The sequence below is a fragment of the Vanessa cardui genome, chromosome 16 (genome assembly GCF_905220365.1).
Source record: "Vanessa cardui chromosome 16, ilVanCard2.1, whole genome shotgun sequence".
Classification (NCBI taxonomy): Eukaryota; Metazoa; Arthropoda; class Insecta; order Lepidoptera; family Nymphalidae; genus Vanessa; species Vanessa cardui.
In genome coordinates, this window is record NC_061138.1 from 3555721 (window position 1) to 3844078 (window position 288358).

At 32.8% G+C, this 288358-nt stretch overlaps 13 protein-coding genes and 1 pseudogene across 16 annotated transcripts; 9 read left to right on the forward strand and 5 right to left on the reverse strand.

Moving 5' to 3' along the window:
• The first annotated feature begins 867 nt into the window (after positions 1-867).
• On the forward strand, positions 868-1742 carry LOC124536368. Its single transcript, XM_047112898.1, has one exon. The coding sequence runs from the start codon at positions 999-1001 to the stop codon at positions 1740-1742; it is 744 nt and encodes a 247-aa protein (XP_046968854.1). The 5' UTR covers positions 868-998.
• A 13633-nt stretch (positions 1743-15375) lies between these two features.
• Positions 15376-22409, reverse strand: LOC124536468 (exonuclease 1). Its single transcript, XM_047113019.1, has 11 exons — positions 22064-22409; positions 21858-21977; positions 21506-21557; positions 20887-21096; positions 19983-20198; positions 19517-19676; positions 19132-19271; positions 17922-18133; positions 16883-17519; positions 16262-16425; positions 15376-15556 (listed from the first exon to the last, which is right to left on the reverse strand). The coding sequence occupies exons 1-11, from the start codon at positions 22222-22224 to the stop codon at positions 15538-15540; spliced, it is 2091 nt and encodes a 696-aa protein (XP_046968975.1). The 5' UTR covers positions 22225-22409; the 3' UTR covers positions 15376-15537.
• A 287-nt stretch (positions 22410-22696) lies between these two features.
• LOC124536472 (mitochondrial cardiolipin hydrolase-like) lies at positions 22697-24177 on the forward strand. Its single transcript, XM_047113024.1, has 2 exons — positions 22697-23182; positions 23320-24177. Exons 1-2 carry the CDS (start codon positions 22837-22839, stop codon positions 23739-23741), a joined length of 768 nt encoding a protein of 255 aa, XP_046968980.1. The 5' UTR covers positions 22697-22836; the 3' UTR covers positions 23742-24177.
• A 40-nt stretch (positions 24178-24217) lies between these two features.
• LOC124536471 (mediator of RNA polymerase II transcription subunit 10) lies at positions 24218-25729 on the reverse strand. The gene is made up of 3 exons (XM_047113023.1): positions 25458-25729; positions 25070-25153; positions 24218-24780 (listed from the first exon to the last, which is right to left on the reverse strand). The coding sequence occupies exons 1-3, from the start codon at positions 25577-25579 to the stop codon at positions 24591-24593; spliced, it is 396 nt and encodes a 131-aa protein (XP_046968979.1). The 5' UTR covers positions 25580-25729; the 3' UTR covers positions 24218-24590.
• A 967-nt stretch (positions 25730-26696) lies between these two features.
• Positions 26697-28038, forward strand: LOC124536202 (mitochondrial thiamine pyrophosphate carrier-like). Its single transcript, XM_047112686.1, has one exon. The coding sequence runs from the start codon at positions 26807-26809 to the stop codon at positions 27782-27784; it is 978 nt and encodes a 325-aa protein (XP_046968642.1). The 5' UTR covers positions 26697-26806; the 3' UTR covers positions 27785-28038.
• A 716-nt stretch (positions 28039-28754) lies between these two features.
• Positions 28755-33790, reverse strand: LOC124536310. The gene is made up of 3 exons (XM_047112830.1): positions 33448-33790; positions 31089-31267; positions 28755-29702 (listed from the first exon to the last, which is right to left on the reverse strand). The coding sequence occupies exons 1-3, from the start codon at positions 33533-33535 to the stop codon at positions 28866-28868; spliced, it is 1104 nt and encodes a 367-aa protein (XP_046968786.1). The 5' UTR covers positions 33536-33790; the 3' UTR covers positions 28755-28865.
• An 8171-nt stretch (positions 33791-41961) lies between these two features.
• LOC124536070 lies at positions 41962-48696 on the forward strand (annotated as a pseudogene).
• Positions 48697-50133: 1437 nt separating this feature from the next.
• Positions 50134-57669, forward strand: LOC124536198 (putative sodium-coupled neutral amino acid transporter 10). Its single transcript, XM_047112677.1, has 10 exons — positions 50134-50350; positions 50494-50611; positions 51462-51618; positions 51858-51981; positions 52133-52254; positions 52745-52893; positions 54082-54218; positions 54692-54928; positions 55588-55753; positions 55902-57669. The coding sequence occupies exons 1-10, from the start codon at positions 50267-50269 to the stop codon at positions 57359-57361; spliced, it is 2754 nt and encodes a 917-aa protein (XP_046968633.1). The 5' UTR covers positions 50134-50266; the 3' UTR covers positions 57362-57669.
• Positions 57670-58921: 1252 nt separating this feature from the next.
• Positions 58922-90069, reverse strand: LOC124536369 (serine/arginine repetitive matrix protein 2). The gene is made up of 39 exons (XM_047112899.1): positions 89727-90069; positions 89526-89655; positions 89115-89407; positions 88478-88869; positions 88224-88376; positions 86957-87092; positions 86661-86777; positions 86322-86489; positions 85607-85791; positions 84894-85019; positions 84727-84818; positions 83828-83931; positions 83062-83224; positions 82535-82654; positions 81101-81262; positions 80307-80418; positions 79419-79746; positions 78913-79057; positions 78217-78377; positions 77314-77396; positions 75333-75457; positions 74695-74914; positions 74147-74265; positions 73428-73572; positions 72981-73075; positions 71955-72251; positions 71157-71222; positions 69310-69402; positions 68525-68653; positions 67975-68043; positions 66729-67692; positions 65937-66360; positions 64003-65692; positions 63302-63399; positions 61719-61781; positions 61268-61348; positions 59764-59882; positions 59208-59296; positions 58922-59060 (listed from the first exon to the last, which is right to left on the reverse strand). Exons 1-39 carry the CDS (start codon positions 89821-89823, stop codon positions 59018-59020), a joined length of 8196 nt encoding a protein of 2731 aa, XP_046968855.1. The 5' UTR covers positions 89824-90069; the 3' UTR covers positions 58922-59017.
• A 1323-nt stretch (positions 90070-91392) lies between these two features.
• Positions 91393-96238, reverse strand: LOC124536489 (serine/threonine-protein kinase MARK2-like). The gene is made up of 8 exons (XM_047113043.1): positions 95968-96238; positions 94729-94830; positions 94378-94639; positions 93820-94102; positions 93532-93639; positions 93173-93366; positions 92900-93084; positions 91393-92750 (listed from the first exon to the last, which is right to left on the reverse strand). The coding sequence occupies exons 2-8, from the start codon at positions 94795-94797 to the stop codon at positions 91806-91808; spliced, it is 2046 nt and encodes a 681-aa protein (XP_046968999.1). The 5' UTR covers positions 94798-94830; positions 95968-96238; the 3' UTR covers positions 91393-91805.
• Positions 96239-99386: 3148 nt separating this feature from the next.
• On the forward strand, positions 99387-189539 carry LOC124536178 (protein N-terminal asparagine amidohydrolase). Of its 4 annotated transcripts, XM_047112656.1 has the most exons (10): positions 99387-99406; positions 122335-122369; positions 160999-161051; positions 174886-174936; positions 180468-180661; positions 181820-181885; positions 182280-182462; positions 184281-184498; positions 186114-186275; positions 188163-189539. In XM_047112656.1, exons 5-10 carry the CDS (start codon positions 180475-180477, stop codon positions 188286-188288), a joined length of 942 nt encoding a protein of 313 aa, XP_046968612.1. In that variant the 5' UTR covers positions 99387-99406; positions 122335-122369; positions 160999-161051; positions 174886-174936; positions 180468-180474; the 3' UTR covers positions 188289-189539. The 4 variants fall into 4 exon arrangements, with proteins under 4 accessions (XP_046968612.1, XP_046968611.1, XP_046968613.1 ...); XM_047112655.1 differs by lacking the exons at positions 99387-99406; positions 122335-122369 and adding an exon at positions 148538-148695; XM_047112657.1 differs by lacking the exons at positions 99387-99406; positions 122335-122369 and adding an exon at positions 152593-152611.
• Positions 189540-193439: 3900 nt separating this feature from the next.
• Positions 193440-195020, forward strand: LOC124536370. Its single transcript, XM_047112901.1, has one exon. The coding sequence runs from the start codon at positions 193440-193442 to the stop codon at positions 195018-195020; it is 1581 nt and encodes a 526-aa protein (XP_046968857.1).
• A 2895-nt stretch (positions 195021-197915) lies between these two features.
• LOC124536304 (brain protein I3-like) lies at positions 197916-201418 on the forward strand. The gene is made up of 2 exons (XM_047112822.1): positions 197916-198136; positions 199746-201418. The coding sequence occupies exons 1-2, from the start codon at positions 198073-198075 to the stop codon at positions 200069-200071; spliced, it is 390 nt and encodes a 129-aa protein (XP_046968778.1). The 5' UTR covers positions 197916-198072; the 3' UTR covers positions 200072-201418.
• A 17830-nt stretch (positions 201419-219248) lies between these two features.
• Positions 219249-222584, forward strand: LOC124536488 (zinc finger MYM-type protein 1-like). Its single transcript, XM_047113042.1, has 2 exons — positions 219249-219657; positions 220191-222584. Exon 2 carries the CDS (start codon positions 221486-221488, stop codon positions 222554-222556), a length of 1071 nt encoding a protein of 356 aa, XP_046968998.1. The 5' UTR covers positions 219249-219657; positions 220191-221485; the 3' UTR covers positions 222557-222584.
• The last annotated feature ends 65774 nt before the right edge of the window (positions 222585-288358 follow it).

Below are 288358 nucleotides of genomic sequence, written 5' to 3' on the forward strand. Positions count from 1 at the left end.
GTTGATCCATAAACTACACGTTAAATTAAAACTAAGTTGAACTACCAATTACCAGAATCAGTATCCAACAGAGAGGTAAAACGATATGAAAATGTGTGAGTCATCCGAAACTATGGCAGTTGTTTTGATTGGTAGTGTTAGCCCATTAGGGCTATTCTGTAACAAGAGAATCGAATCTCATCTCACAACAGGATTGTGAAATGTCAGAATGTGATATGTGACATTAGCTATAATAATGATTAGGTTTATTGGATACACGTATTAAAATGCTTCATTATGTGAGATACGAAGTGAATGTAATCTCATTTCTGTGGTCTAAGCGAGAGAAAAAGAGATTCGACATATTTTTGACAATGAATAATCATTATCGCACAGGCTATTTAATGCAATAACCAAAAAGTTTATCAAATTGTAATTTAAGGTCTTGTACGTATCGCTCTCGATAATGCGCACCGAAATTTAACAAACATTCAACCGATTATTATTTTTTTTCATACCACATTCGGCCCAAGTGCAATAAAACCAAGGTAACAATTAATTTATCATCTAAATTGCACCTCCAACAATTTATACCACAGTAGGAAATTACACATTACACCAAAACAAATTATTTCAGCTTTAAAATAAATGCACACGAAACAACTACGTTTTTAACTTCAAGGTTGGTTTTGATAAATCACACTGCAACGCGAACGTTCGTCTAATTCCGGTGTCATACAGCGAGCGCTAAATTTCATCGAGAGTCGTTATAACGAGAGAAATTTTAATTATACGCTAAGTGGATTGATGTTGAGTGATTTTTTTTTTTTTTTTTTTTTTTTTTTTTTTTTTTTTTTTTTTTTTTTTTTTTTTTTTTTTATATGTACCTGTGACAGCCCTATTCCTGCCGGCTACTATATATTATTGCACAAAAACAATCATCTGCTCATCTACTCACTTCTAATAATATTCACTAAACCTAATATTTTCACTTACAATTTTTGACAACTTTAATTACAATGGACTCAATAAAAAAGACACTGGATGACTTGACCGAACACTTTAATATGAAGATGTCTGAATTTCAAAAAGAGTTGAAATCATCTATTCCCGCTACTAGTCCAACTTCAAACATCAATGCACAATTCAACGCATTCCGATCCTTTGTGCTAGCGGCATTGGAGAATCTTCAACTTCAGGTGGAGCTGTTATCCAGGCAATCTGATGACATGGAGATGCGGTCAAGAAAGAAGATCCTACTTGTGCATGGAGTTCCTGAAGCAAAAAATGAAAATATTACCGAGAATCTTGTTAAGCTATTGTCAGAGCGGCTGCAGCTTCCTGAACTGACCTCTGAAGGTATCCGTACTTCTCGTCGCTTAGGCCGATCTAGCCCTGAACGTCCTAGAGCCATCCTGGTCAAGTTTAAGGAAACTTCACTCCGAGATAAGGTCTGGTTTTCAAAGAAATGTTTGAAAGGCTCTGGAGTGACCTTGTCGGAGTTCTTGACTAAGCGTCGGCATGAGGCTTTCCTGACCGCTCGGCAACGCTTTGGCATTAACAAGTGTTGGACGAGAGACGGTGTTGTTGTTGTTGTGGGGTCTGACGGGTCGAAGCATCGAATTTTTTCACTTGCTGACTTGAACGCGGTTCCCAGTTCCAACAATGACACGGAAGTGCCCTCCACAGCCAGTGCTATTGTTCAAGCTTCCAAGGACAACAAGTTGTCTCAATTAAGAACAAGGAGGAACGTGAAAAAATGAGTTAAGTTACTTTCTTAAGACTGTTATACTCTTTGTTATTTTGATTCCATAGTTTATTTATAATTTCACTTTTTCTTATAATTTTAGTCTGTTAATCTTAGATTTTTCTTATTAATTTTTATTTTTTTTTGTGTTTAACTAATTTTTACGATTACTTTTTATTTACCTATATGTTATTATATTACCCACTTTTACAATTTATGTTAATGTTGTCATGTCAGAATGACATGTTAAATTGTTTTATGTCAAACGTCATTCTGCCTAATGAATAACCATAGACAATTATTTTTACTTTAATTTCTTTTTTTCTAGTGGGTCACATAAGAATTTTATTGTTTAATAAATGTTAGATATTTTGTTTTTTTATCCTATTAGGTATATATTGTCTTGATAAATTGTTTTCATATATTTTTGTTTTGTTTGGTTTAGTTATATAACAATTTGTGCAATTAGTTTATTAAATTATCTTACGTCGATTTCTGAAGTCTGCTGGCGGTTTGGGTATGTGCAATTTTATTTTTTTTCTAGATATATATATATATATATATATATATATATATATATATATATATATATATATTTTTTTTTATTATTATTTTAATTTTTATTTTTTATATTTATTATACATATTTTTATTCTGAATGTCGTCCCACAATGATAGTATAGACAGTAATTTATTTATATCTTTGTCGTCTAATAACTCTTCTATTAGCGAAGATAGTTATCACAGTACGTCCCCTGAACCTCTTAATGTCACTCTTGACACCTACTTCTTAGACCTACAGAAGCATTTTAATGTCATTCACATAAATGCACAAAGTATTCCGGCTCATTATCCCGACATGCTTGCGTCTTTCGATTCCAAAAACATTCATGCCATTCTAGTATCTGAATCCTGGCTTAAACCATCGCTTCCTTCTACTTCTTTCTCCCTTCCAGGTTTTCATCTCATTCGCAATGACCGCATCAACAAAGGTGGTGGTGGCGTAGCTATTTATCTTAGGTCCCACATTCCTTTTACTATAATTAGCACGTCAAGCCAACCCCCCTCTGCGGATGCGGCAGAGCACATACTTATTGAAGTTATCTTGTCCCATTCAAAAATTCTTCTTGGTGTCTTTTATAGCCCATCTCTCCTTAACGATTATTTTGACTTATTTGAAACTACTTTAGAAAATTTTATGCCTGTTTATGATCATACCATAATTATGGGTGACTTTAACACCTGCTTACTGAAAAACGATGCTCGTGCTAAAAGATTTCAGTCGGTAGCAGAAGCTTGCAATATGCATATTATGCCCCTATCCGCCACCCATAATTTTCCAAATTCTACTCCGTCCCTACTTGATTTAATTTTGGTTTCTTCCTTAGATCATGTGTTTAAGTATGGTCAGTGCTCAGCTGATGCATTTTCATACCATGATCTCATCTATCTTTCTTATAAAATACGTCCTCCAAAAGCGAAGCCGAGAGTACTTCTGCAGCGTAATTTTGGTGGAATGGATATTGACAGTCTCTGTACAGATGCTGGTAAAATAGATTGGTCACTAGTAATTGATGCATCCACGATAGATGAAAAAGTAAACATTTTCAACTCGTTTTTAATACAGCTGTACGACACGCATGCCCCTGTTAGACCTGTTAAAATTAAACATCTTCCTGCACCATGGCTTTGTGATGATTTAAAAGCTATGATTGCCAAAAAAGCACTTTATAAAGCGCGATTGAAGTCAGATCAATCAGAGGCCAATCGCACAAAGTACAAAAAATTTCGTAATCGCTGCAATACATTGTGTAGAGATGCACAACGACGTCACATTCACAAATCTGTCGAAAACGGCGACACAACCAGAACATGGAAATTTTTAAAGTCACTTGGAGTTGGTAAAAATTCTCAAATTTCACTTTCTTCTAATATGGATATTGAAAATCTTAATAATCACTTTTCTGCTGCTAACGTAATGGATAGCGCTGATAAAAAATCTACGCTTGATACTCTTTCTTTAATGTCAACTCCAAATTATCCACCGTTTACATTAAATCAATTTACTGAATGTGATGTTAAAAAGAACATATTGTCTATCACGTCCAATGCTGTCGGCACCGATAGTATTAGCCGTAGTATGATATTACCTATCATTGACATCATTATCCCTGTTTTAACTCATATCCTAAACCATTCCGTTAATACCTGCGAATTCCCTGATGCATGGAAAAATGCTCAAATTATTCCATTACCAAAAAAGGCTAACCCCAGCACTTGTTCCGACTTTCGCCCAATCTCCATTCTACCTTTCCTTTCAAAAGTTCTAGAGAAGCTAGTCCATCACCAGCTTAGTCTATTCCTTAATCAATTCCATATCCTAAATCCCTTACAATCCGGTTTCCGTCCTGGTCATAGTACGGTTACTGCGCTGGTGAAAGTTACCGACGACATTCGATGGGGAATGGACAATAAGCACCTAACAGTTATGACTTTACTGGACTTTAGCAATGCTTTTAACACTGTCGACTATGATATACTGTTAGGTCGGCTACGTTCTGTTAACATATCTCCGTCAGTAATTGATTGGTTTCGCAATTACCTACGAGGGCGCCGGCAACGTGTCCGTGTTGATGAGACTGTCTCGTCTTGGAGTGTTGTAAAATCCGGCGTACCTCAAGGCGGCGTCTTGTCTCCGTTACTCTTTTCACTATTTATTAATTCTATAACATCTAAAATCACTTCTCTCTTTCACATGTATGCAGACGATATACAGATTTATCGCCATTCCACCCTAGAGAACCTACCTCTTGCTATTTCTGCCATTAATAATGACTTGGAAGAGATCTGCCATTGGAGTAAGTCTCATGGTCTCATGGTGAACCCCTCTAAGTCTCAGGCCATTATTATTGGCAGCCAGAGTTTGGTTTCGAGAGTGGTTTGGTCTGATTTACCTAAAATAAAATTTAATAATGCCGTAATACCTTATAGTCAAACTGTTAAAAATCTAGGTATACATTTAGATAATACTCTATCGTGGAACTGCCATATTAAAGAACTAAGTCGGAAAACTATTGGCTCCGTTAAATCTCTACAGCGTCTGCGTTATTTCCTTCCTATTCCAACCAAAATTATGTTAGCACAATCTTTACTCCTACCTATTCTCGATTACGCTGACGCAAGCTATCTTAATTTAACCGAAGACCAACTAAACAAACTTGAGCGACTCCAAAATATTGCTATACGTTTCATATTTGGCTTGCGCAAATATGACCATGTATCCAACTTTCGATCTAAACTCAAGTGGTTATCTATTCGCTTTCGCCGGAATCTGCATGTTCTCTCGCTTCTTTATTGCGTCTTGTTTAATGTTAATGCCCCGACTTATTTAAAGGAAAAATTTGAGTTCCTAGGACTACATAATAAAGGGTTAAGATCGGCTGAAAATCTGACATTGAGGATACCTGTGCATAACACAAATTTTTTAAAAATGTCCTTTACCGTACAGGCTATCCAACTATGGAATGCTTTACCTATTAACATTAAGCAAGCGCAAACGCTATTGTCTTTTAAGAGGTTGGTAAAAGAGCACTATCTGGCTATGGAAACTTAGTCACTATATGGTCTTGTATAGTTTTTATGTTTTATTTGTTAATTTTATTCTGTTTCCTTTTTTTATTTTTTACTGTGACTTATTTAAAATTTTGTGTTTACATAATTAAATTTGAGACGACTTATATATTATTATATTCATTTATATTTATATGTGTAATTGTTCATTTATTTTATTAGTATATATATTTATGTATATATGTATGTATGTTTATTTATATATGTATTATTGTATATATAAGGCACCACCTACCTTTTCGCTGCACAATTTCCCCAAATCAAAGGTTGTCTGGCAGAAATCGCTACTTAGCGATAAGACCGCCTTTTTGTACATTTTAATTTATTTATTTTTTATTTTTTTCTTCCATGTAAAGTTTATTGTTTGTGGTGTACAATAAAGTATATTCTATCTATCTATCTATCTAAGTGGAAAATATTCAAATTAATCCGAGTACTCAACAATGGCAACATTAATTCGTGAACGGTTTAATTTTCAGTTCGGTTGAATATTAATGAAACTAATTAACGAATACAATATAAAAATAGAACCAATGATACAAAAAGGTTTTCAATGCACGCAGGTTATAAAAAAACGACTTCTATATTTATTAAATAACTCAAATATTTTTATATTATAAACTTTTTTTATGAAATTTAACGTTATATTTTAAATACATTTAATTTGTGTTGCTTATTGTTAAAAAATTATATATATTCACTTCTGGTAACTCAGAAACTACGCAATGTTAGATGAAAGTCTAGTAGTATCCTTGTTACAATACCGCTGGACAATCTTTAGAATTGTCTCCGACCTCTGTATCTAAATAATTTTATCTGGTTAAATATAATTTAATAACGACGAAAAGTATGACAATATTTTCAATCTTTTTTAACATTTTCAATTTAACTTCAGCTTAACAATTGACTCTCCGTTACAAAATCCTAAAATGCGCAAAGTTGTCATGAGTTGAATTTTGCATAAATTATCAGATAACAGAGTACATACATTAAAAGGTTAGAATTGAGTAATAAATTAACCCTTCTATTCATAGGGTCACCGACGATCTACAAAGGATATGAATCTCATTATAATTGAGAATGAAGTTATCAAAACAATCTATATTTAGATTGTGTAAAACACGTTTCCGACACTCTATAATATGGTCTAATATCAAAAGAAATGTGTGACCCTCGTTAAAAAAGGAATTATAATTGTGACGTTTCTTTATCAGATTAATTTTAAATAGGTTTTATTATGGTTGTGAGGCTCACGGGAGAACATAGACCAAACAAACAATAGAGGTTATGTTCTTAATTCCAATGATAAATAATAAATAATCATTATTCATAAGCGAAATATATTAAAATTTTTAACTCTATTGTAACGAATTTTGATATATTTTTATTGCAAATATATCATTTAAATAATGTAAAATAAATCGATGATTATGTCTCCTTTTTTTAAGTTGTATCAATACAACTTAAAAAAAGGCGCTCCGCGCTATATTTCGATAAGCTATTTGTACCTATAGTTTATTTACCTATAGTTTCGAGTTATACTTCTAAACAAAATAACTACTTATCAATATGTACCAAAAAACCTTTCACCCATATAAACTCAGTTAAAACTCTCCTTCACGATATAAATATATTATTACCATTCACATTTCGCGAGGTGCAAAATAAAAGTTTAGTTATTAGTCAGTTAATAAAAAACAAAAAACTATCTTGCGCTTATTCCCGACTCATCATTTACCCACTGACCTTAAGCAAATAAGAAATCATTCTATTTCAATACAAATTATTAATGTCAGCCTCTGACTTGTTTATTTGCGCTTTTATAAAAACAAGCATAGATTAATATAGCGAATTTTCAGCATTTATTCATTTGTAATTGGATTTGAATCTGTAAAGACCATACCAACACAAGAATCAACATAAATATATTATAAAATGTTTCTGTTGTAAAACTACTCTATACAAGAGGATTAATCGCATTAAGTAATGCATAATTTATTCTCATTAATTATATGGTTGTGTAAAAACAAGTGGGCGAATAAAAGGGGTGAGAGAAAAGCAACATTTTAATCAATGCTTATTATTTCGTTCATTTTGAAACCGTGATAGTTCGAAAGTTTTATTGTGGTCGAACACGAAATATTTAATTATTATCAACGTTTTAAGTTTTTCAATCTCGCGGATCGCAATACATTTTCGGAGCACATAAAAAAATCTTTCATACTGATAGCACTATAAAATACATAAATATTCAGTTTTCTACGAAAATGTTATTAAATATGAGAGGTTTGATGTTTATTTTCAGTCTTTATATAAGTTATAACGCAATATAATTCTAGGAATTGCCAGTCTAAATTTGAATTCCTTTTGCGTAATATTTACTTTGGGAGACCAGATTTACCTTACGCTACGTCTGTAAGGAGCGTAGTAATAGCCATAAATGTCAACCAATCTGGCAAACTGTGTAGACACGTACATTTACATGCATACCTATGTGCTAAGTTTGTACATATAATAATGCAAGTAAATTTAACACGAGAGAAACAGGCACAGCTAGAATATATTTCCATCTCACTCAGAAATATTGCATCAATTAACTCTTAATGTTAAAATATATTTATAATTTTATTTGGTTTCGTCTTTATTTAAAGCAAAAAGTTAAGGACCTTTTGATAACCCTGTTTTTTTACACAAAATACTTTAAGTATTTGCGTGGGTCCCTTAGGGCCATTGCTGTTTTCAGTAGTCTTGCATCAATCATCAGGTTTCTTCTCGTCATCACATTTCCCAAAGGATCTCTAGAATCTCGAGTATCAGAAAGAGGGAAGTACTTTGGTATTTACCCGATACCATTGTCAGGTAAAATTTATACATAATTGCAATGTGTGCATTGCATAATTTATATAAAAAACCCGCTTTTACTAAATAAATGCATATGACTGCTTACACGGTACATAATACATATACTAAAATAATTTTTTTTTGCAATTTTTTTCAGTCTGTCTGTCTGTCCATCTGCAACTGATCTTTGTAACGGCTGGACGAATTTTAACGGAACTTTCACTGGAAGATAGCTGATGTAATAAGGAGTTACTTAAGCTACAGCTTTTTTTATTAACTTCAAATGTGCACGAGTCGCGAGTTCAGCTAAAAATAAATGAATTTAATAAAATACAATATTAAACATTCTTATTATGGGTTCGATATATGAAAGTACACATTTTGACATATCTTTTCGTGTCGAAATCTCTTGAGTACAATTATTTTGTTTTTATCAGTTAATTGCTGTTACATTATAAATATGAACATCCTTCTATATTTTTATTTAGAAAATTACAGGGCACAATCTTTAGACAGTACAGTCCATTTCGTCATTTTATAAAAATCTATTTGTATTAAATCCATTAAAACTTTTTCGACAACTTAAAATGAAACATAATATTTTCCAGTTAGTATTTTCGTTTGGTCACACTAAATTAACATAAGAACATAACATTAGAACTTGTTAGCAAAAGTTCAACAGACCTGGAATAACGATGTACTACGGGTGACTCATCAGCAATTTTCAAGAGAAAAGACATCTGCGCAAGATATATGCACAACAATTGCCTATAGTCCTTGCCCTATAGCATATACTCATTCCTATAGAACGATGTTCCAAAGTTCACCCACGATGCAATAATATGATATTACTTTAATTGAAAGTATATTAGATCAAGATCAAATCAAATCAAAATAAACTTAATACAAGCACTTTTGAATCGTCATTTTACAATTTAGTGAAGCTACCACCGGTTCGGAAAGTAGATCCTACCGAGAAGAACCGGCAAGAAACTCAGTAGATCCTCTTTTTCAACTAAAAAATGCAAAGTCAAGTTAGTTAAATACAATTATTTAAAATAATATATCCTGCTTAAAATAAAGACAGATTCAATATCTGCAGCGTTTCCCCGAAAGTTTATTATACGGTATCAACATCAGTTACTTGTCTAACTCAAACTCAAACTCAAACTCAAATTCCTTTATTCAATATAAAAGCATTACACTTACTTATTGATTGTCAAATAAACACTACCACCGGTTCCGAAAAAGGAACACCCTGACCTGAGAAGAACCGGCGAAAGAAACTCAGCGGGTCTTTTTTTTTCTGTTATTTTTTTTTTTGTCAAATTTATGTACATTTATGTACCTTACATAGTAGTATATGATTAGAAATAGCCAGGAGGCGATCGTTTCATTCCCAAGGTGTGCTATCAAACATAAACTCGCTAATTGTATAGTAACCTTTTGCACACAAGCGTTCCTTAACAATTTTTTTAAATTTGGCAACAGAAGCATTTTGAACGCTTTCTGGGATCCTGTTGTAGAAGCGTATACATTGCCCCACAAAAGAGTTACTGACTCTATGCAGTCGAGTAACAGGAGTAACAAGATTGTGTTTGTTCCTTGTACCAATGTTATGAGAATCACATTTTCTCATAAAAACATTAATATTTTTCCGTACATACAAAACATTACAAAATATGTATTGAGAAGCAACAGTCAATATCTTAATTTCTTTAAATCTATGCCTTAAAGATTCCTTGGCTCCTAGGTTATAGATTGCGCGAATAGCCCTCTTCTGCAGCACAAATATAGTTTGGATAGCGGCTGCGTTACCCCAAAGCATAATACCGTAGGACATTATACTATGAAAGTAACTAAAATATACTAGTCGAGCCGTATCAACATCAGTTCAGTATATGCTATAGGGCAAGGACTATAGGCAATTGTTGTGCATATATCTTGCGCAGATGTCTTTTCTCTTGAAAATTGCTGATGAGTCACCCGTAGTACATCGTTATTCCAGGTCTGTTGAACTTTTGCTAACAAGTTCTAATGTTATGTTCTTATGTTAATTTAGTGTGACCAAACGAAAATACTAACTGGAAAATATTATGTTTCATTTTAAGTTGTCGAAAAAGTTTTAATGGATTTAATACAAATAGATTTTTATAAAATGACGAAATGGACTGTACTGTCTAAAGATTGTGCCCTGTAATTTTCTAAATAAAAATATAGAAGGATGTTCATATTTATAATGTAACAGCAATTAACTGATAAAAACAAAATAATTGTACTCAAGAGATTTCGACACGAAAAGATATGTCAAAATGTGTACTTTCATATATCGAACCCATAATAAGAATGTTTAATATTGTATTTTATTAAATTCATTTATTTTTAGCTGAACTCGCGACTCGTGCACATTTGAAGTTAATAAAAAAAGCTGTAGCTTAAGTAACTCCTTATTACATCAGCTATCTTCCAGTGAAAGTTCCGTTAAAATTCGTCCAGCCGTTTCAGAGATCAGTTGCAGATGGACAGACAGACAGACTGAAAAAAATTGCAAAAAAAATTTATTTTAGTATATGTATTATGTACCGTGTAAGCAGTCATATGCATTTATTTAGTAAAAGCTGGTTTTTTATATAAATGTATAAACACATTGCAATTATGTATAAATTTTACCTGACAATGGTACCGGGTAAATACCAACGTTCTTGCCTCTTTCTGATACTCGAGATCCTAGAGATCCTTTGGGAAATGTGATGACCAGAAGAAACCTGATGATTGATGCAAGACTACTGAAAACAGCGGCCCTAAGGGACCCACGCAAATACTTAAAGTATTTTGTGTAAAAAAACAGGGTTATCAAAAGGTCCTTTTTGCTTTAAATAAAGACGAAACCAAATAAAATTATAAATATATTTTAACATAAAGAGTTAATTGATGCAATATTTCTGAGTGAGATGGAAATTCTAGAATATTTTGGTATATCTATTGATTAGTAAAAACAATCATATTACTTTTACTTTTTTTTTCAGACCTACATTGAAGAGATGAAGACTTTAATCGAAATCATGACATTTATTTTTATATAGAAAAGTTGTTTGTTTTAAGTTTGACATTTGTTATTGCCACTTCTAAAAAGTACAGTATGTTTATAACATACTCTTTAAGTGTTAATGTACCTGTATTAATTTTAAATAGATATATGTCAGTATTTTTCTTTATATAAAATGCATTTTCTAAACATTTGTAAAAACTTACTGCCATTTACAATAACATACATAGAATCAGACTTTGGAATGAATGGCAATATTTTGGCAATGTTGTGGGTAGTTTTTATTTATTATATATAACATAGCAGTAATATGGATAGAGATAAATATTTGATTTCATAGTTTTATAAATTTATTGATAAATAAATAAAACCTCATTAGTTTAGTCATTGATTTAATTAAAGACTAATATTATATTGCTTTTAGATGATCTGTTGTTAACCAATATACAAAATAGCTAAATTGTTTTAATATTTTCGAAAATAAAAAAAATACTTTTTCCTATTCTTTTGAAATTACGTACAATCTTGTAGTGACCATAGATGTTAAGATGTTCTTTATAAGTTAAACAAATTATCAATTGCATTTAAGATGTCTCGACAAGCTTTTACAGTTGCATTGAATGGTAACTTTTATTATTAATTTGTGATTATGTTGATTTTATTTAATTATTGTTATATAATAAATGATACTCTGACCTTTGTTTTATTGTGTTATAATTAAACAAAAATAAAAACATCTGTTGTTGTTGTGTTGCTATAAATATTCGTTGTATACATGTCACCGTAAAATTGTATATAAAAATCCAAAAAAAATATTTGAAAATACCGTTAGGTTGTAATATATCTCGCGAGATTTTGAACTGTCGAAAGATTGTGAACCGTAACATACTGTTTCAATTTAACGCACTACTTTTCGGTAGATTATAATCTATCGAAGTCATTTTCAGTTAAATTATAAAAACTAACCTAACCGAAATATTGTGAACTACCGAAATTTTATGTGTTTTATTTATATAGACAATAATCTAAATTGCAATCATAATTCACGGTTCACAATATTTCGCCATTTTACAATTTCACGAGATAGATTGTTATCTAACGATGTTTTTAATCTGTCGGTGACATATATATTCCAAGAAGTTATATAGCTGCGAAAATGGTTACTCGCTAATGGCTATTCACACACGGATGTGTTTAATTATTGACCATTAAGTGAGTATGAAAATTCATAATGTTTGAGAATTTTCAGAAGGGCATTTTATCAACTACTTTTAGCTGAAATACATAAAATGAATATATAAAGAAACTAATCAATCGATCTATATCCCTGGCATCAAAATAACTCGATCGGTTGTGTAGAACATATTTTTAGTAGACAATTCAGCTGTTTTTCGGCATTGAATGAGTACCGACAGATACGACTGGCGAAGTAGGCGAAGTTCAGGGCAGGCAATTTATAAAATTGACCCTGTAATACTACAGGGAAACTAGAGTTACCATAGGGTTAACTACATAACATAAGCTTGCTCCCTAGTTTACTACTCTTCGACATAGTATGACAAAGTTAATAATTTAAATATTTAAAATATAGCTTCTAAGAAGCGATCCCGCGATCAGCGATCCTTAAGTAAAATATTCGAAAAAAATATTTTAAATCAACTTCTCATCCATTTCGGCACAAATGCTATCTTTGATGGTGAGCAATTCGGTTTTAGAAGAGTTCGCTCGACAACTGATGCGGAGATAGCACTTCTCAAACATAATATGTACGAATGAGAACATAATATCTCGTGAACAAGACATTCGTAGATAATATCGAAATATCGAGCTCAACCAAACAAAAATAGAAAACATGGTAAATATCCCGAAATTAATAACTTTATTAATAAAAATAACCATGTTAATTTAAAATCTTATATATTTACGATGCTTGGTAGAAATCACAGAATGCCTAACCTAACCTAACCTAACAGGAAGACTCAGTTCCTCAGAAAACGCGGTTAGAAACTTTTCTAACCGCGTTTTCTGAGGAACTGAGTCTTCCTGTTAGGGAAAATAAATGAGGACTCCACTGAAGTTCGGAATCCAATTCTATTCCCAAGAAAACCGTAATATCGGCTACATCATAGGAAATAGAAAGGGACCCAAAATTGAACCTTGTGGAACACCCATTTTTAACGTAGATGCAGAAGACTTTATTCCATTAATGAAAACTTGCTGGATTCTTTGACTTAAGTATGAAGCAATGAGAGCTTTACCTTTAACACCGTAATATTTGAGCTTAAAAAGAAGCTTTTAATGTTCTACACAATCAAATGCTTTAGATAAATCACATAATACTCCAATAGCATTCTGTGATTTCTACCAAGCATCGTAAATATATAAGATTTTAAATTAACATGGTTATTTTTATTAATAAAGTTACTAATTTCGGGATATTTACCATGTTTTCTATTTTTGTTTGGTTGAGCTCGATATTTCGATATTATCTACGAATGTCTTGTTCACGAGATATTATGTTCTCATTCGTACATATTATGTTTGAGAAGTGCTATCTCCGCATCAGTTGTCGAGCGAACTCTTCTAAAACCGAATTGCTCACCATCAAAGATAGCATTTGTGCCGAAATGGATGAGAAGTTGATTTAAAATATTTTTTTCGAATATTTTACTTAAGGATCGCTGATCGCGGGATCGCTTCTTAGAAGCTATATTTTAAATATTTAAATTATTAACTTTGTCATACTATGTCGAAGAGTAGTAAACTAGGGAGCAAGCTTATGTTATGTAGTTAACCCTATGGTAACTCTAGTTTCCCTGTAGTATTACAGGGTCAATTTTATAAATTGCCTGCCCTGAACTTCGCCTACTTCGCCAGTCGTATCTGTCGGTACTCATTCAATGCCGAAAAACAGCTGAATTGTCTACTAAAAATATGTTCTACACAACCGATCGAGTTATTTTGATGCCAGGGATATAGATCGATTGATTAGTTTCTTTATATATTCATTTTATGTATTTCAGCTAAAAGTAGTTGATAAAATGCCCTTCTGAAAATTCTCAAACATTATGAATTTTCATACTCACTTAATGGTCAATAATTAAACACATCCGTGTGTGAATAGCCATTAGCGAGTAACCATTTTCGCAGCTATATAACTTCTTGGAATATATATGTCACCGACAGATTAAAAACATCGTTAGATAACAATCTATCTCGTGAAATTGTAAAATGGCGAAATATTGTGAACCGTGAATTATGATTGCAATTTAGATTATTGTCTATATAAATAAAACACATAAAATTTCGGTAGTTCACAATATTTCGGTTAGGTTAGTTTTTATAATTTAACTGAAAATGACTTCGATAGATTATAATCTACCGAAAAGTAGTGCGTTAAATTGAAACAGTATGTTACGGTTCACAATCTTTCGACAGTTCAAAATCTCGCGAGATATATTACAACCTAACGGTATTTTCAAATATTTTTTTTGGATTTTTATATAAAATTTTACGGTGACATGTATACAACGAATATTTATAGCAACACAACAACAACAGATGTTTTTATTTTTGTTTAATTATAACACAATAAAACAAAGGTTAGAGTATCATTTATTATATAACAATAATTAAATAAAATCAACATAATCACAAATTAATAATAAAAGTTAACATTCAATGCAACTGTAAAAGCTTGTCGAGACATCTTAAATGCAATTGATAATTTGTTTAACTTATAAAGAACATCTTAACATCTATGGCCACTTCAAGATTGTACGTAATTTCAAAAGAATAGGAAAAATATTAAAACAATTTAGCTATTTTGTATATTGGTTAACAACAGATCATATAAAAGCAAGCATTAGTCTCTAATTAAATCAATGACTAAAGTAATGAGGTTTTATGTATTTATCTATAAATTTATAAAACTATGAGACCAAATGTTTATCTCTAATCATATTGCTGCTATGTTATATATAATAAATAAAAACTACCCACAACATCGCCAAAATATTGCCATTAATTCCAAAGTCTGATTCTATGTATGTTTTTGTATATGGCAGTAAGTTTTTACAAATATGTTTAGAAAATGATTATGATATGATGTTTAGAAATTTTATATGAAGAAAAATACAGACATATATCTATTTAAAATTAATATAGGTACATTAACACTTACAGAGTATGTTATAAACACACTGTACTTTGTAAGAAGTGGCAAAAACAAATGTCAAACTTAAAACAAACAACTTTTCTATAAAAAATAAATGTCATGATTTCGATTAAAGTCTTCATCTCTTCAATGTAGGTCTGAAAAAAAAGTAAAAGTAATATGATTGTTTTTACTAATCAATAGATATACCAAACTAATAAAATATAAAATATTGTTTCATAGCAAATGTTGTGACAGCCACAATGTATTTGTGTATTTGTATTTAGATTTGGTAAGAGTTTGGGTCAAAATCTGGCGAGTTGAACTACTGGATTTGTCTCAGACAACATGTAATTACCGTTATTTTTGTCTATGTCCTCTTTCCATTGATGTAGGATTATAGTGATGGAATATAATAAGCAGCTATATTTACAGATACTCTTATTCAATATAATAAAAATATTTATTTATTGTGTTCGAAAATAGACCTTAGGTCAAGGGGATTAAATTACTGTCAGAAGAACAATTACTAAAAGGATTTATACAATATGAGTATGATTACATAAAAAAGTAACATGAAAATAAGCTGGTTTGAATAATAATAATTTGATAGTTGTCGAGGCTTAGCTTTCACACACAACATTTAGATTTAATTTCCATTTTTCAAATGCTAATATGACATACCAAAACTTATTTAAATAGCTTTAAAATTTATCATACACTTTTACATAAATCTTTAGTCTATGACTTTAAATAAGCTTGGAAATTGTCTTGGCCGTCACCCAAAAAAAGAAAACAAAATCAGGTTATAGGTTTTCGATAGTACAAATTACTTATGTAACGTAATAATGTTTAATACTTACTTTTTCTGAAAACCAAACATGCTCAACAATGTTGGTTGATTGCTTGGAAGTGGTGTTTTCTTGATTACTGGACCTCTAGAGGTCGACTTTTTAAAACTATTACTCCTAAACTTTGCTAGAGATGGTGGGGATATGGCTTTAGTGGAAGAATATTCGACAGACATCTGAAAATAATAAAAGTATTGCTTGTACTATTCATCTATACTAAAACAGACTTAATAAAAAAACTCTTTTTGTAATGAAAACTGTAAAACAACTAAATCATGTATGTGTACGTATACCACCAAAACAAAAAATATAGCATGCAGAAAGTAAACCCATCTTAATAATAATTAGTATATCGTCGGTATATATTTTTGACTTTATAAAAAATTATCATCTTATATAAAAAATGTAAGTTCAGTTAGTGTTCAAGTCTCAACTCTCAAAATATATTTTAAAGAATACCCACTTTTGTAGCGATAACACACAGCTATTTTACTATATTCTATTCCGTTAACTAAGTATCTATAAGGTGAATATATTTTTTGTTAGTTTTACATTTATCATACTGTTTGCATGTAAGTGAATCTGTCTTTTTGAGAATAAATTCTTAAACCTCATATTATATAATTTCCAAACCTGAGAATCAAGTATAACATTTGAATCCAGTCCCTGTGAATCTTCTACAACTGACTCACTAAAGCCTGTATCTGTAGACATCTGTGTATCTGTCTTTAATTTAAAGGGATTCCTAGATTTCGGACTAGGTTCCAAAATAGGACTCCTTTCGAATTTTTCAGGACTAAGAGAGTTTTGAATACTTCCTAGTAAAGAGTCCGATCTTTCAGAACATTCTATTACTTCTTCATCTTCTGATGTGGTTTTTAATGCATTAACACATTTCTCTGGCGATTCTTCAATTACACAAATATCACTCTTATTGCTTGATTCGCAAGGTTGATCTCCATTTGAATTTGAATTAAAAAATTTACTCTCTATAACATTCTGGTCAATAACTGTTCTTGGGAAGTGACTCAATTTCTTTAAAACCGAGTAACTATTGCTTCTGAGACATTTCTTGAAAGATCTTCTTTTGTTTTCTAATATTGGTGATTTTTTACTCCGATTATCGTCGGCGTCATCTTCGATAGTCGCTATATTGTGTTCATTTTGGCTGTCAATATCAATGTATTGTGTTGGATTATCAACGTCAATTTTCTGCTTTTTTGATACCGGTTCCACACAGTACATGTTGCTTAATGTCTCTATTGATAAACTGTAAATATTTAAAAATATATATCATATCAGTATTCATTATAATAAAACACTAATAAGATAAAGAGTGGCAGTGGGCTGAGATGGTCCAGTGGTTAGAACGCGTGCATCTTAACCGATGATTGCGGGTTCAAACCCAGGCGAGCACCGCTGATTCATGTGCTTAATTTGTCTTTATAATTCATCTCGTGCTCAGCGGTGAAGGAAAACATCGTGAGGAAACCTGCATGTGACAAATTTCATAGAAATTCAGCCACATGTGTATTCCACCAACCCGCATTGGAACAGCATGGTGGAATATGTTCCAAACCTTCTCCTCAAAGGGAGAGGAGGCCTTTAGCCCAGCAGTGGGAATTTACAGGCTGTTACTTTACTTTACTTTACTAAGATAAAGAGTTCCTACCTCTGATCCTGTGTCTCCGGCACATACTTGTTCACCATAGTGACAACTTTCTTCCGAGTTCTAGTGTGAGTGGCGGTGATGAGTTCCTGCTTCTTCACCTTCTTGGCCCAGGGGGTAGGGTTGCTTAAATACTCCCTAAATGTTTTATTCCATATACTAGGATGATTAGATACGCCCTTATCTTCCCAGCTAGTTGTTTTTATATTTTCATTCTGTAATTTGAGAAAAATTCTGATGATGAGTGATGGAATGGGGACACTCTGAAGCTCTGAGCTGTTCTTAAGAGCAAAGTCAGCAGAAAGAGCACCGATAATTATTTTTTATATATAAAAAAAAAACACAACTTACGAATGCATCTAATTATTTTAGGTTTTAAAAAAATAACCATTTGTTGTTTTTGTTACAAAGTGGCGAATCGTTACTGACTGACAAAGTTTAATTTATATTTGAAGAACATCAACATCAACCAGTGGTTAAAACGTGAGCATCGATGATTTCGAGTTCAAACCCAGGCAAGCAACAACAGCATATACACAGTGTTATTGGTAATTCGACGTATATCCGTTAGAGGGTGATAGGGGTGACAATTTGCAATAATTTTAACCCCTACATGCATAATCCAAAAGTGAACCATTTTTGAGTAATAATATTTATATAATTACAATAATAGTTTTTTTTCAAATTTTTTCCAAAAATGCAACTTCAAAAATATATTTATAAAAAAGTTTCAATTAAAATCTATTTTTTTCTTTTGTTTTATAAAAACAATTAAACACTGGATATTTGTCAATATTTAAAAAATAATATCGGTCCAATATTAAAAATGCGAGACGGTAGACGAATTTATTTCAATATTATTTTGATTTTTTTTTTCCTCAAAAATGCCTCTAAAACTAAAAAAATCTTTATGAAACTTGGCCTGCAGATTATTTTACAAACATAACCGTTTTCTTAGCTTTCCAAAAATGTATCAAAAGAAGGAATATATTTCAAATCAATCGAAATAATATCACCTTCAAAAATGCTCCAAACCAAACCAAACCCTCTCCTTAATGGGGATTAGCCCAGCATTGGGTAATTTACAGGATGTTAATTTTACCATCAACATTTTAATATTAATTCATATTATTAATTGCCAAAATATTTTCAATATGGACAAACTTATTCAGCTAGCTCTTGACCAAATAATTAATATGTAGTAACTACTCACCACATTAATATTGCAATGATCAGGATGCCAGTCATCCAATTTCTTTAAAGTAAATGGTTCTAGATTCCCTAAAGCTAATTGAAAGGCGATTTCAGGCTCCAAAAGTTCACCGGCATTCCCACATAAAGCTGTCTCTATATCTGCAATTTATAAATACATACTTGTAATGTTTAAGGATACTTTTGTTTTCAACAACCATTCCACAAACACTCAAACATGTTTCATTTTTTCATTTTAATTCTTGATCTATTTTATTAGTACTCTCTCTATTTTTCATACTTTTTACATGACCTAGATCTAGGTGCCTGGTTGCAGCCTGGCAGAGTTACTTGATACAAACTAAATTTGTTATATATAGCTAGTAAATATTAGTAATTACTAATACCTTCATCATCAGTTTCCGTTAGTCTAACCATTTTTCTTTCAATTGGATCGTAAACATACTGATGTTTAAAGGTTGCTTCTGCTTTTAAAAAATTTTCTCTATACTCATCTGACACTGTTAAGTTTGATCTGTTGAAGAAACTCGGTAACTTTCTCAGAGCCTGAAACAAAACATTAAAAGTATAAGTATTACAAATGCTTGTATATACATAGTTATTATTATATTAACTGAATAACTGAAACAAAATATTTTAGCAAAGAAAAGGAAAAAAGTCCCACTAAGTTGCATTTGTTAATCCTTCTGTCATCAGTTTGGACAAAATAGTCCACTATTTTGTTCATGGTTTGGTAATAAACAAAATAGTAATTAATTTTTAAAACATAATAGGCATTTGTAACACATACATATATTTATATAATAAGATTTCTTCCTAAACATTTAAATTAATCTAAATATATATACTTACATTAGCAAAGTTCGAATCTTGAGTGGTCGTCACAAACTGCCTCGCTTTCGCTAAACCAATACCTGGCAAGGAAGCTAGGTAATCACAACCCGACATTATGCACATCTGTCTGAATTTATCAAATGTGTAATGTTCAATGGGACATTTCATAACGAGAGGTAGTTTAGCTGTTTCTACGAGTGTACCCATTCCATCTAAATCCATTTTAAATAATACCTGTAATATAAATTGAGATTACAAAATCAAAGAAAAACAAATGATAATTATGTGTCAAATAATTTCAGCCATAATTAACTACAAAAGAGATGCACTCTATTAGTCAAAAGTAAACAAAATTTGACATTCCTTGAATGTGTTTAGCACGGGTTTAATTATTTACTATAGTTTTCTGACACAAAGGAGGGTAAACACTGCAAAATTTCAATTTGATACAGCTACTGAATGAATATTCCATATTATGTATTTTATTATGGTTGGAACACAAATAAAGGCGAATTAAGCAGGCTACTAATACTCTTACACAAAAGCACATATAAAAAAAGCTTGTAAAAAAATTAAATAGCTATAATATACCATCATAGATGGCATATAAAAATGAATGAATGAACAGTCAGTGAATATATTATTTTAACAGAGGGAAAGTAAGCCAGTATAACTACAGGAGACCTAGGACATATCTTAGTTCCCAAGGTTAGTGGTGCCTAGTGTTGTAAGGCAAGAAGGCCCTAAATTTATCCAATTCATTGAATTGCCAATTGTGACAGATTGCATTATCTTGACCAAAAAACCCAATGAGTACTAACCAGGGCTCTAATAAAAGAATAGCTTACTTAAAAAGCTACAAATAACAAGTAATACACAAAATGTTTTTTAATATAGTAACAATATAGTAATAATAACCAACCTTTGTGCATCCAAACAATATCAAATCCGAATCTTCAGTGATAACCAACTGTGCAAAATTATTAACATTGAGGTAGGCTAACTGTGCGTCTGCTTCATAAGGTGCAACTATGCAGTCAACATTTCTCTTTCTACACTCCTTTATTAATGCTAATGCCATTGAATGAGTGATATCTACACTTCGTCTAATGAAGGACCTCGCTTCATCTATCTGAAATTATAATTTTTATTATTTATAATCAACACTTCCTATTATTTGTGTATTATGTCTATTAAGATTTTTATAACTGTATTCATATTATTATATTATATGTATTCATACATGTTAAATATTATTTTATAACTGTATGATACTGTAATTTAAAGTAACTCTTAAATTTGTTATATTAAATTTATATGTTGTATAAAATAAATATAGTGTTTCTGTTATAGGAAGATTTAAGAAAGTCATGTGAAAATTTTAAAAAATAATATTACTGAATAATGTGCCCAATATATTTTAGTTAACAATATTTACCATAACATATCACATAATTAAGACTGATCACTTAACTTTACATAAAGAGATAATACAAGACATACATTAAGAAACATACTATTTTAAATTAATTATATTTTACCTTTCCTAAGCTCAACAACTCTGCTGCTCTCTTCTTAGATGTATGACGAGACCTACAAGCATAAAAACATATTTTTTTTCTTGACTTTGGGTGCTTAATAATAATGAATTTAGATTTACTTTATTTAAGAATATTTACTTAAAATTTTGTGGCACCTTCAAGTAATGTATTTGTTGCTTCTAAGAAGTTTTTGAGAGAAAACTTTTTATTAACCTTCCTCAAGGTTTAAGCTCTGAGATATAAGACATATTGCTTCGTTAGTTACTAAATCAAGTCTGGTTGATAACTTTTAAGCTATCTCTAAATCGTCAAATAATTATTTCTCATATTTTTTTATGTATTTTGTACTTACTCTCTTCTTTTTGATTCGGTCATAGCTTTAGCGGGTAGATGTCGTCCATCAAATACTAAAATTGGTTTGATGTTCCTCGAAAGCAGCATGGTTACATATTTTAAACAATATTTTACGTACCTGAAAGATTATTTTGTAACACTTCATTCATGAAAAGAAATATATAACACATAAATTAGTATTGTTACCATTCTTAATGTACTCACACATCAGTTTCTTCTCCACGAACTAGTTTCTCAGCACACGCGAAGGCACCTTTATGAAGCCAACAGTATGTGTCTATAGCAACCGTGGAGCCACTAAATTCACTAACATTGGTTTTCCTTGAAGCCTTTTCAAGAAAAGGTATTAAACCTGTAATACCCATCTTGTGTTTTGTTTAATTTAATATTACCTCATAATTCTCACTATAATAGACGTTCAGGTTTTAATGATTGATTTAAAATTTGTTTCTATGATTAATTACACATACTTTAATCTAACTTAACTTAATACTAGTGAGTAGTGTTCAATTTGGGATGGTTCATCACAAAAACAAACGAGTTTCAACTTTTAAATGTCACATCTAATATCGTCAATATTCCCGCCATGCGGCCATGTTGATTTTGAAACAAGTTTTTACTACGTTCGGAAACACATCATATTTTATAAATACGAAAAATACTACACGAGCATAACATGGTATATATGTATTATTTATGGTATATGGTATATATTACTTAACAATATATTTTTAAGACTTTAAATAGCGAATTTGCATTAAACGTATTAGTAATATACTATTTGCCAATGTGAGATCTGAATATTTTTTTATGAAATGATAAATAAAACTAAAATGTGGGTAGATCTACTTCAAATCTGTTCCTAATAATGTGATTAAACCAGCACTATATTTTCATCTTTATTTTATTTCTAACTATAAAAATCCATTGTAGTGCAAGCCAATAAAAGCTGTATTTAATGTTTCAAATAACTTAAAATGAGATTAACTCCGCGTCTGCTGTCTTCAGCTGCTGCAGTATTCTTAACGTGTGCTGTATCTGCGGCTGCATTTTACTATAAAAGTAGAACCACTGAAATAAATGAAGTGATGGTGTTCTGTAAATTACAATTTAATGCTTACAATTACTTCGACAAGTTAGTCAGTTTTATAGAAAGTGCGAAACACAGCGTAAATGTTTGCATGCCGGGCATACACAATCCTGCAATACAAGCGCGTTTGGTAACTCTTATCAAATCGAAAAACGTCAAGGTTCGAATGGTTATAGATCGGTCAGGGTACAATGAATCAACTGAATTTTTCATCAAAGAACTTATAGAAGCTGGTATGTTGATTTTTTTCTTTTTTTAATTCAGTATAATTTTTGTTTTGTTTATTTAATTATTTCATGTATTATATTCACCTCATTGATTGTAATATAGTTTAAATTTGATTTCACACAATAATTCAATTAATTTTAAGGAGCTGAAATCAAATGCAAAGTAACGCAGTCTATATTTACGATGCAACACAAATTCTGCCTAGTAGATGACAACATTCTGATGACGGGAACGTTGAATTGGGGAAATGACCGATCTTTCGATCATTGGAATTATGTATACATCACTAGCAAACAACAATTAGTTGAACCTGTTAAGAAAGAATTTTATCATATGTGGAACATCTCAAGTGATGTGCAAACAGTATTTGATATTTACTGTGACAGTGACGCGGAAACAATCGAAATTCGAAACCCTAATGAAAATGAAACGTCTATGTCAGATGACAGTGGTAAGGGTGACCAAGATCATGAAATCAGCCATGAGGATACCCCCGCAGTCAATGAAATTACAGCCGAAAAATTGAATTCTTTCCCAATTAATGATAATTGCTTAGAAGTGTAAATGTAAAGCGAATCAAAACTGGATAGATAAATAATTCATAATTTAAATAATTACCAGTTCATCTTAAATTTATCATGCACTTAAAAAATAATTAATAATAATTAAAAAACTTAATAAAATTTTACAATATGTTATTGTTTTGAAAATTTTAAATATTTTATTGCTAAGACTCTTTAATGTATTTTATTGTTATATGTAATTTAATAAAATATCAGTCGCATTTTCAATTCATATTATATACACACTAAATTATTTACTACCAATTATTTCTAATCTTATTTTTCCAATTATTTTTAATTTCAATAAAACTGCAAACACTTTTTCTTTTAAAAGTGTTTTTTTTTATACTATTCTCATTAATGTTTATCCAAAATATAATTGTTATCTGTATTACTATCTTGTATGTGCCCAATCGTTTTTTTCTATTCTTTGTTTGAATTTTTATAATTTCTTTTTTTTTTCAATAAAACAAATGCTTTCAATGGAGACTATTTATTTATCTTATGTTCTAAGTTTTTGTTACACCAATAAGCCTAAATTTAGATAAATTTGAGTGATTTATTTGAGTCATATAAATTATTTAACAAATGCTTTCAATTTCATTTGTTTGACATATTATTTTAATGAATCACCTATGTTGATATGATGATTTAAATTTTGAATATATGATACAAAAGCTGTTATTTTTTGTAGTTATAATTAAAGTTTTACTCTAAAAATACAAGCATTACATTATATGACTTTATATTTAGCAATTTCATAATTAAAGATCTTCGAAAATTCAGAGAGTAAATTTTTAGCAGTAACAATTACAGTATTATCCCTAAATCTAAACATAAATATCTTATATTATTCACCACCCCTTATGGCTTTATATTTAGCAATTTCATTAGGAAATGTTTTAGAGAGTTCCGAGAGTAAGTGACTTTTAAATCTCTTGTATGAATCAATTTTTCCTCTTACTTCCTCATTTTTCGCAAGGGCTTTATCTATGCAATCTTTTGTATATAATTGAGGATTCCGGCCTTGATCAATGTAGCTGAAAAGAAAATCACAATTAAACAACATGAAACAAAATACATTATAATTACATGTATTTAGATATGCGTTAAATCAAAAGAGTTATGGTTCATTTGAAGTTGAAACATATGAATACATGAGTCATTATGTGTTTTTAATTAATTTTTATCTATCACTGATTAATTTATACTACAATGGAACCTTGCATACCTTAACTCTTGAAGTAATTTTATAAAACACAGTTAAAGTATTTCAAAAATATATTGATGATATGTGTTACTTTATTAAAAACTCAATAAGTTACTTACTCAAATACTTCTGTAGGAACAAGAATATCATGCACTTGTGCTTTCAACTTATCAACTTCTTGAAGACCCGTTACCAATGATTGACTGTAAAACATTTCGAAACAAAATGAAAACATTTTCATGAATGCACTTGCAGATATTACAATGATTTTAATTATTGAAAAATAATGAGAAGCTGTATGATACAATTCTTGTACTAATTTGGCTTGAAGATCAAAGCAGAAGAATAACATAGGTTTAACGATATAATTAACTTAAATAATCTTAAATAAACCTGCTTCTAAAAATCAATATTTCTATGAGAAGCTAAGTATTATTATTTTGTATATACCGGAATATATCGTGTAGTTTTGAGTGGATGTAGGTGGTATTAAAGAGATGTACTTACATTTTCTGATTTAATACACTCTGACCCTGCGGTTGGAAATCGCTGACGATGATACGAATCTGTCGAACATTTTCGATGAACATCTCGAGTTGAGTTTCAAGGTTTTCCAGTGAAGTAGACATTGTTTATATCGTTATTAACAAATGTGCTATAAAACTTACACTTTTGTTTGTATAGTACAAATCACATTCTATCAAAAATAACAAAGGTAAACGAATTTGGTATATTGAATGTTGACCACAATGTTAAATTGTTGACTGAACTCTGAAAAATGTAAATCAACGACCACAGAATATAAAATTTACAATACACAATACAGATTATGATATGTACAATATATTTTTAGAATTCAGTAGTCAACAATGTATTCAATAAAATATTTTTTAAAATGAATGTATTTAAATTAATAATAATAATTTTATGAATATTAACTATGTTTCCTAAAAGAATATTAATTTTTCATTAAATTTTTAAATTTATCGTTAATTTTGCCATACATGTTTTCATATATTTAATTTATATTTATGGAATCATTATAATTTAAATATATGAAATACTGTATTATAAATTAAAATTTCGACAGAGTTTGTAATCGTTATTAACTCGTGTTATACAAATTTACCTGAAATTATTTATTTTATCGATACTTAGTTTATCTCTAAATGGTTCTTTTCTAATATTCGATATCGATAGATCGAATCGTGGTTGGGCCATAAATAAAAACAACGAGATTGTTAAATACGTTTGTATACACGAATTGTTACGTATTTTTAATTATTTCCACGTGAAACAAAAAAGCTAGGCGAATTACTTTGTATTCAATGGGACAGTTTAGCTTGACTGTATTGACCAATATGATATCCTAGCTGTGCCCTCGTTCTTGTATGCGTTTGAATTTAACAAAAAAAAATACAATAATTACTCCCTATTATAGCAGTTACCTGCCAGTGAAAGTCCCGTTAAAATTGGTCCAGCCGTTCCGTTCAATGTAACGTGTATAAATATAGTGGGCTATTTGAATATGACAAATAGACACTCCAATTTCATTATGTGTATAGAAGATAATGGAACTAATATGAAGTAATATTGTCAAAACTATTGCCATGTTTTACAGAAGTTGTTGTAGATTGCCCCATCAATTACTCCAGAGTCCAGATTAATACTTATTCCTTACGTGCTACCATATGTATGACATGTCTCACTGTCTTTCAACAACATTTGATATTTTGTTAACGACAGTGACAGCGTGGTGACAGCCTACAGCTGTTTTTAACTTTGCATGTACTATGTAGGTCGTAGGACTGTATTTCAGCGATGATATTGTAATTTAAGATAAAATATCAATTAAAATGGTTAATTTAAGTAAAAACATTGAATCTAATGTGACCTTAACTCAAAGTGCAATAGCTGGAGGTGTTGCCGGTGCTGTGACGAGAGCAATAGCCCAGCCACTCGATGTCCTTAAGATCAGGTTTCAATTGCAACTAGAACCAATTAAAAAAGGATCAAAATATAGTTCAATATTTCAGGCTGTATGTTCGATTATTAAAGAAGAAGGCGTAACAACATTATGGAGCGGTCATATTGCAGCACAGCTACTGTCGGTGTCGTATGGTACCATTCAATTTTCGTCATATGAAAAACTTACTCAAATATGTAAACAGACCAACCCGCAGTTCTTCAACACACATAAACATTGGGTGAATTTTTCAAATGGAGCAATTGCTGCATCTGTAGCCACAGTTCTATCATATCCATTCGACACTGTAAGAACACGGTTAATAGCAGAGGAGAAGACAAACAAAGCATATCGGGGATTTGTAAATGCTTTCGTTAATATTATTAGCAAAGAAGGTTCTAGTGCGTTATACAAAGGTATAGTTCCCACTCTAGCTCAAATTGCACCACATGCAGGTATCCAATTTTTTGTATACAAACTATTTACTGAGAATATATTAAATAAAGTAGATTACTTTCAAAGAAGATCACACATCACTACAGTCATTGAATCATCTATTATTGGGAATTTATTGGCCGGAGGAATTGCTGGTGTTGTGTCTAAAACAGCAATATATCCCTTTGATGTTATTAAGAAAAGACTTCAAATACAAGGTTTTCAACAGCATAGGAAATTTTTCGGTAAGCAAATGTACTGTAATGGGACTATACATTGTATAAAATTGACTATTTCCAATGAGGGTTTCTTAGCTCTGTATAAAGGATACGGACCTAGCTTGTTGAAGGCTGTAATCGTTTCTGCTTTACACTTTGCTGTATATGATGAAATAAAACATTTCATCTTAAAGAATACAAACCTGAATAAATAGGTATGTAAAAATGTTATTTATTATTAGTGTAGTTATTTAATAAAATAAATATAAAGATAAGATTTACCAAAGTGTTTTTATAAATCAACACCATAAAGGTCTGTCTTTTAAACCACAATGAAAAATAACTGGGTTTTATTTATAACATTTTAAAAGCAACTGGAGTTGCTGTCCCTAAATATTTGATGTATATAAAGTTAAGAGTGTGATGTGAAATATATTTAAAAAATTACCTTGTGTAAAAACATGACTTGAAAATTTATATTTCACTGTATATATTTATTATATAAATATATTATACATATTTACGCAGATAAATATATTTTTTTATGTATTATATGATTTTCAGTATATGTATATATTATATTATAGGTTTAATTAATATAAAAATCCTTTTTAATAAAATTCTGTTTCTTTCAAAATATGATATGCATGGATTTTATATATAACTATTGATTAATCTAATTAAAATAAGAATAAAAAAGCAATCAATTTAGCAAGCCCAAGCAATATTCTTAAAATTATTTTTACTTGGGATTTAAAAAAAAAAGAGTAATGTGAGAATAGATGTTATTGTTGAATTGTGGTGCCTTAAAATACTAAATTTATATCATTAATAATAATGAAATACTTCTAGGTATTTCTTTATTGCCAGTAGCTCAGATTCCCATTGATGGTCTCTAAGAGCCATAGAGTTCATTCTATAAAACGAGCTTCTAGAGTTTTCCCTGTGTGCTCATTCAGTAATAGACTTGACTGTCATTTGCCAAATCATCCTGTCGCTCGTTTCACATGCCGAATTCGCCTCACTTAGGTTTGGCTATGCGCATTATATGCACCTATGAGGTGCAAGTATTTTGTTACCTTAAAGTTCAACTTGTGGAATGGACTCTGGTTACTTTGCTTTCATCCTCATAAACCAATTTCTTTGGCTTCTAGTACTTGAAAGGTATTATTAATAATTTAAAAAAAAAACAATTAAATAACATTATATTTACAATATATTTTATTAAGGCCAATAAAGACTTATAACCTATTATTCCATTATATATATATAAATTTCTATGTTTTATTTCAGTGGTTAACCATAAGATATTACGTATCCCATATTTCTCATCAATGTATCTTTTATAGCTGGCTGTAATTCTTTTTTCATGTAAGTCGTTAAAAGAGTTCTTATACCCTTAGTGAATATATCCTCCATTTCACGTGATATATCTTCCACTTCATCTAAATCATCCTCAGGTCTGAAAAGCTTACTTCTTTCGTAACTATGTCTCGTGTTACTGGGCTCATACACTATATCCCAATTACTCGATCTGCCGTCCAAATTTTTCTCTTCGGGTACATTCTCCTCTAAAAGTGGATCGAAATTAAACTCGTCCGATCTTCTTTTGCGTTTTAAAGGGAGACTATCTTTGTTCTTAATAGAGTTTCTATTTATATACTTTTCGCAGCCGTATGCGTACACACTTATGAATCCAGGCTCAACGAACTCTGAATCAGTTTTAACGTTAAATTTGCCCGGTTGCTGATTTAATGGTCGTGTATGAAATCCGATTCCAGCTTTTCTCAGTCTTAGTATCATGTTACAACCACGTTCGTCTCTTATTTTCGGATATGCTGAATACTGGTCATATTGAGAATCGGCATAATTTCGTCTCAATCGCCTACTTGGTGGTATTGTTCGATCAAGATCGCCTGCTTCGTATAAGTCGACGTTGCCGCTTATAGTTAGATCGTGAAACAACAGCATCGTGTCTAAGGAAATATTCCTTGGGTCGAAGTAACATTTCTCCACACGAACCCAATTACTGTTTTGAGGTAGTCGCACGCGCATTCTCGTAACATACATATCAATTGGCGCACTTCTCATCGTTTGGTATAAACTGTATCCATTCAGATCTATGCTTTGACTCTGTAACAATAATATAATCTATTACTATTGAAAAAAAAAAACTAAATAATATTTATAAATAAAGCTAGAAATGTAATGCAAAAAGTTTTATAATTCTAAGATTATTAATATTCTTTATATATTAAAAGTAACACATTTCGTTCTTCGACTTTAAAAACGTGTAATGGAAAATCTCGATCTTAAAGGAATTAGATAAAAACATTTGGCAAAATATCAGAAAAGATTGCGGATAAAAATGAAAGTAAATCTGGCAATATGCCATTATTACTTCCGTGATAGTAAATTTAATACTTATTATAACATAGAACCACGTTACTGAGAAAAACGTAGAAAATAAGATTACTAGACCGTCCGATCAATTTATAAAGATTGACGCAGATGCTTTCACGAATCATTTTTAAATTGTTTTATTGCTAGATACTCTCAGTCGGCGACTACATTTCTAAATAATGGCTTTAGTCTTAAATTATTCTAACAAAATCGTCAGAATACATTCATGTAATCATTAAAAATCATCCGATTCCCTTTTTAAATACGCCTACATTGAAGTAATAAATTGGTTTATTTTTTCAATGTAGCCAGTCCTAAGCCTGGAAAAGTATGAAGGAATAGCGGAATCGAAAATTATTCATTTTACCATTTTATATACTTTTGCTACTTTTCAAAACCATATATTCAATTAACCACAGATAATTCATGCATCCAGCGTAGTATCCAGAGTAATGAATTTGTAGATATACGTATAATATTTTTATGAAATTATACTTCTTTAGGAGTTTTGTAGAAATTAATCAGTGTGCATTTTTATGGTACTCGCGATGACGTAAAACTACACGATGAAAACCTCCAATCTATTTCAGTTACTCGAAATAAACACCTTATATTAATTTACACTGTTTATTTAATATTTTTATGTAGATATTAAATTGTTAATGTTTCAATTTTTGAGTACTCATTATAAAATTTAAACATTTAACTTATTTATGACCTTACATATTTACCGACGAAGGATAAGAACTTCTTAGCTTTTTGATTATATTTATAAATAAAATATACCTACCAATTAAACGAGAAAGTTAAATAATAATTCTTATTTAGTATGTAGGAATAAAAAAACTAAGAAAACATCGTGAGAAAACCTGCATGTGTCTAATTTCATCGAAATTCCGCCACATGTGCATTCCACCAACCCGCATTGGAACAGCGTAGTGGAATATGTTTCAAACACTCTCCTTAATGGAAGAGGAGGCCTTATTCCAGCAGTGGATTACTTACTTTACAGAAAAAAATTAAATAGTTATTAGTCACATTCAGTGATGTAAATTTACGAGATGTATTTCAATTTTTTTTTAAGAAACATGTAAAAAATCAAATAGACAATATTACATGTGGAGCATCCAAGTTCTTCGGTTGGTTTCTTTTTCTGCGTTTCAACTGGTCTAATGCCGTTTCCAGACGCGCTGAGCATCTGTCCCCACTCACAGGCACAGAGGTTAAGGGTGGAAGACTCGGACCGAGGGGTCTATCGTAGCGCTTCATTTCGAACAGAGGCAGGAATCTTGAACCTTAAAAGGGACAAATTGTATGAAATTTATCAGATGACATGTTCTAATTACCGGTATCGATTATCGCCTTGACTGAAAATAATTTTATAAGTAGTTTTATACAATTACAGTTGACAGTTGTTTTTGATTTACTTTTTTTTGTCTTATTCTTAGAAAAAAGCAGATGTCGCTAAATCCTTTATATGTAGATTTAATTGAAATTTCCTAAACGTTATATTATATAGAACTAATCAAAGACAGTAAAGTGATTTAGTAGATTACTAACTCTTAACTAGCTCTACTTAATCCTAAAATATTTGTACTATTCAATATATTACAGCCTTAGTCACGTTTCTATTGTGTTTTACATTTTACTATATTAATATATACCTACTACAGAATGTCTTTATATACAAAGTTCATAGCTTTATGTCCTTTAAATCTGTAATATCTTCATTTACATTATGAATATACATAAAATTATGTTAAGGTCCATATTGGACTATATTATATAAATTTATTTAAAATACTTGACAAGGATTTGAATTGTGTATTTGGATTGTGTATTGCTTAAAATCGCTTCGTAAATAAAACAAAAACCTTATTTTTACGAAGAATAAATTGATTATTCTTCGTAAAAATATGGTTTTTGTGTTTTGTGTGTGTATCTGTATAATTATCCCTAAGAGATAGACATATAACATTTTACTTTTTTTATTGGCCTTTTGAAGGTGTAAAATACTATCGTATATTATTTCGGTATATATCGTGGGGTTTAGCTAGCGTTTGCAATGTATCCAAGGTAAATGTGTTTATTTATTTGTTTATTCTTTATTGCACCCAATCTTAAAACTAAAAAATAACATTTTTGCTACACAAAAGTTGCATGAGGTTTTTATTTTATTAAACAGGCATTTATTTATTTACGACACCATGTTAGGAACTTCTAAAATTATAAGTGTTTCTCTGTATTATTCATACAAACCTTTCTCTTGAATCACTTTATCTATTAAAAAACCGTATCAGAAATAATTGCGTACTTTTAAATATCTAAGCTTATATAGGGACAGACAGACAGCGGGAAGCAACATTTGGATGTATGATTGATTACCTTCTCAACTCAATCAGCCACGGTAAGCAATTCATCAACAAATCAAGAACCGTCAGCAGAGAAAATACAAGTGCAGGTGACATCCATTTTATTTTTATTTCTCTGTCAAGGGACATATTTATTAGATGTATCAACTTGACTTGCTTTCGGTCGTTTGGAAGGGTACCACTGTTAACTACTTAACCCTGCTATAATTAAAAAAAAAATGCCCATTTCGTCTAATAAAGACAGATCAACAAGAAAGTATCTACAAATTACAAGTAATGACTAAAAAGGAAAGTTTAGTCGCAATTATTTTCCATAGCTATAGACCATTTCACTTCCATTGTCTCGTGCTCAAGACCATGACATAGTTAATTTGAACTAACATATTCTAAAATAATCGTCGATATTAATTAAGTATGAACCTAATTACAAATGAAAAGGCAAATGTTTTTTTTTTTTTAATGACAACATTTTTATGCGCCTAAGAAACTTTTTTAAAGTAGCTCTACTTAAATGTTGTTCATTATTTTTTTTCAAATCATGTGAATCAAGAAACTTATTTGGAAATAGAAAGCGTGAGAAAGAAATTTTAATTGTCTTTAAATAATGTGGGTATTTTTTAAATCTCTAGTTTGAAAATTTACGTAATGTTAGGCGTAGCGGTGAAGGTAAGTTAGGTCGAATTTATTGTACCTATTTATTTTCATGATAATAGTGAAATTAAATTATAATTTTGAATTTAATATCCAGCGTGTGTCCAGTATGTGGTGTCAGCAGTGTCCACAATAAGGTCATACCGAATTCCTTAAAATTCAATTCGATATTATTCAGCGTTTTTTATAAAAGAATGGTTTACAGTTTGCTCCGAAGCGTTGGTTTTCTTTTTTTTTAAAAAAAAAAATATAAAATAACAAGATCATTTTTTGTCATTCTTTGGCTGCGGTAGGTATCTAATCAATGTTTTGGAAATAAATACAAAGAACTTGACATATATTTAGTAGGTAATACAATAAATTACAAAACTATCGGTTTGGCAAACAACATCTTAATACGAACTTTATTTTGAGTGTGTTAATGTTGTTGAAACAACTTCGTTAGTACTTACTTTTCTCAGATTCCGATCCCGGCAACTCATTCTCACTAGCCGAAGCCGTTTTCGCAAACAACATGAACATCCACCAAAATTTCACCATTATCACCACGACGAATAAACATGTAATTCACCAAAGAATTCAATGTTTGAGACAACCGTTTCTCGTGCAAGAAAAGCTGTCAAAATTTGACGCTATCGTAAACAATGCCCTCCTCTCACCACGAATCCAAAATGTGAAATAAAATATGGAAGTCAAGAGACAATAAGAAGTGCAGCCAGTGGAAAACGATCCCCGCTCAAAGTCGATTCAAGTTAATGTTCTTCTAGACATTTTCCGAGACGAAACTTTGTTGAGGATTCCACTTTTGCAATGTCTACACCATGGCGTTGAACGTTATTAGAGCGAGAATAATTCTTAGATAAATGTATAAATACTTAGAGACGTGCAAGCAATAATAACATACGTTTTCGTTAAATTAGTTAGCCATCTAATTTTTATGAATAACATTTTATTTACATTGCTAACATTCGAAATTTATAATAAAAAGAACATTAAAGTTTGAGAAATTCTCAACCCTATTATTCTATTATCAAGAACTTTTATATTCAGGTGATATAATAGTTAGGATCCATATCATTACATAGTATAAAACAAAGTCTTTTACCACTGTTTGTATGTATGTTTAGATCTCTTAAAATTTCGCAACGGATATTGATGCGGGTATTAATAGATAGAATAACTCGAGGGGAAGGTTTTTGTTTATACTTAATACATGGATATTTATTAAATAAACACATCTAATTTTAGAAGTTTCTAATATTATCTGGTAAATAAATAAATTCTGTAGTATATTTATTATCAGCATTAAGCATTGCACCAGTGCGAAGCTGGGCGGGTATTCAATACAATCCAATAACTCAGACTCTTTCTCAAAGAGAGATTACATGTATGCAAATATTATGTCACCTACATGTACTAAGTTAAATTGTACCATAAACAACAATTTAATGACAGTTATTTTTTACATATCTACGTACGCTATAGTATTATACCTCCTACTTGTATTATATCTGAAATTGATCGTTAGTGTATTGCAAGCAAAACCAATGCAATGGTAATTTATTTTGAAGTATCTAAGTAGTATTGTCACAGTCACCTGTTTTTATGCGAATCAAATTTTCTATCTTGGCGACTTCGCGTCTTATCTTTTCTACAAGTAGAGTGTAACGTAATTATTTAAAGAAATTGGGTTGACGCATTTCAAATTTGTTCATAATGTCACCTTAAGTTCACTGATCTTTACAGAATTTTACCAGCTTAGTAGGTTAAGCTGGAAACGGACTTATCTGTGAAATGAAAATTGGCTGGGGTAATTTAAACTTTACAGTTTATGAAATAAGGGCCAAAGCTAAATTTGTCGTCATAGTTTCGTCATCCAGTACATAAATAATGTTATCGCTTTGATAACGTCATCTTTGTTTGAAAATGATTATCAGAAAGTATTGTTTACTGTTTCATGTTATTAAATTTTAACGTACGTACGCTTGTTTTAGATGTAAGTAATTATAATCAAGAGTTGACTGTTCTAGTGTAGTCTACTTTTGTTTATATTACATCAATTATTTTATTAAACATAAGGTTCGATTATTCTTCTAATCAAATATGATATACAAGCCAAATTCTTGTAATACATTGTCCTGTTTTTCATGTATTATGCAATAAAGCCTTTTTAAAAGGTGCTGCACATTCTGGTAACAGTTTTACGTACATTGGTGTTGTATTATTTTGAGGGTGGCAATACAAAAAAGTTCTCATTTATTTACTTAAGTGCTCCGTAGTTCGTATAGATCAAGATCAAAGTGTAATTGTTTATTGAATTGGACCATATTGATTTTTTCACATTAATACGACGTGTTCGTTTAATTACTCATTTCGTACTTGTTGAAGTAGGAAATCACGTGTAGGTTGAAATTCTGCCATTAGTTTTTCCTCTAAGATGTAATGAGATTGAAGCCATCTTAAAGGATGGAAAGTATTTTGACCTATCTACAACAGAAACAACAATAGCCTGTAAATTTCCCACTGCTGGGATGATGCCTCTTTTCTATATGAAAAGAAGAGGTAGGAGCATATTCCACCGCGCTGCTTCAATGCGGGAATGGGAATCACGTGTGGCAGAATTTCGTTGAAATATGTAGGTTTCCTCACGATTTTTTACTTGACCGCCGAGCACGAGAAGAATTATAAACATAAATTAAGCACATGAAAATTCAGTCGTGCTTGATTGGGTTTTAACACGAAATTATTGGTTAAGATGTACGCATTCTAACCACTGGCCCATCTTGTCTCTTCGACCCTCGACCTTCGAACTATCTACACTTGGATTTAATTACAGGTCAATATTCTAACTCTACTGTCAATAAAAAAGGTACCGATCATTATATTAAAAGATAATTAACCATATACGTAATATAAATTTCCAACAACGCATTCGAGATTACATATTTGTCACAGATGACAGTATCTCTCATACATTTACATATGCATACACTCAATGCCTGTCATTCATTGTTCTGCTAATTATATATAACATTTGCTTCTGTTAATTAAAGATATACATACGTATATGGAAGCTGTACAAATGTTATGTTGTCTATATCATGAAAATAACTGATTTATCTCTCCCTGCGTTTATACGTAAAAGGGCTTCCCTTTCCAAACATAGAGTATGCATTTTCGTCTTTTGTTAATAATCCTTGTACCAATAAAATTGAATTGTTTGTTTTTTTTTCAGATATTTCCTTTTGCCCCTATAATGCTTTGAATAAAAGAAACAAACTTTATAGAGTTTAAAAAGACAATTAAGTAGTCTGTTTAAATAAAGTGATCTTTGACTTTGAATATAATTAGATTATTCCAGCTTTTGACTGATGATATTGCATCAATTCGATGTAATTTTTTTAAAAAGAAGATTGTTCTTGTGGTTATTTGGGAATGTTACCTACACTGTTATAGCCAATAAGAGTTTAGGTAACACTACATTTCCCGAAAGATATAAACGGACCAAAAATATCTTCGATTTTCCACGTGCAATCAGATAATAATAATCATACAAGAAAGCAATCGATAGAAATAAATTTATTAGTGTGTATTTTTTGGCCCCGACTTCACCAGTCTCCATATAAAAATCGCCTATATCTTTACAGATTTCATCAAGTTCGGTTCATTAGTTTAGACATAAAAGCGTAAGATAGATAAAATTACATTCACATTCAAAATATTAATACAGATTATTATAAAGAGCTTCGAAAATTTAAATTAAACAAAAGAATGCTGTTAACAATATACAGCTAGCCCATGACCCGACTAATCGAAGTCCGTATTGAATAATTGAGGAACTCAAATTACTCGCTACTTCTAACATCCGGTGGGTCAGTTTGACACAGTTTAAATAATGTCCATTAATATCAGAGCTCGGTAAAACAAAAAGGGATCAATAACACAACTATATTCGTGTCTCTGTCGTGAAATGTTGAAAATTAACGCGGCCGTGTAATCGATTTTCTCTTTTGATTGCATATTAATTAAAAAAAGATTCTCTATCGAAATATATACACGGCTTTTTATATCTTGATTAGTTTTCGAAATAATTTTATGGTCTTATCATCTGTAAGTTACATAGGTTTACACTTGTACCGTGGTTACAGCAGTACGGTGTCTCAACTGTAATAAGCAGTAAAATTATCTATTTCCTAATCTCATTGTCTTTAATTATCTGTTGTATTTTGACAGAACACCAGAAGGCTGTGTAATTCGTTTGAATAGAGTCTATGGTGGAAAACTATGCAATAATAAAATTATTAGTTACACAAGACAATATCTTTAGAGATAACAATAAAGGGGGGAATCATTACTTATTATAGTTATTCATATCACATGTCAATACAACAGGAATTTTGAGTTTGTTTTCACAGAATAAGCCCTCAACAATACCATTCTGTAAAAATTCACTTTCCAATTTCATGAGTTAGCTGTTGACATACAACTTACGGTGATAAGTCGTTTTAATACGTGTATTCTATAAATTGGTTATCATATTCTCACATTTAACGATCGTGTTATCCAGTGAGTTTCGAGATTCTACTAACTACTATTTTTAAATACCTACTATGTTTTATCATAAGCTAGCGACCTGCCAGGGCTTCACACTGGTGCAACTCTGATGCTATATACTACCGATTTTTTCTTGTTTCTTTATATATCGTTCATGTTTTATATACAAAAAACTTCCACTCGAATCACTCTTCATTCTTCCATCTATTAAAAAAGTCGCATTAAAATCCGTTGCGTATTTTTAAAGATCTAAGCATATATAGGGACAGACCGCTTTAAGTGACTTTGTTTTATACTATGTAATGAAATGATGATATATGATATAATGTCATATAAACACCATTCGAAAACTCTTTTGCTTAACTATAAAATTTACCATACATACGTCACAATAAAATAACATTGGTATACACAATGAAATACTTCCAGGCGAATCCGTGCGTAACAAATTTTATAAAATTACAAAAACGTTCGTTATTATGAATTTTAAACAATAACGTAATTATGTATTTTATACAATTGCACGATCTCTAATCTAAATGTACTCATCTAAACATTTGTATATTGCGTTTTAATTAATTATGTCATTAGCTTAGCTTATTATATAGATAGATTAGATTATATATAATTATATTATAATATAAGCTACCACCACTCATCAGTTATTCTACCGCCAAATAACAGTACTCAGTATTTTTGTGTTCCGGTTTGAAGGGTGAGTGAGCCAGTGTAACTACAGGCACAAGGAACATAACATCTTAGTTCCCAAGTTAATATTTCTTACAGCGTCATAGTCTATGGGTGATGATGACCACTTACCATCAGGCCCATATGCTTGTCCGTCAACCCATACCATAAAAAACTCGTTTATTTTATTTTACTAAACACCACACCTACTTCTTTACATAAGAATGAAAATATGAGATTGACTTGTGTAGACTCAATATTATAATAGGTTGTTGGTCGGGATCGGTATTAATACAACTTCAGAACGTTCGATAAATATGTAGTATACTGACGACACGCTCATATAAAGGCTGTTTGTAACATTGAAATAAACGCTTTATACTAAATGCATATGTATGTAACACGGTACAAAAATCAAAATAACATTTTTGACAAAAAAAAATCCGTCTGCCTTTTACCATCGACTCAGGTATGTCATTTGTCTGTCTCATTTCACAACATAGCCGATTTTTTAAACAGAAGCTTATTGGAATCTGTCAACTGGTTCAAACATAAAATAACAAAAAATACATTTATAACGCACACACTCTCGTTGTTGATTTAAAAATATGTTACAACAATATGCGCCACTCATGCAAACTGTTAAATTTAGATATGTCAATAGAACTACTTTGTTTAAATCATCTTTTTGACAATAACAATGACCGTTTGTGATTTAGTAACAAATAATTTTTTTTTCTGTTATGTTAGTTAATACGATCATAAGCGGAAATATTGTGCATATGCTAATATGACACGTAAATTAACATCCACGATTTAGTGCTATTAATAAAACTCAATATTAATTAACAGAACGTGTACTACATTCTAATAAAGTTTATTCATGACCGATCGCATGAACATGATGACGCATGCGCAACTCACTCATTCATTAACAAGCTCAATTGAAAGTAAAAAGTATTTTGATTTTTGTAATTCGATCTTTGAACACAATTTAAAAAAAAAAAAACCTTTATTTTTATAACTTAATAAAAACTTTCTTTTTTTTTTCGAATGGTGCCTGTCCTATACTTCTTATCAACCGTACCAAACCATATTATAACATAAGAAGACAGGCCGCAGAAAATTAACAATATTACTTGGATTTTCTAGCATATATATATTGCAAATATTATCTGTAACATATCCGCAACGGTCAGATTATATTATGCATTTATAAATATCAATGTTGGAAAAATAATTATTGTATGAATTATTAAGGTCTTAATTATGCTATTTAACAAAACATTGTTGTTTTAATGTTTAAAGTAAATTATAATATGTGTTTCATTTTACATCATAAAAAAAAAACACAATGTCGCTGTAGTTGTGCAAGATATTGTACGGACGGCCTAATATTAAAAAAAAAATTGTACAAAGTAAATTCAGTCCTTATTTGAATGCATTAAGAACTATTTAAGCTGAACTATTTTGACTTATTGTCAATTGTTCAAGAACTGGCAGATGGATGTGGTGCAAGTCGTCCATTGTGACCGAACAATGGGGAAAGCATCAGAACATAACAGGGCCGTGGTTGAACATGGAGCCATTACATTGAAATATATTTGTATTATATTACATTTATGTACGCAAATAAGATAATACAAATTTGCGTAATTTTGTTGTTTACCAAACTGTATAAACGTATCGTTTTATTGTTTATATTGAACACAGCGCAGGTTATACTTAGATTGATTACACTCTGTACCAATAGGAAAACACATTAAACAATATGGCCTTTTATTATTAACATGTTATTGAGAGAGCTAAAAGCTATACCAGAGAAATGGTTATTGCGTACTGTGATAATAAATACACAGGATAGGATGTAATTGATCATAGATTAATCATTAATTTTACAAATGTCACTTCCCGTCCATTAAAGTAGAATAACAGGATTGTATTTTAATGGCTGTTTTTCGTAATATTTAAAGATGTTTTCGACTTTAAACATCATGTTTCATGACTCCACAAATTTATCGTCTGCGTTTACACGACTGTCATTGTCCTATAAACCATTGTTTAAATGGAGACAAATTCATCCGCATATGTAAAATTTTGAATCGTAATCAGGAAACTTTACCTTCAGTGATGTAACTAATAATACTATTAAAGTTATTAAATCAAGCAAAAGTAGCAGATAAAACACGCATTAGAAGTTGTGATACGTGACTAATCGATTTAAATTTAGATTATTGTTAAGAAAAAAAAAACTGTATTTTTTTAATATAGATAGGCAACGAATGGGTCCATACACTGCCATTGTTAAAAATAGTTAGCGTCCCTTTCCTTGTATCCCCATTCCCCTGTGGTTTTGGTAACACCCTTCAAATGAGAATGCAACAAACAGCAGTAAGCATTAATGTACAAGTGTACAGTAGAACATTTGATTATTGGATGGTATTCAGAATAACTTTATCAAGCTACTAAGTAGACTTGCTAATTAATGAGTTGATAGCTTATGTAAAAAATTAAGGTACATAAGGTCAAAATCAATACAAGATCATATAAGTTATAAAAAAAAAACATGCAGTTATTAATGTCTTTTAATGCAGGATACATATGAAGGTACATTATTTATATTTAATAAATGTATAAAGTTATATTGTTTTATAAATTTAATGTAAGAGTTATTGTTTGGTTACATTTGGATTTGATGGAGTAGGTATATTAAGATTAAATTTTAGCTGCAAAGCAACTAGTGTTGATAAATTTAGATAAAATAGGTGAAGTAGCGTAAAAAACCTAAAAAATAAATAGTTTCCTTTTCCTAGAATTTAAGTGAAATAATATTTATACGAATTATCTTCTATCAATATTATATCTTCGTAATACCTAATAATCAACGGCATCAATATTAGTCTTGAAAAATTGTTATCCAATTTTATTGAAACAACTCGTATTCGTGGTTGAGCGATAATGTATTTAATATGTTTTAAAACATTCCGGTAATCATTAAAAAATGCAATTTTATCTTAGGAAGTCATTCCTATATCGTTGATGTCTTTTTAATAGTAATTGTGTTGTGATAGTAAAGACTTCAACGCTTTTAAATTTTTGTTAAATTTTAGAAGAATGACGATATTAGTTACAAATCAAAACGAATATATTCTTATGAAGATGTTTCTCCCGATTAGCAATATAATTACAATATGTCAATTAATTAAATATCGATAAGTCGTAATTAGAAAAATGTTTTATATATATTTTTTATTGTATGTATTTTGTATTAATTAAAAGAGATATGGGTAAAGGATATAATTTAAAAGAACTATATTTTTTTCTCCAAATTCGAATATTATTTATACGATTCTATCGTAATCATTTTTCTTCAATCTTTATAATGCGAATAAACGATTTTAGGCAGCTACATCGTGTCGAATTAAACATCTTTAATTCAAGGTTCATTTCAATTCAGCATCGTTTAATTTATATCTCTTTTCATAGTACCTATTTACAAAAAAAGTAATTAAGCACGTGATGCGGTTTGAAGACAAATAAGTTAGATAATCTATTTTATTGTGTAACTTCCAGTATGGTTGTTTTAAGAAGAAGCATATATAAGTAAATAATTTTCTACCAATGAGAAGTTAACGATCTGAACGCTTATTGGTAGAATTCAGTATCCATTTCCATGATAAAATATAACTTATTTATATAATTGTGTTTGAAATTAAATTTTATTTTATAATAAGAAACAATCTTTTACTTTGGTGAAACATATAAGATATAATCTTCACAATCGTTGTTTTTGCTTAAAAGCTGTTTGAAACTATGTCTTTTAATAGATGTCACTACTATACATGAATGTTATGTGTCGGACGTCGGTAGCATTCGTCACAATTTTGACACCTTGTCTCTTTCTCTCAGTAAAGGAATGAAATTCATGAAACTAGTGTTTAACTTCAGTGCAATTTATATATTTATGTTAAACAATAATAATAATTGAAAGTGATAAAGCATAAACGATGCCAACATAAAAGTTTCGTTATACTATTAACGAGGTTATTTATATTATTGATCGCTAGTTCATTGTTAGAAGATCGCACAAGGTAATCGTCTTATTTGTTTGAGACAAAAGGCAGAAGCTTCGTCCTTCACACATTAAAATATCGTTATCAATGCACGTAACCGATCGGTTTAGTTAGAGGTGATTATTGAAGTAACAAAACAGTGCATGTAAGTACTAAGACTGAGAGCACGTCACTTGTAATATCACAATAATTAAAAGACGTATACATATTACTAATTTTGGTCTTCTCTCCGCTGGTGGTGGTTCTTTCGCTTTCTGCTACAAAGTATTACAGTTATCAATAAAAAAAAACAAGCTTACTAATGGGTGATAACGTATATTAGTTTTCATCATGGCTAATGTAAAGATTAGAGTTAACTCACCAAAACCTACTTCAAACCGAATCAAAGGGAATGGTAAAGTTGGTAAACTGAAAAAATTATTAACAGGTAACAATGACAAGACACGATCAGCTATCAAAAGTGCTAAAAAATGTAATGACAATGTGAAATATCCTGAAAACAGTTTAGTAAAAAATAAATTAATTGATACAGTGCTTATAAGGGATTCCAAACTCAGACGTGAAATTCAGCTGTCGAAGGATTCATTGTTAACAAAGCACGGACGTATTAAACACAATAACAAAGATAATTTAAGAATTTGTAACAACATATTAAAAAGTGAACTGTTGATTGATGACAAAGAAAAAGAACCAAATGTATCGCACAAAAATGGCTTGAATAATAATAATTTAATAGTAAGCAATCAAAATGACAGTGAAAAAACTTCAACAACAAAAGATTCCATGATTAAAAATGTATTGGAAAAGAAATCTGATGATAAACAAAGTAAATTAAAAAAAAGCAAACCTAAAAATAGCACTAAGTCAGCTAAAAAACCAAAGAAAAAGTACATTACCACAAGAAAACCTAAAAAAGGACTTTTTGAATGTGATTACTGCCATAAGCAATTTGATACAAAATCATCAATAAGGAGACACATGTATTTACATCTTCACTTCAAGACATATCCTTGTAAGCAGTGTAAAAAGGTGTTTCGCAAACAATTATATCTGTCTGCTCATGTGACAAGGCAGCATCCCAATTGGGAGCGACATTACATGTGCAATGTTTGTGATAAACCATTTTTACTAAAAGAGAATTTAGCTGTTCACTTGGCAAGCCATACCAGTCTAGAAACTATGTTTAAATGTATCTACTGCAAAGAAAAATTTTCTCACCAGAATGATTTAGTTAAACATGAAAAGAAACACTTAGTTAGTGGACGTTATGACTGCATTATATGTGAACAGAGCTATGATTGCAGAAACAAATTATCAATGCATTTTAAAACTCATTTAAGAGTTAAAGATTTTATTTGCCAACATTGTGGTAAGGAATTTTTGCGAATGAATTCAATGAGGCGTCATGTACAAATCTGTCATGCTGGAATAAGAATTCAGTGTTCCATATGTAAGAAGTTTCTGAAAGGTCATTTGTCGGAGCACATGCGTACTCATGAGAAGCAACGTCCCCATAAATGCCCAGATTGTGGTCAATGTTTTACTCAATCTACCCAATTAACTGTACATCGAAGATCCCATTCGGGAGCACGTCCATATCCTTGTAGGATTTGTAATAGACCATTCTCTCATTCTAATGCCCTAATGTTGCACATTCGAAGGCACACAGGTGAGAAACCTTTTGATTGTGCAATGTGCCCCTTATCTTTTTCACAATTACCTCACATGAAAGCTCATATGAGGAAAATTCATGGCAAAGAAAATCCTTATAGATGCAAAAAATGTAAACAATTCTTTAAACTAAAAATTGATCTTGAAAATCATACTAAAAACTGCAAATTTGGTGAAAAAGAATTATCATTTGAAGAAAAAATTCAGGCATCCGTGCAAGTAGAAGAGGAAGAAGTTGTGGAATCAGTGATGAGCTTATCTCGTATGAGATTCTTATTAGCTCTTCTTCTGACTATGATTGCTACCAAAGAGAAACTAAAATACTTAGGTGCGTAATATTTTTGTTTAATATTTTTCACACAAAAAAATGCACTCATTTTTATTGTTTTCCTGGTGTGAACTATATTGCTTCCTGTGTGTGCGCCCCATAATATGAGTGTTTTGGATGTACCCACACAACATTCATTACATATACCATATTAATTAAAAAAATTGTATGAGTGTTTGCTATTCAAACATTTATAAAAAATACCTGAGTAATAGACATCAACGGGACACTGTCATACTGTTCATTGATCTCGGGACACTTAACGTTTTATGTGACATTTTATGCACTGTCATTGAATTACCAATGTTTTAAACTCATTCAAATACAGGTACATACAAACATTGGTCACCACTGATTTTCCTCATGGGTTGTGCGATGTCGTGCGATTGGTTTTGTGTGCTGATGGGATGCTTTTGTGAAGTAATGCGTCGATTTTCGACGACGTGTCTTATTATTTAATCGGTTAGAATTACCGATATTGATTTTATTTTAGCGAACATTTATACATTTGTATTACGAGACAAACGAGACGCCGGATCCAGATTTTGGGTAAATTGTCAATGAGTGAGTTCATTTATCATTGTTTATAATTATTGGTGTTGGTTGGTGAAGGGCTTGGATGCGATGTCATCTTCAAAGGTTATAGGCCAAGTTACAAAATAGCTTGGATTTAAACATATTTTTATTTAAGGGGTTTTCTAGGTGATGGTCAGCTGGAGATGAGATTTTATATAATTATATTTGTATATATAGACTTTTTCTCTGTTGTTTATCATATTTATAATGCTATACAATACCAGTCCCTTTGTAAATATTTTTTTATAATTAGGGTTGGAGAGAAGTCTGTCAAATCTTTGTGTTTTAAATATATTATAATACATATTTTTCGTAACAGGTTTCAACAAACGCTTGATAGACGATTTATTAGTGGAATCTCTCGAAGCTATGGGTCACACTCCATGCAAAGATGAATCTCTAGCACCGTTAAAACGTCTTAAAACTAACATCGAGACACTACTAAATGGCACGGTACCAAAAGAGCAAATGGCGAAATTTCGAAAAGAGAACAAAAGTATGGAAGACATATTGGAACTCCTTACGAACGAAAAGAAATAGGTAAAAATGTGTTGTGTAGTTAATAATAATAGTTTTAATTTTGAAATATATTTATTTAATATAATAACATAAATATGTTCTAAAATAGGTTGATGATTTTATAACATTTACATGTTATATACCAACGTTATAAAATTATGTCAAATCACTTATTTATTTTGCACTATTAGACATCACATTATATTAAGAATTTTATATTTTTTATTGATAAATAAGCCGAAATTTTGTATATTTTATCTGTAGAATTTGCATACACAATAGATATAGGAATTTTACAATTGATAGACGACAATAGTTTTCAAACAGCCTTATTGTAATTTACAATAAAATAAATAAACTTACAAATCCATCCAACAAATATAAATGAAATGATGACGTATAAAACATTACATTTTCGAGGGATATGAAAAATATTTTTATTTAATATTTTAAGCAAGAAAATTAAATATAGTGATGTAAAATTTTTAGAGGATTGGTTGAAGACAATGTTTAAAAAATAAGACTTGCCATTTAAACAAAAAGTGATTATTCCAAAGCTCATAATTTATTGCATTTTAACTTATTTATTCTAGATAATTTATTTTGACTTTCATTTGCAAAATTTTACGATTATTTTACTTATTCGTACCAATTATTGATTTAGGTGTAGAAAAGTTACACCACACTATATTTATTATCTATGAACTTAACAACTATTTCTGAGTTCATTTTTCCAAAAAACTTTTTCGTCGGTATTACAGTTTTTCTTTCTTATTTCATCACATTGACTAAATATTTGAAAATGGAAGTCAGAAATAATAATAAAATTAATAAAAATATATTTTTAATTTAATATTATTAAGTTGTTTGTGCCATTATTTGTTGTGATTGCATGTTTAATATATTTTTAGGTGAAAATTGGTGTTTAATATTGAAAATTTTATTTGATAATGATACAAAATGTTTGAGTTAAAATGATATGAAAATTGATTTTTGTTTTATAGTTTTATTTTTGTACCAGTGCCATTCCTTGTTTCTTTTTATAATATGAAGGTACTACATTCCATTTCAATAAAATGAGACAAAAAATGATAATTTAAATTATGGTAATGATTAATTTTTTCTTAATTATAAGCCTTGGCTTATTAATTCTATTGAAATGGACTGAAGGATATAGGTTTAACTTGTGTAGGATATCTGGTGGCATATCAATACGCGAATGTGTGTTTACCTTAATGGCGTATGGGCAACTTTATATTTTTAAAGATAAGCTAAATTTCCACGATAGTTCTTATCAATTATTATTTGTATTTTTATAATATTTAATAGTTTACATGCAACAAGATGTTGCCCAATTGTAATCAATTATCTTAATAATGAACATTTATAAATCAATTGCTATTGAATTATACTAGGAACATATACTTACTATAATAGTGATCTTAATCAAGGTGTGATTCGTCACTTTTTTTTATTTGATAGCTTTCCATCTTATGATATTATTGGATGTGAAGTCATGTCATGTGAAGGAAATCTTAGACGATTAAGTATCAAAGATGCCGAAGTGTTTTGTATTTTTTTTTTCCAAATATATACATTTGATATGAATATCAAATGCTGGAGGTTAAATTACGACAAAGTGAATTTCGGAAAGTATTCCCTGCCTGGACTTTAATTAGTCGAGTTGTCCCGATGGTATCCCCCAGATCTCGATTCGAAGTTGTCACCAATCTTTTCCGGAAATTTAACGGATTATGCATCGCCCTGAACACACCGATGACAGTTTTTGCGCACCCAGTCGCTTAAAAGACAACTACTCATACCCTGTCAACTCCTATGCTATCTAAAAGAGTACCCATTACCATTGGGGTCGTTTAGCCGGTGATCTTCTGATTCGCCTGACGCATAGATGAGTTGAAGCTCCTGGGTTTAAGGAGAAGTTATTAGCAGTTTGGGCGTAACGAAGGCCTTTGATTAGGTACAGAACACATTACTTCTTTCGGTATTCCTTGTGACGCAAGAATTTATGGAACTAGTCCACTAACTTTTGGGCAAATTTTGGTGATGCAAATGTCCATAGACGATGTTCGTCATTTTCCATCAGTTATCCTCTTGCTTGCTGCATCCCATGCCATAAAAATATAAAGGGTTCGAATATATCGTGATATATATTGTACTAATTGTCTATTAATTACACTGAACTTAGAAGCCCTATGTGTAGCCCAAAAATAATAACGTTGTGTGTCTATGGTTGAAATATTATGATAAAATATAAAGTGTATTTCAAAACTTTAAAAACGATCGAAAACACTAACGGCAATTAAATCTTTGTTACCTATAATCGATAGCTAGAGAAACTAGATTTACCTACTTACTTAGTATATCTTAATATGTAGTTAATATCCAATGTCCCTTACCTTTAATTGCAGTAAATTATTCTTAAATCTAATCTTAAGAATTTAATAAAATGGTTCAAATCCTAATGATGTGTTACATACTAAGAATACTGTATTTCGTTACATTAATATAATCAATTTTATTATTTAGCAAAGGATTTGGCATTTGAACCACATTCAATTTATTTATAATACTTAATGATTAATTCATTTAACCATACAATGTAATTTAAAGCTGTATTTAAGTTAATAAGCATATTGTATATGCAAAGATTATATGTTTGCAATATTTAAATGTCAGTATCGTGACGAGAATAATCATAAGGTATGGCATTAATCAGAACTGGCTTTAGAATACCAGGTGGCTCGTTTGGTGTCTTACTATTGGAGAATATTAACTTGTCATGGCATTTAAAGAAATGACTATTAGTAATTCATAAATAGAGAAATTACTTCTAGTACTTTTAACACTTTCTCATACATAAGACAACTATATACGACACGACAATTGCTTAAAATTAAAAAAAAGTCATTTTTCAAAGCACACGTGGTCCAAAAACTAGTGACACAAGAGTCCCCTGCCCCAATCGCCGCTACTGGCACCTAATATATTTATGGTACAAAACTTTTATTAGGAAACTTCTTTCTTGCCAATATTTTTTCTAATCGGTTTAAAGGGGTGAGCCAAAGAAATATTTAAGCTTTATCTTGGCACATATATCAGAATTAGGTTATGGCGTTGATATGTGTCTACTTTTATTTATTTCGTTAGCAAACACAAAATAAGTCATCATTCATTATTGTTATGACAATATTGTGTAACGACTATTTTTAAAATGCCGGCTGAATTACCAAAGAAAACACCAAGTACTAAAATAAATTTAAATGTAACTGTAAATTGGGTTTTATTTATTTTAATATGTTTGATTAATTCGTTGTCGTTTTGTATCATTATTTATTTAAATATTAAAAAGTAAAACTACCGTCAGCTGCGAAAGTAGATCCGACCATAACTTATTTTCCACCATTTTCATTACAGAGTATATTTATGAGGTAAAATTAACTTTTTATAAACGATGTTTTTTTGACATGATGATGATGCTTTAAATTTTTGAATAGATTAAGTTAAGAATAATTGGTATTTTATTATAGAAACGAATACCATTTCCGTTTGTGTTTGTAGAAATCTTGGCTTCAAATCTCAGGTCAGTCCAAATCAAAGTAATCAAGTTATTTTGTCAAAAAAATCATAGTAAATTCCTTTAAAATAGTAACAAATATATTTTTATACGTATGTGGTATATATAAATAATACTAATATGGTATCCACAGGAATGGAGGATGGAGGTTAAAGTAAGTCCAGTCTTTTGTACTTTTGTATAAATTCAAAATTAGTTCAATGCTCCATGCATTGAACTAATTTTGAATTTATATATCAACGATTTTGTCAAAAATTATATTTTAATCAGAATAATTTCTTGTGATGATCATTGTTTGATGTTAACATCAACCTTTTAAAAGCGTCAGATATAAACGTAATATGATATGATCCAGGCTGCTCTCGCGTATGAAAAAATCATGAGATATTTTTTAGCCCTGTGCGTCGGGGCTGCGTGAAGAGAGAAACAGAATCTTCGGACCACAGTGATTACTATTTAGTTTATAAGGCTAGAAATTGAGGACGGGTTCAAAAACCGAGTTGGGCAGTAAAAATTACTTATTTCTTTTTGATGTTGTGACAACAGAAATATTCATTAACAACTCCTGAGTCTGAGAGTTATCAGTTCACACTCTTATGCCTCAGTAAGTAAATATTATTTTTTATACTGGTAAATTATTACTGTTTTTGTATTAATTAAACCAATATTATGAGCAGATAGTAAAATATACTGTAAACCTTGTTAAATAACTCAAATGAATTTAATTTTAACTGTCTATGTTTATTTGAAGGATTAAACTTTTCATATTTGAATATAAAAGTTTTAGACGAATTCTGAGTTATTGAAATAAACGCGTGCTAAAATATATATTGGAAAAGTTATAATTATAATATGACGCATTAGGACAGTAAGGTTGGGTGCCGTCACTCGTATAAAATAGGTCTGGAAAAAAGTAGACACATATCAACCCATTATAATCGTGCGTAGTTAAAGTTAATAAAATAAAGACATCTTTAAAATGACGGGTTAAGTGCATTGTTTATAGTCGGTTTGAATTTTATTTAAAATAAAAGTAGTTTATTTTTATAATTAATAAAAATATAAATAAGAAAAAATTTAAAACTCCAAGACATGAAATATAAAAAAAAACTAAAGTAACACGTCAAGCGTGACATTTACCGAACAAAACACAAATATGCCATTGAAAAAATTGTCATAACAATACCGTCATGCTTTGGACGATTTTTTGTAGACGTATCATATTGTTTAAAATTGTTTTAGTAGTAATTTAGAAGATAATTGAAAACATGGGTACAACGGGCCAATCAATAACCCTCGCAAACAGTATTATAGGAGTCGGTATATTAGCAATGCCTTTTTGTTTCCAACAAGTAAGTTTTATAGTGTTATTAAACCGCTTTAAAAACATTAAATTCCTATGTCTCTAATTAAGTGTCCTGACAAATGTATTCCTTTATATTAATTCAGTGATAAGTGGTCCTTACGAAAGATAAAATAATATTTTTTTTTCTAGTGTGGAGTTTTGCTAGCTACATTAATATTATTGTCAATGGGCCTAGTGTCTAGACTTTGCTGTTATTTCCTATTGAAATCAGCCATTATTACTAGAAGAAGAAGCTATGAATTTCTTGGTAAGTGCAAATTTTTAGTTATAACATTCTCTTTCAGAAGAACTTTTCAATGTCAAATTAAAATCTATTTTATATTTAATATTATTAAATCAAGAAGATAATTTTATAATTGTTTTATGCTGTTTTTAATACTGAGTGTGATAGCCCTCAAAATATTATGCATACCAAATTATTTTCTGTTACATTTTCACAAGCAAGTGCTGTTTCCATTAAAATAACAGCAATCATTGTGAGGAATGATTTCTTAAAGACAGTGTCAAGCTCTACAAATACTACCCCTCAAGACCATATAAGCGTCTAGTACAAAATACTAGAGAAACTCTAATTTTAACAAATGTACCTTAAGATATAAGTTGATTATTACCTATGTTGATAATTTATTATTATATGTCTTTTCTTAATCTCTTTATCTAAGATTAACTTTATTAAGGCATATTTATTAGAATTATAAAAATAAAAAACTATGATGTAAAATACAAAAGTAACAAAATAATGTTTTTGTAAATTAAACTATTAATATGTTAAGTTCCATATTTAATTTAAATATTTAAAAATTCTTTTAATCAAATACTTCATCAGATAAAAATTTAGCAATATAATTTTGACAATCTATACTAATATATCTTTAATAAACATATTATCATAGTAGTGATATAAAGTAAATTGATATACCTTATATTTGTTTCAATCTGTATATAATATACAAAGATTTTTTACTATACAAATATTTATATACCACTTAGGTCTTTTTACGAATTTGCAATATAAAATCATCCAACTAATTATTAATATTGAGCATTATTATAAATTCTGTTTTCAAATTAATAGTTAAAACAAAACATTATTTCAGCATTCCACATATTCGGCCCGGGTGGAAAGATGGCTGTTGAAATGGGTATTATAGGTTTTTTGATGGGAACTTGCATTGCATACTTTGTTGTGGTCGGTGATTTGGGACCACAGATAATTGCAAAAATGTTGAACATAAACCAGAGTGATATATTAAGGTGATTTTGAAAAATTTTAATTATATTCTTAATTTTTATGTATGTATGGTATTATGACATGTTAAAATTTTAAGTGTGAAATTTATGTTTGTAATTGTAAATAAATAAGCAGAAGTGATGCAATCAATCCTTAAGTATATTTTTTTCTGAGATTTAGTAAAAAGTAATTTATCATCTTTCAAGTTCATATCAACTTGCTTCAGAATTAAAGTAGTAAAAGTATCGAATCTATTTTCCAGGACTTCTATTATGGTGATAGTATCTCTAGTCTGCGTGTTACCTCTGGGATTGCTGAGGAATGTAGACAGCCTTAGCAATGTCAGTGCAGCCACCATTGCCTTCTATTTTTGTTTAGTTATTAAGGTATCCTATCTGTATAACTTTTTTCTTAATTCCATTGAAAAGTCTTGTGTTTGTTATAGATACTAGCTTTTTAATATTTTAATAATATGATAAATTATTCTCATATTAGAAAAAGTGCATATAATAATTTATAAACGAATGGTCATTATAGGTTATAGCAGAAGCAACTACACAGTTGTTTACAGCGGACTGGACGTCTCGAATAGAGATGTGGAAACCTTCTGGTGTGTTACAGTGCGTGCCAATTTTCTCAATGGCACTGTTTTGTCAAACGTGAGTAAAAGGCACACATCTATTGAGTACTGTTCAATATATTTTAAAGAGTAAAATGACAAGATTGTAAACTTATTTTGGTTCTTATTTTATAATTTAGGCCAGCTGTCTTGTGTTTTTTGTGGTCTGTACTTAATATTGTATATGATAAACATGCAATTTTTTTATACTTTAGACACTTCAATACATAAATTAAAAACAAATATTTAGGATCACATTTTTTTTTAATTTGAAGTCAAATTAAAGAAGGCTTAGCAATAATTATTTTATACAAACATAATTAAAGGCAGGTTAAAACATAATATATAATATAATAATAATAATCATACAAAATGTAAAAAAAAATACCTATAATATTATTTAAGAGTTGAATGAGCTGAGACCATATGTAATAAATATATATTAGACCATAGACTACACGATTGAATGGTTAAATTAATAATCAACTACAATTATATAATATATTTAATTACACTTAAATTAATTTCAGCCAATTATTCGAAATATTTGATTCTATGCCTTCCCTCTCCTTGGAGAAGAGTTGCTTGGTGACAAAGAACGCTATCAACATTTGTTCAGCGGTATATTGTACTCTGGGTATATTTGGGTACATTGCTTTCGGATCTCAGGAGATATCTGGTAAGTGTTGATTATATTATTTCTTTATATGTAAAAATTAGTTGAATTTAAGTGGTATCTATCACATTGGCAACTTTCCTATTGGCAAAATTCATGTATATATTATTTCGTTGTTTAGTATATTACAGAGGAAATTGATATTAACTTATTGAGATTCCTATTCTTATATTAAACATACCTTGCAAAGATAGAACACTTAATTTTTTATTATTATTTAATTGTACGAGCTCAGATGACCCAGTGGTAAGAACTCGTGCATCTTAACAAATGTCGTCGGGTTCAAACCCAGGCAAGCACCACTATATATGTGTGCTTAATTGTGTTTATAATTCATCTCGTGCTCGGCGGTGAAGGAAAACATCGTGAGGAAACCAGCATTTCATCGAAATTATGTCACATGTGCATTCCACCAACCCGCATTGGAACAGCGTGGTGGAATATGTTCCAAACACTCTCCTTCATGGGAGAGGAGGCCTTAGTCCAGCAGTGGGAATTTTACAGGCTGTTGTTTTTTTATTTAATTGTACTGTAATATTGGAAATAATACAAGTATTTGTCAAATGTATGTATGTGTGTATGTATGTGTGTGTGTAAATGACTCAAGGTATCTTTACAAAGGCAGTGACGTGACGCTAATTACGACAAACTACTGTTACGCAAACCAGACGCTTTATAACAATAATGTATTTGTTCAAGTTGCCTTTGTTTTATGATAATGTGGCACAAGGCCGTAGCTGTAAACAAATTGGACAAATTGAACCAACAGTAAAATCTATTATATAATGTTTGTATCAAATTAATAAAAGATGTCATTATTAAAAAAAAATCATTTCTCACATTGTCTATGACCCAAGTAGTGGTAGGACAAAGGAGTTATTACTATTTTACAAATTAATTTAAAAAAATAACCGTCTGTAAAATTTGTCAATAATTTATTTACGCTTTGTATCAATATCTTTTATAACATGAATTAGGAATATTATTATAATTTGACTGTATCTAGATAAAATATATTTCATTAAGATTGTTAAGTTGTCCGAATCTCTATTATAATGTCCCCTCTCTTGTGGAGAATCAAGTCAGTTGCCTTCCCTAAATATGCCCTGGATAGGGCTTTACATTACTTTAACTTTTTTTATTGCTGTGTCACGAAGTGTTGTCGATATTAATTAAAAAATATATGAATAGGCAATGTGTTAATGAGCCTGAGCCCGACCATGGCGAGTGACGTCATCAAGCTCGGCTTCGTGATGTCGCTGGCCTTCAGTTTCCCGCTCGTTATCTTCCCGTGTCGCGCGAGTCTCTACTCATTCCTGTATAGGAGGGTGAGTATGTCTCAATGTAATTACGATTTGTCATAAGTAATTTAATATTTTTTATATGATTTTTTTTTTAATATAAAACCCTCATTTTTTCTTAATAATAATGACCAAATCATAGACAGTTAATACTCCCCTGTCTAATGTTATAATTTATCACATATTTAGGCTAGATACTGTCAGCCGCCAAGTCTCACAGGCGTTTGTGCTATTAATAAACGCGTTTTTACTATAGTTTGTGTTCTATCACACCAGTGGCAGTAAAAATGCCAAATTATGCCGGTATATATCAAAATCCTTCTAGGGCAGTAAATCTAGTCATTTTAGATATAACCTACCATCGATAAGTAATAATTATCACGCAACAGGATTAAGAAGCCATAAATTATTCAGTGTGAAAAGTACCATTCAAGTATGGCTGTCGTGACGTCATCGTAAGGTAAAATGAGTATATTAAATGTAGTATGCCCGGCATACAGTCGCAGCCAGCTCACCACGAGTCAATGCTGACGTCAGCGATCCCCGAGCGCGCCTTCCGCCTGCTGACGCTGGCCATCGTGGCGCTGGCGCTGCTGGTCTCGCTGGTGCTGCCCACCGTCGAACTGGTGCTGGGACTGGTGGGCGCCACGGCCGGAGTCCTGGTTTGCATCGTTCTTCCCGCCGCCGCACTATTGCGCGCCACCCACGGTGACACCGGAGAAAGGATGCTCGCCAAGGTAGACAACAAGACCCCCAACATAACAACCTGGTGTCATAGGGATGCTCGCCAAGTGTCATACGTCACAGCTGCCTCCATTGATTGCATTTCTTTTTCTCTCCAGTTTGTCGTAGTCCTCGGTCCGATAATCCTAAACACGACCCGCCCAACCCAGCAACCTGGTGTCATACGTCACAGCTGCTTCCATTGATTGCATTTCTTTTTCTCTCCTGTTTGTCCTAGTCCTCGGTCCGATAATCCTAAACACGACCCCCCCAACCCAGCAACCTGGTGTCATAAGTCACAGCTGCTTCCATTGATAATGGCATTTCTCTTTCTCTCCAGTTTGTCGTAGTACTCGCTCTGATAATCCTAAACACGACCCGCCCAACCCAGCAACCTGGTGTCATACGTCACAGCTGCCTCCATTGATTGCATTTCTTTTTCTCTCCTGTTTGTCCTAGTCCTCGGTCCGATAATCCTAAACACGACCCCCCCAACCCAGCAACCTGGTGTCATAAGTCACAGCTGCTTCCATTGATAATGGCATTTCTCTTTCTCTCCAGTTTGTCGTAGTACTCGCTCTGATAATCCTAAACACGACTCCCCCAACCCAGCAACCTGGTGTCATACGTCACAGCTGCTTCCATTGATAACCGCATTTCTCTTTCTCTCCAGTTTGTCGTAGTCCTCGGTCTGATCATCCTAATCCTGGGCACGTACGCCAATCTCCAAGCGGCTGAGAACTCCCGGGACAAGTACGATGAGAGGTACATCACTCAGGAACGCATCGATAAAATTGTCGAAGATTTCTTTGAGAAAATGGAGAAAGCCGACGGAGACGGTAAGATTTGTATGAATTGTTTCTCCACGTATTCATATCACATTGCGTAAAATAAAAAATATATTAAATGATTCATTGATAATACAAATATATTGAAAGTCCTATAATAAGTGGTAGCTCAAATCCAAAAATCCGTATTTATTTCCAGTTGTGATGGCCAAGCCTCGAATAGAAAATCCTTTACCACACGACTTTAATCAATTAAACCATGATGTGATTAAAGACTCGGAAGTGCAACCGCCCAACCCTGTTCCACCAGAATCCCACTCCAATGAAAAGAAACCCGAAGCAGATCTTGATAAGGATAAATTAATAAACGAAATATTACAGGAACAAAAGAATGTTGTGAATGAATTGGTACCAACTCATCCAAAAAATGTAAGGTTTCATTTAAATGATGAAAATTTAGTCAATGGTAACGCATACGATAGTAAGAAAGACACCGTCGAAAAACCCATTGAAGAAAAGCCTCAAGCGAACCAAGAGAAGATTGATATGATGAAACAACAGGAGCTCATTGAGACGATTAAACAACACGGCGAAGAACAAAAAGAATTGATAAAAGAACAAAAGGAGATTCTAGATGAAATTCTGAAAACTAAGAAAGAATTAGAGCAAAATAAAAAGGAGGTCGACAATAATGAAGCGAAGAAAATAGCCGTTGAAAGTATTCAGAAAATAGCTGATGTGGCAATAAAGAGCTTGAGTGGGGTAACGGACAAACCAGCTCTTTCAAATGACGCCAATCAAGGCAATGCTATGCAGAAAAGAGCACATGAAGCAGTTAATGAAATTGCTAAGAAAACCGAGGAAACGCTAGATGCGCTTAAAAAAATAGACGAAGCGAAGAATAAGGAGGAAAATGATAAATTAGCTTTAGATAAGTCGATAAAAGACCATAATGTTCAAATCGATAGTGATAAAACAAATAACCAACAAAAAGTTGTCGAAACAAAAAAACTTGAAGAAAGTCCAAATATGGATAAACAGGAAAGCATTAAGCAACAAGTGCAACAAAAACCTAATGATGGAAATCATAATGTTGTACCGTCAAACATTATTCCCGCTGGTAATAAACAGTCTGTTGTCAACGAGCAAGCAGTTAAACAACAGAACGATAATCCAATAAAGGAACACTCACACTTACCCGATGAACCGCAATCTTACAAACAAGGTGAGGATTTACAGAAAGATAAAATAAACGTACAACACAAAAATAACGTCCAAAATGTGCCTTTACCGATAGCTATGAGTGAGAACGGGAAATTAAATAATAAAATCGATAATGCTCAGAATAAGCAAAATACAGCTCAAAATAATGGTGCTCTTAAATACAAAGATGATATACTCCATAACATCGCGAACGGTCATAACATAATTCCAAGGAAAAAGAGAGAAATCATCGACTGCAGTGAAAAAACGACTCTCAAGCCTGAAGACAAACAGATATGTGAAGACAATATCAATTCTCCGAATAAAGTTTTGGAGGGAAATTTTCTAAAGAATGTCGAGATCGGTCAGCTCGGCTTATCAGATAGCCTGCCTTTACAGGGAATGGTGTTACATCACATGAGGTCTCTTAAAAGTATACAAGACAAAAAAAGATAGTGATGCGATATATTTATATAGTTTTGTAATAAATTTTTTTTAAAAAATGGTTAGGGTGCTAAGTGGCACACATCGAGTTTGCGTCCTGAGTGACGGTGAATCGCACATGTATTTATTAGGTGCTCGAAATGCTTGCACGTTTTCGAAAAGCGAGCGTCGCGGTCGTTGTACGCCGTCACTCAGGACGCAAAATAACACTTTATAGTACGACACAACTTAGATGTCGCATCGGCAAAATTCGTAAAACCGATCACATCCGAATTGAGTACGCTATCCCAAATTATCAATATTTATTTCTCATGCGAATATGATCTTTGCAAAAACGTAATAACTTGTAATATCATATTACCTAATATATTCGTCAATTTGACGCGTGGATTTACATGTACTTGCATTCTCTGACACGTGAATCTATAGCGACGAATAGCGTCGAATGGCGCGATAGGGAGCTATTTATATTGGTTGTGAAAATCGGCAGTAATCGGTTTTAATTTCATTCCATTGCATTTTCCGATGGTACATCTAATTTGTTTCCTACTATACGTGTGTAACGTTGCACATTGTAAAAATTCACATCGTGATATCGTAACTTGGCACGTTGCAAGTCGTTTATACCATAAATAAATACCAGAAATCTTATTAACTCCATAACCGGAACCGTTAACAAAAAAAATATACATATATTATTGTGTCTTAAATTTTCGCGATTACACATTGAAATAAAACTAGTTAACGGATTTGAATCGCGTATATTAATTATTTTTATTATGTTTTTTTTTATATTATTTTGTTTTTTCACAGTACTATATTTAAAGTATCTGATTGTTTTTTAAAACTTTTTTGATGATTAATAATCCTCTTCAAATAAATTCAAATTGTTGATATGTGGTAACTTTTTCTTTTGCAATTTCTGATTAATTCAATATCCGTAATTGATTCTATCCAAAACAATCGGATAATCATAAATAATTTCGTATCCGTAACGGTATCTAAAACAAGTAATCCTAGATACGGTATCCATATCCAGTTACGAAATTATATATCCATAACACCGCTGATAAATACTTCCATAATCTGTGATGCGTTCTTGCAACGTGGCATTTATAATAATGTGCAACGTTGAAAACACGACGTGTTATTGTTTATGTGTTGCAATTGTCAATAATTAAAAATTCTTTTAAACTTCATAAATTCCGATATATATTAATATTTTAACAATTAATCACAACATGCGATTTTTTTTTATATTTATTTTTAGCCTTAACGACCATCGATATGCATTTATATATTTATATTAATTTAAATCAACAACAGCATTTATTTATTGGTTAAATAGAAATAAGTGTAAAATTTAAAATAAAATAAATTATTGTCTGTGATCTCAAGTAAAAGTAAGTTAACGTTACTTTAGAGATTTTAAATGTTTTGACAACATTGTATAAAAGTTATTTTTGGGCAATTGATAATGCGAAGATTTTGATCAGTAATACTTACTACTGATAACTGAATTTTTATTTTACGATGTTAACTTGAAAGTATTTCTAAATAAAAAGCCTTAAATGTTTTTATATTTTCATTTATTTATGTAAATGCAAACCCGATACATTATCTAAAACATTAGTAAAAAGTAAAATAATTAACTAACTAAATAACAAGCTACTCCTTTGTCTCTTTGTTTTTATCTGAATTTCTTCTGGATCTGAAAACAAAAATATTTGAATTGACTTAATGATATCTCGACTAAATTTATTTTGAGGTTGATGTCAACATAAGCTTTGCTCTTGTGCGGAAAATTTGTTTAAATTCGTTAGTTAAATTAAATAAATATATAAAATATTTTACTCACTTCCTGGCTGACTCTTTGACTTGACTGGTTTCTGCCTTGCGAGTAGGAGTTTCTGAGGGAGATCCTGGTTGACTGATCGAATCGTCTTTCTGAAATTTATTAATTTAAGATTTAATTTTAAAGGACGGTTGTATGTACAATAAAAAGTTAATGATTTATCCCATTTTTTTGAGATACAAGATATTATAATTATTAAATTTGAATTATCACCCTTCCGCCTCGCAAGACCTTAAATTAAAATGAGAAAAGTTTAAAGAGTTATTATTTAATTTTCACAGATAATCTTAAACTAATAAAAGTTTTCTATAACCATTTGAAATTGGTGATTCAGCGTAACCGGGTAAAATACATTCATTTTTAAGTATTCGGAAAAAATTAAAGTAAAAGCTATACTGGCTCACGCCGCGTAAATCAATTGTACCAAGTTGTGTAAACATGTGTCACGATATCCCCCGACCCCAAGTGGCCTGTCGGCTCGGAGTCGGCTGGACATATAGGTAGCCATGCAAACGGGAACCGCTATAATAACAAGATAGATAGGGAATGGAGGTCTTACTCGCTGGTCGGTGGAGGAGCGGCGCGATTTGGGCGTGTGCAGCGCCTCACACGCGCGCGCGAACGACACGCGCCGCGCGCGCGCCGGGCTGTCCGCCGGCGACGCCGCGCCCATCGCCACTGAGCGACACGGGACACAGTCAGAATATATATAGTAGCTATTTGAAATAAGATACTCTACACACTACAATATATATATAATACTTATACGAGCCGAGATGGCCCAGTGGTTAGAACGCGTGCATCTTAACCGATGATTGCGGGTTCAAATCAAGCACCGCTGATTCATGTGCTTAATTTGTCTTTATAATTCATCTCGTGCTCAGCGGTGAAGGAAAACATCGTGCGGAAACCTGCATGTGACAAATTTCATAGAAATTCTGCCACATGTGTATTCCGTCAACCCGCACTGGAACAGCGTGGTGGAATATGTTCCAAACCTTCTCCCCAAAGGGAGAGGAGGCCTTTAGCCCAGCAGTGGGAATTTACAGGCTGTTGTTGTTGTTGTTGTTGTTGTATATATACAATAATAATAACAATTTATATACTTATATACAATATATATACTTTGAGAAAAATTCAATGAAAGTTCCAAATAATAAGCTGTTGAAATTTCAACCAATTAGATTCGACTCGATTTTATTACGATAACCAAACTGAATTTTTAAAATTACATTAAGTTTAATTGACATGTATGTTTGGTAGTGGGTCCGACAAACCGAGTGAGCGTATTTGGAAATCTTTTCGGAGAATACAAGTTGGATACAAAAATCCCTAGCCATCCATTTTTTTTTAAATATTTTTCTTGTTAATGTTTCGGTTTTCACCGAAATGGTACCTACTTACCTCTATAACATTTTTAAAATTTGTTTTTAATTAGATGTTTTCACTATCTTATGGCATAAAAAAAGTTACAATCAGAGCTAACTAACTGATATAGAGTTCATGAAGTGAAAAAATAAATTTCACATCAAAGTTCAACTTTGGCAATAATTTCAATTCTGGAGGTACTATGCTTTCATTGATCTCACAAATAACATTCTTTCCAGCCATATAATCTTTCACCTAATGAATCCATCGCTTCTTTGATCGTCTCCATTCTCTAAATCAATATGCGCTCCAAGATCAAAATCATCGACCTCAATCAACCGAAGATCCAAATTGTACAACGTAAATAGAGCAACAAAAAAGTATTTTATCATACTTCTTTAATCACGATGCATAGGCGAGTTATTGCAATAAACCAAATTCAATCTTTTCTTCTGAAAGTGGCGAACGCACATAGAAAATCGAGGTCGACAATTTTGAATTATTCTTTTCTAAGTCCTCCCGACAACATATCCAAAAATTTGCTTACTCGGTTTCTTTGCATTTCTCGACCCGTTTCTAATGACTGGACTATTAGATGACATCGTAGTCAGCAAAACAGTTACAAAATTGTCACTTGTCCGTTGGATCATAAATATTTTTTACATTGTTAAAAAATAAAAGTACATTATAATTACCGATATCCACAGATGTCCTTCTCGCGATCCTCGCTGGTTTCTCGCTGGTTTTCGTTTCAGACGCGGATCTTGCGATGCGAGCTACAAGTTATAAACTTACTGTTAAGATTCTTCGACTACTGAGAGACGAAAAACGATGTCGATTATGTTGTACACAGTCTTACTTCTAACGCAGGAAAAAACATTGATATATTTTCTCACTAAGTTGGCATTAAAACAAGTATCTTATAATTATTTGTGTACAACACTATCGTCATCCTATCATAGAAACAGCACTAATGACTATAAAAATATATTCGAATTACATCACTTAAAGTAATAAAAATTAAAACAATTTATTAATGCATATTAACAGTGGCATATAGACGTGATTATCTTCAAATGATTATTTATTTGTAAGTTCGGGGAAGCCATGCGATTTATAACATTTAATACCAAAGCTTATACTTACGACGAGGTCTAATAGCGGAGGAAGAATCTGGCGAGTTTCTCATCTCGTCCGGTTCGGGTGAGCCTAGTGAGTTTTGAGGGATGCATAGGTATTAGCGAGGGAGTAATAACATTAAAAATCTAAGCACAATTAAACTACAGGTCATTTAATATTGCTTATCACAATTCGCAGTTTGCGGAGACGCTGCGACGTATAGTTATCATGCAATTTTTTTAACTAAAACACCAAGTACATACATACATATATACATTAATCAGTCATATATAACGAAGCGAATAAATAAAAATTAAATTATAAACATGCAAATTAAAAAAAAAACAGGAATATGTATGTTATTATTTTGAATGTGGCAACACTTGCTACCTTTTTATTAATTGTTAGAACATGTGCACTTTTATCGTAATGAGTATATCAATACATTTTAACACAGTCGATACATGACCTAGCTATATAATATATTGCCATCTCATTCGCACAGATTACAAACTTTATTTTTTGAATAATAAGAATTATTATTTAAGTAATTATAGGTAATCATTTATAAATATTTTTTTTTGCATTCCAATTTTAAATACTGAATCGTTAAATAGACCGTTCTATTTATTCGTTCATAATTAACGTGAGAGGTGACACACTTGATATTTATCTAGAAGTCGAATCAAAATGATTATAATTAAATATTAAGTTTCATAGGATAATTTTTATTTTATAAAAAAACGATAAATATGTAGAGACATATACATTAACAAGGGCGCGTTCCTCATTAAATGACGCTTGTTGTTCAATCATAGCGTGCATGAGTGATCAACATAAAGTACCGTCGGCAAAATAATTTACAAATTTAAGTTTTACGTAAGTAACGATGCTCTTCGATTTATAACATTTTAATGTTATGTATAAAATCGATAGATATAGATTGTGACAAAGAATATATACCATCTAGTACTTTGCAGGTCAATGGTATATTAATATAAAGTAGATTGTGTGTATAACCTTTTTAAAATTAAACTGTAAAGCCTCGGGAGTTTCATTAAAAGCCAACGATAGAATATTCCTACTCCGTAACTAAACTACCTGTAAATTTTGTGGAAATACTACCAGTGTGTATACCAATAGTCATGATAGATTGAACCATAAATATGTTGTGCAACGCCAGATAATTTAAATAACGTGTAAAGTATAAAAATAAGATAAATAAAGATTATATATACATGTATGTGCTAATTATCAAGGTGATCAAGTCAATCGGTATCCAAGGCCAGATATAGATATCGACGGGTCCCAAGAACAAAATTGTATCTGCGAAATTCCTACTTTACAGTGTGATGGCTTAAAGTTTTGTAAAACTATATTTATGAATAATTTTGAATGATGAATAAATTTCGAAGGTTTTTTGATCAAAGGTCATTCAATCAAATCAAACAATCAAACACACTACCGTGTAGTTAATGTTATACAGGTTAATAATTAACAATAAAGTCGAATTTGTCTTATTTTTCCATAAGATTTTGTTCTTGGGACCCGTCGATATACGTATGTATATGGGAGATAGATATGTGTGTCAGTCTGTGGCAGTGGGTTACCTTGCTCGTCGAGCGCGTCGGGCGCGTCGGAGGCGTCGCGGCGCGGGCGGCCGGGCTCCAGCCACGACTCCAGCACAGCCTTTTGGTTGCGCGTCAGTCTGTACACACGGGGATATTTACATTATAATAACAGACAACAACAACAGCCTGTAAATTCCCACTGCTGGGCTAAAGGCCAATGCGGGTTGGTGGAATACACATGTGGCTGAATTTCTATGAAATTTGTCACATGCAGGTTTCCTCACGATGTTTTCCTCCACCGCTGAGCACGAGATGAATTATAAAGACAAATTAAGCTCATGAAACAGCGGTGCTTGCCTGGGTTTGAACCCGCAATCATTGGTTAACATGCACGTGTTCTAACCACTGGGCCATCTCGACTCTTTTAGATTATAATATTATTTATAAATTTAGGTAGCGGACCGGCAAATGGACCACCCGATGTCAAGTGGTCACCGTCGCCTATGCGTTTGAAAGAATATGAATATTCCTTACATCACTATTGCCGTACCAAAATTGTGCCTGTAGCTACATAGACTCACTCATCCTCCAAATTGGATCACAAAAATACTAAGTATTGTTGTTTTGCAGAATACTTGATGAGTGGGTGGTACCTATATAATATATAAAGTAGTAAACAAAAAAAACTTTTTATAACATTAATAAAGTAATGAATATTATTAATGATTAGAATTTCTCACCTTCTTGTACCCAATTCATTAACAATATCTTCTGCAGTTTCTGATTTTGATTCTTCCGTAGTTACTTCAGGTATCACAGATAAATCAGGCTTCGTGCTGAGTACAGACTTCCGACCTTTCCTTACTTGACTTTTACCATCCCCGTCGTCGCTAGCCTTACTTCTAGAGGACTTGACTGAACTTTCAGAAGCGACACTAACGTTGTCGTCATCTTTTTTACTTCTAGAACGAGTAGACCGACGCCTCGGAGTAAGTGCATCCTCTTGAATTATTGATTCATCTTCGCCTTGCTCCATTAGTTCTTTAGACGCACGACGCGTTAATATTCTCCTGACTTCCGTTGAAGTTGGTGTTTTGGCCCTTCTTCTAGAAGATGGTGTGGTGATTTCAACATTACTTTCATTTTCGGGCGTTTGTTGTTCCGTTTCAGATTTGTTTGAGGCCGTCGATTGAGTTCTTCTTCGTGAAGGAGTCTTTGGTTCTTCTACTTGTACAACTTCATCTTTAGCTTTATTTGAACTCGTTGACTTATTTCGTTTTCTGGAATGAGTGGGTTTTTCCTCATCATCATTTTGTTTATCTTCATCTTTATTTTTTTGAAGCGATTCTTGCGGTAATGTTATTTCCATTTCTTCTGCCTCTGGATTTTCGGACACAGTTTGTAAGTCTTTGGGTGTATCAGTCGATGCCGTAGATTGCGTTCTTTTCCGTGTAGAAGTTTTCGTTTTCTCTTTTAGCTCAACTTCATCTTTAGATTTATTTGAAGACGTAGATTTAGTTCGTTGTCTGAAATGAGTTGGTTTTTCATCATTAGACTTTTCAGATTCCTCTTTCTTATCTTCTAGAGATTCTTGTGGAGATGTTATTTCCATTTGTTCTGTTGTTTGATTATCAGATATATCTTTGGGTGTATCATCCGAGGCTGCGGATTGACTTCTTTTTTGTGTAGAACTTTTCGTTTTTTCTAATCGTTCTACTTTGTCTTTAGATTTATTTGAAGACGTCGACTTAGTTCGCTGTCTGGAATGTGTCGGTTTTTCTTCATCTTTATCTTTTTCAGATTTCTCGTCCTTTGGTTGAGAAGATTCTTGTGGCTTTGCAGGTATAGTTTCTTCTCGCGTAGAAGTTTTTAGATCTTCTAATTGATCAAATTCATCTTTAGATTTAGTCGAAGTTGTTGACTTAGTTCCCTGTCTGGAATGTGGTTTCCCTTCTTTGACAGTGGTTTTTGATTCATCTTTCTTTTCTTGAACCGATTCTTTCGACAATGTTAATTCCTCTGCTTTTGGAACTGATTTACCAAGTATAGGTTCGATTCCTTTGGGAACAACATTAGATGCTGTCGATTGACTTGTTTTTTGTGTAGAAGTATTGGCTTCTCCTAATTGATCAACTTCATTTGATTTACTTGAAGTCGTAGACTTAGTTAGTTGTCTGGAATGTGCAGGTTTTTCATGGTCTTCAGTCCTCTTAGATTCCTTTTTCTTTTCTTGAAGTGATTCTTCTGGCAATTCCACTTGTTCTGGCACAGGGTTATTCGAAAAAGTTTCTATATCTTTGGGTGTATCAATGCCTGCATCAACCACATCCATTGTTTCAGATGCTTTTTCGACTTCTTTACCTTGAGAAACTTCAGTATTAATAGCAGGTGGCACTTCTTCTACTACGACTTCTACGTCAACAGCTTCATCTGAAAATAGCATTTTATTTGTGTTATTAACATTTCTTAATATATAGATGAGCTTAAGTTAAAAAGTAAAGTTTTGATGTGTTTTGTATGTTATTAACGAATGTTTAGTAAAGACGATTACAGTTACTTAAAAATATATCTTTTTAGAACTAATATTTATATAAGTAATGTTGTATGGTCGCCATATTTGTTTCTGTTTCTTAACTCCAGGTCAATCGTGAAAATAAACAATGACGGAACATACCTATGACCATTTCTTCAATAATTTCTTCTTTCTTATCACTTTCAACTTTATTTTCATCAGAATAATTTAAATTGACCGATTGATCGGATTCATTGATCGAATTATCGTCAGTCAGAATTGACATATTACGAGCTTGGTTTAATTGCTCCCTTGAATCTTCAACTGTTGTAGTTTCAACGACCATTTCTTCATCTTCCTTAGGTTTCTGTTGTTCTACTTCTATTGGGTTTCCCACAATAACTTCTTTTTCGGTAACTGGCATTTCAACAACTTCTTCGATGATAAAATTTTCTATTTCTTCTTTTTCTGCAGCGACTGGAGCCTCCTCATCTATTTGCAATTTGTTTGCGTCTGATGAATCATCGGAATCCGCGATAGAAATTACTTCATTCTCTTCTTCACTTTCAGAATCTGAATCTGAATTCTGAGAAAAATAAAACACTATGTATTACATACAATATTCACATCGAATTACATTTTTAGGAAAAAATATCCATTTAATAAATAACCATGTAAGTTCGCATTTTGCCATTTTTGCTACCAACTTTAAGTTAAACTGAAATGAAAGAAAATACACTAGTAACAAGTTTATTTACGGTAGTCATCACTATATGGTTATTAAAATAAGTATCTGTAGTATCTGTATTTAAATCTGTATCTGAGAGTATCTGTATTTAAATATGGTATCGTTGAGTATCTTGAATAAAGTATGTTTATACATTTATTTTCCTTAATAAAAAATAACGTTAAAAAGAATTTAAAAAAAAAACAAAAAAAAAATGAGTCACTTACCTCTTCATCTGAAGTTCCATCGCCAACACTCTCACTTGACTCATCAGGGACTTCCTCACTAGAATCTTCACCATCTTCACTCGAGTCACTAGAGTCAGATTCTACTTGACATTCGTCCGACATCTCTCCTTCTATTTCATTTATTTCCCTTTCAATCTCTACTATTTTCTCCTTCTCTTTTTGAATAACCCTCGCTGTTTCTGGAGTATCAACTTGGGACTTCCAAGTATCTTTGATTTCTATTTCACTGTCACTAGTCATAAGGCTGGACTCAGCTAAGTTTTTACCATGACTCAATGAGTCGTCAGTGATAGCAGCACTGTTATCGTTACTGCCTAGTACAGACTTACCTATATCTGTTTCACTGAGCTTAAAGGATGTTGTTGGTAGCTTAGGCGTTTCACATACTATATCCTTTTCTTGTATACTAGATTCATTTATGCTACTTTCGAAGCTATTTAAAACCGATTTACCGATATCTTCGTTGATCGTAGTGAAGGCTGGTAGAGATTTAACTTGGCTCTGTGGAATAGTTTCATCTCTTGTTTCATCTTGGGTAGTTTCAGCAATACTACTCTGATAACTGTGTAGAACTGACTTTTCTACGTATATTTCGTTTATGGTAGTAAATGCGGGCAAGGCTTGCAGACTAGTATTGTCATCGTTACTGTGAGTGTTCTTTTCGGTAGTCACAGATAAGAAGCTTTCCGTAGAACTTTGTAGGATGGACTTGTTGACTATTGGCGAGAAAGTTACGTCCATCAGACTGGTTACGTCTTTGGATGATTTAACTGGCGTGCTTTCAACTTTTTCTTCAATCGTTTCTGTTTCCATTTTTTCCATCTGCTGTTTTGTTTTGGCGAAAGTGTTTGCTTCGAGTACCATTCTGGAGAGAGATCGCTTACTTCGAGTGGAATGATCTTTCTTCGGTGACATTAATTTCTCCGGTATTTTAGAACGGCTCCTTCAAAAATATAAAGTCAATAAGCATTGCTTGGAAAGGAATTAATATAAAACTATTTATTTGCAATCCTAATATGAAAATGCGAGAGTTTGTGAGGATGTTTTGTCTTTACTTTTTCACGAAACTACTGGGCGGATTTGGATGAAATTTTACAGCAATATAGGTTATGCATCAGAATAACACATAGGCTACAATTGATAATGATTTTATATAATTTGGTCATTATATAACGATACTTATCAAGTATCCTAGGTGGATCGTTAGTTATAACACAATTCTTACCTTAAACTACGTGGGCTAGTTATTACTGGTTGCTCTGTTATTTCTACTTCTGGAGTACGGGAGCGGCTTCTGAAAGAAAACCGAAAATGATCTTCCAAATTGAGTACTGAACCGATGTCTAGTTTAAAAAGATTGCATGACTTATTTTCAAAATGGATTTTAAAATTATAGTACGACACAACTAAGATGTCGCATCGGCAAAATTCGTAAAACCGAACACATCCGAATTGAGTACGCTATCCCAAATTATCAATATTTATTTCTCATGCGAATATGATCTTTGCACAAACGTAATAACTTGTAATATCATATGACCTAATATATTCGTATTTGACGCGTCGATTTATATGCACTTGCTTTCTCTGACGCGAGAATCTATAGCGACGAATAGCGTCGAATGGCGCGAATGGGAGCTATTTCTATTGGTTGTGTAAATCGGCAGTAATCGGTTTTATTTTCATTCCATTTCATTTTCCGATGCTGCATCTAATTTGTGTCGTACTATACATTGTTATTGAATATATTGGTAATTTTAGAGTAGTTATTCCACCTCAAACTACGTCGAGTTGGGGACGAACTCGGCGATTCCGCTAGTTTAGATTCCTTGATGGTTTCTAGTTTCGGAGGCACAACCACGAGGCCCACTTTTTCCAATGTCTCCGGGGTACGACATCTACTCCTACAAGAAACAAAAAAAAAGAACTTAACCATTACACAAATGCTAAGTCTTCAATTTCTTTGAAACCTTTTTTTATCATCAAATTACGATATGTAAATAATGTAATCTTATTTAGGTGTAAGTTAAGTACATATGTATTTTTAGCTTATTCATGATGGTGAATTTACATATTCTAACAGCTTCTGTAGAAATGAGAACAATTTAATAGACTATTTGACTGGTTTTTAAAATCCATTTTATATTATTTAGTAGAGATTAAGGGACCCAGTAAAAATAGATTTTTTTATTTCTAGTACATATTTGCCGAAAATAACGCGCGAAAACGGTACTTGGACCATATGGCGCTGCAATAGGGTCGATAACGTCACGTTGCTGTATTTTAATCTGTGGTACATATAGTAGAAAAGCAAGGTTTACAAGAAAGTGACTTTATTTATTGATTTTTGAATTAATTAAGTATTATTTTCAAGTTTCGTTAGTAAATAACCATTTTTAAATTCATAATATACACTGATTACAATAATTCACGATTTATTTTTCGCATTGTCAAATAGCCCATTGTTTCGGTAATCTTAAAAATACATTTTTCAGGTAAAAATGATAGATCAAAAGAATTGCCTAGAGTGTAGTCTAGGACATAAGTCTGGGTACGGTACCTCCTGGTGGGGGCGCTGTCCGCTTCCTGTGACTGCTCGGGTATGGGCGCCAGGGCCGAGCGCGGACTCAGTTCCGGCGTGCGAGACCGACTCCTAGGACACCAAAATACCATATAGCTCACTAGCGACCCACCCCGGCTTCGCACGGGTTAAATACTGATACTAAATAGACTATGGAATGTCTTACGACGTCACTTTAGAAACCAAAATTAAATATGTTTCTCTACTATATTGTGCATGTATTATATAGGGTGATTTTTTAAGCGTAGTTTTTTTTTAAATCAAAGAAAACACTCAAATTTGCATCATATATATAATTTTTTTATTGGAATCAATAAATTGGCCTTTGCCATTTACGTTTTAAATATAACTTCTTGTAAATGTTGTCCACGGCTCCGTTTCAAGTGGTCCATTCGAAAGGTCCAATTTTGCGTCACTTTTTCGAGCATTTCGGCCTGAATTCCACAAATAACGCGTGTTATGTTATCCTGTAAAGCTTCAATCGTGTTCGGCTTGTCTACATAAACTAACGACTTTACATAACCCCACAAGAAATAATCAAGAGGCGTTAAATCGCATGATCTTGGTGGCCAACTCACAGAGCCATTTCGAGAGATGAGCTGCTCACCAAATTCATCCTTCAACATGTCCATTGTTTCACGAGCGGTGTGGCATGTAGCACCGTCTTGATGAAACCACATGTCAACCAAGTTCAAATCAGCCAACTGGGGCAAAAAAAAGTTACGTATCATGGCTCTATAACGTTCACCGTTGACGGTAACATTTCTTCCACGTTCGTCTTTGAAGAAAAATGGACCGATGATGCCACCAGCCCATAAACCACATCAAACTGTAGTTTTTTCGGGATGCATCGGTAATGCTTGTGAAACATTTGGCTGTTCATGGCTCCAGATGCGACAATTTTGTTTGTTTACGTATCCGTTGAGCCAGAAATGAGCCTCATCGCTGAACGCAATTTTTCGATAAAACAACGGATTTTCATTAAGCTGTTGTAAGGCCCATTCACCAAAAATTAATCATTGTGATAGGTTATTCGGCTTCAATTCTTGCAGGAGTTGAATTTTGTAGGCTTTCAAACCCAAATCGACACGTAAAATTTTCCATGTGGTTGAGTAACACATGCCCAAATGCTGAGATCGGCGACGAATTGACATTTCACGATCCTCATTAATACTGGACGCTACAACTGCAATATTGTCTTCGGTACGGCCTGTACGCATGCGTGTCGATGGTTTTAAGTCTAATAAAGTAAATTTAGTGCGAAGTTTTTTGATAACTGCACGAATTGTTGATTCACCAGGTCGATTATGACGACCGTAATATGGGCGTAACAAACGATGCACATTTTTCACAGAACACGAATTTTGATAATAAATTTCAACGATTTGCAATCGTTGCTCGTTTGTAAGTTTTTCCATGATAAAATGGCAGAGTATGCTGAAAATTTTTCACTTCTACATGTGACGTTTGGCGCCATAACTAACCAATGCTGCCAACCTCAAAAACTTAACTCTTAAAAAATCACCCTTTACATATAAACAATCTTAAATCAATCTATCTAATAAAAAAACGGAAACAAAATTCGTTGTATATTTTTAAAGATCTTAGCATACATAGAGACACACAGAGGTAAGCGACTTTGTTTTATACTATGTAATGACAATGATTTCAATCTTACCCAGTGGTGAAGGAAAACACAGTCCAAAAATCGAATTACCCATTCATAAACCCACAATATGATGAAATAAATCCTAAACCATCGCCTTAAGGTAATTAAAAACTGTTACTTATGTCGAATGAGTTATTTTATATATCAAAGTCATTACCTGGTTGTTCTGTCCACACGCAGAGTTGCAGGGGAATCTTGCCTTTCTGGGGTCGTAGGGCGACTTCTGTGAAAATACAAACAAACCTCCATGAAAAAAGACATATATCTACGTTCATTCATATTATATATACAAGATAGACTTCTAAACACTCAATATATAGGGTTAGAGCCGATATGACCCCGAGGTTAGAACGCGTGCATCTTAACCGATGATTTTGGGTTCAAACCCAGGCAAGCACCACTATATATATGTGCTTAATTTGTGTTTATAATCATCTCATGATCGGCGGTGAAGGAAAACATCGTGAGGAAACCAGCATGTGTAAAATTTCATCGAAGTTCTACCACATGTGCATTCCATCAACCCGCATCGGAACAGCATGGTGGAATACGTTTCAAAACCCTCTCCTTAATGTGAGAGGAGGCTTTAGTCCAGCAGTAGAAAATTTGCAGGCTGTTACTTTACTTTTCTTATATAGGGTTATATCACTTGGTAGAGGGGCTTTCTTTAAGCCCGTCAGGATAGGTACCAGCCACTCATCAGATATTCTCCCGCCAAACAAGAGAACACAGTATTGTTGTGTTCCGGCTTCAAGGGAGAATGAAAAGTCACAAGGGACATAATATCTTAGTTCCCAAAGTTGGTGATGCATTTGCGATTTAAAGAATTTTTAATATTTCTAACAGCGCCAATGTCTATGGGCAGTGGTGACAACTTACCATCAGGTGGCTCATATGTTCGTCGACAAACCTATAGGACATAAAAAAAGTTATATGTATGTAAATAATCACTCACCGATTAACCAAAGGAGTACTCTCATTAACGCCGGTCCGAATACTTCTCCTGCTTTTTGGAGTTCGCGGCACAAAGTCATCTTGCATTTTATCTCCCATCTCACTCTCTGCTTCTAGATTTCGATCTTCCTCATTGCCTGTCTCTTTTTCACCGAAATGTATCGGCGAGCATCTAGCATACTTCTTATCACCCAAGTATCGCGGATTAATTAAAGTGATGGGTATATCCGCTATGCTCTCTATTGATGTGTTGGGGTCGTCTGAGAGACTACTATTAGCTGATATTGAGAGAGATTTTCTGAAAAAAAAAATACAATATATGTATGGTTATTTATCATTAGGTTACATTACATAAAGATCTATTTATCATCACATTCATCATCTCCCTGCCCTTATCCTAATTTACTTAGGGTCGGCGCAGCATGCCTTTTTCTTCCATACTTCCCTATTTTACTTGGTGGTAGGGCTTTGTACAAGCCCGTCTGGATAGGTACCACCCACTCACCAGTTATTCTACCGCAAAATAACAGTACTCAGTATTGTTGTGTTCCGATTTGAAGGGTGAGTGAGCCAGTGTAACTACAGGCACAAGGGACATAACATCTTAGTTCCCAAAGTTGGTGGCGCATTGACGATGTAAGGAATAGTTAATATTTCTTACAGCTTCATTGTCTATGGGTGATGATGACCACTTACCTTCAGGTGGCCCATATGCTCGTAAGCCAACCTATACCATAAAAAAGACAAAAAATCTCAAAAGTAATATTATTTCCAGCCATATAGTCTTTTACACAATCCATCCATTATTTTTCCCCTTTCTCTATATCCATACACGTTTATACTCAAGACCTTCCTCACAATATGTTTTTCATTTCTCCACATAAGATGCTCATACCATGATGGCCGGTTACCACATAACTTCTCGGCTATCGGTGCCAAGAATATACTAACATACTAAGCCATATTACACATATCTATTGAATATACATATAAATATATTGAATATAATTATCATTTGTTGCCTTACCTGGCTCTAACATTGTCTTTATACGATTTCCTCGACGGTGTCTTTTCTTCGGCGGCGAATTTCTTCGGAGGTGATTCCATTGGGTGTGGCTCACTCTGTAATAAATAATTTAATCATGAAAAAAAGATTAAATGAGCTGCAATCGTCGAGCTACTTTACATAAATTCTTCCATTTAATATAATAGGGGACAGATACGAGGTTTGCGCGATTTATAAATAGATGACATACATATACGTAGGTATAAAAAGGTCATAAAATCAATATCTAATAATGTAGCTGTTTTTATGATTTTTGTTTTTTAATCTTCGTAATCTTATTTATTTTTAGTCATATCTAAACAATGGCTTATTAGTTCATACTTGACAATGACAATGACGTCAAAATTATTACAAACTTACATTTTCATTCAAATATATTTAGTTAATTCTGTCTATTTCAACACCTACCTTATAAGAATGTTTATCACTTTCTTCATATGTCAGATCTCTCTCTGATGATTCTTCTTTCAACTCCTTAATTGTAACAGGTATGGGCACAGGGGATGGAGTTGACCCGGCTTCAGACGCGGTAGGGATTGTGAACCTTAATAACCTACAAACAATAATAAATACTCAAACACAAACACCAAATTCAACTACAAGTTTAACTGTTTTTCTAGTCTAGAGGCTGGCTTATAAGGACGCAGACTGATGTCCTAGTATTTTAAAGATGAAAGCTAATGTTCCTCTGTATGAAATCTTTTTGGTCTTCCTTTCAATGGATTATGAAAGCGAGCTAATATGATGCATTGTTGCTTGCGTTCGTACTTGTGCACATTCGCCCAATGTTTATAAAAAGATTTTATTTCTAATTAATAAAAAATAAAATTTTATATACTAATATTATAAACGTGAAAGTAACTATGACGTTTTGTCGATTTTTCTTTCACTACTAAACTACTGAACTGAATTTAATGGTAAATTTCATGCATGAAGCAAACTTTTACCCCAAGGAAGAATCAATACTAATTCATAATGCGAAAGTAACTCTGTTTGACTATCTGTTTGTTCGTTTCACGGCCAGAACCAAATTTGTCGAAATTTGTTATGAAGCATGCTGGAACACCAAGGAAATATACCTAAACCCCTACAACCAATTCCTAAAACATAAATGAACGTTATCTCACTTGTTCGAATCACTGTAATGCGTGTGGTTGCTTGCAGTTTCTAATTCCTCATCGCTATCCAGGTAGCGGGAATCAACGGGCGATGGAGCGTCTTGGTTGCGACTTTCTAAGCGACGGTTCTGAAACAATGGATATAGGGATTAATATTTTGTTCTTAATCTTGATTTTATAGGAGATCTATCAAATGTATTAACTATTATTTTATAAGTTATAGAAACGTTATATTAAAAATGTCAGACTAAGAAAATAAGTACTTAAAAAATAAGGTTTTCGTATATTTCCGTGATGATTAATTCGAAAAACTTTAATAATAAATGAAAGTCAATTGTATTGGTAAAACAGATCGGAAAGAAAACCGGCGAGTAATTTTTTCTTTGTTTCAAAAGCAATTAAATTTACATAAGGATAATTTTGATGTACAAAAAAAAGATAATTTTGAATAAATATTAGGAATTCTTGCTACATCTAAGTTGTGTCGTATTATACCTAAACTATGGCGTAAAAAAAGATTAAAACGACGATCATTTCACGATTTTTAATACAATTACCTTCAAAATACTGTGTGGAGTCTCAGCTCCATTTCTCTCGTACTGTTTATGAGGACTCTCCACTTCAGGCATGTCGAGCAGGCTGGCCATCTGCCGGCTGAGGGCTTCGCTCACTTTGAGCGTGCACGGGATTTTGGGCGTTCGGGGCGTGCCCGAAAAGTCGAGTTTCGCTCGCTTCGGCGGTGTCGCTTCGCTACCTTTTTGTTCTGAGCTTACAATGCTGAAAAGTATCAATATTATATTAATATATTTGTTAAAATATTGTATAGTACGACACAAATTAGATGTAGCATCGGAAAATGCAATGGAATGAAAATAAAATCGATTACTGCCGATTTACGCAACCAATAGAAATAGCTCCCTATAGCGCCATTCGACGCTATTCGTCGCTATAGATTCACGCGTCAGAGAAAACAAGTGCATGTAAATCGACGCGTCAAATTGACGAATATATTCGGTAATATGATATTACAAGTTATTACGTTTGTACAAAGATCATATTCGCATGAGAAATAAATATTGATAATTTGGTATAGCGTACTCAATTCGGATGTCATCGGTTTAACGAATTTTGCCGATGCGATATCTAAGTTGTGTCGTACTATACGTAATTAGAAAGCAATTTAAAGCGGAATTACCTTTTTGTTTTATATAACTTAGGCGTGCAAATAAATGGTGTTTCTTCAATATTTAGTGCTCGTTTGAGACCTTTTCTCATTTTGGGTTTGTTGATCCAAGTTTCGCTTGCATTTTCAATAGTATCCTGGAAATGTGAATATTTGATTAAATTTTTTTTGATTTCAATACAGAAATAAAAAAAATTAATAGCGTTGTTAACGGTACCAGTAGCGGTCATTTGAGTTCTAACGGTGCTTTATTTTAAAAGGCATATGTACAGTAGCGTGCAAAAGTTTTGGGCCAGTGGGATTTTTCCATTTGATTGAAAAAAGAAATTTTTTTTCATTGGTCCATCGTTTAAAATATGTAAGGTAGTTCGAATATAGACGAAAACATTAAACATTTGATTGGTTCGTAGCATATTTTACGTGTACTACGTAAAATAACTGATATTGATGTGCAAAAGTTTCGGGCCACTACACGCCTCGGCTTTGTACTCCCGGTTTGTTTAATTGTTTATGCCTGCTGGTGTCAAAAAATATTCTACAAAGGAAAAGTAGCCATCTTGTGGCCACGATGCCGAAACACACGAACATTCAGGTTCGCGAAATTGTAATTAAGCTTTCTTCAGAGGGAAAAAGCTCACGTTTTATTGCAGGGGCTTTATCAGTTGGTAAAAGTACTGTGAATCGTATTATTTTCAAATATAAAACAACTAACTTATTGTGCGATAAAAAACGCAGCGGTAGGCCGCGAAAAACTTCAATTCGTGTCGACAAAATTATAAGAAGAAAGTGTGTTGCCGATCCGCGAAAAACTGCAGCTGATGTTACACGTGAATTACGCAGCGAAAATCTAGCCAATATTAGTCGCAGTACGGTGTCTCGACGCCTGAAAGACGTGGGACTGATTGGACGTATTGGCGTGAAGAAACCACTGATTAGCAAAAAAAATAAGAAGGCTAGGTTGGACTTCGCAAAAAAATATCAACACTGGACAGCATCAGATTGGCGGAAAGTGCTATTTTCTGACGAATCGAAATTCCAATTGTTTGGAAGCGATGGTCGGAAGTACGTAAGACGTCCAACAGGTACTAGATATCATGTAAGGTATCAGACTCCTACTGTGAAACACGGTGGTGGGAACATCAAAGTTTGGGGAGCATTTTTTGCTGATGGCGTTGGTCCGCTGGTGGAAATTCAAGGTAATATGGACGCTGTAATGTATAAGAATATTCTGGTAGACCACATGCTTCCATTTGCGACAAAAAATTTGCCTCGTGGTTGGATTTTTCAGCAAGATAACGATCCAAAACACACTTCGCGTCTTGTCAAAAATTTTTTTAGGAGCCGAAAAGTCCGTGTACTACCCTGGCCGTCACAATCACCGGACTTAAATCCCATCGAAAACTTATGGCAAGACCTAAAGGTTCGGGTTGGAACGGAAAATCACTCCAATAAGACAGAATTGTGGAATCATTTGCGAAAAGAATGGGAAAAATTGCCAAAAGACCGAATCTCACAGTTAATTGACTCAATGCCTCGTCGGTGCGCTGCAGTCATCGCTGCCAAGGGCATGGCAACAAAGTATTAAGTCATATAATTAAATAGAAAACATTTGTCCTTAATTCACCTTTGTTATTTTTGGTTTTTGATTTTTTATTTACATAATAACGTGTGACCCGATACGTTGAACAGTTATTAATAGAAATATTTTGAAAAAAAAAAGTTATTTGAGAATAATATCAATGTATATAAATCGTTATTTTTGAAAATAAGTAAATATCTGTTATAATAGGCTGTTTTTATTTATTGTACCTTCGTATTGCTGTGCAATATTTATAAAAAATAGGATGGCCCAAAACTTTTGCACGCTACTGTATATAAAAATAAGTATTTGTAACAAATAATAGTGATTACATAATCAATATATTATTATAGTGAGATGATAAGGTATAAATTTAAACTATTGGGTATTTAGTCCTAAATTTATATTTAATACCTGAATAAAAGTCGATTTGTATGTAAATGTATTCTTAGGAGACGTAGCTTGGACGTACACTGACATCGGTTTCGACTTTATAACTGTAACAAAATATTAAAATATATATTAGTTTTCGTCTGCGGTTCGACGACGTTTGAGGTGCTTGGCTTGTGAAGTAGTCTTATTATTATTTGATGCTATTGATAAGGGTATAAAATTAGTCTAACTGTTACATAAAGTATTATTTCACATGCTACGAATAACCTAAGTTAAATAATGCTTCAAGCGTAGGAAAGATTCTTTGGTATCTTTAATATTGAATCCAGTCAACTAGTTTAATGAGATAATTCTTTTAAAGACAAAAATACCAGTGCGCGGGTTTGTATACGAGTGTGACACGCTTGATTAGTCCGGAAGCGTCGGCAACTTCTATGCAGTTGCGGGGTCAGTGACCGCGCTTGTGTCTATACGCGTGCGTGCGTATGTGTGTGTGCGTGTGTGTGCGTGTGGGTGTGTGTGCGTGTATGTGTGTGTGCGTGCGTGTGTGTGTGCGTGTGTGTGCGAGTGGGTGTGCTTGCGTGTGTGTGTGTGTGCGTGTTTGTGTGCGTGCGTGTGTGTGTGCGTGTGTGCGTGTGTGTGTGTGTGTGTGTGTGTGTGTGTGTGTGTGTGTGTGTGTGCGTGAGAGTGTGCGCGCGTGTGTGTGTGCGTGTGTGTGTGCGTGCGTGTGTGCGTGCGTGTGTGTGTGTGTGTGCGTGCGTGAGAGTGTGCGTGCGTGTGTGTGTGCGTGTGTGTGTGCGTGCGTGTGTGCGTGCGTGTGTGTGTGTGTGCGTGCGTGCGTGAGTGCGTGCGGGCGTGCGTGAGTGCGTGCGTGTGTGCGTGCGTGTGTGTGTGTGTGGGGGGGGGGGGGCTTTTATCACTGACCGCGCGTGGGGTCGCGCGCGGCGGCGGCGACACGCGCGACGTCAGCAGCGACGGAGGGCAGAGCGGCGCGCAGTAGCTCGACGAGGGCGTCGCGCGCGGGGTCGTCGCTGGCCACGCCACGAGTCTTCAGCTCCTCGTTGTAGCGCTCCGCCTCCAGGTACCTGCGGGCCGACTTGCGTAAACCACTACCCATACAGACACGCATATCCTTTCCGCTAGGCGATACGAGTAAGAGTCGAGATGGCCCAGTGGTTAGAACGCGTGCATCTTAACCGATGATTGCGGGTTCAAATCAAGGCAAGCTGATTCATGTGCTTAATTTGTCTTTATAATTCATCTCGTGCTCAGCGGTGAAGGAAAACATCGTGAGGAAACCTGCATGCGACAAATTTCATAGAAATTCTGCCACATGTGTATTCCACCAACCCGCATTGGAACAGCGTGGTGGAATAAGTTCCAAACCTTCTCCTCAATGGGAGAGGAGGCCTTTAGCCCAGCAGTGGGAATTTACAGGCTGTTGTTGTTGTTGATACGAGTAAGCCTCTCGGAAATAGTAGTATGTTTTTTAGTTTCGATGTACCCAAATATGAGGCACGAGCAGATTAGGTATAATAATAGTGTCTACTATGTATTCAAAGGTCGTTTCGAAATGATTAGTATATAATTTCGAATATGATTTACAGATTTTTTACTCACCTCGCCTGTTGCAAGTAATACATGACAAGAATGTCTGACGTCTGCGGCTCGTTGCAATCCTTCAAATACTTTATGAACACCTCCTCTTCGAACGGTAATAACGTGACTTGTAAAACTTTTGACAGTTGACCGGTGTTGCGGCATCCTGTGCGAAATAGTAAATAAAATAAGTGTATTTTTTTTTGGCCTTTATTTATACCAAAAAGGTACAATATAAATGTTAATAAAATATTGATGACTCATTGTCACCCTTTACTTTGCCCTGACCCTTTAAGAGTTGATTTTAAGCATAAAAAAGTAATTCATGTCCTTCTTTGGAAATTCGGTTTAGTGGTTTGGCTGTGAAAAAGTAATAGATAAACAAACCAAAAGATAGAATTACTTTTGCATTAATTACGACAAGTCAAAGAAGAACAAATTAGTCAATTTGGTCAATTTTTGACGCATACAGCTGCATATAATTATAGTACATAATAATTGTTTTTAATCATAAATGTGTTACTGACCTTTATAGAAGAAATTAAGCAGATGCATTTTGTCATCAGCTGACGCAGCATTTTGGACGCACATCCTTATAACATCAAGAGCTTCGAACACCAAACCCCTCGCCAAGTAGAGGTCACAACACGACTGCCAATCGTCCAACTTATCGTGGTCATTGACAGCGTTTACTTCGCCATCTTTAATATTTTGTATGGGTGCGGGTTTCCTAACATGCAGGTATTGTAGAGCCGCTTGCGTCTTCTTCTGAGCGAGTAGTGAAGACAAAACGACGTGATGTTGCCAGTCGGATAACGTGTTGCCGGTTAGGCATTGCAGCTGATCCAGTGCGAACTGGAAATAATGGTAACACTAAGGGTATGTATACAGATAAAAAAGTTACTAATTTAAATTTACCAAAACTATGAAAAGTGTTGTGTGACTAAAATAAATACTAGTGGATTTGGATGGATAACAATTTTCTTTACTTTGTTAAAGGTTTTCATTTATTTTTTATTATAGAACCATAGTACCGCTTTCTAACCGGCTAGTAACGGTTCCACTCTATAATATTGAATCTTTGTTAAATCACAATGAGTATATATAGTAAATTGCAATTATGAATCCCCTTATTTTTCATCACATCTATGGCTAGAGCAGTTCAAAATGAGACCATAAACAATTTTCTATTTGCAGCTATCCCATAATGACTGGGACAAAATCGGCTTACGCTTTTAATATATAAGATAAATTGATTGATTGAATTCAAAGAGCACACTACACACCATTTTTCATATAAAGACTTCATAGAAAATATAATTATAAGTTAAGGCTTCCGTTAAGGATTGAAAGCTTATGTAATGAACAATATAATTAGTAATTCAGAGTTATTATAGTAGATTAATTATCCTCACGTCGAAGTCCCGATGGTCGAGATGCCAGAAGGCCTGCGTGGCTTTGATGGCGGTGTTGCTGAGACCGAACATGGTGGGGAACTGCATCAGGCGTCGAATCACAGCCTCGTATCTGTGGAAATTAAATTATATATGCTCAACAACATTAACAGTACATTTAAAGTAATCAATTGACACTGTACTAGCCACAAGTATCTACGTTCTAAGGACTTAGGACAGATAAATAGTTTTTTGGGTTTTTTCCGAGAAATTTCCAAAAGCATTTTGGAGTTTTCAGAGTAAGTGTTTAGTAGTACTTCAGAGCTTCTTTTTTTATGGTATAGGTTGACGGACGAGCATATGGGCCACCTGATGGTAAGTGGTCACCATCGCCCATAGACAATGACGCTGTAAGAAATATTAACTATTCCTTAAATCGTCAATGTGCCACTAACCTTGGGAACTAAGATGTTATGTCCATTTGCCTGTAGTTACACTGGCTCACTCACCCTTCAGACCGGAACACAACAATACTGAGTACTGTTATTTAACGGTAGAATTACAGATGAGTGGGTGGTACCCAGACGGGCTTGCACAAAGCCCTACCACCAAGTGAGCTAACATGTAAATCAGTTTTTAGCTGCCTATTACTTGTACGGTCGTATCGGATTTGCCGTCAATTGGATTATAAAGAATAAAGCACACTTGTGTCTGCTTCTAATGTCCTGCACAGTTAGCTTGCATTAAACACAAGCTGACTTGGGTGAAACCCAGGAAAATAAATTAAAAAAAAAAAGTATATTTTATATGTATACCTCATTTCATCGTACAACATGGAGTAGTCCAAGAGTAAGTACAGTAACAGCGAGTGTTTGTGTTCCTCGGCGATGTCGGGTAGCAGGTACAATCGCAACAGAGCGTACAGCGAGGGTGGGGGGTAGAGACCGCCGCACTCACTACCAGCTTTCACCCACATTCTACAAATATACACGTTAAAGATACTTTAAGTACATAACTTAAGGTTATAAGATGAGGGCTCCTTTCAATTTGAATCGAATCGAATCTATTATTATTATTATTTAATACTTTATTGCACACCCAATGAAAGGACAAATAAAGAGAGCAATTACAACAAAGACAAGAAAATAAGAGCGTGCAAAGGCGGTCTTTATTGCTAAAGAAATCTCTAACAGACAACCTTTGGTGAAAGGATTTGCAAAAGCAGAAACTGTGTATAGTCTATTCCAATGGGAAGAGGAGAAAAGGTAAATAAACAACTTTGACCTTGAATTGATATGTCATTTGCGTTCGACTAGTGAGGTCAAAATAATTGAATGAATGGGTAATTAATGCTAAAGAACGATATATATTTTTTTATTTTAAAAATAATTTTCCGTTTAAACAAAGTCAGGTCGTAATAAAAAACTTCAGAGAATTCCGAATATGCATCCGTGCACATGATACGAAAGATGAGAGACGAATGTCTTTCTTAACATTGTATTATTTTCAAAACTATAAAATTGCTATGCACAAAACTGTTCTACATTTCGAGATACGAGATTATTTTTAAGTAAAATAATTCTTTTAACATTTTTGGCAAAAATATTATTTTTATGTAAAAACTTTACTGTACAAAAATAACTTTTTTATCTATCGTTAGGTAACTTTTTACGTTTCTAATAAATAATTCATATTATATATTACAACCAATTAAATAAATATATTTAAAAAAATATATCTATAATTAATTTTAAAACTAAAATAATATATTTTTTATCTGTATAAATTCATTCGTCTACATTCGTTTAGCGAACATGCCTAGTTGAGGCCTCTATTTTTAATGTTCGTCATCGAGAAATGGCGTCTTGAATGTCGACAAAACTGTTTTCGTTACTTTGGAAGTGAAATTAAAGTGGATCTATGTAGTTTAGTGAAATATTGTTGTATTACAAATGAAGATATATTAATCAAGAACTGTTTGTAGTTAATCTTATAGTGGAATTATCAACAAAACACTTGTGATATTGAAAAATACGGTATGTTTTGAATGTCTCCTTTTGTCATTGGAATGGACTATAGGTTATATATATTTTACATTAGTACGAATATACTACGATACGAATCTACTAACTAAATCAATCTTCATTAAAACCAATAAACATATTATAGGACCTTGAAACATTATCAAAGTGTTTTAATAATCGGGATAAATATAAAAATGACCAAGACTATATTTGAAGCATACTCACTGATGGACCCTCTCGCCACCAAACTCATTCTCAATGAGTTGATCGATGTAGAGCAAGGTACACGATTTGTTGGCAGACTCGTCCTCAGACTTGTCTTGCAATCGGTGAAGTTTCACGCGACTGTAATAATAAAAGTAAAGTAAATGTAAATTTTCTACTGCTAGGCTAAGGCCTCCTCTTCCGTTAAGAGGATTGGAACATATTCCACCACGTTGTTCCAATGCGGGTTGGTGGAATGCACATGTTGCAGAATTTCGATGAAATTAGACACATGCAGGTTTCCTCACGATGTTTTCCTTCACCTCCGAGCACGAGATGAATTAACAAATTAACCTCATGTATGTAGTGGTGCTTGCCTGGGTTTTAACCCGCAATCATCGGTTAAGATGCACGCGTTTTAACCAAGGAGCCATCTCAACTCTTGTAATAATACGACGATTCAATAGTCAATTTTTTTTTATGGTAGGGTCAATACAAGCTTGTTTAGAATGCAACTATAATATTAATGATTATAGCACAAGACTTACCGTTTATTATATGTAGCCTGCAGTTGATGTGCGGGATAAGGCAAGGCGTTAAACGAGTGTAGTCGCTCAGGCAGCAAGCCTACCCGGACAAACCACTGAACTACTTGGAAGTACAACGACACAGTGCCTATACCTTTGTACTTCTCTTCCATTTCGCTAAGTGCTGAAAGAATTATACATATGTAAATTAAACCTCCTCTAACTCTTTCACTACTAGCAGCTAAGTATGCTCACACGTATCTGTTGTATTGCCTATCGTATTTTGTATATATGTATATTTACTTTTAAATTGTTAATGCACATGCAATGTTAGCCCACTATGTTTTCTCTTGTAAGTCTCTTTCAGTAGGGTTGCCTGGAAGAGATCACTACTTATAAGGCCGCCCTTTGCATACTTTTGTAGTGATTTTGATTTTAAGGTTTTTTTTTTCTTGTATTTTGTCTATTTTCTGTGTGCAATAAAGCTGTTTATTATTATTATTATATGTAAACTCTATATACTTAAGAATTATGCAGATTATTTGCAATATCACAGAATGAAATTCGTTTATTTTAAATATCTTAGAAACTTGTCTACTATTTTAGTTGATACATAGTATATCAACGAGGCTCAAGGTCATGTCTTTTTATTTTATCAGATTAATTGTATACCAGTGTTTACTTATAACTAATTTTTTAATATAATTTTATGCTAACTGTACCATAACTATATTTAGGATGAGATAAAATATACATATTGTTTTGGTAGTGTTATAGAATATTATACCGTCTGGCACGACGAGGTTGCAGCATTTCGTGAGAACTGCATCTAATAAGCCCGTGAGTTGAGTCAGCTGTTGGACGCAGTGCTCGAGACAGCGTACTACATTTCTGTTAAAAATAAAAAAAAATTATTATTTCATCAGTAAGATAACACATCATTAACTTTACAAAGGTTGACTTCTCCTTTTGAGTGCAGTATGCTCTCGTGCCAGGAGAAGTCACTCTTCCTTATCTCTCTCATGTATGTATGTGTGTGGATGTATGTATGTATGTGTGTGTGTGTGTGTGTGTGTGTGTGTGTGTATACGCGTGTGTGTGTGTGTGTGTGTGTGTGTGTGTGTATACGCGTGTGTGTGTGTGTGTGTGTGTGTGTGTGTGCGTGTGTGTGTGCGTGCGAGTGTGTGTGGTGATGTGAGTAGATATCCAATGAATTTACAAAAGGCTCTTAAGTAGTAGTTCTGTATCTTCATAATTTAGACTTTTGAGCCAGGCAGTTATTTTTGGCTTACAATCGCGCAAAGTTAAAGGGTATATTTGCAAAATTTTGTTGCATTTATTATACAAGTGTGAAGCAACATATTCAGAGTGTGAAAAAAGCAAACAGCATCGTTTACACGCCATGCCAATAGGTTATATATATGCCAATATATAAAATTAGAACTGTACTAGTTATTATGACTTATTCAGAGTAAATAACAGAAATCTGTCAATGTAAATAAAAGACAAATTAGTTATTTTAATAACTTTTTAACATTGGTCCTTCGAGCCGGGATATGGTAAAAGACGTCAGACAATTTATTTTTTATATGCAAAGTCTATTGTAATTATGTAAAAGGTGCGAAATAATACAAGACATTGCGACATGTTTTTTTTTAGATTATAATAAATAAGTTATTACTTTACCTATCTGGCGCAGTGGACGATGTAAACAAAGGCGCAGTGAGTTCCTTGGCATTTTCTTTTAATTCAATAGCACGTTTCCAACTCCAATCGACCTGTAACAGAAAAATATTATTAGATAAAGGTCAATCCACATTTACACATCCGTATTATTAAGGTAATATACTTACCAAAAAAGTTAGTGTACAGCCGACCCCGCTATGTGTGCCAGTGGCCCAATCGTGCGCACAGCGCTTTAAAAAGCGGGAAAGTCGAGCCTCTAATGCGACCGAGAGAAGAAATCGCCTTTGTTCCTCCTGTGAAAAAAGATCGTTAATTTTATTGTTATTCCATTTTATGAAAAGACAGATTGGAATTATTTACTATTATTATTGACATATAATAATGAACACAGATTGAATATAATACAACCTCTATACATAAACATAGACGTTTGTTTTTCAAATCTCATACATTTACAAATGCGTTCAGATCAGTTATATTGTGGACTAGTAATTGATTAATCATAGATATATGATTAAAATAAATAGTTCATCTAACGAACTATTTTCACTCAGTTATACTTTCAAAATTACATCACCAATTCATATCTGTAGCATAGATTATTTAGGTCTTGACTAATTTTAAATCAATTCAAGGTCACATCTGGTTATTTATCAATAGTGTTGCAATGGAGTAAGAGTGTGTGTGTGTGTGTGTGTGTGTGTGTGTGTGTGTGTGTGTGTGTGTGTGTGTGTGTGTGTGTGTGTGTATGTGTGCGTGTGTGTGTGTGTGTGTATGTGTGCGTGTGTGTGTGTGTGTGTGTGTGTCTGTGTGTGTGTGTCTGTGTGTGTGTGTGTGTGTGTGTGTGTGTGTGTGTGTGTGTGTGCGTGTGTGTGCGCACCGTGGTGGGGTGGTCGCGGGCGGGCGCGTAGAGCGGCGCGAGGCCGGCGGCGCGGCAGAGCTGCGCGAGCGGCGCGGGCGCCAGCAGGCACGCGGGGCCCGCCGCGCTCACGCCGCGCACCAGCTGCCGCTGCACGCCCACCGTGTGAAGCACGCACGACTCCGACGTGTTCAGCCACATGCAGTCTGGAACATTCGCACATAATACCTATTCAGGGCCGTATTTATAGGGCAACCGGGGCAACTGCCCTCGGGCCTCCACATGAGAGGGGGCCTCCACATGAGAGGGGGCCACAGTTTTCAGCAAGTTAACAAATACTGAGATATAGTCAAATTATAATAATGTTACTTTTTAATATTTTAAAAGTTACCGATACATATAAGAAACAATTCACAGCTTACTGATTGAAATAAAAAAAAAACTAATTAATTCATAATAATATAATTATTAGCGTGTTTGTGGCCCCGAGGCCTCCACACCTTTAAATCCGACTCTGTACCTATTATTAATTGATTGTCCTGTAAATGACCCTCGTCATGCATCTTCGGTTATACAGCATGTTACCTTAATTTATGCCATTCTCCAACAAATATTAAATTGTCAGTGGATTAAAAAAGCTTATTTATCATATGAAGTACATGATTTTATATACTGTATTATTGAATATTAATACTAAAAATTTGTTTTGAAAAGTTAAATGATAAATGTATCTCACCATACTGCAATGAATTAGGGTAGAAGTGTTCTTCAAGTCTTGTGGCGTGAGAGTACGGGGATACTGAGGTGGGGTCCAGCCGCAAGTCGAGAGTTAGGCAGGATCCACGGTTAACTTCAGGACATCGAGCTGTACTCATAAACGCATTGCTCTCGAGACGTTGAGTCGCTACAGAAAATAAGGTACAAATTTATACTTATATATTCATTTTTTCTCAACAAAGACATTTGCAAATCCATAATCAGTAATTTTATAAATTAAGTTTAAATACAATAATATTCTTTACTTGGTAAAATATGTCAATGCACTTTAAATGAATATAAAATAAGGTTAACGTACCTGGCATTTGGTCTTTGTACCACTGATCTAGATCAAATAATAACATTCCATGTTGTGTCCCTGCATTCTGGTTTTCGCCCCAACATTCCCAGACTAACTGACATAGATTTAACATAGCTGAAAAAAATATATTTTATATTTTAATATTGCTTTTAATTTTTTGCTTTCAACTCACTAATTTAAAAATAGAACTACTTTGTCTCAAATTGATTATCTATAGCATAACATTTTACAGGCTACAGCTTAACACAGGCTAGTAATAATATAACCAGTAAAAAACTAAAGTAGTTACTCACTATCTTCCCCTTCTTCTCCAAGAGTAGAACTAATAGAGTAAGTGTGGCAGGAAATACATCTGCCTCCAATGAATTCAGATATATCTTCAACAGCTGATAGTTCTATTTGGAAACGAATTGTAGCCATTGAAAATTCCTAATAGAAAAAAAAACTTTATGAAAACATAAATATTTATTTTGCAAAATAAAAATGCTTAGTAGATCAGCATCCAAATTTATCATACAAATTACTAGGGGTAGAGAAATATATAGAAAGTCATAGGATACCTAACACCCATATATATATATATATACAGTGTAAACTCCATGTAACGTCACTCGATTTAACGGCAAACTCTCTAAAGCGTCGAAATCAATAGGTTTTAGTTGGTTTAGCTTGTATTCTATACATTGATACACTCTACATAGCATCACACCCACTCTCAATAACGACAACAATTGAGAAATAAAAAGTACCTTTTAAGTTGCTAAAATTAGAAAAAACTGCGCATCTGTGTACGTTTTTTTGTCGCTTTATTATTCTAGCCCTCAATAAACTCTATTGTCGGCACTACGCATTAGGAACTTTCTTCATTTGTTTACAAATTGGGATTGCTTGCACGTGTAGACTGTGACCATGCTTAATAAGTAGGAGTCACGGATTGCAACGTTATCATATGTATTCTACGATTGATGAGGTGGAAACAGAACTTGAGTTTGAGCGACGACGACCTTCCATTAAATGAGTGGATTCAGCAGGTCATCATGGCAGGAAATACGGTAAATTTTCAAACCTACATCGAAGTAAACAACTGGCTGCTTACAACGGCTTCACTCACAGACATAGAAATTTTGGATTCAGTGAGAAAAACTGAGGTTCAAGAACAAAGAGATGAAGAAGATGAGACGGATGAGCTTGAGCCTCTACCGAGAGTTAAAGAAGTTCCGAAAGCAGCTAAATTATTGGAAAATTACTTTCTTTATATCAGATATAAATAAAATAATTAAAAATAGACAACAAAATTACTAATGCAGCAAAAGGCGTCACACAAAAATAACAGAGTATACACAATATCGTTCAAATAAGATATATATTTTTTGTACATAACTACTAACAATAGACTAAAATAAACTTTTTTTTCGAATTCTGATTTTTCTTCTCTTCATTTAACGACCACTTTCTATAACGCCATAAAATGCACAGTCCGTTCAGTGTCGTTATATAGAGTTTACACTGTATATATATATATTTTAAAAAATAATCTGATAATCTTGACTGAACAATTACCTGATAGAGGCCTTTTGTATCAGAAAGCATCCTCTTTCCCTGATAAGTTAAAGAATACATCACAGCCAAAGGAAATTCTTCTTCTTCAAACCTTTCCAAAACTGAAAAAACTACCCACAGATAACAAAATGCTCTTGGATCATCACATGGCTCCTGTAAAGAAAACAATAGGCACATTATTTATTAAAACAGTATAAATTGGACAAGCTGATGATACTGTAAAAGCAACCAACCAATAATTATGGATAAATTACCTGGAATCCAAAATGTGTAACTGGCAGGCATTCAACATTAACTTGAGAAGTAAACTCAAGTTCTAAATTTAAAATATTCCAAATTTGAAATGCTCCAAAATTAAATCCCACAGCCAAACTTCCTAATTGTGGTATATACTGTGCAACCGTCACTCTTATATGACTTTGCTTGGCTTTCATACGAACTGTTCCATCTGGGTTACGAAATATGAACTGGCCATCGAGGAAAGAGTCCTCATTCAATAGAATTGCTAAATGATCATCATTTTCAACAGCCAATTCTCTTTGACTCTCAATTTTATTTACTGCCTTAAAAGGCAGGAATATGAGATTGGCAACATTGTTCTCACCACGGACTAGCTGTTCATATCCTTGTGATAAGTCTTTTAATGCTGAAAAGTAAATTATTTACATGAAATAATTGTGCATATAAAGACTTTATACTTTATCTTGTGATATACATTTATTTTATGTTTTAACTGTGATCAGTCCTTTCCAAAGATAGTTAAAAGAAATGTGTGATTATTGCTAAAACCTTATATAATATATGAAATCAATAACATATCACACTTACATATACATATATAATAAAAAAAAATAGTAGTAATAAATCTCAGATATCATGTATCATATTTACCTTGTATCAAACTGGCTCTATTAAGATCGAATATAATTATTTCTCCTTTACGAGTGCCAGCCATAACCAATCCATTGAAACACATAAGTGGTCCATTTGGCAGACCATCACAAACTGCCAGTTCGGTTATAACAACATCAGTTTGTATACAGCGGAGCAGCTGAGAGCCGTTTATGTGAAAGACACAAATAAGACTTGTGGTATCATCACATTCTAGACTTATTATTAGTTGTTGAGAGTTATCTGTGAGTGGTGTTGGAATTTCGACAACACTTGTGACGGAGATACGGCTACTGTAAATATAATCAAAAATATTACAAACAAAATAAATAAAATAGTAGTCCTTAAATAAATACTCGTCCATTTGAAAGGATCACAGGTATATGACATAATACGGCAACTATAACATACCTTATTCCATTACCAAATGTCCGCGCCGCTATTTTCAAACCACTTCTTAAATCAACAACACAAAACTTGGGTCCAAGAGCAAGCCACGCATACTTAGTATCGCGGAGAATACCCCCCAAAGGCGTTTTATCTGTAAAATATGAAATCGTAAATGATTTTGTTTTCGTAAATCTTTCAGTAAACAATATCCAAACTACGAACCTAAAAAATCCTCAGTTGGTTGTAAAAAACTAAAAACAGCGGATGAAAGACTGGTTGTTTTAACAATAGAAAACACACTTTCTTGTAACTTTTGCATTATTCACACTTATTTGATCCTACTTTTACTAAAACGAAACGGCTTTTTTATAATCCTACAGGTTATGCGACATTATATTAGTTCTTTCATTATAGTTTCATTGTTATTATAAAAAGAAATATTTATAACTAAACTTAATTCTATTTTAAATAGGATAAAATAACGTATATTTTATATGAATTATTGTTATTTGATGTACAAGTTCGGTAAGCGCGGTGTAAATTTAATTTTGACCTAACACTTTGACGTTTGACAACTTTATGACTTTGACATTATTCGATGTTGTCTGAAATTTGTGGCATTAAATTCTTTAAAGAAGATTCCTCACTTTGAATGGCTATTGGCACTAATAAATATGTACTCAAAACTTGTAAATTAAATTAGTAATTTCTTAATTATTTTGGGGCATTGGTAAGATTCTTTAAAAAATAAGGAATCAGCCATTAATGTGTTGGTTTCTGTAGTCTTTTCCTTACAACATAATTGCTCTTGTATAAAGAGAACAGACACAGTTATCCTTGAAGAATAAAATATACATAACGGTCCCCGCCAGCTAGTGTTTTAGTTTTGGTTTGGGCTTCAACTTCAATAAATTATATTATACAAAAATGTGAATCACGGACAAGTCGACGACCAAAGCATATTCTACTTTGGTCAGAAAGGGCCAGAAAGCTTCAGTTAGTTGTGTAATAATTAAGAACAGATTTTTGAGCTTGAAAACAGAAGGCAGTCTCATAGATGCAAATTCAAAATATCTGTTCCACTTCTCTCGAAGTATGTAATAAAATGAAATATGTAAACCATTTAACATGCAAGTCCTAGTAGTTTTCATAGGTATAGGTACTGTGGTGGCAAACTTCATCTAAACCATATTTTATCTTTTTTTTCATTTCTTTCTTTTAAAGTTATAATTGTAATGGAGATTGCATCAAACCAGTTTTGATATGCTTTTTAATTCTAACTGAGGATTTAAATTGAAACCGATGCAATTTAAAAATGTCTATCTGACAGGTTTGAAATTTATTCATAGCTTGATTCAGCACATACAAACCGAAGGAACCTGTGCTCGATTTCGTCCTATTTTATAAGGTTTTATAATGTATTATGAAATAATTCCTATATAAAACAACGCTTCTTCTGAAACCGACATCGCAATACAGTGTAAGCTTACTCAATGCAAGCTTCATACGTATCACCGACAACAACCCAGTAGCCCTTCCAGTGACAAAACAGAGTCTTTAGTCCACCAATGAAGACGGTTAAAATATATTCTTTTTATGGCAACTTTGCAATGCGTGTCTTGTACGTAATATTAAATAATATTAATCTACATATTGGTAATTTGTATTGATCATGATCATTTTGTAAGACTTGAGTTTTTAATTAGTCATTTTATAGTGTTTGTTTCTTACAACTAACAGTAAAAAGGTAATTTAGAGCTCGTGTTATATTACTTACCTATTCATTAAAATTGTCATTTATTTATAGTGTATGAAAGTTTAGTTTTTTTTAATTTGTGTGGATATTGTAACGAAATAATATTCTATATAACAAATAATAGAAGTGTCTTTATTTAAAAAAGTAATTTTGATTTTTGAACTATTACAAATGTGCGTAAATATAATGTACATGTGTAAATGATTATCAATGGTATAAATATACAAAACTTTTATGCAAAATTTAGCGATAACAGATCATACATATTATATTATCTTATTTCTAATATGTACAAATTATAAAATGATTGTCGTATATGCCAATAAGTTAAATCGTTATACATTATAACGGAAATAAACTAAAATTAAGAAATAATTATTAATAAATAATACGTTTTCAATATTTATACAGTAAATAATGTTAATTCATATTTGTATATATTTAAGGGCTAAATAAACTTGGAATATGATAATATTAAAATAAAAAAAATGTCCTATGTATTAAAGTAGCAAATATTTTATATTTATTATATTATTGAGCAAAAACTATCGTTTATTATTGCGACTTACTTGTGTCACCGACACGTTAACTACGTTTCTATTCATTTCTTTCGCATGTGGACTTATTTTTATTTGTCCTTGAACAATGTTTAACATTGAAGTATATGGACTATCGAGTGACTGATTATTTTCAATATTGTTTTCATTTCTTTTGTATTTCGCTGATTCACTGCGTCCATTAACATTTTCATACACTGAATTCTTCATCGATACATATGAGGGTGGTGATTGAGCGTTATTTGACTCTTGACTCTTATGACCTGGGCTAAAACCATTTTGAGTGACGACAGGATTTGGTTTTGACGGATTAGGATTTTCATTTTCAACCGGTCCATCGATTGTGTTTGTACTTTCAAGCGAGCTATTACGTGTAACTTGGATACTATTTGATCTTGATGAATTTCCTACAGATTGAAGCGTTGACGTACTTCCTTTTGCATTCTCTAATTCTTTAGAAAATACTTCTTCGCTCTTTTGGAATCTTTGAACGTGAGAAGACAATGGCATTGAATTTTGTTGAAGTGATATGGCACTTAACGATCTACTTGGAGAATAGTTTGAAACTCTATCAATGTGTAAGGTATGTTTGTTTTCAGAATGAGATACAGTATTTTTATTTGTTGTTTCCATAGATCCGTATGCACTGTCTTTGTTTGAACTCTGAGATGAAGATTCATCCTTCACGCCATACCTGCGAACAACATTAGCAGGTGCAACCGGTTCTATATTTTGTACATCATAAGAGAGAGGATTTTTTTCAGTGGTTCGACTAACTCCTTCAATTATTTCTCCTGTTCTGGGATTAATGTGTTTTTCAGTATCAAAACGTAGAGTTACTCTGTGACTTTCGTCGATTGGATGGGGTCGTGATCGATCTTCTAATTCGACATCACTATCGTCATAAGGTGTGGGTTCTGGTTCGTTTTCTTCCTGTAAGAAAAATAATTTAACAATGAAATTTGAATCGTCGTTTCTAAATCTGTTTTTAAGCATACATCAGTGTAAATGATGTATTCAAGATTGAATATTTGACTATTATTCAGAACAGTATAATGAAACTAGTCATCGTGATCACTGACCTCTTCATCAGCTTCTTCTATCACACTGTTTTGAATCCATTCACGGATCCTCTGCTTCTTCTCATGGCGATCAACTACGGTTTCAATACCATTGTCCCTGAAATGTTTGAGTAATATGTTCTTTTCGTTTGGATCGCTGTGAAAACTATACATTGATGGACAAAGCTCATCAATATCCCCTCCAGCTGAAAGAAAAGTTTTCTTTATTTATTGTATATTGAACTTTTTATACACATGCTTCTGCTAATTTTCTAAAAATAATATAAATGTTACCAATGCGATCCGTATATCCTTTTGCCATCCATCGATCCTCAATATATCGCGATAGTTCAACAAAATTAGAAGCTCGTTTTTCAACTCTCGGCTCTACAAATTTCTTGAACATTTTTTGAGCTTTGGACGACACCATCTTCCATAGCTTAGGTTGCTTTTTTAGAGGATTGGCGCTATTATACCAATTGAAGTAGCTTAAAGGAAACATATATTTATTACTAATACCTATGAACATTACTCTGAATACAAAGGCACAAATCATGAAACACAAGCTTATGAAAACTATGTAGTTTTGCGTGGATTAAAATACGCATCAATAACACCTGTGTAGGTTTTAATTTTAATATCATCAAGCTTACCTTAAATATCTAGGATCGTCGAAGGCGGCTTTCTGCCAGGGCAAGCAACCCGTTAGGCAAATAAATATAACTACGCCAAATTGCCAAATATCGTGACTTATTAGTGCTCTGGAATTAAAAATAAACACGATGAGTAATGCGTTCTGCTTTGTTTAAGAATTTAATTTCGTCGATATTCTATAATGGCTAACGCTTATTTTACGTTTAATACAATTAAAAATGACGTTTAAAAGAAACTTTATTTTCATTTATGAATTTTTGTTTTAAAATTGTAGATAAATATATTACTTGTATGTGCTATCCATTGACAGTTTTAATACTTCTGGTGGCGAATAGGGTAACCATTCATTTCTTCTTCTAACTACTGATTGTGCTTTTCTCGTTTCTCCGAAATCACACAGTTTTATTCTAGAAAAGTCAGATTTAAATATAAGAATATTGTCCAATTTGACATCACGATGAACAAGATCTCTTTGATGTAAATGCTCCAAAGCTGCAGCTAATTGTTTTGCTACTCTTTTTGTATGGATTTCTCCGATCCCAGTATCTAGCATGTTTGATGTTAGGTCACCTGAAATAAAAAGTAATAGCCTATAGAATATATAACTTGGACATATCTTTCACACATCTTTGCCGTCAACACTATCAACAAAGCTATGTTATATAATTTCGATTTCAACGAAACATCCGTACCGTACTGGGCAAAGCCATGTACATTTATTTTACGTTTGGCCTTATTCCAATGAAGAGTAAATAGATATATGAGTGTGTTGAATTGATTGCCACAACAAAACTAAATTGCCTAACAATCCTTAATAGTTTAGATATAATAAAAGAAAATCTTACCTAAGGGTGCATATTCTTGACAAAAAACATAAAAACCAGCAGTCTCAAAGGCAACATCGAATGTAGTTACGATGTTTTTGTGTGCACTTAAATGTAAGCCGTAATGGAATTCTCTGTAAAAATCTCGTATAGATACATAAGGTTTTGGTAATGCCTTTAAAACGATTTCTGTATCAGATGCTCTGTGTTCTACTAGAAGTATCTTTCCAAACCATCCTTCACCAACTATTTGCAGTATATCAAATTCTTCGACCAAACAAACCTAGGAGAATAATGCAAATTTGTTCAGATTATATTAGTTACATTTATCTTAAGTATAATTTAAGCAAGAAGATTTGAATATTATCTTACTTTTTCCAATTCAAATTCCCTAATTTTATGTATTGAGCCAGTAAGAGCCCGCCTTGTACCACTATTCATCTTTTAGTTTTCATATGAGTCATTCTTTCTGAACTGAAAATAGAAGAAATTTTTTGTTAGTATTGACCTAGTGACCTCGAATCTGCCCCAATATTTCTAAAAGTATTGTTCCATAAGGATTTGAATAAAGATATTTAACGTCGTTCTCATTTCATAAGAAATCGTTGAGTGAATGATCTTGGCATTTTGCCAGATCATGATGTCTACTCCTGAACCAGACAGCTGTCCTGACGTCACAGTGACAACACTTATCGTTTATACCTCTTGAATGCTTGATTGCTTAAGTAAAATTGCTTTTGGCTTCATTTAAACTATAAATAATGACGATATGATAGTTGCATTCAAATTAGAAATAATCAAAATAGTAATATCGATAACGGCTATTGCGCTTAATCACTATCACAATTTTTCTTTAAATATTTCAATATCAATAAATATATATATGTAAGAGCGAGAAAGTAAATGTTAATTTAAAAAATCTTTTAATATTATTTATTAATGTAGGATCATTTTAATTACCCATGTATTTTGGATAAATCAATTATAGTAACTGCCATGTCTACGAAAGCTATGTCTATTACGTTAGAAATTAATTTAGAAGAAGATACTTAGGTATATACAAAACTTCAATAAAAAATGATATATGGCATACTGAATGTAATGATTGCTAATTAGGTCAAGATTACTTGTCTCCAGCATCCGGCACAAAAAATATCTTTTATAATAAAATAAATGAATCTGTTTGCGTATTTATTTTTTGATTCATAGATTATTATTATATTTTTTGATTAGACGATAAATTCGCTTTACGTCATATATTTCATACATACGTCTCAAGAAATATGTATTGTATATTTGTAAAATACGTTATATATATACATAAATTATTTTAAATTTCATTTACACATAATAATTACATTAAATAAAAGAAAACATTATATTATTTTTGTATTCTTTCTTTTATTATTAGAAAGAACAATTTTTTTTAATTGGAAGTATTTCAGGTTTATTTTTCAGCCACACTATTTTTTAATGACAGCATAGGGTATTCAAAGAATAAATGTCTATCGTTTCCATTTATTTTATATTTCTTTATCTATGGTAACATTTACTAATATAAAAAAGGAGTAATTGAAAACAAAAATATTATATAAAGTATTCGTCAATTACCAAAGACTAAAGCAAAAATGCCTGGTTAATGTTAAATTATTGTTTCACTTATGTTTGGAGTTCATCCAACACTATCACATATGTGTCACATTTCAGTAAAGGGGATAAATTATATCACAATATACTTTCACTCATTAGCACATCCACAATAGAATTCCGGTTAGAAACGTTTTGTTATATTTCTAGATTTGCGGGTAGGTCGACCGGCGCTTATGTTTCAACTGGCGGCTCACACGCAGCGACACCCGGCCGGTTATTTTCGTGCTACGTATACAAGTAAAAATCATTTTATAACTGAAACATAACGATCAACGACCTGATGATTTTTCGTCTTAATTCTGTAAAAATACAAGAGAAGAAGGAACTTTATATTCTTATACCCTTTTATGCTTCAAAACTTAGTTTACAACGTTTGACTGATAGCATATACGTTCAATAAAATCATTACACTTTTTTTTTAAATATAGAAGTGTGTTTACTACTTCATTAATGTTTATGAATAAGATTTAGACGTCACAATCGAATTGCATTAATTAAAAATGTTTTAATTTATATTTAGAATGAGCAAATTTCTAGACCTTAAATTGGCAACACGCCAATAATTCTAATTTCAATTAGACTTACTTAAGCGTTAATGGTGATTCTAATGAGTGAAATATTATAGAATATTTTATTATGAAGTCGAAATATTTAAAAACTGGCCTGTATCATACTACTGATTACAATTTATATTCGTTTAAAGTTTTTAACGTACCTATGTGATATAGAAAAATTGATTAAGTAATAGTTAATTACGAATAGGTACGAAACAGATACATCTATTAATTAATGATGAAGAAAACATATTATATAGATATTTCTAAATGGCGTAGTTTGATGAATATATTGACTAATTAACTGTATTTTACTTCCATATCATTTTTCCAAATTTCGTATTGCGACTAATAGTCCGATAAAAATGATTTTGACTATTGAGAATCACCAGGATGCATTAACAGAAGTTTTAAGTATTGTAAATTATTAAATGGTTTTTCTATTTCAAGTTTACGTCAAAGTTCAGTTTTATTGCAATTCCTTGAAATTGTATACTACTTTTAAAATAAATGTTTTCATATATTTTCAATTCAAATATCGTGTAAAAGAAGAGATATATGCTATCACAACCCTAAGGTTAGTAGTAGACTGCAGTTGCAATCATAATACAATATGTAATTAACATTTCATGTACATAACAAAATGGAATACTGTCTACACTCGTGATCTGTATCTGAGTTTTCTTTAGGGTTGAATTATACCCAAAGCTCATTAGGCCGTCGTCTGTATTATGTGCCTATCACAGGCGCACCTCTTCTTTATTTCTCTGTATACTCTGATTTGATCGAATAAATTTTGGGTACATAACCAAACGATTTGCCCAAATACAGAGTATATATTGCCAACATCAAATTTCCAGGCCTCTGCGATTTTTTAAATTATTAATAGAAAACTTAATAAACTCGCATTGGTTGACGGATGTCGCTAAATCTTATAATGAATCAAAATTAAAGTTACTTATTGTATCAAACAGAAAATAGTTTAATACGTATTATTGCTTTCTCAAAAGCATATTTATATATTGTTTCAAATATGTATGTCATCTTTATATCTCATGGTAATTTTTGTTTTCGTTTTAAATATCTATTTGTTTCATTCATAATAATTGTGCCTGTTATTAATAAAAATAAATGCTGTTTAGCAGTCACAGTCGAGCCGGCCCAGTATCTAAAACATGTATTTCTTAACTAAAGATCACGGATTTAAAATTTTGACTATTTGTAAACTCATTAATATTGTGTATCTTTCCCATTAAGGGTAGTACTATTGCACCACCAGCATGGTACTGGGATAATGAGGGAATTGTTAGAAGATTGAATTAGTAATGACAATTTAGTACCTATTCAGATGAAATAGTTCGATTTTTTTTAATTTCTAAATTTTCAGTATTACTTGTCAGGAGTAAGAAAATCTATACATATAATTAAATTGGAGTGTATATATATACTAGTTTGTGTATAGAGTGTGTCTGTGTATACTCGGTACATATACCAAAATAACATTTTTTATAATTTTTGTCGGTCTGTCTATCTGTTTTTCCCGACTAACCTTTGGAACGGCTGGACCGATTTTGAAGGGACTTTCACTGGCAGATAACTGATATAATAGGGAGTAACTTAGGCTACAATATTGTTTTTTTGTTAACTTCAAACGCGTACAAGATCGCGGGCACAGCGGGTATTACACAGTGTAAAAAATTGATTATATTGTCAGTTAAATTTTACTTGCTAAGAACACACAACACACAAGATGTATTTTGATGCTCGCCTGAGACTTTGAATTATAAAAAAAAGAATTTTAGCGCAATATTATTTTAAATAATTAATTTCAAAAGAGGTACATCGACGGAATTTTAATATCATATGGTTTAGCTATGTTTCATTTCTATATTTGATACATTTATTTCCATAAGAATTATTTACAGCAAGTAATATTAAAAAAAATTGCTAATAAGAAACGATACACACAAATAAAATTGTAAGTTGTGGATTATTATTAAATTACTTATTATATCTAATTACTTTTTTGTTCCATTTGCTGTCGAAACGCTTGGCCCTTGGAGTAGTGGTGCAACAAGCTTCATCAAAAGTATAACACCTCGCCTCATTGAATCCACTGGTGACAGGAGGGCTGGTTCGTTTTTTGCCCAGAGGATCGGAATTGCGATTCAACGGGGAAATGCTGCTAGCATTCTTGCCACCATTCCACGCGGTCAAGATTTATACAGTAACTAGTTTTAGTTCATATTTGTATATATTTAAGCATTTAATGTTGTTAATTCTTATGTTAATAAAAAAAATAAAAAAAACTTATTGATATGGGTGAAAATGATAATAAGGATATATATTAAATACCTACGTTTTCCATTATATAACAATAGCATAATTATGTCACAATTAATTTAGATACTTGGAAGTGACTAGTACCTATAGTACAGGCTCGGCCTAGTTTAGGTATTAGAGTAACGTGTACCTAATAATTAAAAAAATAAAGACTGAAATTATTGATTGTAACTATAAACAAATAAAATAATATTTGATACTATTCCTTACAACATTCCACGCGGGATTTATAAAGTAATTATTTTTAATTTTATCGTAATTGTATATATTTAATTACTTAATCTTAATAGCCCCTGTATGGATTATATATTTTTATCTATAACATTTACAGCTGTCGATTATTATGTCAGTTGTCGTGCTGTCACTGTCATTTATAAGTCTTTGTATGTTGACAGTTGAAATTTGTTTGTTGTGGTACTATTATTTTATGTTTTTAATGATAAGTTAAAACGTTTTAGCGAAATATTTGTCAAATTAAAAGATCTTCGTATCTTAGCCCTTCGGTAAGTTAATATTTAATCTATTAGTGGTGACCTTCGACTACTTTTAGGTTATTTATGTTCCAAAATGTTCCATAACATTTGTTGCTTCAAATACTGGTGTTTGCTTTTATATAATCCTAGATGTTTAAAGGCATATATTGTTGTAATGTTAAATATGATATTATCAGAATACAATATAATACCAATCTATCGTTACAGTGCGTAATATACGTAATTTTCTTTATTATAAGTATGGGGTAATTATTGTCAATTAAAATTATTGCCATAATACAAACAAAAATAATATATTATTTTAGTAAATCATCTTTCAGAGGTATATTGCTGTGTTAAGTATTTGTTGTGTTAAGTTGTCAACAAAATTAAAATAGTCAGCCACTGTACGTCATAGACTAATAATCCTTTTTTATTAATAGACTACATTTTACCAAAGTTACACCTTAAGTACCTTACACACTTAAAATAAAAAAATATTAATTAAGCATTATTGTTTTCCAGCAACTTCATGATTTCGATCTTGCTGTTTTCTATAAAAAATAATGATCAAAATATGTTATAAAGAAAATAAAATATGTGACAAATATATCCAAAATAATTGAATCTTTTTACAAGGTATTTATTAGTATCATATTCAGTTAGTATAGGAAATCATTATTAGTGATTTTATTATATACTAACAAAATGGTTTTGAGTTTTTCAGGCAAATTTGGATTTAATTAATTCAACCACATAACCCACTATGCATTTTGTTAGGCTTATATTATAATTCATTATGAAACACAAGGCTTAAATGAGTTTTAATTAAATTATAAAATTAATGTTCCTGAAATATTTTAATCTGTATGATCATTATCATTACTTTTCCATTATATCAGTATTGCTTCAATCTCTAAAGCCTATTTGAATTATGGAATTAGTAAAGACAAATGAACAACATTAACAATGAATTTATATCATGTATATAGGTAGGTAGGTATATTGTAGGTAAATTGGTATGTCATTTCGTCATTATTGGGACTCTGGAAATAAAATCAAAACAGATATTTAAGAAGTTAAATGTGTTGTATTATAAATTATGATATATGTAATACCTATTTAAGAACTAACCTTTATGTTGTCCTGCATATTATATCAGAAGAGTTTAGCAATTCCCATGTGCTTAGTAAATTTAAGTTTTGCTTTATTCTTCTTGTAGAATAATTTAAATTCAAATTAACCTTGAGTTGTGCACTCAAAAGAGTTTAACTTCAAATATTGACTGACTGTACATTGATCCGGACGTATTTAGCTTATGTAATTCATGATGACTATTTTCGAGTCTGAGGAGGAACATATATCAATTTAATCTGCGATGTGCTCCTAAATACCTTAGTTGTGCCAAAATATGCAATTTTGTTGCCAGATTTAAATTATTATGTTTCCTTTGCCTCTAATTACTAAATTTGTGTAATCTGTAACATTTTTATTTTTAAGACGAGAAGCGCCAGTGTTTGGAACGTGTGCATCTTAACCGATGATTGCATGTTCAAATCCAGGCAAGCACCACTGATTGTTCATGTGCTTAATTTATCTTAACAATTCATCTCATGCTCGGCAGTGAAGATTGGAACATTGTGGTGGAACATGTTCCAAACCTTCTCCTCAAAGAGAGAGGAGGCTTTAGCCCAACAGTGGGAAATTTACAGGCTGATGTTGTTGTTGTTGAGGAGCTCCTCATATTGGAATAAATCAGAGAGGATTGTTTCCTTAGTTTTATTTCATACCACCGAAGATGGTTAAAAATCGAAACTCGGACGCTCGTGATGACGATGACGATGACGATGTTTTTTAAAAACGGCCTCGGACATGCTGCTCCGTTATATATTATTTATTAATAAGTATATAGAGAATTTATTAAAGTTAAATATTTTATTATAAAATATAACGTGGTACAAAATGAATTTTCCCCTTAAGAAGCAAAGTTGTTAAAAATATTATCTCCGTGCAGAAATAGTGTACTGCTGCTTCAGATAACTTTATAAGTTGCACTTTGCATTTACTTCTTTGACGGCTGCAGTTTATCGCTCTGTGTAACAAGTTTTTCGTTTCATTTTACGTTAAAGTAGTTTAAATTGCATCCTGGTGTTAACAGACCTTGTTACTAAAGCAATAGTCGACCGCCCACAGTCAGCTCGGGTAACTCACCACGATATCGTAAAAACAAAAGCGAGCGTTAGGAAAAGAGGTATGTTTCAAACGACACGACAGTTTGTCGTTACACTTTTGTATGTTAAGTTCCAAAATTTATTTTTGATATCTGATTAATTGATAACGGGCTATAAGCGTGAATTGGAAAAAATATCACATTATTACAATGTAGGTAGTTACAATTTTTGTATTTAAGATCGTAAATGTAACTAACGTTTTCTTTTTCGATTCAGGTAATAAGTTAATAAACCTGTTACCTACTTTTAAATAAGGAAGGTTATAACGCATAGGCTATTCATGTAACTATCTCTAGAAGCGGATTTCTAAACATAACGTATGAAGCAGGCATGCATGTTCAAAATATGTCAATAATTACAACATGATACAAACAGCAATATTTGTTTGACAAACTTTTCTGTTTGACTCAAACCAATCCCTCATGATATTATATCGCAAATCAGTAATACTTAGTATTGTTAAGTTGTGTGTAATCAGTGTAATTACAGGTACAAGGGACATAATATCTCATTTTCCAAGGTTAGTGGCGCATTTGAGCATAAAATATCTTACAGCACCAATGTTTATAGGTAGCGGTAATTACTTACTATAAGATGGCCATTCCCCGCCATAACATGGACTGAAAAAAAATGAATTAGCTTTTATAGCAAATCCTATATACTTAGCTAAAAACTATTCAAAATTACTAGCATCATCATCAACTTGGTATAACATAAGTTTAGTTGTTGTTGAAGGATTAATACTAATAACGTATATTGAGTAAACAAGAGAAGAGTTGGGGTTCTGAATCCTCTTATAGGAGTACCTTGAAAGCTAATTCAAATGCGGTGTTGTAATGCCATGTTGATCATACTTTAGAGATTCGTTATTATATATAAAAGAAAATATAAACAAAATATCAAGAACTTTGAGTCGAGATGGCCCTGCACTGGTTAGAACGCGTGCATCTTAACTGATGATTGCGGGTTGTTGTTGGTATATCGAATGGCGCGGACATATTATATGAGGATTGAATCGCATTACGTGTCGATAATTACACGTCTACTTAAACTGTCGACAACTCGGCGATATACATCGCTAATGAAAATCGCTTTGACATTTGTATAATAGGCATTTTTTATGGTATAGGTTGGCGGAGGAGCATATGAGGCACCTAATAGTAGGGGACGCTCAAAGAAATATTAACTATTCCTTACATAGTCAATGCGCCATCAACTGCAGTTACACTGGCTCACTCATCCTTTAAACCGTAACACAACAACATAGAACTACTTTCTTGTTAAATGGTAAAAGATTATGGTCTTCTTATGAATGTCTACTAGCGGTCTTTAGTTAACCACTGAATTCTCTTTTTCTGTCTGTGCTGTAGTGTGAGGTCTGGATATTAGTGGCATTTTAAATTTTCTTAAAATAACACAAAATGTAAACTTAAAAAAAGTGTAACAAATGTAAGCAATGATTGGGAAGTCAGTTGCCCCTAAGATACGGGGTCTCCTCGTTTAGGAGTACAGGGCTTCTTTGCATGTATGATAAAATATTTGTGCACTTGAACTTTTTCATTCGGTCGTTTCGGAATAGTGTTCTCATCGAATTATGAGAGTGCATATTAGTCCTCAGGACCGGATTAGCCACGACGGAGCCTCTAGGCAATGCACGTCTTGGGGCATCTTTACTCTTTTCTAACTTCCTAATAGCTTTCTCCTGGAGTTTTTACTATATTACCTATGTATTCTATATTTAAAAAAGAGAAATGTTTACCTTTACAATTTTATTGGTCAGAAGGACATCATTACTATCATTGCCATAGTTACTTAATGGCTTACTCGTGAGCCTTAGTTAGTTTCTACCAAATATGTAAAACATTAATAATGAATACATAGTTATTGTTCGTTGATAGTTTTGCATTGACCAATCACAAAGTACTTAGTGTTGTGTATATCTTTCTCTATCTTCGTATAGGCTATGTTATTTATAACAGCCATTAAGTAGCTATTGCATATTCAATTGTCTTGAAATGTCAACGTGTAAGCTGAAGTGCTATGGAGGCTCGGAGCTGGAACCCTGTTCTCGGCATTAATATTTTAATGTGCACGCTTTGACCTCTTATATAAGTACGCGCAGAGCTTCAACCTATCATTCATACATACGTAATAGGACAAGTGACGAATGAATGATATATTATGATTCTATTTTCATGAACTTACCGACTTATGAAATTGGTAGTATGCTTTAAATAAAAATTAAAAACTGATCAATGTTAAATGCCAATGAAATGAAAATCTAACATTTTGATGTCCTATTGAACCAATCGCAAAAATAATTATCAAAATAGAATAAATACTTTTTTCTGTGGATAAATATCTAACTAACCGAAAACGCATCGATATGACAAAACAAAAACACGTAGAAAGATTCAAATATTTAATATCTCATACACTCAAGTATGACATATTTTTGGATTCAATAAGGAATACTAAAAAGACGCTGGCATAAATTGACGCGTGGTTGGTTGAAAACTTAAAATAGATTACATTTTCAAAAATTTATTCATCCTCAACTTCTGTTTTACTTATATTGTTTCAAATGCTTGTACGCGACAATATTCGTTGAGAATCAAACAATATTACATATCACATATGTGGTAGCTTCACTTAATTGTAAAATGACGATTCAAAAGTGGTTGTAAAAGCCTACTTGAATAAAGTTTATTTTGATTTGATTTAAACTCTTCCAAAGATTTTTATATCGATAGTATAATAATGATAATTATAAAAATGTATTTTTATAATTTTGTACGGTTTTTTAATATTACTTTAGTCTTTGTAAGTCACTTTAGTATTCGAATTATTAAGTGTTGTGCATAGATGTGATGAACACAGAGCAAAATATTCCATTTACTCCTAGTATAAAAAAAATACATTATTTAGAGGTAGGGCTTTGTGCAAGCCCGTCCAAGTAGGCATTTTATGGCGCATATTATTGATGCAAAGAATGGATAATCTATTTGATCTACTTTCCGATTTTGTGGTAGCCTTACATTTAATAAAACAATGTAACATGACAATTTAAAAGCCCTTTTATAAGCCTATTTGAATAAAGGATAAATTGTTTTTGGGTAATATTTCTCATAGTACAAATGCCTTAGACAGTACAATTTCTGATACTACAGTACAATGATGTGTGCGGTGACCACTTACCACCACCATGTGGACCATTAAACAGCCCTACCTGTTATAAATAAAAGTTAAAATATGTATACGACGAATTATAATGTTATTCTTTTTACATCTCTTCTGGAAACACATGTTGAAATAATAATAATTTTGGCGCATTAATGATCTCGCATTCTAGTCTCTAGACATATGTATGTATAATCTGTCGAATCTGCAGATTCCCAAGGTCTTGGGCTTACTTCCAGATGAGGCTAGTTAAATATTATTAGGTTTATGTGTCGAGAAATTTTCAGTAGCGGCTTGGAATTTGGAACTTTCCGTTTTCACTCTCGAGCCTCGAATCACGCAAAGTCAATAGTCCAGCGCCTAAACGCTTTGTACCCCGTATAACGATGTAATACTTACTATATTATATTATGTCTAAACTTAATAAGGAAGCTGGGCTTGTATGAAAGATAGCCGTTGTACAGTCAGAGTAAGAAAAGCTTCGTAAATTTTCAGATTAATTCCTTAATCGAGTATTAAACTCTTAGTACCTTTTGAATCTAAACAACAAATCATTGCGACGCAATATGTCATTCTCAATCGGTAAAGCAGATTATCGCTCATACTGAGCACACGAAAAAAAAAATATATTAGGATGACGAACATTTTTTTTACCCCGACAGTATGATGTTATTTAATGTAAATGTTTAGAATACATAAAAAATATAAATTTGAAAAATAGCCTGAGAAAACAGCTAACCAGAAACCTGTAATTATCATTGTGTGACTGATTGATTGCGGTGACAGATATCACTAGCAATGATTACATAGCAATAATTTTATGTGATGAATATGCCTATATATATATTAAATAAAAATAGATAAGTATTGGACAACATCACATTGCTCTGATCCCAATGAAAGTAGCAAAAACACTTGTTTTATGGAAAATCAAAAGTATCGATGGTACCACAAACACCCTGACCCAAGCCAAATATAAAACTAATGAACTCTTTCTACATCGTCTCAACCGGGAATCGAACCCGGGACCTCGGAGTGGCGTACCCATAAAAACCGATGTACAAACTGATTTTCCATAACAGAAGTGCATTTTTTTTATTTTACGCTACATCCACGGGCTCACAGTGGCCCGTGCCTTTTTTTTTGAAATTTAATTTAATATTTTTGTGACAATTTTTGGCGTACAGAGATTTACAGTAGTTACTATTCTAACATTATCAACTTATTAACTACTGTAGATCGAAAAACAGCGAAGATCTCCTCTGCCTCCGATGAAAACAGTAGTGCATTAGCTGCTATATTGGACATCGGAGTAATGTATGTGATGTTGTCAAATATTTATTTATTTATAGTATTATTATTTCAAAGCTATAACTATTGTGTAAGACACTAAAAACTTGATTGCGTCCGTGCTACTCAAAGTCCAGTAGCCGTTGTATGTGTATAGTTATAACCATTAACCATAAAATGTGTAGATTAAGTAATTATTTAAGCGCAATCACCGTCTTCGACACGTCATCAATTAAACCTACCTCTAGTAAATACAGTCTAATTAATTCGCTCCCTCTTCACCGTTAGTTAATCTACTGTTTGACGGTAAAAGTTGCCAATTAAATGGATTTAAGATAAAGTGAGTAGAATGTACAGTGTGCGGCTTCCGTGTTCTACTGGGCGCCATTGTTGGCTCACTGTTTTGCAGAAGATTACTTTTAACGGTTCATTTACAAATTGTTGTTGTTGTACATTTTGAACCGAGCGACTGCTGTTTTTTGTATCGAGTATTTTATTTAGAATAGAAGTTTAATTCATTTTATTATTTTAATGACGTGCATATATTTTGTAGTGCAGTTACTAATCGTAAGGCTACTTACTGGCTCTTCAACACTCTTTACTAAGAGCATTATTAATAAAAAAACTGTTTGATGAAAATAGCTATTTTTTCCACTGAACTTTGATAATATTACTAGTTAAATAGCTCGCTTAAAACATTGTTATTTGAGTAAAAGTATTCATCAAATACTAACAATGAGAAAAAAAAATATTTGCAAAGAAATCTTCAGGTGCCTTGAAAATACAGCGACAAATAACGCTATTACTTTTTATTAAGATATTGTGTATGTATTACAAAATTGTTTGAAGTCTGCCAAGCCCAAAGACTGGTATGTTGAAACCATAAACATTGTTTTACTACGCTACTATATTATGATTGAAATATACACAAGTAATTCTTATTATTATAATTGAAATATTCACAAGTATATTTTAAGTGAATAGCTTTATAAATATGGTACGGATGAAACAATAAATATATTCGACAAAAATAATAAAGATCGTTTCAAACAAAAACAAAGTAAAATTTAAACGTTGCATATACATCTATAGGAATTCAAGTAATAAATATTTTCATAAGAATTTTTTATGAATACCCACTTCTTAAACACAATGTACTAACTGGGAAAAAGACATTTGGCGCTTTCCTTTTTAATGTAAACAAATTTCAAGCACGTGTTTGAATCATATGTAGTTCCAAAAATTATTCCCGTTTGTTTAAGGAATTACATAATTACATAAATATTTAAAATACTGTGAATTATACGTCGTTTCTTTAACAAATAAAATGTTGCTATCAGCAACTTCACTTCAACGCTGATTTCATGTACTTAGTATTTGATAAGTATCTTATCACCAAACCAAAGTTATTTTATTACAAAATTATCTTAATATGACTAAGCTCCGCGAACGATGAATTCTTATAATTCGAAATTAAGTTACAAATATTTATAGGTACATATTGATATTAGTAATTTTTGTTAGTTTTTTTTCTGGTTTTATATGTGTAACGAGTAATCCGAATAATATGTTTTTTTATTGTTTAGGTTTTAGAGAAAATGATTGATCTAATTGAACACTTAAAGCCAAATTATTTTAATAGACATTTGTAGATCTGCAAAATTACTTAAGAATTAACGGATAACGGAGATATAACTAACGACAAATTTAGTTTAATTATCACAAAAAAATATCCGCATCAAAATAATAGTATATTAATTTTAGATTTATACATTGATATAACTGTTGAAACTTTAAATTCAAATTAAGACTTAGGAAATAAAAAGGGCGTGTTTCGAGATGAATTCATACAAGCAATTATATCAATTGTCGAATGTTTTATCATTGTTTATAAAATTGCACAGCACAGTTAATTAATAAACATAACATGAAGAAATGATCATATTGACGTTCGTTTGTATGCTGCGGAGGTCTGCAGTAAGTTGCGAATATTTCTATCGTTTCAAAGCTCAATTACTGTTGGCGAGATACGGTCAGCAGTTTATATGGAAAGCAGCGAACAATCCATCGTGTCCCGTATTGCCTCGTGTGGCCCGTTAGCTAGATGCACGGCCCGCGGTACTACGACGATTTAATTAAAGTATTGTGCGCTCGCCGACATTAACGTGCCGTTCCAATACGGTTAAGGAGAAGCTAACGTTAAGTAAAGATATTTTTCATATCCTTGTTCGAAATTCAAAACAGTTCATACTGGAAGATATGTTTCAATTCTTCGTTTGAAATTTTGCAACGATACGTATAGAATCGATGATTTTTAATTTGACTTTTTTTTTAATTTAATTTCGGTTAAAGAATGTTTTTATTTTTGATACAAAACGTTTTCGGAACTGGAGATTTTGTCTAGTATTTCGTGGCTTTTAATTATATGGTGCTATTACATATAATGTTGTTTCCTATATTTTTTTCCGTAAATACCTATTGTATAATTAATTGGAATTTATATACCCAAGTATATTTTATTTTTCCTGGATGAACTATAATCTTATTAGTTCAAAAGACGAAATGGTCACAGAAGTTTTTCTAGCTCTATTGAATGAACTTTTTAAATGTTGAACTTTTTGTATTTTTAATTTAAATAACCATAACACATACAACATACGTAGTAAAAGCGTTTTCGCTGTTAAAAATTGTTTATAGCGTTGACTTATTTCAATTCTCAGTTTTACTTTAGTGCAAGTCTTGAATTCATGTACAATGTCGTGTACACTAAAGTTATTAAGATACCTTCTTCGCTTTAATAGCAAACGCTCGATAAGGTATTATGCGCCATTATTATACAGAGCTCTTAGGTTTCGGGAACACAAACTCTCGTCAATTAAGGTATCGCAGAAACTCATCTTCAACCCATGCTGCAGTAAACCTATACGGCACAATGGAATAATGAGACATTGGACAAACCTCGCCTAGATAGTTCGTCGCTAGATGAAATGTCCACATGCGGACTCTAATAGATTTTAATGGCAACTTTGATTGGACGATTGGTTTCCAGACTTAGGGGAATTCTGTTTATGGAGTTTGACCATTTTTAGTACATGTACTCAACTCATTTAAATAGATTCTTATCAACAATCACATAACATTGAAATGTCTTGGTGAATTTTGATTTATCTTTTTAAAACCAAAATTTTGATGTTCTTTATTTAAACATAAATATACGTTGTCTGCGATTTGTATTTAGAAAACAACAAATTAATCGATAGCACTTTTGCGCAATGATTAGTTACAACGCCATTAAGTTCCTTAACATAAATAAATACACGTGAGTTAAATATTGTGTCTGTTTGTGTTATAAATAATTTGCTAAGAGAAATTCGAATGTTATCTGTAATTAATTGAACATTGGCGATAAAATTCTTCATTGCACCACCTCAGGAATTACCACGTACTAACTAGTTTCTGAATGTTGTGGGAAATTGCTAATGAGCTAGATAATTAAAGGGCTGTTGGAGAAAATTGCCACGAACTAAACGATTTATATTAAACAGCGATGGTGCTCACATATATCAATATAAACTCGATTATTATCTACGCTCTATAATTTTATATCCGAGCAAAAGTTTTGGTGAGATTATTACACGAATTACGTACTCCTATGTCATTATTTTAATTCGTTCTGTGTTTTGTTTAAATTCAGCTTAAATAATGACCAAATTGTTCGAATGTTTTGTTTTCGGAACTATGTCAAATTGCAACTATTATATAGGTATATCTCATCTGCTTTGATATGGAATGACGTGCATACTTCGTTTTTGTTTTGACAAAGAATTATTTTGTCTTAAATCGCTTTGTCTCTATAATTAGCGAAGTCAACTATTTGTCTTAAATTAAATGATATAAATATAAAGGGAACAGCTAATAGCTCCCTTCTTTAGTTAAGGCCTCCTCTCATATTGAGGAGAAGGTTTGGAAGATATTCTCCTATCCTTTATGAGGCTTGGTAGATATGGCATGTATCCTGACGTTATCCTTTACAACGGATGAATGAATGAATGATGGACAATGAAAATGAAAAATCGATGGTGCAATTAAATAGTGATATAGGTTTTTCCAGCACTCGTAAATATACGAAATGCGAGCGCACAGTCATCATTATTCTGAAATATTAATTATAGAAAAAGTATTTATATGATTGACCTTTGGACGTTTTTTGTACTAATAGAATAGATTAAGTAAAAGCTCGTTTTGGAAGTGAATTTTCTGACTAGATAATTTAATTAAATGTTTGTATTATTTATCTGTAACTACGTCACAGCTCACAAGTCAATAGCATACTTGCCGCCTCGGGAGTGACATTCACGTCTGCCGGTGGGAATCAATTGCCGCGCACAGGCATGCGCCGGCGAAAGTGAATAATACAGCGATTGTCGTTGTAACACCATTCCTAGCACCGGTACAGCTATAAAAGGTTTTATTTGATGTAGAAATTATAATAATATAGCTCCTATTACATGTAAATTTACGCCTAACAATACTTCGAATATGTCTTATTATGCCGTATATCTGATAAGACTTTTATACATAGAAAAGAAAAACGTTTTTGAAATTCGAACTTAAAAGTAAATTTGTATATCTAAATCGCGTCCCAAGTTCTGTTTCTAAGTTTTAACGCGTTGAATTTACAATTCTGATCGTGAAGAGGCTGAGCTCGGTTCTAGTAAAGGAATGCCTGCTAACCGTTCCTTCTCATGTTCTCACGAGTCGCCGCTTGTTCGAATGTCTCCAAACGACACGGATTTAATCGCAACAGCGTCATCGCTGATTTATACCCTGATGTGCGCCTTGGGTAGGTTTCCCATTTCTATACCTGTTCTGTGTATTCGTTTGAACAACTAACATTTGTTCGTATGAATCGAAATGTGGAGTTTGGGTTAATTAGAGAACTTATATGATAATATATACACAATACACGTGCCCTGTTTCAAAATGTATTGTATTCAAGTTAACTTTTGATGCATGTTTGATGTACATATTACATAACTCTTGTAACTTATATTTTTACGAGCTATCCTATCCTACACCGTTGTTTGTCCTGGAAGAACTCGCCAAAATTGTACACCTCTTTTATTAAGTCCAAATTTACGTTTATTTTATTTTAATTTCTCTCTGTGGTGTTCAATAAATAATAAATAAGTCTTGATTCCATTTTTTTGTTTTTGTGATATGTTAGTACGGGATTAAAATTGTTATAGTTATAGTTTTTTTATTAATATTCTTAATTAAGCTTTTGTGAAAAAGTAAGTCGAATCGAGATAATCTGTTTTTATATGCAACGTGTTTTAACATCTATGATAAGAAACATGATCTCAATGAACGCTCTGAGTAAGTAAGAAAGTTCAGATATTATATTGTGAGTAAATATTTCTTACATTGCTCATCCGTTCTAAGTTTCTCACGTGCCGTTTTGCGAGCTCGACCACGCCTCTACAAGGCTCTATCATGTCGGCCTGTCAGGCAACCCATTGTAGGGACAATGTTATCGCTATAAAACTAGGTAAACATGTACTTTAAATTAAGCAAACGATTTAGGTACTGAAACTCGAGTATTTCTATTATATTCTGGATTTTACAATCAATACATCATATATTTTTAATGCATAAATTACATACAAGATCATTACGTCAGAGGAAGTCTTTTATAATTTAAAATTGTTTTAGTTTTGGAATGAAACGCCAAAATATATTCATCCAGTCAGTCATTAGTCATTCCATTCATTTATTAATATTTAAATATAATGTCATCAAAAGAAACAAAATAAATATGTATATTAGATGACATTTTGTCTTGTATATCCAAACTACGGTACGATCAAGACGTCTTTAGGCGTCATTACAAGTTGTTAAAGGCCCGCGGGTGTGTTCCTTAATCCATCAAATTACAAGCCGGCCATCATCTTAATATCCCCCGCCCCTCAAGCAGCCTTTCAATAAACCAGTACCGCATTGATAGAGCGTAATTATAGTACGAATGCGCATGAGCTTGCTCGCAGCGAATTTGCGCGGTAATACGGTGTGTAGTTTGCGGCGGGATTGTTTGGATTTCGTCGATACGAATGTATCGATGTTTGTTATTTGTTTTGATTGCTGAAATTTTGCAATGTTTTCTCTATACAGCCTGTGGCGAAATTGAGTGGGAATTACCCACTGTTGGGCTAAGGCCTCTCCCTTTGAGAAGGTTTGGAACATATTCCATTACACATGTGGCATAATTTCTATGAAATTAGACTTCTCTCATCCTATTGCCCTTATCCCAATTTTATGTGGGGCCAGCGCAGCATGTCTTCTCCTTCCATACTTCTCTGTCAGACGTCATCTCACAAGTAACATTCTTTCTAACCATATCGTCATTCCATAATCCATCCATCGTTTTCATGGTCGTCCTCTACTTCTATATCCATCCACATCCATGCTCATGACTTTCCTTACAATATGTTTCATATAAATTCTCGGCTATCGGTGTCACTTTCAAACTTCCTCTTAGAAATTAGACTTACTTTTTAACTTTTATTATATCAACATACTAATAATCTGTCAATTCGTTTTAGTAGATTACGTAATCACTACTATCAAGATTAAATAATTTGTATTGTATTCAAAACGTTACTTTGTTTCTAGAATTAGTTTACATATTATAAGCAATTAAGAGGCGCCGAACTCGGTTCTGTGACGGTATTTTATAATAATACGAATACAGCTGCATTTCAATGATATCGATATTAACATACAAAGTTACTTTTGAAGATTTCAATGTTAATTTTAATTATGTAAATGTATTCAATATCCTTCCATTGACTTTACAGAGGAAGGAAATGTGTCGTAAATAAGCAACGTGTGTTTTTATTATTTTTCGTTAATAAATGATAAAATTTTGTTCGATACACATTTTGGTAAATTAGTCGTTTAGGTTCAGACCATTTAAATTTTTACGTGCTTGATTTATAGTTTAGAATTCGTCTAATCAAACTCAAACTCAAATAACTTCATTCTATATGGAAGTATTACACTTCAATTCTTCACTTCACTTCAAATCTTATTGATGTTCAATTGAAACAGTGCCACCGGTTCGGAAAAGAAAATACCCTGACCTGAGAAGAACCGGCGAAAGAAACAAAGAAAGAAAAGGTTTTTTAGAAACAAAGGTTTTTTTTATCTCAAATATTATATAAACAAATAAATGAAGTATAACATCGTGATCAACTGCATTAGAGTTATAATTAATATATTATAATATTTTGTTTTTCCTTGCTTATAAATTTAATTGTGTATTTTCTTCAAGTTGTTATATGATAAATGATAGGATTGAACTGACTAATTGTTTGTACTAGCTGATAGAACTTTGTACAAGCTACTCACTTACTTTACTTTATACTTTATTGTGTCTTGTATTTTTGTATTCTCTTTGTGGTGTACAAAGTGAATACAAAAATAAAAAAACATGGGTATAGCCTAAATATAAGTAGCATGCAATTTTGGGGACCGTATCGTTAAACAAAGATCACTTATCGGATATTTTAAGACAAACAGTAATACTCAGTACTGTTGTGTGAGTAATGTGAGTGAGCCAGTGTCATTGAAGAATGAGTTAGACAGAGAGAGACAGTTTCATATTTTCTAAGTGAAATAGCGCGTTTGTGATGTAAGAAATACTTAATATTTTATACAGCGCCAATGTCAATCCGTCGTTGACCATTTACCATGAGGTGACCCTTTCGACCGTCTGCGCACTTGCAACAAAAAAGACGATTTAAAAGTGCTTTTTGACAGCTAGAATCGGATGAAGTATGTTGGATTTCATACATAAGAAGCCTTTACTATGATAATTTAAAGGTCGCAAATCCATTATCAGCTATTAGAAACATTTATCGTACAACGCGTTTATATCAAACTAGTGACCCGACCCAGCTTCGTACGGGTGCCATGATACTATATATACTACAGATTTCGTAGGCTTCGCACGGGTGCAACAATCATACAATATACATATACTACAGAATTTGTTTATTTACGACATCAAATTAGAAACTTGTAAAATTATCCAGTATGTTTCTTTATTAAATTGTTCATGTATTATATATAAAAACCTTCCTATCAAATCACTATCTATTAAAAAAACCGCATCCATATCTGCGTAATTTTAAAGATCGAAGCATACACAGGCACAGACAGCGATAAGCGACTTTTTAATGATTATATTAGTATATTATGTAATGATTATATTAGTACTACTATGTATTCCGATTTGAATAATTATTTTTTGAGTTATAATAGCCCGCTTATTAATGAAGGTTTTATAATTAACAGTATTCAAATAAATTCAGAACAGAATAACTATAAAAGTCGACTAATGTAGGTAAGAACTAGTGCGCACTGGTAACTTTTGTCACGGTGACTGTTTCGTCACTCTTGTCAAGTCCGTGAATATGTAAAGATGCAGACACAAATGTCACGTCGCAATGTGCGCGCACCTCCATACATATTCATGGACTCGACAAGAGTGACGAAACAGTCACCGTGACAAAAGTTATCAGTGCGCGCTAGTTCTAAGTGTATTTAACAAGCTAACAAGCATATATAAAATAAATATAATGGCTTATCAGGTACAGTCGCTGTGTTCGATAGAGATATAATATGCGGGTAAATATAAAAGTGATGCTAAAATTATACGTCCCGTACTTTTATCTAATCATGTTGAAAGTTAGCATTATGTTGTTCGCGACATACCACTCCTCACCCGGCACCCGACCACTTAACTATCGCCTCGAGCGCAACAAATCGTCTACATAAATGTCCTATGAAATTGCATCGTGAGTCCCTCTCCGACCATAAACTATTTATTAGATTGAGTCGTGAGACCGTGCGCGGTAGCTGGGATAAATTAAATAAATAGAATATTCTAGTAACAGGCCAATAAAGTAACGGTGTTTGCTTTTGAAATGACTGGCAATTGACCGCGACTGGGGAATATTTGTTTTGTTTGGTAAAAAAGAAACCTTAAAAATGCTTAGCCTTAAAAAATCGACCTCGATTATCATATGTAAAAAGTCGATTTAGTTATATTTTTATTTAAACATTTAAATATAAAGCTTGATCCAGTTAGAATTTTTTATCTTAAAACTCATATTTATTTTATATTACTCATAAATATATATAAAGTCATAATAACTTTGAAAGTACTGTGTGAAAGTGAAAACTAAATATAAATAAAAAGTTACACTAAATTTAAAAGCCTTTAAAACTATTTTCTTTTGTATTGGTAAATCTAAGGACAATTGTGATAATTAGGTTCAGTTATATTTATATTTTAAAAACCATTAGATACTATGTTATTAATATATTGTAATGCCATGTAACTAACATTGCTATCTTAAGAAGATTCGGTTGTAATTTTAAATAACATACGTATAATACGACACAACTTAGATGTCGCATCGGCAAAATTCGTAAAACCGATCACATCCGAATTAAGTACGCTATCCCAAATTATCAATATTTATTTCTCATGCGAATAGGATCTTTGCACAAATGTAATAACTTGTAATATCATATGACCTAATATATTCGTCAATTTGACGGGTCTATTTACATGCACTTGCTTTCTCTGACGCGTGAATCTATAGCGACAAATAGCGTCGAATGGCGCTATAGGGAGCTATTTCTATTGGTTGTGTAAATCGACAGTAATCGGTTTTATGTTCATTCCATTTCATTTTCCGATGCAACATCTAATTTGTGTCGTACTATACATATTTGTTAAAAAGTTTTTCATTTTGCATTGAATATTGTAAGGAAAACACAACATATCTTAGCAGTTAGTTCTTGTATATGTACAGACTACAATTTATGCATCTCAACATCGTTAACTGAAACGCCAATCATATAATCATAATCTGTAGGAAGCAACACAAGATCAGCGAATAGGAGGTTTAGTGTCGCTGTAACAAAAAATGCAGTTAAAGTTGGAACAGAAATAGTAATATATTACTATTAATAAAAAAAGCGTGGAATTAATACCTGTTGACTTTCAAACAGGATACATACATACATACATAATTGTGTTTAACTAATATGATTGTATTTTTTTAATTTTGAAATAGAGTAACTAATGAGTTTCTTGTCGGTTCTCCTCGGTAGAATCTACTTTCCGAACCGGTGGTAGCTTCACTTAATTGTTAAATGACGATTCAAATGTGCTTGTAAAAGTCCACTTGAATAAAGTTTATTTTGATTTTGAACCAAAAATGTAGTTGGAAAAGCGAATTCTAATTATTATGTACACACATACATACCTTAATACACAAAGAGCGATGGATTTTTTTTGTTATTAACACAAATTGAGGATATGACAAACGGTGGGTGCTTGCCCAGGATTAAAACTTAAAAATCACATGTTCCTAGACTCTATCTCGGAAACTCGATTGTGTTTGTAATAAAAACATATATAATTATGTTGATATAATCATCATGATTACATAGTATATAACAAAGTCGTTTACTGCTGTCTGTCCCTATGTATGCTTAGATCTTTAAAACTACGCAACGGATTTAGATTTTTTATCATATAGAGATTCGAGAGGAAGGTTTTTGTATATACCTGGACAATATAAAAACACTTATAATTTAAGAAGTATGTAATGTCGTAAATAAACAAATTCTGTAGAATATTTAGTATCATTATTGAACCCGTGCGAAGCCAGGGCGGGGCGCTAGTCTTACTAACAAAAACAAATTCGGATATATATATAATCACAATAATATTTATAATTAAATGTGTATTTATAGATTGTTAGTAAGTTGTTATTATTAAATACATTATTGTTATCGACCAGGAAAAAATGAGCAGTATTCATTAATTTATTATTAATGAAGTTAAGTGCAATGTCCTTTAAAATTACATATGATAATTGTAAACGTAATATTGTTGTAAATTTATATTATTAATAATCGTTCCATCGTAATTGTATTAAATATATAAAAATAAATCCATTATTATCGAATGAGCTGTTAGCTCATTAGGTATATTAGGTATTGGTTAAAATATCTAAATTACCAAATAAAATAAAGTAAAGAAAAAGTAAAGTAACAGCCTGTAAATTCCCACTGCTGGGCTAAAGGCCTCCTCTCCCTTTGAGGAGAAGGTTTTGGAACATATTCCACCACGCAGTTCCAATGCGGGTTGGTGGAATACACATGTGGCAGAATTTCAATGAAATTTGTCACATGCAGGTTTCCTCACGATGTTTTCCTTCACCGCTGAGCACGAGATGAATTATAAAGACAAATTAAGCACATGAATCAGCGGTGCTTGCCTGGGTTTGAACCCGCAATCATCGGTTAAGATGCACGTGTTCTAACCACTGGGCCATCTCGACTCTAAAAAATAAATCCTCTGTTGAAATATTTGACTTCTGTTCCAATTAAAAATCATCTAACAGTCGATTTTCTGTGTGATTAAGTAACACATAAACAAATGCACAAACTTTAGAGATTGAAATTGGTGATGTATATAAATAAAATGAATAGCTACCTCGATCAATTTATACATGTGTGTTGACGATATAATTAAACAGATTATATTTTAAATGTAGGTTAAGTTACATACACGTGAAAAATGCTATTTTTCATCATTAATTAATTTATTTATTTATTCTTTATTGCACCCAATCTTAAAACTAAAAATAACATTTTTGTTACACAAAAGTTGCATGAGGTGCAACAGGCGGCTTGGTCGCTAAGCAGCGATCTCTTCCAGGCAACCTTTGGGCCTTTTTTGGGCCATTTTCAGTAGAATTTATGTTTGTAGTAGACCAAATGCTGACATGACTTCTTCTTTTCTGTTTATGTTTCGGGGTTGATTTTATTACCAAACTCATGATTGCAAAATAATGGGACACGTTACTTGTAAATAAAAGTTCCAGTTATATTGAATAAACTTGAAAGCAATTATAATTCCTCTGATATCCGACGGTGAAAAACATCGTGAGGTAATCTGAAATTCTGTCAATGTGCTCTAAAGCAACATGGAAGTATAAACTCGATAAAGTTACGCTTAAGACAAAAGGAAGCATTTGTTACACATTGGGATATTTACAGGCTGTTGTTGTTGTTGTTTTGGGATATTTACGAGCTCTTAACATATTTTTGTAAGTTATTCGAATGAAAATTACAGAATATGAATACGAGTGAAGCTATCATCAGACACGAGTATAAAACAACAACAACAACAACAACCTATCAATTTCCCACTGCTGGGTCAAGGACTCCTCTCTTTTCGAGGAAAAGGTTCGGAACATATTCCACCACGCTGTTTCTATGCTTGTTGGTGGAATACACATGTGTCAGAATTTCTATGAAATTAGACAAATGCAGGTTTCCTCACGATGTTTTCTTTCACCGTTGAGCACGTGATGAATTATTAAACACAAATTAAGCACATGAATATTGAGTGGTGCTTGCCTGGGTTTGAACCCGCGATCATCGGTTAAGATGCACGCGTTCTAACCACTGGGCCATCTCGGCTCAGATACGAGTATAAGTCGGATATAAGATATTCCAATAAGGAACGTTTTAGACACATACCATCAATAATATTCTCCGTTTGTTTGCCGATACATTAACGATTGATTAAATTGCATTTGCAACTGGCGCGGGCGCATAATATCGTATATAATACCCGGTTTATTGCTCCATTACACAGTCTCTATTTATAACTTACGATTTGCTAACTTTTAATGCGTTTTAAGGGTTCCGTGATGCAACCAAATATGAATAAGTTATACTTTATTGCACACCACAAACAATAACAAAGAAAGAAAGTAACACAAAATTAATAACATACAAAAACGTAAAATAGAATATAGATTAAAAGTGTTGTACAACGGGCGGACTTATGGCTAATTAGATATATGCTTAATTTTATGACGTCACTCTGTTTTAGTGACTGTAAATTAAGTGTTGATTTGATTTTTAAAACAAATTGCGAGTGGATGCTCTAGTCGGATCAATGAAATTCCATTTTCAAATTAAAGTATTTTATTTTATTCTACTTTAATTTGAAATTAAATTTGATCAGGCGGCTGAATGTAATTGTCTCAAAGGTCTAAGGTCTGCCCTGTCTGTCTTGAGAAGAAGGTCTTTAGCTTTATAGAGCAGCTAAGTTAGGTGGACCTCCATATTAATATTCTTTATATATTATTTGAGCATTCCTGTTTTATATAGTTTATGAAATATACACTGTTATGTCAGAGTCTTGTCATGAGTTTGTAAAGATAAAATAAATATTACTTATTAGTGGTAAGTAGTTGACAGTATTCTCATAACGGAATATCAAAAATAGTGGAATATTTACGATCAAGACAAAATGGTCGGTTAATAATATTTAAATTTAATTAAAAAATAAGTAACTCAATAAATTAAACCCGAGAAACTTGGAACCTCTTACGTCTAAATTAAAAAATACGACCAGCGAAGTGCCGTAAATAGTAAGCCGATCGCCAAGCACTGTCTCTTAAATATTGCGATTCTTGCACACATAGCTGCGTTTATAAAATGCTTTATGATGGCAACAAACATTGTCCGTTTATGTTAACTCGCAAGATCTCCCGAGTTTGCACGGGTTATAATTAGTTCGCGATTTAAAAAAAAGCAATATCCTTAAACTTGAAAATCTAGCTATATTTTTCTTAATCTGCTTTTAGATAGCAAATATCGTCATAATCGTGAAAAATATGATTTAGGTTGTATTGAACTTGAAACTCAACAAATGAGCAAAAAATATATCAATATGAGAGATGTTTCCAAAACAAATATATTTTTGGCAGATCTTTCGATAAAATCAATCAGTCTGGTCTTTTTTTTCTTCAAACTAAAATAAACGTACAGTGTTGACATTTGTCTTAATACATACACGAGTAAATAAAATCTATATTCACAAACGCAACCATGTATTTTATAAACATAATAGTCATATTTTTTGTACGCATAATTCAAATGAACAGACGGAAATTTATCATAACGTTAATATGAATGTAATATGGCAATATATCTAAGTCTGTCTCATCATAACCTGCCTATTCCATCTTCCACTTATATGTTGCATACGTTATGCCTCAGTGTTTAGAAAATCTAATTTAATTAAAAGGCATTCCAAACCATTTATGGTGGGAATGCAAATCATTATCAAGTCTATCAATATTTTCCAATCATTAATGTCAGGTACCTCAGCATAGATCATTTTGATAGAATTGTGCATCGTTGGAATATTCTAACGTCAAAATAACCACACTGTTAATATGGAAAAAAAAACAGCGGATGACTTTTTTCGTTTCTACTTTTTGTTATTAGAAATGTAATTAAAACTCAAATTCCTTTATGAAACTTACTTATTGATCGTCAAATTAAACACTACCACCGTTTCGGAAAAGAAAATACCCTTACCTGCCAAAAACCGGCGAAAGAAACTCAGCGGGTCTTTTTTTTGTTGAATTTATATTGAATATGAATTGAAATATCCAGTAGGCAATCGTTTTTTTTCCAGGGTGTGTGGTGTGGGTTCCCATCATAAACTCAATAATTTTGCATTAAATTTTCGCACATAAGCTGTCATTAATTTTTTTTTTTTAATTTTGGCAATAGATGTATTTTGAACGCTCAATCGTATGAATCTTACATGTTATACTTTTTATTTTTAATAGATTAAGGGACTAGTCGATTTTCTATCTTATGGTAAGTAAAAAACATCTGTTACACGGTCAAAGTCCAAAAACCTTGGGTACTAAGATGTTATTGTTCGTCTAGTTATCCCGGATCTGGTTGGCACACAAAACCACCAATCAAACCACATAACTTTGTATTTGTCAGAGCCGAACTTTACCCAGGATAGTAGAATTCGACGACCTTATAGCCTAGCCCCATAAACAACATGGCTTTTAGCAGCAATTTAGAGGAAAGACAACTTAAAATCTGTGAAAACGATAATTTTTTACATTCAGCAAATGTAACTTAATAATAATTAATTACTGAAACATAAATATTTCCAGTAAATGATGTAGAAGCGATGTTGTTTGTAAATGGAAATTATTCAAATTTAAATGCTCGTAATTGTAATTGTTTCCGTTTTGTTTTGTTATTAGTTTCACGATGTTAGAGGTTTATTGATGTCAATAATAGTTTTAGCGCAGTCATGTCATTGTTCGTGTGTATTAGCATAAATATTAGTTGTAAATTGCTTCCTATGGTCCGCTATACAATTTGTGCCCTGTTGACACAACATAAAACCACCAGGCAATGATTTTAATTGAATGGCCCGCTATTTTAACATCTCTAAGCCCATTGTCCTTATTTTAATAGTCAATCTCTCCTATATTTTAAATTACTTTGGTATCGTAGCCCTTACTTTTTTTGGGGTTGTCAAATCGTGAAACTGAATTTGAAGTCAGTTCGACCTATTTCATTTAACTGTAATCTTGCATGCATTTTCATTTTTAGTCACAATACCATAGATAATTAAGTGTTTATTTATGTTTCCTTTTTGTTTTTTTATTATGTCAATCTTTTTCAATTTATTCGTGTATCAAGGCAGCTAAATTTAATATTTTATAATATTTCTTCATATTTTATTATAATTTAACAGAATTTCTTTGACTAAAAAATTGGATAAATTAATGCCAACGAATATTGTACTAAAATTTTTCATTGAGTCAAATTTGTAATTGTTTGCGAAATTTTCAAGTCAACTTGCACTGGTCAGCATAGTTAAATCAGACCTTAACTTTAACAGGAGTGGCGATTTCGGTCTAGTTGCAAAACATTTGCAGCTTGTTATTTTTTATTTTATATGATTTTTGGATAAACTACTATAATTGCGGACCGATATAAAATTACGAATAAGAAAGTTCGCTTAACACCAGTATGCTAATAGGCATTTATGATAATTAATAAATAAATACTCAACTATTACAGCTAACAGTTTTAAAATCAAATTGTAAATTTATGTAAGTGCCAATAGTAGATGTGCAGAAGTCTCAAGAATTTATAGGCAGCTATTATATGTGGCATAAGTTAGATTATGGTAATAAGTTGGTAATCCCAATTACAACTTTAATGCATCCGTAATGTTTGTGAAAATAACTTAAATTCGATATTGATTCCATATGTCTAGTATGATAATGAGATTTATATTTTAATAGTCTTCTTTTGTTACAGTTTTCGCCAGAACGACAAATAGTGATGTCTCAACCGTAAGTAAAAGAAGTCTACTTGTTTTTTTTTTTGAAAATTTTAAAGTCTGTTATTTTTTCCATTGCTTGGAGCTTATTCCACGTCTCCTGTTCTAATGGAGAAACATATGGCCAATTTTTCTCAGATTTATACAAGATTTCTCACGATGTTTTCTCTTACGATGACACAAAATTAAATTCATAAAAATTCAGTAGTATTTGCCTATTATGTACCCGCAATTTTATATTAAAATCCGTGCGTTCTAAACGCTGGGTCATCTCGGTAAAGTAAAATAAATTAGGTAAATTATTATCGTAAATGCAATGATTTCAAAACATCTAACATATACATTTGCGACTGCAATAGTCGCTACACCTGCTCGAATAAATTATGATGTGTCTGAATGTATTTTGCATATCTCCGTTCTCGAACCTCGGACTCGAGAATTGTTAGGTCGTGTTGAATGGTGATATTTATTTATGGGAGAAGGGGGGTCTCCAGGTAACAAATGATGATGCTGGTATTATCGCTATTATTTTAATATTTTATATATTAATACATTTCATTTTACTTGTGGTATAAGATATAGCATAAGTAAAAAATAAGAAAAATATAAATTGGTGCACTATAACAGGCGGTACTATCTATCGATTTCTACTTTAGATTAGTAATCGTTCAGGTGGATCATTTGAGAATTTATATCAGTGCGTCTTATTACTTCATTTTGTAAAAAATATGCTCGCAACAACAAGTACAGTTAAAACAATAGAAAAAATATACCTCAAAACAATTCTGGAATTTGTTTATTTATAGAAAAACATCCTGGTATTGAAACTAGTGCGAATACATGATCACCAAAATTTTATCTTTACCAATTTAGCTTAAACTGTAAAACACACACATCTTTGACCCAAATATAGAGAACCCGTCCTATCACAAAAAAAAAAAACTCCATCATAATAAGATCTAGTAAACGTCATTGTCATGTCATTTGAGTAATAGTAATTTTTCAGTATGATTTGACATAATAATGTATTAAAATACTAAACACTTTTCATTTTAAACTTTGATATGAAGTCATTTTCTGATCCAAGATTACAAATGCTCTGTACGTCTTCTAAACCATTTTACAGTTTAGGTAGCGCTTCTCATATCGATATGACATCACCCATTGACATCTCAATGTCTACGTACGTGGTAGTAACTCCCGTCTCGATGTCTACACCAGTATTCTATTCGATCGTGCCGCACGCCTGCATAATGCGCTTGAGCTCACCGAAGACCTATTTTTTGCTGTTGTGAATTTGAAATCGAACATGTCTACGAGATTGTGTATTTCTTGCGCTTGCGCTGGTGCCCTTACTTTTTGAACGCGTCTATATGACTTGTATTATATTTTGTTACGTTAAAAATATACAAAGCGGGATTTTGAAAGTTATTAAATTTTTTGTTCTTTAATAGATATACTTTATTTTGAGAAACAGCGTGGTAAAAAATATTAGATTCCATACTATTCTAGAAAATATTGGGTATTGTCTGCCCAAAATTATGAGCGAGTCGTTAGTGTTATTGATAAAAAGAACTGAATATATGTATTTTAAATTTATCGATATCGATGTGAGCTCGTGAAGGTAAAGAGTAAACAAACAAATGGTAGTGGTCTCATCATATAACGGTAGCCGTGGGTAGTATAATCGCTTGAAGTGGTTTTGTTTTAGAAATTGAGAGGTTGCCGAGTCGTGACATTTGTGAGCTTCTTTCCCGGTCTTAGTTTGTAGGACCTTTATGTGTTTGAGAGGTGAGCTGTTCGGTTCCATAGCTTTCCTTATAGCTGTTGTATTGTTCAAACGTTTACTTTGACGATTGCATGAAGATACGTTAAATTTATTCTGCATGTGAAATTTCAGTCATAAGTCGTTTTTATCGTAACTGTAAACCTATTCCTAAATGGAATATCTTTTAATAACACGATGTTAGTGTTATTTGTTCTTGTGAATTATTAATCATAATGTATTGACAGTCATAGCCATGAGGTGTTTCGTCTATTTTCCCTTCGTAGATATAAACATTAATAATTTCATTGTTTGAATTGCTTAAAGGCCTAAGCAAACATGGCTTCGCACAAATGGTTTATGTACGGCTGATTTAGTATTTATTTCTACTATGCCAGATGCAAGAAATCGAATTGTTTATTTGTTGCCTTTAACTTTACGTTCGATTCGACTCCGCCCGTCGGACACACCTCTCATATCTAACATTTTATCTTCTCTCTTACGAACTGTATTAATCTCATAATCATACGAACCAAGAGATGTATTAAATTTAAAAATAGCTTTTGTTCTTGCTTACTATTTATCGTTATTTAAAACTAGGTGTCGCTCGCGGCTTCGTTCGCGTTTTATGGGTATCGTTGTCATGTGTTAGGCAAAACAATAAATAAATAAACTCCAAGGAAGGACTTCATCAAATTCGGAATTACATTCACATTTATAATATTGGAAGGCGGCTATCATGGTATGGGCATGTAATGCGGAGGAATGAGGAACACATTGTGAGGAAGGCCTTGAGCATGGATGTGGATGGATATAGAGGTAGAGGACGACCAAGGAAACGTTGGATGGATTGTGTGAAAGACGATATGGCTAGAAAGAATGTTACTTGTGAGATGACGTCTGACAGAGAAGTATGGAAGGAGAAGACATGCTGTGCCGACCCCAAATAAAATTGGGATAAGGGCAGGAGGATGGATTCAAATTAATAATATTAGTATAGATTATCAAGTGCTTCATCGTTATTTATACTTGCTGATTTTGTTTTATTGTCGTGTTATCTAGTATTGATGTATTTTCCATTAACACGATATCTTACACTCCAATTATAGCCGGCCTTATTGAATGCTATTTCTAAAGTACTTGATACGAATTCGTATCGTAGATGCTATTAAGATAACATAAGACTTATTAATTAGATTGGTTTCCGATTTATTATTGGTTGATAAAATATATACGTGTAATTGTTGTAGCGTTATCTCATTGGCGATGTTCTATGTGGCTTAAAGTAAATCCTAAAATATGTGATGTGCGTATCATTTGAATACTATTTTTATCTCTTTCTGTTTATATCTATTTCTTTGTCATATTTTAATTCTAGTGGCTCAGTGGTTTATTGTGACATAGTTATATATGGACTTCAATATTTACAGCCCGATAAGGATGTTTTTTGGAGCTGAAATGGCCCAGTGGTTAGAACGCGTGCATCTTAACCGACGATTTCGGGTTCAAACTCAGGCAAGCACCACTATTTATATGTGCTTAATTTGTGTTTATACCTCATCTCGTGCTCGGCAGTGAAGGAAAACATCGTAAGGAAAACTGCATGTGTCTAATTTCATGGAAATTCTGCCACTTGTACATTCCACCAAACGCATAGGAATAGCGTGTTTGAATATGTTCCAAACTCTCTCCTTAATGGGAGAGGAGACTTTAGCCCAGCAGTGGTAAATTTACAGGCTGTTACTTTAAGGGTGTTTCATTATTTGGTTAAACGTCTTAAGTGACTTATTACTCAGAGTCGATTCAGTTTATTACACGTTTAATATAAAATATGAATTTACAAAGTAATTATAATATTAAACTGTTGTTAAGTCGATAATTAACAAAATTCATTAGTAAAATAATTAATACATCAATAAACATTGTAGATTGTATAAATTAATTACAGAATTTATGGAATTACCTGTTAACACCTTGTAAATTATTACCGAGCTCGGACCTTCTAAACTTACCGACTTTGGGTTAAAGTACGAAATAATTATTATTATTAATGATCTTGGTTAATTCTTTGCTAATCCTCTTACAACTGTCCCAAGTGTTACGTAACTTATAATTAATTAATTTGTAACTAATTGATTGGTTAAAATCGAAATATACTCTATTCAAGGAGGCTCTAAAAGCGCTTTTGAATTTAACATTATATTAATGTAAAGCTACGGGTCCGAAATGATCAATAATTCGAGAGGAATCGCAAGATAGTAAATATTTAATTAGTCTTTTGTATTAAATAATAAGATATAAGGAATTTTAAAAATCGATTGAATTTTTTTTAGGTTGAACAGTCTAAATATTATTGCTCATTTGTTTCCACTCCTTTTGAGGAGAAAATTTGGAACTTATTCCACCATGCTGCGCTTGTGAGTATTTGAAAATGCATATTGAGTAGATTGCCATAAGGTGAATATGTCCATCATAGTTGAGGGTGAGATGAATTTGAATCACAAATTAATCACCCTAAAATTCGGTTTCGAACATGTAGCCTTCTGCTAATATACACGTGTTCAAACCACTGGGCCATCGCATAACGCGCTCAGTGCTAGTAAGCCTAGGTTTATTATTTATAGGATCTCACTTTTCTTGCATGTACTAGATGGAACGCCGGTTATGAGCGTGGCGTGTAATCGGTTTAACTTCATTAATTAATGTCCCTTCGGATTACCGGACCGTCTATTGCGACAATATTTTGTCACCCGCATACAATACACACACTTAAACATAAATGTAGTTCAGCCAGGGAATTTCAAATGACTCAGCCTATTGTCACAAATTTGATTAAAATTTAACATTATTGTCACAGGTAGGTCAACAAATTTGTTCCTTTTTTGTATGTCGCTCTAATAATATATTATATTTCATATAAGTATACGTATAATATAGTGAATTTGTGTTGAATCTTTTTTTTTACATTTAAAAAAGAGCCACTCTTGGTTAGTGTGGACTCTTAAAAAATGATAAAAGCGAGATTAAATTATTTTACATGTGTTTTTTTTTAATTTATTTAAAATGGGTAAAGATTATTTTGTCAATGTATATAAGAAACATACGTATACATAGATTTCACGTCATCATTGATCGTTGTGTTCTAATAGATTAATAAAAAAATATATAGGACATTACTAATATTACAAATATACATATTTGTTATTTTTTTTATTTCAAATTTATTATTTCACAGATACAAGTGAAGCAACTCAATAACTCTATCTTGTTAGAATATAAATAAACAGTTAGTATCAAAGTAACAAACATTAATCGGTATTAACTTGATTAAGTGGAATCCTGCTTAGTTTGCTAGTTTCGTGTTTTATGTAAATGAGGCAGGTGAATTGATTTGTTATTGTTACAGAGATATATTTAATGCTTTTCGTTATAGTGAGTTGGTGACGTTTTGACGTGGGCGGTACGTTATTTGAAAGACTTTTTCGTGACTTATATATGATTCTAAATTAAATGTATTTATACTTGACAACTATATGTAGTATATCTCAATCGATGATGGAATGAAGACATACACAGCTCAGATTTAAGTATGTTACGCGATTTGCTAATAACTCAACTATAGTCTGCACTACTGATGAGTTTTTGATTAATTATGTCTTTATTTATAATAGATTACTTATTCAACTAAAGCACTATTTCATTCGATATATTTCTAGTAGCAGTAATAGTCGCTCGCGTGTTGGTTGACATGTTTTAGGCAAAAAATAGCCTATGTTTTATATTAAATATTTAAAACAAGGAATCATAATACCTCTAATCTTTCACGAATTTTTCTTTAAAAAGATTTATAAAAACTTCACCCCTTATTGTATCCCTTTAAGGGTGGAATTTACCACAATTCTTAGCGGATGCCTACGTACTTCGACAATTGAGATATCTTTATAAAATTTTAACAAAAAGAAAAACCGACTTCAAACAAAACACTATTTTAAAACAAATGAATATGCACGAAAAAGTAATAAAAATAATTGCGTATTCAACATATTTTTTAGAGTCTTCCTAAGTTAAATGAAATGAAAAATATTAGACTACTTAAAAGTCGATTAACGATTATATCATGTAGTTATAGTTATTGGTATATTTGGAGCCGGTGTCGGTAATGAAAGGGTTTGATAAGGGCGATTCAAATGTAAGTGCTAGTTGCTTTTGCTTGCTGATTTGATAATTGGATAAAAGTTATAGGATTTCGTCTTTTCAAAGTGCAATTTTGACGCAGTCGAGTTTTAGTGTTCAGACGTTTACTTGTTCATTTAAAATGTTCTCACCAAAACTTCATGGTGATTCGTAAGTTCCAAATTGTAAACAAATGCCTCGATATCCATCAATAACCAGTTCTGATAAATGACAGTCATTTGTTCCAACTGATTGGTCTGCTCCGGGGATGTATCCTGCTTGATTGTTTTCCGCGAACCCTTCCAAAGTTCGTGGAATAAATGAAAACCGCTGCGGATAAGGGCAAGCAATCTACCGTCGTATCCCTGTAATATTTCGTCGCTACTAAGAATAGCTTTAGTTTAAGATATAGAATTTATTGTTTGACTTCAGCAATTTTATCTTCTATCAGGAAAGAGCTATAACATGGGCGTGTACTGTATCTACATAGAAATGTTAAATTTAGTTGTTGTATCTTTGCCACACGTGTGATGAAAATATTGATTTCCTTTTATCTTTTATAGAAGGTATATTGGGCGTATCGTATTAAAACATCTCGTATTCATTTGCCCTTTTGTTATTGTAAAACATAAACGTAAAACGAGTCATAATATTCTCACATTACATGTAACAATGTGGATGATATTTTAAAACGTTTTTGCAATATTTCTCCCTTAGCTGGTTCATTTGTTACGAGCGGCGTCTAGGATTTATTTACAAGCAACATTATCTCGTACCCTCAAAGTGGCTGGCGTCGTGTATGTGAATATATGCGTATATTAATGGCGTTGGAGCGGTTTATTCATATTTTACGCGAGCAAACAGATTGTATGTAATAATTGGACATGCGTCAGGCGTGTCGTGGTAATGCGGTCGTAAGTTAGCCGGTGGCCCGGGGCAGGTGTCATTATGCCAATCTCGACAATTCAGCGTCGTCGTGTTCCGACGGCGTCTGCATGATCTATGAGCTCGTCTTATGAGCCGTTGAATTGGCTTCTGCGAATTAGCCCTCGGGCTGATTTAGGGCGCCATGATGTTACATATTAACATACCGAGAACGAATACAAACACATCACGAAATTAGGTTAATTGTGCTAAAGAAATTTACAATAGTGATTTATTTTGTTGTAAACTTTAGTACGTACTGACTTCTAAACTCAATGTTTCGTTCGATATTTAGTTATTTACGTTTTAAAATGAATTTAAGTATAATCTATTCCAATCACAGTGGGAATAAAGATAAAGAAACATAAATGCGCTTTCCTAATAGCTTGACTATATTGTGCACTACTGAGATCTTATGATTAATACACTATTTATCATATAACACTATTGCACTTAACCAATTTAATTTTACTTTCATAATTCCGATAACAGTTTCGTCAACGTTCAAAATGTAATTTTTTCCCCAATCCATAGTGAATAACATATATTACAAGCTCTCGACAACGCGACAATTTGTTGTCACGTGGTAGTTTAAATGACTTTTTCCTGTTTTGATTGGATTACAGTATTTGTGTATCGATTGTAATAGATAGCTTTGATTAAAAAATGTAAAATAATACGTAATCCTGTAAATTGATTACGTCCAATGCAACAACTAATAAAGGCCAAGCGTCGACGCTGCATTTGATTAAGAGCGGCCTAATGAAATTAATCACCACAGTTGAGCTCAGAGCTTCTTGACAAACGACCGAATGTAATTTCACACGCCATTATAATACGCTTGCTAGAGGTACAATATCCTATTAAGCGTCAATGTGTTCGAGCTAATAGATTCGTTCTGAAAGTTGATATAACGTACGCTAATTTTACCTCTGAAATTTCCAGAGCCAGAATTCTGAAATACGTGTTTTAATATTCATGCCTTTTATTTCAAATTATACGTTTAACAATATTTTTCCTTGTATATATTCTGAAACATCTAATAACCATTATTAATAACCATAAAATATATTATACGCGAGAACATATTTACGATTCGAATCATAAATGCTGATTATAATAAAATTTGAAATATATTGAATTTTACGATATATAATTGTAAACTCTAACGGAATCGGGTGATTGCTTAAGCAATACCGCAATTATGCACTTAAAACCCTCACGTTAAGTTAGTGGTATCACAGATAGCTCGGATCATAGGAGTCTAGTCGGTATATATCATAGTGTAGTTGAAGGAAGAAACAAGATCGTCGCTAGGCGCGGCCCCGCCGATAAATCTGCCGCGCTTAACTCGCAACCGGTAAATAACTATGGGATTTCCGCGTGCGAGAAGGCGATGCGCCCAGGCATAAATCTATGCCCGTATTGTGATATTGTGTTGCCATTATGGACCCCGGGAAGGCTGGACGTCACATAAATACGTGCGGTCTCCGCTGTTAAGACTTGTTGATTCTGTCTGTATCGCTCTCGTATTCGTGTAGAGGCACGCTTTCGAATGTCTTAAATCCAGTTTTTAATGAACAATTATCTTATCCTTGATTTTTTCTAAAGGACCTGAATATACCTATATGATATATAACTTTATTCACGTAGGTTTTTTTACAAGCACTTTTGAATCGTCATTTAAAAATAAAGTGAAGCTACCACCGGTTCCGAAAGTAGATTCTACCGAGAAGATCCGACAAGAAAATCAGTAGTTAATCTTTTTCGACATTTAAAAATACAGTCATGTTAGTCAATTACAATTATATATGTATTCATCCTGTCTGGAAGTCAACAAGTATTAATTCCACGCTTTTTTATCGTCGGTATTTTTTACAAATTATTTAAATTTATGAAACGGCAAAGTTAAAAATATCCGTGGAAAAAGTTAAAATAACATTTTCGTAAAATGAAAAAATGTAATAGAAGTTTCGCAAAGTAATCTTGATTTCGAGTTGTTTTATTCGGTTAACTTTCGCATGTCCTATTAGGACGGGTGTATCGAGATCGCAGGAACGATGCTACACGTGTTCAAGTAAAATTACCATTATTATCGATCATCTCGCAACGTCCTAACGACCAGCAATAGGCGCGAGTTAGACGTGAATTTTATCCGGAGATTCTGTACCGAGAGCCGAAGTGCGGCCGTCCCGTTACCGGCGTCCTGTAATTGTGTTTTGTTTACCTTTTCTGTTTTAGTAAGACAAGACTTTTGATTAGATCTTTCCTCGTGTGGGAAAATTTATTGGAGACAGTTTAATAAACTAGATTTTGGAAACTAGATTACATTTAAATTTGGAAGCAAATTGGAATATTTTATTAATCTTGGATCGGATTTTATGTAACCTTTTCATGATAATCGAAAGTCAAATGCATATTTTTGTATAACTTACAACTACCAATAAGTTTGGACGCGAGATTTGTAAATAGCATATTTTACTTTTGCAGTTTAAAGCGTTTTATATGATGTATATTATTGTTGTCATCGTTATATAGACTTTCAAGTATAAGTTGGCGTTCCTGTGGCAGCACCTGCTACACCTTTGTTTTGCCACTTTTTTGTTTATTTTACCAATATCTCCCTAGAAAATAATTCTCTACGTCTCATTTTTAATAGATTTTCGGTAAGTTTTCTTAATAAGGGTAAATAAAACATTAGTACATATTTTTGCCACACGCCAACTTACACTTGACGCGCTATACTAACAAGAATGGATTTTGACATTAATTGACTTTTGGGGAGTCGAGTCGTATCTAATCGCGTCACTCACTAATTTCATCATTTAAGATGTATCTTTATAGTCAGCATATTACCATTTTTATATATATAGGTTAAAATATTTGCAATTATTTACGAGATATGACAATGTAATTTACAAAATTACACTCGGACATGCGAACCTAAATCACGTTGATGATTAACGAGGTGAATCCGCTGGTGTAGCTCGTCCTACAAATTACCGATAACGCTCTGTTACTCTGTCAGTACGGTGCAAATTTTATTTAGTGGCCGTGAAATTGGATGCTCTTATTGCAAGGATGTTTTGTTCTCGAGTGTACGATGTGTTGAGTTGTACGGTAATAATAGGAATGTATATCGTTTACGAAAGCTCAATGATGTTTTCTTACGATTGTTTAAACTTGCACAGGATATTATATTGTTTGCCATATCAAAGTTGCTGTGCTAAGACATACATACGTTACAGCTATCAAGATTTGTTAATAACTATAATACAGATATATTATAAAATTAAGTAACTAAGAAAACAGATTATTTTGTTATGCTATTCTAGTGCAGTTTCATGTTCATCATTCTTGATGACAGTTTACAATTGCCGAAATGATTAATTATGAAAATACAAAATGAGTATACGAAAATCATAAGTACTTGCTTGAATGTGTGCCGCGTGTACGTTTATTGTTTATCTCTGTATATGTGTGCGTAAAAATGTATTTATAAGAAAGTAAGTTTCTGGAATTGAGTTTCGAGATAGCTCGATTTGAAATAAGTTTTAAAAGGGAGATATTCAAACGCATGCACGAAACAATAAACGATGTGTCTTGCATATTAGCACGGTTCGAATGAATAGATTGGTTACCTAGTGTTTAAATATAATCTATAGACTTAATAAAATTGAGGTGTTTGTTAATATATACATGTAATGTATACATGGTACATATCTGTTTCTTCCGGCTAATCTCTGGAACGGCTGGATCAATTTTAACGGGACTTTCAATGGCTCAAATAACAGCTGATGCAATAAGGAGTAACTTAGGCTATAACAAAAACTTTTTTTGTTATAATCAAACACGCACGAATTTTCGTCATATTTCCATAAAGTATTTGTACTCTTTAGCTTATTTATACGCTTGAAAGAAAAAAAAAAACGGTAACAATAACATTTAAAGCAAAGCGCAAGGTTATGTTCCCCGATATTCCCGCTCTCATTCCGCTATATATTCGCACTAAAGCGTTATTTCTATCTAACAACGACGTTATGCTTTTATCCTTATCTAGTGTTGTTGGTTATCTGTTTTAATGGTAACGAAATATTTGAATAAACAAGCACATTTGTTAGTGGAAATAACATTCTTCGGCTTTTATTATCTCGGGTTTTTGTCACGATATCTTATATATTAATAGCGTGAGCCGATTTTTGTCTCGATATATCGGACGATAGCTGCACTAAAAAGATCGGTTATATATCTCATTTCGAAGAGTTCCAGCCTTAGATGTGCAGAGAATTAAAGAAGATTCCTGATTATAATTTACATAATTGTTATGATTTAACAAGGAATTATTTACAGAAGGAGAAAAAGTTACTGGCCGGTTAGTGATGTTAGTTATGTTTGAAAAAAAATTAAAGAAATACAAATCGTTCGATTAGACATTCTCAGTTTAAAACAAAATCTGCCATAGGTTTCGAATATTGTAATAATCTATTGAATAAACGCGTAGCGTCGCGTGCAAGCTATTATACAATTATTTTTGTTATTTACTTTTTGAAATCATTGGAATGTAATGAAGAAGTTAATAAACTCGAAAGCATTTCGCATACTTGCGTATATTTTATACGGATAATTTATAATCAATAAAATTTAATTCGAAGTAATAAAATAAGTTGGGTCAAAGTACTTCGTTGTACTTCGAGCTGAAAACGTTAAGAAAGCTCGAAGCGACAAGCGAACTAGTGATCGCTAATTACAGAAGCTAATTATGTATAATTTGATATAAATATTATTTATGTTCAATTCTACGAGTGTTATGAGAATTTTATCGAACGTTTTATGTGTTTTAGTACTTTTAGTTTAGATATTCAAATAAAACTTAAGTATGTTTCTTATCTCGCTAAGATGTTGCGAGTTATGAAATCTATACTAATATTACAATAATCTATACTAATAATTAATGTAAAGTAACAGCCTGTAGTGGTGCTTGCCTGGGTATGAACCCGCAATCATCGTTTAAGATGCACGCGTTCTAACCACTGGGCCATCTCAGCTCTACTAATATTACAAATGTGAAAGTAAGTCTGTCTGTCTGTCTGTTTGTCGCTCTTTCACGGTCAAACTAATGAACCGAATTTGATGAAATTTTGTATGAAGCCTATTTGGACTACAAGAAAGAACATAGGGTACTAGGCTACATAGAGTGTTTTTGCCTGTAGACATGACAAACAATCCCCTACAACGCGAGCGAAATCGCGCCACGAGAGTAAATTGTTGGCGATCAAAATCGCTGTAGTAAGTCAATAATTAATAATGCTCTGTTAATATTGTTATTGTATTTTCAATCTTTGATTATTTATTTTTACTTACATTCTTAATCTTATTATTAATAATGCACAGCAGTTTGCAATTTTTTTTTGACATTATATACATCATTATTAAAACAAACTTATATTCAAATATAGAACGCCCATTAGATAATAATAGAGATTATATCGTTTTGTTTACAAATTGTAAATTATTATATTGTAGCTCTTAGCTTTTGAAGGCTGTAGTAGATTTTAGTCGTGTTTTAACTGCGATCGAACTTTGTATCAGTGGCCTACATCTGCGATCCATCTACACCACAAGCTCAACTAAAGTACATCGTGAGACCCGGGTGGAAAGTATGTCTAGTTCTTAGTAAGTAGTCAGGTGTTCAAACAGGACTTGTACATGTAGTCTGTTCACTGTATTTAAGCGAAAAAATCGTAGTCACGAGCTGAGTCAAGCGCTGAGATCATTTGAATCTTAACCACAGATTGTGGGTTCAAGTCCGCACCGGTAAGCACTACTGAATTTTCATGTTAACGGTTTTGCAAGTTGTATGACGGTGAATGAAAATATCGTGGAGAAATATGCGAAGGCCAGATAAATTTGTTTTCATATGTGTTCTTTTGTATTTGAGTAGCTTGATTGAACTTCAAAAGTATATACAAACTATAACTTGTTACAAGTAGTTTGACCGCGGATACTTCTGAAGAGAACGACCCCAGTTGAAACTCGATTATAGTAATTATATAGTTTGTACTACTAGTAGTATAAATGCTCGATTAACTCTAGTATGAAGCAAGCTCGATCTCCAAGGAAGGCACTACCTTTTATGCCTAACTCTTAACAACTAACCCCTAAAACGAAATCTAAGCCGCAAGCGACTATTACACGTTTATATTTAGTTGCGTTGCCCTGCTGGGCCTCCTCATCCTTTGAGGAGAAGGTTTAGAGTAGATTTCACCACGCTGCTCTAATGCGGGTTGGTGGATTCACATGTGGCACAATTTCGTTGAAATTAGACACATGCAGGTTTCCTCACGATGTGTACCTTTACCGCCGAGCTCGAGATGAAATGTAAACACAAATTGACCACATGAAAATTCAGTGGTTCGAACCCGCAATCGTTGGTTGACCCACTGGGCCATCTCGGCTCAAATTGCTTACCGAGAATCATCTTTGTTTTTATATAGAACATAAAGAAATTCGATAGTTTTATGCGACTGTGTTATTTGACGTATTGATGTACGAATGTTGCAATTGATTTATAATACGAATTATTTTACACTCGGCAGACTTGTATGTTGCCCTTTACACGGCTTCCTGTAACCATGTAAGTCGTTCATGAATCGTCTCATCTCGTTGTACGCTAAGATCGCGCTGTACTGAGAATAACGATTTTCATTTGTTTCAATATTTCGTAATATTCTAGTAACATTTATAACTACCCGTACTGGCTTCATATTGGTAGAATGAGGATCGAATTTATACTGAAAGACAATCATAAGAAAAAGTGTCATTGTCATTTTGAAACAGTTTTTTTTACAGGATTACGTAATTACTTGTAGCTTCTTAATGCGTAAGTTGGGAATTAGTAGTTTCTAAATTCGCGAATCATTACTTCAATTATGATATTTGTGTTTCAAATGTTTCAAATTATAAACTAGAATATTATCGATCTACTATTGCTTTCTTTCAAAGAGATACTTCATATCGGTGTACATATCATTTTGAGAATTATTTGGAGTGTTGGTTATAAATCGATAAACGAAAAAGTTTATAATTTGTTGATCTAACCTTAGTATGTATTATAGCAAAAATAAATTATTACGAAGTTCTGAGATTTTTTTATTATCATTGTAAATATAAATCATTATTTACTCATACTATTATCAATATAAATAATATTGATATCTGTGTGTTATCAAATCAAAATATTTTTATTCAAGTAGGTAGTAATGATGCGTCACATATTATCATTAGTTCGGAATGTCCTTACTTAACATGTACTGGAGAGACCACTGTGTATGTTATATGACAATAATCGGAATAGTCGGATTATTGCGATAATTGCCTGATGTGCATTGCAAGTTTCATAAAAATGTACAAAACTCTCTCTTTTGCATCTATCCTAAAAATATTTCGAACGATTACGATCGTTTAAACCATCTGGTCCTTCGCAATCGGCGAATATTTTCGCAATTGATTTATCTGTTTCTACGGCAAATAAAAGTGTAAATTTAAAGTGCTCAAATTCATCATACACCTATATATAGCTATATATAGACATTATATAATACATAGTACGACACAAATTAGAAGTAGCATCGGAAATTGCAATGGAAAGAAAATAAAACCGATTACTGCCGATTTAAACAACCAATAGAAACAGCTCCTTATCGCGCCATTCGACGCTATTCGTAGCTATAGATTCACGCGTCAGAGAAAGCAAGTGCATGTAAATCGACGCGTCAAATTGACGAATATATTAGGTCATATGATATTACAAGTTATTACGTTTGTGCAAAGATCATATTCGCATGACAAATAAATATTGATAATTTGGGATTGCGTACTCAATTCGGATGTGATCGGTTTTACGAATTTTGCCGATGCGACATCTAAGTTGTGTCGTACTATACTAAGATTTGGTTTATATCCAAATCTATATGTATATACGAACTACCACCACGGAATACACATCACAGAAACTTTAACACCAACAATCTTGAAATTTGACAAATTTTGCTGTCAAATTTGCCAACCACTAAGAATGGATTTTACGACACTTCTAAGTGGGGAAAATGCGGTTGAAAGTTTGTGTTTTATTAATTTCACGTGGCCAAAGTCATAGGTTCAGCTGGTCACACGTATGACAATTGCTTAGTAAGTTTCCGACACCGTTGAGCCTTAAATTAATTTACATACATACTATCATTGACCTTATAACATGACTTGTAATAGTTTTCTACATTAATCTATATCTATCTATACATATCGTAAAACTTGGACTGTCTGTTTGTAATATTAAAAGAACCGTTTTTTACTAAATGCATCTGTACGTATGTATATACGGCACATGTACTAAATTAACTTTTTTTTAATTTTTTGTTCTTTGTCTGTCTGTTTTTTTGTTCCGGTTCATCTCTGGATTAAGTGGACCGATTTTGACAGAACTTTCATTGACAGATATTAGATGTAATAAGGAGTAACTTAGGCTGGTTTAATTATTATTATAAAATTTCATTTTAATTTAAATATCTAGTTTTATTATAAATATGCAGCAGAGTAGTGGAGCTGCGGGCAGGATGCGAAAGTAAATAAATGTGTCCGTTTTATTTACCGACGCTGCCTTCACAACGTTTTATTGGATTCGTATCTTGCTACGGGCGGCTCGGTATACGTTTCACAACACTAATTTTATTACAAAAAGGATTAAACGTAAACCACTTCCTTTTTATATTGTTTTATGATCGAGATATAATATTACGATATAGTTTCCTATATTTTTTAAAGCGATCGTTTCGGTTGATTTGATTTAGTTGATGACTAAGTACTTACTTATTATCTAAGTATTAATATAGTTACGAAGATGACAAGTATTTTTTTTAAATATAAAATGAGATGAATCACTACATAGTATAAAACAAAGTCGCTTTCTCTGTCCCAATATATTTTGTATGCCTAAATCTTTAAAACAACGCAACGTACTTTGTTGCAGTTTTTCTTAATAGATAGAGTGATTTGAGAGGTTGTATGTAATACATGGACAATATAGTAAAGAAACACGGATAATTGTATAAGTTTCTAATGTGATGTCGTAAACAAATAAATTCTATGTCATATTTACTATCAGAATTACATCAGGGCGGATCGCTAGTAAATATAAAAAAAAAACTCAGTAGTGTTTGCGCAGATTAGAACCTGCGATCTTTAGTTAAAACTTAAGCAATCCACATTGGTTGAATGTTCTAACTAGCATATCTTATAAATAATAATTAAACTCGAAACAAATTGACGCAACATACACAATAAATTCATAAAATTATTTCATAGTCACAGAAATCTTAGTACGAAATATTATATATCGTAATTTCGCCGTGAGAATTCAACCGGGGCCGCCATTACGGTATTGCAATCCGAAATGACATTTACAGCGATCGAACGTAACCATTCGCTTAATTAGATCGTAAACTCTATCTGTGCACTCATTACGGCGTTGTTGCGGTCGCTGAGCCGAATTCTATGGGGATTTATTCGGGTCTGACAACACCTGTTTTATAGTTTACCGAATAAAGCAGTCTACGTGACCAGACGATGGTCAGACGATGTTTAAAGAGGTTTTATGTTACTATAAATATTTCTTATTTTATTCCTTTTTTTTTTATAAATTATGAAATGTTAAAAATAATACAAGAGTAATTCTTAGGCATATAAATAACTGTAGATGAGTAATTACGAAACCAACCCAACATTAAATGAAAAAACAACAATAAAATATTTTTAGCTTTTTGATAATAGGTATTCAGTTTTTTTTTTAATATTTAATAGTTAAATTAATACATTTCAACTAACCATTTATCGAGTTGATTGATAATTAAATATATGAATAATGTATAATGTGAGACAAATGTTACAAATTATGCAATCTTTAAAGAGGCATTTTGAGAGAGTAGAAAGAGCAAAATATATACATTAAAATTACATAATGTTATATGAGGCATATTTCATTTACACCGTCATATTTACTTCTAATAAGTTTAACATTAACGGTAGGTAATAAATTCCAAACTGATAAAGTCGACTCGATAACATTTTGTTATTAAACATAAATCGTTATTTACTCTATTATATGCGTAAAACTTAATAGTTTTTATCAAATGATGTCAATTATTTAGTGTAAAAAAATAACAGTGTAATAAGTGTACTTATTACACTGTTATTAACTTGGTAGTAGGGCTTTGTGCTAGCCCGTCTGTATAGGTATCACCCACTCATCAGTTATTCTTCCGCCAAATATCAGTATTGTAGTGTTTCGGTTTGAAGGGTGAGTGAGCCAGTATATATAGCCAGCCATATCATCTTAGTTCCCAAGGTTGGTTGGCACATTGACGATGTAAGGAATAGTTAATATTTCTTACAGCGTCATTGTCTATGGGTTATGGTGACCACTTACCATCAGGTGGCCCATATGCTCGTCCGCCAACCTATAAAATAAAAAAGAAAAAGTATAAGTATTTTTTTTTTCGTTCAGTCTCGTGAACAAGACATTAGATAATGTCGAAATATTGAGCTCTATCAAATATAAATAAAAAACATGGTCATCATATATCGTAACATGGTATCCCGTAATAAGACATCCGTGGTCGAGTAATGTGTATACGGTTTTAATGTGCACCCTATTTCGAGGTCCCTGGTTCGATCCCCGGCCGAGTCGATGTAGAAAAAATGTTCATTAGTTTCCTATGTTGTCTTGGATCTGGGTGTTTGTTGTACCGTCGTTACTCCTAATTTTCCCTAACACAAGTGCTTTAGCTTTTTATATCGGGATCAGAGTAAATGTGATGTTTTCCAATATTTATTTATAATAAATGTAATTATATTTGTATTTTGAACTCGTATTCGATTCTATCTTCGCTTGTCTATGCAAGATGAGGAAGAGATTGTCCTTAACCATTTATAGGCAGTTCACACCGTCTCTTCTTCGTTGGTCGTCAGAAAATAATTTCCGTCAGCCAGACTTCCGAGAGAAACATAAATGCCTAATAGGAGATGCTAATGTTTGCGTAATTTCATTTTCGAAAACATACACACACATATTTTTGCTGACCTCCGTGGTAGAGTGTGGTGTGGTGTGTACACCGGTCTTCATGGATACGTCACTCTGAGGTCCCGGGTTCGATTCCCGGCCGAGTCGACGTAGATTATCGTTAGTTTTCTATGTTGTCTTGGGTCTGGGTGTTTGTGGTACCGTCGTTACTTCTGATTTTCCATAACATAGTGCTTTAGTTACTTACATTTGGATCAGAGTAATGTATGTGATGTTGTCTCATATTTACTTACTTTACTTACATTTACTCACATAGATAGATTAGTTTTATTGTAAATATTGTGTTAGATTGATAATATTTACTATCGTCAAACTATCGATGTCCGAATTTGTATAGCCCACTGATAAGTGATAATACCGCTAAATATTAAGAGTATTGGAATGCTGTATCGATGTGTTCAAGCATTTCAGTGCTGCTTGGTTAGTGGGCCAGTGTTAAAAGCACAAGGGATAGAATATTTTTGAATACGTAGCAGCGCTTTGACGGTTGAATTTGCCGTCTGGTGATACATCTCAATAGCCATTCTAAAATAAAATAAAACTACATTATAATCAGAGCGCTATTATAATTTTATGTTAATAGCTCACAGTTAGTGATATATTTAATCTGTATTTGATTTGAGGTTGTGTAATACAGATTATCGTCAATGTCATCCAAAACGTAAGCGTACGCCAGTTTCAATTTCGTTGATCTGAAAATAACTGTCCCATTTCTTTTTTAATTTTCTAAACGACGTTCTTAATTTGAATTACAAATCTAGTACATACCGACCCGACCCGGCTTCGCACGGGTGCAATACTGATACTAATTATACTACAGAATTTGTTTGATTACGACATCACATTAAAATCTTCGTAAATTATAAGTGTTTCTGTACTATATTGTCCATGTATGATATACAAAAACCTTCACTTCGATTCACTTTATCTAATAAAAAAACCGCTTCAAAATCTGTTGTGTAATATTAAAGATCTAAGCCTACATAGGAACAGACCGCATTAAGCGACTAAGTTTTATGATATGTAATGAAGAACAACACAATATGCAATTATAATCTGTAATGATTTAAATCATAATATTTATTATAAAGTAAATAGAACAATGAGATCTTATGTAACAGAAGTAATTTATGAGTCTCAATTCCGTTGCCTTCCATCGTTTCCTCGACTTTCACACAGACAAGATTTGTTCTGATAAAAACATATTGGTGTCAGCTGCCCAGATTGTACGGCGGACCTGAAAGCGCATGTATTGCACCTATCTCCCAGACACGGGCCATGGGCTAAGCAAACACTCTGAGCGAGTGGTCTAAGGTGCAGGAAACTATTGCGAATACCTATAATCACTAACCTCTAAATTTACCTACTCTGTGGACTTATGAAAAAACATTTGTGAATGTGAATATTTAATTGAATTATTTGTTGAATTAAATATGCATTTTATACTATTAATACATGATCGTATAGGTATTGTTAGTGGTGTAGGTGTGTAGTGTACCCAGGACGCTTAAGCGTAGCGTAGCCGCAAAAGATTGTTTAATTTGAAAGTATTTTTGTTAACTTTCTAGACGTTTAAAAATTTCAGTAAAATTCGGTAAATTCCGAAGATTACAAGGAGTATGTTACAAAATAAGCTCAGCTTTCAATCGTTACTACAAATTATATTGTCATTCTATTTTTAAAGTAATTACAACTTAAGGAACACAGAGGGAATTTAAATTTTTATACCCTTGAATTTATAATCCAGCTTTCAGATACCTACCTTCACATCTAACGATAAGTAACTGTGATGGGTTATGGAATGAACACCAAAAACATTATCCTTATCTCAATAGTGGGACACTATCGGACTATCAAAAGAGTTATGCAAACCTGTTGCTGTAATGAATGGGATCTAATATGAGTTTGTGCAATATGATCTTGTAAATAAATTGGCTTCAGGTAGTGCTTCCTAGTAACTTCTTCTAAATGCACGATTACTGGTGAGAATGTCGAATGGTGGTGACTATTGTTATCACAAATTGATATAGGAATGATTACAAATTTAAAGTCTAAATAAATCTTTATCATATCAATGTATGGATGTTAAATCTTTTGGGTCCCATTTTATATAATCGCTTCGAATGCGACGCTACTGCCTTGTACTACATTCATCTTACCTTTCACCGTGGAGAGATATTGTCCGTGCAGCCGAGATCCCTACGCCTCATTACCATATACTGTGCCCGTGACAGCATCGCAATTAACTATCTGTTTATTGTTGTTGAATTATAAACGACGTCGCGTGATATCACTCCCGTATGGCAAATGGAAAGCTAGGCCCGGCCTGTGTTCGGCTCGGATTTATTGTGCTGTACTGTCAGGTTCAAGCACTTCCTTAAGACTATCAGTCGAGTGTGCTGGATCTGTTCCCGCTTTGCTTTATTTCGTATTTCACCGATTTATTATTGCCTTTATATGTTTTGTTAATAATAGTAGATTAACAAATGAATTAAATTATAGCAGACATATCACGCTTATCTAAATAATGTAATGTAATATAAACACATACATACAAATTTATACTCACACAATCATAATCAAGTTCTTTTTGGTGATATTTACTTTTTTTTAATAGTAGTAGTACTATGGAAAGACGTTAAACACTATTTTGGAATATACGTCTGTTTTATTAAGACATATTAAATTTGGTTTACAATAAAGACATGTTGTATTTATTGAATAACAAAGTACATTAGAGCCATGATACGAATCTCTAGACGGGTCATTAGTTTGAATCGATTTTATTAGTTTCCTTGTAATTTCAAGATACTATCAGTGTTTAATTGACTCATATCTCTTTCTATTTAGTTTATTATTACTATTCCATAGTTTTCAAAAACATTTTATATACGAAAGTAACTCTTTGTATTTTTCTGTTGCTAAAATATATACAATAAAAATTGGTATAAAGGAAGCTTACACCTCAAGAATAGACACCATTTTTTTTTATTTACCTAAGCTAACAAACAACCCTTAAAACGCGAGAGAAGTTGTGGATGACAACTTGTTTTTCATTAAATATATTATGTATGTATATTACGATTTACTGTTTAGAAATCCCACAATCAAATTGTTAGAATTATGTTTTTGTATCTGTATTGGGTTTTTACATTAAAATACTTTCTTACGTCGAATCAATTGCAGTTATCACTTGTGGATGTATTTATTTATTGATTGTTGTTGAAAGAAACGACATTTAATTTACGATTCTATGAATAAGACAAACATTATTTCGTAGTATTCAACTAATAATCAATTTTAGGAACTTCAATGAGGATTTCAAAGATCTATTGCTGCGTATTAATAAAAATAAATAAAAATAAAAAAGCCTTTTATTCCATGCATAAATTTACATATTACGTTATACAGTTTTATTTATTTTTTTAAAGTTATAAAAATAAGGTTTTGAATATTTAAGTAGTAACAATATCGAACTTTTTTTTTTCTTTTTTTTTTAAATATCTAATTTTTGAATTTATAGATAAAGTGTTTCTTCTTGAAAAACTTGTTTTTGCATGGACCCCTCTCAGGTGAAGGCCTCCTCCAATGCGTTCCATTCATCTCTATTCTTTGCTGCTGTTATTAACCAGCTTGTCCCTGCGATCTTTTTTATGTCGTCCTCCCATCTTGTGTAAGGTCTTCCCACTCTCCGTTTGCCTGCTGGGCCCTTCCATTTAGTGACATTTATTGTCCATCTCTCATCAACATAGCGGGCTACATGGCCAGCCCATCTCAGTTTCTGTGATTGGGCATATGACAGCGCATCTATCGCTTTTGTGTGATGTCTTGTCTTTGTGTATCTTTTTTATATTGAGCATGCTTCGTTCCATACCCTTCTGGCATGAACTAATTTTATTTTTAATTTTTTTCGTGAATTTCCACGTTTGACAGCCATATGTTAAAGAAGGTAGGATGCATGTGTCTAAGATTTTCTTCTTAACTTTAATTGACATGTTACTTTTGAAAACATATTTTAAGCTCCAATATTTATTCCAGGCGTTTTTGATTCTACGCTCTATTTCCATTTCATTACCATCTTTTATGCAGCTTATTTGTTTACCAAGATAGATGTATTGGTTCACGTACTCTAGTGGTTCATTTTTTATTTTAATACTCGCCTTAATGCTGTTTGTCATAGCTTTCGTCTTTGAAAGATTCATCTCTAGTCCCACCTGTTTGCTATTAGCTTGAAGTGTCTCTAGCATATACTGCAAACCACGGCTGGTCTCTGATAATAATACGATGTCATCTGCGAATCTTAAGTAAATCTTAATGTAACTACCGACCCATTAGTCTCTTACCGACGCTATATAAACTTTTTTCCTCAATCATAAATAAGAGAATAAGCGGCACGCTAGACAAATGGCAACCGGTGGAACAAGCAGGTTTTCGAAAGAATTTCTCCACAATGGATCACATACATACTCTAGATTTAGTGATTGAGAAGTACCAGGAAAAACAGAGACCGCTTTACATCGCTTTTGTCGACTACCAAAAAGCATTTGATACGATATCTCATAAAAGTATTTGGGAGGCCCTAGAAGCTTAAAAAATAGAAAATACGTACATAAAAATTATAAAAGGCATATATAGAAACAGCACGAGCAAAGTTAAGCTAGAAAAAATTGGTCAAAGCTTTCCTATAAAGAGAGGAGTAAGACAGGGTGATCCACTCTCGCCGAAACTTTTTATAGCTGTGCTAGAAAGCATCATAAACAAACTGGACTGGAAAACATGCGGCTTGAACATCAATGGTAAGTACCTAAGCCACTTAAGATTCGCAGATGACATCGTATTATTGCTGCGTATTATAAGGATTAAATTATATAATTATTTATACATATATTATTTCTTATATATATGAAATGAAATAAAAACATGTTTTTTATTTTGTGAAACGAAGGTAATATTAATTCAGATTACCTACGCGTATTAACAACACATGACTTATAATTATATTGATTTTATTTGAATTCTTTATTCAAAATCTTGATAATATTAACCAATTATAATTAAATAGAAGTACTTGTTTGAAAAAGTTTCGGTCGCTGATTGGTCGTGCTTTAACAGGTGTTATTTAAGCAAAGGGAGATAGTTCATCTTGAACACACTAACTGCTAAATTACATGCAACATATATTAGTTTCGAATGCTATTGTCTGGTATTTAAATCATTCGATCAAGTGATAACAGAGCCCAACCTTTCACGATGTTTACACACAACCTTTGATAAGTTCTGCTTGCGAAAACCGAGCTGGATTTACGCTTTTACATAAATAATTATAAATGTCAATTTGTGAACATTGATTTAATATCATGTGTAACGGATTCGCTGCTGAATGCATGTCATTTGTTTTTTATTTTTTTTTTTTTAAATAAATTTTGCATCAAACTCACAATGGCTTATGTAGGTACTCAATGTGATATAGGAATTGTAAATTAAATAATGAATATTGATATATGTAATTATACGATCGATTCTGACCAATGTTTTTGTGTCGGATTTTATTTCACTACGTAGTATAAAACAAAGTCGCTTTCTCTTTCCCTATATCCTATGTATGCTTAAATCTTTAAAACTTCGCAACGGATTTTGATGCATTTTTTTTATATAGATAGAGTGATTCCAGAGGAAGGTTTTTAAATATATACAATGATAATTATAGAAGTTTGTAATGCGATGTTGTAAATAAACAAATTCTGTAATACATATATTTAGTATCAGTATTGCACCCCTGCGAAGCCGGGGCGGATCGCCATATAAGATTTCTGGTGAAAATTAAATGGATATTGTTTATTTGTTTCCGTTGATATTAAGGTCGAAATAAATATACGATAACTTTGAAAATGCAACGATCGTATATTGTTAGCTCAAAATATTACAAGCTTACGTGACAATCATTGATTAAGAGAAAATAATTCATATAAAAGTTACCAACTAATAAATGCATAAGGTTGCTTTTACGCTAACTTTTCCTAAGAGTTGCATTGGTGTGTATGTTTTTTATATATAACATACACATATCAATTACAACTTGGTGGTAGGGTTTTGTGCAAGCCCTTCTGGTAGGTACCACCCACTCATCAGGTATTCTACCGCCAAACAACAGTACTCAGTATTGTTGTGTTCCGGTTTGAAGGGTGAGTGAGCCAGTGAGCCAGTGCACAAGGGACATAATGTCTTAGTTCCCAAGGTACAGCGCATTGACAATTTAAGGAATAGTTAATATTTCTTACAGCATCATTGTCTATGGGTGATGGTGACCACTTTCCATCAGGTGGCCTATATGCTCGTCTGCCAATATATACCATAAAATAAAAACAAGTTTAATCTAAGTTTAAGTCTTCATGACTTTCGATTTTAATCATGGCGAACGATTCAGAGACTAATTGCACACGAATATCCAAGAAGTTATAAGTGCACTCTCGATTTTCGCACTCTCATAAAGATGAGAATCCGACACGATCGGATAGAGTTATAATCATAAGGCAACCGACTAATGTACTATCACTCTCTAACTCCGAACGGTTATTAGTAGTTTACTGAAAATCACCATTATTTTTGGCAACATTATATCCCTGTAATTTCTGATTCGAAATTCAAACTCGGGACCTTATGATTTGCAGCCGATGTTAGTTTAACGGTTGTTAGAGCGATGGCTTACTCTATTTATTCATACTATTACGAACTGATCTTCACATATATAAATTCTTATCTTGTATGATGGCCCTGAGTGATTGAAATTAAGCAGTCTTCAAAACTTAATGGCATATATTTATAATGAATAATCATCTTAAATATATTTCATAATTTTCACTTTAATTTAATATTCAATTTTTCAATAGTATAAAGCAGAGATATTGTCTAATAAGATATTAATCGTCACGTCAAACACCGTCACTTTTGCAATTTGTTATGTGGCATTCAGTACACGATAAACATTGTGCAATAAATCCGTACATATGTACACACAATTGATCGATTTATTGGTATATTTAATTTTATTATACATGCTGTATTTTCTATACCAATGTACCTAACTTTTGTATGTGTGTGTACGTACAGTCGGGTTAAGAAAAGGTTCGTCACCTTAATATCTATTTTCGTGTGGTCAGTATAAGTGATTATCTGCTTTATCGATTGAGAATGACATATTGCGTCACAATGATTTGATGTTTAGATTCAAAAGGTACTATGAGTTTAAGATTTGATAAAGCAATGAATTTGAAAACTGACGAAGGTTTTCTTTCTCTGACTGTACATAACAACGCGAACGCTTAATTAACTCATAACTCATATTAATTTCGCCTCACTCAACAGAGTGCTTGCTGTAAACGAAAAAAGTGAAAAATGCTATAAATAATTGTACTCTCGACAATCAAATCGACGTATGGTAATGAACGAGGCTCCACGATTTATTTCAAACGCGACCTCTATATATAGTATGAATAATTGTGTTTACAAAATTCATTTTGAATAATAAAATGAGTTAGTCATTATGTCGTGTATTCGAACCTTATTACTTTCTAATGTGTCCTATTATTTTAATAATTTAAATATACAACGAAATGTCACGTTAATTTTTTTTTTTTTTTTTTGTTATAAATACACAAAGAGTTTGAATTTGTCTAAACGGTCTCTTTGGTTACTTTGTAATTTTATTGCGTTTCCTAAAAGTATTGTTGATGATAAAACTTCAAAGCAGCTATAAAAAGAAAGTTGTGGGTGCAGTAAAGCGATAAGACGCTCGTACTGTTTTTGTCAATATGTTAAGTATTCACATCCCGCATCAAGATAAGAAGCCGCAAGATGAGGGACGCTCACGTAACGTAATTAGTCTGTCATTCGGACGATTTTTTATCTTGTGCGCCATCGACAGTCATCAACACTATTCGTAATGTAAAAACAGCTGTCGAGCCGTTATTAATAGCAGCCATGCATAGATACCGATGTCATACTTGTATCGAATAAACAATTAGCGGACTTTGAATGAATTCGACAACATTTCGCCTCACGCGTGACAGTGAGGCGTGTTCGAATGTTAACTTGCGCATACATCATCGTTCTCGATACACCTGCGATGCCCCGCCTACATTGTCCCCACCCCCCGCGCTCCTTGCAGCCCCTGTCTTTCGTTTGCCATCATCAAGACACCATTCCATGTTTAGACGTCACCCGGAGCGGTCGTTACAATTGTCGCTCGTAATACGTACAGTGATTTAGAACTGAGTGCTGTGTTATTAACTTTACGTGTTATAATTTTTTTTTTATCGTGATTCGACGGAAAGTTTCAACGATATTATCGTAAGTTAAATATATATTCATATTAATTTTCGATTTAATAGGTATCGTGTCGCTTAATAATATTTATAGTAGATAATGTAATTCGCTATCGACTCGGTAAGGCAATGAATCTTGGCCTTTATCACTTTGGCGATAAACAGCCAATATAAGACAGTTTAATTTTATACATATTTTATAGTTTTATTAGACATACATTAAAATACAACAAAGAATCGTAACGAAACTAAATATGTTGTACATACAAAACTCTACTTTTGATGTTTGAATGTTTTTGCAACTTGTTGCTAAGAGGGTGGAGCTTAAGTTTATTCACGCAAGCGCAAAAGTTTTTATGATAAATATTTACTCGTAATTTAATGTCGCTCTTGCGTAATAAAATCTAGACTTTGCGTACTAAGGTTAGCTTTATAATTTAAAAAGGTTTTTGGACTTAGACATATTACAGTGAAAGTGGTTTTTCCTGAAATTGATGAGTGTGAGACAAAGTACGGGCATCATATGTGGTATCATTATTGCTACCACAAAATTGCCATCGCAAAGTTTTAAGAGGTTTGAGTATTTATACTAGTGGGGGAGACCCCCAAAACTTTGCGTTAACTGAGAAGAAAAAAAATTCTATGATATATTTTGTTTTGATTTTATAACATTGTAAACTGATGGAATCTTTTTTTTAAATATGTTTTTAATGTCAAATACATATGTTCTCTAGCCGGCCAGTGACTTTCTTCCGTACTCAAATGAATTCTTTTATTAAATTGTAACAATTAAAAATGTTACAATCGAGAATTATCTATAATTTTCTGTACACATACAGTTGAAGCTCTTCAAAATAAAACCATAACAGATTTTTTATGTAGACCTTTCGTTCGTTTTATTGATATAAACAGCAACAAAAACAACCTGTAAATTTCCTACCGCTGGGCTAAGGTCTCCTCTCCGTTTGAGGAGAAGGTTTGGAACATATTCTAACATGTCTAAATACTGTCCAAAAATTATGTCCAATAAGTATATATTAGTAAAATAGTATGATGATTGGCGAATGTAAAACGTACTCGTCACGCACACCAATATAATAAAGATAGCTTGTTTCTTTCAGTTCTTTTGTAGTGCTATTTAGATGTATCTAAAATATTAACAATCAATGACGGTATAACCGTTATTAAAATTAAAAAACCGTAAATCCATCATAAAACGGAATTTTCTTTTAAATAAGATTATTCCAGTGTCAAGATTTGATTGCTTTCTTATCTTAATTATAGTTTTAAATTTTAATTATTAAAAGATCTACATTTATAGATTAACTAACCACGATATTGTTTTCTGTATCAAAAACTTAAAGTAGTTATACTATAAGTACTTTTACTTAAGTAAGTTAAAAGCAGAACGAAATCAAATACTCCTAGAAAAGGATACTTTTTTATGTTATACTTGTGTACTTTTCAAAAATGCATAAGCTAGCTGTGTCAAATATAAGCCTTTAATCCTTTTCTTCGATTATATTGTAGTTCTTATGTATAACAAACATCGCAATTCAGTGGGAAAGTTATGCCATCATTATTGAGCGTGTGTACATTGCGAACAGCCATTGGACTGTCAACGATGTCCCGAAAGATACCAGTGGAAACTATGACTATACAATACGATGGGGGAATTCAACGCTGACTATTATAACCGACTGACTATTCGCCCGCATCTACTAATGCTATAAGTTATCGCGTAGCTATAGATTTATTATTATTTAGCTTACTTATGTTTCAACGAGAATTATTATATAAATATAATAAATATGAAACAACATCACATACATTACTCTGATCCCAATGTAAGTATCTAAAGCACTTGTGTTATGGTAAATCAGAAGTAACGACGGTACTGCTAATACCTAGACCCAATACAACATAGAAAACTTAATGATAATCTACATCGACCCGGCCGGGAATCGAATCCGGGACCTTGGAGTGGCGTACCCATGAAAACTTGTGTACACACCACTCGGCCACGAAAGTCGTTACATATAATTTTAACTTAAAATTGTGCTAACAAAATAGAATATTCTAACTTTCTTTATTTAAGTAGAGTATATGATGAAGAGCATTGCTCTCTTATCAAGTACTTCTTATAAATATCTGGTTAAGGTATTTGAGATGCGAAACACACATTGAACTTGAAGAGAAATTTAGACATCGTCTGTTTTTTTTTTTTTATAAACAATGTTAAACCATTTTATTTTGATGTATACTTATATGTTTTGTTTTGTACTGAATCCCTTAAGAAATATTTAAAACTAACTTTTACTCGCGGCTCTACTCGCGTAGAAAATATGAATATATTTATAAATTAACTAAAAATATTAAATTTGTGTAAGACCTCTTTATTTGTAACGCTATTGTCCAATTAAAAACTAGCTATGTCCTTTATGTATGTAGTTTTGGCGTGAAAACGAGACAGTCAGATATACTTTCGCATTTATAATATTAGTAGTGATAATGACTTCATTTAAATACGAAAAAATATTCGAAACATATTCTTGAAATCGCAATTTATAACTAAAATTAAACCCACAACAAAACTAAGTGATTTGTTGTAGGTTTTTATTTAGAATATTTATATGTACAAAGTTGTCCGTACTTACGTTGAATAAGGACTTTCTGTTCGCATGTCTTCTAGTCTTTAACCCTTCAGCTAATAGCTTCTACGTGACTACATATGTTCGGATCTCGACCGTTAATCTCAGCTTTTCTTTAAGCGAACAGACTTAATGTGTTGTCGAATCAACCTATTACATTTACGAGTTACTTTATACCAGATAGCTGTCTTTTTCCTTTATTTTTTTTTGTTTTTCTATTTATCGTAACATGTGACTGACATTGTTGTATACAACAACATCAAAAACAACAACATCCTGTAAATCTCCCGGGCTAAGGTCTACTCTCCCTTTGAGGAGAAGGATAGAGTGTATTCCACCACTTTGTTTCAATGCTGGTTGGTGGATTCCCAGTGTGGCAGAATTTCGTTGCAAATGCAGGTTTGTTCACTGAGATGAATTATAAACACAAATTAAGCACATGAAATTGATGATTGATCATTGATGCTTGCTTGGGCTTGAACCCGCAATTATCGGTTAAGATGTACGTGTTTTAACCACTGGGCCATTTCGGCTCCATTTGTTGTATATATTATGTAAACTCGTTTGATAGTTAAATTGCCATTTTTACTATTAATCGAACGCAGAATGATTGCTGATCGGGTTTTATAAAATGTCGTATTTTATCATTCTTGTTTACTGCATTAAAAACTGTCTATTTGGTTTGGTAGCTTAATATAATGCATGTAGTGAAGTTCTGGGCTAAATCCGAGCCGAGCCAATTAAACTTTATTTGATTTTTATACCCCGAGTCAAAGTTGGTGGTGTGCACATGTATGTATATTTAGAATCTTAATAGAAGAAATGGTATGAAATGTAATCTTAAAAGTCAACAATCTGTAAATATAATAAATTTACAGTGTCTGTTTGTAATATTAAGCTAACAGTTTTTTTGCTAATTTCATATGTATGTTTACACGGTACATATACCAAAAAGGCATTTTTTCCAATTTTTGTCTATCTGTCTGTTTGGTCTCTGGAATGGCTGGATGGATTTTGACGGGACTTTCATTGGCAGTAAACTGATGTTATAAGGAGTACCTTAGACAACAATATTTTTTTTGTACAATTTAATAGTTCACAAAGTTGCGGGCACGTCAGTAAAGTATAATTGAATGCATAATCAAATTTCCTGAGTACTAAAACATCAACAGAATAGTAAAAATATGATAGTTAAATTAGCAATTTAATTGATTTAGGTCCTGATGGAACCGGTCAGGGCGACGGGAAGTCTTTAATTACAATTAATGCAACTCCACACATTCGCACTATGTATGTTTGTTTTTATGCGTGTCGTATACATATGACTAACATCCGCTCTGGACCATCTGCTGCGAGTGAACGCTTGATGTCATCTTAAAGTATTTTATCAACGCATGTATCGTTTTCTGTAACTTGATTGTTGTTTTATAGATTGGACGTTAAATAAATGCCAGTACTTTGTAATGTTATTTGACTATGTAGGTTTTATATAAATTGTAACAAATCGAAATTCAAATATAATTTTAGTAATTACCTTCGGTATGTTTAATGATTTATAAGTGAATGTTAAATTAGATTATTTTAATCAGTATCATGTTTCATACTATATATTTTACTTGGTGGTAGGACTTTGTGCAAGCCCTCCTGGGAAGGTACTACCCACTCATCAGATATTCTACTGCTAAACAAGAATACGCAGTGTTGTTGTGATCCAGTTTGAAGGGTGAGTGAGCCAGTGTAACTACAGTCTCAACGGACATAGCATCTTAGTTCCCAAGGTTGGTGGCGCATTGACGAAGTAAGGAATAGTTAATATTTCTTACATCGTCATTGTCTATGGGTGATGGACCACTTACCATCCGGTCCATAAGCTCGTCCGCCAATCTATTCTATAAAAAATAAATAAAACTCCTTTCAAGGAAGCATTTTAAAGTAACTTGGGATAATAAGTTGTCTAGTTTGTACCTTGAGAACGAAAGCTAAAGTCAAGGATATATAAATTCGACGTTAATTAATTATTAGTCTTTACATATAAAATTGAAGTGTCTGTTTGTAATATTAAAATAACCACTTTTTACTAAATGCATATGTAAGTACGGAACATTTACCAAAAAAAAATCCACTTTCTTCTGTTTGTCTGTCTTTCTGTTGGTTTCGGCTAATGTATGGAAAGACTGAACCGATTTTGACAAGACTTAATGGCAGATAGATGATATAATATAGAGTAACTTACTTAACGAAATCACAGACACAAACTAGGCGGAAGTTGACATAATAAGATCGAGGTCAGAGAATAAATAAACAACAAAACATTTTACAAGAAAGTGTGTCTAAATAAATTCACAAATAATATTGTTGTTGTATTCAAGTGAAATTGACATTGATTTTCAAGTGAAAAATAGTATAGAATACGTTATGTACATAACTTTATGGCGACAGCCAGTTGAGTCGAGTGTCGTAAAAACCAGATATTACTAAGAAGAGGCTTGATATAATTCATCATAGTATATTTTAGAAACATTTGATAATTTTTAGAATCAACTCGACTTATAATATCGATGATTCATCGGAAAGCTTGCGTTTGGATGCTAATTTAAATATACTGAATGGTTCAATATGGATTTTCCTCTATAATTATTTATTATACACAAAATTTATATCGTTAAAGTTATTGATTATTTTCTATAGACTTACGAACTTTTGTGCTGGTATAGATTTTTGCAAGCCACCTGACACGCTACTAAACATTTTGTTGTTTTTTTGTATGGTACATATGAGTCAATATTATTAATCTATTTTTATTACATCCAAATGTAGTTCACCAGTCATCAGATATTCGATCGCGAAACAACAATACTAAGCATTGTTGTGTTCCGATTTAAAATACGTACATGTATTGTCACAAGAAAAACATCTTATAGCACAAGTTTTGGTGCGTATTGTCGATGTAAGGGTTGGTTAATATATCTTACAAGGCCTATATTTAGGGGCTGTGGTGACTACTCACTAAAACTAGGCCTAACGCTCGTTTTGACGAAAACAATATTTAAAATATTAATTAAAAACTGTTGATTGACTGTCTGAGGTTGTGTTTAAGCTTCGCGCTATGCTACGTAAATATTCGCACGAAGATTGCAATGCACTCGCTATCGGGTCTGCAATTTATCTAACCTCATAAAGAATATAACACGAAACCACCGATAGCCACAACTTTGTATAGTTTTATCACCGAAACTGATATATTGCGTGGCGTATGCGTGTGTGTGTAAAGCGTTGCTGTTTATGAGTGTATTTATTTGACATAAGATGGATGCCTTGAGTCGAGTTCCTTATAGCTGTCGTTTGTTCTTGAATTTATTGGACACGAAGTAACGGTCGCGCCCTCAGCTGTCTTTCGGTTAGTGGTCCCCGTGATATATAACTGGAACGCATAGTTATTGCCAGTTGATAGCTTCATATTATCAAACGAATTAATGATACTTATTACCTATTCAATAAACTATATTCATATATGTGAAAATCCTTTCAAATATTTATCAATCATTATATTGATAGTTATATATATATATATATATATATATATATATATATATATATATTTATGTTGTTTACTTTTTTTACAGTAATTTTCTGAGAATGATTTTGAGTCTTGTGATCCTTACTATAAATACTAAATTTCAAAAGCATCAAAATTACATTCGAATCTGTTATAAACAAACACAAAACAATATATTCATATATTCACTGTATGTGAAACGCAATTCAGTATGTAAAGCCATTATTTATGTCATCGATATAACGAAGATTTATAAGATGGTAATAGTTTTAATTTATTAACTGCAACAAACGTTTGCGGTAAGTGACCTGGGTACTTTCTAATTTCCCAGAAGTTACTTCTGCTTGAATTCCTTTAATAAATAAACGTACTCGTAGATAAATGTGTGCGTTCCTCTTATCGTACATTTGACTAATGTTGTAATAGATTAATTTAAAAGCAAGTTAGTGCCAATACGTCAGCATTATCAACAGAACGATCGTCGTTTATCTCCCACATCATCGTTAATTTGTCATCAGCGATATCTCCGTGAGCGGACATTTCGTTTATTGCTTAAATAATGTGAACACTTCAAATAATACGATTATAATGATATATAAATCGATGTTATATTTTATATCGATTCGAATGGAGTTGATTAAGTTTTATTGTTTATTTAATCCTTTATATTTCAAGTACGCGATACATTTGTTGCAATGAATGTGTACTAACTAGCAGTGGCGGTGTTATTTATGACGGCCGATACAATCGACCCGGACTTGTCAATCACCTAGTACATGCCAGATGAAGCCAGACGAACTTGGCCGTGGAACGCTCTGATCGATTTTAAATCCTATAGTAAGTGTTATAAGTGTCTGATTCGTATGGCACGATCGTGCAGCGCTGGTGCAAGTTGACTGCGATGATCCATCATTCACGAGTCCAAGCGCGTAACGAGCCTTTATTCGAGAGTAGAAAGATGTGCTAGCGACGGTTTTTACACCCTCCTGCGTTCTTATTGATGGATCACGAATTTGTATTAGCTTATCGTTTTAAAATATACATCTTGATCAACGTCAGTCCGTATCGTACAAAGGTCCCTAACCTACCTATGCGTAATCTGTGGTTTTATCTGAGCACGTGTTAAGTATCCTGTAATTGTTGGCTATTCATTTCTGTAAATGGTCATTGTTATACCGAAGCGTTCGTTTCAATGGCATCAATGGGATGACTCTGAAAGCAACGACTCGCTATCGGATCCACATAATTGAATAACTAATGAAATCGAGACTCCCCACGTGAATAAGTGACGTTCGTACGGAAGAGATCACCCTAACGATCGTCTGATGTTATCTTAACATTGACATTTCAATACTACACGGATCAATTGTGGTAGGCGAACGTTTACCGGTAGGGATATGGTAGCTTTTCTACATTTGGAATTGAGGCTGGATATGTGATCGTTCTGTTTATACAAGTATCTACCACGGATTTCATTTACGAAAGGTATTCTATTCATAATAAATGAATAATTGATTATTCATATCAGATGCAAATTATTATTGACTTACTGACAAATCATGAGATTTACAGGTATTTTGTTCTCTCGGATATTATATAGCTTAGTAACATACTTTTGTGTATAGGTCAAGGAAATGTTATTTTGGTTTTTTTTCCATTGTTTGAAGCATTACACTGTATTGATTTTAAGAACCGGCGACTGAAAAAAATTATATTGTTTACATATATTAAATATAACAAAATAATTAGTCATGTCACTGACAATAAATAATACAAATAATTTAATTGATAATAGGATATTGCTATAAAAATTAATAAATATTTTCGCTTATCTTACGGAAATGCAGTAAACGTATAGTACAAGACAACTTAGATATAGTATCGGCAAAATTCGTAAAACCGATAATATCCGAATTAAGTACGATCCCAATTGTCAGTATTTATTTCTTATGTGAATATGATCTTTACATAAACGTAACAACGTCGATTTGCTTTCTAGTGAGAATCTATAACGACGAAAAGCATCGAATGGCGCGATAGGAAGCTATTTCTATTGGTTGCGTAAATCGGCAGTAATCGGTTTTACGAATTTTGCCGATGCTACATCTAAGTTGTGTCGAGCTATAGATGTAATCATTTAATTCGAAAATAGAATAACCAGTTTGAATAAAAATTATTCTATGTGTTGTAAACCTGAATGCGATCGCTTTGATTAAAGTTTAACTACTGCATACGGTGCCTTTGATCGCGTAATCGTTGATAGATTATATATTTAACTTACGACGGTCGTAATTTCGAACTTGTTCTATGTAAAATAATACATTTCTAATGCGACTGCGTTTAAGGCATATGTAAATAACAACCACATCTCTCACTGCCGGGCAATTCTATTTCGCGTTGTAGATTTTCATCAAATACATGCAAATTTCTACACGGTGTTTTTTAAATGATGTAAAGACAGGGCCATATTGTTTCTTAGCCTTTTACAACCTGTAAATATCCCATTGCTGGCCTAAAAGCTTATCTCCCTTTGACGAAAATATTTTCAACTAATTATTCTTTTCTTTCTTTCCACTTCCACTAGTCTGTGGATATGAATTTAATTAAAATTGTAAATAAAATTTTAACATTAAATAGACATGTTAAATATAATTACATCCACGCTTCGAACGCTTGATCATTATTGTAAGAGATTATATTACCGGTCAAGAATTGTGAGATTATTTTTAGTACCACCCACGGTTCTTAAGTTTGTCTCTGGGTAATGTTCATAGTTCGCGCAAAATGTATTTACAATGTTTTTATTTCGTATTTAAAAACTATTAATAAATAAGGATTTAACGAGATAAACTATAGTACAAGATATTTGAAATTTTAGTGTTTTTAAATTAGAGTTATCATTTTCATCTATTTTATATATGACTCTGATTATGTTTAAGGGCTTTTAGACTGTCAAATCGTTTACAATATCGATCGTATTTTTTTAAATACATATTTCTTCTTCCTGAACATTGTGTGATGGTTTCTCTTCGTTTGAACCATGTAATGTAACCAACACTAACATTCCAAGTTTATACAAAACGGTTACAGATATACGGTTCTATAAATTATTAGTTTTCGCCCGCGGCTTCGCTCGTGTTTTAGGGATTTGTTTGTCATGTGTTAGCCAAAAAAAGTACTCTATATCCTTTTTTGGAGTTCAAATTTGCTTCGACGACCTCCGCGGTCGAGTGGTGTATACACAGGTTTTCATGGGTTCGCCACTCTGAGGTCCTGGTTTCGATTCCCAGCCGAGTCAACGTAGATTATCATTTGTTTTCTATGTTGTCTTGGGTCTGGGTGTTTGTGGTACCGTCGTTACTTCTGATTTTTCATAACACAAGTGCTTTAGCTACTTACATTGGGATCAGAGTAATGTATGTGATGTTGTCTCATATTTATTTATATATTGTTGTATACCAAATTTCATCAAATTCGATTCATTTGGTTTGATCGTGAAAGAGCGACAAACCGGCAGAGTTACTTTAACATTTATTATACTAGTATAGAACTATAGATTTTTAATTTAAATTTTATTTATCGTAACGTATTCGTACGATGTAATATTTCAACAACAACAACAGCCTGTAAATTCCCACTGGTGGGCTAAAGGCCTCCTCTCCCTTCGAGGAGAAGGTTTGGAACATATTACACCACGCTGTTCCAATGCGGGTTGGTGGAATACACATGTGGCAGATTTTCTATTAAATTTGTCACATGCAGGTTTCCTCACGATGTTTTCCTTCACCGCTGAGCACGTGATGAATTATAAAGGCAAATTAAGCACATGAATAAGCTGTGCTTGCATCGATTTGAACCCGCAATCATCGGTTAAAATGCACGCGTTCTAACCACTGGGCCATCTCGACTCATCTCGATGTAATATTTACAAGACGTGTTTGTGTTTTATGTGCTATGCTTGCAATGATTAATGGTGTTGTCGATGCGATAGCGTGATGACCGAGAGACGTACGCCCTGACAATATTGTCTCATATCTCACTAATGACGTTTTGTACGTTTATTATCTGTATATTGATTATCTCGATTGTGTAATGTTACTTTCTAATGTAAATATTGTTCGTTGTGAATGTAAGAAAACTTTTTTTTTTTTTAAGTGAAATTTGAAATGTTTTTGAATAACAGTAACAAAAGTCATGATATGCCGGTGCGAATGTTACATAAACACAGGTCCATAGATCATGTTATTTTACAAAAACGTTGTAATACAACACCACGAAATTACTGTGATTTGTATTTGAAGCGTCGATACTTCGACATCAACATGCAATCGGTCTAAATTACTCAATAACGCGGTCAGTGTTGGATCTTCTGATGTTCTGATGCTATTGTTCTTACAACAATGTACCTCTCTCCATGCGTGTCTTAAAACGTCGTGACTTTCACTAAATAGATATGCCAACAATATACTTTTAACGGAGACAAGAGGTGTTTAGTCGAGAGTAACTTATTAAAAAACTTCAAGGCCGTCAAACACAATGCGTATAGATTTAAGAATTCTTTAACTAATACGAATATTTATAAGTTTCATAAATATATATACATTTTTATTAGGCAAGCTAATTTCGATCTTATTGCTTATAATAAAGATGTTTGTTTTCTTTGACTCGAATGCTGTACTTTATCGTTGTCTAGACACAGCTATCACTCATTAAAAATAAGTTTCGTCGCGGTCTTTGCTTCAATATATTTTTTGTTTCATTTCTCGGAATTGAGATAACGCGTTAACTGCGTTCGAACTGTTGCTTTTTCACGCTATTTATACTATTTCAAATGTACCAACATTTATAGAAATTTGATACTTTTAAAATTTACGGTTAAACGATGGATAGAGATTCTGTCAACAGCAAAAAATATAGATAAGATAAAAACAAGATGAATCATTCTACAAATAGATTTTACTGTGTTCCTGTCCCTTTTATTTTTGCTGCGGTTATACTTTTTCTAATAGATGTTACACAGTAGATAGATCTCGTAGATTTTAGTGAAAGCTTGCGGATTTGAATCAATGAGCTTCATTTAAATCAATAGAATATATCATGCGTGTGTCGTTTGAATTTCTGACACATTTGTTTCGACTTTGATGGTTGATTAAATTCTTACTCTCTTACAGGAAGAGAAATAGAGAAGTCTGGTTAAGAAGTGTTGAACATTTTCTGACTCTTACTTCAATCTTGATTTTATAATTAGATACATATGAATCCTTAAAATAAACTATTACAATCCGCTTTTCAATTAATATCATCTCAGCATCCGCAAGAGCATTATAATGATCGTGGCAACGATCCCTTGCGCTTCGTAATGAAGATATCGTCTCATCTGCTTTATTGCAATAATAAAATATATAAATAGTCAGAGAAAGATTTACACTCCACTTGAACATGCTAGTTAAAGCAGGAAATAAAGTATTGTTATCTTTGAATTCTTATTAAAGATGTTGGAACCTTTGCACACTGAAATATTCTCTATTTCAACGTGTCATGTATGTTTTTAGCTTGACACATGTCAAACTATTACTAAATAGGCAGTAACTTTACATTACATAGCGTTCATAAATAAAGAATAAACGATTTTTTTTTAATTCGTGTAGTTGATGGTGATCAAAATTAAACAGCCAATATTGATACTCTTCAAATATTTTATATTGGTTTAATCTATAATTATACATTTGTTATTTTCTTTGGTTAAAATTTCGTTCGTGTTTTTTATTTGTTTGTTAAAAAATAGACTGTCTTGTCTGTTGTGCTTCATAGCAACCTGTTCGGTTCCGAGTAGGGCATTCACCGCGGTCGGACGTGCATAAATAATTGTATTAAGTTTTTTTTTTTCATCGGTATGACAGAAATTACTAATTCTACGACTTTTATTGGTTAGCGTGAGCTTCTTACACAGATTATTAATTTACAATATTTTGTAATGGAATTAGGATTGGTTGTTTATTTATTGTTAAAAAATGTAAAAATAATGTCTCATTATTAATCGACTGTGATAGCGTGAAGTCTTTATTAATAAGATATCTCATTTTATATAAATTGATTTTATAATAAATACGTTTTTTTGCAGATATATGATTTACAACCTCTCTGCATATCGATGTCTCCAATAGTAATATAAATGTGAGTATTCCTTAATATATTTTATGTTTTATAACATTTTAAAAGATCTAAATCATGAATTCTTGGTGGTAGGGCTTTGTGCAACCCCGTCTGGGTAGGTACCGCCCACTCATCAGTTATTCTACCGCCAAATAACAGTACTCAGTATTGTTGTGTTCCGGTTTGAAGGGTGAGTGAGCCAGTGTAACTACAGACACAAGGGACATAACATCTTAGTTCTCAAGGTTGGTAGCACATTGACGATATAAGGAATAGTTAATATTTCTTACAGCGTCATTGTCTATGGGTGATGGTGGCCACTTACCATCAGGTGGCCCATATGCTCGTCCGCCATACTATAACATAAAAAAAAGTTTTATATAATATCGGACTATGTTTTTGTAATAAGCAGTAGATTTGATATGTTCCGGGTTTAATAAAGCATGAGCCGATTAAAAAAAGAAGGAGATTCCATGTCCGATCAAACCTTTTTTTGTTTTATCTGTGTTTGTCTGGTCTGCTTATGTTTGATTTATTCAGTGGCGTAGCTATCGTAGGGCCAGGTGCAGTGCAGTGCAGAGTGCACCAGGGCACCGGAGTTTAGGGGGCCCTCTAAACTTAAGCTTCTGAAGCTAGGAAAATACGACGCGGCGCACAAGATTTCTTATTTGGTGTCTATAATTTTAAAGGGTAACTATTAGTTAAAGAGGCGATGAGGGCCCGATTATTTTTCTATGCACCGGGGCACTTCCTCACCTAACTACACCACTGGATTTATTATTACTATCGAATAGTGTGAATCTATACTAAAATTCTAATCATAGTACGGTGCCATTTAAAACTCTTGAGCCTATTTATGTATCGACAGTTTGCGTTTAGACTTAGCTCACGTTCTACATTAGATGAAAGACCGCAATTACGTCGACGTCTCAATTACTGTTTTAGAAGAAAATATAATTTAAACTGTTTGCTGTATACGAATTATAATTGATCGGTAGATCGTGCAATATTACGACTAATATAGCTTTATATAGTTTTTTATATCGCGTTTGATATTTGTAGGTTTTTTTTTTATAGTCGTGTTTAGGTTATTTTGATATCGCATAACGTTAATATTAAATTGTATAGTTGCTTTTTATTTAATGAATTGAAATGTATGTATTACGAAAGATGTATAATGTTTTAAGTAGATTTTTTTTCAATAATTTGGTTATTTTATAAAAGTAATGCAATTATCCGATTTTCATTAGAGTAGTCGTAATGGACAGTTACAGTGTTCTATAGGTCCAAGTGTAAACACATTGTTCTCTCTATTTCTCATAATCCGATCGGATTGAAATGTCATGCAATTGGGAAGAGTTTAAACGCAGGAGCATCTCTTTTCACTTGCTCTCCGTATGGCCGGGTTAACGTTTTTCTTAACAGATAGAGAATATTTTTCAAAGACATCTGGAACAACTTTAGAAGCTAGATATTAGACTTACGATTTTTTTTTTTAAATTATTAATATACTATTATTTTAACGATACTTAAAACGTTCCGTTACTGACTTCCAATCAGGATATATTAATTTAAATAATTGTATTTAACTAACTTGACTCTGTATTTTTTAATATAATAGAGTAACTACAGAGATTCTTGTCGGTTCTTCTCGGTAGAATCTACTTTCCGAACTGGTGGTAGCTTCACTTAATTGTAAATTGACGATTCAAAAGTGCCTGTAAAAGCCTACTTGAATAAAGTTTATTTTAATTTGATTTGATATTGGAAGTTCCAATACTTTTGGTTTTTTTTTTTGGTCATATTATGTTTCCTCTCTACTGGTGAAGGCAACGTACCTGTCAGTTTCATTAAAATTAAAATGTTTCAATTAACTACACATATTTATTAAATTGGTTATCTTAAGTCAAATTAAAGTATTCGTTTTATAATATGATGTTGCTTGATTTCTTAAGTCTTGTGTGCTCATTGTAGGGATAATAAACATTATTGCTCATTTACGACATAAAATATTGCAATAAATAATGGTACGTTTAAAATACTAATATCCTAACCGCACTCTGATTTTGATCTCATCTGATATGTTTATCTTGATAGCTCTATCACGCTCCTTCCATGTCCTCTTCTGTACATTAGAAAGGGACAGTAATATTTCCTGGTTCGTTTTGAAATGTAATTATTGCTAACTAATGAGTTACTAGAGTTCTTGGAAGAGCAATTTGCGGAGGATAAGCGCAGGTTGTGAAATGAGTTTTAATAAACAGCGCTTAAGCGATCGTCATCTCGACTTATAAACAAGTAGTAATTTATGTTTTGATGTTTTAATTGTACGCCTTTTCATCTCTGGAATGCAATATTAATGATTATACTATGGTATGAGATTTCTATCTCGTCCTATTAAAAATTAACCTTTAATATAAGCGCTTCACTTGGTGGTAGGGGTTTGTGCAAGCCCGTCTGGGTAGGTACCACCCATTCATCAGTATTGTTATGTTACGGTTTTAAAGGTGAGAAAGCCAGTGTTACTATAGGCACAAGGAAAATGACATCTTAGTTCCCAAGGTTGGTGGCACATCGACGATGTAAGGAATTGTAATATTTCTTACAGCGTCATTGTCTATGGGTGATGGTGACCACTTACCATTAGGTGGCCCATCGTCCGCCAAACTATATCATAAAAAAAAGTGCGCCAACACGTACCATATACTGTAAACTTCCCAATGCGGTTTTGGAGCTAATTCTGTTGCTCTTATACGGTTTGTTAAATACATGACTAAATTTTGGTTAATATTAATTCATTCTAATTCATCTTGGCACAGAAGAACAAAAGAGAAAAGAAAATTCAAACAAACAACAGCTTGTAAATTTCCCACTACTGGCCTCTTCTCCCTTTGAGGAGAAGGTTTGGTACATATTCCACCACGCTGTTCCAATTTGGGTTGGTGGAATGCACTAAAGTCGTCAAGACTTCATACACGACCATACAAAAGATTTTCGTGTTAAACGTAGCTCCGCCTTTTTAAAAGTAGGTTAATAAGCAATTGTCTTCATAATTGTTCTTGATGACGTCACTAATCTAATCCGCAAATATAAATGTACATATATTTAAGCTCTTTCTATTAACAGTCTATATAGTCTAATTTATGTATCTCTATGATAAATATATTACTTAAAAAGTTATTCAATATATCGTTCTAATCGTGCTTGAGAAATTATGTCGTTGATATGTGTCGTATGTGTTAATATTTTTTGTAAATTTATTTGAACCGGTTGTATAGAGACAGCTTTTGATGAATCAATCTTTATCGATACTATTTATACATACTAAACTGCAGTTTTAATGACATGCTTGAAAAAGAATAATGGATTTCAAAAACAAATATGTATAAATGAAAAATATTTCATATATTTTGTATACAAATATAAATAAATGTTGTGTCATTTTCAATTACACATATACTATTAAAAGAAAGATAGGTAAAAGTATTTTGGACGCGACGAGTTTTAATTATAGGATCAAGTTTAAATCTGAAAAAGAAAAGTTTCCGATACAAAAATAATTTTGACCGTTGTTAAAATTTATGCAGAGAAACTAGCGGTCTTACTTACTACATTTAACGGGTGATTAATGAAACAATGCCGTCTTCTTCTATCGTATGTCAAATCAATAATGTCAGAAAGAGAAATCACTGTATAATTAAACAGCCGCTAAAACTGATATTACCATAAAGAAACAAAAAGTAAACATATCACAAAACAAAGCAGAGGGTATTTTATTCCGACTTATCACAATAGTCTTACGACAGATAGCCATTCGTTTACGTCTAAAATCGATTATCCACGGTAACGCCTCACAGATAGCGATGTAAGCGCACGCGCAGCGCACCGGGTGATTATTCACGCATCGCGATGTACAGTACGGCACAACTTAGACGTAGCATCGGCGAAATTCGTAAAACCGATCACATCCGAATTCAGTACGCTAACCCAAATTATCAATATTTATTTCTTATGTGAATATGATCTTTACCCAAACGTAATAACTTGTAATATCATATGACCCAATATATTCGCCAACTTGACACATCTACTTACATGAAGCTGTCTTTGAACTGACGCGAGAATCTATACGACGAATCTATTTCTATTGGTTGTTTAAAGCAGCAGTAATCGGTTTTATTGAATTTGCCGATGCTACATCTAAGTTGTGCCGTACTGTACCTACTTCGCAACATAGTGAGCTGAGTTTGCTTAATAACATAGGCGGAGTAGCGGATAGAATTTTGGTTCTTGTTTTTGTTGAGGCCGTTTCTTGATCGCAAGTTAACTTTAAAACGAATATTAATTTATTTTCGTCTTACAAAATACTGTTCAAATAGATATTATTTTTCTATATAGATCTCACTCTCTTTTTGTGCCCGTCTCTTTCTTTTATAAACGGTTTTATTTTATTTCCGGTATTGGTACAATTTATATCGAATTTTGAATAATTTTACTTCTTGTCACTTTATTCTCAAACGTTATTAATTTATATCAGTGTGTATATTAAATGTATAAAATATAGCGGAAGCAACCAGATGTGCCGCGAAATCTTTTGTTTTTTTTTTTACTACCTAACTATTCACATATGTGTGTATAGTCATAAAAGAAATATTTAAATTGTACATATTCTTATTTTTTGTATGTAAGTTTTATCTAGCCTAGATTTGACGTGATTTGTCCAGTTAAATGGCAACGAGATGTCTGGCTGAAAATAACGGGTGATCCCACGCGCGTGCGCAGGACATGTAGATCGCCAGCTGATGATTAGGCACAAATGAACATTTACATTTGCAGTCTTATTACTATAGATATAAGGTTGAGAATGTGATACATGGAACCGTACCGGTAGCCTTCTTATCTCCAGTAACTTTGCTACCTACGTGTAACTTGTAAAGGAGCCTTTGTAAGTATGAACTCAAAAGATCAAATTGTTTTTTGTTACGCGCTATGACTAATATTTTTTTACTTTAATAAAGTAGACTGTTTTTAAGATATCATTTTACAACCTTATCATATTATCTAGATATATATTGAATATTTAAATATATCGGAAATTTTGATTGGGTTTTCTCAGTATTGGAAAAGTGAGGTCATAGTACACCACGCTGGCCCAGTGCTGGTTCAAGGTTAAGCTTCGGAAAGTCGCAGCGCGTGCTGGGGATTTTTTACAGCTCAGACTGTCAGTCTCCACACTAGGGTCACTGTACTTCCTATAATTTTTGTTTTATTAAAATACTAGGGCCCCTCAGCCTCGCACGGGTGCAATACTGATACTGAATATACTATTCTTTACTGTGTTGTCCATGTATTCCTAAAACCTTCCTCTCGAAGCTCATTCTATTAAAAAATACCGCATCAAAATCGGTTGCGTAATTTTAAAGATCTAAACATAGGGGCAGACAGCGGTGACTTTGTTTTATACTATGTAATGATAATGATGCATAATTATTAAATGATGTAAACTGTCACATAATATGGTATTAATGGATTTTCGTGATGAAGTAAATTCCATACAAGTAGTAGTAGTATTCCATAGTATAGGTACTTAATACTAATTAACCCATTATTTAAAAATGTATCGCAAAGGCAAGTTCGGTCGAAAGCACCCCATTGTAAATATTATATCAAACAATTCAAAATACATCGCCGCCTGACTTAAACGGGAACGTGTATTGAATCGCCAACACTCGAGTCACGATCTTTAATTTTAAATCATTTATGAGAAAGGCGTTCATAGAAATGCACACGTCTAAACTCTACGCTGAAATTCTATTTATGCGAATCAAATGCACGTCAGTTCCTATCGTATCCTGTCACGGGTCTGAGGTATAATGGATTTCATGTGAAATTGTTTTAAGTTTTTCCAAGATAGATTGGTTTGTCTACACTATGGTTATGAAACTTGTTTTAATATTATCATTCTTTTTTTAAATTATATTTTTAATATCGATACAAAACTTTTTTAAATGGTTGAATTCTGATTTTGAATTAGATTAGAGTATAATGGTTTTAAGTCTCACATTATACGTTAATGTTTTAAAGATTTAATAAGGTAAAAAAAAAAGGTAAAGGTTTAATAGCTGTAAAATACTGTTAAATATTTAAGCGTTGGAACTACCAAGAAACATTTACAGCGAAGACTGATGTGATGTTTTAGATACGTATTTTTGCTTTAATTAATGTAAGTCAAATATAAATTTAAAGTATTCAAATAACCTTCAAAGATAATAATAGTTCGTCCGCGATATAAATATCCATAAAGTAATCTTGATACTATATTTTTTTAATTATGGGATATAACGGCCTCATGACGTCGGCGAAGGGTTAAGTCGAGTGAAGCATAATGTGACAGTTTTAACATGATTTAATGAAATATTATATGAATTCTGATCTCGTTTCCGCCTTAATTCATTCGATATGGCTACCCCAGTTACGGTTATTCCCGTTTTGACGCGACATGTTGTGTCCGTTATGCGGGATATTAATCTATATGCAAACTGCCGGGGCCAGACATGCGCCGAGATGTTCAATTCTTAATATAAAATATAAACACACGGAAGTCTATATACGTTCGTGTATGTGTATTATTATTACGGGCGTTTGTTGCATAGAAACTTTCACGGTATTGTTTACGGTCAGTGTTTTTATATTTACTTGACCAAGTAAGGGTTAAGCAAGTCTGTTTGATTAGATACTACTTACAAAACAAATAGCTGTTCTTAGTGTTATTGTTCTCTGGTTTGAAAGGTCATTGAACCAGTGTAATTGGGCACATATGTAACTTCATTATTCCCAAGCTTAGTGGTGGTCATTGGTGACACAAGCAGTAGGCTATTTGACAATGCGAAAAATAAATTGTGAATTTTTGTAATCAGTGTATCTTATGAGTTTAAAAATGGTTATTTACTTACGAAACTTGAAAATAATACTTAATTTATTAAAAAATCAATAAATAAAAATGCATTTTTTCAAACGTTTGTCACGTGACACAAAACGCTCCTGACCTTACACTTTATTGTAAACCTTGCTTTTCTACTATATGTACCACAGATTAAAATACAGCAAAGTGCCGTCACCGACCCCCTTGCAGCGCCATATTGTCCAGTTAGCGTTTTCGCGCGTAAGTTAAACATGGAATTTTTAATATGATATTTTTCGGCAAATATTTACTAGAAATAAAAAAAAAATAACTTTTACTGGGTTCCTTAACCTCTACTAAATAATATAAAACTGATTTTAAAAACCAGTCAAATAGCCTATATTGACCAGATGGCCCGTTTTGCAGTGTTATTTGTCTACATTGTCTACATTTTTTCTTTAAAAACGTTTTTTTTTTTTTTTAATTAAAACGTAAACATAATGTTTACTTAATTGATTTAGAGTCATTTGTTGAAAGTAGCTAATAAATATTTACTGCAAAATAATACAAATTCAGTATGATAAAACTCGTTATTAATGATTTTGACATTGGCCTCTGGGAAGCAGTAATGCAATTTGTGAGGTCAGCGTCATATCGTTTCTCTATTAATATTTATGGTAACGATTTTTTATTTTTATTGACGTTTTATATGAACAACACTAAGTGGAATACATATTTTTAAATGTATCACGGACGATAAATAAAATTTATTAATCGATTTATATTATTATTTTAGACAAATTGGTTGTTTTCTAGAATTTATATTATCTTAATTTGTTAACTAATTTCACTTTTGAATATTTTTTTAAGTGATAATAATCAGAATCGATATTTTATCGATTAATTGATTTTAATATTTCGTTGTTAGTGAAAGTTTTTGTTTTCTTTTTGTTATATTTGTTTTTATTTATGTTATTTCCTGTCATATGTCTTGACTTTTTACATGTTACTGACTGACGTATGTCTCATAACTTTTAATTGATTTTGGCCATGGTTTCTATTTTCAACAAGTGTCTTAAAAGGCGATTATTTTTTTATAACAAATACTAAACTGTGTATCATGTTCAAAAATGATTGAACATTAATATCAATAAACAATTTAACCTTTGTTCGAAATAATTGCATAGTTCTTCAGTCTCTTTTTCCCTTAGGTAGTTTATTATATAGTACAATTTAATGGTCTTGCATTATGAAATAGTACCTTTTTTTAAAGATGGTGTATTAAAAAAGTAGTTTGACAAGATGACAATACCTCGTGTGCTTTCCAAAGCACTAATTTATACGCTAGCTACTAGTCTAACGAGGCAGTTCCAATAAATGTATTACTTACTCGTAATATAAATCAGATATTTATAATATTGTCTGTTAAAACTGAAATGAACGGTATTCGTGTTGAATGAACGTTAATATGGAAGCAAGTAGCTGCTTCGACATTATTCACCGTCTTTGTCGAATAGGGTTGTCAATATTAAGTTATTATTTTATTAAATTTATTATTTTATTTTTATATTTTTCAAATATTAAACAAATAATAAGATATAAGAATATGTGTACTTATTCTTTTATGTAAGGATTTATTATGTATGATATTAGTATGTTCAGATGGTGTTGATATTGTATTAAATTTAATGTCTTGTGACGATTTTATACATCTGATCTTTATCAATCATTATTTATTATACTGTATATGTATTAATACGAATATATTATTTGTCAGACGTAAGCGTCTCATTCTCTTTTTTTTTTACTTGAATATAGAAGTATCATTTGTGAAAAGAGGTCGCCTCGCGACCCCATGACACTAAAATGTATTACATTCATTTTTATCAGCAGACTGTATTATGATTGATTGTTTTGCTTACTTAAAATAATCTCACTCATTTCTATATAAAAAGACCGTATTTACACGCGACAAAAATATTTTATAAATAAATTATAAAGTTAATACTTCCTGTGATTTTGACAACCCTGTCTCTAAATTATAATTCGAAATGTATAAATGTAAATAAACTAATGTTTATTACTCTTAATTTTATAACAACAGATACAATTTGAGAGATATGTCTGTGTTGCTATCTTAGTTTAGTAAATTCAAATCGTTTGAAAAAAAAAACATTGGTAGAAAAAGCATATAACATACAAGATTTTATAGATGATAAAAAAGCGTGGAGCTAATACCTGTTGACTTCCACGTAGGATATATTAATTTAAATTATTGTATTTAACTAACATGACTTTGTATTTCTTAAATGTTAAAAAAGAGTAACTACTGAGCCTGTTCTCGGTAGAATCTACTTTCCGAACTGGTGGTACCTTCACTTAATTGTAAAATAACGATTCAAAAGTGCTTGTAAAAGCCTACTTGAATAAAATTTATTTTGATTTTGTTTTTTGATTTTTTTAAATATTATATTTTGATTTTTAAAATTCAAATCTGTTTATGTCAATGTTGTCAGCTATAAATAAAACGCTTTTAACTGATGTGATACATGTTACAAAAAGAATCATTATATTATATTTAAGTGATAAAAATGGACGTGTAAATGCGTCACCTAAATCTTAAGTGGTCACTCAAGACATAGTACTGTATGAAATATTAAGACATTATATATTGGCAATGCGCCACCAAAATTGGGAACTAAGATGTTCTTTCCCTTGTGCTCATAGTTACACAGGCTTACTCACCGTTCAAACCGGAACACAGGAATACCAAGTATTGCTGCTTTATTGCTACGGATTTAAGTCGACTTTGTTATGTGTGTGTGTGACACACATATAATATTGTCGAGTTTTTTATTAATAGCTGTTATCTGATATGCAATTCGCAGAATTTACGAATTCTGTTTTGAAAACCCATGTTATCTATGAACGTAATAAAGTGCAGGGCCGTGTCGATATTTTTAATACAAGATAAGATGTAAAATACTAAACTATTATTAGATGGAAAGTGAACTGGTTTGCGCATAAAAACTGTTTGCTTCTGCTGCAATTGTTTAAATACGTATATCGCGATTACATTAGAATATCGTATAAAATTAATAATAAAATGAAAGAAGGAAAAATATAGCAATATTAAATAAAGAATAAAATCAAGTTACGTAAATCCTACAAAAACCTTTATATAAGTTAATTTTATACAATTATAATAATAAGCACGATGTTTTATTATAAATAGTTACTATATATTTAGTTGTTAGAATACCTATTCTATCGCTAATTATAACTTTGATTCGTTACGATTTTAAAGACAGGTAAGCCAGTGTAAATACAAACAGTACCACACTTATATCTGTCGCCAAAGTTATTAGGTTGCCATTTATAACATACTTTTCGAAAAAAAGTTCATCACATAAGTTGTCTACACTTTCTCATATCCCTTGTATTATAAATACAAAAAATATCTACTCATTAATCCACTCACTGATACAAGTAGTGTCAAAAATTGAGGCATTTTTGGTATCGTATTTTTCTTTTGATTAAAAGTAAAATCAAAAAACAAAAGACGTATTAATTAAATCGGCGTCTCATATTGCCCTCGAAGATAGACGTACTTAGTATTTGTTTTTATGTATATTTTAAACGTAAGCTAGAGTTACAAATGAGAACTCAAATGTTACATAAGAAAGAGTTATTGAAAACATGTTCTACAATATCGTGTTTAGTAACGAATATTGGCTTGTTCACACAAATATTTTTGTTTTGGCACGCGCTATTTGCATAGTTGGCGCTGTAAAGTAATTTGCGCATTAAATGGCTAATTCTCTTTATTTAATGCCTCGTTACCGCCTCGATTCTCATGTAAGAGATTACGAACCAAACAAACAGGGAAGTGCTGTAAGTTTAAAGCTTTGCAACACTAAAATACAAACAATAAAAAACATATTTGCTATTAATTTGTCAAACTCTATATAATCCCACGTTACGGACGACAAATTTAATTTCAAAAGTATATTTTTGTCTATGGTTGTAAGAAACTGTTGGTCCGAATTAAATTTCCTGTTTGGTCAGAAGTTCGGTGTGAATTTTATTGTTTTTGGTCTCGAATACGTCCTTTAGAATCATAGTCATTTGCACCAGTCACGTCACATATATAAAATGATAATATGAAATCTACAGACTGTAGATCCGATGACCCTTTGCTAAAACCACGGTCAGGTTTAAAAGCTATCGTAGTAATCTGTAAAGAAATTCCCAGTTCCTTACTCCGGGAAGTAACTAATATTGTTGGTTCTGCGCTTCTAACTCTCTCCTCACACATTAAATTATTATAAAAGTGAGCAAAAATGTTGTACACTTGTCTTTGTGCACATACTTCTATGGTATAATAAGTCCTGCTCAATCAGGGTGGGCGAATTGTGTCAAAACAATATCAAATTTTAATAAATTCTGAAATAAATAACAAATTTTTAAAGTGTTCTTGGTGGTTGGAGATCATCACTACATCTGAGATCCCAAGGCTTGTGGCGCATTGGCGATTTATCTTACGAAGCCATCATTACTAGTGATCATTTGCCATTAGGTGGATTTATCATACAAAAAATTTGACCAGAAACATGACGCCTAATGTATACTCTTAAAATTGCAAACGTGTCAAACAATAGATTGCCGAAAGTGAAAAATACATTGTACATGTACAAATCATGTTACTTTAAACATTTATTGACGTAGAAGAGATTTTAGACATGACATTATCTGATCTGAACTTTGTATGTACCATGTCACAAAAAAGACATGAAAAGTATGTGAAATATCCTAACAAAACATCTTGCAAAATCTTGTAAACCAAAGGCACCGTAAACAGCTTTTAGAATGTAAATATTTATGAATGTTACGTTTATAACACTTTTAATGTTTGAAAGTAACCAAACATACAACGTACGCTCTCTTGATATAATAGACGCGAATTAGTCGACAAATCATTCATCATCATCATCATCATCATCAGCCCGTTTTTGTCCACTGCTGGACATAGGCCTCTCCAAATACACTCCATTGTGGTCTTTCTCCGGCTACTCGCACCCAGCTCCTGCCTGCCGCCTTGCGTAAATCGTCACTCCACCGTGCCTGAGGACGTCCTACACTACGTTTGCCGAGACGCGGTCTCCAAATTAAAATAAAGCGTTTGATCGATTGATGTGTTTTTTTTTAATAGATAGAGTGTTTAGAGAGGAAAGTTTTTGTATAGAATAATTCATAATTTTATATGTTTCTAATGTGATGACGTAATTAAAAAAATATCTCTAGAATATTATGTACCATTATTGCACCCGTGAAAAGCCGGGGCGGTTCGCCAGTATTATTATAATATTGCTTTTCATGAACTCCTTGCAAATATACCATCGTAAAAGTCTACAACCATATAGAAGTAGACTCTAATACATAACGCCATTTATAGCCGTTTCACTTTTAATTTGCATCTGCTCAAGTCCATTACCTGCTATTTGAGAGAACATTAAAATCTATCAGCTATTAATAGTGTATCGGATTTATCAACTATCGCCTCTATCTTATAACCATTTAACTTTATCGCGTGTGGTAGGCCGAGGAAGGTTTCCTGTCTAAAGACAGCAATTGGTGTCACGTGAATCTTGGACTTTTGATCGCGATAAATATATCGGAGATGTTGCATAATTGACGCTTTAGAGATTGATACGCCGATTGCGAGTTAGTGTCGAAGCTTTTAGTGGTTTAAGTTTTTATACGTTTGCCTTAAGGAGCTTTAGTATAAAAGATAAAATAATAAATAATTTAAGATAATGCAAAAGATTTTAAAATTATTTTCGTATTATGTTTTTAATGTTTTAGTTTACCCAATAGATTATTAGGATATTTGGATCTTATAGATTGTATTTAAATATTTAGGCAAGCATCATTGACTTTTTTAATTAAAATGGGAAAACTATTGTAAAAAAATTGCGTTAGAAATTGATGATTTTTTTTCAATTTTCTCTGTGAGACAGCATGGTGGAGCGAGTTTTAACCCTTCATGAAAGAGAAACCCTTTGCTCAGCAAATGGGTTGTTTAGAGGCTATTACTACTCCTATAGGATTTGGCCCGTTACCAGTCTTTGAGATTAAATTGGCATAATTAAGTCTATTACAAGACACGTACAATCGTTAACTGGCTTTCTTCGAGTTTCCACAATTAGCGCAATTTGTGTTAATGCGTCTGTGATTGCAGATAACGTCTTACAGATGAGATTGCTGTGTTGTTTATAAAGCGACGTGGTCGTGTACCATTTGTTAGTACGTTTATCATGACACTGTTTAATCGATAGGAAAAATCTTTATCTAGACATTATCCTACGTGATTTACTGATGTCCAATAATTTTCAATTAATAAATGAAAGTAATTTATGCACACACCTACATATTATAATATATTAGTGGTCTTCAATCCTTTCGCGAACGCGACTAAAACTTTTATCGCTACCAAATCGACTGTCGTAAATCCCAAGTCGCGGTCCATTGTTGCCGTACAGCACTTATATGGGAGCGGCCAAAATAAATCACGAGCAAAACCATATCGGCACAATCGTTGACTATCTCTCGGATCGACCGCGGGCTACATCGAGAGATACGGGGTATTACGCTATTGAATTAGCATTACCGCTGTTCACAATATTGTTCCGGCTGAGTGCATGCCTCATTTATCATGGTCGTATTATTTTAATTTCTGTCGTGTCCGTATGAAGGGGACAGTCGGAATCGTGCGAGATCTCGGCTCCTGATAGTATTAGATGCATAATCTTCACATCTTCCTTTGCTTCGAATCTCATCCCACCTGTAGGATGTACGACGTGGCATATACGACGCATTCCTTAATGACTTGCTTTGAATATTATAATCATAATTATAATAATCGTATTAATCCAGTAACGTTTTTTGTCGTAGGTTGATCAGCGACCTGAATGATCTTCACGTCAACGGCTCCACCTATTAAGTGTAAGTACATATATAATTTTATACTGTAATGTCGATAAAATTTATAATCGTTTTATTGAATACAATTTAGAAAAAAGCTATGATACTGCTTTATTATAACTAACAATTCTAATGGTGATAACATTCGTACCGAATATATGTATATCTGATGTTGACCTGAATACTACGTTTCGGTAAACAAACTCCTTCATTCAACTCGTCTACATCGATAAAACAAACGCAGCCCTTATCGATCAGTATTTGATGGCTCCTCATTCGTGACAAGATATTTATTATTATCGATCAATATTATTGACGAACAAATAGAACTATCATTCAATTAAAGTTACCTCGCGTCACATTTCGCGTCAATTATCATTTGACCGCGGGCACCCTCGAGCAATTGAAATAAACTCAATAAAGCAGAGATATGTCGAATCGGATGTGTCGGTCGGATATTGAATAATAATTGGTGCACACGAGGCGGTTCGGGCTGGCGTCACGATGGAGATTGTATCGGGGGAGCGTGCCGCATCCATCAGGTCGAGAGGGGCGCTATCTACGCCGATATCGCGTACAAACGATAACCATTGTCTTACCGGTCGATTATATCGGCGAAATTTGTGCTCGCCTCCGCCGTTTGTCTTTCGCCGCAAATGAGACGGGTAATGGCCGAAGCGACGGCGCATAAAAGGCGAGTTTCTGCTAAACTTTTGCCTAGTCATTAATATTCCGTGGGAACTTAACCTTATCAATGACAATGATTAGGAAAGATTTCTATGTATTTCTCTAACATTTCAAATAGTTGTAAATATTTGTAAACACAATATTACTCGAACTCGGTACAATAGTGTACTTGCTGTGACCATAAAAGGTGTAGCCTGTTACATGGATAGTAATTTTAAATTCAATAAATTGGAATTAAATATCGAAACGTTGATAATAAATTGATAATTTATGCCCGAGGATGTTATACTTATACGGTCATTAATACTGGACCATTTGCAATTGAACGGACGGTAAAGTTCATCGTCGGCGATGGCCTGGACCACTTAATAGCATTAGCATCATTGTCTCGCGGTCATTAATAAGTGCTCGGACAGTTCTATTGGCCGCGCTCCATAATGGGCAGAGTTCTCTTCTTCTCTGATGTCACGAATTCGTATCCTAATAACCCTCGGGGTATATGGTCTGGTATCAGATATTCGAAATTGTTACTGGCCGTGTTATTCTCATGGCCGGCTTAATTTATATTCGTTTTGTAATCTGATATACTAGTTAATAATTCACGTTTGTTATTATTAAATCGTTTTATAATTAAACTTAAATATTCAATTGACATTTCTAATGGTCTAAATAAAATTTGTTCAGATAAAGTATTTCAATTTCAAAGTTTACAAATGGCCTCAAATAGTAATTTTAGTCGCTTAAAAAATGAACAATAAAAAATAAGCGTATTTCGACTACAAGCGCTAGAAGTATCATTAAATATGTCATATAATTATGTAACTGCGAACTTCCGTGATAGTTTCTCTGAATGAAAATACGTCAGAGATTTCTATGACGTTTGGGGAAAAACATTTCATTAATGACCTATCTTTAAAGTGTATTCATTGACGTTCATATTCATTTATGAATACGATATATTTTATATACCATATCATTATTACAATTATAAAATTAAGAAGTAACATTAATGATCATTAATAAAGATATACAAAAATCGTATTCCATGTAAAAATGATTGACAAAAAATTATCATTAGCATAATTTAATTCGATGTAAATAAAGCCGCTTACTTTGCTGGTGGTATATCATCAACGTCGACCAGATTTCATCAATCGACCCAACAGCTGTAAATCCAGTTAGCTGCATCGGCGCAGGCGCACGCGCCTGTCCGTCAATTAGGCTCAATTAGCTCGTGATGTTCGCCTTTGATCCACCGACCCGTGTCATCTCGGGCTCCCTTCGGCTAAAATATGTGACTTTTTTGTTTTTAAATACGTAGACTAATTACGGTTCATTCGGATTTTGACAACACGCTTGTCTTGTTTCGGTTCAAGACATGATATAGAGTTCGAAAAATGTCAGCGATCAATTTATTTCTAAGTACTTTTCGCCCATTTCCTATTTACAGACAGACGAATGATTTTTATCTTTTAGTACGGTGTTACTTCACTTGTCTCTGTAAGAACTTAATATATAAAACAACTTCGCACGTGAGTTAGACGTAATTTGATTTGCACGAGCATTAAGTCATTAAAAACGCTTCTAGGAAGCGTTGTTAATAATATTCATTATCTGAAGACAACAAGCGACATTCGCGGACGGCTGCGTTCATTTGTTATTAAAAGCGACGATAAAGTTGACGGTATATTTCTTAATTGCTTATTGCACGATACAGACACTATCGGTCCACTATTTCCAACATAATAAGCATTATCATAACAATAACATGCAAGTAACTAGCGGCTTCGAATGCTCATGTCGGCTACGATAACCTATAGACCATCTCAGTTTCCTTTCGGTTCTGTGCGCGTAAACTTCGTTGTTTGTTCAACGGTTTTATATTTTCCTTTGAATATTTTAAAGTGTGATATAATTTCTAATATACAGTTACGTTCTTCGTTTGTTGTTTTGTTTTGTTTCGTTTTGTTTTTGAGAGATTTCGTATGCTGTTATTGAGTTTTAAATAAATAGGTGAATGTTTTTTATTTTCTGTCATAATTTAGATAAATATGTATATATTTGTGATAATTAACAATTGTCCGATAAGTAAATGGATAGAATAATGTTATTTTGTTATCTTTTTTTTTTTATATTAATTCTTTTTTCAAATTTCCTTTTTTGTGTGTGTGAAAATCTTTGTCATTTCATGTAACTGCTCTGCCCAATTGTCCAAAAATATTCATGAGATTAACATGGAAAATAAATGCAAATAGAGAGTATCTCTATTATTTTGCACGAGAATTTAAACATTTAAAATAAAATATATTTGTGTACATAAAAATAATGAATGATTTAAATTCGGTTAGAAGTTTTGGTGTATAACTAGTCTATTGTTGCGTGGAACTTTCGTGTTTATTATCGATGTTAAATTGACCGAGAGCATTCGTACACGCATCATTGACATTCTTTACATTTGAATGAACGGTACGGCATCTCAATCTTGTAGCAGGTACCGTGTTGATCATTAATCAACACCAGTTTCTCCAAGGACGTGGGACGGTCTACGTTTTATTTTGAATGCATAATAGTACGGTAGACAACAAAAAAGCGTGGAATTAGTACTTGTTAAATTTACTTATTAAGTTTACTATAACGTATATATTTGCTTTCATTTGTCATGAATCTATAATACAAAAAACTAGTAGGTTTTTGTATTGTTTCGTCAGTTACCCAGTGTAACTACAGTCACAAGAGAAATAACATCGTAGTTCCCATGGTCGGTTACACATTGTTGATTTAAGGGATAAATAGTATTTTGTACGGCACCAGTAAGTTATGCTGACCACCTACCATCAGGCCCCCAAATTGATCCACCGCTTTACTTAAAAATAACAAATGATAATTCATTCTACCAATTTACAAAATGTTTAAAAATGTATATAATAACTAATTAGTATTTATTGTATTTATTTATATTTGGAACGCCTAGCAACAGATAATATCAGTTTCGTTATAATTAATTATTATTAACGCCAAATTAAGATGGTTGTCATCAATTTTAATCACAATATGAACTTAATGTCAAATAGAATCAATGTTATTACGTTATATATTATGATACAGTTGTATGTTCATATTTATTACATTTGATAAATTATAATAATAAATGTAATGATAATAATAATAATACACTCGAGAGAGAAATACGAATGTGAGAATCGAAAAGATGTTTCGAAGTTTAAAAATATTTACTCTAAAAAGCATAAATTTGTATCACGCTGTTTAGCCTTCGGAATCCATTATAATAATTGGTGTAAAACACGAGGTTGGATTAACAGAAACGCTATTACGTTTGCGTAACCAAACCAGAGTCGGATTTAAAGGTCTGGAGGCCCCCGAGCCACAAAGCAGTGGGGGCCTTAGACAAACAGAAGCGTGAACACCCTAATAATTATATTATTTTGAATTAATTAGTTTTATATTATTTCAATCAGTAAGCTATGATTTATTTACTTGTATAGGTAACTTTTAAAATATTAAATAATAACATTATTATAATTTGACTACATCTCGGTAATTGTTAACTTGCTGAAAACTGTGGCCCCCACTATTGTGGAGGCCCCAGGGCAGTTGCCCCGGTTGCCCTCTCCTAAATACGGCCCTGAACCAAACAACCGATGTACCTTTTCATTCTTGGTTTCTTACTATCATAGTACATAATATATTGAAGTTATATATGAACTTAAATATAAAATTCCATACCGAAGATGTTATTTCAATAATAACAAGAGGTATTCGCAAGGAATTTTTCGTGCCTTTTAGAGAATTTTATTTGTTATGTTTGAATTCCGTACGCTGGTGTATGCATAGCATATGCAAATGTACACACGCCTTTATAAATGCTAGTGTAAAATAGAGCCGGTGTCACTCGTGTGACCCGCCGCCACTAAGAATATATTACCGAGAAAACTATTGTATTCGGTTGTGCGCGACGCCAATGGTAGCATTTTTGCCTTCAAACTTTTTGAATGATTAAAATAATATGTTCGAGTTGACATCGCGCACAGGTTTCTTGTTCAGATAATATTCTTTTTAATGTTAAAAAAATACTCATTACTATGATTGTTTTTTTTTTTTGAATCAAGAACTAAAAAGTTCTTACTGTAGGACCTGGTGTACTCTACAATATTTTTTTTTTAATTTAGAATTAAAAAAAATATTCCATCTAATTTTATTTTTTGTTATTTGAACTACTTTTTTTTTAATTGATAGCTTGTTGAAGGTCTATCGCATTTCAATTAATTTCATACATTCCATAGTAGATCTAATATCGTGTTTATATTACATTGAGTTTTAGAAAAATAACAGTGTCGTCACTCATTAACGCGTTTCATTTTTCTTGGTCGTCTTTAATTTTAATTTTCATCATCACATTACGAAATCTGTAAAGTTTCTACGCTCTGACGTCATTCCGTGACGTCGTTTTGAGACGTTTCATCATATCGGCCGTTTCGAAAATTAATTAGCAAACAATTGTATTTTAATAGCTCGCCGTGAAATCAGATGAGAGAGTAGGCAGTTTTTCAATAAGCGGCACAACAGCTCTTCGTCAGTGATAATATTAACGACCAACGGGGTCGAGTGGTGTGTACACCGGTTTTCATGGGTACGCCACTCCGAGGTCCCGGGTTCGATTCTTTGCCAAGTTGATGTAGATTATCATTAGTTTTCTATGTTGTCTTGGGTCTGGGTGTTTGTGGTACCGTCGTTACTTCTGATTTTCCATAACACAAGTGCTTTAGCTACTTACATTGGGATCAGAGTAATGTATGTGATGTTGTATTATATTTATTTATTTATTATTTAATATTCGTTTATTTCAGAGTCAGCATGGTGGTGGTGCTGAATGGCGTCCTAGCGGACGAGTGCCCGACGTCCGTCCGGGCCTTGCTGGCAGCGCACCCTGGCTATAGAGACGCAGCAGCACAGCTTCTGGCGGCCGCGGCGAGGGTGGTCGGCCCCCCTGGTCTGCTATACGTTGGACAGAGAGAACTAGCGGCCGTTGTTCCTCATGACAGTGAGTTTATAAAATTGACATGTCTATCCTCACTTTGATAAAATCAATGATAATCATTGTATGTGCACTCGGTGTAAGGATTTATTTTCACAGTATTATGTCATATGGCATATTACTTTGGGGTAACGCTGCAGATATTGAATCTGTCTTTATTTTACAAAAGAGAGCAATCTGGTTTATTTATTATATTGGAGCCAGAGACTCTCTTCGGGATGTTTATAACAAAGTGGGAATACTCACTGTTGCGTCGCAATATATTTTACAACAATATTATGTATATTCACAGTAACATTGATCACTTTGATAAAATCAGTCATAATCATTGAATGTGCACTAGGAGTAAGGATAAGCTTATAACGCCAAGTTTCCGACTCCGCAAAGTCAATAAATCCTGTTTGGGGCAGGGTATCCGTTTCTATACTAAAATTCCGCAGACATTTTTAACTTTGCCGTTTAGTAAATTCAAATCGTTTGTAAAAAATACATTGGTAGAAAAAGCATACTATACGATACAAGATTTTATAGATGATAAAAAAGCGTGGAGTTAATACCTGTTGACTTCCAAGCAGGATATATTAATTTAAATAATTGTATTTAATTAATATGACTTTGTATTTTTTAAATGTAAAAAAAAAATAACTACTGAGTTTCTTGCCGGTTCTTCTCGGTAGAATCTACTTTCCGAACCGGTGGTAGCTTCACTTAATTGTAAAATGATGATTCAAAAGTGCTCGTAAAAGCCTTCTTGAAAAAAAAAAAATTTTGATTTGATTTGATTTGATCAATATGAAAATAGCCACATTTTACTAAATGTATATATATGTATACCAAAATAATATTATTTAAATTTTTGTCTGCCTGTCTGTCCAGGCTAATCTATGGAACGGCTTGACTGATTTTGACGGGACTTTCACTGGTAGATAGCTGATGTAATAAGGTGTAATTTAGGCTACAATAATAACTCTTTTGTTAAATTCAAACGCGCATGATCGCGGGCACATATAATATCTATAAAATATTGGAATACCAGTACTTTTTTTCTGATTCTTCCATTTGAAGTTTATCAAACATTATTAGTTTTACCTACATTTATTAAGAAATTAACGCCATTAGTCGAATTATTTGAAATGTGAATGTTTTTTTTCGTTTTGTTTTCAGAAAACGTTAGTATCATAGGATCAGATGACGCCACATCATGTATTATAGTTGTCGTCAGACACTCAGGTAATATATTAATCAAAGACTTTTTTTAATTATAAAACAAAAAAAAAACAACTATTAGTCAAGTAAAAGTAATGACGCACATTTTATTTAAAAAGTGCGTAATTATAATTTGCAGCAAAAGAATTAATCGGTGGATTTATTAATGAAATTGAAATAGTGAAATTGAACCAAAGATCGCGGGTTCACATCTGGTTAAGAAATACTGAGTTTTCAGTCGTTTGAAGAAACCTTCTGGCTATATTCGCTTTTATAATTTTGGTAGACTAGCGTGAAATACAACTTTCTTTTTTGCAAGAGAAAAGCCTTAGGTCATTTAAACATTACTAATTATTATTAATACAATAATAAATTATTCATAGTCAATATTGAAACAGACAATTATCTTCTATTCCAGGATCAGGTGCAGTGTCACTCGCTCATCTAGACGGTTCTGGAACGGCGGAAGCAGCGGCAACTATGGTAGCTCGAGTGCAACAATTAGCCGTAGGATATCCCGAAGGTCGGCTTGAACTGCAGCTCGTGGGCGGGTTCACAGATCCCCATCGATATTCAGACGAGCTGTTCGCTAACATCATGTGTAAGTAGAAGCAATATTTCTCTTATCATAGGAATAAATAAATTGGTGTTGGTTTTGACAACTGCTTTTTGTTTTGTGTAAATGTGGTTGGTTTTATCTGATCATAGGTTATTGTTAAGGTTTTGAAGTATAATTATATAAATATACATAAATTACAAATACCTAAGTCTAGAAGTAAACATTATGGTAACACAACTATACAATTTGAGGGAGCGCTAATGTACAATAATCTACCGAAAGAAATATTTAACGAAAAATCTTTTTTGAAATTTAAGGCTAAATTAAAAACATACTGTCAAACTTTATAATTATATCTGAATGTTTGTATAAATAAGGTCAGGTTAGTTTAAGTTTCCTATGAAGTCAACTTTGTTCTTAATGGGAAATAAATCATCTCTCTAAATCTAATTAGTGGGTTAACGGTGTACTTGCAATATTTATCACATTTAATAACTCAAATTCTTATTTTACGTTGTTACCTTCGTGTATCGAATGTAATTGCCTCCACTGTTAACTTTTTTTGGGGGAATGTGTGGGACTCCCCGGTTTCCTGGATGCCGAGTGCGCCCAGGTCTACCGCAGTTATCCACTAAAAAATCAGCGGCACCCTCCGTCTTTCGGCGGGCGCCACGGGATCGCTTACGCATGCTACCGTGACGCCCTGCCGGTTGGCCCGTCAATGCGGGCCTCCATCACCTAGGGGAATTCCCGGGGTATCCACTGTTAACCATATCTAACTATACCTAAGTACTGAAGCGTAATCAAATATTATCGAAGATTCTGCTTAAATAAAAGCTGGGCTTTGTCCATTGGGACTTTTCTGCAGTTAGCGCGTGCTTCTAATGTTTACAACATGAGATTAATTAGTCAGTTAATATATTTAGGCCTTATCTTCATTTGCACGCTCGCATTGAGCAATAAATATCTCCAACTATGAGACACGAAGGTCGCTCCCGTAACGCATCTGTCACGGTGCCAAACGAATGGAGCTAATTATTAGCGGAACGAGGCGTGGGCGTTCATTGTTAGGCCCTTATCATGTATGCACTCAAATTTCGAGATGTTATCATGGAATTATAAAATCTTCAAGTCCGAATGGGCTGAATGAAATGTTTGATTCTTTGATTTTAAGACCATATGGTAATGAGTTGTTTGACTTCGAACAGAAGATTCGTATACAATGATTATTTAATAAATGGAAATATTTGACATATTACCTTCTAAGTTGCGACTGCGGCTTTACCCACCCATGACAGTGAATAGCCCATGTGATTTATGATGACGTTTTGTGATCGTTGAGATGGGAAAGCGTAACAATCAATAAACACAATTTTTCGTACAAAATTATGTGTGTTTAATATTTATATTAATTATGTATATTAAAAATTAATATGAGTCGAGATGACCCAGTGGTTAGAACGCGTGCATCTTAACCGATGATTGCGGGTTCAAACCCAGGCAAGCGTCGCTGATTCATGTGCTTCATTTGTCTTTGTAATTCATCTCGTGCTCAGCGGTGAAGAAAAAAAAAACATCGTGGGGAAACCTGCATGTGACAAATTTCATAGAAATTCTGCCACATGTGTATTCCACCAATCCGCATTGGAACAGCGTGGTGGAATATGTTCCCAACCTTCTCTTCAAAGGGAGAGGAGGCCTTTAGCCCAGCAGTGGGAATTTACAGGCTGTTGTTGTTGTATGTACATTAATATGCCAAAAATGCTATCATGAGTTAGTCTAGGATTTATTTTGGCAGATTTCAGCAGGATATTCAAATTTCTCAAAACATTTTCTAAAATTGTATGTACTCTGTTACAGTATCGTTTCACCGTCTCTCTGAAGAAATCGACCTCACCCTCGCTTGTTGCTGCGAGCTGAACACAGCTCTAGGGGGCGGATCCCCGGCTCCCCTCGTCACGGGCGTCGGGGTGGACATTCGTGCTGGCGACCTGTTCCCAGCCAACTTCCCCGACAAGGGGCCGGAACAGCCCCTTCGAGGTGCAAGACATATTACTGGCGGACTGCACTCCGCACAGGTATGTCAGAGAATTCCTTTATATTTTATTTATTTTATTTATTTATACTTCATTGTACACCACATGTTACACATTATAATATGTTACAATATTATATATAATATTGTAGAGTACAACGGGCGGTCTTATGGCTAAGTAGCCATTTCTTCCAGACAACCCAATAAGGAGAGAGGTTGTATGAAAGTTGGGTAGGTGGTGCTAAGTCGGTAATATACATATATTGCATACAAATATCGACATGTAAATACTCATACAATATACATATAATATATATATACATACATATACCCATACATACATATATATATATTGCTGGTTTATTAATTACTGTGGTTCATAGTGCGTTTTAAAATTGTCAAAATAGACTTATAATCGTGTTAAATTGAAAAGTCAACTTATTCCCAGCATACCCATATACTACACTACGCAATGTAATTTTGTACGATAGTTTTGATTTGTAAATAGACATGCTGTTTTAAATGACTGGTTAATATTGTAGTGATTAACATTTATATGATATTATTCAAATATTGTAACGAAAATTTCACACAATATGTTTTGTTAAGTAAAGTAAAAAAAATACTTTACTTGAATATATAATTATGTTGAACTTTGCAGAAATCGTTAAAGGAACGACATTATTAGTAAACCTGCCTATCTTATAATTTAAATAGAAACTTTTCAAAGTATACTTATGTATATTAAGTTATACTTTTTTTGGAGTGTTATGAAAAAATTAGTAATCTATAAAACATGTTGAAGTATCTCCCTAAATCATTGATACCTATTTTACAGTGTTAATTTTATTACAAACTTAAAATGTGAATGTTTGTAATTGGGTAAAAATGGTGTTAAACAAAATATATTACGTTTTTAATAGTAATTTTATTTGTTGTCAATTGTATACTTATGTGCTAACTATTTTCAATTACGTCAAAGGAGTAGAACTTTTCATGCGCGTATTTCTTTTTTTTTTTTCATTTTGTCCGAAAAGTAAAGAGAAACAGTAGTTCATATCGTCGTCATTAAGACAATTTTTTATTTTATTCTTGCGAATGTGCTGAATTAAAATTGGTATCACTACCGTTAACAGACCTTTGTGCAATGTTATATTAATGTTATTTGCTTGAGAAAAATTAAAAATTTATTTTTTTCAAACCAAGTAACAATTTGTACAGCTTTGTAAATTAAAGGTTGAGAAACTTGTAAACTTGTTTTTGTAAACCTAGATGTATTTTATAATAATTCACTTGGTGGTAGGGCTTTGTGCAAGCCCGCCTGGGTAGGTACCACCCACTCATCAGTTATTCTACCGCTAAACAATAGTACGCACTATTGTTGTGTTCCTGTTTGAAGGGTAGTGAGCCAGTGTAACTACAGGCACAAGGGACATAACATCTTAGTTCCCAAGGTTGGTGGCACATTGACGATGTAAGGAATAGTTAATATTTCTTACATCGTCATTATCTGTGGGTGATGGTGACCACTTACCATCAGGTGGCCCACATGCTCGTCCGCCAACCTATGCCAAAAAAAATAAGAATAAAAAAATAAAGTGTATATTACTTTATAATTATATATTACTTTTTATAATACTTTCATTACTGACACACAGGTACTGGACATATACGACAATGGTGTAGGCATGTTACGCATCGGCCCGTTTAACTACGAGCCCTTACGGGGCGTGGACCTCTGGTTGGAACAATCCGACGACTTTATACTGCAGCATCTCAGTACTACACCGGCCGTAGAAGCTCCCCACTTCGTTCACAATGTACGTATTGAAAAATTTGGCTATTTCTGGAACTCCACAGTCCCTAATTTATGACGTATAATAATGTTATGTCCAATTTAGATTAGGACTTTCATAACAACAACAACAACAGCCTGTAAATTCCCACTGCTGGGCTAAAGGCCTCCTCTCCCTTTGAGGAGAAGGTTTGGAACATATTCCACCACGCTGTTCCAATGCGGGTTGGTGGAATACACATGTGGCAGAATATCTATGAAATTTGTCACATTCAGGTTTCCTCACGATGTTTTCCTTCACCGCTGAGCACGAGATGAATTATAATGACAAATTAAGCACATGAATCAGCGGTGCTTGCCTGGGTTTGAACCCGCAATCATCGGTTAAGATGCACGCGTTCTAACCACTGGGCCATCACGACTTTAATAAAATCAGATAAAAAAATTTCGACTGATGAATAATGAACCATGGTGAATTTTGTTTTATAATTTACGAGTAAATTTTTAAGATATTGTGATTTATTGATAACCTGTGATTGAGAACAGTCTTAGTAAATATTTCTCACTCAGCATCGTTCACTTCACCTCTCTTCGGCTTATTTCTTACCTCTTCTGACCTCTCTTTCTTAATATTTTATATTATTGTATTCTATATTAAATATTCAATGAAAGGTGAAGCCACAGGTTTAGCTGTTGACAATATAAGTAAAGTAAAGTAACAGCACGTAAATTACCCACTGGGCTAAGGTCTCCTCTCCCATTAAGGAGCATTTTTGGAAGATATTCCACCACACTGTTCCAATGCACCCGCATTGGTGACAATATACACGAATGTAATTACTTATTAATCATTAAGTAATCTGTTTGCTTATTTCCCGATTATCGATACAAAAATAAATACATAACAAAGTAGGTTTTTTTTTATATAGGAAAGTAAAACCTGGTAATTGTCAATTAAAATAAGATTTCCCTAAAGTTTTTGGATTATTTCACGGTACTTCTCTACTGGTGTTAACAAAGTGTCATGCATTTTTCTTCACTATGATAAATTTCTATCGGATTATAAACACAAAATATCAAGTACATGAATTCAGCTGGTTGAATCCGTGATATTTGATTTCGATCCAAGTGTTTTATCCGCTGCTATCTCAGCTCTAAAAGGACGGTTGAGCCAATAAGCTTAAATTATTTATAAACAGTATATTATATTTTGGAATTACTGCTAATAACTCGTATGTAATTCATATCTTTAGATTTGTGCATTGGCACTATAACCAGCAATTTTAATGCTTCCATTACCAAAGGTACATTGTACATCAATCATATGATGGATAGCAATGTTATTTTGGACTAGCTGTGTCCGCGACTGTCGTGGGCGTTTGAATTTAAGAAAAAGATTATTGTTGTAGCCTAAGTTACTCTTTATTACATGGTATATGGCCTTTGAAATTCCTGACCACATAGTTCCAGCCGTTCCAGATTAGTCGGAACAAACTGACAGACAGACGGACAAATTGGGAAAAATCTCATTTAGCTATATGTACTATGTATACATATCTACACTGCTGATTGACGGCAGATATCTGCAGGCAGGCAGCTATCTACCGTCAAATAGCAGTGCTCAGTATTGTTAAAAAGTGAGTGACCCAGTGTAACTATAGGCACAAGGGCCATAACATCTTAGTTCTCAAGGTTCTTGGCACATTGACGGTGTGAGGAATAGTTAATATTTCTTGGAGCGCCTTTGTCTATGTGTTGTGGTGCATCCCGTCAGGTGGCATTTGCTCGACCTACGCGTAATTTTTTTTTTACATTTTAAGTATATGCTAATGTCTACAGACGATGCTGACTTTGGGTGAAATATTTGCTTGAATACCGATTCTTAATAAAAATCCATCCATATCTCTTCCAGATTCGTGTTACTCTAAAATTCATCCAGCAACATCCGTTCCCAGCTGTGACAGTGTTCCCGGACAATAGACCTCACTACTACCGGCGTGACGAACAAACCGGTTGCTGGGTTCCTGTACGATTTTAGACCTTATCGAAACGGTTTACAGACTAGAATTGAAAGACACAGATATAGAATGGTTATGAATGAAAATAATAAGGAGCTATAGCAACTGTCAAAATGCATAATTATATTCTCCTTGTTCATAACCTTCTTTTTCTTTTGTTTTGTTTTTGACGTTTTATTTTATTACCTAGAAATTGAAATGATGCGTTGAAATTTAAAATTTTAAACATAATTGTATTGTTAATTGAATTGCTTAAATAAAAGTTTTGGCGGGAAATACCGAACTAAGTATAAAAGCTGTATATTGACATAAACTAAATATTATTAACATATATATTTTACATTGAAGATATATTTAAAAACAAATTACGTATAATTTTCTTTGACTTGAAAAAGATTTGCTGATCTAGCTCTGTTATTTTAAACTCTAAAATACTAAAGCAACTGTTAATATTGCTATCTCTTTCTTTTGTATGATATTAAGAAAGGATAGCAAGTATTTCAGCTTCATTCAATTTTTTAGACACAAAACTAGTACCAGTGTTTTGTTATATCGAGGATACATTGTAATTATTATTAAAACCTTGTTTAATAACGAGTCTGCATTATAATTGCATTCCATTGTGATAGAGTAAAATAAATACTAATTACGGTATAGCTTAATGACATGTTTGTAAAGATATATGACACTATTGTTTCATTAATTTATCAGAAGCAAAGACCTTACTTTTGTCGGACATTAAAACATACAATAAAATGATTTATACACAAAATTCTATATAATCTATCTAAATGTTTTTATTTAATTTGAAAAAGTAGGCGTAATGATATGTTTTATTTTTTTGTAACATGTTCACTGGTATTTGGCTATTTTAGCATGATTTTTTAAATAAATATAAATTTTCCAGTTAGTATATTATGTAAATATGTTTTAGAATTTTATTTTAAGTTAAATATAATGTATATTTTGACATATGAACTTGTAATAAGAATGTTGTTAAAATTATTGTCTATAACTATTATTTCATAAAACATATTTCCCTGGTTCTGAAAATTCTGAAAATGTATGTTTTAAATTGTGTTTCGAATGTTCTCGATATTCTTTCCTCAAAATAATTATAATTAACAGTATAGATAGACCATAGTTTTTGGGTAATATTAACAGTTAAATAAAACGCTGTAAATATATTAGTTATTTAGACATAATTAGATAATGGCGTTAATAGTTATTGTTTTGTGAAATATAATGAATATATTGAAAGTTCAATAGTTGCTTGTTGTTTTATTTTATTAATAATAATATTGAATTGACGGTTTAACGTTTTATATAAGCGGATTTTCTCATGTGTTTGGCATTTGAGAGCTCGATAAGTTAAGACTAAAGTGTTTTGGAATATGTATCGATGCACATAAAATACAGACAAATTGATAACCTCCTTTTTAAAGTCAATTGAAAAGCAGATAGCAACATAAAATTATAGTTTTTGTTCTTCTTCAGAGGGATTGCTACATTTCTCTGCATTTAATATTCTATAACCCTTTTTATTGTATAATAAAATACTCAACATTGAATTAAAAATCTTTATTACCCTTTTCTAATACGAATTTTATATAAAACATAATATTTTGATGCGATTTGAGGACATTCAAGAAAAGAGTACCTACACTTTTTAAAGGCAATGCACCGGCAAGGCCCACGGTGTTACAGATGTCCATGGGCGATGGAAGTCACTTTCCATCAGGTGAACTTCCAGCTCGTTTACCACATATCGCATTAAATAAAACATTCTCAGACCTGAGATGACCTAAGTAATTTAGGTATAATTTCAATAGAAAATATTAATATAGCATAATATGCAATTTATAAATACATATTTTTTTAATAACAGCCTATAACAGATACTGCGTGTATAACCTTTAGGATAGTCCAGTCATTATAGATTTGGAACCACAAATGAACCGAGAAGTCTGATATTTGGATATGCTTTAGGAGAGGCTTTGAAAAGCTTCACTTCAAAATGTCGAGCTCAATTTCCTTTGTGCGTATGAAACCATTTGGAAAAAGGAGTTGAATTTTGTTGATACGAGAATTATGATAAGATACTTAGATTACACTGTGGCTTCGTTTATGCTTTACAATTTGAGTTCAATACACTTTTAAACTACCTATTCATGAGTATAATAGTCAAGTAAGTAATGGAGGGCAAAATTAAAAGATAAACTCATCGTATGATGGTCGCTTCAAAAAGTCGGGTGAGGCTAGTTATTGGTTCAAGATAATAATTTGTCCACAATGACTGGACTAGAAAGTTTCTTTGGTTTCTTATTGCCCGTTTTGCATATAACATAACTTAAAAAAAACTGTAATATATATATAGACCGGGAGATAATGACACAAAATATTAGGTCATTTGTACCAATAACCAATATAGCGGTTCTTCAGGGGTCTAATTACGTAAAGGCAAAAAGGAAAATGATGGTCATAGCATTCGCACCGGCGGCCCAATAAAGTAGACGTTAATCGAACGCGTCGGATAAATAACTAGTACGAACGTATTTTTTTTTATTTGTTCCATAAAAATGCTTGTATTTTCAGATAGTCGAAAAAAAGAAGTAAGCGGTAGCGTATTGCCGTACTTGTCGGGTGTGACTTACAGCGCGCCATACCGACGCGAATATTTTAATTTAAATAAAACAATTCAGCCGTTAGTACCAGGCTAATTTTTGCATACGCCATTCTGGTATATCACCTTATATTTTGTGTCATCATCTCCCGGTCTAATAATATGTATACTATAATAATATATTTAAATAGGTAGACATTGTAAAAGCAAGTGTGGAGCATTGATGAAAAAAAAAATTATCTTAATTAAATAAAAATACTTGTGTTTTAACTATGCATTTAAAATAAAAAAATAACAGATCAATATAGATCACGCATCAGTAAGTAGATTTTGTAATAGCATAAATTATAATTGTGGTCATAAATTCCGAGAAACTATTCTTTTCTTTACGGATACTTTTCTAATCATCCTATACACATCAACACCGTCTAGGGATATTTTGTGTAAAATTCTTAAACTCAAAAAATCATATCCGGTTTTAAAATCTTTTGATGAAAGACTATTTTGTAAACCTTCTTGGACGATTCTAAATTTGAATTTGAAAAAAATAAATAAAAATAAAATTTTTACGCGACATAATGTTAGCGATGGCCGAAGGTTACGTTTACCTACCGTCATATTAAGATATTTTTTTGTGTCAAATTTAAGTTTTATAACAAGTTGTCGATTAATTTCGAGTTAAACCTATTGTGTGCATCATGCAGCGGTGTCATTTAACGAGAGAAGAAATGCTAAGGGCAGGAGGCATGCTCCAAGCTGGGGCTACTCAACAGAGAATTGCTGAGGAGATTGGAACAAGATAAAACGTCATATCTAGGTTATTTATTTATTTATTTATTTTTTGGGAAACAAACAATTATAATTACACTTAATAGTAAAAACAAATATAAGAAAAACATAAATCAATCAAGTTTCCACTTAAAATTAATACAAATAAATGACATATTATATTAAACAACTGTACCGTTATTCGAAGCCTAATTATATATATGAGATATGCCATCGCTTCCGTTCCATTTTTCATCTCCTTTGTTTTACCCTTTTCTGTCCCTTTCTTTCAATTTTACCACCACCACCACAGTGGCGCCATCTGAGTTAACAAGTTAATGGCGTTGACTTTACTCGTCATTACGTCGTTGTTTTTCGTTCCATATGGTTCCAAAGTGAGAAATTTAAAAAGTGTTGTTAATGTGATTATTCAAGTGCACACTATGTCCGAGGTACGTACCTAATAACTTTAATGTTAACTATATTGTTCTATGCAACAGTAAAATGAATTTATTATTTAAATAATTTCTTTGAATGTTATAATACTCACTTTGGATAAAAATACCGTTACAAACGTCTTTTTTATTATTAATTAAACGGATTTTTTCGTTCGTAATGTTTTTATTAATATACCGTCATGCATTATAAATCAGATTCATGCCGAAAAAGAAGGCATGAGAAACATCGTGATGATTCGAGCTCATCATCTTCTAGTAGTAGTTCAATGAGTGGTAGTTCAAATGATACTTCAAATTCAAAACGGCGTCGCCGGAATAAATCTAAAAGACATCGCAAAGATAAGAAATTAGATAGATTGTTTAAAGAGGTCAATTATCTTAAGAATCGATTGAATAATAATGAACATAATGAGGATTATTGTAGTTATCAAACACCTAGCTATATTGATGACAATGTAAGTCGTCAGCTATACGAAAACAATGATTGTAGTGATCCGGAACCCCAATTTTCATTATCGATTAGTACTAAATTAAAAGATCCCGAAATTTTACAAACACCCTCATCTTATCTAGATATTTTAAGAAATTTGCAATGTTTCGGTGATTCACAATGGCGAAATGTTAGGTATTCGGATGTGCAGAAAAATTATCGTCATTTCCCAGGTTTTTCTGAATTGGAAGCAAATGAAGAACTAAAACAATACGATAATAATCGATTCCTTATAAATGCTGACAAAGCATACGGTTCCTTGAGCTTCGCTCTCATTAAACAAAAAGAGGAGCTTCGAAGCTTTTTACTGTGGGTAAAAACATCCCCTGATTTATCATTTATTGAAATTAATAATAAAATTCAAGATATTTTTGTTACTGGTGATTTCTCCAAAATTTCTAACGATGCCCTTCAGTTGGTCTGCGGCCACAGGGCAGAGATTATCCAGCAACGCAGATAATCAATTTTAGCTTCTGTTAAGGACCCGTTACATAAAAGCACACTGCGCAGCATTCCACCGTCGTGTCAAAATCTTTTTGAAGCTGAAAAATTATTAACAGTATTGGATAAAGCAGGTGGTGTACGTAAAGTGTTTTGGCAACGTACAAAAGATCGCGCTTCTGTACCGCAGACCGATCAAATCATCCCTAACAAGCCCTTTAGGGGCAGGGGAAGGCAAATTACTACCCGACGTCAAGGTGAACCAACATACGAATATCGCCTCGAACGGAAAAGCTCTCCCTCTTCCCACCGGGATAGGAGAGGTCGAACAAGAAAGTTTTGACTCACCGAGTCACTTTCGAGCTGGTCAGCTGACCAAATACCAAGTAAGATGGGCGAAAATGGGAGCTTCACCTTACATTCTGACCATTATTTCCGGTTACCATATCCCATTTGTCAAAAAGCCCCCACTATTTACACCAGACCTAAAAAGTTCCGGGCATGCGACTCCGGTTTCTGCGCAAATGACACAAATTATACAGAAGATGATTGTCGAAAACGTTCTATCTGTAGTTCCACCGTCACCCAGCTTCCTGTCACGTTTGTTTCTGGTACCAAAAGGAGACGGGACAATGAGGCCTATATTCAATCTCAAGACACTAAATCAGTATGTCCTGGCAACGCCATTCAATCTGATAAACATTCACAAAATACCAGGGTTCCTACAGCCGAACGACTGGCTAGTGAAAATAGATCTTTCACAAGCTTATTTTCACCTACCGATACACAGAGCACACAAGCGCTTTCTACGCCTCTTGTATCAGCAGCAAATTTTGGAAATGAACTGCCTGCCCTTCGGGTTGAGTTCCGCGCCAAAAACCTTTGCAGCCCTGAGCAGGTAAAATTACATTCGTCAATAAGCAATATAGTAAGAAAACCAGAAACGAATATAAAAGAAATTCAAAGCATTATTGGACAAATGAATTTTGCCAGCTTCGTTGTTCCGCTGGGCAGGCTGAATTATCGACAGCTTCAGAAATTAGTAATAACATATCTCAGATGGGAAGTAAAGAGTTTCAAACTAAACAACGAATCACTAGCAGAACTTCAGTGGTGGCTTCAGCACCTTCGAGATTGCTCCGTAATTCACGAGCCTCATCCGACCCACTACATGGTTACCGACGCTTCAGACCAAGGCTGGGGAGCGAGGATAAACAATGTAAATCTCTCCGGTGTGTGTTCGAAAAAGGAAGAGAAGTTACACTGCAATCACAAAGAATTACTAGCCATACTCAGAGCGTTCGAAGAGTACAGTCCGAACCTACATTACGCATCTGTTCATCTACAATGCGACAACAAAACCGCTGTTGCATACTTACGCAACGAGGGCGGAACGAAATCACAAACCCTTCTGGATCTGACATACAAAATATTTCATCTTTTACACAATTGGGATATAAGCCTGACGATCCATCATATTCCCGGCATATACAACGCGGAGGCAGATCGACTGTCACGATTACGTACCCATCCGGAATGGCATGTTCTACCTCAAGGGACTTCACCTGTGTTTGCACGATGGGGGACTCCTGTAGTCGATCTGTTTGCGTCGAATCTCGCACGCGTAGTAAAGAGATACTGCTCACTGGATTGCCGGGACGATCAAGCGGAATTTCACAATGCATTATCCCAAGTATGGACTTATCCGTTGGCATGGGTGTTTCCTCCTCCGTTTTTGATACCCAAAGTTTTACAACATCTGCATCAATGTCAGGGTATATTCCTCATTGTAGCACCGAGATGGGAAAAGGTATTTTGGAGGGCCGATCTAAAAAGTCGAGCAATTGCAGCTCCTTGGACAATACGGAACCTTCCACAAGTGTTGATAGACATATCGACAGGCCTTCCTCCCCAGAATGTATCGAAGATGGTGCTGGAGGTTTGGAAATGTGGGGGTGGAATGAACAATTAAAGGGATGGTCACTCGAACAGAGAAAACTTTTAATGGATAGTTGGCGTCCCTCAACTCAAAGTCTTATAAAACTGCATGGTCTCGATGGGTAAAATGGGCTAATGATAATAATATAATTGTTAACAAACCTACTGGATCGGATTTAGCATGTTTTTTATGTGATCTACACTATAAAGAAAAGTTTTCTTATAGCACAATATTGTCACATAAATCTGTCGTGTCAACCTTATGCGACTTGGAATCATCGGAGCGTCTTAGTAGCCATCCGCTAGTGAAACGAATGTTAAAATCCATTTCACTATCAAAACCTTCGACACCAAAACCATCGATTTGGGATGTTGAGATTGTTTTTAATCATATCTCCTTGTTAGACACAGAAACAGGGAGTTTATATGAAATATCAAAAATTACTGCTGCTATTCTTTTAATGTACTCTGGAAGACGGATACATGATTTAACTTTATTACGAATTAATTCTAATGATTGTGTGTTGTCAGATGACTATATTATTTTGTGGCCAGCATTCGGTTCAAAAACAGACTCCATTCGGCCAGTCGGGTTGGAGATTAAATATTAATAAAGATAATAAAAATTTAGACCCTGTTCATTGGATTAACCGTTTAATCATGATTGGGCGTGATAGAAGAAAAGCTTCCAATAGCGAAAATCTATTTATTTCAACCTGTGGTAAGCCTAGACCTGCCACTAGGTCTGTAATTGGTGGTTGGATCAAGAATCTCCTTAAAGAAGCTGGTGTCATGGCATCGGCTGGTAGTTTTAGAGCCGCGGTAGCCTCCAAAAGTTGGCTCGAAAATAGCCCCATCGAGCATATACTTGCTCGAGGCAATTGGAGATCAGAAAAAACTTTTAAGCAGTTCTATTGTCGACAAATTCTTCCTAATACAAGAGTTTCTGGTCACCCAATACAGAATTTGTTTACGCCCGTAACAACATAACTGTTACATGAACTAATTATTGTTATTAATCATTTATTAATATCAAATTATTATGTTTATTAGCTCTGTTAAGAGTTAAGAAATTAATAATAATAAACTATTAAAATTTATTGTTACTGTATCTTTTTCAAAATAAAATTTACAAATTGTAGTATAAATTGTCTTTAATTTTTCGTTGCTAATATTATTTGCTATAGTCACATTACGTCGACCACCACCACCAGGCGATAACAAACACGTCTCATATATATAATTAGGCTTCGAATAACGGTACAGTTGTTTAATAACGACGTTTTACCTGCAAATAAAACGTATATTAAACATACTTACCTTATTCGAAGCCTAATACTTTAATTCTGCCTGGTGGCAAACAACAGACGTAATGACGAGCAAAGTCAGCGCCATTAACTTGTTAACTCAGATGGCGCCACTGTGGTGGTGGTGGTAAAATTGAAAGAAAGGGACAGAAAAGGGTAAAACAAAGGAGAAAAGAGATGAAAAATGGAACGGAAGCGATGGCATATCTCATATATATAATTAGGCTTCGAATAAGGTAAGTATGTTTAATATACGTTTTATTTGCAGGTAAAACGTCGTTATTAAAAATAAAAACAAAAACAGAAAGCACAGAATGCAAGTGAAACTACTATAATTTAACTATATGACGTAAACTAAATTTAAATTCGCTAAGTTTTGAGTTAAATATATCTAATTCTGTACAATGTTTGTTATAACGTTATGGTCACGCTACCGTGCTACTGGTGAAGTGACTGAAAGATATCCAGGTGGGAAGCGCATAACCGATCAACGACAAGACCGATATTTGCAAGTTGCCGCGAAATGAGAACCAAATGTTACGGCACTTCAATTGGTTCAGAGGCTCCAGCCAGAGGACCAGTTGCTTGTGAGTGACCAAACTGTAAGGAGAAGGCTGCATGAAGCTAACCTTCATGCTCGCAGGCCATTTCGTACTCCAGCACTACGCCGAGGAAATCGTGGACGACGACTAGAGTGGGTTCGTGTAAATTTGCTCTCGGATGATAACCAGTGGTCTGTAGTGCTGTTTACCGATGAGTCCCGGTTCGGTTTCCATCCCGATACACGTAGCGTATGTGTTTGGCGATTCCCTGGTCATGATAGCCGTCTGCAACATCTTCAGAAAGTCCATTCATACCACGGCGGCATAATTATGGTTTGGGCGAGAATTTATCTTGGTGGAAGAATAGACCTCGTTTGGATCAGAAACACCATGGCGGCCAAAAAATGTCGTAACGAGATGCTTGTGCCAATAATTTAGCCCCATAGACTAAAAATGGGCCAAGAATTCACGCTCATGCACGACAGCACCCGTCCGCACACAGGGGGAGTGGTGACGAGATGCTTGTAGGAACAAGACGTATCGGTCTTAGGCTGTCCCACTCAATCACCTGACCTAAACCCCATAGAGCACGCGTGGGCCATACTCCAAAGAAGGGCTTCGAGGAATTTTCCTGCAAATATTGCGACGGATGAGCCACTTTTTTGCATCTTAGTCGGACCTGGGACAATATACCGCAGCAAGACTTGGATAACTTAATCCAAAGTATGAAAAATTGTTGCAGGACGTTATAAATGTCCTGGATAGTTTTACAGACTACTGATTTTTCATATGACTGTTAAAAACAATAACTTTTCTAAATTTTTCACATTTTCTTGAGACAAACATTAATTGTTAGTTTTACCATTATTTTACGATTTTTCTTTATTTAAGGATAAAAATTTTTACGCAAAATAATATGATTTATTTTTTATTCTGGAGTATAGTCAGATAAATGGGCTTTATAAAAATATAAACATGTTGCATGTTATCTTTAACAAATTTTGAAATAATTGAGTAAATTCAAAATATCCCTAGACAATGTTGATGTGTGTATTATAGCAACATTACACTATGGTTTTGAGTTTGACAGATTTACACATAATAACATAATTTGACAGCTGGTTTATAATATCTAGCGAATAGCGATCAAGTGGTATAAGTTTATTGTTAACAGTGCTGCTGTTGCTTCGTAATACATTATTTAATATACGTTATAAAAGTTATAATTAGGAGAAAAATGGAAAAACAAGCATATACAGAGCAACCCCCACCTTACTCGGCGACCGTGCCACCACCGCCAGGTATTTTTTTTTTCGTATTGTAAATGTTATTGAAGAGTGACATGAATCACAATAGTTTTGTGATAAGCAAGTGTATTATTGCGCCATCCTGAAATAGTTCATTATATTTTAGTTTAACTTTATTATTCAGGCAGGACCTGTAGATCTAGCCATAATAAAAAAAAGATTCGATCTTTGAAACTAAAATAGTTTGACGGAGAATATATTATTGTTTGTAATTAGAAATTTATAAGTATTTGTTTGGATTAAATGTTTTTAAAACAATATTTAGTCAATGTTATTACATATTATCAGATTTTTGTTCATATAATTAACATATTACAATTAAGAATATTTTGTTTCGAAAATATACGACTATGATAATTTATTAACGACCTCGATTATTATAATAACAAGTATTCATTTCGTAAGAAATAGTCTTAACTTTTTAAGGAATTGTAAAATATAATGAAAATATAATGGTTGTAACAAATTACAGTAATGAAAATTTTAAAATAAAGAGCATATTTTTTGGAAACAAGTCTGCCTACTCTAACAAGATTAAAGGTTTAACTTACATATTAGAGACAAGTAGTCCATTTTAAAGTTGCTCTGAATTCTGATACAATGCAATAGAATGTATTGTAGATACATTTTTGTTAATTGCAGATGACTGGAACAATGCTTTTCATTCTGTTATCTCAACATCACCATATTGTACCTTTTAATCACTAGTCATTAAGGACTATAATACATTCATATTTTTTCTAAATATTATTTATAAAAGATTTTTCAAGAAACATATTTTAAATTTCGTTTTAGGAAGATCATATAAATGAATGTTTTAGACATAATCTATTTTCCTGTTATCTAGAAGAATATGATTCCTTATTTTCCTAATGAAATGAGTATTAATTCTGAACATATGCTTGCATGTTTTCTTGGTATTACTTTATCATCAAATAGAAATGAAGAACACTCATTTACTTAATTATCTTCGTCCATATTAACTTGCCTTTATCTAATTTATTTTAGTGTAGTAAAAAAATACATGATTCATACTAATGTGTATTTGAAATATTTTGTTGTGTATGTTTTTGCTGAAAGTGGAAGCATTGCCTGAGGACAATTAGTGACCATTAGTGTCATGTGACATCTTAAACAACTTGATAATATGTATATATTCATAAAATTAATAAGAACTTTAACTTACAGATTTGAGAATGATGATGATTAAAAAAACTTAGTCATTTTTGCTACTATATTGTTCATTTAGTTTCTGGTAATATAAAAGTAGATAAATGGTACTTACTATCATTTACATTGTGGTCTTTCATGTCCTATTTTAACATTAAATCCTTAAATATATACAAAAATGAAATAAAAAGAGTTACAATATAAATTTTGACCACATAGTATGGTAATAAGAATACTAGCAGCATACTGTCTAATCGCAAAAATGACCCACATTTTATAATAGAATATATTATAAGAATAAAAACTAAAGAACATTTAACACTTGTAATTGTTCAAATTTATTAAAAGTATGATAATAGCATTAATAGTATACATTTGTAAACAATATATTTTTAACCATACTCAATAATATTATTATGGTGTTTCATTTCAGGGCCACAAGCTTATCCTCACCCACAGCCGCAACCACAACCACAACCTACTCAAGGAGCATTCCCCCCACCACCACCGGGCTACACACCGTATGGTACAACACCACAAGCTAACGCATACCTACCAAACTATGGTGCGACCAATATAATAATACCACCAGCCATAATAGCAGTTGGTGCTTGTCCTGCCTGTCGAGTAGGTATACTAGAGGATGACTTCACTTGCCTTGGGATTTTATGTGCTATCCTTTTCTTTCCTTTGGGTATCTTATGCTGTCTCGCTTTGAAAAATAGAAGGTGCTCAAATTGTGGTGCTATGTTTGGATAGAATTGGGATACTCTGAAAACATCTCAAAGGCTCCATACTTGAGGATATTGTTTGTGCTGCTTAACATAGAGTTAGTTGAATATTACATTTGTACGTCTTAATTTATGAATTGTTTATACTTGCAATAATTACACTTTCAACAAATTATATTCTAATTAAGATATCTACAATAGAAATTCAAGGATAAATTTTAAAATCCAACTCTATGTTTAAGCGCACAAACGTGAATAATGTTAAAAAAATATTACCGTCCAACTTTTCGTGTTAGCTAGATTATAAATAAAAGGGGTAAAATATTTTTTTATCAAGTAACACTGTCAAATTATTTAATAAATTGTATGGAGCCGAAAATTTAAGCACATCACTTGTTTTCTATCACTGAAACAAATATATAGAAAATTATGTTTTTCATATATATCAGACTGTCAACCTTTTATAAAATTTTCTTTGTTCTCTATTAATAGGGATACTGTACTTAAGTAATAACCTGTACGTGTCACACTGCCGGGCAATGACCTCGCTTTTTCATTGCAACTATTACTATATACCTACCTTGAAACATATTTTGTAAATTTATAAACATCAAGAACATTCATTTTACTACTGTTTTATTACTATGGGGTATAGTCAGTGAGGTATAGGGGACAAAAGTATATCTAATGGGTCTATGTCATGGAAAAGGTGACAATATCATAAGGTGATTTGCTTATTTATTGATCTTCTAAGCATAAATGAATAGATTCAAAAGTTTTATAATTGGGTTGACAAAACAAGATCTAACTGATTGCAAAAAATTAAAAATGTTACAAGTTCTTAAGCTATTCAAAGGTTTTAACATTATTTCGTTTTGTGATATTATAAAATATGAATATGTTATCTAAATTGCTGATAGTGATAAACATGACTAATATGTTTAAACTGTTTGATAGTCAAAAGCCTTTATCAAATATGAAATAGTTTTTATAAGTTTCTCGCGAAAACTATATAGTCGGCACAAGTCGTGAGCACAGATAACTATTTGTAGATTTTCGGTCAAATGACAGTAGCCGAATGACAAGCGAAAATCCAATGGGAGACTAGCATCGACTGACGGACCAATCAAATGCAGTAAAAGTGCTTAAACCTAAAATGTAGTACTGCGCAAGATTATGCTCACGACTTATGGCGCTTACTACACATGAATATTATTTTAGAATTAGGTACTCTTCTTACTATCTCTGGTTATAAAATACAAGTTGATTTTACTAATAGTAATTTTTTAGTAATACTTTATTGAACTGATGTTTTTCATAATCATTCCACAATTAAAATAAAAAATTAGTGCCATGACAGAAACAATAATATTAATGTGATTATCTCCGTGATTAATACTTATTGCAATCAAATAATATTTTATCGAAGTTATATTCAATTTTGTAAAATAATACGCATTACAATTAATAAGCAATAAATATAATGTAATTCTTAAAATATTTTCATAAGAGCTAAAAATTGTTCAAAAGTTCAGTAAGAAAATAGAATTAAAGAAAACTGCTCTTCAATTAACATCACAATGAGTTACTTTTATAGTTCACTTCAAAATCATTTTCATATTCGAATAAATTGTATTTTACATAAATAAATGTAAAATTACATTTAATTTATTTAAATAGACTGTGGTTAGACAGTGTATTTATATTATGGTGCTTGGAAAGATAATATTGTTATGACATTACGTTGGATTCTCACTTGTTTCCAAACAGGACAAATAATAAATGTGATATTGGATAGCTATCATGTTTAAAACTCTTTAAATGTCTGTCAATATAAAATATTTGCGGTTAAAATGGAATATAGTTATGTTTTATTATTTCATTTTTGAATACATTAATGTGAGGTATTCAATAATTGTATTGAGAGCACCATAATAAAAATGGTATCTATACAGAATCACAAGAAGCATTTGGGTGCTAGCAGCGTTCTAATAATTAATTCCACCCACAGCAAAATATTTATAATAGAAGTGTGGCTTCACAGGTGCAAGACTATTTTGCAATCTCTGTATAAAGACGGGCATGTACCACTTATGTTTCAAAAAAGATTATGTGGTATTATTTTGTTTTTCAAAATGAAGGCGTTTATTTCTATTTATTAATTATGTATTTGTTATTAGACCAAAATGTAGTGTGAAATTATAAAATTAAAATTATCATTTTCATTATCTATATCATTGTGAAAGATCTTATGATATTGCATTATAGTTATTCTTAAATTTTTATTTTAAGTTTTTATAGAATAAGGTTTAAAATTAAATGGTAAATTAATCAATTATTTTACCAAATGTATTTGGAATTTAGGAATAAATATTAATGTTATTTCAATTTTCATTCTTAGTTTCATTATTATAGAAAAAATAAGTTTATAAAAGAGTTATTGTTGCTGTATTCATTGATTTATAATAGTTATTAGGAATATTTAGTCATATCATAAGAGATAATTATATTGTTTATTGTTATAAATGTATTTAATTGGTTCGTATATAATTTCTTCATTGAAATATTCGCAAAAAATATAATTGTTTACTTAAGGCATAAAAATAGATTTATTACATTACTTATCAAGTCAAAATTTATAGTCGGAAGTAATATAATAATATAATAATATATAAATATACTTAAAAATGATAATTTTTTATGTATTTTACGTACATAATAATGTATCATATAATATTCGTCTAAAAATCGTAAAATATAAAAAAAAAACTGAAGGCTTAATCATTAAATGAAACAATATATCTATAAATTTCAGTTTTTGTTTGACGTCATAATGGCAATCATTATTATATCATTACAAATTTCGCATCTTTAATGTTGACTGGTAAGAAGTTCCTTTACTTAAATGGGTTTCAGGCTATGGAATCAAGTCATCCTTAACGTGAGATGGTATTGTCATGGGAACTTAACCTATTAATATTATTAATAAAAATTTCACCTTACCAGGTTCTAATTCAGCTTGTAAAAATTAACCCAAACAAACATTGCAAGCCAAATAAAAACTTCTTTGCAATAAACATTTATGTTTATTTGTGGATATTGATTTATTATCTGTGAAATTGGAAATGATTAAGTTTTCTTTATCTGTGTTGTTTAATTGGTTTAAATACAACTTCGAGTGTATAAAAAGTAGAAGGATAAAATAGCCAAATGCCTTTTATTATAAGAGATGTTATAAGATTACATATATTACTTATTATAATTATAATATACAAATATGTCATTTATCAAAGTTACAATTAAATTTGTATTGTAGATTTTCCAAATAAAGTTTGGACATAAATATTGTTTTATTTGATTACCATACTATTTTGTGAAATAACGAATTAGGAAAATAATACATTATAAAAAAATATATATTTATTTAAAGCTTTATTTTTTTTCTAATTTTCTTTAAGGTTTTTTTTCACAGGTGAAAATATCAGCCCCATCTTGTCCTAATCTGAGTTCAGTAACATATTAATCCCACCAAAAACATTAAATGTAAAAAAATGCCAAGCCTCTCGCTGCAGTCTTTCCATCGTAAAAAGTTTTGAGATCTCATAATAGCCAAGTCCTATTCAAATTATTATGTAGTTAGAACTCTTTTTAAGGTGACCTCATAATTTTTTGGACTTCAGCTACTGCTTAGCTTAGAACCTAGTCTCTATCTCTATCTCTTTTGTTTCTTCTCTGAGGATTTGTTACTTCTAAGATAGACAAGTCTAGGCGACATATGCTTCGGAGTCGATTATATTCAGCCATTGCTGTCTCCTGAGCCCGAGCGCGCATACAATATTTATTGCTATACAATGGAGCTTTAAAATTTAAAGAATTATGAACTTTATGTATTAATTTGTATTCTTGCAATTGAATACTTAAACAACGAACAAAGTTAACTTTGCAGTCAAAATCCATACACAATGTTCTTGCCAAACCGCTAATATAAAATTGTTTTCAATGGTTTATTATTTTTTAATGTTTTTATAATTTTTCCTTTATATGTGGCTAATGACCTATCTTGATGCAAAATTTGAAGTTTCTAAGTCTGCTAGAAGTTCCTTAGATTTTTGATGATCGGTCAGTGAGTCAGTGAGTGACAAAATCGTGTAACTTTGATCGATCGTAAATCCTAAACTATTAATTCAAATGGGTGCGAAACAGCCGCGAATAGCTATGAGAAAAGATGGTACGGCCGTGCTCGTTTTGCTCGAGACTTGGCTGGGGCACTGCCGTGCCCCCAGATATAATTACTGCATCTCATTTAAATTGAAAACTAAAGTATCCCGGCCTCTTCAGACGTAGGAGAAGCCAGTATGCTTAAAAAATTTCAATTGCACTTAACACAACATTTAAATTAAACTTTCTCACTAGTTCTTTTCTTTTTTCCCCTACTCCGAACACAAGAAAATGTTGGATATCTTCTTCTTTACACACACAATCACATCACATTCTTGTCACAATTAGACGAGTTTTTTGAACCTTTTTCATGTGTGTGACCAGAACGTATTTTTAAGGCCATCACAATTTGTTAGCGATTTAAATCTATATCAGAAAATCACGGAATACGAGGCGGCTCAGCTTGTAAAGTTTTGAACAAAATTTAGTTTTTGATCGTTCGTCAAAATATTCTTTAAATTGTTTAAATTTAAAACAAGCTCTTTTATACTTCCCGAATATTTCAAAATAGTTTGGTCTAATTTCTATTTCCCTTCCTTCTCATAATAACTTCTTTGCTAAGTAATCGGTCTTCACGTTTCCGGTGAGTCTGACATGAGCAGGAACCCATTGCGAAACGAAATCAGTCTCTTGCGTTTAACTGATTTATTTGATCTAAAATATTGTATGCAATAGTCATTCCTCTTTTATTTCTGACACAAGCAGCTATATGATGTGTCGTACTTTTACTGTTAGAATAAACAACAATTTATTGACAATTAATATGTAACGCATAAGAGATCGCTCATGTATTGCAACGAGTTCCACAGTCACAATACAAACATTAGCACGAAACTCAAACAATCTTCCAATATCACAATTTGCATCATAACATGAACATCCACAGTTTAGTTTTTCTTTAGATTTTTAAAGATTTATATTTCAGTGATTCCAATTGGAGTGTATTTAGTTTTGATGTCCATTCACAGTCACAGTCCACCTATCAGAATAATAAGAATTGCGGCTTAGACAAATAATCTATAATACAAGATGCGAAGTCTTTATTAGTAACATTTAGTCTATATAGACTAAGGCAAGTGCTTTATGGCCTAACTAAATTGGCATTGTACGCAATATACTAGCTGGTAGTTTTGGATCAAATTTGGCGGTAGGGATTTATACAAGTCCGACTGGGTAGAAATCATATAGATACATGTTAATTTCTTATTTGTGTAAGTGACTCAGTGTAAGTGCAAGCACACGAGCCATAACATTTTATTTTCCAAGGATGTTTGGGATGGACGCATAACGATGTAAGGTATAGTTAATACTTGGCTATTAGGGGTGGACGGTTGTTTAAAAAAAAAAAACGAATCTTGGATAGCCGATTGACGTTTTAATTACAACTTTTTCGTTTTATTTTCTCTGCGTTTTACTTAGTTCTTGTATTGACGTGAGAAGGTTCTAATTTATAAAATACTTGTTGTGCCCACGACCTACGCGTACAGCATTTGAATTTAACAAGAATTAAAAAATATTATTTTAGCCTAAGTTACTCGCTATTTTAGTTATCAGCCAGTCAAAGTCCCGTCAAAATCGGTCCCGCCGCCGTTAGAGAAATTAGCCGGAACAAACAGACATACGAACAAAAATTGTAAAAAATGTTAATTTGGTTTATGTACCGTGTGTACATACATTTAATAAAGGGAGTAATAAAGGGCTATTTTAATATAACAAACGGACACTCCAATTTTATTATATGTATTTGTATACATATAATATCTTGTGAATATCTTGTGATAAATATATAAACGCCACGATAGTGCTATGGCATTACAATTTTCTTTGAGCATTAAACCTACCGATTATTATTTTAAACATTCCTGATTCGCCTTCCTGGTCTTTAGCGTGAAGTTAACAAAGATTCCCAAGAGTAAGGTTATTATAATCGACTAGTAGTTCTTGAGTTCTAGTTTCTAAAACTACCTTTGTTATATAAATAATAATACAATAAAAAATATATTATGGAATTGTATTTAATTGTAACAATACTATGTAATTTTTATTTTATTGGTTTTTCTATTGATTCTACATTATTCCAGCACCAGTTTTAAGTTTTACTTAATTGTACATAAAGAATATTTATTATATATTTTATATGTATATGATATGTATGTATATGTTTTTTTAATTTAGATTCAAATAAGTATGTTCATATATTGTTTTATATTGTTAATTATATATTAATTACCACCTTCATGCTTTTCTGATTGACTGGCAGAGAATGCCTTCAGGCGTTAAGTTCGCCTTTGTCCCATAAACTTTGTGTAAATCAAAAAAGTATTTAAATAATAATAAATAAGGAATCATATTGAATTGAATTAATAATAATAATACACATTATTAGTGTAAGTCTACTTTGCTGTGAAGTTTTATTAAATAATATTATGTTTAAGGACTCGAGGACGGTTAGTTTATTTGATACTATATAGTGTGGCTGCACGACACTGATAACGGCAGTTCATTGCGTGGATATATTGAATGAGGAAATCGTGTTGAAATTATAAAAAGCGTAAGAAAGGTAATCTTACAATATTTTTAGTCGGCTCTTAAAAAAACAAATGTTTATGCTCATAACGAACGTAAAAAAACATTTGCCTATTTAAATAAAATTGGGAATAAATAAAAAAAAAAAAACATTACCCTTGTTTATTATATGTTAAACAGCAACAAAATAATAAACGAATATCGTTTCATAATATTATGTTTCACGCGGTTGTTATACGTAGGCACGTGTACTTTCATGTTCATTACGAAGGCCAGTATTTTTTAATGAAGCCTAGCGTCGGCGTACGTTTGCTGTGAATGTGCTCTCGTTAGAACGAATTTCTTAGTGAAGAACCTTCGAGTCTTTAATTATTTTTTAAATAACTTTGTTAAATGTTGGACAAAATAATGAACACTACATGCTTTAATAAGTGGTATAATTTAATTTAAAAAGTCACCCATTATGTATATTAATATTTATTATTCGGCTGAATGAGTGCTACACGCGTCTATATAAGATAAAAAAATGAAAAGTGTAAGATTTCATTCGGTCAGTGTTAATGGTGTGTGGATAATGCACTCGTGTGTAGTGGACATTAAAAGTTTTAAAGTGAATATGTGTTAGTACAACTACAATGTAGGTCACTTTGTTATTTTTACCTCGCGTGGTTTGTCTAACCACTTGGGATTAAAACGCAATTTACAAAATTGAGATCACGCTACTGTAAAGTGTTAATTTATTAAAATTAAACAATATGGCGGATTTCCCAAATAACAGGATATGAATATACACTAGTTAGTCTTGTCAAGATAAAATTCGTTCAAAGATTGAAATTTCCTAACCATCTTAGTGAGCGTTTAAATCGCGAAAGGAGTAACTATGTTAAATTTTAATTCTTTACTTTTGGAGACCCCGTGACCATATATCGCATTTAAATTAAAAAATATTACGGTATCAGGAATACATGCCTTAAATACGATACCATATACCATATCGCAATTGCAAATAGTGAATATTGTCTACGAATTAATTAGATTTATTGTTTAATACATTTTGTAATTTAGTACACATTATAGTTTTATCGTTCTTTTCTTCTCGTCATATTAATCTAATATTTAGGTTTATGCAATAATGTTCTAGTAAACAGATATGTTATTAACGCGCAAAAAGTGAAGACTAGAAAACGTCCTAATAGGGACGTTTGCCGTTAGTCGTTTTACGTAGTAATACGTTATAATACATCATAATTACGTAGTAATACGTTTTGCGTAATTAAAACATCTAGTTATCCCTTTTACTTATTGTTTTTATCAAGCTATCCTTTTTACTTTTAACGAAATGTAAAAATAAACTAAAATAAACGGTCCCCGGCGCGGCACACTTTTTTTCTGTTGTTTAGTATGATGAGATGAGTAGATATAACATATCTGTTTATTAGAATATCATTGGGTTTATGTATGTTGTATATCCATTATAGCGTATATCAATTCCGAATATATTGTAATTAAGTTAATTAGTCGCGAATGCTGCGAAATAGAGTCAAGTGTTTGTTTATTTAAACTAATAAATCTTATTACAAACCTAAATATTTATGGTGGTTACTACAACCTCCCTTACTTAGCCTTCCTTATAATAATAAAATTCCTTATAACATCGATGATTTCTGTTCTTGGCCTATATATAATAGTCCAAATTCTTACAAACATTCTAGTTAATGCGATCTTTGTTAAGCAAAAGCGCAATGTAGCCTTACTGTCGACTTCGGAGGGTTTCAGCTGGTATGGGCATGTACGTCTGTTTGTTTCTATATAACCTGAATTCAAAATGAGAATTGAAAATTTTCAAAATGTTTTTTTTACATCCACAAGAGGTATTATTTCAGCAACGGAGTTATTTATTAAAAGTGCATCTAGCATTAACATTCTTTATTATTATGAGAATTGGAAGGAAAAGTGCCCTAATGACGACATCCTTAAGCTGTTAAAAAAAAGACTGAGATTTATCATTTCTCTACAATACATTACATAGTTTGGACACGAAATGACAAATACTGACAAAATCGTGGTCCGTTATGTACGTAATTCGCAAAAAATCTTGAGACATTTTTAGACAATGAATGTTTCCGCATATCAATTGATCTCCAATTGAGTACATCGCTTTGTTTAAACTATAGATGCCACTATGGAAAGGAGAAGGATTCTTCAGTCACAATAAGAAGGGTAACAACTCTTATGGTACTTCGTAATTAGTCGTGATGATGGCACGGAAACTGATGGACTGACATTCGTTTCCTGAGACCGAGGTGCCCTAGTGTGGGACGGTACATATGTATGTATGTTGAAACATGTGCACTAGTAATAAATTTGTCGATGTCTAAATTAACTAAGGCTGTTAGAATATTTCTGGTTTTTTAAAATAATTTTATATTATTTAGTAGAGGTTAAGGAACCCCTAAGGAAGTAAAAGTTGTTTTAATATTTCTAGTAGATACATATTTGCCGAAAAATATGAAATAAAAATTCCATATTTTAAATAGAGCGCGAAAACTCTACTTGGACAATTTTTTTTTTTTTTTAAATAAATGACACTTTTATTAACATAAGAATTAACAACATTAAATGCTTAAATATATATATACAAATATGAACTAAAACTAGTTACTGTATAAATCTTGACCGCGTGGAATGGTGGCAAGAATGCTAGCAGCATTTCCCCGTTGAATCGCAATTCCGATCCTCTGAGCAAAAAACGAACCAGCCCTCCTGTCACCAGTGGAGGCAATGAGGCGAGGTGTTATACTTTTGATGAAGCTTTTTGCACCACTACTCCAAGGGCCAAGCGTTTCGACAGCAAATGGAACAAAAAAGTAATTAGACATAATACACGAATATTTAGTTATTTTTTTGGCTTCAGCTTTTTCCGCAGCGGCACCGGCTCTTAACATTGTTTCTCGGATATGAGATGGGGCCAACGTGTCAACACATGTAGCGTCCCACACAAGGGCCCGACCTCGTTCCCAGGGAACCAATGTTAATCCATCAGGTCTCTTACCATCATCACGACTAATTCCACGAGGCTCAGTAAGAGCAGGAACGTCGATGGTGGCAAGAGCCCTTTTTATTATGTCATTAAGAGAACCGTGGCGGAAAATTGGACAATAGGACATATATAATATGATATATCAGTCGGTGACGTCACTTGCCTGTATTGTAATCAGTGGTACATATAATCCACATACAGTAGGCGAAGGAGGCTAACAAGCAATTGACGTCATCATAAACCTTAACAATCCGGAGCGTTTTTTGTTACGTGACAAAAGTTTAAATTTTTTTTGGATAAACTCGTTATTATTTTCAACTTTCGCTAGTAAATAACCATTTTTAAACTCATAATACATACTGATTACCTTATATTAATTACTGATTATATTAATTAGTTTGATACACACGTCTATTATCATTATAATGCATGTACTTAAGTTTTCTACATATTATATAGCTTGTTCAAAGCGTAAGTAGTCGGATCTTTTTAGTACTTTTTCCTCTTTATTTTTCCAGATAAGGATTCCACAGCTCTATGAATGTTAATAGCACAAAATGTATGCATAAACTTACCAAAGTTATATTCAGCTCCACATAAAATACTTTCTTAGATAAGGTAAACTGAAAGATGCGTATTAAATTTTTCCGTTGTCTTTTTTTTTTTTTCGTCCGTACTTTTTTTTTTATTTTCATAATAATTTCAATGATTACATCGAAGAAAAAAACCACATAGTATATTTTGAAATCTAAGTTTTTCTTATTCTTCATATTAGTCTCGTTCATTTGTTTAACATGAAATTAATTAAATCAATAAAAATGTAATTCATACTAATAATTCTACAGTAGATTGGACCACATCACATACATTACTTTGATTCCAATGTAAGTAGCTAAATCACTTGTGTTATGGAAAATCAGAAGTAACGACGGTACCACAAACACCCAGATCCAAGACCTAGAAAACCAATGAACTTTACTACATCGCCTCGGCCGGGAAACGAACCCGGGATCTAGGAGCGGCGTACCCATAAAAACCGGTGTACACACTACTCAACCACGGAGGTCGTCAAAATTCCTACTATTATGTCATCGATCATCAATTCTGATTCGCACGTGACATTGGCGAAATAATCAACTGGCTCTTTGGCACAAAAAAGCAAAAAAAAAACAATTTTGACAGCGAACTGATGTGCATGTGCAATAGTGGACCAAATATTCTAGTAGAATAAGTGAACTTCCCTCGATCGGTCGTTTCGACTCGGTCGAGTTCTTGAATAGATAATTTATAAAATTCACGTCACTGAATATCGGCGAAGTTGTTATTGAAAATATAATATAAGTAGTTGATTATTCTAGAACAATTTTTAATGCATAATATATTAGACCTATTATCGTATGGAATATGTAAAAATCACCTTAAAGGTAACCAGCGCCCAAGTATGAGTGTCTTATGGGTATTGGCGATCTAAGGTGACCCAAACACAGTTGACAGTTGTCTGGGGCGTCTCTCCGATGGTCTATACTTTGATCATCATCGGCGCTGTTCCTAGGTTTATTGCCCTATTGTTATTCGCCTTATATCTTGGATTAAGACAGACCAGTATGTAAATTGTTGAGTAATTAAAGATTACTTGTAATTCTTCTTGGGGTAATAAAATAACAATGAATATATCTGAAAATTATACTAATGCGGGTTGGTGGAATGCACATGTGGCAGAATTTCGACGAAATAAGACAAATGCAGGTTTCCTCACGATGTTTTCCTTCACCGCCGAGCACGAGATGAATTGTAAACACACAAATTAAGCACTTATATATAGCGGTGCCAGCCTAGGTTTGAACCCGCAATCATCGGTTAAGATGCACGCGTTCTAACCACTGGGCCATCTCAGCAATTAAACATAGGGCATAATTAAAAAAATACCTATAAACGAATACAAAAAATCCACTTTTGTTTTAATCTGCATCCATATGCTCAAAGTAAATTGACTTGCAATGTAAAAAATCTCCGTTCCCCTGAGTAGTGATGTCTTAACATTGAATTTATGGATATATTCAATAAAGTCCTGTATTATTCAGAAGAAAACAGACATAGTGACAGCGATCTTATATTTCGAGGGTAAGATTACACGCGCGTTGGATCCGGGAATCCTTCGGGGCGAAGCGACACCATATCCATAGTTATGGCCATCTGGTTGGCCATTACTTTGATTTACTAACATTGGGTAAAAAGAGTTTTATATTATTATTCGTTTAATTTTATTTCGTACGTCAGTAATTATTTTACAACATAAATCACATTATTTAAATTAATAAGATTTTTATGTTTAATTAGATGCTGTTTCTATATTTATTTTGTTAAAAAAAAGAAAGGTTTTAATAAATACAAATAGTTGCGGGCACAGCTAGTATATCATCTGTTTTGAAAAATAGAAGAATATATAACATAAAAGTAAAAATTTTTTTTTTTTTTTACAAGTAAAATGACAATTAATCTTTATTAACATAAGAATTAACAACATTAAATGCTTAAATATATATATACAAATATGAACTAAAACTAGTTACTGTATAAATCTTGACCGCGTGGAATGGTGGCAAGAATGCTAGCAGCATTTCCCCGTTGAATCGCAATTCCGATCCTCTGGGCAAAAAACGAACCAGCCCTCCTGTCACCAGTGGTGGCAATGAGGCGAGGTGTTATACTTTTGATACTGTTTTGTCACATTTATAATATACTAATATTATAAATGTGAAAGTGACTCTTTCTGTCTGTCTGTTTGTGGCTTTTTTTACCAAACCAATACACAACAACAACGACGACTAGTATAATATGTATAAGTATTAGTCCTTATCGAGAATCAAATTAACAAGTATTGAAAAGCACTTCATCTTATGTCGAGTTCGGAAAAAATCCAAAGCTAATTCTATCAAGTTTATCCCACTGCAGTTGTAATAATGTATTGGTTTCGTATTGAAACCATACAGTTTTATTTTAAAATAGGTCAAACAGTTAGTTCAGAGAATGGCTGTCGGTACAGGAAGATAGATCGCCTCGTCGGATAGCAGGAGTCTGTGCTCTTTGTTGTTGAAAACATTGAAATGTCAGATGTAATGGAATCCTAGGTATTATGAATTTATGTAAAGGTACAGGTAAAAAAGTAATAACTGTTAATAAAACTGCAAAACCTTACAATATTAGTTGCAAGTTCGGAATAACCTTTTTCTTTGTAAGCTTTTGCAGTATTATGGGCAAGGAAAATTTTCGGGGAAATAATGAGTAAAAATTTGTCTAAAATGTTATTTATTTTTTCAGTATGTACACATAATAATTAACACAGCATCTTGGCGATTAAATTTTGTACAAATTGCACCAAAATATCATTAAAATTTTACTCTGAAATAAAATCTAACCCCAAATCTATTTCTCTATCTTTGGTATTGCGATATTCAACCAACCATTATATTGCTGTTAAGCAATATCTTACAATCAAATGTCATCAGTGAGACCTCTGGGGCCATCTTCAGCTTAGTAATTTATTCATTTGTTTCAGCTATACATTCCAAATTAAAACACATAGTATTTAGTGGACTGAGCGAGTTCTTTGTCGTAAAAGCGTCAAACGCTACTGGACATGACTTCAAAATATTATTGGATACTGTACTTACATTTTTTCGTAATGTGAAATATATATTACAAAAAAAGTAAGGAAATTGGGAAGTACTAAAATTGATCCTCACTTGAATGGGAGTTTTCATCCTAGTCCCCTGATTAATATTTCATATCTCTAATCGTATGATATATATATATGATAAGACATATTTTAAGTTTTTAAGAACAGAAAAACATCGTGAGGAAACCATGTGTTAGACGAAAATCAATCACATATGTATCTACTAACCTGCTTTGGAGCAGCATGGAATAAACTTCAAAAACCCTCGAAGCGAGAGGACGCCATTGATAATAGGACTGATTTGCTAGCAATCTTGCCACCATTTCACGCGATCAAGTTTTATACAGTAACAATTTTTAATTCATATTTGTATATATTTATGGACTTAATGTTAATATTCTTAAAAGTCTTTTATGCCAGCAGACGTATCACGTTTCGGAGAAGGTTTCAGTACATAATATAATATTATAAGTAACTGTGCTTTGCAGATTCACCCGTTTCACATTTAAACTATTGACGTCGTAGCGTTCAAAGAATTCAAGTGCTTGTATTTTAAACATAACTAGCGATCCGCCCCGGTTTGCATGGGTGCAATACCGATACTTAATATACTAGAGAATTCGTTTATTTTCGACTTTACATTACACTTCTAAAATTATCAGTGTTTGTTGTTGTGTTAACTATATTGTTCATGTATTACATAAAAAAAATTCTTCACGAAACACTCAACCAATTGAAAAAAAGCATATGAAATTCCGTTGCGCAATTTTAAAGATCTAAGCATAAATGGAGACAGTCGTCGGTAAGCGAATTTCTTTTGAGAAAACCTTAATTTTTTTTAATTAGTTTGATTAAAGCTGACTTTAAGCACATGATCTTGAGATCTGCAGCCATATAACTACTAGACACGTACGAATATTGAACTGGTATCAAAATTCGATGGAAATCACGTCACGAACAGTTAGTTAAGACTTCAAATATACTTACGTTTAAAATCAACGTATTGGATTACTGTGGGCGTTTTCCTGTATTGTATACTTAAATGAATTGGTAGTATGGCAAGCCCGTCTGGATTGGTGAAAAACATTGAATAAGTTTAAGAAAATATGTATTAGTATATTATATGATTATGTTGTATATTGTTATGCAATAGTATTTTTAATTGAATATGTATTAGTATATTTTTAAGATAATGTATATTATGTAGTTATATTTCTATGGGCTACTGTTGCCTGATTTAAATAAACAAATAAATAAAAAAAAAATTTAATATATACAAATATGAATCAAAAATGGTTACTGTATAAATCTTGACCGTGTGGATTAGTGACAAGACAGCAATCCCCTTGGAATCGCCATTCCGATCCTCTGGTCGAAAAACGAACCAGCCCTCCTGTCGCCAGTGAAGGCAATGAGGCGAGGTGTTATATGGTGTTGATGAAGCTTTTTGCACCACTACTCCAAAGGCCAAGTGTCTCAACAGCTTGGTCATAATATAACTAGTGTTTTATAAAAGAACAATGTATTTAACGACCAATTCGCTCGTTTCCAGGTCATAACGTCGTAAATCATACCTACTTGATGGTAGGGTTTACACGAGCCCGTCTGGATAAGACACACACTGATCACACATTCTACCACCAAATAACATAATTTAGTATTATGAATGTAGCAGTGGAACTACAGGCACAACTGACATAAAATCTTAACTCCCAAGGTTTGTGGCACATTGGTAATGTAAGGAATGGTTAATTCTTCTTACAGCCCATTGTCTGTGAACGGTGGTTACCACTTACCATGAGGTGGCTCATATGCTCGTCCGCCAACCTATGCCATATAAAAATGTATGAAGCTCAATTTTAATGGTTTTATAACAAGTATTTATTAAGATAGATTGACAGCGACCGAAAATGTTGATCTCACGAACTAATATAGGCAAGAATAGTCCATTTATTAGGATGTGTCGCGCATATAACGAACTTCGCAATCTGTCAAATACCGTTGATAGATTATCCGACACGTTGCTGTGTTACAAGCGAATTATTTGGCAAAAAAAAAATAATTTAACTTAATTTTTTTATTTAAAAATTTTACTTTATTACATTACAAGCGGCCCACCCGGCTTGGCATAGGCAATTCTGATACTAAATATACTACAGAATTTGTTTATTTACGATATTGCATTAAAAATTCTAAAATTATCAGTGTTTCTTTACTACTTATATTGTCCATGTATTATATAAAAAAATATTTCTCTCGAATCATTCTGTAACAAATTTTAAATCTGTATCTGTAACTCTGTCAAAAATCAAAATCTAAGATCAAGAGATCTAAGCATACCTAGGGACCCAATTTTATCCAATTTGATCTCAAGTGGTCGAATTTCAGTATTTAAATTAATTGCGTATTATTTATTACCTATGATTCAACTAAAAAACAAATAATCTCGAAATGAAAAAAAATTACACTAACGTCTCTTAAGCAATAAAACATGCATTATATATTCCACGATTTTCTGAAAAACGGTATATTGTACGTCAAAGAAAACTACATAGGGGCACTTAGGGACTTATGCGAGATAGAGTCGGTATAGACGTTTTCGAGGAATCAGTGATTTAAAATTAAATTATTCAAAATCGCTATAATAAATTTACTGTATATGTTTTGAAGGATCTTGGGTAAGCTTCGTTAAACCCGTTCGGACAGAAGTTAATGTTCCCAATCGCGGTCGCTAGTGTTACCAAAATGAGAGAAAATTAGAGACTGTCTTTAAGTCTATACTAATATTATAGAAATAAAGAAATAATAAAAGAGTAAGAAGTATAAAAAATTTAAAACAAATAAAAAAAATAAAAACATATTAACCAACTATAACTACTCACTAACTGATTATACAAAAAAACTACAACAATACAAAACAACACAATGATACTTAACGTATCCTAAAGGTTACTTTCTTGTATAATTCCTAAAGGTATACAAGAGTATTATAAACGTGAAGGTAGCTCTGTCTGTCTGTCTATTGATCTTTCACGACTTTCACAAATTTGGTGAAATTTGGTATAAAGCAAACTTGAAATCTAAGAAAGGACGTAGGCTACTTTTTTGCCTACCACATGACCATACCAACACCTTAAAATGCAAGCGAACGCCGCGGGCAATAAATAGTGATTAAAAAAACATTTTTCTAATATATGTGTAAGCCAATGAAGGTTCCTTACTAAATAAAATAAGCTTTTATATATTATTTACATTTAAAATTGGAAATAAACATTAACTGTTTAAGTAACTGATTATGTGTTAGCAAGTGTGCCATGGCTCGACTATGGCACAATTCTATATATTTCCAGTTGAATGAATGAATTCAATTACATATTAGCCTAATTGTTAGTAATTGAATCAATTGAACTCCGCTCAACTGACAACTTGTATAGCTGTCAAGCTGTCTTATGTCATTGTCAAACTAAAGTGATGAATACACTAAATAATATTCCCGAAACGTGACGGGCAACATTCAATTTATGTGACGCTGCAACATTGCTCGGCAACATTTTTAGAGACGCTTCCAGATCGTCTATCCTAGGCGCGTGTTACTAAATATATAGCTATATACTTTACAAGGTTGTTCTATTAGGTCTAAGGTATCTCTCAAATCTTAAACTGCCACGCTTGAGTTTTGCCGAAAATTCGCCTCCCTAACTAAGAGCAAGTATACGTGTATATCGTCTTTGTCAAGCCACGTGTTTCAATGTCCAGCAAGGAGGTTACTTTTGATCACTCCCGAAATAAGTATGTACACAACCTCTTCGAACGACATTTCTATAAACACTGACTAGTGTGCCCTAAGAAAAATTCTTGTGCTTCTGCGAAGTTGTTGAAATCAAGTCCCATAGCATGTAACTCCATTTGTGCCCTTTTGTATCTAGGGATTTACTGCAAGAAAGCCAGGCTTTTTTCATCTTAGGCTATTTTCTACGTTGATTTTATTAAGTACAAATTCAAAAGTAAAGTCACATTTTTTGGGTTATTATTTAGAATAAAAAAAGTTTATTAGGTATGTGATATCCGGCTTAAGTCCATATTTGTGTAATCCCTAGAAATAAATTACTGTGCGCTCCATATTAAATGCTTTGACTTGTTTCTCATTATTCATATATGCTTACAGAAAATTACTTCAATTACATGCTTCAACGACTTACTTATAATTAGTTTTTGATACTAATTAAAACGATGAATAAATCTCCCAGAATATAGACGTTAATTGATTTGTGGAAACTGTTTTTTAAGCGTTAACAAATATTTTAAAGATCAATTGCAAAATTGAATTTCGAAATTAATAATTGTATTTTTTTTACGGTTTTCTCAGTAGAATTCACATTCCGGCCTAAAGTATACACTACGTAGCTGATTTTGAAATAAACATTAAAATCATTCATAAAAGTTTTTTCTTATGCCGTATACTTAAATTTATTTATTTTAAATTTAGTCTGGTACTTTGATTTAGTTCCATATACATTTGATGGATGTTCTGAAAAGAGACAAGAATATAATTAAATAATGTTTAAAAATTATAAATTTTATAAATAAGCCAAGTCGTGAACAAAATGTAGCATATAAATATTACAAAGAGTGTTCATGAATATTTCATGGTTTTGATTAAATCGAATCGAATTTGAAATATTTCCGATTAAGATTTCCTTGTTTCGATTTATTCATTTAGCATTTATAAAAACTTTCAGCATTTTTATTTTTAACTTAAATTCGGCCATTTCGTACCAATTCCGATTCTATCGGATTTCCAATGTTTGGCCACGCTGGTCCAGTGATCCGGTTGTATTAATCGAGTTATCCTACTAATATTATAAACGTGAGAGTTTGTGAGGATGGTATGTATGTTTGTTACTCGATCACAAAAAACTAAAGGGAGGATTTGGATGAAATTTTACTGTAACATAGGATACATCAAAATAATATATAGGCTATAATTTAGATTGATTGTATGTATTTATTTAATAATGCTATGTGATATATTAGATATATATGTATATTTATTAACATAAGAATTAAAACATTAAATGCATAAATATATACAAATATGAATTAGAAATAGTTACTGTATATTTCAATATAAAATTGGGATAAGGTCAGGAGGATGAATGGATGACTGTATAAATCTTGACCGCGTGGATTTGTGACAAGAATGCTAGCAGTAATCCACTTGGAATCGCCATTCCGATCCTCTGGTCGAAAAACGAACCAGCCCTCCTGTCACTAGTGAAGGCAATAAGGCGAGGTGTTATACTTTTGATGAAGCTTTTTGCACCACTACTCCAAGGGCCAAGTGTTTCAACAGCTTGGTAATAATATAACGACACATATAAAATACCCGTGCGAAACCGGAGCACGTCGCTAGTGTTTGAAAGAACAATGTATTTAACGACCGATTTGCTCGTTTCCAGGTCGTAAATCATATCTACTTGATGGTGGGGCTTACACAAGCCCGCCTGGATAACACACACACTGATCACACATTCTGCCACCAAACAGCAATATTTAGTATTGTGAGTGTGTGAGCAGTGCAACTACAGGCACAGGGGACATAACATTTTAGCACCCAAGGTTGGTAACGCATTGGTGATATAAAGAATGGTCAGGGGCGTAGCTACCGCCGTATATGCCGTATCAATTATACGGGGGCCCCCAAAGTGTGTAAGGAAAAAGAATAACAACTTTCTAATTTATTTTATTTTACAAATGACAAAATTCTAAAAAGCAATTCCTTTTTTTCCCGCCTTAAGCGTGCGTTTAAAAGTTGGCAACACTACATCGTTATGGCGGGCTGCGGGACTTCCCCGTTTTACTTACTTGTACGTTGTTGTACTTTGCATTGGATGTTAAGCCACGGAGTGCAGTGCACTGTTTATTTACGCGCTTTATATAAATGTGCATTACATTGTAATTCAATACCAACAATATTGTTCTTCTGGTTTAGCAGTATTAGTAACGATTTGTAAAAGAAATGAGTGAAAGGAAAAGAGATTATCCCAGCGGCGCTGAGAAAAGAAAAATTAAACAGAAAAGGGACGAGGTTATAAAAAAAGTGCCCAAAATTTCTTCATTTTTCAAGATACTGTGAGTGATTTAGATTGGAAAGGTAAGTACTACACTACTACCCAACCCATTTATTAGGGGCCCGTAGTGATAAAAAAGGAAATCTTTTAATTTCGGTCTGTCCATTTGTCCGTCACAAAAAGTTATCTCCCCCCTCGATTTTCACAATTATACTGTTTTTAGGGTTCCGTGCCTTGATTAAAAAAAACAAAATTCTAACTTATCTATAGTATCGATTTGTTTTGTTGTTTGTCTATCAGTCCGTATCGTATCGTTAATTGCGTTTTGAGAACTTCAGATGTGTAGACTCGCTTTCGAGTTCTCGTTTTGTATGGCCACTACACTACGCGCTGCGTTTAAATAGCACGCAGGTGTATAGTAATGCACGGACAGGTTGTAGTTGATTTTTTATCTACTAATAGGTACGAGCACAATCCGCGTAGAATCTGTGTGCGTCTGAACTGAACACTCTCTAACTGTGACCCTTAGTAAAGTTATTTATTTATATATAACTCTTTTTAGTTTAGTATCAAAGCATTCGTATTTATTTTTTAACAATTACTCGTTTATATTTAGATTCTTCTGAAGCATGTTCTTCGTCACATATCCATCCGGAAATAGAAGAAAGCCAAGCACATACTTTATCGGATGTCCATCCAGAAATCGAGGAACCCCAAGTCAACGATTCTGATATATCTGCAGATAATGCAGATTGTAATATAATTTCATCAGATAGAGGAAATTTTGGTGACAATTTAACTGAATGCGAACGAAAAATAATTTTTAAATTGGGTCCATTTAAACCACAAGGACCATTTCCAAAAGTTTCAGAAAATAACCGACCTTTTTCAGCATATTATTATTCATATTTCAATCAGGCAGGCATAAAAATTATAAGACCATGGTTATGTTATTCTAACGTTTTAAACAAACCACACTGTCACTTCTGTTGGTTATTAGCAGATCGTCAAAACAAATCGTACTCCTCTGCTTGGGTTAACGGTGTTTCGGTTAGAAGCAATTTCACACAAGCTATTCTTGACCGTGAAAAGTCACAGCAGCATATTAGTGCCTCACTCTCTTATAATAATTGGTTGCAAGGAAATACCATCGATACTCGATTGAAAAGTGAAATCGATAGTAAAATTATATTCTGGAGAGATGTACTGCATCGTATAATTAATGTTATAATTACTTTAGTATGTTGTAATCTACCTTTGAGGGGGCATGATTCTGATTCTGGCAATTTTATGGCAATTTCACGTCTGCTATCTAACTATGATGCAACTTTAAAAGAACTTTTTCTAAAACCGAAAGGTGAAATAAATTATTTAAGCCCTACGATTCAAAACGAAATTATTAGTTTGCTTGGTACTAACGTTAGGAACAGTATTATCTCAGAAATTAAAAAAAGCTCCATTTCTGACAATAATTCTGGATACAACACAAGACTTGTCAAAAATTGACCAACTATCTGTAGTTTTTCGATATATCTCGGTTACAGAAAATGATGATAATGTGCCTAAAGAAATAAAAATCTGTGAGTCTTTTTTAGGATTCATAGCAGTAACCGATTGCAGTGCTGCAGGTCTGAAAAATGTCATTTTAAATTTGACTAAAGAATATGGAATTGATTTGACTAAATGTAGAGGACAGGGATACGATGGAGCAAATGTTATGTCGGGTGTGTATGGAGGATTACAAACCCTAATAAAAGAGCATGCTCCAAATGCCGATTATGTTCATTGTGCTGCGCACGCTTTAAACTTGGTTTTGAACGATGCTGCGAGACATGTTCGTGAAATATCGACTTTTTTCGATAATTTAGAAAAATATATACTTTTTTTGGCAATAGTATAAAACGATGGGCTATGCTTAGTGACGATTCATCTGAAAAATATTTGATTACCCTTAAAAAGGTATGTCCTACCAGATGGTCTTCTAGGAACGACGCTTTATTAGCAGTAAAGAAAAATTTTTTACTAATCATGAAAACTTTGTACCAACTAAATTTAATTTCAAATAAAAAAGATGAACGTGAAGAATGTAAAAGTATAATTAATATTTTAGAGAGTTTTGATTTCTTAGTGCTCGTTACATTTTTTTCTTCACTATTTGAAATTATTAATCCTGTTTCTAAAGCTCTACAGCATGAAAATAATGACTTACAGAAATCTAGTATTTTATTAAGTAATCTTTTAAATAGACTGTGCCAATTTAGAAATCAGAATTCATTTAAAAGTTTGCTAAATGAATCCAAAAAATTAGCAAAAGAGTGGGGGGTAACAACTGTTTTTAAAAACAGTAGGCGAAAGACAGCGAAGCATTTTTTTGATGAGTTATCACAAGATGAGAGAATTTCCGACCCAGAATCCTATTTCAAAGTCAATGTATACTATTGCTGTTTAGATATATTAATTTCTCAAACTAAAGAAAGATTTCAGAGCCTTTGCAACCTGAGTAATATATTCGAAATATTACAACCGGAGAAACTCCTATCTTCTTCAAGCGAAGAGATATTAAACGCTTCCGGAAAACTGTCTGCTAAATACAGTAAAGACATCTCACTTAATCTTTGTGACCAATTAATGGCTCTAAAAACATGCTTAAATTCTGAAATTAAAAAAATTTATTCCATTAAAGAACTCATTGAATTATTGCTAGTAAAATTCAATAGTCTTGCATCCAGTTTTCCCGAGGTAATCACAGCATGCTTTTTATTCTTGACCCTTCCAGTTACAACCGCAACGGCAGAAAGAAGTTTTTCAAAATTAAAACTAATAAAAAATTACTTAAGAACTTCTATGGGACAAGAACGGCTGTCAGACCTCTCACTATTGTCCATAGAGGCAGAAACTTTAGAAAAAATAAAATCATCATCAGCCATAAATGATTTAATAAATCAGTTTGCCGAAAAAAAGGCAAGGAGAGTGAATATTTAAAATTCGATTTTTATTTGTAAAATGGGTAAATTATGTGATAAATAAATATTACTTCTCACAATATTTTTTTTTTTTTTGTGAAAAATCTTTACCTCCAAAAAAAATTTTATACGGGGCCCCGACAAGGCACGCTACGCCACTGAGAATGGTTAATATTTCCTACCGCGCTTATGTCTATGGGTAGAAGTGACTTAGTATCGGCAGGCCCATTTGCCTATCCCCCTGACTATAAAATGTCTATAACCAAAATATCTTATTTTATCCACGTCAGAATGCGTCAAGAAAAGTAAAATTGTCGCTAATGTTCAACCTGTTCCTAGCGATAATTTCAGTGATAAAATCAGTGATAATCATTGTATGTGCACAAGGAGTAAAGATAAGCTTATAACGCTAAGTTTCCGACTCCGCAAAGTCAATAAGTCCTTCTTGGGGCAGGGTATCCGCTTCTATAATAAAATTCCGCAGACATTTTTAACTTTGCTGTTTAGTAAATTGAAATCGTTTGTAAAAAATACATTGGTAGAAAAAGCATATTATTCAATACAAGATTTTATGGATGATAGAAAAGCGTGGAGCTAATACCTGTCGACTTACACGCAGGATATATTAATTTAAATTGTTGTATTTAACTAACATGATTTTGTATTTTTAAATGTTAAAAAAGAGTAACTACTGAGTTTCTTGCCGGTTCTTCTCGGTAGAATCTACTTTTCGAACCGGTGGTAGCTTCACTTAATTGTAAAATGACGATACAAAAGTGCTTGTTAAAGCCTACTTGAATAAAGTTTATTTTGATTTGATTTAATTTTATTTGATTTCATTGACAACTTAACAATGCGAGTATGTAGTTAGTCGCACGTGGTTTATACCATACCTATGTATCATGTATGTGAAACCACATAGGAAGATATATATTCGATATACAGGAAAATAAATGCAATATTTTACGTGTATTCCTTTGGTGCTTTTTGTTCATATGTCTATGAAACTTTTATTTAATAAAAATATGTTTTCCTTAACAGAAAGCGAGTGATTTTGTACTCCGATGGTCCGGAATCAAACGAGTGGCATTACTTTCGCGTCCATTGAACCATGTTGATAGGTTCCTGGTACTTGGAACTGTATTGATATTTATTGAAGTAATTACCAATATTCCTGTGTATGATTTATATTTGAAATTGTCTGTGGTGCGGAAATCCGTGGGCAGGAAATAGTTTTGTTTCGTTTTACAAAATCATTATATATAAGATGCCAATGTCCGCTAAACGGTTTAACACTGCAAAATCGCTTTAAAAGAATACATTGAACAAAAGCAGAAGTGTTGGTGACACCGTTTTGACAATGAAAAGGTTTTTTAATTTTGGCTTAATGTCACGTGCGATGGAAAGGACACGATGATTTAATGGTATGGGCGACCAATCGAAAGATGATGTTTGACAAGTGTCTATGGTAATTTGTAATTTGACACAATCAATGAATGTATAAATATGGACTCATTGATCCAAGAATTATCTATAAAATTTTTGGTAGTAATTTCGAACAAACTAAATTTTTCCTAAGGTACGGTAGCAGGTGCTAGGAACTAAAGTATCCTATCCTGTACCTCTGAAAACGTGTGTCACAGAATGTCATGCCGGGTCGGTTAATTGTTTTAAACATGATAACAAATAAACAAACTCATTTTCGCACGTGAAACTAATTATAAAGATTTGTCATTTTTCACTTTATTTATATATTTGACTGGTTTTCGACGGCAGTTTCGTCTACATATAAAAATAACATAGGGATGGCCCTTCCTTTGGGCCTTTTCCTTTTTAAATTCGTATGATTTTATTGTTTTAACATAACAGAGAAGTTACTTTCACGTTCATAATATTAATATTGAAAAGTGCATGCATTATTTTATAATTGATTACCGAACGAATGCCTTATAAAGGTGCTGCACGGGTAAGCAACTTCATCACGTTTAGAAATTAAATACAAGTTCGGTTTTAATTAATCGAAAGTAATTAGTACACGTTCATTAAAGAACAAACTTACGGCAGCAAAGAACGGGTAAATAAGTTTACATATAGAGTTGGACTTATATACATTATACGACATACGTGTATTATTTTTACTAATAACCCTTTCAGACTTCGCACTGATCGCACTGAGTATTAGGGATAAAACAAAATATTTGTTCGAAATTTCAAAAAATAATAACCGCCGTTCCATCAAGAAACAACTCAATAACTGTGATGGTTATTCCACAAACTTTGTCTTCTGTCTATAACTCATAACACGTAAACACCGATTTTCAAATTTCTAACATTAGAAGATAAATTTATTTATCCCTCAGGAGATGACTTAAATTTTCCAATACAAATCCTAACTATTAGATCCACCAGGCTTAGGCTTTAGGCTGTGTGTTGTGTATCACTCACTTGTATTAAATTTTGTTTATAATATAAACGGCATCTGGTTGTATCTGCATGTTTTTTTTTTCAAATAATAAAATATACTAAAATCCCAAAAACCGCTGAATAAAACTGAAAAGTGAGTATCATAACTGTTGGGAATTATTAATTATTTAAAATATTTTGATCAGAATTAATTATTACCGGCTAAACAGATTTAAAATTTAATTATCATAATTATACATTATTTATTAAACATATACGCGATTTCATAAACACGGAAAGTAAATATAAAATATTTTTAAAGGAAAAACAAAATTAATACATATCAACGAAACCAGAGTTAAATGGGGAATTAAATTTTGTTATGTGTTATCAATTCAATGCATATTTTATGCAATGGAAATATGCAAGTGTAAATAAACTTTATTAAAGCATTATATATTGTCAAGTAAGTTGGAAAAAAAATAAATAATCAGAGTCCGATGACGATGGACGGACAATCCTTCTCGGCAATTACACATATCTAGGTCTCTTATGTCCTTCAGCATGTATCTGAAGGGCATAAGGGAATCTGTTTTTATAATTTTTCACACAGATTCCTCTGTGTGAAAAATTATAAAAACAGATTGCCCAATATCGAAAAAGCGTTTTTCTCTTTTTCAAGATAAATTTTAATTTGAATTTAATGAAAAAAATTATCCTGATTAGTAACAACGAATATCCTATGTCAAAATCAAGTTCGTAGAATTCCACGAAAATGAACATTTCCAAAGAGGGCTGTATAAATATTATTTAATATAAAATATATTCTTATTTCAAATATTTTCCAATACACTCGTATGTATGATATGGGTTGATTACAGGCGATATCTCCAGAGATCTGTCTGCGTTTCTTTAATTTAAAATGCAAATGCGAGTCTCGTGTGGATGCTGCCTTGATACGCATTATTCCCGTTTCCTTATTTAAATGAATTCCCATATTGAGAAGTGGGACAAAACTGTGACGCTTAGCTTCTTACAAAGGACTTTGAGTCGAGATCGAGTGTGCGACGTCTGTGATACCAGAAACGATACTGCAAAGTTTTATTGGCACATTCCGACATTTTTGTCTTTATTTTCCAAATGTTTCAAACGTTTGAAGTCTTCTAAACATTTGCCATAAACTACTTTATTGATTTAAGTCCTTTTTAAAACGAGTAATTCAAATACTAAATATTTTGTGTTCTATCTGAATTAAATTAAGGTTATTCCATTACTGTAAAATATTTTAAGTGTGATTAATCTTGATGATAAATACTATGTTTTATGAAAAGAATTTGCCTCGGTCTTCAAATTAATCGCCTTGGTTGTGCCCATTGAAAAGGTTTTAAGGTCGTCGTGCGTAGGAGTGCCGATACTTTGGCGTATCTTTGTGAGTAAGATTATGAAATAAATTCTATAATAAGCGATTCTCGAAACTTATTTAGTATTCTATTTTAAAACTAAATCACAAATAATAAAATACGCGATTGGAATAATGAGTGGTAATATTTCTAACACAACCACTGTCTAAGAGCAAGGTTATTGTAGCTCATGTAATACTTGTTTTTCTATAATATAATTAAACTACATTAGTATACAGTGTGTGACAAATTTTGTGACCACTTCGTCACACTGTGCGTATAATATCCATAGCGTATGAAGTATTTATTTAATTGCAAATAAAATCGTGTAAACATAATGTCGACTATTTAAATATAAAATCTTTGCAAAAATACAAAAAATATAATTATGGTGTCAAGTAAAATTTTAAATAATTATGACGCAAGTCTGTAATTAATGAAGTGTATCAGATAAGTCTGACCTATTAATCAATTACAATTCGGTTTCGTGTTTAATTTAAGCCAAATATCATTGGCAAAAGATTTACTTGGTAATAGGGCCTTGTTCAAGTATGTCTGGTTAGATATCATCCACTTATCAAATTCTATCACCAGCCGCAAAACTGTAACGTACCTACTGCACAGAAAGTTGTTGTTTTTCGTTTTGAACCTATGCTATAAAAAAACAGTGCAGCTATATTATTATTCGTCGGTCCCGCCCAAATTTTATTGGATTTTGCCATTTACAGTTTTCAAAATTGGTACTGTAAAATCGATACTGTATGTACTTGCAAGATTTCGATCACATATACACCTGTGATATAGTTATGAAAGTATTAATTAGTAAAGAAAAACTACAGATTCAAAAAATTGAACTCTATTTCATTGGCTGAAAATCAATTTTTGATTTGGTTGTTTCATGTTAAATTTAAGTATTCATAATATTTCGTTCGCATTTTCACTTTACAAATACTTTCAATTTTACGTTGAAATTCAATTCCGTCGGTTTTCCAATAAATTTTGTATGGAGCTATAGAATATGATTTTCCCCAAAATTTGCGCCTAGTAGTTTCAGAAAAAAACATGCTCGATTAAAGTACAATATTTAGATTAAATAAATTAACTATGACTTTGACGGTTAATATTGAGGGAATGAAATTGAATTGATGTAAATATCTAGCAATCAGCATCAATTAATTATATCAGCATCTGATTTTAGACCTATTCACTCATGAAGGTGAGCTCGTTCATGGTAAATTATTATAAGCGTTCTTTAGTATGAGTAAGTAACGCTACATACCTTCATAGCGTTACTAGGAACCTGGTATCCACGTCTATATATTTCTACACACACAAAAACAAATCCATCCTTATTATCAGTCCTATTTTTAGGAGCTTTAGAAAAGGGTAAGTTCTAAATCTCCAGCAAAATCGAATGTTGGCTCAATCCTCGTCGCCAAGAAACAATCTCTCATTTTTTGTAAGAATTGTTGTGGTCTTAAGGCGTCGCCGTAATTTGTAAGCACTGTCTGATAATGGCAACCATGGTAACGGATTCCGAGTCTCTACACTTCATAAGGAAAATGCCCTCGGATTAGGATGTCTTTGAGAAAATTCAGTATTATGTTCGAACGAATCGAATGATAAATATCTATCCACAAAAATATCTTGTGATGAATAATCTGAATGTACCGTTATGCGTAATTTTTTTGTTCTTTTTATGGTATAGGTTGGCGGACGAGCTCATGGACCACCTGATGGTAAGTGGTCACCATCACCCATAGACAATAAGGCTGTAAGAAATATTAACTATTACTTACATCGTCAATGCGCCACCAACCTTGGGAACTAAGATGTTATGTCCCTTGTGCCTGTAGTTACACTAGCTCACTCACCCTTCAAACCGGAACAATACAATACTGAATACTGTTATTTGGCGGTAGAATAATTGATGAGTGGGTGGTACCTACCCAGACGGGCTTGCACAAAGCTCTACCACCAAGTAATTCACTTAGATTGTTATGTCTTAACGGGATCCGACGGGATAGCAATCTGACAACCAGAGATAGATAAGAGATGATGAGAGAATATGCTTTTTGATGTTCGATTGATTAATCTCTCATTTTCCTGCAGCCAAACGAATATTGGAAATTTCATTGAGAGAATAATAAGGCGACTCTTCCTAGAAAATTTAAATTTAAAGGTTAATTGCAAATATATAGGTACTAATAAATGAGGGGGACATGTTATATTTTTATTTTTTAACTGAAAAAAATACTAAACAAATATATAAAAAATCTTATACCGTGCAGAGCATGTAGTATTTTCGTAAAGGTTTCTTTGAAGACTTCAAGGCTTAAAGGCATCAAATCGTATCGAATAATTGCCAGATTTAGTAGTGCGCTACAGAAAGTTTCTTAAAAATCGCGCTGTTGTGGATTTTCAGATTTTTAGATGGTGTGGATGACTTGAACTTCTAACGCGATATTCGAAGGTGGTATTTAGTGTCTGGCATTATGTCATGAAAGAAGACGCTGAGTGATCCAACATCTCTACGTAAAGCGATAGAATCAAGCAAGTCAGAGAGGGCCGTCGTGCTTGTTGCCTTGCTGAGTACACCAAGCTTTTTAGATGCCAAGTAAGCTTTACTTTTTATGAGATACCTACGTCACTCTTGTTTGTACAGCAATGAATATTGGTTACCAGTCAATGATATCGAGAAGAAATAAAGTAGGTGCTAGCACGTAGCCTTGTGGAACACCAGAATAGACGAATCTAAAATAAGTGCTTGTACCAACGGTGAAAATGAGCATTGCATGCGCATTGCCTTTGACTTAGATCTGGGTTGCAGTTACCTGTAAGAACTATCGGTCTCCCTCTGCCACACTATGGACCCAGCACCAACAGTGAATCCATGAAATACTAAGAAGCTCACATTAACTCAACCAACATCAGTCGACTGTGTTCCTTGTTATAAATGTACGTTATGACTTTATTTACCGTTTCAACATTTAATGTATTAATGAATCGATGATCACTTAGATTTATCAATATTAAATTATTGAAAGTAATCGATCATTAGTGTTCCAATAATTAATGTGAATGTATAACCTTTGTTAATTACGGAGTAGCCGCCGGTAAGTAATATAACGCGTGTATTTAATGTCAACTATCGACCCTCAGTTACCGAGCTCACCGCAAACAACTATTATTAATTCAATTTCTACCGGTATTACGTGTTGTTCTCTTGATTCATAATTTAATTGATGAAACTAAATCATAATATTCGATATTTACTTTAACAATCTGATTTTTGATGGATAATATTTATAAGAAATTTTTAGGTGTGTGGTATCTACCCAGACGAGCTAGTAAGACCTACTACCAAAATAAAAGATAAAAGAAATTTGTTAATTAGTTTATTTATATGATATGATGAAAAAGTTGATAATTCGATTGATCCTATCTTATGACGTATTTCTTCCAATCACTCATCTCATAGAGCCAGTGTTTGCATTGTAAGCGCGCGTAAAAATATGTTATTTATGACCACTTGAGTGACCTCTAAAATTTATCAGTGTTTCTCTACTATGTTGTACGTGTATTATACATATAAACATTTCTCTTGATTCAATCTATTTATTGGAAAAATACACCGCATCAAAATTTATTCAAGTATGTCAGGAATTAAGACGTCTTAACTACCGGTGGCTGATAGCTTAAAGCGTACTTATAACAATAGCCTTATGAAGTTAATGAATTATATATATGACTATCGAACTGCCCCGGCTACACACGGGGTCAGATACTAAATAGAGAATTTGATTATTTACGACATCACATTAGAAACTTAAATCATCAGTGTTTCTTTATTTATGTACAAAAACCATTCCCTCGAATAAGTCTATCTATTAAAAAAAAAACGCATCAATATCCGTTGCGTAATTTTAAAGATCTAAGCATACATATGGACAAACAGCGGTTAGCGACTTTTTTTATACTATGTAAAGATGAAGTGTGACGTCTAGCCCGTTTAACGAGCCCCTTAGCGAACCTGCGAGCGACAACTAATAATAAAATAAAAACTAATAATCTTATACTCATAAATATTCCAAAAGCAATTAATTTTAAATCAATTTACCAAAAAAAAAGTATTAGATTTTCCAGATATTTATAATGAGTTTCAAAAGAGTTTCTGTATTCAGACGTTTTTTAATGAAGTACGTTAGGTTATGTTAACGTGACAGATATGAGTTTATTTAAACGATACAAATACACAATAGGTCGCAGACTGCGCTTTCACGTTGCGCTTTGAGCTAACTAACCTTCACAGCCTTATTACTTAAATTTTTCGTAATATACGTTTACTTAAAATTAAAATGATGAAGCACGACCTAGTCCCAACAATTATGTAGTGAGTTTCTATACTCGTTTGATTATATATTCGACTAGCTGTGACCGCGACTTCGGGCGCGTTTGTATTTAACAAAAATGTTAATGTTGCAGCTTAAGTTAAACCTTATTATATTAGCTATCTGCCAGCAAAAGTCCAGTCAAAATCAAGTCAAAATATTTAAATAATTCTTAATTGAATATAACCAACGCTGAGAGTCGATTATAATCATTAAAAGCGGCATAACTCTCATTTTACAATTAGAAGTAATAATTTATAAATTTGTTAAGATGAGATGAGATTGCCCAGTGGTTAGAACGAGTGCATCTTAACCGATAATTGCGGGTTCAAATCCAGGCAATCACCACTATATATATGTGCTTAATTGGTGTTTATCATTCATCTCGTGCGCGGCGTTGAAGGAAAACATCGAGAGGAAACCTGCATTTGTCTAATTTCATCGAAATTCTGCCACATGTACATTCCACCAACCCGCATTAGAACAGCGTGGGGGAATATGTTCCAAAACCTCTTCTTAATGGAAGAGGAGGCCTTATCTTAGCAGTGGGAAATGTACAGGTCGTTACTTTACTACTTTACTTTTGTTAAGTAAAATAATTTATAGGCTTATAATGTAGTGATTCTCTGTGTTATATTATATCAAATCAATACTGAAAATATAATAAAATAAGTTCTTAAAAAAAAGAAGATTGAATTTATAAAATATATATAGATAGAAATATATTGATTACAGATGATAAATATTATGACTTTGCCCACGAAATCATCTCGGAGTGGAGTGTTGAATCAACGATCATTGTTCCCATTGTTTCGATCAACAGTCACTTAGCGAAACGTCGACCAATAGTTTAAGAGGCTCTCGCCTGACAGTACTACTTGAAACGGTACGTATTGTGAGAAAGTACGTCAGGAATTAAGACGTCTTAACTACCGGTAGCTGATAGCTTAAAGCGTACATATAACAATGAATATGAAGTTAATGAATTTTATATATGACTATCGAACTGCCCTGGCTAAATAAATAAATAAATATAAATATAAATAAATATGAGACAACATCACATACATTACTCTGATCCCAATGTAAGTAGCTAAAGCACTTGTGTTATGGAAAATCAGAAGTAACGACAGTACCACAAACACCCAGACCCAAGACAACATAGAAAACTAATGATAGTCTACATCGACTTAGTCAGTAATCGAACCCAGGACCTCGGAGTGGTATACCCATGAAAACCGGTGTACACACCACTCAACCACGGAGGTCGTCAAACGGGCTCAGATACTAAATATAGAATTTGCTTATTTACGACATCACATTAGAAACTTCAAAAATTATCAACGTTTCTTTATTATATTATCGATGTATTATGTACAAAAACCTTTCCCTCGAATCAGTCTATCTATTAAAAAAAACACATCAAAATCCGTTGCGTAATTTTAAAGATTTATAGAGACTGACAGCGGTAAGCGACTTTGTTTTATACTATGTAATGCAATATAAATAATATAAAGTAATACAGCAAATGTAATCAAAAATGTATCATGGTCAAAAATGTAATCAGGAATTAAAATGTCTAAGCTAGGGATAGCTCGAGACATATCGCTAGCAATGTGGAGTCGCATATGTTAAAGAGAACAATATAGAAATATTATAATAGCAATAATAATAATAATTAACGGAATTAGAATTATTAACCCGTTGTATTTCAAATAATACACCATAAATATGTATAACAAATAATCTCCACTATATTCAGAGTTTCTGGAAGAGATCTCTTGTTAGAGGTAAGTTATCCCTGTGTACACATTTTTCATTTATATATAAATTAACAAAATTACAAAGCAATCCAAACAATAATTTAACTTTATAGATAGAACTTTTGGATCGAAACGATGGCTTACCGTACAAATATCATTGAATAAAAAATAAATGAAAATTCACACTTAGATCTCGCTTAGAATTCAGTTTGAATAAGTAAATGCAAAGCTTCTAATCAAGATTATGACGTTAATTAACACAACTTCGAGTAGAAGTATCATAGTAATTTTGTGCAGCAGATTTTCTATTAAATATTCAGTTAAAACGCCTCGTATACTAAATGTAATACGACGACCAACATTAGTCAAAGTGATGCCTTCTACACGAGTTTGGAATTATAAGTCTAGAGGAACCTATGTGCTTAGGTAACCGGATGATGTGAGTTCGCTGAGGCGGCACAAACTCAGAATAGTTAGTACTTCGTACCAACAAGCTACACTTTGTTGCTAAAACTTCCATTGCTGTTTGTTACAAGTTTGCGTCACAATAAATAAACGGGCGTTATCTGTTTTAATTCATCGTTTTCCGTTATTTATATAATATTCTAAGCAGTCTTTTTGTTTAGTTGAATAACAGAATATAAGTGATATTTATGACTTATATTATGTGATTATGAAGAAACTTATACAACGGTGTGATACTATCAGAATTATATTCGTATTTTTAGTTGGTTTTTATATTTATATATTTTATATATATTTTTATTTTATATATTTTAGTTAATAGCTCGGACAGTTAGTTTTGATCTCGTGTAAAGGTTTCTGGTAAAACCGTAACTCTTTGTATATTTGAACAGCACTTATTGTCATTATTCTAGTTAATATGATAAGTAATGTGCATAAATATGATAATAATAGAACATTTTTAAACATGAGCTCACAGTTTGACATGACCACAGCATGAAGAAGTTGCTCGCTAAACCGCCAATTAAGATTGTTTTTACAATGTAAATGTTCAAATTTGTGAGGTGTTGTTGTAATGAAAAAAGAAGAAATTACCTTTACCTATAACAAAAAACTTATTTTACTTGTAAATAGTAATTTAACTACTCACTCACTTTTGTAAGTAAAGACACCGTTATTTTACTTAGAAATAGATTGCAGGAATCTCTTCAAAGGATAAACATTCCTTTTAAAGATGCTTTTATAATACTTTATATCTTTGTTTTTATATGTTACTCGATTGCATACAGTCAGTCAGTCTATTGTGGGGCAGTGTGTACTGTTCTCGACTCTTAGAGCCGCGATGGCCCAGTGGTTAGAACGTGTGCATCTTAACCGATGATTGCGGGTTCAAACCTAGGCAAGCTCATGTGCTTAATTTGTCTTTATAATTCATCTCGTGCTCAGCGGTGAAGAAAAACATCGTGAGGAAACCTACATGTGAAAAATTTCAGAAAAATTCTGCCACATATGTATTCCACCAACCCGCATTGGAACAGCGTGGTGGAATATGTTCAAAACCTCCTCAAAGGTAGAGGAGGCCTTTAGCCCAGTAGTGAGAATTTACAGGCTGTTTTGTGTACGGTTCTACAACAGGACCCCAGGAATCGTTCAAAATGCATCTGTTGCCATATTTAAAAAAATATATACTATTAGTGAGTTTGTGATTCATAGCACTTTTTGGGATTGAAACGATCGCCTCCGGGCTATTTCTTATACAAGAATAAATAGATTATAAAAATGTAATTATTTTTTAATTTTTAAAAAGAGTTCCTTCCTTGCCTGTTCTTCTCGCTGGAATCTGCACTCCGTACCGGTGGTCTTCACTCAACATTCTTTGAAATGACGATTTAAAAATCATTGGAAAAACCTACTCGATTAAAGTATATTTTGATTTGATTTGATTCGAGAGAAAATATTTTTCCGATTTATATAGAGGATTGACACCGGTCTTGTTCTAATACCACCCCATCCAATTTTAAGAGTAAATGAAGAAAGCAACTTTGTTTGTGCGCACTGCCTGCACCATAATGATCAAGCGAGCTAGCTAGTCCGAGAGATTAGCCACTGTATCCAATCATTACGACGACGCCGACGTTCCGTTGTTTAAAAGGCTTTATTTGAAATTGCCTTCCAAGATTCTCTGTACGATTTTTCTACCAATTAACTATTGTCGTTGGTATCGAACAAGATTAATGTATAAGTATTCATAAGTTCCTTTTTTCGTATAATACATCGAATATGGATATTAAACTTGTCGTATGATACTACATGTAATGCAATGATATTCTAATAAACAGATATGTTATACCCATACTAAACAAGAGAAAAAAGTGTGCTGCGCCGGGGACCGTTTATTTTACATTTCGTTACAAGTAAAAAGGATAGCTTGATAAAAACAATAAGTAAAAGGGATAACTAGATGTTATAATTACGCAAAATGTATTACTACGTAATTATGATGTATTATAACGTATTAACTACGTATAACGACTAAAGGCAAACGTCTCAATTAGGACGTTTACTCTTGTAAACGATTTTTTCTGTCTTTACTCTTTGCGCGTTAATAACATATCTGTTTACTAAAACATCATTGATGTAATGTATTTTATAAATATGTCTGTTTAAAAAAATACCCAAAATTAGAGGAGTGCATTGTTTTCTTTAAAATGTTATCTCTGTGATATAAAAAGAAAACATTTTGTACCATATTTATTGATACAAAATATTCACTTTAGCTTTATAAAAAGGAATAAATAGTGCTTCAGATAATTTGTTTTACATCCATGACAACGGTTCCTAACGATTTAATTAACGCGGAGTCACCGACTATTCCGACATGCGCTTAATTAAGACCAGTATTTTAAATAAGAATAAAATAAAACGAAGACACTAGTTTATTGATTGGTCTACGGCCAAGAGCAACTCGAGACCATTCATCTTGTTAAGCTGAAAAAAAGACTAGCAATTAATTAATTTAGTTATAAGTGTATCTATATAGTTTATAGATAAATCTGTGGGTATGTTTGTGTTAGAAATATTATTATTTGTCTGTAAATGCCCCAAGGCCTATAAAGTGCCTTCATGATGTTTTCCTTGACCCTTTTTTTGCTAATCATTCTTGGTACATCGTGTATATATTTTATGATGTCACAACACTTTTATCGATGTTCGATAATATGTCATAATACAAAAGTATGAAGTACTAATTATTTATTTATTTGCCCAAAAAACATACATAATTGTCTATTTCAACGATTGTTCAAAAAATAGGGCTCATATATTTAATGTATTATTAATCTTACAGAGTTACTGTGTATAAAAAAAGCGATTATCATGTTCACCTACAACTTCAACAGTAGGTAATTAATAATTATCACATTTAAATAATGCAAAATATACCCAGCAGTATAGCGCATCACAAGCTTTAACACAAATTAAATTTCAAAGGTTCATAAAATGAGGAGAGTAACAGATTATCAGTAAGCTATAATTTCATAAACAATAGAAAATTTCAATATTATTATATTTGTCTCACAAATACGTCTAATACCAGCTGCTACGCTTTTTAATTTCCATAAATTAAGCCTTTATTTGGAACCTTTAAGTAGATTTTTTTTTTCATTGTATGTTATCCCAATCCTTGAAAAAGTAGAAACGGGTTTCCCTATTTGAAACGCCTAATCCATTCAACCTTTATCAATTATACGTCTTTTTATTTAAAATTTAAATACAATTGAACAGTTGTTAATCGAATAAAAAGTCGTAACTAATATTTTTACAATAATATAATTGTTGAAATATTATAACTATTATTCTATATTATATATTTAGTATTCGATACTGTGGTTTTGGCTGTTGAAGTATTTTAGAAAGTCATAGTTTCGGTTAGGGATGTTAATGATTCAGTGTCAATAAATGCACAAGAGATATTTGAAATCCTATGGTCAGTAGAGAAATCCCAATAGTCAATTAAGCCTTTTTACAATGGTAATGTGTGTGTGTATGGAGAGATATTGCATCTGATTGGGTACAAAAGACGCGTGAAAGAAATGTATGGAAAGGACGCCGCAGAGGCGACTACTACGAACATTATATAGGTTTGACGATTTACGCAAGACGGCTGGCAGGAGCTGGATGCGAGTAGGCCAAGAACCATCACAGAGGCGTGCAATTGGAGAGGCCTATGTCCAGCAGTAGACGAACATAGGCTGTTGATTGATTGATGGAATTAATATAGGTTATTTAATAGCCATTATTATAACCTACAATAAGTACTATGTGACAGTTCTTTTCAGTAGAAATAAAGACTACTTTTTTTAATGTGTAAATATAGGTGAAAAAAATACAAACATGTCATAGTATGCATTGTTTAATATGATAACTGTGTCCCTTATTGATGGCCTGATAATGTGCTATATAGATCTTCCAAGTGAATAAATCTTATAAGTGATCGCTTTTCGCTAATCCGTGTCATTGATTGATCAGAAACTATTGTCTGTGAAAAGTCTCACGAGTACTCTTACATGAACTAAGATCTTAATATATTTTTATTATAACATAGGTACTTAGTTCTTTTTTTATTTTTTTTGGGGCCTTTTAGCAACAAAGCTCTTATATAGTTCTCTTAATAGCATTCCACCTCCACCAACAATAATAATAACCTTATAATCACAACTTATTTGAATGTAAACTGTAAAATCATTTTTGCAATATCTGAGTTGGGTATAGACCGTGTGCTTTCAAAAACGCCGACATCCTTTAAATTTAAATCGAAACATCGCGTCAACTCCTGTGTCGTGGCGGCATTTCGGACACATTCCACTAGTAAATTATGTACGTCATCCTCTGCCCCAAATAAATCAATTTTTGGAGAAATTATAAGTTTCATTAGAAATCGAAATTTATTGAGTGGAACATGTCCAGAACGCAGCCTAAGTTTTATTATATAACCCTAAGTTGTTGAACCACGGGGTACGAGGAGGCTCACTTTGTATGGTCTTGTACCATATTCCCTTACTTTTCGATATTTCGTCGAAATACTCTTTAAAGCCTTATTCACATTCCCTTTTGTATTTCTTTAATAAATCCGATTAATTTGGTCTTATATTTATTTGTGTCCCGACAAGTAATGCTTGTTTTGTTAAATTATCAGCCTTCTCGTTTCCCGGTAGCCCAACGTGTGAAGGAATCCAATGTAGTTTCGGTACTTAGTATAAGAAATTATTTGCATTTATTTGTTCTTATATATCTAAGTCAACATTAAAAAAGAAAAACTTTCAAATTTTCTATCGAGAATGTACCGGTATCACCAATACCTTTTCGCACTTGATTCAAGAGTGCAAGAGTGCGTGGAAGAGTTTCAACACAACAAGAAAATATTGATATCGTTAAACGGAATTTTCAAATGAATATTTACGCCGTTATTGCGCCAACATTTTAAATGAACTCAACTATATTTTTTAAGAATTTTCGAATAAAAAAATATGGGTTATCGTAACTCTTGACCGAATTCTCTAACGGGATATTCGCACACAAATCCAATAAACAGACCTTTTTGAATAAACTACCGTGAAAATCAATGAACAAAATAGTTCCATTTTTGTAACAGCGATAAAACTATTGAATATTTGAAAAGGATATTTATTTATTAAGAGGTAAAAAGAGATACCATTTAAGATTAATATGATCAATTTTGTAGTGATTTAATATCGTGGTACAATTCACAAATAAAATACAAATTAAATTAATGTTTTATTTCCTTCCTTTGAAACACAAATTCAAAAAAGTAATAATATCCCAATACCATTCGTATACAATTACCTTATTTATTATGAGTGACTTGATTAATAGATGATAATTCTAGGAAAATTAATTGATAATTAATACCCTGTTAAAAAGTATTTTTAATAGAGTATTAATTATTTTGTATTTTTTATATGTCTACACTTTTTTCCTCGTCGTAAAATTACCTTTCAATCTTTAATTAATAATCAACTAAGAAACTTGTCTTAAATTTGGATCCGATCTGATTTGGAAGGCAGTGAACTGAAAACCTTAGCACACTTGGTTAACTTGGTGGTAGGGCTTTGTGCAAGCTCGTCTGGATAAGTACCACCCACTCATCAGTTATTCTACCGCCGAATAACAGTACTCAGCATTGTTGTGTTCCGGTTTGAAGGGTGAGTGTGCCAGTGTAACTACAGGCACACATAACATCTTAGTTCCCAAGTTTGGTGGCACATTGACGATGTAAGGAATAGTTAATATTTCTTACAGCGTCACTGTCTATGGATGATGTTGACCACTTATACCATAAAAAAAACACTTTGGGGAAGTCCTATTCAACATTGGATTATGATTGGCTAATGAGGAAAATTATGATAAATAAATAAATAAATAAATATGAGACAACATCACATACATTACTCCGATCCCAATTTAAGTAGCTGAAGCACTTGTGTTATGGAAATCAGAAGTAACGACGGTACCACAAACACCCAGACACAAGACAACATAGAAAACTAATGGTAATCTACATCGACTTGGCCAGGAATCGAACCCGGGACCTCAGAGTAGCGTACCCATGAAAATCGGTGTACACACCAATCGAGCATGGAGGTCGTCAATGATGAAATGTTTAAATTTCTGATATAATTTTTTTTCCTATTGATTGCAATCAATATTATGTTCTGCTATAGATATAGGTATGTATTGGGGGAATAAAATTAGTTTCTTACAAGTTTCTTATCCCAGGCGACGAAAGTGTCTACACAGTTTCAATTCCGTATTACCGATAGTTTAGCACGTGTTCTATTAGTCGAGTGCTAACGAGTTTCGAACTATTTCGCATATACAATCGTAATCGTGTTTGAGAAGATCTTCAATAATACGCCGATTAAATGAAATTTGCCTAATACGGAATAATTCGATTTTGAAAGAAGTATTTAGAAAAGGGTCCAGTGATTAAAGACAAAATAAAAACCGAATTATGGAAAAGTAAAGTAAAGTAACAGCCTGTAAATTTCCCACTGATGGGATAAGGCCTCCTCTCCCATTAAGGAGAGGGTTTGGAAGATATTCCACCACGCTGTTCCAATGCGGGTTGGTGGAATGCACATGTGGCAGAATTTCGATGAATTTAGACACATACAGGTTTTCTCACGATGTTTTCCTTATATATATATATAAAGTGGTGCTTGCCTGGATTTGAACCCGCAATCATCGGTTAAGATGCACGCGTTCTAACCACTGGGCCATCTCTATTATTTATATAATTATGGAAAAATTAGGAGAAATCTAGATTTTCTGGTTGAACCTTCCTTTTGTGGTTCTCGATAAAATCCGAAAAGTCCACATTGATTCATGTGTCGCTAAGAAAGTTATCCAGGATCAAAGGTCACGACAAGCAGTTTTTCGTGAATATCTCGTGAATGGTCATGATTATGGAAAGAATACTAGTTATTAAATTCTTACATTTGTAACGATCTAAAGTGCTTTCTTTATACCACAGATTATAAGTTGCTGAAAACATAAAGTATTTCGCTTAAGGAGGTTATAGTTCCCCAGTGTACTTATGATTTATTTAAAATTAATGTCTTTTCTCGAGGCGAAGGCAAAAATATAGATTACTGGTGGCAGAACGTTCTGTAGGGTCGCTTGTTGGCGCCGTATGAAATATTAACCATTCCTTACATCGTCAATGTGTCAACGACCCTAGGAGCTTAGATATTATGTCCTTGTGCCTTTATTGCACTCGCTCATTCACGCTTCAAACCTGAAACTCAACAATACCAAGAATTATTAATTTGTAGGGGAATATCTGATCAGTGGATTGTATATACCTAGACTGGCACAAAATCCTAACGGTCTACCTAAAAAAAGATGCTCATTAAAACACTTAAATATCGAATTAAAGGATGGAATCTTTTTTTTCGTTTTACTTTTTGGGCATTTAAATAAAGCTTAGAGTGAAACACCCAATGATCCTTCTAATTTAATCGGTATTATACCACTTTTCTGTTTTTTTCTGTGATATATTATAGTTGTAGAGCTAAATTAAAGGCCGGCTATGCACATGCCAGCCCGGTGTTGCACACGTCCATGGGCGGTGGTAGTCAGTTTGAATCAGGTGAGCCTCCTGCTCGTTTGTCATTTATGACACAAAAATACATCAGGAGATAAAATATCGTGACGTACTCAGTGTTTATTATTGTTTTATCTGTTCTGATTTCTTGTTTGCTTTATTTTCGAAAAGAATGGAACTGTCCTTAATATGTTTTGTATGTATCACAAATACGAAAACCCCCAACAAAATTTCATTTAATTTCCATGATATTGAGTAGCTACGGTAAGTGTATTTGAAAGTCGACGTAAAAACGCCTCAGTCCCTTATCAACGTGAGCCGATAAACCCATTTGGCGCCACTTAGCAAACTCGCCTTCAAAGAGTTACACGTAATTTACTTTTTTTTTGACTAAAATGAATTATTTAAACGATTCAAAAATATCTCATACCAGTTGACCGTAGGTTTTAGACTAGTATTATATTAGGCTAGTATTATCCGATCATTGGGATCTGCGTATATATTACTTTATTTATCTAAAGAACTTACGTCATGTATACTTTGATTTTTATTCAAAAAGTCATTATGGATCGTAAGATAAATGATCTATTTGTTAGGTAGAGGTTTAAGCGGTTAAAATATATGACCGTTGTATTTTTCTTTAATGATTATGAATAACTAGCAACCCGCCCGGCCTCGCACGGGTGCAATGCTCATACTAAATATAATACAGAATTTGTTTATTTTCGACATCATATTAGAAACTTCTAAAATGATCAGTGTTTCTTTTTTATATTGTCCGCCTATTATATCCAAAAACCTTCCTTTCGAATTACTCTATCTATTAAAAAAAACCGCATCAAAATCTGTTGCGTAATTTTAAAGATGTAAGCATAAATAGAGACAGAGAGCGGTGAGCGACTTTGTTTTATACTATGTAATAATAATAATAATGATCATAATTTATCTATACATATAATAAAATTGGAGTGTCTGTATGTAATATAGTATACATACATAGTAGTAGTAAAAAACTACTACTATGTATGTATACACGGCACATATACCAAAATAACATTTTTTGCAATTTTTGTCTGTCTGTATGTTTGTTAAAAGACACAGATTAAATAAATGAATTATATTAAGTATTTTAAACCCTTCACGAATGGTATACAAAGCGAGTACCTACAGAATAGCCTCCCTGTACATTCTGAACAAACATTTTAGGGAACGAACGAGTATTTGCGTAGATATTATACAAATATTTGAGGACGGATAATATACTGTCATATTGCTCTTTTTACGGTGACGAGGGGTCTATTTCTTGACAAAGGAGCTCTAAAGAGTTATATTGTTCGTTAAATTAACAAAGTAAATTGTGTAACATGAGCACAAGCCCTCATTACTTTTATTTAATTCAATTTAAATAAATATGAAGTCTACGTGAATTTATTCATTTGAATCTTGTGAGTCTTGTGTGTGTGGTAGCTCACAGGCCTCCTCTCCTCTTGAGGAGAAGGTTTGGAACATATTCCTACGCTGTTCCAAGGCAGGTTGGTGGAATAGACATGTGGCAGAATTTCGATGAAATTAGACACATGCAGTTTCCTTACGATGTTTTCCTTCACCGCTGAGCTCGAGATGAATTATAAATACAAATTAAACCCATGAAAATTAAGTGGTGCTTGCCTGGTTTTGAACACGTAATCATTGATTAAGAAGCACGCGTTCTAACCACTGGACCATCTCGGCTCGGTTAGTTTAACTGAAATAAAAAATGTTTTTTGATTGTATTCTCTATGCAAGTCCTCAGCTCTAGTGCATATATATGTGTGTATGTAAACTAAAACAGGTTTCACGCCAATTTATCGCTGAACGTTTGAAAATGTTTACAATGCGCTTGGAAATATAAACATGCACGTGAATTGATTGTCCCATTGGTCCAGTAGTTAGCTGATACGACGTCGGTCTCGAGTTCGCGGTTTAAAACAATCGAGAAAATAATGTATATAATGAAGTCCTAGCTTCGAGAAAACAGGAACATCAAATAATTACCAATGGTAAATAAAGTTTATAATATTATTTTTTAGAACTAGCGCGCACTGGTAACTTTTGTCACGGTGACTGTTTTGTCACTCTTGTCGAGATCATTAATATGTATGGAGGTGCGCGCACATTACGACGTGACATTTGTGTCTGCATCTGTACATATTCACGGACTTGACAAGAGTGACGAAACAGTCACCGTGACAAAAGTTACCAGTGCGCGCTAGTTCTTACAGTTTTGAAAACAATCATCCATTATCTTCCGTATTTAAACCCAGATTAACAATTCCCAAATTAAAAGAGTCTTAATATATTCTACTTTTATTTATACGTCAAACTAAAAAGCATGCCTTGCATTTTTATAATTTTGTAATTGAATATAACTCAATAGCTATAAGTTATAAAATTTTTAATTATAATTTATAAATATTATATCTGACGTAATATATAGGCTTACAATAATATACATTTGAAGAACTTATAGCCGTTGGTGCAAGAAGGTTCTAGAGATGAGATGCTGATTCGCCAAGATTGTAGGACGCCCAGTAGCAAGGTGAAGCGATGATGTACGGAACGTTGCTAGTAATACGTGAATGAGAAGAGCTGAAGATCCGGCTCAGTAACACGCCTCGTGGCAAGCCTACGCCCAGCAGTGGAATAATACAGGTTGATCATGATAATGATGATGAGAAAATAAATATGAAAACAGGCCTTAGTATTCTTAAATTTTGTTCAATATCTAAAATCTCATCTCGGAAATAAGCAACATTCATTATACGTTCTCGGAAATGGGATACGATCTGAAGGTCAAGTCAAGCACCGCGCGCGCTCATTGGCCAGTTTAAAAAGCGTGGTTCCGGTATCTTTTTTAACGATTCCGTCCCTTTATATCAAAAATATTTCCATAGATTGCTGGAAAACGAGAATAGAGATAAAATAAAATATATATTAACAAAAAGTTTTTGTAGGAGGGTTGAAAGAAATATAGGGTTTTCTGCCAAGAAATTTCGAAGCCATCCTAAACCTAAGCTCTATGTCGTCTCTATTCTGGATTATGAGAGATCGTTCTTGTGCACTGTGTATGTACATCGGATTAGTAGAATTTGTACGTATAAAAACAAACAAACACATATAAACAATCTCTTTATAACAATGTTTATAACAAAATATCCACACATGTAATAATAAAAAACATACTATATAAGTTTTGTACAGTTTCATTTTCATAGAATTTGATAGAATAAATGTTTAATTAGATGCTCAACTCAAAGCGATATATGTTGTAAAATATTTGATGTAACATTGCTTGACGGCCTGTGGGCGGTACATCCCCTAAATACATACATAGTCACAAACGTGTGTTTAAGAGACGAATAGTCTGTTTACGTTTAAAACTCATTTTAATTTACCCGGCGGTGAAATGGACTTATGAAGATATGAAAACATTTCAGTTCCAAATAGGAATTTCAAGATATTAATGTTATATTTCACCAGTAGCCACTAGCGGCGTCGTTTAGGCTAAAGCGGATGTACCTATGTAGATGTGAGGTACATTTTTTCTACATAACATGTATCTTACATAACATGCATCTGCAGGATATATTAATTTAACTAATTGTATTTAACTACTGACTTTCTTGCCGGTCATTTTTAGTAGAATCTACTTTCCGAACCTGTGGTAGCTTCACTTAATTGTATAATGACGATTCAAAAGTGCTTGTAAAAGCCTTCAATAAAGTTTATTTTGATTTGATTAGATTTATGTGCTATTCTAATCTATCTCAATGCTTAATTCAGATCCGTTCTAGCGTGATTGAATAAGATCCATCCATATTTATAATATATAATAAGATGGATCCTCTCCTTGTAATATATGGTAAGATTTAAAAATTCTCGAGTTGTGAACGAGTGAAAAATGCCTTTGAGTGTGTGTTTAATTTAATCAAAATATTCGAGCTACGAGGTCTATTGTTTTATTTACCTATTTAAAATCAAATATACTTTTTAAAAATTAAATGGTATTAAATTAAATCTCCGTTAAAGCTTATTCATACAAAGTAAAAGTATTCTTAATCGTATTGTTAAATTTTTTTTCATATTAATAAAATTCATCATTGATAGTAACAATATCTATTCTTAATTATCTCACAGTAAACTTTGGATTTGAAACGTATTAACAATGTTTTAATGGTTATAATATTGTTTATAGTAGCTCGATATTTTTTAGTTAGTATGTTTCTGCACTAATCTGAGCTAAGCAAACGCCATCTCATTTGTTATTCGTTGTCGTAATGTTCGTGAAAATAGATCGACTACTCAGGTAATCGTAGTCGGAAATGTTAGTTTTACTATTCGAAAGCGCACTATTTGAGATTTAACACTTAAATTTCCATTTTCATATTATTAAGATTTTTTGTACCACTGTTACAATATTGTATAAATATTCCGTTTTTAATGAATTTAACAGTTCTTGAATATTTCGCATAAATATTTTATTTAAAATAAACATGATTAAATCGCTTTACATTTTCAATTCAATCATAGATTTAATGTATATATATATATATATATATATATATATATATATATATATATATATATATATATATATATATATACATTAATTTTTTGTATTTTAAATGGATGTAAACATCCAGGCGCCCGATTTTGTTACTCTTTAAATTTAAGATTTTACAATTGTTAAAATTATTTTTTTTATATTCTATTCTTGTGAATAAATTAATTTATAACAAAGATTTGCCTTTTTGTAAATCTACTTGTAATGTTGAAGGGTTATTTAACTGACTTCCGGAGCACTTTCTTTCGAGGATTTGTTTAATTTAAAAACCTTGTCCAGCTCTACCGAATTTTTAGTTTGCCTCGAAGAAAATTAAAATTTTTAAATTTAAAATTTATTTTTAGCCAATTATATATTACAATTGGCCCCCCCTTCAAATTAATCATTACAATTGGCATATATATATATATATATGCGGTATATATATATATATATATATATATATATATATATATATATATATATATATATATATATATATATATATAATATGGGAATTCCCTTTGAGAACTATTGCCTTTTAATATATTTTTTTTATTTGTAAAAGTAACGCATCAATGCTTAATGGAATTTTGTTTTATCTTGGGTATTAAAAATTACATATATATTTTATCTATCATATGCGAAATTCATAGCGTTCATTCAAGCATAAACAAAAAATAAAATTAAACTTATCCGAACCCGTTATAAATTCAAGAATCATAGAAAGTAGAAGAGTAAGCAAAATAGGAATTTTCTGTGGATGTAATTGTGGTCAAGTATAGAAATCAAATTCAATTTATACAAGTTTCCAACAAAGAGGTACACTATTCTTCTTCTTGGTTTATTATCATATCATATCAATCTAAAATTATCAGATTATCAGATCAGATTATATATAGGTAAATTACAAATACATTTTGCGTAAGGAGGCCGATTCATGAATTCGCTTGGGAAATGGCAACCTTCGTCAAGTCCCCATGTCACCAATTCCGCATTGTTTGATAACTCGTCCTACATACCATGACTTACGGTATCGAAACATAGCTCGGTGTATCTTTGAAGGATGAAATAGTAATGAGGTATGGAGAATAACCGGAGTTATTCTCCGTACCTCATTAGTTATTAGTTGAAAAAGAGTAACTACTAGTTCTTCTCGGTAGAATCTAATTTCCGAACCGGCGGTAGCTTCACTTAACTGAATAATATATACTGAATAAAAAACCTACTTCAATAAAGTTTATTTTGATATTGATTTTTTTATATTTTTTTGTTACTGGCACTTGCATGATAAGCTGAACTAGTAGTAGGCTGGTCCCGTAAGTCAATGGTCCTTTTACTACTGCAACTCATTTAAAGGCTGGCAACGCATCTGCAAGTACCCCGGTGTTGCAGATGTCAATGGGGTAGTAGTCACTTTCCATCAGGTTCTGCCCGTTTGTCATCAATACGATAAGAAAATCTACATCTTAATGAGGAGACTGCGGATCAGCAAGCACAGCATACGCCCCAGCCAGATCCAGGAGCATTGGCGCACTTTGGGCTACACACACTACATATAGATAATGCTATTTAATTCACTTTTAAAGAAATGGTCTCAATAAGACGACGATTAATTAAATTTTAAGTTATTTCAGTATTATTAGGTTGGACATAAATAATGCAAATTATGCTTTTAATAATATTTTATAAGCTTTTTTTCTTTAGAATCATTTTAAATTTAATTTTTCCAAGTCCTATATATTATTGATTTATATGTGCTTATATACTACATCTGATCTCGAACAATTACAGAAGTGACAAGCAGTAAGAACATGATATCTTAATGACGTGACATTAGGAATGTTTAATCAAATGTTTACATTTATCAATAACTACCCGTCTTTTTTATGGTATAGGTTGGGGGACGAGCATATGGGCCACCTGATGGTAAGTGGTCATGATCACCCATAGACAATGACGCTGTAAGAAATATTAATGTCAGCATTAGTTAGTAATCCAGCATTAGTTTGTAATTCGCTTATGATGATAAATTACAAAAACACATGACAAGAAAGTTGAAACAGACATGAAAATTGGAAACACACTTAAATCGCCTATATCTATATACTCACTTCCTATATTACATATAAGCTAGCAAATATAGGGCATATAAAAACCGATTGCAATGACCGTATAGGAAATTGATAGGCAATAACGTAAATACATTATCCCAACACTAATTACTTACGGCTCGTTAAAACTAAATCCGTGCCATTTGAGAAGGCAATCAAATCGAATCCATTAAAGATCTTACTTTGAACGATTTCCGCAGCAAGCTCTCATTTGGTTTTATTTAGTCAGAAACCAGAATGGAGGAAATGCTTTTGTGTGAGATAATTTTCACAAGTGTTTTGGTGTTAAGAATCAAATTAATTAATTGTTATTAATAAAGGTATAGAGTCTTGTTGTTATGTTTTTTTGTCAACATCCTTTGATGTAATATTACAAATACATAATGCATACCCATTAAATTATATAATTTATATTACATTAAACTTATCTTTATTATTATACAGCTGTAACTGCGACTTTGTGCGCGTTTGAATTTAACTAAAAATATATATCATTATGGCCTAAGTTGCTCCTTATTACATTATCTATTTACTAGTGAGTCAAGTCAAAAGCAGTCCAACCGTTGCAGAGATAATCCGGAACAAACAGACAGATAGATAAAACTGAAAAAAAATATTAACTTGCTATACGTATACGTATATACATATGCATTTCGTAAAAAGCGGATATTTTAATATCGTCTTAGAGACAAATAGACACAAAACACTCAAACTTTATTATATATAGATAATAAGATGCCAGACTGGTAGTTATTGATTAATGTAAATGCTTAATATTTGAAAATTAAACATTCCTAATGTCACGTCATTGCGTCACCGACTTTGGAATTAAGATATCATGTTCTTACTGCTTGACAATTCTGTAATTGTTCGAGATCAGATGTAGTATATAAGCACCCTGAGACTATTTGACCATTTTTTACCACGCCGTCACATATAAATCAATAATATCTAGAAGTTTAGAACTAGACTACTAAAGAATAAAAGGTTATAAAATATGATTAAAAGTATAACATGCATTATTTATGTTCAATCCAATAATCCACCAAATTTAAATACATTTTATCCATTACAGTATTTAAATAACTTAAAATTTAATTAATCGTCGTCTTATTCAGTCCATTTCTTTAATAATGAATTAAATAGCATTATCTATCAAACAAATCCAGTTGTTACAGTAACAAGGTAAGCTCAATCAAGCAACCCGCAAGAATTTGTAGCGCTTATCTAAATACGGTGTAACTTAGGAAAAACTTCAGCCATAAATTGACGCTGTTGGCTCTCAGCCAGCGCCATCTTAGTTCCGTACATCTGGGGTCATATTACCAGCTTATCCGTTTTCAAGGTAAAAGGGTTCGGATATTACTAAGATCTTGCGGTTCATATGATAGGAAATCTCTAAGGAAGTTGGATGTCTTAAGAAAATGTTCATTTGCTAATGTATTTGGAATTTTTATATCGATGTAAGATTTCGTATTAAATATGTGTAGATTATACTGCGCTTTACAAACCAAAGCCGAATTAATTTTTAAAAAAGATTTGGTCGAGTTATTATATACAAAATTTGAATTTTTAAATGCTTGAAATTAGAATTCTCAAAATGTGTTTTAAGTATTCTAAATATTAAAGTGATATTATTTTATTAGTACGCAATAATTAAAAAATGATTTAATAAATATAAACAATTTAAGCTATTAATTTGGTAATATAAATCAAATCAAATCAAAGTAAACTTTATTCAAGTGGGCTTTTACAAGCACTTTTGAATCGTCATTTAACAATTTAAAGAACTTAGATTCTACCAAGAAGAACCGGCAAGAAACTCAGCAGTTAATCTTTTTCAACATTTAAAAAATACAATCATATTAGTTAAATACAATTATATATGTATGTAATGTATCCTGCCTGGAAGTCAACAGGTATTTTTATATTATAAGACAAATTTACTGATACTAGAATAATATAGATAAATATTCGAATTACGAATATCAATATCATAATGCAACTGTAGATATCAGGTAAATCTAGTAAAGCAATCGAAATGTGGTATGGAACGCGAATATCTGAGCGCTGCATCCACATAAACAGCTAAGTGCCGAGATGGCACACAGGAAACCATGTTAGCCGGTAATGAATAAATTTTCCGTACGAATACTCCGTTCTGTGTATCGTGAGTTAAACTATGACCGGATAATAATTCTATGAATATATTATGTTAAGGTATATCCCGTACAATAATAAATAAGATCAATAATGCCTATTGGAAATGTTTAAAATACTTAAAATAAAGTGTCTCTTTTTTCCGTATGCGTGTATATCCGTGTTCTTATAAAATGTACTTTTTATATGTAAATAATATTGTAATAATAAATTCGTGCATTTATACGATAGAACCGATCGAAACCTATCGATTTCTTAATCGATCATACATATTCGAAATTAATCGAGATATTTCGATTTTAAATCCAATTTCGATCGAAATTCGATGACATGACAGTTTACCAGGCGGCCATGTTTGACGTTTATTAGTGCATTTGGAAAAAGTTTCTTAATATCTTCTATTTGACAATGCGAAAAATAAATTGTGAATTATTGTAATCAGTATATATTATGAGTTTAAAAATGGTTATTTACTAACGGAAGTTGAAAATACTTAATTTATTCAAAAATCCATAAATAAAAATGCATTTTTTCAAATGTTTGTCACGTGACACAAAACGCTTCTGATTGGCCGGGCTTATTATGAAGTCACTTTCTTGTAAACCTTGCTTTTCTACTATATGTACCACAGATTAAAATACAGCAAAGTGACGTCACCAACCCCATTGCAGCGCCATATTGTCCAAGTAGCGTTTTCGCGCGTCATTTAAATATGGAATTTTTAATATGTTATTTTTCGGCAAATATGTACTAGAAATAAAAAAATCAACTTTTAGTGGGTTCCTTAACATCTACTAAATAATATAAAATGGATTTTAAAAACCAGTCAAATAGCCTATCGTGTTCCAATTAAAAAACATTTTGCAGGGAGTACCGTAGTTAGTGTATCTATATTTAGTTAGATTTATTTCATTTAGTAATAATAATAATTCGGTATTATTATTCCAAATTATAAATATTATTTTAAGATGAAATTTTAATGAGGTTAAGTTGAAGTACATACTATTTTATAATTACGTTTTAGGACATGAATTTAATAATCGCAAGTTTTAATAGATAAATTAAAATGCGATTTATTCAAAGAATTAACAAGTGCTTTAATGAAATTTCTTCCGCCACTCGTAGACTTGTTGACGAATTGTTCGCGTTTCAGCCTCAACCGCTTGTTTTGATTATTCAGTTTAATTTCGATTTTCACTTTAACTTCACCTCAAAAATTAAAACATTTGAAGCGGATATAAAGCAAAATTACTTATCTTTGACTTGGTTTTGCACGAAAAAGAGATTTCAAGTAAAATATTTTTGATGTAATATCATGCCACCACAACCTCACATTATAGTTTCAAGGGTTGTGTTAGGTGAAAAATATATAAGGTTTAATTATACTCGATAGAAAACTTTGACTACTTTTAATTTATTATCTTTATAAAATTTAATGCAAAACATTAAAAAACTTAAGAGCAATAAAAATAGTATGGCGATCTCATTGTTTATATCGATCTCTCACAGACAAGATTTGGGAAAGATGAAACATTGGTATTATTTTAAATGTTATGTGGCTACGTATTTCAATTGTCATATATGTGTGGGCTGTCAATTCCATTGACGGGTTTTGCAGTAAAAGAGTTACTGTAAGTCGTAGGTTTCGCGCTGCAGTTTGTATCCTTAATTATATTTTTGATCTTTGGTGTGATTCCAAGACATCGGGTCCTGTGACATAATTAGAAAATAGACCTAAAAGGCACTAAAATGTACACTGAGAACGGGGATTAATTTCGTGTTTAATTCATTGTTACATACCAATACAAAAGTATTCTACTAGAATTAGTTGTTAGAATTGGTAACAAAATGAGTTTATTTATAATAAGTTACAAATGTAGAATGTAATAAAATTACAAATTCATGGATAGTCTGAGAGTTTGCAAGTCCGGTTTTAGAGATATACGAAAAATGTGGTTTCTAATATTCCTACTGAAATTCTGAAAATAGTATTCCAAAAAGGTGTAAAGTGACTTCCTCTACAAATAAATAACCCACAAAGTCATATTTGGTTAGCTCGTTTACTAATTGAAAAAAGTATTACTTTTGACAATTTTTTTTTCTAAATATTACCACGCTACGCTCTACGCTATAAATTTAATTCCAGAACGTTATCACTACAATATAAATCATGCTTACAGCATACAGCTCCTGTAACAACTGTTTAATTATGACCGTAATATTTCGAGTAATTTGTTTCTATTTGCCGAACACAAACAAACATGTTGATTTGAATTGTTTTATTGATCATTGCTTTAGGGTATATACATAGTCCCAGGAGACTAGATAAAATCAAGTTTATTTTTGATATTTATATGAATTTATCTTTTGTGTGTTAGAAAGAGAGGGTTCGAACCCGAGGTCATGTGGATAAAAAATAGTTTTTGTGTTATTAATATTATTTTTCAAAATAAAATTCTATTTAGGTCAATGTATGAAGGTCACTGGTTTTTAATGTTAGCCTCTAAAAATTTTGAGACACTGTCTAAAAATACAATGAGCATTTCCACATATTAATAGGTCTCCGACTCAGAATACTGTTGCGCGTTGAGAACAGATGTCCGTGCAGAAAGTAAGTAAACTCTTTCAGATTACGTGATCTTTCTTGTTTAAAAAAATTGTGGTAGCCTCTTCGTCAATGTTCTGTTAATGATACAATAAAAAAGACTCCAGCCACCCATGTTTTCTTGTTGAGCCACATGGATTGGTCGGGACGGTGGTGACAAACGATCCAAATATTCACCTTCTGTTCCAAATTAGGTATTTATCCCATTTGCAGTTGAAACGTTTGAACCTTAGAGAAGTAGTATAAATCCTTCATTAAAAGCATAACACCTCGAATCGCTATTAATTTTTGTCCATAGGGTCGGAATTTCGATTCAACGGAAAAATACTGCTAGCATGGTTGCCACCATTCCACGCGGTACTGTAAACATTTATATTTGTAAGACCTTAATGTTAATAATTATTATGTATATAAACTCTGCACTACTAGCTTGAGTTACGGTAAACACACTTCGGCTTAACACGTCGAAAACTTAGAGCTTGCTTTTACAAGCGAATTTTGGCTCCATGTAAATAATTTATTAGACTACAAAAAACAGTAACTGTTTATAATCTAAACATATTATCTCCTAGCCTAAACGTATTTTCTCTTACCTGGAAAATGCAAAATTCCCGCGGGAACTCATTACATGAAATAGCGAATAAAAGAAAGACTTTCAACGTTCATAGGATTAGACACGAATAACGTTATAGCTGGTAATCCTGAAATCTCCGAGTGAAAAGGAACAAATCCGATTCCTAATCTGCTATCAGTGGGTACGAAAAAAACGAAATGATATTTTCAATATCTGCACTAATTTTGTAAATTGGAAAACAGACTTTTTTATTGGTTAATGATATTATGATACAATAAATTTCACGGACCATTCTTAACTGAATGGATGCAATTGATTTCATTGATTGAAATAATCTCAATTTTATATAAATCTTCTAAATATTGACAATGTAAATTCACAATGTATAAATACAGAAGCTATCTAGCTTCACTGGTCATTGAAATATATTTTTGTCGCGGATTTAATTTAACGTTCGAGATAATAAAAATAAATATTATAAAAAATAATTTATTTCATACAGGTACATTTGAGAAAGACATTAATATAGACACATACACAAATTACATTCCAGCTGTCTAATAAATAAAATACGAGAAAAATAAATAAAATACATACAATTTTTTCAAGCGTCGTAACATTTCAAGTATACAAATTTCTAAAAATAGATTAGCATTCTTCAATCAATTTTGTGTTTTATTTTAATTATGTAAAGCAGTTTTGTAATTATTGTATGTGTGTAACATATAAATTAGTAAGTAGAACACTATATTGTTTTCTCATATGAACTCATGAATTCAGAGTAGCTGGTAATAAGATATTTTACCTTGTAGGTACGCGATTTAATTTAATAAAAAAATATTGTAGCCTAAGTTACTCCTTATTATATCAGTTATCTGCCAGTGAAAGTCCCGTCAAAATCGGTCCAGCAGTTCCAGATATTAGCCGGAACAAACAGACAAAAATTGTAAATGGTATATTTACCGTGTATACATACGTATGTATTAAGTGAAAAGGGGCTATTTTAATATTACAAACAGACACTCCAATTTTATTATATGTATAGATAAAATGTTTAACTGTAAATGTTTAAATGGTTAAGTTGTATCAAGAATTATTAGCAGTAATGGCACATTTAACATAACTTGAATAGTACCTTAGGCGCTAGTAGAGCAGTAAATGAAATTTTCGTCCATATAAGAGTTTAAGCTGTGCCATTAACCTGTTATGTTATTTTATTTCATACCTTATCTAATCGACAGGAAAACGTCTCTAGTATAGTACGACACAACTTAGATGTAGCATCGGCAAATTGTAAAACCGATCGCATCCGAATTAAGTACGCTATCCTCAATTATCAATATTTATTTCTTATGTGAATATGATATTTACACAAACGTAATAACTTGTAATATCATATGACCTAATATTCGTCAATTTGACACACGGATATACATGCACTTGCTTTTTCGAATTGAACTGACGCGAGAATCTATAGCGACGAGTAGCGTCGAATGGCGGGATAGAGAGCTATTTCTATTGGTCGTGTAAATCGCCAGTAATCGGTTTTATTGAATTTGCCGATGCTACATCTAAGGTGTGTCCTACTATACGTCGAAGCTTTGCGCTTAGGTTATTTGGAAAGGGATCGATTTATTTTTGATAAGGCCGTACAAAAAGACAAAGAAACGATGGACGGTTTTTGTGAAAGAAGATATGGTTAGAAAGAATTTTACTTGTGAGTGACGTCAGAGAAGTATGGAAGACATGCTGCGCCGACCCCTAATGAAATTGAGATGAGGGCAGGAGGATGATGATGAAAACCGTACATACATGTTATCTTGTTGCTGATATGTGTAATTGTTTATATCATTCATATAGTTATTACTAGCGACTAGAAATTTAGTAAGAAAAACTCAAAGGGATTATTCTTGCTAATATCAAATATGACGTCGTGACTCAATTCATGTGTGGTTTGCGTGAAATTCAAACATATGGTAATATTTAGGAAGTCAAAATATGAACCGGATACAGAAATTATGTAAGCGCTCGTTCAATTGCTCTTCGTCTAAATTAATTTAACCATCTGGTCGTTCATTTCTCAGACTAAAATAAATGAAGAAAGAAGTGAATATGTAGGCTATTATAAGGTGTACTTATTACTGACAAGTTCGTATAATAGTGTTCTAGTAGAATTAATTTACTTAAGACATTATATTTTGTAACGACACGAGAGCCTTTTTCATACTGTAGGTGCCAAACGAATGGGAGGCTCATCTGATGCAAAGTGACTATCACCGTAAATCAAGATCTGCGGGGGATACTGGGGGCTTGCAGATGCCTTTAAAAATATTTCAGCATTTCGGCATTTTCTTGAAGATCACACCAATTCGGAAAACCACCGGCAAGAGCTCGTCCCTGAGAGCAGTTGAGCAAGGAAAATAAACCTTCAAAATCATGCTTTTATAGAGTTTCAGATATTTGGATGGTCGATTTCTGGTAGATTGAATAATTTCAATGAGACACTTTAAAACAAGTAAGAACCCCATGCTACTATTATACTACGAATACAGGACGCAATAAAATACAAGATAAAAGAGTACATTAGAAATTCAGAAGTGCTTACTAACTATAATCTTCTTTTTATATCGTCTTTTTTAAAATTGAATAGCTTAAGACAATTCATTATATCATACATACATATGTAATGAAAATTATTAACTGCAACTTAGTAATACAATTTAATACAAGAAATGGTTTAAACGTCAAATATTAACGCAAAATTACACCACCGTGTACCCAAACTTCTCGAAGATCACACCCAAGATAGAATTTCATATAACCCGTCAATGCGAGGAATTCAAATGATTAAGGCTAGCGGTCCACGGTAGGTATACAGAACGATATAACCTACTTGTATTGTTATCAGTAATCACTCAACTAATACTTATTTTTTTTTATTTACTCTTAATATACCCTATATTGTAGTGGAGTAAGCAAATTATGCCGCTTGTATATTAGTAAGTAAATATTAGTAGGGGTCATCCTCCTCGTGGGAAGCCAGTCGTCAAGCTGGTCTAATTTGACAAACCAATCAGATGAGAATTACTCTAAGATGAACAAACTGTATCAGCCAAACGTATACTCAGAACTCCTCAAATCACCTCGAGGTGTGGAACCAAGGCTTGATAAGCCAACTCGATCCCATTTTGGCGTAGGGAAGTGACGACCCCACCGCCCGCTGGTAGATAACATTATTCTGCCAACGCAGCCAGTCTATGGTCGATCCGCCATTCTTTACACAAGACCACTTCGGTGTAGGAGGCGAGCACTGTCGGTAGACAAACGCATCCGGTTTCTAGAGCGATGTGGCAGGGCACAGGGGTAGTGCCATAAAGGGCGCACGCCAGGATCCGTATAGTGGCGTGTGGCCAATCTCCTGCAACCTCTACTTTCTGTCGGTCGTATCGGCCATCCGGTCCACCGGCAATGGGAGGCTGAGGTCGAGAGAGTGGATCCGCACCTGCGCAACTGCCTATCCACTTAAATATATTCACGCGTAGATGACTCTTGCATGTTTCCTGGTGTTCGAGCGCAAGTCCTGCGGCGATGGAGAGCCGATGGTGGGGGGAGGATCGGTGTGTCCAAACCTTAGTTGGCATCTGCACGTAGGCGGTGGTCTGGTGATGGTCGTCCTGGGTCCCGATCGAGGCAGGGGACCGGTTCGGCAGCTCAGACAATGACAAAGCAGCCCTATTCAGGGAGCGCTCTGCTTTCCCCAATCCGGGGACGGGCCTAGAAAAGGTGGCCTAAAAATAGCCTGCCTCACTTTCAAATCAAATGGCAAACCGCGGTCATTTGTTCACCATCTAAATGCGGTCGAAACTTGAAACATAGGTCAAAAATAGAAGATCTTGTTATAGGAACATGGAACGTTCGTACTCTTTTAGACAATGACATAAACTTATGTCCAGAAAGAAAGACGGCTCTAATCGCAAAAGAACTGGCCAGATACAACATAGATGTAGCCGCAATAAGTGAAACGCATCTTAGTGACTCGGGAGAGCTATGCGAGCTGGGAGGCTACACCTACTACTGGAGCGGGAAGCGAAGCACTGAGAGAGCAGCTAGTGGAGTCGGCTTTGCTGTAAAAAATCAGCTAGCCAAAGCACTCAAAGAACTACCGAAAGGCATAAATGACAGAATAATGACACTCAGACTTCAGTTGTCGTCAAAGAAGTACCTACATCTCGTAAGTGTATATGCCCCCACTTTGCCCTCTCCAGAAGAAGAAAAAATAAAATTTTACAGTGAGCTGAAAGAAGTCCTGATTAAGATACCATCCACAGACAAGGTGATTTTGCTGGGAGACTTTAATGCACGAGTTGGTAACGATTATAGTGCTTGGAGTGGAGTTCTGGGCCGTCACGGCGTTGGTAAGTGCAACGCCAATGGCCTCGATCTCCTCACTCTCTGTGCCGAATTTAATCTTACGATTACTAACACCTGTTACCGGTTGCCAGAAAAACTCAAGACCACGTGGATGCATCCAAGATCTAAGCACTGGCATCTCCTAGACTATGTAATCGTACGCAAGAGAGACCTTAGTGATGTACTTATAACTCGAGTAATGAGGGGTGCTCAGGGCTGGACCGACCATCGGCTAGTACGATCAAAGCTACGGTTAAAACTAAAAACACCACGTCGAGCATCTCACAAGATCCCGGCAAAAATACACTGTCAAAAGCTTGTTCGCAACTCGTATCTAAGTCAAGAGTTAGATGATGCATTCTGCGCTGGTATGCCTGAGACAGAAGAGGATATATCTATTAATGAGAAGTGGCGCTTATACGCTGAGAACCTTTATAGCTGCGCCTCACGAGTTATTGGGAAGCCAGAAAAGAAACATCAAGATTGGTTTGATGATTCCGAAGAGGAAATCAAGAAGCTCGTTGAGGACCACAGACGTACTCTTCTTTCGTCAGATGTCTCTGAGCGGAGAATTGCTAATCATAGCCTAAAAGTAAAAGTGCGTGCTCTCAAAGATAAATGGTGGTTCGACAAAGCCAACGAAATCCAGCGCTATGCTGATACTAATCAGTTCGGTAGACTTTTTGAAAGTCTCAAAGCTATTTTTGGACCAAGAACTAAGAAAGTAGCTCCAATTTTCAACAAGGATAAGACTCAACGGCTTACTGAACAGAAAGATGTTCTTGCCCGATGGGCCGAACATTTTAATGACGTTCTTAACCCTATTGAACAGACAGCCGACTTGTTGTTTATAGATTCACTCGAAAGTTTACCGGTACTTGAAGACCTGGCAGAATCGCCATCTTTTGATGACTTTATGAAGGCATTGAAGAGACTAAAAAATCACAAGGCACCGGGGATGGATGGATTACCGTCTGAATTATACAAATACGGCGGCCCTCACGTTAAAAACAGGCTATTTCAGCTTATCCTAAAAATATGGGAGAGTGAAGTAGTTCCGCAAGACTGGAGAGATGCCTCCATCTGTAAATTGTACAAAGGCAAAGGTGTTATCGCTGATTGTAGTTCGTACAGAGGTATTTCTCTCCTCTCAGTTGCTGGGAAAGTCTTAGCCCATATTATAAACATCCGTCTATCCCAGCACGCAGAAACCATACTTCCCGAGTCCCAGTGTGGTTTCCGCCCAGGCAGAGGAACGGTGGATGCTATCTTTATTGTGCGGCAAATCCAAGAAAAGAGCCTGGAACAACACCGTCCTCTGTATATGTGCTTTGTAGATCTAGAGAAAGCCTTTGACAGAGTCCCGCGTGAAGCACTGTGGATAATGCTAAGGAAAACTGGATGTCCTGAGAAGTTGTTAAACTTAATACGTCAGTTTCATGACAATATGACGGTTAAAGTTCGACATGAAAATGACTTTTCAGACCAAATACCAGTAACCAGTGGCGTAAAACAGGGCTGTGTCATGGCCCCCGTTTTGTTCTCTTTATACTTTGCTTTCGCTATGCGAGATGCAACTAGAACGTGCAATAGTCAAATTGAACTTAGCTCCAGAACAGATAAGAGCATATTCGACTTGTCCCGTTTCAGAGTTAAGACTAAAGTTTCCAGGCTCTCAGTTCTAGACGTCTTATATGCCGACGATGTTTGCCTTATGGCCGACTCAATAGAGTCTCTTCAAACCTATGTAGACTCCCTACACCTGTCATGCCGCAGATTTGGCTTGGTTATAAGCACCAGTAAAACTCAGGTTTTAAAGCAACCTGCTCGAGGTTGTCTTGCTGACCAATCGGCTATTAACTTGGATGGCTCTGCATTGGAAGAAGTTCCATACTTCAAATACTTAGGCAGCAGATTAAAGCACGACAACACACTAGAAGCAGAAATACCAGCCCGAATAGCAGGTGCTGCCGCGGCCTTTGGCAAACTTAATGCCCGTGTTTGGAATTCACACGACCTCAAATTGCAAACTAAAATGATAGTATACAAAGCGATTGTCCTGCCTATATTACTGTATGCTGCAGAAACTTGGTGCTGCTATAAAGCAGACATTAAGAAACTGGATACATTCCATCTCAAGTGTCTCAGATCTATTCTGCGCATTAAATGGCAGGACCGAATTCCAAACACCGAAGTATTACGTCGCTCAGGTATGTCTGGAATTGAAGCCCTGATAATGAAACATCAACGAAGATGGAGCGGTCACGTCTTACGCATGCCCGATAGCAGACTCCCAAAGGCGGTCTTCTATTCAGAGCTCTCCAAAGGGAAGCGGAAGCAAGGCGGGCAATACCTTCGCTATAAAGACGTACTCAAACGCAACCTTGTGGCATGTCATATACCAACTGAGAGTTGGGAGAGTTTGGCGCGTCAAAGACCAGAATGGCGCCAAACCGTCCACAAAAGTGTCGACCGCTTTGAAACTGAGCGTCTTGAAGACCTTGATGCGAAACGCCAAGTGCGGAGGACTAGGCCAAAGCTCTCCTACTCTTATACATACAACTCAGCTGGCCAATTATTCTGTGCTTCTTGCAAGAGAGTGTTTAAAACTAAATTCGGTTTCGCCAGCCATATTAGAGCCCACCAGCGTAATTTATAGGAGTCGCCGTCACCGGATGCGGTGTGGACGACATGATGATGATGATATTAGTAAAACCTTTTTTTGAAAGTTAAAAAATAATTTTAAAAAAAACACTTTTTTAGTGAATTATCCGCTTTAATTTTGCAAGTTGTCAAAATTCTAAGTGCTAATTAAAATTAAAAGTTAAAGTTAAAGCATCAATAGAGCACTGGTTTAAGCAAACTAACAGTGTAAAAATTCGCAGTAAATCGATCGTGACCTCTTGGGCTATTCTCTTTGCCACTGCTAGCTCAAGCTTCAGTCTTAATTGGTCATGTAATAGTAATTCCATCAATGCGATTTATTCATTGTTACTATTCGTTGTTGAGCCGAGATGACCCAGTGGTTAGAACGCGTGCATCTTAACCGATGATTGAGGGCTCAAACCCAGGCACGCACCACTGAATATTCATGTGCTAAATTTGTGTTTGTAATTCATCTCATACTCGGCGGTGAAGGATAACATCGTGCAGAAACGCATGTGTCTAATTTCAAAGAAATTCTGGATCAGGTGTATTCCACCAACCCGCATTGGAACAGTGTGGTGGAATATGTACCAAAACTTCTCCTCAAGAGGAGAGGCCTTAGCCCAGTAGTGGGAAATTTACAGGCTGTTGTTGTTGTTTGTACTATTCGTTGTCAATATATAGCAAAACTATTTGACGTAAAATCTCAGTGGATTGTGAACCTAATTTCCGCATTATTCACTTCAAGAGTCAAACTCCCGAAACCGCCCATCACGAGACCCGACAGAATTCATATAGAATTTATTTATTATATTCTCTGTTAAAACTTTACTATTGTCCAAAACGCTTAGAGAAATTGGAGTTTAAAATTGATTATGTAATTTTAGTATTGAGTTGTGATGTTTAGATATTCTCAAGGGATGCTTAATATTTCTTATAATTCTAATGTCTATGAGTGGGATATTAAAGTGATATAACTATAGTTTAAGTTTTTTAAATGTTGGAAAAGAGTTACTGATGCGTTTCTTGATGGTTCTTCTCGAAATTCCTCCGAACCAGTAGCTTTACTTATTAGTTTTGTAAAATGTTGATTCAAAAGTGCTTCTAAAGGTTACTTGTCAGTGTTCTTTTTTTTAAAATAGTCACCTATATTAATTTTATATTATATATTTATTTTAATTTACAATATGTGTACATATCTAGCTATATATAGTAAGACAAAAATACATTACTGATTAAAACTGGCCTAGTTTCCAATTATAAGTTTAGTAGTAAGTATATTCAGAAGAATTACCTTAAACAAGATTTGAAGTTTGCATCTTACAAGTTTCCGATACATGCAGGTTATTTAATGTGACCTGTTTTGAAGAAGATTTTAACCAATTATTAACGATCGAGTTTTATTTATTCTGGCACATAACTTGTTCTGAAAAAATAAACACTATTATCATTTAAAGATCGAATTTTACATACAATAGTTATCGTAAAGACGCAACAAAATTTGGGCATGAAACAATAGCGTCCTGGCTATTAATATATTGAGCTGAGATTGCCCAGTGGTTAGAACGCGTGGATCTTAAACGATGATTTCGGGTTCAAACCAAGGCAAGCACCAAAATATATATGTGCTTAATTTGTGTTTATAATTCATCTCGTGCTCGGCGGTGAAGGAAAACATCGTGAGGAAACCTGCATGTGTATAATTTCATCGAAATCCAGCCACATGTGCATTCCACCAACCCGCATTTGAACAGCGTGGTGGAATATGTTCCAAACCCTCTCCTCAAAGGGGAGAGGAGGCCTTAGCCCAGCAGTGGGAATTTACCAGGCTGTTTCTTTACTCTTTTTTCTTTTTTTTATTAATAAATTAATTATTAGTGACCTTGAACTTTTAAAAAAAGAACTTCTATCGCTGTTTTTATTCATGAAGGCAGACAAGACAATGGGCCTTCGATAATCACTGTAATATAAACCACTTCTTACTGTCAATGTGACGCCACGCGTATGATCTAAGTGTTATTCCCTCGTGCTTGTGATTACAGTGTAATTAAACTGCTGTATTGGTACTTGTAAGCTGATATTTTTAATGTTGGTGTTTCGTTTGATAATGAATGAATGAATGAATGAATGATAATGAAATACTGTTAGCTGTTTTTATTTCTACTTTCTACTATCAATTAATTTAACTTATATTTCTAGACTAAACATTAATAAAAAAATCCATTATTGTCAGTGATAAAATTTGGTGATTCGATTTAGTTGCCACGCTGTTAAGCGGACTGGCGAGACGACCTGGTGGTACGGGGTCACCACTAGTGTATTTGTACTACAAAAAAACAGTAATCATTACTCATATCACCAGTTTTAGAAACTTCACTGGCTCACTGATCCTATAAACCAAAATACAATAACACGGTATTGGCACTTGGTGGTAGAAAATATAATGGTATGTGGATGGTACCATGACTAACCAGAAGCATTTTCACAGTATCACCAAGTAAAACATTGCATACAGTTAAAACTATCAACTAACTTTACTAGCTGTTCTAAGTATTAAAATTAAAATACACGATGATCAACTTCCTAGCTTCAGCTGTGACGCCATCCGAGGCTGACGGTGAAATTGAGTGAGATTAAATCTGTTTAACTTTTACATTTATGCCTCACGTAGCTGGAGGCAATGCTGGAAGGGAAACATACCTACACGTACGGACTTAAATTGCTGATTGGGTTACAAGCCTTATCTCATTTCTATTTGTTTAAATTTTATCGTTTTGTACGTACATAAATATAAAGTACAATAGGTTTTTTAGTACCTATGCGTCACAGAAGCTTTGCTTATAACAAAATTATTTATGTGAATATATTGTAATAATCAATTATTAATCTATTTTCAGACCATAAAATACAACTGCGTTTAAGGATTCGAATTCTGCGGAAGAAAGAAAGAAATGTTTATTTAGGACAAGGTAAATTATAAAAAGTGTAAAAAAAATCAATAAAAAGTGATTGCAAATAAAGAATATAATATACAAAAAAAACACGACCAAAAAGGAACAAATATTTAAAAAATGAAGTTTGGTAAGCAATTATAGTAATCGTGTTTTTAATACACTTACCATTTAGCTACCAAATTTGGTTACATAAATCTCTTTTTTTTTTAGACAATGACGCTATTCCTGACTATTCCTTAAATCGTCAATGCGCCAATAACCTTGGGAACTAAGATATTATGTCCCTTGTGCCTGTAGTTACATTGGCTCACTCACCATTCAAACCGAAACATAACAATACTGAGTATTGTTGTTTGGCGGTAGAATAACTGATGAGTGGAAGGTACCTACCCAAATGGGCTTGCACAAAGCCCTGCCACCAAGTAAACTAACCTAACCTAACGCTAATTTTCAATTGTACCGAATGTAGTTAAAACGGGCTTTGAAAATCTATTCTTATATTTATTATTGAGTATATCAACAAAAATATTACGAATAAAGTCGAATACGAAAAAGCAACAGAAAGTACACCTATATTGATTCGATTTGATTCGAACTAACTGATCTGATTATAGAACCAGGAAATCGATATGTCCTAAATTACAGCATTAGTTTTAGTTGTTTATACAATAACGTATATCATTTATAGTCTTGTATTATACTTGACATTTTTAAAACACTCCGGATTAAACTTTAAATTTCATGTAGGTTTAATGTTTGCGAAATCGCTACCAATACGTAGGCGAGTTTTGCAACTCAGCTCAACCGAGACGAAGAGTGCAGGAACCAGGAACAGATGTGGGTAGGAAGCCGCCGGTCGACTATCACACCGACTTGGTTTCAAACTTTATTTAAGCATTTTATCGTGTACTGCTACCTTTTTTACCTTTATAAAGTAGCTATAAACATTGTTATTGAGGTATGTTTAATTGTTCATGAGCTTCATTGTTATAATACTATTTATGTTTCTTATGTGGAGAAGAAGTGTTTCTGTGCATTTTATATTTTCATATTATGTCAGGGTTAAACCCAGGCAAGATCCACTAAATTTTCACTTGCTTAATTTCTGTTTATAATTCATCTCATACTCAACGACGAAAGGAAATTCCTAGAAGTAACTTGACTTTGTATTTTTTTATTGTTGAATAAGAGTAACTACTGTATTTCTTGCCGGTTATTCTCGGTAGAATCTACTTTCCGGACCAGTGGTAAATTCACTTAATTGTAAAATGTCGATTCATAAGTGCTTGTAAAAGCCTACTTGAATAATGTTTATTTTGATTTTTGATTTTGATAGGCTAAAAATTAACGTAAATTACAGTCGGATTTATTCGTCGTTTCGGTGTAACAGCTGGTACAAGACTGGCAGTTCAATTTAACTGAATAGTCCAGTTTCAATAGATATCACCGTCTGCGCGGTCTCGCTTCGAGTGTACCGATACTTGCAATTATTTGATTTTCACATTTCATAATACAGTTTTCATTATTATTTATAACCTAAAATGCAAGCAAGAAAATGACTTTTTTGTTCGTTAGTCTTTTAAAAGCGTGGGTAATATTTTAGCCTGTATTTATTTTGACATACAAGATGTGGAAGAAAAATTATTTTTTAAGAAAAAGAAGAAAATAAACACACTGCAACATCCTATGGAATATCGCACAAGATACCTGAATTTGCACGAGCTATTTGAAATGTTACTATTCCATTAGAATTCATCACATTGCATTCGTTTCAGCTATTGTTTATCATTCGTCTAGTAAAAGCGGTTTAGTTCATTTTGTAGTTTGTTTTAAAAGTGTTCCAATTTCAAATTTAAAATGACCTGTATCAAGTGAAATTGGACCAATTATAACAAAAAAAAAAAAAAAAATCAATTTCATTAACATGTGTCTGAATATTTCAACGTTATGTGCAGGTTGTCTTACGACTTTTGTCTTTACCGTAGATCTCGTGATCAATTTAAATATACATAGAGAAGCAACTAGATATGTGAAATTCGTTTCCCAGCTATTCCATCGATTCGACCATCTCTCATTGACTTCGTTTGAGTACTCTCTTAGCTATTCGACCGCTCAACACCAAGTCTGTACTATCGTTGTTTTAAATTTTCGCGATTATTACACATTTAAATAAAACTAGTTATAACGAATTTTTCTTCCGGTTCCGGTTGCACGCACCGGAGCGTTACTCAAGGTACCAATTGAGAAATCGTTGGCGGTAGTTGCAAATAATATTTTCTTTTGTTCTTCAAATAGACAAATGCCATCTCAGTCTACCCGTGACCACGAACGCTGTAAAGTGCTCGCAACGTCGGGATGACCAAAATAATTAATATACGCGATTAAAATCCGTTATAACTAGTTTATTTAAATGTGTACTATCGTCTATTGGTTTCATGGGTCAGTAATCTCTCGTAGAAAACCATAAAATCAAAATACATTCCTTTATGTTCTACTATAACTTATAAATTGACATTTTACAAGATTAAATTTGAAGTGAGCTATCAGTTCTCAGCATAAAAGTTGTGGAGAAGATTCGCCGAGAAACTCAATACTTACTTATTTTACATTCATCTGCAAGAAATACAGTGAACACGAATAGTAACGCTTTTTATCCAATAATATATAATCTCTTTTAAGTCTTTAATATGCACTTTAAGCATATTTTAATATAAAACCTACTGCGTTAATATTTCGTGTGCTAAGTGGAAAAAATATTGTTTCAAATTTATCTTGTTCACCATTTTTGGTATTAATGGGCTTAACACGTTAACCCCAAGGATGGAATCGCGATGATCATCATCATCCTTTTTAATACAAACATATTTTCGTTACTTTGAAGGTGGTATTGCTCTAAAATATTAACAATATTAAAAAAAAAACAGTAAATTAAACAAAAAATTGAAACAATTGAAATTGTGGTGCTTAGACCTTTTATAAATTTCGACGCAATAACTTAATTGGTTAGGTTTTTTCAGGCATTTTTAATAACATACTTAAACTTGGATATTTTCATAAAGTTGAGTATGTATATTTAAATATGTAATCTATACAAAAATGTCCAATTAGTATAATACAATTAAAAATCGCATCCGTCAGTAAGATAATTCACCCAATGTCTACGACTTATAAAAGTAAAGTAACAGCCTGTAAATATCCCACTGCTGGGCAAAGGCCTCCTCTCCCATTAAGGAGGGGGTTTGGAACAATTTCCACCACGCTGTTCCACGGACACTGTGGAACGCACATGAGGCAGAGTTTCGATTAAATTAGACACATGCAGGTTTCCTCACGATGTTTTCCTTCACCGCTGAGCACGAGATGAATTATAAACACAATTAAGCACATACATATAGTGGTGCTTGCCTGGGTTTGAACCCGCAATCATCGGTTAAGATGCACGCGTTCTAAGCACCGGGCCATCTCAGCTCTCGACTTATAATAAAAAATAAAAATAATAAAACCTTCTTAATTCACAAACGCAAAGTATTGTATTTAATGAAAAACTCCAGCCTATATATATATTTGTTTAATTAAGTGCGTTCAAGTTATATCCTTCAATATAATGTATACTTTCAAAACAGGTTCATACTTCGTATGTAAATTTGTATTATCTTAGTAATACATATTTTACATGAGAATTGGAATTTGTGTTAAGTTATAAAAAGTTAAATTACCCTCATCCATGAATATACTTTTGATATCAATGGGTAGAAAGTATTTTATATACAATCGATTTTAGGATAAATATAATTTTAGAGCTGAGAAGTAGGCTCGCGGAGAAGAATGAAAACATTGACAGGAAATCTGCAAGTTCCTTACGTACGGCAATTCTTGCTTACGTGTATCCACCAACTGACATTGGACCAACGTGGTGAAACAATTTTCTAACCCTCACCTCAAAAGGAAAGGAGGCTTTATCCTCATGGTGGGACGTTTACAGGTATTTACTTTAGGGTAAAATTTAAAAATATTTAAAAGCTTACCAAGAAGTGTTGAATAACTGCAGATACTTTTGCCTAAATTAAATTTGGATTAAGCAACAATGCTAGAAATAATTGGCGAAGAAACAATGATGATTCTAAGTATACATCTTGTCCCATACATTTGTAACTGTTACAACTAAATAACTACAAAAGCTACCCGTAATTACAATACATGGAAAACAGTACAGTACAGGACAGCTTGTTCTAACTTTTGTCTATACTTATATGATTAGAACATTTCGTGTTTCCCTCTTTAAAGAAATACCATATAATTATATAACTAATAAATGAAATCGTTGAAGTGTGCATATGTATGTAATGGTGAAGCTGAGTTGTTTTTTTGACTTTTGTCCTGTTCACCCCATTTCCGAATTCACGGTTGATGCGTCACTCAATTCCGTGATTAATTGGAAGCTTAGTGTGCTTTACATTTATGTATGGCGTTAGCGTAACTGACGAATGAGTTGAGAGGTTTACTCAAGAGGTTTAACAAGGATTTATATATAAAATCAATCTAAACCAGATATATTTGTACCAGATAGGTATATACATATCTCATAACATTTAATGAAATACTATTTTTATGAAAAAAATGAGCCGACTTCAAAATTTAAAACTAATTAGAATAACTATGCGACTATATTTTCTTACCAGTAATTTACTCTATCTATCTCTGAAACTACTGGTCCGATTTTAATAAAACTTTCACTGTTCCCTATGTTGAAGTGTATGTAACTTAAATTAAAAATGATCATCTCGATACAACTTTTATTTTTCGAGAAATTTGTGGACAAACTTTCAAACAAACATACGGAATTAACGTGCTGGGTAGGGTGAATGGATCATCATATCCAAATATTATTTAATTTTTATAATGTTTCATTCGTATACTTGGTAGTAGGGCTTTGTGCAAGCCCGCCTGGGTAGCTACCACCCACTCATCAGATATTCTACCTCTAAACAATACAGTACACAGTTTTGTTGTGTTCCGGTTTGAAGGGTGAGTGAGCCAGTGTACCGGCACAAGGGACATAGCATCTCAGTTCCCAAGGTTGGTGCCGCATTGACGACGTAAGAAATAGTTAATATTTCTTACAGTGTCATTGTGTATGGTTGATGATGACCACTTACCATCTGGTGGCTCATATGCTCGTCCGCCAACCTATTCCATAAAATAAAAATAATTATTGTTAGCATATTTATTTTAATATGATCATATTTTATTGTTTTAATGTATCAAAGTATTATCAGCATAAATAATTCGATTTAAATAGTTGTTACAATTTGCGTTGATTGTCAACATCCGGTTTTGACTAAATTGTTTTTTAAAATGGATCGAAACCGGATGTTGCTACAGTCGAAGGAGGGGCGTATAAACATTAAATACTAGGAGTAAGCCTAGAAATGGTCATTCTTACTTTAATCGTCGAATTGGAAGGATCGAAAACCACTTCAGGAGAGATAAAGTATTGATTGTGAGGAGAGTTTTTGTATTATTTCAACATTTCAGAAGTGGGATTTGAACAAGATTACGATTTTGTTTATTTTATGATTTTGTTTTTTTTTTTGCATTTTTGTTGGTTTGTTTTTGGGTTTGAAGTTTAAAATACTTTAAAATATAGTTGTAATATATATTTAAATCAGGTAAAATTTTCTTTACGAATATCTATAAAATATTATAAATACATATGTTATATAAGCTAACGTAATGTGTAAAATTGTATTTTGTTCAACATTGATGCACCTTTAAAGGCTCAATATACTTCATTCTTTTAATTTAATAACTTTAAAATTTAATTACTTATTTCTTTTCATCGAAACTTAAATATAAGTATTTTAAGCCTCAGATGGAGACCAAACTATTGCAAGAGAATGATTTTGACATACCAAGACGTTGAGCATATGTGAAAGGAGACGTTCACGGAGCAAACCAAAAGAATAACAAAAGTTCACGTCCAAGAAAGAAAAATTGTCGACAAAACTGCGAAGGGTACTAGACGTTACCAAAATATCGATACCACAGGTCTCGTGGCTTGAGCGGTGAGCATGAGCAACGCCCAAGCTATTTAGTTAGACGTAGTCCTTCGGGCGGTGAGCATGAGCGACGCACGAACGACTTTGTCGGACATAGTCCCTCAGGCGGTGAGCATGAGCAACGCCTGAGGTACTTGGTTGAACGTGGTCCATCAGACGTAGAGCATGAGCAACGTCTGAGAGATCGCCAATATAGACAATCTCCCAGACGTGGTATTGGACGCGGGCATAGTTCTCGCATCTAATCTGAGAGATTTATGACGAGGGAGCGAGTAGATGAACTATGAACAACATCGTTTTTTTTTCTAGGCTTAATGACACCGATGACTCGAGTCTTGCGAAAAATATAAGATTAAAAAAAAAAAGATCTAGATCACGACATAATTCGCGTCGCTTGCATCGGAACTGGGAGAATTCTGATAGTGACAATCATTCTTACAAACATTCGACCAAACAAGGCAGAAAAAAAAACAATCGAAGGCAATCTAAAGGTATTGAAGATAATAGCAGTTCTGCCTCACGTATTTTGAAACAATTCATTAAAGCTCTGAAAGAGTATGAGTATGAGGTTCATAAAGGCAACGGAAGTTGATTGATCCATCTCTTCCAACTTATCTTCCAAAAAAAGAATAAAATAGAATTCTAGAAGAATACACTAATGACTCGCGCATTACCCGTGAAAGAACTCAACAAAGTATGTAACTTATCAATGGTTATGAACGACTACGGCAATGCAATGATAACTACAAGCCGAGCAGCACAATTGAAAACTTTTGTTAGAAGAATTTAGTAAACGTTTTTCGATAGGACTCAAAGACTTACTGTGGTAAGTCCTAAGACTTACCACAGTAACTGAAATGCAAATTAAATTGAAAGACTGTGATCCAGTCGTATATCGTCCTTATCGGCTGCCACATACAGAGCGAACCCAAGTTCAGGGCATGATACAAGAAATGCTAGATTCAAATATTGTCAGGAATCGTCATCACTATATGCTAGCCCAATTGTTTTGGTGGAAAAGAGGAGTGGAAAAAAAAGACTATGTGTTGATTACAGAGCCTTGAACCGGAAAACAGTGAAAGATCATTATCCAATGCAGCGTGTCGAAGATCAACTGGATCTCTTTGCCGGTCATATGTTTTTACATCATTGGATCTCGCATCTGGATACTACCAAATACCAATATCTGAGGAATCTTGACCGAAAACATCTTTTGTAACACCCGATGAACAATTCGAGTATTTACGAATGCCGTTTGGACTAGTTAATGCGCCATCTGTGTTTCAGCGCACCATCAATAAAGTGTTAGCGGATGCAGAAGTAAAGTTAGCCATGATCTACATGGACGATATCCTTATTCCAGCTCACAACTTCGAAGAAGGAATGTCACGCCTACGAAAAGTATTAGAACTTTTGCGTGAAGGTGGACTCACGTTAAATCTCAGAAAATGTAATTTCTTTTACAAAAAAATTTGACTTTTTAGGCTTTAAGGTGGGAAGTGATGGCATTCGACCCGGTAGTGCAAAAACAGAAGCAGTAGCAAAAATTTGTACCCCGAAAGGTCAACACGAGGTACGTCAATTTATGGGCCTTGCTAGTTTCTTCAGACGTTTTTGAGTGGACCTCAGAACAAGTAACAGCATTTGAAACTCTCAAAAAGGCGCTTATTAACAGGCCAGTTATTGCCATTTATGATCTACACGCTGAGACCGAACTTCATACTGATGCATGCAAGAATGGCGTAGCGGGTTTTCTGTTACAAAAGGACAAAGAAGGTTTATTACGTCCAGTTTCTTATTTCAGCCGTAAAACAACTATAGATGAGCAAAAATTACACTCATTTGAAGTAGAGACTCTTGCTGTTATTACGTCATTGGACCGGTTTCGCGTATATCTCATTGGAAAACCCTTCAAAATGTTTAAAGATTGCAACGCCTTAGGGACAACCCTTACTAAACGAGATTTGGTACCACGCATAGCACGTTTGTGGATTCAATTGCAGGAGTTTGATTTTGAAATTGAATACGGGGAGGGGAAGGGGATGGCTCATGTTGATGCTCTAAGCCGTAACCCATTTGAAGCAGCAACCGCTGAAGCACGTGTTTTGGATTTATTTCATATGGAACGGATGAATGGCTCAGTACTGCTCGGATGGTGGATGAAGACATTTCAGCAATCGGGAACATTCTCGAGAATTCAAGCAAAGACGAAAGTATTGACGTGGCAAAGATTATAGACAGCTTCACTAAGTTTGTGAACATTGCTGCAGTGAGAAGTGCAAGGGCAACAACTGCGGTGCGAACAATGAAAGATCACATAAGCTATTTGTGCACACCGACAAGGCTTATTACAGATCGTGGCTCTTGCTTCACGAGTCTGGCCTTTAAGAAATTTATACAAGGTACTGGGATCAAGCATATTTTAAACGCCGTTGCGGCGCCAAGATCAAGTGGCCAAGTCGAGGGATACAATAGGACAATATTAGACGCGCTAGCTACAAAATCACATGGAAGAGATGAAAGAGCATGGGATGAATTCGTGCCTGGGATCCAAATAAGACTTAATACAACGGTAAGTAGGACAACGCAGAAAAGTCCTTGTGATCTTCATTTTGGTTATAAGTTTGTGAATGTATCCGAATCGATATTAAATGACGTTTTGGAAGATACGAATGTGGTTGCGTCATCTGAAGAAGTGCAAAACATGAGGAGGGAGAGCGGAGACCGTGTAGAAGTACAACAAATGAAAAATGGAGGTTGTTTTGATGGAGAAAAGGAAACCAGCGCCGCATTATAGGGGAGTGGGAGACTTGGGGAGAGTTGAACTCGTATAAGTGACTCTCGGCACTCAACTGTAGACTTCCACAGATGGTGAGGAGGACGATGGTGATACTGACGATAGATAGAGATATAAAGAGTAAGATCTATTTGCCATAATTTCGCCTACTTAAATGAAGAAGTTATTGTATGGTATTGTGTGGTAACGTATTCATGTATTGTGTACTAACTACATATACCTATATAGTTTAATTCAGATTGTTTATATTTGTTGGTACGGGGACGTACCGGAGGTCTGATGGCCGAGCTGTTAGCATATTTATTTTAATATGATCATATTTTATTGTTTTAATGTATCAAAGTATTATCAGCATAAATAATTCGATTTAAATAGTTGTTACAATTTGCGTTGATTGCCAACATCCGGTTTTGACTAAATTGTTTTTTAAAATGGATCGAAACCGGATGTTGCTACAGTCGAAGGAGGGGCGTATAAACATTAAATACTAGGAGACACTTCAGGAGAGATAAAGTATTGATTGTGAGGATAGTTTTTGTATTATTCCAACAGTATATACCGAATAGATAACCTCTTTTTTTAAGTCAGTAAAATTTGATATAATTATGTTAATTATTCTCATATTTAGTATGGTTTTGTGTCGAAAAAAAAACGTCCTAACAGTATATCGTATTGATGCGTACTCAGGTTTAAGTGTAAATGAGCCAGTATAATTAAATATACGCCAAAGGTAAATTGCTCTACATTATATTTTGTTTGATTAGTGTTACATGGTTTTAGAATATTATTAAGACAGAAAATCTTATCACAAAATCGACCTCCATACTCTGTATATTTGCAAACAGAGCCGAACTCAGGAACACGTTTCATAGAGATATGCCAAATAACCGTATCTTTGAGAGTAAATGTGCTTTTCCTGAGTTCAGTGATCCCTGAGGGTTGCCTTTTTTATTCAAATTTAGTAACTTTCTAGGTTCAATTTTATATTAGTACTAGCAACCCGCACTGGCTTCGCACGGGTGCAATACTGATACTAAATATACTATAGATTTTTTAAATTTAAGACATCAGATTAGAATCTTCTAAAATTGTCAGTGTTTCTCTACTATATTGTCCATGTGTTATATACAAAAACCTTCCACCTGAATCTTTCTATCTATTGTAAAAACCCGCATCCAAATCCGTTGTATGATTGCAAAGATTTAAGCATACATACAGACAGGGTCGAGTGGGACTTTCTTTTGTAATGATAATGATAGTTTTATTCATACTCGTATATATGTTAGAGATAATCATTTTACACGGGTATATGGCCTCATTTACTAGAATGACAATAAAAAACCACGTGATTAATGTTGGATAGGTTGTCAGTGGTGAGATGTCAATAGTCAAACATATGTATAAGACACATATTTTGTTACATAGTCGACTGATGGAAATATAAAGATTTAATGTTAGATCTGACGGCGTGTGTTCCTTTGTTGAGTGAGGCACTTGGCTTCTTGGTTTTGGGACAGCGTCAGCGCCAGACTTGGGTACTGACTGAATTAATAATATCTACATGTCGAATGACAAAAGTTGTCATTTTGATATATCTGAATCTGCGAAATATATTTGATGATATTTTGTGTGTGTGCGTGTGTGTGTGTGTGTGTGTGTCTGTGTGTGTGTGTGTCTGTGTGTGTGTTTGTATGTGTATATATGTGTGTGTGTATGTGTGTGTGTGTGTTTGTAATACACAAATCGTGCTGTTATTGTTAAGTTACCGACTTCTAGATCTAGAGATGAAATATTAGCAGGTGTTACCAAATTCAACAAAAGAAATTTATCGAGTAAACTTAACTCTAGTCATCTGGGATACAGTACTAACAAATCGCCAATATATGTCTCCGAACACCTATCACCACATTTTAAAGCTCTTCATGCACGCACTCGAAAAGTTGCACGAGAAAAAGAATACAGATATACTTGGATCCGCAACGGAAGGATATTCGTACGTAAAAATGACCAATCACCTGCCAAGCAAATCAAATGTTACGAATCTCTTGACAACCTTTGAATAAAAAATTACCTTACATAATGTCCGTATATTTATCTGCTTAGAATTCAAGGTCTACTATCAAAACTTTAGAGGAATTAAAACTAAAACCAAATGTATAAGATTGTCTTCATTAACATCCGATTTTGATATAATTGCTGACATGGCTGGATGACAGTGTCCATGATAGTGAAGTATTTAGTAATAAATATATAGTGTATCGCAGAGACCGCTCATCGACTTCACTTTCTGGCAAATCTGGAGGGGGTGTCTTATTAGCTGTCTCCAAAAATCTTTGTTCTATGCGAATCGAACACTTTGAAAGTTCTCTAGAAGATTTGTGGGTCTCTGTTAAGTCTGACGAACCTGGCTCAAAGGAAATTTTATTTTGTGTCCTCTATCTTCCTCCGCCAGTAACAAGTACATCACTGGACTTATTATTAGAAAATATTAGCTTAGTTATGCAATCTCACGCTAGTGATATTATAATTCTGAGTGACTTTAATCTCGGCTTCATAGATTGGTCAGATAAATGTGACGACACCCATATTATGTCTCCTAGTAATTATAACTGTAATCTCGGATACCTATTCGTGGATTTTATGTCACACAATAACTTGTCACAATTTAACAATGTAAAAAATCACAATAACCGAATTCTTGACTTAATTCTGAGTAACAGTGGAGATCTATCCGTGAGTGAAAGCCTTAGGCCATTAACAAAAATCGACTTACATCATCCTGCTTTGGAAATTGACTTTAAACCAAATATTTCTTCTCACATTATTAAAAAACAGTTTGCTTCGCATAATTTTAAAAAAGCCAACTACTCATTAGTTAACTTAAAGTTAAGTCAAATAGATTGGGAACTAGAGCTATCCCATTTTGAAGATGTCGATATGGCCGTTGCAAAATTTTATGATTTGCTTACCATCGTTATCAATTCAACTGTTCCTAAAACAAAACCTCGTAATTTAAAATATCCGTCATGGTTTACGCGCAACTTGATCAAACTTATTGCAGAACGCAACAAAATTCTTACAAGATACAAAATATATAAAAATCCCAGAGACCAGCTAGAACTTAGATTAAGTAGTGATAGAGTGAATTCCTTAACAGTTTCATGTTTTAGCAACTATCTAAATCTCACAGAAGAATCTATTCAAAAAAATCCAAAGAGATTATGGTCCTTTGTGAAAGATCATCGGAAGGATTCTTCATACTTACCAAAAGAAATGTTCCTAGAGAATAAGGTAGCTCACACCGGTGAGGATATTTGTAATTTATTTGCCTCACAGTTTTCATTAGTATTTTCTCCTCCTGATATAAACTTTACGCCAAGTTTATCTGAGTGTTTTCCTCAATTCTCCCTCAATAAAATTAATTTAACCGAAGAAATGATTTCTAAAGCCCTAAAGTCCGTTGACATAAGCAAAAGTGCTGGTCCAGACGGAATTCCTCCAGTATTTATAAAGATGACACGTAAACACTTAACGCTTCCTCTAAAAATATTATTTCGAAATCCTTACAATCGGCGATATTTCCTGAAATATGGAAAGCTGCTAATATAGTACCAATTTATAAAAAAGGCGATAAGCGTAATGTGAAAAACTACCGTCCAATTTCAATATTGAGTACAATTCCAAAACTCTTTGAAAAACTAATCTGTCCACTTATAACTCAATATTTTAAAAATATTCTATCCGAGCAACAGCATGGCTTTAGACAGAATAGGTCCTCAATTAGTAATCTCTTAAACTACGTAACTGATCTTTCCAAGAATGTTGATGATAAAACTCAAATAGATGCTATTTATATTGACTTCAGTAGCGCATTCGATAAGGTAAACCACGCCATATTACTGACAAAATTAGAACATTACGGTATTCATGGTAATCTGTTAGGTTGGGTCAAATCTTTTGCATAAATCTTTTGCATAAATTTTTAATTTATGCAAAATTTTACGTTATAATAATCTATTTTTTTTTTTTTTATTTGATTTATGGAACAATATTATTATGATTGAATGATAAATTATTTTAATTGTTTTCGTTATCAATGCATGCCATAATATAATTTAATTTTAAGATATTATAAATTTTTATTGTTGTATTTTATTTGAGATTGATTGTTGAATACTGTTAACCCATTATTAAATTGATGATATTGTAATCTAAATAACCAATTTATTTTAAATTTTAAATTGTAAAAAATCGTTTTAACTTTATTTTAATAGTTGTAATTGTAATAATTTTAATTTTTCCTACCATGTGATCATTTTTTACATTTTTATCAAATTAGAACCACTTAAACAGGATGTATATATTAATCGTACATGTCGTGTTTGCTTTAATATAGTTGTACATTTAGAAAGTAATTAGTATGTAAATTAATAAATTGTATCATTAAAATGTAACAACTGCTAGCAAACCTAATAAATAAATAAATAAATAAATAAATAATCTTACCTAAAAAATCGATCACAGCGTGTTATTACACATGGCTATACTTCTTTTGCATTTGTGCCTACATCTGGTGTTCCCCAAGGGTCTCATCTAGGTCCGATACTTTTCCTAGTTTTTATCAATGATATTTCAAAAGATGTTAAATTTAGTAAGTGCTTAATTTTCGCTGATGACCTAAAAATATATAGGCCTATTAAATCACCATCCGATATTACCCTACTTCAAGCAGATATAGATGCTCTCTCTAAATGGTGCGAAATACACAAAATGGATATCAACATCAATAAATGTGTTCATATCAAATTTACTAGAAACAGAAACCCGATTTCATCCAATTACTCAATTTCTAACACTGTTTTAGTTGAGTCTAATACAATTCGTGACCTGGGCGTAATAATGGATAGTAAATTAAACTTTAATAATCACCTAGATACCATTATACTGAAGGCATGGAAGATGTTAGGTTTTTTAAAACGCACTGGACAGGACTTCAAAAATATACCTACTTTGCTTTGTGTTTACAATTCCCTTGTAAGATCTCACCTCGAATATGCCTCTTCAATTTGGAACCCGTCTTATAAAATTCATGTCGAAAGATTAGAACGTATACAGCGTAATTTTACCCGTTTTTTAGCTTATAAAGATCGCACTTGTCCGTATCGAGCTAACTATAATACGAGACTAGCTCACTTTAAAATTATATCGCTTGAAATGCGCCGTCAAATCACTGATATCTTGACCTTATACAAGCTAATTCACGGAGATATATCTTCACCTGAATTAATCCAGCATATCAACTTAGCAGTTCCTCGTACTATACCTAGACGTCCAATTGAAAAACCCTTTATCACTGCAACATCCAAAACAAATTTGGGTAAATATGCTCCTATTAACAGACTTATGAATTCGTTTAATGACTTGTCATCTAACGGCGATATTGACATCTTTCACAATAATATAAATTATTTTGTTAAACATTCCAAAGATCTCATAGTTCGATCTCAAACCCTATAAGTAATATGTTTAAGTTTTGTTCTTTTTTAAATTTTATAATTAGCTTTTATGATTTGTTTTAGTTATTTTTAATTCTTAAATTTATTATATAATTTAGTTTAAAATAAGATTTTATATTTACATAGATTAGTTTGGTTACTAATTTTGAACGTCAATGTTGTTTACACCTATAAAGATGTATCACCTCGAATGTTACCCATATTAAATATTTTATTTTTTTTTAAGTGTTTAGTGATAAGTCGATGGTGTAACTTTTTACAATAAATAAATAAATAAATAAATCTGCGTCTTCAATTAATTTAATAATCAATCATGAAAGATTACCGATAAATGGGTTTTTAGACAAGTCAAGTGAAATAATTAAACTTAGTGATAAAGCGATCGGATCGAATGTGGATTGATGCCTTTTCAACTCTTTGGGGACGCGTTACGGCGTTAAGTGAACATTTAATACTGGTCGTTACATCTTAGTAGATAAATGTAATTTAAAGTGCTCACGAGTTAATTCGCACCGTTTCTCGTTGAGCAGTAGAAAACCATTCGTTAAATAAATTGCTTTGTAATGCTATAGTTTATTATACTTTCTTCCAAGAATACCGTTCATATCTTCTATATGACTTCACAATTTGAAGTTCGATAGTTTAATTCGCCCATTTTTCACAGTTTTTTTTAGTGATCGTCTGATCAAGTTTGGTAACTTTTTTAAGTATACTTTATTTATTTTTATACAGTGATTAGTTTTATTTCTTATAATATTGGATAATTAGTCTCCTATCTGAATTTGCGGTGACCATTTTTACCTATAATAGAAGATATTATAGTTTCCCAGTGTGTGAAAACCTTGAGACTCTAAATGTTATCACTTAATGAGAGGGCAATTTGAACGGAGAGATTTTAGACACAGAACCGACTGTATACGTGATTTTCAAGGGCTAGTTCCTGCAAATTTCTGGACAGAAAAGCAAATTAAATTTTAACACTATTGACCAACATGGCACATACATCTAAAACACGTAATGCTATTGCCATGATTTTTAAATATACGTTTAAAATTTTAATTTAAATAATATTATTTTGTACGGTTTTCATTTTTAAATACGTTTTCTTAATTGAAATCACATTTATTAGTATGATTATTGATTCGGTTATCGATACCGTGTAGTGGGACTTTCGTCACTTCCTCTCGTGGCGTGGTGTGGCGAGCTGGTACTGCCTGGCACGAGAAAAACAAAAGGCGGTGGATTTTGAACGGGCAGGGAGGGGAAAGCTAGATTCGTGGATGGGCGGAAAAGGAATATAATTATATACAATAAGCGGATAAGTAATATATGTATCGATTGGTAAATTAATATAGTGACATAAATTAATGTTACGTGAGTAGTTTTATTATACGATGGCAAGTCCATTTCATTAATAACAAAACACTAGTCGGTCGCCCGCAAAACTTCGCGTTTATTCAACACATTTTTAGGAATTTCGAAACCTATGACAGGTTTTGTTTTGATTAAATTTCATTGTAAACTGACAACGTCCGTTCGAACGTTTTACATTTGTTTTTTTTTTATAGAGCCGTGGTAATACTCTCTAACCGGCCAGTAACATTTTTTCTTTCTGTACAATTTATTATTTGATAAATCGTAACAATTTATTAAATTTAAATGAAGAATCCTGTTTAACTTTCTGCACATATGTGGCTAGATTCTTTTTTCAGCCATAATCACTGAGACAAAAAATCGCCTTTCATTATTAATATATAAGATTCCAAATTTCTTGGTAAAAGAATTTTTTAACAGTATTATTAGGAAAGACATATGGCGTAATAATAAGCCGAATTAATACAAAACATCGTCTGTTTAAAGGCCTACAACATTGAGGAATATGAATCAAATTATGGATATTTTTATCAAGTCTTTACATTGTTCTCTATTCGGATATTTCCGTACATTTTGCCGGATATTGAGGCTTATGGTACTCAAGAATATTTTCCAGACCAGACCAATAGTTTCATTCTTAGCATCTGTTATTCTTTCCTCAAACATAAAAAATTGTCGTATCTATAGTGTTATACGTATATAACTGGAGATGTTCTTTTTTTTATATACTTTTATATGAGCACCTATAGAGGTAGATTAAGACCACTTTTTTTTATAGTGTAAGTTGGCGGACGGGTATATGTGCCACCTGATGGTAACTGGTCACCATCACCCATAGACAATGACGCTGTAAGATATATTAACTAATCCTTACATAGTCAATGCGCTACCAATTTTGGGAACTAAGTTCTGTCCCTTGTGCCTGTAGTTACACTGGCTCACTAACCCTTCAAACCGGAACACAACAATACTGAGTACTGTTATTTGGCGGTGGAATAACTGATGAGTGGGTGGTACCTACCCAGACGGGCTTGCACAAAGCCCTACCACCAAGTAAAAATAAATTTATGAACGTACATAGCCATTGCCAATAATACATACGTACACATATTATCATGAAAAAATAAAAAACCATGTATGTATACTAATTTCATAAATGCGAATATGACTCTGCATTGTTCGTTCTACGACAAAAAAAACTGCACCGATTCTAATAAAAAATTGTTTTGAATCAAACTTGCATTCCAAAGCAAGATTTTACAGACTTTTTATTCCTTACACTTAACGGCCAACCCCAAGAACAGGACTGTAGTCGTCGACAGTGTATATTTATACAAACATAAAAATATTTTGTTAAAGTCGAGAATGAAGGTCGAAAGCGAGTCCTCGAGGGAGATGTGCAACCAGTACAATACAAACTCGACATCCAAAAAACAACTTGTATAAAATTTAGTTATAAGTGTTCAATTGTCCTGTATGTTTTTTTTATACTAAACGTTCGGGATTCATAGATATAGAACGCTGAAATTGAATATGACTGACATCGAATGTCATTTGGGAATATAGGCGAGTTATTTTTTATTTGTACAAACTAAATAAAAACTGAAGTAACTTCAATACTATTTGAACTTTTTTGTTTAACAATAAAAACATTCTATGCAAAATAATTAATTAGAATACCATGGAAGTGCGATGTATATTAATTACATTATGAATATAAATTATCCTTTGTCAGCAGTTGTAATTTAGATTACAGCCTTCTTTCTACTAACTAAATTAATAATTTCCTAATTGTTTTTATTTTAATAATGTCATAGTTCGACGGACCGGCAATAGACAATCATATCATCCACGGATATACATAGGTGCTGTCATCATTATCATCAGCCCGTACCCGTCCACTGCTGGGCATAGACCTCTCCAAGTACACGCCAGTGTGGTCTTTCTCCGGCTACTCGCATCCAGCTCCTGCTTGCCGCCTTGCGTAAATCATCACTCCACCGTGCCTGAGGACTTCCTACACTACGTTTGCTGAGACGCGGTCTCCACTCTAGAAGCGTTTTCCCCAACGGTTGTCGGTATAGGTGCTGTAAGAAAAATAATATCTTAAGTCTTAAGTCATACCAATGCGCTACCAAACTTTGAAGCTAAAATGTTATACCCCTTGAGACTGTAGTTACACTGGCTTACTCACCCTTCAAACCGGAACACAGCAATACTCAATAATTGCTGTTTAGCGGTAGTACATTTAGTAGTCTGGGTCTATCCAGACGAGCTTGCACAAAGTCAAGTGAAAAGTAACATTCCAATCTATAATTAAATCTCTTCATACAGCATTATCGATCATAATAAGCGAGGAACACGTTAATTATTTATTTTTAATTATACATAGCAATCTCATATATCATATCTTCCAATAAATTAATCCGTGATATTGTTGTTCAAGATTTAATTGGTGATAATGCCCTTATCGTTAATTAACTCTCAATGGCTTTGGTTATTTCGCCGCAGTGTGTGTACTTAGGTTAAACATGGTAATCGTCGTATAATATTGAATACGTTATTGCTAGGTCAGGGTATTTCGAATTCTAATTCAAAATTTGCTTTGGTTGAAGTATATTCTTGTAAACAAAATTTGAAATTTGAATGATCAGAGGTATTCGAATGATATAGGAATAACAACAACAAAAAAATAAGAACAGCCTGTAAATTTCCCACTGCTGGGCTAAGGCCTCCTTTCCACCACGCTGTGCCATTGCAGGTTGGTGGAATACATGTGTGGCAGAATTTAGATCAAATTATACACAAGCAAGCTCTTCACGATGTTTCCCTTCAGCGCTGAGCACGAGATGAATTATAAACACAAATTAATCACATGAAAAGTTGAAGTATATTCTTTTAAAAACCATTTAAATTACCATATAACAGGAATAAACTAAACAAAAGCAAGCAAAGGTTTTCAATGATAATTTTACCAAGAAAAACTGTTAAGTCTATTTGTTAGGTATCTAATGAAACCAACTATATGCAAATAAATACGTATATCTATTAAATATATATATATATATATATATATATATATATATAATTTAAAGGTGAACTGACTGACTGACATAATGATATATCAACGCACAGCCCAAATCACTGGATGGATCGGGCGGAAATTGGCATGCAGTTAGGTATTATGACGTAGGCATCCGCTAAAAGGATTTTGATAAAATCCAACCCCTTTTTTTAACGCACGGAAAATCTTCATAGATACCCGACTCCTAGGGGGATGTTGGGTTATGTGAGATTGATTAAAATCCCAAAAGGGATAAAATAGGGGATGAAAGTTTTTATAAATCTTCATCATATATAATCTTTAAATTGGAGCTACTGTGATCCCTTATATTATTCCCCAAAATATTTGTATATATAAGATACTCCAAGAAAGGACAAAGGCTACTTTTTTTTCCTAAAACATGACAACCAACACTTTAAGACGCGAGCGAAGCTGTGGGCGACTACTAGTGATATATGTTATTAAGGTGGCTTTGTATCGAAGAGCCCTCAGTAGATGGCGCTATTTAGGGAAGCGTCAAGCGTAATTTCGTCTTGAAATGACGTTTGAGTGTGGTCTGAGCTTGATTAGATTGTTACCGGCAATTTGCTGTCCATGTCAAGGAAATAACGATTAAAATGTGATTGGTGACTGAGGAGTCGAGATTTCCCAGTGGTTAGAACGCGTGCATCTTAACCGATGATTGCGGGTGCAAATCCAGGCCAGCACCGCTGATTTATGTGCTTAATTTGTCTTTATAATTAATGCATGTGACAAATTTCATAGAAATTCTACCACATGTGTATTCCCCCAACCCGCATTGGAACAGCGTGGTGGAATATGTTCCAAACCTTCTCCTTATAGGGAGAGGAGGCCTTTAGCCCAGCAGTGGAAATTTACAGGCTGTTGTTGTTGTTGTTGGTGACTGCCGTGAAAGGATACCTTTTGACGGTTCTAAGAAGAAGGGATTGAGATATCACTGCGTTTGCTTATAAACATATCGTTATAAGGGAAGATGGCTACGCTGTATTTTCCGGAATCGACGTCCAAAGATCTGTGATGACAAATACAAGTTCTATGCTCGACTGGACGCCATCTGAGAGGGTCTACGGCATATACCTATAGACGTACGGCATATACGATAGGTATATCTTACATGAAATCAGCAAATACTACCTAAGGTTTCGAGTTTTGAGTGCAGGTATCTTCACCGATCGACTGATTTGTTGTTTATCAAGTCCTGATTGTATGTTATATATTCTAAAAGGTGTTTCGTGTTATATAAGAAATTCACAATATTTATACTTCAACTCGTATCGACAATGAACTAATGCTATGTTTAAGCCTTTTAAAGATATAAAACCATTCAAGCTCGTCTGATTTAGAATGGATGGAACGCGCCAAACTGCGATTTTTTATATACCTGTTTGTCATGATTTTTAAATATACTTATATAATTTTAATTTAAAAAATAATATTGAGTACGGTTTTGATTTTTAAATACGTTTTCTTAATTGAAATAAAATTTATTGGTATGATTATTGATTCGGTTATCTACACCGTATAGTGGGACTCCCGTCACTTCCTCTCGTGGCGTGGTGTGGCGAGCTGGTACTGCCTGGCACGAGAAAAACAAAAGGTGGTGGATTTTGAACGAGGAGTGGAGAAGAAATATACATTCGTGGATGGGCGGGAAAAAGGATATAATTATATACAATAAACGGATAAATAATTTATGTATCGATTGGTAAATTAATGTAGAGACACGAATTAATTTTATGTGAGTAGTTTTATTACAAGTTGAATTAGTGAGTGAGCAGTATATTGACATATATATAACATCTTCGTTCTCAAGGTCGTTAAAGTATTGGCGATATAAAGATAACCATTATTTTATATTTCATACTACGTAGGTGGGCATTTTGAAATTAGGCGTCTAATTAGCCTGTCCATACAAATAAAACAAACTTTCAAAGAAAATTCGATACTTATTTTATTTGATCCTCTTACACAATTTCCTGGAACTTTTCATATCAATTTGTTGTTAAATTATTCTCTTTTTACTTTCGTACTAATTTTTTTCTCTTTTTAATTGAATACCAGTTTTAATTAGGTGAAGCGAACAATGAAAGTTATTCATAAACGTGGACAAACATGTCGTCAATTGTGACAAATTTCAAGTCGATAACGAACGTAATTATTGACCCAATTGACACTCGATAATTGACACATGACAAGCCTAAATGCAACCCCAAATACCGCCTTCATGTTAGACTACGACTATATAAATAAACATTATACTAAATTAAAATTGTAATTATAAAGTTATTAATTTCGGGATATTTACCATTTCTATTTTTGTTCGGTGGAGCTCGATATTTCGACATTATCTTTTTTTTTATGGTATAGATTGGCGGACGAGCATATGGGCCACCTGATGGTAAGTGGTCACCATCACCCATAGACAATGACGCTGTAAGAAATATTAACTATTCCTTACATTGTCAATGTGCCACCAACCGTGGGAACTAAGATGTTACGTCCCTTGTGCCTGTAGTTACACTGGCTCACTCACCCTTCAAACCGGAACACAACAATACTGAGTACTGAGTTATTTGGCGGTAGAATAAATGATGAGTGGGTGGTACCTACCCAGACGGGCTTGCACAAAGCCCTACCACCAAGTAAATCTACGAATGTCTTGTTCACGAGGTATATGCAACATGGTAAATATTAATAACTTTAATATTAAAAATAACCATGTTAATATAAAAATATGATGTAATTATAAATTTGAAAGATAGTTTGTATTTTTTGTACGCTTTGATGTCTTCAATTGCTCAACCGAACATAATAATTTTTTTGTCACTTTTCGTACTATATATCTAAGGTCACTAACCTGTCTTCAGCTGAAGCTGGCGTAACTAGTCTATACTTCTTATTGTCATAGTATTAAACAAAGTCTATGTATGCCTAGGTCTTCAAAATTACAGGACGGATTTAGATGCGGGTTTTTTCAATAGATAGATTGATTCATGAGAAAGGTTTATAATACATGCACAATATAGTGGAAAAACACTAATTATTTTATATATTTCTGAAGCGATGTCGTAAAAAAACTGTGAACGTTGTGTATAAAATCTGTAGTTTATCTAGCATCAGCATTGCTCTCTATACTCTTATTATATGCAGAGGATCGCAACTATGTGATAAATGTAAAAGTAACTCTGACTGTCCGTAATTTTATGATATTTGTCATGGAGCAAGTTGTAACTCTAAGACAGAATACAGGTTTTACGTTAGGTTACGTGAAAGATGTGGTGTTATATGTGTATTTAATAAACAGAAGCTCTGCGGCGTGCAAAGTTTTAAACTCGATCATCCACCACCGAGTTTTTATATTGTTTATGTATCACATCCTCGTCCTCCATAATAAGGAACCTCTATGTATCGCATGTAAATCTACCACCTGCTTATCTATCAAGCTTAGTATGCTCTTGGTAAATAAACAAACAAACTCACAAACTCTTTACCCAACGAAAGAGGAAGGAGGGCGTTAGCTTAACTGCCGGGATTTACGGTATTATAGTAATAAAAGGTAGTACCAGAACGTCAGTAGCTTCTCACTGATAATATTATACATCATGTCCTTCAAATATTAATTCGGTCACAGTCAATATAAGGATAGAAATTGCCCAGGAGAAAATATTGTTCATTAAAGAAGGCACTTTTGGATCATCATATCTCATTATCATCACTAAAAAGAAAATTATATCGAGAAGAACCGTCAAGAAACTCAGTAAATACTCATTTCCACCATTTTAATTACAGGATATATCAATAAAGCACATTTAAAGAATATAATGTTGTTTTGAGTAATATGCCTGAAATAAAAATGTCTTTTAACAGAAATTATTTCGATCTGTAATTTGAAAATAACTGATATAATAGCGCTTAAGTGTTCCCACTAACATAAAGCGATTCCCACATTCACGTCAATCCGTTGGAACGATAAGCTGAAAACCAAGTGTGGATCTACCACTTTGGCTTGCTTTCCGATGTGTTACACTGCCAAATGGTTCACTCCAGACTGGAAATTAATCACTTCAAGAAAAGTCCCCGTGTTAACTTCAGAAACTAGGCGATTATAATTCTTACATCGAAATCATAATGCATTTTTTTGTAAGTTACAGACACATAATCATAATAATATTTATTTCACAAAATACATCGTCTTTATACACAATTACATTACTTGGACAAAAGTCGCAATGTATCACAACATATAATAACATAATCAAACGAAATAAAGATCGAGTAGTGACTATCCGAGCTAGGCTATTTAATCTTTGATAAAAATAATCAGTCCTTACCTCGAAAGTTGAAATAATTAAAGTACACGCTACGCCTAGGTAATTATAAAACATATCTTATGTAAAGTGTTTTTAGGTAAATAATATAGAGATACGTTTTTTTTATTTGTATTTGGGTGTGTGAGTCTACGTGCATATATAAAAATAGTTATATTAAAACACTTACAATTCGAAATACAAACCACATATTTATACGTGATATATAATTATATTTATTTCTTTAACTCTTAATCAATCATGAGTTAATTTTTTTTAAATCACAATAAATTAACTATAAGAAGCTTATGTATTGATTGTGAAAGAAAAATAATAAATCCAGTTAATAAGTACATCTGAGGCCGAATTCGAGCTAAGGAAATAGACGAGAGAGATCTGTAAATATTGAAACTTGATTAGAGATTAACACTTTTAAATTGACGAAAATAGTAAATTTTGTTTTATTTTATTTTGAGATATAAATGTTTGTCTGTTTACGAAAGGATTTAAAAATAAAATATTGAACCATCGCATATTTATATTTTATTATTTTTGTGGTATAATATGTAATGATTTTGAATTCATAAATTTATAAAATATCGTTTTATTATACCTTACAATAATTTTCTTCTATATATATATATATTTCGTCGTCTATATATTAGTAGGTAGGTACTACAATAAATAATCGTATATTCCAAAACTAATGACCGTCTATTTCGCGTTATAGCTTGACGAACGTGCATTTGGACCATCTGATGGTAAGTGGTCACTACCGCCCATAGACAATGACGCTCTAAGAAGTATTAAGCATTCCTTACATTGTCTATGCGCCACCAACCTTGGGAACTAAGATGATATGTCCCTTGTGCCTGTAGTTACACTGGCTCACTCACGCTTCAAACCGGAACACAACCATATTGCTTTTTTGCTGTTTTGCGGTAGAATATCTGACCAGTGGGTCACCTATCCAGAAGGGCTTACACAAAGCCCTATCTTGCGAAAATAACTCTATCTGTTACCTCTTTACATTTAAACCACTGAACCGATTTTGATGAAATTTTAGTACGGAAAAACATGGGCTTATTTGTTAAATGAGTGGAAGGGGCTGAGTAAAGAATATCTGGTTAGTGGGTGGTAGCTACCAATACAGGTTTGCTAGAAGCCCTACCATTAAAAGACAATTTAAACTATAACGTCGCTTCATCCATAATCATATGAATCAAACTTTTAGTATTTACTGTAATTCATAAACGAAAATAATGAAATAGTTAAGAATTAACAAAGTGATATTTGAGTATTATATAACGAGAGATTTACATTCGGAAAACCATTTAGTTCCTCAAACTACGTGGCATTGTTTCATGAACGTTGAACACTTTGAACCGACGCTATTTCTGCTCTTTCCCAGTGACCTAGCTCGGGTCCTGACAAAACTAGTTTCGTACTCAGCTCAGGTGTTTATTTAGTTTTACAGGTGCTACGGAATATGGGTGAGTGCTTTGAATATACAAGCGCGTTACAAACAAAAGTTTTCAACATAAAAAAACAACGTCTAACTAATAACGTCGCTCTTTCTTTTACAAGCCACCATTAAAAATATTAAATGTATTATTATGAGGACGTAATATTGTATCATTTTAATTTTAATATGTACAATGTACATTGTAATAAAAGTCGTGAGTCGAATAGACATGTGGTTAATATGTTGTGAATCTGAAGTTTACGGATTCAATACCGGGTCAGTACAACTGAATCTTATATGACAATACGAAATCGAAAAATGAGAATCGTTAAGGTGAGAAGACTCGTGCAGCGGTAGGATATTTACTCGCTTATGTTAATAACAATAATTGTGTGTTTTATATTAATAATATGTGTTATTTAGCAACCAGAAAGCGAGGTAATACACAAAGAATATCACAAACAGGAGATGGCCCAGTGGGTAAAATGCGTGCATCTTAACTGACGATTGCGGGTTCAAAAACTCAGGCAAGTATCACTGAATATTCATGTGCTTAATTTATGTTTATTCATAATTTATGTTTATCATAATTCATCTCTTGCTCAGTGGTGAAGGAAAACATCGTGAGGAAACCTGCATGTGTTTAATTTCATTTGTTGTTGTATCACAAAAAAATACTGCAAACATCTATACTTATAATAAATCTGTAGAGAGGCCATTTCTGTACATGAAATTTATTTAAAAAAAAACTATCAAGGGATGATAAGGGATCGCTACTGGTGCCAAAAATGCAATCAGTAAAATTTTTGTCTGTCTGTCTGTCTGTATATTCGTTATAGAAACAAAAACTACTCGACGGATTTTAACGAAATTTGGCACAATTATTCTTCCTACTCCTGGGCAGGTTATAGTATACTTTTCATTACGCTACGATCAATAGGAGTAGAGCAGTGAAGGGAAATATTGGGAAAACGGGAGAAGTTACTCCATTTTTTAAGCTTCCGTCGCGTGTGCAGCCTTAATGGTTAAAGCTACATAGAAATCATGTACGACACAAATGTTCTTAAATTATTATATAAAAATAAATTCCTCGACAGCATATGTCTATCTTTCATAGTTGAGTCACA

Coding starts and splice junctions, on each gene's coding strand:
- LOC124536368 (XM_047112898.1), top strand. CDS start 999: ATGGACTCAATAAAAAAGACACTGGATGACTTGACCGAACACTTTAAT.
- LOC124536468 (XM_047113019.1), bottom strand. CDS start 22,224: ATGGGTATTACAGGTTTAATACCTTTTCTTGAAAAGGCTTCAAGGAAA. Junction 19,677..19,982: donor AAGATTCGAACTTTGCTAAT/GTAAGTATATAT, acceptor GTTTTGTTTCAG/GCTCTGAGAAAGTTACCGAG. Junction 17,520..17,921: donor CCGGAGACACAGGATCAGAG/GTAGGAACTCTT, acceptor AAATATTTACAG/TTTATCAATAGAGACATTAA.
- LOC124536472 (XM_047113024.1), top strand. CDS start 22,837: ATGAGATTAACTCCGCGTCTGCTGTCTTCAGCTGCTGCAGTATTCTTA. Junction 23,183..23,319: donor CAAAGAACTTATAGAAGCTG/GTATGTTGATTT, acceptor ATTAATTTTAAG/GAGCTGAAATCAAATGCAAA.
- LOC124536471 (XM_047113023.1), bottom strand. CDS start 25,579: ATGTCTACTTCACTGGAAAACCTTGAAACTCAACTCGAGATGTTCATC. Junction 25,154..25,457: donor AGTGTATTAAATCAGAAAAT/GTAAGTACATCT, acceptor AATGTTTTACAG/TCAATCATTGGTAACGGGTC. Junction 24,781..25,069: donor GTTCCTACAGAAGTATTTGA/GTAAGTAACTTA, acceptor TTTTCTTTTCAG/CTACATTGATCAAGGCCGGA.
- LOC124536202 (XM_047112686.1), top strand. CDS start 26,807: ATGGTTAATTTAAGTAAAAACATTGAATCTAATGTGACCTTAACTCAA.
- LOC124536310 (XM_047112830.1), bottom strand. CDS start 33,535: ATGGTGAAATTTTGGTGGATGTTCATGTTGTTTGCGAAAACGGCTTCG. Junction 31,268..33,447: donor GGGATCGGAATCTGAGAAAA/GTAAGTACTAAC, acceptor GTCCCTTTTAAG/GTTCAAGATTCCTGCCTCTG. Junction 29,703..31,088: donor AGAACTTGGATGCTCCACAT/GTAATATTGTCT, acceptor TTATTGTTACAG/AGTCAAAGCATAGATCTGAA.
- LOC124536198 (XM_047112677.1), top strand. CDS start 50,267: ATGGGTACAACGGGCCAATCAATAACCCTCGCAAACAGTATTATAGGA. Junction 50,612..51,461: donor AAGAAGCTATGAATTTCTTG/GTAAGTGCAAAT, acceptor ACATTATTTCAG/CATTCCACATATTCGGCCCG. Junction 52,255..52,744: donor ATGGCACTGTTTTGTCAAAC/GTGAGTAAAAGG, acceptor AATTAATTTCAG/CCAATTATTCGAAATATTTG.
- LOC124536369 (XM_047112899.1), bottom strand. CDS start 89,823: ATGCAAAAGTTACAAGAAAGTGTGTTTTCTATTGTTAAAACAACCAGT. Junction 79,747..80,306: donor TCGACCATCGGGACTTCGAC/GTGAGGATAATT, acceptor CATTATTTCCAG/TTCGCACTGGATCAGCTGCA. Junction 69,403..71,156: donor CGTGTGGACAGAACAACCAG/GTAATGACTTTG, acceptor TTGGTGTCCTAG/GAGTCGGTCTCGCACGCCGG.
- LOC124536489 (XM_047113043.1), bottom strand. CDS start 94,797: ATGAATAGTGGTACAAGGCGGGCTCTTACTGGCTCAATACATAAAATT. Junction 94,103..94,377: donor TCAAGAATATGCACCCTTAG/GTAAGATTTTCT, acceptor TTTTTATTTCAG/GTGACCTAACATCAAACATG. Junction 93,367..93,531: donor GACGATCCTAGATATTTAAG/GTAAGCTTGATG, acceptor GTTTCCTTTAAG/CTACTTCAATTGGTATAATA.
- LOC124536178 (XM_047112656.1), top strand. CDS start 180,475: ATGGTGGTGGTGCTGAATGGCGTCCTAGCGGACGAGTGCCCGACGTCC. Junction 181,886..182,279: donor AGTTGTCGTCAGACACTCAG/GTAATATATTAA, acceptor CTTCTATTCCAG/GATCAGGTGCAGTGTCACTC. Junction 186,276..188,162: donor CTCCCCACTTCGTTCACAAT/GTACGTATTGAA, acceptor TATCTCTTCCAG/ATTCGTGTTACTCTAAAATT.
- LOC124536370 (XM_047112901.1), top strand. CDS start 193,440: ATGGGCGAAAATGGGAGCTTCACCTTACATTCTGACCATTATTTCCGG.
- LOC124536304 (XM_047112822.1), top strand. CDS start 198,073: ATGGAAAAACAAGCATATACAGAGCAACCCCCACCTTACTCGGCGACC. Junction 198,137..199,745: donor GACCGTGCCACCACCGCCAG/GTATTTTTTTTT, acceptor GTTTCATTTCAG/GGCCACAAGCTTATCCTCAC.
- LOC124536488 (XM_047113042.1), top strand. CDS start 221,486: ATGCTTAGTGACGATTCATCTGAAAAATATTTGATTACCCTTAAAAAG.